Source organism: Herpailurus yagouaroundi, unplaced genomic scaffold (genome assembly GCF_014898765.1).
Source record: "Herpailurus yagouaroundi ecotype Mexico unplaced genomic scaffold, PumYag 355, whole genome shotgun sequence".
Lineage (NCBI taxonomy): Eukaryota > Metazoa > Chordata > Mammalia > Carnivora > Felidae > Herpailurus > Herpailurus yagouaroundi.
The window spans coordinates 4,891,515-5,179,872 of NW_024412572.1; the positions used below are offsets into that span (position 1 = coordinate 4,891,515).

General features: G+C 46.1%; 2 protein-coding genes and 3 long non-coding RNA genes across 12 annotated transcripts in view; 3 read left to right on the forward strand and 2 right to left on the reverse strand.

The window, feature by feature from the left end:
- Nucleotides 1-17,882: 17,882 nt before the first annotated feature.
- Nucleotides 17,883-115,834, reverse strand: PRMT8 (protein arginine methyltransferase 8). 4 transcript variants are annotated; one of them, XM_040462868.1, is made up of 12 exons: nt 114,652-115,833; nt 106,934-107,036; nt 74,108-74,293; nt 60,178-60,333; nt 56,941-57,004; nt 42,301-42,443; nt 41,588-41,675; nt 34,227-34,342; nt 28,481-28,631; nt 20,897-20,971; nt 19,567-19,688; nt 17,883-18,790 (listed from the first exon to the last, which is right to left on the reverse strand). In XM_040462868.1, the coding sequence occupies exons 3-12, from the start codon at nt 74,186-74,188 to the stop codon at nt 18,707-18,709; spliced, it is 1,080 nt and encodes a 359-aa protein (XP_040318802.1). In that variant the 5' UTR covers nt 74,189-74,293; nt 106,934-107,036; nt 114,652-115,833; the 3' UTR covers nt 17,883-18,706. The 4 variants fall into 4 exon arrangements, with proteins under 4 accessions (XP_040318802.1, XP_040318800.1, XP_040318803.1 ...); XM_040462866.1 differs by lacking the exon at nt 106,934-107,036 and having other exon boundaries at nt 114,652-115,834; XM_040462869.1 differs by lacking the exons at nt 106,934-107,036; nt 114,652-115,833 and adding an exon at nt 74,616-74,771.
- Nucleotides 112,673-194,709, forward strand: LOC121022056 (uncharacterized). The gene is made up of 3 exons (XR_005786802.1): nt 112,673-113,594; nt 187,901-188,110; nt 194,660-194,709. It is a non-coding gene; the product is annotated as an uncharacterized LOC121022056 (long non-coding RNA).
- LOC121022055 (uncharacterized) lies at nt 121,465-140,963 on the reverse strand. Its single transcript, XR_005786801.1, has 3 exons — nt 139,413-140,963; nt 122,323-122,451; nt 121,465-121,859 (listed from the first exon to the last, which is right to left on the reverse strand). It is a non-coding gene; the product is annotated as an uncharacterized LOC121022055 (long non-coding RNA).
- Nucleotides 194,710-214,937: 20,228 nt separating the features above from the next.
- On the forward strand, nt 214,938-220,464 carry LOC121022007 (uncharacterized). Its single transcript, XR_005786774.1, has 2 exons — nt 214,938-215,117; nt 219,798-220,464. It is a non-coding gene; the product is annotated as an uncharacterized LOC121022007 (long non-coding RNA).
- A 5,668-nt stretch (nt 220,465-226,132) lies between these two features.
- TSPAN11 (tetraspanin 11) overlaps nt 226,133-288,358 on the forward strand; it is a 73,964-nt gene continuing 11,738 nt past the window's right edge. For 2 of the 5 annotated variants that reach the window (XM_040462831.1, XM_040462833.1), the window contains exons 1-6: nt 226,133-226,321; nt 255,364-255,458; nt 268,287-268,478; nt 284,183-284,257; nt 285,149-285,253; nt 288,088-288,246. In XM_040462831.1, coding sequence (XP_040318765.1) covers nt 255,375-255,458; nt 268,287-268,478; nt 284,183-284,257; nt 285,149-285,253; nt 288,088-288,246 — 615 coding nt within the window. In that variant the 5' untranslated portion in view covers nt 226,133-226,321; nt 255,364-255,374. The remainder of the gene's footprint in view (nt 226,322-255,363; nt 255,459-268,286; nt 268,479-284,182; nt 284,258-285,148; nt 285,254-288,087; nt 288,247-288,358) is intronic. The other 3 variants (XM_040462835.1, XM_040462836.1, XM_040462834.1) reach the window with 3 other exon arrangements.

Genomic DNA, 288,358 nt, shown 5'->3' on the forward strand with positions numbered 1-288,358 from the left:
TGTAATGATACTGTGTTGTGCTTATTTATACACACTACCCACAGGGCTCTGATAAGTGAAATGTGCTGGACTGAGCTCCCGAGGGCAGAAGCACTAATCTCTGCCTCATGCTTGGCACAGTGTCTGGCAAACAGTGTTTGCCTTATAGGAGCAGTTGAGAACAGAGCATCATTTCTCAAGAACAAGGCCCACCACTTGGTGAGCCACTCCACTGGAGCCCCAGTTCCCAGAAGCTGGGTGACTGGGTCCCTGTGGTCTGTTGCAACCCATGGGGTTGCCTTGCTGGTTCAAATGAGCTGCTGCTTCTGGCACTCAAAACAGTGCTGAGAAGTATTCCAGCTGCTGTGATTCAGTTGCATTTCAGACAGTGTGATGCCCATCAAAGCATTCCATCTCATCACCCTGCAGCCTCCCCAGCCGTTGCTAGTAGCAATCCATTACCCTCAGGCAGCTCAACAACTCAATTTGACTTGGGCTCCATGCCTCTGTGCATAAAAGATGCTTCCCTGCCTGGCTCTCTTCCTTCCTGGTATGGAATGGGCCATCTTTACCCAGGCTGTGCCTCTCCCAGATGTTTTCTCTAACCCCTGAAGACCTGCCCAGAATAAGAACCTGTACACAAGTTGTGTGGCCTTAGGCAAAACCTGGAACTGCGTGGTGCTCTGAGCCCCAGCTTCCACATCTGTAAAGTAGAGTAGTGTTCTCTGTCTTACTGTCTGCTAGTGTGAAGGTCAAATGAGAACTCTGGGAAAAGGGTTTAGTCAACTGAAAGGCTCTAGACAAATGTCAGTTATTACATCATCATCTATCTCCCTGTGCAAGAGTCCAAAACAAAACAAAACAAAATAAGAAAGAAAGCCACACTTCTTGGTAACTGGGAGAAGCTGAGACCTCAGGTTAGAGCATCTCCTATTTCCCTGGGCTAGTAGAATAAGGAAAGCTTGCATTCCTTCAAGGTACAGACCTCTAAGAATGTTTTGTATCTTTCCATTCTGCTTTGTGGTGGGACGGGGGCCCAGCATCCAGGCTACAAGGTCCTCACTGGCAGGGTTCTGGTCTCATCCAATGTTTTTATTACCTAATAGACACTAGGTGTGGATGTGTAGATTTGTTGCTGAGTCAAGACTTCAGATCGTGTACTCTTAATTGAACCACCTTTAAATATATGGTTTGTAGACACTTTCCCTTTGGGACAGTAAAAAGCTCTGGAGTTGGAGGGGAGTGCGGTTGCACACAAAATTGTGACTGTGTTCAGTGTCACTGAATTGTACGTTTGTAAATGGTTAAATGGTAAATTTTATGTTTTGTGTATTTTGCCACAATACAATTTTTTTTCAGAAAACACTTTCACACACATTTATGTTGCATGAATGAATGAAGGATTGACTGTCTTCAGTGTCCAACAACTGACCGTCTAAGGTACTGAGTGTTTGTCTCAGGTAATATCAGAGATGAGGGAGCAAGAAAGGAAGACACACTTAGCTTACTTAATGCCCTTGATGCTTCAGTGTACTCAAGGGAGGAAACACCTAGAAACCCACAGGTGTACACTAACATTCCATTAAAATGCCTTGACCGTAATCCCCAGGGTCCTCTTCCTTTCAGGGCGTCACCCAGCCCCACCCAACCCTGGATTCTGCTGGGGAAGGACCCTCAGGGCTCCTGGCACTTCTGCCCCCTGCACACTCTTCTTTTTAGGAGTTTGGCCACAGTCCTTCTAGATAAGCTCCTGGGGATGGGGCCTCCATATCTAACATGCCAACAGGAGGTCTACGCCAGGTCTCAGAGTGTGGCCTCAATAAAGGCATGTTGAATGAGTCTTTTGTTATTCCTGAAATTCTATTGCATTGACTACAGTGGGAAATACACTCATTAGAAATACTTCAGCTCGGCAAGATTTATGCTGTAATCATTTATGGTAAGAAGACTAGAAACTAGCAAAGAAGGACAGGAGCAGGAGAGGACCCGAATACTGTGTTCCATGATGAAGGACTGACTTGGGCGTTACACTTGCTCTGCACAACTCAGCAGGGCCAGATTAGAATCAGCCAGCACAGAGCATGGGGATTGTGACCTATCATAAGGAAGTGTGTCCCAGTGAGCACTGTCCGACAGTAGAATAGGCTGCCTCACCAGATAGTGAGCTCCCTGATACTAGAAGTATTCAAGCAGATGTTGAACCTTCTGCTCTTGAGAATGCCTCTACCTCGATCTGCCCAACCCTGAGAGTCTGGAATTGTTTTGAACTGAAACTGAAGCAGAAGTTTATAGTACAAGGCGTGCCCAGGAGTCTGGATCAGCTAACCAGGAAGCACCCCTGGACCAGGAGAATGCTGAGCCAGTCTATTTCTCTTGTTCATCCTCCCATTCACCCTTCTCCAGTTTATCCCCTGCTCCGCATCTGCCCCACTTCTCCTTCCCTTTCCCCTTTTATCTTTCTGATTCTCTATCCCCACCCCCTCCTGCAGCCCGCTCCCCCTGCCAGGGAGTAGAAAGCACCTGGCCTGAGAGTCTCACGATGCTTCTGCAGCTTGCCTGGCATGGAGAGAGGTGCTGCGTCTTTGCCAGCGGCCTGCCAGCTCTTCTATTGTAGCAAGTGAAATTACCAGCTTCACACTGCGGGTCTATTTAAATCAGCCTTTCATGTCTGATGGATTTAAAAATATGCTAGAAGTCAGCATCTTAAATACAAGAAACACAAACAAGCAGATGAGGCTGCATTTTCCTCCCTCTGTGCCCACCCCACCCTCTTCCCTTCCTCCCACTCTCTCCTACCCCCTCCCAAAGCAGTTTTCATTCACGAGGCCTATCTCCCCACCCACCCGACTGCCCCCCCGAAACCCCATCCCTCCCCTTCTCTAGATGGTGTGGCAGTCTTCAGCCTGATCCGTGGCGGGGAGCCCTGGGTCTAGGTTCCCTGCTCAACTCTGCAGGACACAAGTAAGGCCACCCAGTGTGGTCAGTGGGGTCTTCGGCCCTATTGTGTGCAAATGGAGCTCCAGCCTGAACCCAGGGTGGGCTCTGTCACAGATGAAGAGGCTGTGGCCCAGGCAGGAGGGGTAACTTGCGGGGTTCAGAGGTCAGTGAGCAGCGATCCTGGCTCCCCACCCACTGCCCTGGCAGTCCACAGCCAGCCTTCCAAAGCAGATGTGTTCAGTTTTCAGGGCAGGCTATTTGCTAGCCCCAGAGCCCCACCGCTCCCAGTAATCCACCTGTGAGGGCCTCTCGGGCTCTGGTCACGGCAGGGGTTCTCTGTCTGTCCCTAGGAATGGACCCTTTTTGGGGCCTTGGCCCACATCGGTTGACCCAACCCCACTTTCTCCAGCTACAATTTAATCATGTTCCCTGTAAGCCCTGGGTGTCATCTCTTTGGGGCTTGATATGTGGGCCCCAGGCATGTCTTCGGGCTGTGGGTCGGTGGCAGGAGTTCCATTGGCACCATCAGGATGGCTGTGTCACCTGAAAGTGCTCTGCTGCTCTGCAGGGCACAGGTGGAGGTGATGGCTGCGGCTCGCGGTTCTCAGCTTTGGATGCCACAGGAATCACCTGGGCAGTTTTCCTTTGTCTTTACTAGTTTATTGGTATTTATTCTATTCTGCTTGTTTTGATTTATTCTTTTTAAGAATAATACCGATTCTCATTCCCCCCAACACACCAGAATTTCTGATTTAAGTAAAAGTGAACAGAGCTTTTAAAAAATTTGTTTAATATTACCACTATCAGCAATAAAAATAGCAGAATGGAAAAATGTTCTGCTTGTGTGTGAACATTTTCTTGACTTGGGATCTGCTCTTGTGTGCCTGTGTCTTTGCCCATGCTGTTCCCTCTGGCTGGATTCTTTAAGAGAATTTCAAGGGCTTGCTTGTGGCCATGCAGCAAGCCATCAGATGGCCTGGCGGGGTTCTGAGGCCTGCCTGGGATTCCACACCCTGTCAACCAGCAGGCCTTAGAGAACAGCCACGTTCTGGTGATCCCCACGTGGGAGGGACAGTTGGGGCTCAGATGCCACGCCGGATCATCGTGTGTCTGTGGATATAGAGTACATACACATATACACCATATGCACACACACCACACTCACATACTTACACATACCACACACACACACCACACATTCAGACACATCACACACCACACACACTCACATACTCACACAAATTCACATACCACACACATACCACACACATGCACATAAAAACACACCACACGCTCAGACACACACATTCATTTTTTTTTCAAAAAGGTATCTACAACCCCATTTATTGCAGCATTATTTACAATAGCCAAGACATTGAAACAATTTAGGTGCTCACTGATGGATAAGTAGATAAAATATAGATTAAAAAATAAAGAAAAATGCAAACACACACACTCATGCACACATATATGTCCATCTCCCTCATCAACTTTTCCAGCATTGGTTCCAGCTCCCAAGTGACAGGCCACGGTTACAACTTCTGAAGGTGATCCCAATCTTCCCTTTTTTAAATTTTTTTAATTTTTATTTTTTTAATATGAAATTTATTGCCAAATTGGTTTCCATACAACACCCAGTGCTCATCCCAAAAGGTGCCCTCCTTGATACTCATCACCCACCCTCCTCTCCCTCCCACCCCCCATCAACCCTCAGTTTATTCTCAGTTTTTAAGAGTCTCTTATGGTTTGGCTCCCTCTCTCTCTAACTTTTTTTTTTCCTTCCCCTCCCCCACAGTCTTCTGTTAAGTTTCTCAGGATCCACATAAGAGTGAAAACATATGGTATCTGTCTTTCTCTGTATGATTTATTTCACTTAACATAACACTTTTCCAGTTCCATCCACGTTGCTACAAAGGGCCATATTTCATTCTTTCTCATTGCCATGTAGTATTCCACTGTGTATATAAACCACAATTTCTTTATCCATTTGTCAGTTGATGGACATTTAGGCTCTTTCCATCATTTGGCTATTGTTGAGATTGCTGCTATAAACATTGGGGTACAAGTGCCCCTATGCATCAGCACTCCTGTATCCCTTGGGTAAATTCCTAGCAGTGCTATTGCTGGGCCATAGGGTAGATTCATTTTTAATTTTTTGTGGAACCTCCACACTGTTTTCCAGAGCAGCTGCACCAGTTTGCATTCCCACCAACAGTGCGATACGGTTCCCGTTTCTCCACATCATCTCCAGCGTCTATAGTCTCCTGATTTGTTCATTTTAGCCACTCTGACTGGAGTGAGGTGATATCTGTGTGTGGTTTTGACTTGTATTTCCCTGATGAGGAGCGATGTTGAGCATCTTTTCATGTGCCTGTTGGCCATCTAGATGTCTTCTTTAGAGAAGTCAGACACACACATTCAGACACAACACACATACACCACACTCTCATACTCACATACACACATTCACCAAACACACACCATACCACACATACCACACACACCATACAGTCAGACATCACACACTCATGCATGTGTCACACATACACACACACACATACAGAAACACACTGATGGAAGTGCACACCCTACCCATTCCAATTTCATCCCCACTCCTTCCCCAGTAGTCCCACCACTGATGGCTTGAACTACTTTCCATGTAAGTTTGACTATGTGCCATGGTGCCACGCAAGATACTATGCCCTTGGAACACAAAGATGGAGAAAAAAATCAAGGAGTTCAAAGTGAGTGGAAGAGTTTTACTAGCAAAGAGACCGGAAATGAGAGGGACTGTGCCGAATGCCCTGGGAAGTGGATGTTAGTGAGACTAAGCTCTCCCTGTTGGGGAGGGTGGTTTTAACAAAGGATTGAATGGCTCTCTGAGAGCAGGAATGTAAGGGGGTGCCCTCAGGCAAAGACAGAGGGGAGCAGTCCTGGTGGGGAACACCAATGGAGAGAAGGGTGATAGGGGAGGGAGCGGGTTTGGGGGTCCAGTGGTGTCATCAGCAAGGCTGGTGGGCCAGTGCAGGGAAATTATGGAGGATGAATTGGGGAATGTAACCAGATGAGGCCAAACCTGGAGAGCCTGCCTGGACCAGAGGAGTTTAAATACCATCCCGTAGGTGACAAGGAACCACTGGAGGGTTTTGAACAGGAAGGTGACAGGGTCAGGTCTGTGCCTGTGCTAGAAGAAAGAGGAGAGGAAGGATGGGGGTGAGCCTGAGGACAGGGAGACAGATGAGGACTGATCACCCCAGTCCCAGGACCCCACACTGAGAGGCCCAGGGTGTGGTGGGGAGGGAGAAGGAGCCTCATAACCCACCAACCTCAACTTTCAATGTGACCCATGTTTGTCTGTGAACCAGGCCACATGTTAAACGTTGGCCTTCCCTCTCTGCCTTCCCCCAGCCCAGTGGGTTTCCCAGCTGGCCAATACTTCCTCACTCAGAGACAGGGAAACTGAAGGACTCCGTATAAATGTGTTTTTTTGCTCCTTTTCCTGCTTCTATTCTCGCTAAGACCTGCACCCCCACTTTCCACATGCCTCATAGTGCAGATAGTGTGTGTCCTCTTTGTGAGGGACAAGGGGTCAATGATTTCTCTAGAAATCATCAGCACAACAGATAACATCCAAGGAAGGACCTGGTGAGAACGAGCCCATGAAGCCATCATGAGCGCTTTCCATACTACGGGTGCTACACATCTTTGCACCAAGACCCCCTGACTCCAAGGAATGGGTGACTTAAGGACCCTTATTCTCGTTCTAACTGGTTCCTCAATGTCTGAGGGGACACATGCACCAGACCACACTCCTCACTGAGGAGTGACCCCCAGACCCCAAGCAAAGATGAGACTCTCTCTCCTTTTCTTTTCTGCTTCCCAGATGCTCTGTCTGCTTCTGCACTCTCTCTCTGTATCTTCAGTAAACTCTGCTCTTACTTTCTGCTGGCTTGCGTTTGATTTCTGTCCTGCGAGTAACCAAGGACCCTCTTGGCTGGTCCTGCGGGACCCCCTCTGTGTCCTTGGACCCAACCAGCCAGCATCAATTCCATACTGTAAGTCATTACATCTCAACCACTGCTCTTTTCCAATTAAATCCATTGAGCTTTAGAAAAGGTGCTTTCTCCGAATGAGGTGGGGGCTTAGGAGATATACACTACAAACCTCAAGGCAAATAAAATTAGATATTGTATCCTCCTCTACTTGGAATTTTCCAGGCCCAAATTTCTTCCAGGCATGTAAATAGTCAAAGCTATGGCTGTGGTTTGTGGACTGGGCAGAAGTAACAGAGAATCCATGAGTAGACAACACTTTAGAGTTTACCAGTTTCTTCCACTACACCCTCTGTGGGTCATCTTCCCTCTGTAGAACGGGAGACTCAGTGAAAATGAGCACCTCCTCCAGAGCAAGGCTGGTGAGAACTAGAGCTGGGACTTATCCAGCCCCTGAACCCTCAAGACTGGGACCAGACTCACTGTGCTTAGACATAATCACATTGTTTGCCCTCAGTTTCCATCTACAGCTTGTCAACCCCAAGCCTCCCCGGATCCTGTACACTTAGGCAGCCCTACTCACACCCCCCCGGCCCCTCCCCTCCCTTTGCTCAGAAGCCATCCTCTCCACAGGCCCCCTTGTTTGGGGACACTCTGAAGAGTGATGTGTGAAAGAGAATCTAATCAGAGATAATCAATAGGCAATATTAGCAGAACCAAATGAAGTCCCTGCCTGGATGAGAGTCACCTAGCCCCAGCCAACAAGCAGCCAGTATCCCTAACTCCATTTCCTCTCAGTTATTAAAATGATTTTACAAGAGATAGTCCCATCTCAGGAAAGTCACAGACTAATAAAGTGCAGTCGAGCGTCCGGAGAAATCCCACATCCAGGCCTACCCTCCCATTTCCTTTGGCTGCTCACTGGCAAAGCCTCTGTGGTATCTTTCTGCAGTACTGGTGGACCTTCATTTCCTCCTTGAGTCTTTATTTCTCACTTTGACCCCGGACCCTTCACAAAGCCTGGCAGCCATTCTCTTGTCTCCCACTAAAAACTCAGGCGTAGGATCTTTTAGGAAAACTCTGTGCCCAGGGTCACGAAATAAGCGCCACAGAGTTACAGAACAAATCTCAGATCCTTCAGACTGGCCATCGGGGGAGGGAAGGGGGACAGTGCCTGGATTTCATTCCAAGTGAGCACCTTTATTTCACAGATGAGAACCCTGAGGCCTAGAAGGAGCCAACCAGGACGGCTACAGGCATCCTGGCAACTGACAGGAGCAGCATGGCAGCAGGTCAGCATCTGCTCCTTCAGCAAGTATTTATCCGATCGGATGTCTCTGGTGGGCCATGGGGCTGTACTCAACACTGAAACACAAACATAAATGAGCTATAGAACCTTCCCTCCAGGAGACTGTAGTCTCAGGGCAAGGGGAGCAGACACAAAAACAGATAGGGGTAGTACAGCGTGGGAGGTGTGGGCACGGAGAGCCGCCCAGAGATGCAGGAAGCCCAGCAAAGAGGGTCACAGAGGCCCATGTGTCTGAGTCCTGGAGGCACTCAAAGCCTGGCATGAGCCATAGCCTGTACTCATAGCAATCATAGTGAATGGACACAATGTTTACCACGTCCCAGGCACGGTTCTCATCTAATCCTTACCGCCTTCCTCTGAGGAAGATAGTACTGCCAGTTCACAGGTCAAGAAAACTGAGGCAGAGAGAGGCTAGCTTCCTTGCTTGAGGTTACCCAGCCAGGAGAGGGAGAACTGAGGTCTTAGCTTCAGAGTCTACATGCCAGCATGGCCCGTGCTCCTCTGCTCCAAGGTGACTATAGGTCCTCAGTTAAGACACCACATGCGGCCGCCTGCCACTATGGCCGGGTATGAGCCCTCCATCCAGCCGTACACCAGGCAGCCAGTAGCCTTGGCCGTGAGTCACATTTAATGACCTCAGGTTCCCTAAGCCCTGGCCCTGCTCTGACCTCCCATCACTTCTCTAATCCAGGCATTTGCAAAACCACCTTCAGAATAGTTCCCAAGCAACAGAACCAAGTGCCTTTTCTCTTTGGCCCCACAAAGCAAGCATTCCCACCTACTGTGGGCAGAGACTCTACTCGGAGTTGTTTCTCCCTTTCTCCCTAAGACAGCCCGGAGTCACCTGCACGTTCTTGTCTGGGGCCCTCGGTTCCAAGAACAGGGAGCTATCATTTATAAGCAGCTGTAGCATGCTGCATGCTGCATAGGGGGAGTCAGCAGACCATCTCAGACTATCTCATCCAACATTTGCAATAATCCTGGAAGAAAGGTTAGTATCATCCCCATTTAACGGAGGAAGAATTCACACAGGAAGAAAGACTGCCAGTAACTCCCTGCAGGTCTCATAGCCATTGGCTGCAGGAGTCAGGCTTCAACCCCAGGTCTATTCATCTCCAAGACTGGCTGGTGTTCACCGCATCATCCATGACCATGAGCCTGACTGGTGAATCTGTGAAGCCTGCATCTTTGGCTTCAAGCACAATGCTATATCCACCTGAGCTAACCAACCGTGGCCAGAAAGCAATTGTCATAATATCAGAAACCCATTATGACCCACGAAGCCTCTGAAAGATGCTTCAAGAATACATCTGTGAGTTGAAAGCAACGCCGAGCATTATGCTCCCCTGGAAACAGCTGCCTGGGGCTTGAAGACAGCAGAGAAATCCCAAGATGCAGATCCAGCCTCATACAGACCCTACCGACCACCTCTTGCCTCCCAGACAATTACATCCTCTGAGCTAAGGGGAAGTCGTCCTTGTGGGGAGAACAGCATGACATGACACCAGACAGGATAATGCAAATGATCTCAGAGTTGCACAAATAGCCCCTTTGTGGATCCCCGATTGGTGAACAAGCAATCCTACAATGAAGCAATTTGTATTCAAGCCATTTTCCACAACAGCAACCCACAGAAGCCTCAATCTCCACCCTCCCCTCATGGCTCCTGCGGGCTCTGCCCATTTTACATTGACCTTTTCTGTGGTCATCTGTGGTTTTCTGAAATAGGCAATGGAGTACGTCTATTACCAGATTCCAAGGGAAAGGACTGCCAACTTAAGTAATTAGATTGCGAGCATGGGTGGCATGCAAATCTTGTCCTGTCACTTTCCTGATGAAACTCTTCGGTGCCTTCTCAGTGTCCAAGGCAAACATCTCCCTGACATGGTGGCTCCCAAGGCTCTTGACTGTGGGCCCTGGCTATATCTTCTCACTGCTTTCCCCTGCCCCTAGCCTTTGCTCTTCTCTGATCTTCTTTTTCAAATGTGCCACACTCTCTCGATGCCTTTGGGCTGGCCCTTGCCACGTGGCCTTCCTGCCAGATGCCTCCCTATGCCCATCTCCCTTGTCTTGCCCCTCCACTTCTGAAAGTTTCTTAGTTTTTTTTTATGTTTATTTATTTATTTTGAGAGAGAGAGAGAGGGGATGCACGAGTGGGGGAGGGACAGAGGGAGACGGAGAGAGAATCCCAAGCAGTCTCTGTGCTGTCAGCGCAGAGCCCAACACAGGGCTCGATCTCAGAAACTGTGAGATCATGACCTGGGCTGAAGTCAAGAGTTGAACGCTCAACTGACTGAGCCACCCAGGTGCCCCTGCAAATTCCTGTTTAAGGTCGTATCTTCAGAGAGGCTCTCTTGATCTCCTAGCAGTGTCTTACTCCTTCAGCCTCTGCCTTTCCTCTTTTATCATATTTGTCATTCTTCCTTAGGCTTTGCTCCCTCAGCAGCCTGTAAATTCCAGGAGGGCAGATGCATCCATTTTGTTCACTCCTATGTTCCTGGGAGGGACTCGAGAAATATCTCTGGAATGCAAGAAGTTAAGAAAGACTGCTTGCTTAGTCCTTCCGGTTCCAGCCAGGACTGGAACCGGAGCCTTCATGGAGCAAATGAAATTACACCTGTGCTTGATCTGAAAATCATGCCCCACCTCCAGATAACATGTAGTGAGCATATCTCCCTCCTGCCCCCATATAGATCTTCCATGTTTCATGGTGACATGATAATCTTGGACTGTGTGGCTATGTGTGCAACAGAAAATTTCTGCATCTCTTAAGTTTTGCTTCTTCCTCCCTGCACAGATGTTCTCTCAGGAAGCTCAATCCTTGCCTTGGGCTCAGAGGAGGATCCCTATCATTCTGTTCTTCTAATGCCCTCTGACTCACAATGCCACAGTGGCACATGCCTCGGTCACATTAATGACAATTTATGACAGTGGGGAAGTGGCTGGTTATTTCCTATTAAGTGTAGCCAAATAACTCTTATGTAAGCATTTATGTGGTTGTTACTGCAGTCAATATGAGGTTCCCAGCCTGATCCCCACCTCATCCCTCTTGCCAGGCCCAGAAGGTGCTGCCGAGTCGCTAACTCCAGCCATCAAGAAAATAGGTGCTCTAAGTACACAAACTCAGTAAATTACTAATCAAAACCAAATATGACTAGAAGAAAATTCTCCTAGGGAAAGCAGCATGTGTTGGATTCCAGGGTAAAGTGGACATTTTGGATTATTACAGATCCTCTCCAAGGGGTGCAAACCAGATACTAGATGTAGACACTAGGCTCAGTCTCAGGGTCACTGGGAAGTCCTTGTGTTTGGGGATGCAGGTGGAGAGAGACAGAAGGTGAGGACCTTCCCAGAGAGTCCCAGGTGGGACTGTGGCATCTCAAGAACTGAGGATCTTTTAGCTCTAATGGAAGGACACATATCAGGTGGTGTCAGCCACTGTCTGCTGGAGGGCTGGGAGATGGACTTTGAGATCTCTGCAAGTGGGGCACCTGGGTGGCTCAGTCGGGTAAGGATCTGACTCTTGACTTCAGCTCAAGTCATGATCTCATTGTTCATGAGATTGAGCCCCCACATCAGGCTCTACGCTGGCAGCGAGGAGCCTGCTTAGGATTCTCTCGCTCCCTCTCTCTCTGCCCCTCCCCAACTTTCTTTCTCTCTCTCTCTCTCGGAATAAATAAACATAAAAAAAAGATCTGTGCAAGCCACCTGTGAGGCCTTTAGAGAGCTAATGAACAGGAGCCAACAAGCAGGCCACCTCTGCCCAGGGCTTTTGGCAAAAACTCTACATGTGTGTTACTTACAAGGCTGCCCCCCAAACTCACCAAAGCTTGCAGCCCTGGGGCCTTGCCAGCTGCTGACTGTGGCTCTGATGACAAAGCCTGCTGCCATCCAGCACCTTCAGAGGTGCATAGGCTCAGGCACTGGCACCCAGGTAGGTTTCTCAGTAACAGAGCTGGAATGCAGGGCAGAAATATTATTAAAATAACAATCATACCTGGAATTGCTATTGTGCTTCACAGGTTCCTAACATGCTTTACATTTATCTCCTTTCATCCAGATCATCTCTAAAGGGTCTTGTGGACATGCAGTAACTGGCCCAAAGTCACATAGTGAGTAATCAGCCCCACTGGGGTTTGTCTCAGTCTTTGGCTCCAATCCCCAAGGCATGTGGCAGAGTTGTCCAGTGACTGATGCTTGCCTTTGGGGGTGGGGACAGCAGGGCCTGGGCCAAGTGACCCAGAATCCTAGGGGTTTCCTCTGCCAGTTTGCTCTATCTGCTCTTGAGGGTGAGGTGCTAGCTACAGACCCTTTGGTAAAGACCCTTTTCACTTCTACTGTGAGAAATGACCTATGGTTAGGATCAGGAAGGGTTCTGGGCCTCCTTGAGTGCTGTCATTCTCTGAAAATGATAGACCGGGTCTTCCTGTGGCATTAACAGATAGCTGGGCAATTCAGGCATATTTTCCTTCTATTTCAAAAGCTTAATGACTGAGGGACACTAAGGAGGCAAAATCCTCACCACTCACACTGATACAGCTTGTATCACCGAGCTGGGCTCACACTGCAGATGTGGGAGGGGGGGGGGGGGTGGGTAGAGCAGCCAGGTTAAGGAGGATGGCTGAGGGACCTCATTTCTCAGTGTTGGGGCAGGAGCAAGCACAGCCTGCCCAGAGATTGGCAACCAGACAGTGCAGGCCATAAGGACAGGGATAGTGCCTGTGACTCTGCTACGTGCCATTGCCTACCTCAGGGCCTAGAGCCCATTAAGTATCTAATAAATGTTTGTTGGTCAAATTTCTGATCATCAAACATGTTGTGTCTGAGCCTTAGCTGAATATGAGCCAATTGCTTCCAATGGGATGAGCTCAAGGCATCCTGGGAGGCTTTAGATGTGGAGCCAGGCACACTCATCATGCCTAGACAGGTGTGAGATCACCCATCCTCAAGCAGGTTTATCCCAACAGTCTCAAGACCACAGGGCAAGGGTCTAAGACAAGCTAGACTGCCACACAGGTGGGGTTACAGTCAGAAACCAGGTATGTAACAAGGTGCTTTGCAAGACTCAAGACAGCAACCAAATAAAATCTGTCTTCAGGAAGAGGGTTCCAGAACCCAGGACCTCTGTGTAGTGGCAAGGGTGGGGTGGGGTGCAAGAACAGCAGAACTCCCCTAGTGTGTGATACCCAAAGATTAAGGGTAGGAGATCACTCATGTTGGCCAAGATGCAGAGAAAGAGGATCTCTTTTGCACTAGTGGTGGGAATGCAAACTGGCGCAGCCACTCTGGGAAACAGAATGGAGGTTCCGCAAAAAGTTAAAAATAGAACTATCATACAAGCCAGCAATTGCACTATTAGGTATTTATCCAAGGGATACAGGTGCGCTGTTTCTAAGGGGCACAGGCACCCCAATGTTTATAGCAGCGCTATTGACAATAGCCAAAGTATCAAAAGAGCCCAAATGTCCATTGATACACGAATTGATAAAGATGTGGTATATTATGCAGTGGAGTATTACTCAGCGATCAAAAAGAATGAAACATTGCCATTTTCAACTACGTGGATGGAAGTAGAAGGTATTATGCTAAGCGAAATAAGTCAGTCAGAGAAAGACAAATATCATATGGCTTCATTCATATGTGGAATTTAAGATACAAAACAGATGAGCATAAAGGAAGGGAAGCAAAAATGATATAAAAACAAGGAGGGGACAAAACATAAGATACTCTTAAATACAGAGAACAAACCATGGGTGGGGGGATTGGCTAAATGGGCAAGGGGCATTAAGGAAGATACTTGTTGAGATGAGCACTGGGTGTTATACATAGGGGATGAATCACTGGAATCTACTCCTGAAATCATTATTGTCCTATACGATAACTAACTTGGATGTTAATTAAAAAAATAAATAATAAATTAAAAATTAAAATTAAATTTAAATTTAAAAAAAAAAGGATAGGAGATTACTCCATGATTGCTACTGGCCACTAGGCTAAGGACAGACTCCTATCTGGGTGACTGACCCAAAGTGCAGGAATGGGCTGAGATGTCTCGCTTAATTTCATTTTGTTACAGAGGTCTGGATTCAGGCTGGACCTCAAGGTGGGGTGCCAGCTGTAGTGCCAAGAGGGGAGGAAGGCTGTAGAGACAGGGGAGCAGAGAGGGTCTAGCAAAGGGGAGACAGCCTCCATAGGTGGCTTTTGTGAGAGTAACAAAAATTCCAATATCTCCCCAGGGGCACAGATAGAAGGGACAAGAACCCGATAGTCCTAGAATGGCTCCTGAGCACATTCCATGAAGTCAAGTTGGTCAGGTGTCACCCTGTCACCTCCCACCTTCACCCCCATGTTGTTCAAGAGGATGAACAGAGAAAGGCAGGTTTCTGCCCTTGGAGCCTGTGCTCTAATGGGGAAGAGAGACCATGCATGCAATGGCCTTCAGAGAGACTCAGGTAGACAGGCCCAAATAAGACCACCAATGAGGCCCCAGGGCTGTGGGTCTGGGTAGAAGTAGGCTGGGAATGGAAGGGGGAAGTTTTCCCCAAAGACAAAGAAAGAAAGAAGAGAGACAGTAGTGAGAGCCACTAGTAAGTTTTGTACGGTCTCAAAAAAAAAAAAAAAAAAAAAAAAAAAAAGCAGAGTCAGGGACAGAACAGGTTTTACAAGTGAAGTCATCTTTATAGGGTCTCTACTGTCATGCCAAGACCTCATCTCACACACCCACTTCTATTCAGAACGTGCTCCAAGCAGATATTGCTTATTTTCCACTGAATTAGAGAGAAATTACATTCCCTCTAGAGCATTCTTGTGGGCAGGAGAAAGGGGCTGCTGTGGAAGTGTTCCCCATGCCTTGCCCAGCTTCACCCCTGCAACCCAGGGGCAGAGATGGGAAATGGCAGGGCAAGGGCTGAAGACCCAGGGCCGGGCGCAGGCTGCAGGGGTGACCTTCTTCTCCTCTGGTGGCTGGAGAGGCCTGAGAGACCTCTGGGCCTCTGTTCAGCTCAGTCCTCCCCTGTCTTCCAGGGATGAAGGGATGCCTGCAGGCCCCAAATGCCTAGAGCTCCTAGGGGGTCATCCTCCTAGTTGGTTCCTGGCCACATAGGATTCTACTCCGTTGACATGGATGGAATCCTCCACAAAGTTGGCTGGGCTCCCTACCCAGGGAAAGGCAGAATGTAAGGGTTCCCCAATTGCCACCACCATGAAAACCCACTAATGAGTTTCTGTCTAATGCCCTCTGGGGGACCCCCCCACCTCCATTTCCTTCTTCACCTCCCTTCCCTCTCCTGACACATTCACTGCTGTCTTCTTGAGCTTGTCCTTTTCTTTCCTTATCTAACACATGGGGATGGAAAGTACTACATGATGTTCACTGTACTTGTGTCCAGGTACAAGGAGAGGCCTCCAGGCCTGGGCTCAGAGGGATCAGCATGGGCAGCAAAGGGACCACTGGGCAGGACTGCGGTCACAGTCTAGCTCTGCTACAATTCCATTCCTCCTTCCGGGGCCTCAGGGGGCCTCCACCACAGAACAGGTGGGGGTGCTTCTGCACCTAACTGCCAGGATTCTGGAGAAGCCAACAAGCATACAGATGCCACAGGGTTACAAAAGGGTAGGGGCCACTGCAGCTGGAGTCACTGATCATTTTCAAGGACACCACCAGCCTCAGGACACCCCACCCACAGCTGAGCCCAGGCCTCCCCTGCCTCCTCCCCACCTCTACCCACTACCTCTAAATGGCCCTCTTCCTTCCCAGCATCTGGGAAATCTCCCCCAGGGGAGATAACACAGATGACATTACCTGTCTCAGAAGCTAAAGAATCACCAGAAACCAAACCACATCCAAACACTTCACCACTCTGGCAAAGTACATTGTGTTTCCATCCTATGGAGATTTGGTTACCACACTTGGACCAAAGCTAGAAGTTTTGCCAACAGGTCTCTAATGGAAAGCATGATTGACTGACAATTGAAATGCAGGACAGCCTTTTACAAGCTAGAGGGAAACCAACATGGGCTCCAAGAGGCTCAGCACAGCTTTTCTCAGGGCCTCTGTGTCCTATTGTGCAGTTTCTGCACTGTACCTATCACCAGACCAGGGGACAAGTGGGGACTGAAGTTCACATTTCCTGCCAAGCAGAGTCTCCACAGAACTGTGTGTGTGCCTTCAGGAGGCCCCTTTTAAAATTCAGGCAAAGGCCCCATATCTGCCCATAGAGCTTGCTCCCCTTTCTGAGTGATGATGGCTCCAGAGAGAATATTTCAGAGCTGATGGGGGCAAGAAATAGCATAAAGATGCAGGTGAGTGAAAATGGGGTTCTGGGCCAAGGGGTGGGCACCCAGCCAAGACCCAAATGCTGCTCTGGGCAACTTTAGGTGAAAATGCACAGGACTAGCAGCAGGAGAGAGAGAACGTGAGAGGGTCCAAGATACCAATGATCTCAGAATATTAAGGTCAGGAGGATTCTGGGGTCACCTAGATACATCATTTTCAGAGGTATTTGCTTTTGGTCTTGGTTCCTTTTCATGTCTTTATTTTGTTTTTATTTTTTAGTAGTAGAATCTTTTTCCCAAGGAAAATAAAGACCGGCCAGGGAAGAATTGGGTTTTTTAAATTTATTTTTTAATGTTTACCTTTGAGAGACAGAGACAGAGCATGAGCAGGGGAGGGTCAGAGAGGGGGAGACACAGAATCCAAAGCAGGCTCCAGGCTCTGAGCTATCAGCACAGAGCCCAACACGGGGCTAGAACTCACAAACTGTGAAATCATGACCTGAGCCGAAGTCAGATGCCTAACTGAATTAGCCACTCAGGCATCCCAGAATTTTTTTTTAAACCTGGGGAGAAGGGAACCCAGAACTCTGCCCACCTTGATCCTGGCACCTCCCACAAGCCCCAGGGCTCCCAAGGACACAGCGTGGAACATCAGCTAGTCCAGATGAGTGGTGAAAAGGCTGAGGCTCAGGAAAGTGACATGACTTGCCCAAGGTCCATGGTACACTGAAGGCAGAGGCCAGCTTAGGCAGGGCCAAAGAAGTTGGGGGCGTTAGAGATTTACCAGCCATGCTGGGGAAGGGGGCTGCCTTGGGAACCTGGGGCACCATCCTAGGACCCACGTATTTTTCACCTGTGCTGGGTGGGAAAGCTCTACTCAAGGTGGGTGAGCTCCTGTCGGTGCAAAGGGTGGCAGACCAGGCCAAACACTAGCCAGGGCTGAGGGACCAGGGACAAGACACTGTGCAGTACAGCAAACTCTCAGCACCCTAGTCTTTCACTCAGACCCTGCCCCAGTCTCTCCCCAGGGATCCAGGACCACCATCTCCTGCTTTCTCCAGGCCCTCCCAGTGGGATGCACACCCTATATTCTCCTATTCCTGAGGTTGGCCTTCCTCCAGGCTACACGTAGCCTTCCATTCTAGAGCACTGTTGGTTAGCTCCTGTCCTCCCCCCCCACCCAACTTCACCCCTAAGTCCCTCTCCCTACCCTGTGAGAGTTTGCAGGGGACATGCTGTTGGACCAGTCCTGACTGCTTCTACCAAGGCACTACCTTCTGGGAGCTGGGAACAGCATCTGTTGCTCCTGTGATCTTCCATTCCAGTGTGGCCTCTGACCTCCTCCCAAACCCTCCCACCCCAGAGCACCAGGAACACAACCAGGCCATCGCTTCGCTCTCATGTGCATTTATTGAGTGCCAACAGAGTGCGTGGTACTATGCTCAGGGTTCAGAGCCACAGTCTAGTCAGAAGAAGACCAGAGCTAGTACAGAGAACGTTTCATAGCTGCTTAACATCTGTAAGGGATGGGAAGTGGGGAGAACTAATCACAAAACAAATTCCTATTCGAAAGCAACAGAATCTCCTCTGAGAGTAATATATATTCTACGCGCGCGCGCGCACACACACACACACACACACACACACATACACACACACACACACACCCTGAATGAACACAGAAATATACCCACGTGGTTGTATATGCATGCATATACAGGTGTGGGTAAATAAACTAATGTATATGCTGTACACGCACACGCACACACACGCGCACACGCACACCACCGCACAGACAGGTAATCTGGCTTATGCTATCAAAGACACTATGTCTCCAGGTTCTAGTGAAGCAATCTGTCCTAGATGCCTGCAGCATGCAAAACTTGGAAGTTCCAGAGATTCACAGTTAAGGAGGACAAATGGGTATACGTGTATACTTTTCCATCCTCGGGGGCCCCAGCCACAGCACTGGAGGTTGCTCTTTGTCGGCGACAACAAAGCCTCTGTGAAGGGCTCCCAGAGCAGAGCTGAGGAACTGGAAGCTCTCTGTCCAGTGGCCCACGGGAGCCCTGGTGAGTTCACCAATCTTCAAGGCAGAATTTAAAAACTCTGGTTTTCGAGAGTGTAGTCCTGCAAACGGTGTTCCTTGTTACAGAGCCGCAGATCGAGGCAAGAGTTTCTCTTCTTGCTCGCTGTCTGCAGCCTCCCACGTATGCTAACGCATTTTGTAGTCATTAGATACAGATGTTTCACACAGCTGTCCCTTAAAATCCAAATCTACCGTGAAATCGAGGTCTCGCTACAAAGGAAGAGCAAAGGGTCCCAGCATTAGTGTGGTAGCAAAGGCAAGCACCACCCCCTCCCGCAGGCAGAGGGATGGGTAACTACAGTGTTTCTAAGGTTTTCTAGCTAAGGGGTTCCCACAAACAGCCCTCGGGAATCTATTCTAGTGCCTCATTATCCACACAGGAAGTTCTTTGATTCCTAACCTAAAGCCTTCCTGTTATAATATAGAAATGTTCCCTCTGATTTCATCCTGAGAGAAAACAGAGTGGGGTGGTTGAGTCTTCTGTGGCACAACCTTCAAAGCATTCTCTAGATGCTTTTAATACACACGCTTGCACCCGCGGTTGCTCAGAAAGAATCGCACGATCCCTGACCCACCAGGCTCGCTGAAGAAACGTGAACCAAACATCTTCCCGGCCACCAGAAGCTGTTATTTCCTGGGTTGGCTTGTTCTAAATGAGCTGAAACCCATGGCAACAGCCTCCGTGCCCAAAGCTCCTCGGATGCAGAACTGGAGGCTAAATGCAAGGAAGGCTGAGAGTCCAGAGTGGGTCTTCGAGAAAATCTATCACCCTTGAGTTTTAAGGGTCCATGGTTGGAGGCCTTCAGTTATACGTAGTGAGATCCAAACCTGGCTTTCTACTGCCCCTCCCCCAGTACCTTGTCTGGTTGTGCACAAGGCACTTGGGGCACCAGGGTGAGGAGGCCCTGGGAGCTCCAGGGAACCAGCTCCACGGGTCCCTTCTTCCCTCTGACCCTGTCCCAGACAGAGACTGCCTCAACACTCACCACATTTTTGGCATTTGGCTTCATGGATATGGTCCCATAGATTTCTTCCCCCCTCCGGACAGTGAGGTAATCTTCCAAGTAGAAGACAGTCTGCTTCCAGTGGGTGTAGGGGGCATCGGGGGCTGAGGGGAGAAGAAAAGGGAGGTGGGAAGGAAGAGTCAGAGAAGATGTCTCCAGAAACACTGAGGCTGAGACCTTGCCTAGAAGTTGCTGGGCTTCTTTTGGGATTCACCGAACCAACTCCCAGCACTTGTGTGGGTCAAGGCACCCAGCCCCTGGAGCCTGCCTCCAACCCCAGAAATCCTCACTCAGCCCCAGGGCTCCTCCTTCCATCAAGATCCCAGATCCTCCAGGCTGCTGATCTTAGCTAGGAATCAGAAGAGAAAGAAGCAGGTATTACAAGTTCCTTCCAAGGGGTGGGATGAATACCCTCTCACCAACTAAACTCATTAACATAAAAGAATCTCAAAAGGCTACTGTTTTTAATTAGTTCAACAGAGTGAAGATGTTCAGACAGCGTAAGAGGGAGATTTGTAGAGTAGACCATCCTGTCTCCCCTTAAATGTGCAAATTTCTTAACTAAACCCGTGTCCCACCAACACCCCAATCCTACACATAGGCTTCCCTGCCACTTCTCTGCCCTAGAACTGAACCTGGTACCCTTGGCCCACATCTGTTGTGGTGTTTCAGCTGTGTCCTCCTAACTGGATCTAAAAGAAGTAAGGGATATTTCTCATCCCACAGCCTCACCACTGGTCCATAGCTCACTCTTCCTGCATGATCCAAAGGCACACCAATCCTGGCGACTCCCTGTATTTGCCATTAAATCCCATCCATCCTCTCTCAGCACACTACATACTCTACAACCAGAAGAGGGGGCCTGCTTATGGGACATCTTCCTCAGCAACAACTATCTTTGGAATACTTTTCCCTCCTAGTCCACCAGTCTCTCCCTTCCTCATCCTTCAAAGTCACTTCCTTTGGGAAGCCTAGTTTGGCCACCCACCCTGAGCTTTGGTTAACACAATGCCTATCATACTGCAGCATAAATACCTTTGTCTTTTTTCAGCTGTGTGCTTCCTCCACAAGACTGCAATTTCCATGAAGGCAGGCACCATGCCAGACTTGTTCACTGTTATATCCTCAGTGCCTACCACCACACTTGGTAGATCTGTAACTACTACACTTATAGATGGCAAAACCCAAATAGTAGACACTTTGTTATGCCTCAAGGTACCCATAGATGTTCAATTACATTAGAGACTTTGAAAACTATAGATAGTAAAAGAACCCACTATAGTAAGATCTTCTTGGCCCCTCAGTCTCTTACCTTCCTCCACCTGGATGTAGGACTCATTAATACTGATTTCCTCTTTGCTTGGGACCAGAGCTAAAAATGAGAAGACTTGGGGAGAATAATAATAAGTGCCTTTCAATACTTCAAAAACTGTCACATAGAAAGACATATGTGGCCTTATATATGGCATTGGAGACAGAACAAAGGCTAGTCACTGGGAGTTACTAGAAGGCAGATTTTTAATTCACCAGGAAAAATTAGGGCTGTTCTGCAATCATCTGAGCTACCTGAGGTTCAGCTTTGAGGTGTTCCTATAACAAACACTGGGGATTTATCATGCACTGAGTCTGATCAGATCACTTCTAAGATCTTACAAACCCCAGGATCTATTTAAAAGGTAGTGAAGAGTCTTTCTTTGCCCTTTGCAATGAACTGGCTTGATCAAATGTCAGTGATCTGGGTAAAGACTTGGGTAGCCTTCAATGTATGCATTTGGGAAATCAGTGCAAACTCAAGGTCATGGCAGGGAAAAGCAGCCTGAGCATTTGGAAAGGCTTGAAGGAGGATCATGAACGTGCAGTCTGTGGCTTTTAGATCCTAGATACCCAAACATATCCAGCCTTCATGGCCTCTAAAGCATATTGCTGTCTACAGACAAAGTCCACCTGTCCCAGCCCCTTCCCTGCCAACTACATCTAAATAAATTGTCAAAAGATAGTCTCTGGTGTATACGGAGAATGGCAGCATATGACTGACAGCACTCTCGCCCCCACTTCCTCCCACACCAGCTCAGACAGGTGTCTCTCCTGTTCTTAAAGACCTTCAGGCAAGGGGATTCAAGCAACTTCCTTCTGTCACCTAATCAGATGCCTTATGAGAGTCCCAGAGATTCACTGGCTCAGGTTTGGCAGCCATCAAGCCTAGGTGTGTCTGGTGGTGGTCCAAAAAATACACCAGCCTTGGGTTGGAGAAAAGTGGGTTTTTTCCCCTTGACAACATGAAAAGTTTGAGAACCTCCCCAAACATTTCTGTCATGGGGTCCATCAGCCGTGGACTAATCATCTAGACCACTTTTCACAATACTAATTCTCCATCAAGGTGTCCAGGAGAAACTGATTAAAATTCAGATTTCTCAACTCTACTCCTAGAGACTTGAATTCAGTCATTCTGGGGGATGTGAAGGGAGCAGACTTGCCAAGACTTAAAAATCCCCCCCATGTATTGTAGGCACAGAGCATGGCTGAAATCCCTTTGCAAACCCACTCTTTCGCATCTAATAACATCTCTTTGGTGGGCAAGAGTGGAAAGAACATTTAATTAGGCAACAACAGTCCCAGTTTCATGCCTCCATGTTGCCTTGTGTTTGCACTATGACCCTGGGGCTCATTTTATACACCTGCAGAATGTGGGGCATGATATCTATCTCCCCAAGTACTTTGAGAATCAGATGGGATGAGAAGGGGGAAAGTATATGACCAAATCTCCTGCTGTGCCCAAGACAGCTCCAGTTTACTTGTCTTCCTAGCATGACTATTAATAGCTTTCCTTTTCACTATCAGAAGTGTCTTTAATTGAAAGATAAATATGGTCTCCCTACCATAACACATTAACCCCATGTTAGGGTATTGCTAAGCCATTGAATTATGTGGTTATAATCATTATGGGAGGTGGCATATCATTTTATTTATCCATAATCTATGGCTCTGACCTTCAAAGATGTTCTACATCACTCTAGTGGTCTAGAATGTCCTGGGGAAGCATCCAGAAAGGTGCTAGGTGCAAGGGTGAGCACCCAGAACAAGGCTGTGGATGACATCTAGAATTCTCATCAGTAAATAAGTCTTTCCCACCCTACCCTGCCCCAGCTATAACCTTCTAGATCATGTAACTTTCAGCATTCCCTATTATGAAGATATATTTATCCTCTTAATATCCTGACCCCACATGCTAACCTCCCCTTTTCTCCCTCCCCTTCACAGTCTCTCTGGGTTGTGGGTTATGGACAGCTTTTGTTCTATATTTTACAGTGAGTATAACCAGTACTGCCCCCAACATTCCAAGTACATATGCATTTATTCATGCATGCATTCCTTCATTCAACAGACATCAATTCAGGATGCCTGTCAGTTCCCAGATATGGTCCTAAATTTGGAAAACAGCGACCTATACAGCCCTGCCTCCCCCTCACATCCTATAGCCTAAATGAGAAGACTCTCAGGCAGCAAGGTCATCCTTGTGACTAAGGATGGGGATGCAGAGCTCAGGGGGCTGTGGGAAAAAATGGCAGGGGCTTTCATAAGAAGACTTTTCCTGGTGCTTTTGGAAAGGGAGTGGAATCCTGCTTCTTGTTTCACTTCACAGTGGCTAAGTGGCTGATAGCTTTGCTTAAAATTTAAAACTTTTTCTAGCTATAAATTTGCAATTTATATTGCCCAGGGAGATCAGAAGCTTTTTAGAGAATGAAAGACTATGCACCAAGAAGCTTCTCTGACCTGAGACAATGACTCACTGTCACCAGATGGCAAAGCAGGAAGGGGCTGCTAGGCATCTAGGTCCAACTACATCATCCATAATGAGCTTGAGGCCCAGAAAGTAACTTACTCAAGACCTATCTCCTTTGTCTGGCCGCCTTACCTGGCTGACTCCTGGAAAGACTAAGACTCTACCCCAGGTCTGATTCTACTCAAGCCACTGTCCCTCCGTGCACCCCCAAGGGTCCCTGCCCCCATCCACTGAGGATGTGTCCAAGGGGAGGGGCAGCTATGCCCACTGGTTGGCACAGCCTGGAACCCTAGGTTCCTGTGCCCATTTGCGACAGCTTCTGCCTGGAGCTGCAGAGAGGAGATGCCAGAACCATTAACGGGGATTGTTTTCAAGCAGCACAATACGTGATGTGCTTGTGAGTTGGCCCTTCCAGAGCCAGCTGTGGCTGGGCTGAGATAGAAAGCTCAGCGGGCAGTCAGTCAATGGAATGGGGGCACATATGGCAGGTTACATGCTGCATGCAGTTCAAAAATAGCTGAGCCCAAACAATACACTGTACAGACATACACATAGATGTGATAAAACTTTTTTTAAAATAGCAAGGGGATAAAGAACACAGAATTCAGAATAATGTTCATCTAGAGGCAACATGGGGGGTGATGGGTTGGTGTGGAGCCTCCATTTAGTTAGGTGGTGAGCACACAAGGATTAATTATGAGACTGTGAATTAATTTACTTATTAATTATAAATAGTATCATTATATTTATTAATAATGTATTCTGATTAATATTTATATTCTAATTAGTAGCAGTTTATTTCTTGATATCAGCTAATGTATTTACATTCTAAGAACAATAATACATTTTTTTCTAGTTACTAATGTGTGCTAGTTAATAATTATTTATGTCCTAATTACTGAGGCAGTGGTGAGTTCACAGGTGTTCGTTATAAACAAACAAAAGTGAACTGTGCCTGATTCAATGATGTCATGTACCAAGAATTAGGATTAATTCAATTCTGAGCATCTGAGGTCCTTGAAAACAAAAAGCAAATACTCTTTTCTAGATGGTCAAAGTATAGAGGATCAGAAAAGCCCACTGACAAACCCACACTACCTGGTAAAGATGTTTGCTACCTGCTGGAAGCAAAACCCCATGTGGACATTCCCCAGGTGGCTGAGGAAGCAGTGAAACAAAGTATCCCCCCAATCCTGATCTCTATATGGGAATGCTGCTGTGAGAAGGACCTATGTCAACCAGAAGGCATAGGCCTTGATGAGAAAAGGTAGTAAGCAGATGGAATTAGCTTTCCAGTTGATGTGAAAAGCATCAACATTGGCCAAATTTACAATCTTCTTGTTCAGGCAGCCTAGCACAGAGGCAGTGGTTCTCAAACTGATTTGTGCATTACAGTCACCTGGAGGGCTTGGTAAGACACAGATTTCTGGACCCCACCCCAGAGTTTCTGATTCAGAAGATCTGGGGCAAGTCTTGACAATTTGCATTTCTAACAGGTTCCCAGGTCATGCTGATGCTGCTGGCCGCGGACTACACGGTGAGAACCTCTGCACCAAGGCATGGAAACAGGCAGTTGCAGGACCTCTGGATGACCTTTCAGACCTACGTTTCTGGGGTTCTGTGCAAAGAGGAGGTGATATAATACTATAGCTGTAAAAAGACAGACAAGGGGTTCTTGGCTGGCTCAGTCAGTAGAGCGTGAAAATCTTGATCTTGGGGTTGAGAGTTCAAGCCTCACATTGGAAGTAGAGGTTACTTAAAAAAAAATAAAATCTTAAAAAAAAACAAAAAGACAAATGAGCTCAGACCTTGATCTAGACCCATGGTCTTTGAGCCTCTGAAATATAGTCCTCATTGTTTCTCACAGGGACTTGTGACAAACTACAGTGGGAGTATGACCATAGAACAGGAAGAAACTGACCCAGTGGGCTGGAGACTTTAATACGAAGGGCAAATACTCATTATCCCTCAGGCAGCCAGGGGCTGAGTCCTTCAATTCTGAACTTAAGGTTAACCAGGACTCCTTCCTGTGGGGCATCAGGAATGTTGTTCCCGCCATCACAGTGCCAGAGAACCACCTCTGGGCAGGGGTGGGACAGCCTGTCTGCTTGACCTCAAGGAATGGAAATAAACTCAGGGAAGGGAAACCCCCAGCTGAAAGCTATGGGCTAGATCCTAGGCTTTACAAACACACAATATTTCCCAGAGTATCCCTGCCACCCTTTCTCATCACCTGTAGCAGGGCAGACCCCGGTGGAAACATCATCCTGGAGATGGTAGAGGCAGGGCCAGCTTCTGTGGCTCCATCCCTGGCTTCCAATCACAGCAATGGTCCTCAAGCAGGCTCCTGTTCCACCCTCCCACCACTGCCACACCCCACCACTGTGAGACTGAGTCTTACTTACCCTTCAAGGTCCAGGTAAAACCTCCCTTCTCCCTCCTAGCCATCCCTGCCTACCAGGAAGACAATCTCTCCTGCTGCCACTCTAAGAAGGGGAACAGCTAAAAATGACCAAGGTTGGGGGCCTCTGGTTTTCCCCAGGACAGGGTGCACCAGCACTGGGCCAGATGTTGGAGACCAGAAGATCATGATCTTGGTGGTCAGGAGACACCAGTTCTGGAAAAAACCCTTTTTTTCTTGGAGGGGCTGGATAAACCTCTTGCCCTCTCTGTTAATAGGTCAAAGAGGATCAATCATTGTCACCAAGGCTTCAGGAAGTGAAGAATCATGTCCTTGGACTCTGGTAGAGCTCACCTACCCTTGGCACATGCATGCTGGCTTGCCCCTAACGACATGCTCCTGCTTCCCAAGAAGACTTCACATGCGTGGCCAATAGGAACATGTTCCCAAGAGCAGGACTCAGATCTTCATATACTCATTTAACAGTGATCTGTTTAGAACCCACTACAAGCCAAACACTGCTCTAGAAGCCCAGAGTGCAGAGATTCATGAGATGTGATCCCAGCCCATGGGGAGACTGAGAATTGCAAACAGAGTGAAAAATGTTGAATAAGCTACATCTGACATTGAAATTCTGTGTAGTTGTTTCAAAAACAAAAAATAAAAATAAAATAAAGTAGTTATGTCAATGAGGCTGTGAAAGTGTCTCCAAGGTATATTGTTTTTTTGTTTGTTTGTTTTGTTTTTTAAGTAGGCTTCAAGCCCAGCATGGTGCCCAACATGGGACTTAAACTCACGACCCTGAGAGCAAGACCAGATCTGAGATCATGAGTTTCTTGCTTAAGTATGCCCTCTAAGGTTTATTGTTAAATAAAGACAAGGTAGCAGAGGGCAGTGTGCTTGGTATAAGTCAACCCATGTTTTAAGAAAAGTGTAGTTTGGATGTGGTACCATAGTTGGGGGGAGCTGGGTAAAGGGTTCACAGGACTCTATGTACTATCTTGGCAACTTCATATGAGAAATATTTCAAATAAAAAGCAAAAAATAAAAAGTGGTTAACATATGCTTCTGGGGCACAGAACTGGGCTGGAGTGGGAAGAGGACTTTTTCCTTGACTTTTTTTTTTTAATTTTTTTAACATTTATTTATTTTTGAGACAGAGAGAGACAGAGCATGAACAGGGGAGGGTCAGAAAGAGAGGGAGACACAGAATCCAAAGCAGGATCCAGGCTCTGAGCTGTTAGCACAGAGCCCGACGCGGGGCTTGAACTCACGGACCGTGAGATCATGACCTGAGCTGAAGTTGGACGCTTAACCGACTGAGCCACCCAGCTGCCCTTCTTGACTTTTTTATACCCTTTTTTTTACATTTCCATGACAAACATAAGCACAAGATGTCAGGAAGCCCCAAGAAGAACTCCTAAACTTAACCAGGAGTGAAGGAAGGGATCAAGTAATATCTGAGCTGAGAGATGAGGCCTGTGCTGGGATTGTCCAGGTGAGGAGTGGGCATAGGGGAGGTGTTTGGGGCTGAATTGTGTTCCCTGAAATTCATGTGCTGAGGCCCTAATCCCCCTGCACCCCAGAATATGACTATATTTGGAGATAGAGCCTTTAAAGAAGCCTTTACAATAAGGTCTTTGGGTGGACCCTAATCCAATCTGGTTTGTATCCTTTTAGAGTCTCCTCATACAAATACATAAATGTCCTAATCTCTTAGGACACCAGAGAGACACCAGGAGTACATGCCCTGTGAGGACAGAGAGAGAAGGAGGCCACCTGCAAGCCAAGGAGAGAGCCTCAGGAGAAAGCAAACTTGCTGGCACCTTGATCTTCCAGAACTGTGAGAAGTAAATTTCTGTAGTTTAAACCACTAGCCTGTCATACTTTGTTATGGCAGCCCTAGCAGACTACTGCAGGGAGAAAGGAGATGACAAGAGCCTCTGACAAAAGACCCTCTTGTCCCCGTGAAACACCTGGGTGGACAAAGGGTTGGCATGTGCAGAGGCAATAGCCTAGAGATTTAGGAACCCTTTCTAAGTTCAGGGGACTGTGAGGTGCTCAGTGTGACTGGACCCTGTGTGTGGTGCAACAATGAGACAGGGGAGGAAGGCAAAGCAAAGGAAGGGCAGTGAGAAATGAGTTGGGAGAAGTTGGTAGGGGGCCAGGTATGGTGGAACCCCCACTTACAGGGCAAAGACATGTGGGTTTACCTGCTTCAGGCAATGAGGCACCTCTGAAGGGGGGCTGGGAGGGGAGCTCAGGTGGTATTTGGGGAACAGTGTCAGGAAGGATGGATTGGGGCAGAAGGAGACAGAGAGACATAGTCTGCAGCCTACCGAGAGATTCATTGAATCCTGAAGTAGAGCACAGTGGTGAAGATGGGGAAATCTTATCACACTCTGTATCCTTACCCCTCACACAGACTATGCCTAGAAAATGTTCAATGAACAAATGTGCCCCTGAAATTGGGCTTCCCCCCTGCTTCTCTCCACCGAACACATACTCTCAGCTCTGATCATACAATATACACTTTCATTTACCTTCTCCTTTTGGCAGCCAAAAGTGTGGGGAAGTGCTGGAGAAGGCTTACAAGATGCTAAGCAAGGGCTTATGCCCCAGGTCCTTTCCCCAGGTCAGGCCAGCCCTGGTCACTTCCACAAAGCCTCAGCATGGAAGGTGGGGAGGGTCTGGAGTGCCAACAAAAGGCTCACCTGTGGAAAACCCCATTTTCTTGTGGCACTTGGTAAATTCAATATTAAAATAGGTGACCAGGGCGTGGATGTAGTCATTTCGCTGTATCTGCAGGCAGAAGGCAGATGTGAATGACAGCTCTTCCGTCTTCACCGTGTAAATGTCCACTTCCTGTGGCCCAGAGAAAAGAGAATGCCAGACACTTAGCATCTTCACTAGGTCTGGGTCCTGGTCAGCAGCTACATTCCCGTGGAAGACCACTGCTCTGGGGCTACCATTTACTCTTGGGATGGATCCCCAGGCCCACCCACCACCTCCCAATGACCTCATCCATCCTTTCTTAGGGTGGGGTATGCTCAGGCAATGGTGCAAACACGTTTGAATCAGAATGTGAGGGCAACAGAATTAGGAAGGTAAATCTGCTGGGGATGGGGGCTTATGGAGCAGAGGGTGGAAAAGGGAGAGGATTAATGAGACAGAACATTCCTGAACCCAATCTGAACAGCCTCAGAGCAGTCCACCTCAGCACTGCTCTGCTCATCTAGTTGTTCTCAAAGTGCGGTCCCAGATGATGGGCATTAGCATCACCTGGGTGCAAATTCTGTATGGGTGGGGTCGGGAGGGCATCTCAAACCTATGGGATCAAAACAGCAATTTGTACTTTATCAAACCCTCCCAGTGATATCAGTGAACCAGATTAGTCATTTCCCAATTTTTTGATATTCAAGTTCCCAGCAACAGGAGACACCAAGTATTATCTTAGGAGTGACGAACTGAGCCCACCCACAGTCACAGACTAAACTAAGGGGAGCCCTGCTGACCATCTACACCAAACCTGGAAGGAAGGAAGGAAGGAAGGAAGGAAGGAAGGAAGGAAGGAGAGAGGGAGGGAGGAAGGAAGGAAGGCAAGAAGGAAGGGAGGGAGGGAGGTAGAGAGAGAGAAAGGGAAAGAGAGAAGGAGAGAGGGAGGGGGAAGGAGGGAGGAAGGAAGGGAGGGAGGCAGGAAGGAAGGAAAGAAGGAAGGAAGGAATGTAGGAAGGATGGTAGGAAGGAAGGAAAGGAAGGAAGAAAGAAAGAGAGAAGGAGAGAGAGGGAGGGAGAAGAAGGAAGAAAGAAAAGGGAACAATAAGAGGTAAGAATTTTTCAGTTCTGGCCAGGAAATGGAGAGCACAAAGAACTAATAATTCTAACAATTTCAGCTGGGAAGTGGCTGAAAATCAATGTTGCGTGGGGAGCAAGTATAATGAAAGACAGTTTGCAATATGCTGTTCTTTTCTGTGTGAAGGATGCTGACCTGCTATTTGCTGGCTCCGATGAGACAGGGCCAACCTTCCAAGGGCCCTAGAGGCATCCAGACAGCTTTCAGAGGTCTAAGGAAGCTTCCCATTGTCGGGGGTGTGTAGCAAGGACCTCTGTCCTGAAGACTTTGTAAGAACCAGACAGATATCTGTGTGCCTGGACTGGTTCCAAGGGGCTCTCCTGAGACCCAGATGATAGAATACATTGGGGATAATTAGAAGAGGGGTCTGAAGGTGGGAAAACAAGAGCAGGGAAGACACAGAGTGATGTAGTAGAAACGGTTTTTATCTCTACATATTTCTAGGATAAATAAAGGAAAGGCAGATGCAAAGCATCCCAAGGCCCTCAAAGAGAAGTCCTGCCTCCAAGGGGGTGGACAAAGGAAGAGGTGTAGTCAAGGGAGAAGGTCAGATAAGAGTCCTATTGTGGTCTGGGGTGTGCAGCCATCACATCCTCTGAGGGAAGCTGAAGCTCTGACCTATTAGTTGGGAAGACAGTGGAATGCAAATTTAGGGGGATGGGGAGCTCCTCAGTGATGTCACCTCATCAATTTTGCTGTGCTTCTGGAACCAAGGATGGGGAACAAGAATTAATGGGATGGGAAGCCCTGGGTTGAGCATGTAGAATTTGATGGGATTAGAAAGCCAGTCTCCCTTCATTCAATGCAAGAGCCCCTTTGTGGTAGCATTCCTGGGAAGTGGCCCTCTGATGCTTGCTTGGACACCTTCATGGATGATGTATTCACTACCTGCCAGGCAGCTGATTCCATTTCCTGACACCTCCAATGCACAGGTCCCTCTTCTAAATGAGTAAGGAGAGTACACACCAGTCTCTGTAACTTCCACCCATGGAATAAGTCAAATGTCTATTCTAGCTCACATGGGCCCCCTGAACATTTTCTTCTCCAGCATAAACTGTGTCTTCTTTTTTATTCACTTTGCATGAGTCATGATTTCTGACTCTGTCACCCTTCTTGTTTGGGACATACTTCTAGCAGCGTCTGATCTCAAAGACCACACTGCTGGCTCAGACTTCACTCTGGCCAAGCCACCTCCCCCCACCGCATCCTGCTCATGTTCCTTTTTTCCTTTTGTCCTGGGAACTGAGTGTAGGGTCATCCATCATATGTCATCCTGTTAAGTTTGGGTCATTGCTCCTTTTTAAACCCAGCACCTGTTAGTCATGACATTCATTATCCCTCTGGTCACGTATTATCCACAGTTCTTTCCAGCTCAACAACTCAGAGCAAAACGTGATTAACTGTATCTTTGTTACTGGCATCAGCACAGTCCACCAGGCTCATGGTACCTGCACTCATGGACTACCATCTCTTTCTTAGCCAGGGCCAGACAGCCAGGCTCCAGGCTCTTTCCAAGTTTCTTGTTATCTTTCTCTCTTGGTCCCCTGCCTCCAGCCTAGCCTGGCCTTTCCGCCATACTTCTGGCTCATCTCAGCAGCCTGGCCCCCACCGTGAGACTGGAGCCAGAGCAGGGGATGCCCATTATTGGTCTGTGTACCCATGCTGTGTAACCTAGCACCTGACACCTCTCAGTCTTCTCCTTACAGGTCTCCCTGCTTGACAATGTTCCTGCCTACCTCCCCCAAACCCCATCCCAGACCTTTCCTCTAAAGCAACCCACTAATCTCTCAGATCCATTCAGACTGTGCTGCTCCCTGAATCCAAACCCTTCCATGACTTTTTATGGGAAGACCTGGGAAGTAGGCTCTGTGACACATTTGGACCAGGCTCCTTTCTCTTGTCAACTCTCTCACTTCTTCACCACTTTCGGGGCACACACACACACACACACACACACACACACACACCACCCGTGGATCAGGAATTCCACCTCCACAGGGTCCTGCTCTCAGACATGCATCAACCACTGTCAGCTATCCTGTGTTAGCTGAGAGTGTTCACTAGGTCCTACAGACATTTGCATCTTAATAGAGGCTTCTGAAGGAACAAAAGCCTTCAAGACAGAAGTAATGAAGCTATACATTAAAATGAAGACAATGGAGGCAGTTGGTCTTTTGGAATGGGGGCAGGGCCATCTGCAAAGGTGGCCAGCTGCTCTGGGCTTTGGAGGCACAGAGGCCCCTCTGGGCTCAGGCCCACCCTCCTATCATAACCAAAGCCTACAGAGCCAAACCTGGTTACTCTGGCTTCCTAGATCCCAGAGCCCCATGCTGGAAGGTTTCTGTCTTCCTGCTGCAGCAGTATCTCTGACACCCCAGGAGGACTTGGCCTCCAGCAACCCCCATGAAAGCTCCATAGGTACCAACTACTGAGAAGAGCCCCTGGCCGCCATTATCCCCACCACTAAATAATGTTACAAATGGATGTCTCAGAGCGGAGGTCTGGTCAAAACAGAGTCTTAATTATAATAAAGTGTTACACTCTAAAACGTTAATAGCGATGAAAACAGCAATTAAGTGTGTGAAGAAGGGCAAGTGTTTTCCCAACAGGCTTGACAAAATGTTGCTTAGCACATTAGCAAGAAAGCTGACGGAGGGGCTCTCTTGGTTGCAGAAGAAAACACAGACAACTCTTATCCTTCTCAGAAAAGAGAGGAAGGAAGGTTACTGCATGGGGATGGGGCAGGACCTCAGCACAGAGCTCCAGGCTCGACACACACTCATAGCCACAAGGAGTTTACAGGAGTGTGTATAATGCCCTCACCGAGTTTGTTTACTTTGTCTCTGGCTGCACTCAGGTATAACCAGGTGAAAGAGTCTTACTAGGAGAGGGGAGAAGGTGGTGGGAAGGCAGAGTGGCCTTGGAGGTGGGGTGGGGGTGAAGCATCATGTGCCTGTGACCTACAGAAGCACAGTGTCCACACCCATCCCACCCCACCAAAGGCAGAAAGCAACCTGGGGCCCAAGCACAGTAAAGGAATTATATCTTCAGGCTGATTCCATTACATGCAGGTGCCTAATGGTTACATATAACTGCTACATGTCATTTGGGCAAATTCAGTTGCACCAGTAGATTTCTATCTATTCTACAGTACTTACAAAAATGTTTTGTGCTATGGGTGGGCTTATTTGGGGGTTCACTTTCCTGCTTCTTCATTGGGGCAGGGAGAGGGAGAGGCTTCAGGGACAGAGGCGCTGGTAGGAAATAACTACAAGAACACGTTTGCTTGCAATCAACCCTGCCTGGACTTGGAACGGACCAAGTTAAGAAGTAGTGAGAACACCATCAACAGAGGGCCCAAGACTGAGTTCCCAGCCACACCTCCTAGGCAGGATGTTACAAGAGGGAGGCAGCATCTGATGAGTCTCATCTGTGTGAGGCTCATCTAGTTTTATTTGTCCTCAGAGGTCCCTTCTAAATGCCACAGTGACACTATGGACCAGGAGTTATGGTTCTTCTTAGGAAGACTGCCCCCAGGCACAAAGGACAGTTCTCCCTTGGCAAAGCAGTGGTTTACATCAGAACTTCAGAAACCTCTCCTCATCCCCAGTGGCCCTATACTCTTCCCCTTTATCCATTGAAAATGCTGCAGGTCTCCAGCTGAGTACTCCCAGACAGGAAGTGACATGTACAGGACCAGGGCAGGCAAGTATGTTTTAGCAAGATGAGGGCTGCATGAGCCAATGAATACTTACAGAACGAACCCAGATTTTTAAACGAAAACGTTAACTTCAACCACATGAAAGTGATGTCTTTCTAGATTTTAAAAAACAAATAGTCATTTATATGGTTCAACATAATATATTAGCATATATAAATGCAAATACTTAGAAAAGGGGCTGGAAATGTCAATACAATGTGTAAACAATATTACCTCCAAGAAGTGCATGGGGTTGAGAAGGAGGAGAGGTCAAGGGGAGCTTTTGGTTTTACTCTATCAAGTTTGATACATTTGAATATTTAATCATAAGAATGCACTAAGGATCGGTGTGCTGAGGATGCTGACCAGCTGCTCATCATATGCACTGAAGAAAGCCTTGTAAGAAAAGCTGTTAGAGCCTGTACAAACAAGACTACTCAGGAAGGAGGTTGAGTAGCTCTGTCTGTCTGGGTCACATGTAGACTTGGAGTTGGGAGTATAATGAAGATTACAGCAGATTTAGGTATTGGATTTCTTTCCTAAGAGGGCCATCCACCTGTGAATGGAGTAGCTTCCCCAAACCTGAGCATACCCTCCTGCCTCTCCTTTGATGCTCCCTCCCCCACACCCTTCCACTTGCATCACAAAGGATATAAACTGATTCCTTCCCCTCAGCTGTGCCACCGTGGAGTCCAGTGGCTCTCTCTCTGGCTCTGCTCAGTGTGAGCACCTTCTTGTGACAGACAGTAATGTTGGGATGCCAGAGGCTCCAGCCAAGGTGGCCTTGCCTCACCAGGCAGGGGGTGTGCAGGAGCTGGTATTGCCTTTACTTAAGGCCCACAGCTTTCCAGGGTGGCACAGCTGGATTCCCAGCATGCTTGGGCCCAAGCAGAATGAGTCTGCAGACCTTTATTAAACAGGCATTGGTCACCACTTGCTTTGGATCCACGATGTCCACCAGGGGCTCCTTCATGGCGACATCCCGGATACAGGTCATATCAAAGCCATAGACATTCTCCCACCCTGTGAAAACAGAGTGAGACATGAGGGCCAGCAGCAGGACCTCCAGAAGTATTCCCAGCTCTCCTGAATACTAGAGCACAGCATGCCCAAGAGAGCAAGGGACAGCTCATGTTCCCTGCATCAGAATAGAAAAATTGCTTGTTTGGGTTGAGAGCTTGGCAGTATGTACAGATCTCACTTGATGGTTAGGAAAACTAAAGATCAGAGGGGCTGAGAAACTTCTCTATGGCCACACAGCTAGAATATCACAGGAAGCTAGTCTTCCACAGGCCAAGACCAGAATCCAAATTGCCTGACTCTTCCTGTGTCTACTTTCCTGTCCCTCCCTCTGAGCCAAAAGAGTCTCCTACAAAGTTTTATTTGCCATTGACGTTTCTATCTTGGTGCCTTTGTTCAAGCCGTTCTGCATACTTAGAAGACCCATCTTCGTCCCTTCTCCTGACCTCACCCACCGAACCTTTAACAAAGCATGAAGAAACATGGGCTCTTAAAATGGTATAGGCTAGTTTGAATCCCAGCACCACCACTTACTGGCCAGGGCCTTGGGCTAATTCCCTAACCTCTCTGAACCTCAGTTTTCTCAACTGAAAAATGAAACGGGAGAGTGGGTCCATGAACGTCTTTGCCTTTTTCATATGCCATGATGCACTCACTAGGAATCCATCCCATAAGAAATAAGCCCCAAGTAGTGCACAACCATCCCAGTGGTGCTCATTGGCCCCTTGTAGCTGCTCATAAGGTGCTTTGAGAGGGAGAAAGATGTAGGGTGCAGGGTTGGTGAGTAAATGAATGCACATCTAATGGCCTAAGATCATCCTTAAATGGTGATAATCATTGCTACCATTGATTGGCCACCTAGCTCAGGCTAGACTCTTCATTTTTTTATGTTTATTTACTTATTTTGAGAGAGAAAATGCAAGCGGGCAGAGGGGGAGAGAGAGGGGGAGAGAGAAAGAAATCCCAAGCAGGTTCCACATTGTCAGTGCAGAGCCCGAAGTGGGGCTCCATCACATGAACCCTGAGATCATGGCCCGAGGCAAAATCAAGAGTCAGACACTTAACTGACTGAATCACCCAGGCACCCCTAGACTCTTCATTTAATATACCCAGCAACCTCAAGGGGATACTTCTATCTGACAGTCAAGGAAACAGGCTGGGAGAAGTTGGCATCTGGCTCACACACAGTATCTGGGCCAAGATCACACTCAGAGAGATGGTGGAGCTAAGGCTCACCCCAGCTTCTCCCCTGACTCTTCAGCTGCAATGACCCAGTTGTGACAGCAACCAGGAATGCAATTTCCTTTCCTTGTACTGCAGAGGGTGGCCTAAGCAGAGATTTTAGTTACTGAGCAGCTGAATTTCATTTGTCTGTTTATTCAGATGAGTCTAGAAATGCATCAAAGTAAAGATGCTTTTCTCAAAATCTTACGGGATTAAGTTTCCTTTTAAAATGTGCATCAAATAAATGTTACCTTAGGGAACTATGTTTCTGTATGTTTAGGAGAGGAGGTGTGTGAAGAGGGAGGTGGGGACGGTCAGCTGTGCCTCTTTGACTCTTTTCTAAGGCACACAAAGACCTTCCTCAGGGAGAAGAGGCAGAGAAAATAATCATCTCCCAGAGGACAAGCCCTTGTGAATTCTGGCTTGAGCATAAGATGTCAGTCATATACCATTAAATCACCTAAGGTTGGTGCCAAATTCCCAGTTGGAATTTACTTTTGGAGAAGGAAACTGTTTGGTTGGCAATGGGACATGTTTCAGAGAAGACCCCCTTCTAGATTCTGGAAATAGCTATCTGTCCTCTCTCCAGACAAAACATTTACACTAAACACGCTGCCTTCATGTAAAATCCTTCCTTAAGGAACCTGCTGCCATGTTCCTGCTCCTTCCTCTCTCAGCCCTGCCTTAAGCTGAGGTGTAGGGCAACTGTTGGGCAAATATCCAAGAAGTCTCTGTGCATAATGGTTAAAGGCCTAAGCTTCAGAGTTCAAATCGAGGCTCTGCCATATATTTGCTATGTAATCTCAGCGAAAATTTACCTCTCAAAGAGTTGGTTTCTTCTTTAAAATAGAGATTATTATATAATTACAATGACTCTATTTGGTTGTTATGAGGTTTAAATGTGATAATATATGCAAAGTGCATAAGACAATGTCTGGCACATAGAAAGCTGCTGATACATAATAGTTGTTATCATTATGTGGCTTGAGCGCTGGGCTTTGCCACCATCTCAGCTGTGTGACCATGGACAGATCAATCCTTTTATCTAGGCTTGCTTGTAAAAGTGAGGAGTTTGGTTCAGTGCTTCTGTGCTCCAAAATCATCTGGTACACTTTTTAAAAATACAAATTCCTGGGCCCAAACCAGACCTACTGAATCAGAATCTCCAGATTTGGCATCGAAGAAGCTGGGATTTTAGAAATCTATATAGGTAATTCCAACCAGAGTGTGAAAAACTTTGTGTTAGATGATCTTTAAAGGCCCATGCAGTTGTGAAATGATGAGCTTAATGTCTTATGCTTTTGTGAAACCTTTCCTAACCACTCCCAACAATGGGACTACTTCTATATTCTCAACACCTATAGGCCAGCATCTAGCACAATACAAGTGCACAGATAATGCTTTTTAAATTAAATTCTCAAATATTTAATGTCTACATTGCTTTGCAATGCCCAGTGTTTTAGTTACTTTTTCAGAGGTTAATTCCTATTTTTCTCCCCAGCTAAACTACCCTGTCTTCAATTATTCAGGAGAAAGTTCACCCAGGACATTAGATAAGTTTTCTCTTCTTTCTGCTAACCGTTCATTTCCCACTAGCTCCTTTAATATATGTGGCTCAGGGATGGGACAACAACAAATCAAATAGGTTTGTTTTTTGCTGCAATTTCTTGTCTATTGCCTGAGTGTATGTGGAGTGAGGGCTATTGTCTACCCAAAAATATTGTTAATAATTTTCTTATTTAAATTGAAAAAAATAACATCAGAAAGACCTGTGAACTTTTGTTAATGGATTAAAAACCAAACTCTTGAAAAGGACTGCCCTGTGGTATAATGAATGCAACTAAGGCAACAACAAAGCCCAGACCTATCATCATTACAGACTAGATTGACTCAAATTTCCACTTTAACAGCGTGACAGAGGAAAAAGCATACTCTTTTCTGGGCATAAATGCTGTGCATCTGTCTCTATTGTGCCTTTAATGACAATGCCCAGCATTAAGAAAAAAATTACAAGGTGAATGATAAAGGAAAAAAATATGACCCATAATCAGAAGAAAATAACAGTCAACAGAACCAGACTTAGAGACAGCCCAGATATTGGAATTATCCAATGGAGACTTTAAAGTACCTATAATAAGTATGTTAAAGAATCTAATGGAAAAACATGCATGAACAGATGGAGAATTTCACTGGTGAGACAGAAACTAAAAATGAGCTGATGGAAATGTTAGAAATGAAAATCACATATCAGAGAAGAAGAATTCTTTCAATGTGCTTACTAACAGAATGCAGACATCAGAGGAAATAATGAATAAACCTCAAAATAGGTCAATAAAAATTACCCAAACTTAAATACAAAGAGAAAAATAAAAGAAAAAAAACATATATAACACCCAAGATCCATGGGGCAATATCAAACAGTATCTAATATATGTGTAATTGGACTCCCCGAAGAAGAGAAAGAGAAATCAGGCAGAAAAAAATATTTGAAGAGATAATGACCGAAAATTTTCCTAAATGAATGAAATCATCAGCCCACCAATCCAAGAACGCTATAGAATCCCAAGTGGGATAAATACAAAGAAAAACTCACATAGACACATCAGAGTCAACCTGATGAGTATCAAAATAAAGAGAAAATCTCAAAAGCAATTTGCAGAAAAAGAAATATGAAGCACTAGAGAACACATTTTACATTTCATTGGAGAGAGCTGTAGCTACATCCTCCTTTCCCACCCTGGCCCCACGACTTGAGTTTCTCTGCTAGAGCTAATGGGGCTGCCTCAGAATGTGCTCAGAGATAAAAAAAAAAAAAATAGAGCAAGTGCCATGAGGTGCTAATTACAGTTTCTCTTCTAGACAGAAGGGAAAACTTTCATACATTTCAGTCTCTCAAGAATGGAATCAACTCCTTCTATAAAATCAGAGACAGCCAGAGGATAGAACTCTGGATGTTGGGGGTGAAGTTGGAAAAGAACCCCATGGAAAGCAACTGAGTCCTCCAAGTGGTCCTGCCTTTCAACCCTCCAGTAGCAGGCACCACTGACTCCATAGGAGGCCTTCCTTTTCGTCTTCTCATGAGCCAGAAAGCTGGTCCCCATGTCTCCGACTCTCAGTAGGTTGTAGATTCACGTATTGGGTGAGGTTCATGTATTGGCTAAGAAATCAAATACAACACTGACCACATTTCCTTCCAGTTTTAAGATTCTATAAATCTCGATAGCAGAAATGTAAAAATAAATAAATAAAGGTTGCTCCTCTCTTGGGGTTAAACACTACACCTTGAACATTCCTTTACTATTTATTTTCATTCCTTTATTTGTTCATTCATTCACTCAACAAAATATGTACTGTGAGTCTAGTACATGCCAATCATTCACTTCTCTTTTTGTGTGTTCTCTAGCAGTTGATGAGCATATTGAAGGCAACTTCTGTGTTTCACTCATTCTTGTGTTTCCATGTTGCATGTGGTTGAGAAAGGAAGGGAGAGAAGAAAGGAGAGGGGAGGGAATAGGGGATAGGGGAGGGAAGGAGGGGAAGAGAGGAGAAGGGAAAGGGAGGGGCAAGGAGGAAGCTGTTTTGTAACAATTTACTTTATGAAAGGGTCTAGGCTGGTCTCATTCTCCTGCCCCACTTTAAGATTTTTCTTTTTTAGCTGGTTCTTGAAATTTGCTTACAATTGTTCCCTTAGCAACCAGCAACCTTTATGCTTTACTTTTGATTTAGAACTCAGAGTAACCAAAATCTCTGTTTATTTGAAACAGATTTCTAAACGGGCTCACTTCCTTTACTAAAAACAAAAACATATCATTAAAAATTTTTTAAATGGAAAACTTCACAGTGTTTTAAATTTTAAATGTATGTATGATTTTTATTTGGGGGGGGTTGAGGTTTTTTGGAGGGGCAGAGGTTGGATAGAAGACTCCAGAGCAAACATTTTATGGGAAAAAAGGAGGCTGATGTAATTTTTTTTCCATTCCCAGAAGCTATGAAAATTGAAGTGAGCAGTGTGAGATTAAATCACATGATCTCCAGTCCTGGACTAGCATCTGAGTGGCAGCAATTGCCCTCTTGCACCTCCCAGGGTCTGCCCAGGGTCCTCTCCAGCTCCAGCTGGCTCATTACAACATGCATATGCCACAGGTTCCCAAACACAATCCAGGGGAAGGAAGAGGGCAAGGTATGTTTGCTTTTAAACCATGAAAAAGTTCCTTAAAGAGCTGTGCCCTGGGTCAGGACTCAATAAATATTTACACATAAGAATGAAGAATGCACCTGAAGTTTCTCCTCAAAACACTATTCAGTATAGTTACACAGCAAGAACTCCAAAAGCTGCATTATAATGCAGCTCCAGGGCAAAATATGCCCTATTTTACATGCATTTGATCAACGTTCACTGTTGAGTTGTTTCTGCAATCTACTGTGAGAGCACACCTGTCCTACATTCTGAGGCACCAGAGGCCAACAAGCTTGGCAGTCAGTCTCGCTTGCCAGAGCTACAAACAAGAAGGGGCTTAGTGACATGTTCAGAACCTAGGTCCAGTCTGGTGCCATATACCACCAGGAACTGTCACATCCTTTGATATACATCATCTCACTTAATCCTCATGGTGCTAGTGTATGGGATTGGCAATATAATCTCTGAGGTCAAAGGGGTTAGAGAATTTGTTTCCAGTCATCCAGGTAGGATTTGAACCCAGGGTTGACAGTCTTTGAATCATGATCATCTAACCTAGGCCACCCTCCCTCTCATTGTTCATCAAATGTTAGAAATGACACCAGACTGGCTGAAGACAGAGGCCATAGAGCTTCAAATAACTGTCCCATTACTCTCTTCTCCTGGATATGGCTCTGATGTTATATTATCATCAAATGTGATCTGTGTTTTGATGTTATATTTCCAGAAGGGTTTGAACATACACACACAAATATTCACATTCCACAGCACAGTCCAGCTGAGGTATTGTTGGGCACTAGCAATACTTAGATGGCAATTGTGTGAATCAATGGAGCAGTACTCTGTCAAACTCTGGAGTCTCTGCCTCCCAGGGCAGAAGGCGTTGAGCATATGTTCAGTCTGTGAACCCTTCCATGGTAATCTTGCCAAGGAGGGTTTGTCCACTGCAGGGGTAGGAACCGCAGGTCTACTGACTCCATCACTGTGTGGAGTTTCTGCCTCATGCTTGGGGTTGGATCATGCACGTGCTTGCCTGTGTGAGGGGTTCTTTACTCCTTTGTCATGTTTAGCTCTGGTTGAGGAGACATGGCCATTTCTAACTTACAAAAACACATTTGGAATAAGCTTGAAGACCTAACTTGTGTCACCAAGAAATGCTACCCTCTAAATTGAAAAGAACAAAGCATCCCTTTTGGACCAGATAAAACATTGGAGAGGTTGTTTGTTTTTTTGTTTGCTTGCTTTTTTTCCCTAAGAGAACAAGGTTTCGGGTGATAAAGCAGTATAAATATAGGTTTGGATATGAGACGCCCAACATGCACACACACATATGCATGTACCCATGTGCACACACACAGTCTCCATCTCTCCCCACCCCCACTGCTGTCCATTCCCCCAAAAGAACCTCAAAGAATAATTTGAGTAGCATGGAGACAGGATTGAGAATGGTCGACCTGGCTAGGAATCTGCCATTTCTGACCCTCTGTGGTGGACTTTTGAGATAACTGAACCTCCACAGGATCCCAGCCAGCTGGCCTGATGTGCTCTGCAAAAATCAGCTTCAGCTGCTTCGATTCATTTTTCATTCACATTGCATTCATTCTCTCAGTCCAGGATATGTATCTTATACCAGCTGTATTGCTTATTTTCTCTCTGTAGACCTCCCACCCTTGGGACTAGAAGAAAACATTTAGAGAGAAGAATCCAGAATAAGTCACAGGTAAACTCTCCATAGGCATAGCAGCTATATTCATGAGATCAGATGCTCATCTCAGGGCCAATGAAGTGTCTCCAACCCCAAATGTCCAAAAAAAATATATCCAATGAAAACTTAAAAGGTGACTTACAGTGGATTTTGAAGTCCTTGTACTGTCTGTCTTCAATTGCTACCACGTACAATGCTGCCCGGTCTGGAAACATAAGCCCTCCAGGTTTCTGTTGATGAATTGTGGGGAAATGGGTCTCGTAATCTATTCACCTGACAAAGACATCACATTTTGAACTGCACATAGAGTCACCAGACAGGCACCCCCTTGCCAGCATTTCTCATTCAGCAGACTGTCACCTTGGCCAGGGTTAGGGTTAGGATGGCAATGCTCAGTTTTTCTTTGGGAACTAGGAGAATTTGAGGGACTTAGGTAGAGTTAATAGAACAAATGAACTGGGGAAAATGTTAGTCTATGAGGAACAGCAAAAGATGTTATAACCTTTAGCCCAGAGAAGCCAAGGTCATAAGCATGCTCAGCTCCCTGGCAGCCAAATAAGTCCTAAGCACCTGTTGATCAGAATATATTTTTGTCTTGACAACAGAGAATGGGTGTTGTTTATGACCAAAGAGGCCAAGGATAGACCTACAGAATAATGTGATAGATATGTTGGACCCAGGTACCATCATTCTGTCCTCTAAAGCAGATCTGGTTTAAAGAGAGGGTTCTGGAGGAGGTGACCTTTTAGCTCAACCTCTCTCTGGAGTACTCATGTTCTTCCTAGACTGTCGGCCAAGGGTAGAGCAGCAGGACAGCCAGCAGACCAACAAGGGGACAGCATGCAGGACACTTACCAGCCACTTGTCCCTGGCAAAGATCACCGTGTTGAGCATTGACTCATAGAACAGACAGTAGCCCATCCACTCGCTGATGATGATGTCTACCTTCTCCACAGGCAGCTCCACCTCTTCCACTTTACCCTTAAATATGGTGATGACTGGAAAATATGAACCCCACGGCCACACTTTGCAGGGACCCTAGCCTGGAACCATGAGCATCCCACATCAGGGCCAGACCTACAGGTTTTATCCCTGTTCTGATTCTGCTTTTAAGATGTGACATACCTCATCCCTCACCAAGCTAGTTATACAAAAAGAACTGCAAACTACTTGTGTGTTTTCTTCCTAAAATCTACTGAGCAGTCACTATGCGTCTGGCCCTGTGCCAAGCTTGTGATATACACCCTATAATGTGGTCTTCTCAGCAACTCTATGAAGTAAACGCGTTATTATTATTCTCATTCATAACTGAAGCTTAGAGATGTTAAATGGTGGCTGTGGAAGTAGAGACCAGGTCTGATATGCTATAACTCTAACACTCTGATCATGGTGCCCATCCCATTTTAGGCTGCCATGATGGTTCAAATCCAAAGGGCAAGGATACCTATTGCTCTTGCATCTGTTCACATCCAGGGCTCATCTCCCAGTGGGTTCATGAGGAAGGCAACTTTGTGTCTTGACAAGAGCATGGGCTCTGTAGTCGGGAGTTTAAATCCTGATCTTCTCATTATTAACTATAGGACTTTCCAAAGGTTACTTGACCTAACTGAACTCTGATTCCCCAGAGAATAAGCAGGGAGAATAGTATCTACTGAGTGGGTAGTTGAACTGATCTGATGAAACAGCAAATGTGAAGTGCCAGGTCCTTAGCCGGGGCTCAACAGAAGGTAGACATCATCTGACATTACCCCGCCTTGCTGACCAGCTGATAGAGAAGTGAATGGGATAAGGTTGGGAACACTCTCCTGCTCTTAGTGGCCTCTGCTCATAAGTCACTTCCAAGACCTTTCTATCCTTCTGTGGCAGGGGAAACTTCTTATTTGGGGTTTTGATCATTTGACACAGTCATACACATAATTTTGGAGTCTCTTTTTACATTTGTTGCCGTAAAGATCATAGCAAATACTATCTTAGATGTTGCTGTGAAATTGACAGGGTGATGTATTGGTTGGCTGATTCCATCTGAACATTTCCTCTGAAAGGATACACATATTCATGCTCTGAAATTCTCTTTCTGCACCATCTTCTGAAAAATCACACCATGCCTGAGCTTTGCTGGGAAAATTGAACAATAGCTTGTACTCAAGAGTGGAAAAAAACACATACATACACACAAAGAGAACAGATCTTTCCTGAATCTAAGCTTCATTAAAATTAATTTGGATTAGAGGTTGCTGCATGACAAAGGGCACACAGGTCACTGGTTTTGCTTCATGTCTTCACATTGAAAACACAGGTGATGGAATGCCCATTAGTAGCCTCTAATGATGATTTGCTCTTTGATATCTGGCATTTAATCAGGGCTTAATCAGATAAGGCCTCCTCTGTAAGGAGTCAGACACTTTGCAGAAGCATATTGGCCCTGATCACTCTAGTATATGTGCTGCCGAAGCAAGCACGTGGCCCTGATCACTCTAAAGTGAGGCCCCCAGCTTGTGTGGCTTTCTTGGCTGCTGCTCATGAGCCCTACCCCTAAGGAAGGCCTAGTCACTTCCAAAATGTTCAGAAGGGGTAGGAAGAGGAGATATCAAAGCTCTGCTTCTCTGGGGGCTCCACAACTTAAGAGCAGGAGCTCAAGCAAAAGCAGGATGCAGGATGAACCAAGAGGATTCACACAGGGACAAAGTAAGGGATTTTTGAAAATGTAAATCGAGTGCCTAACTTATTTCTCATTCTGAAAAAGAACTGACAAATACATGCCTGACCTACCTGCCTCATTATTTGAGTGCAAAGCCTGGTTTGTCTTACTTTTGCAAATTTGTTGTTGTTGAAGAATAGCTGACATATCATATATTAATTTCATGCACACAGCACCGTGATTTGACATTGCGAACTGATCACCACCATAAGTGTAGTTACTATCTGTCACCATACAAAGTTGATACAGATTATTGTCTATATTCCTCATACAGTACATTACATCTCCATGACTTATTTATTTTATAACTGGAAGTTTGTACCTCTTAATCCCCCTCACCCATTCCCCCACCACCCCCTACCGTACCTCTGGCAACCACCAATCTGTTCTTTGTATCTATGAGTCTGGGTTTTGTTTTGTTTTTTAAATTCCACTTACTAGTGAAATCATACAGTATTTATCTTTCTCTATCTGACTTATTTCACTTACTGTGATGCCCTCAAGGTGGCTTCCCTTTCTTCTCTCTTTGCACATTTCTTGCAGGCTCTTCCCTAATGCCTGCATGTGTCTGTGAGGCTATAGGTCTGCTCCATCTCTTACATTAGATCGCGACCTCCTTGTATCTCAGGAAGATGTGTTCTCCTGCCTGTGGTTGCACCACAGCCTCCACTCTCAGTGCCTAGTATATGGTTCACTGAGAATGATTCCATGAACAGGACTCTAGTAGGATGGCAAGAAGCAGAGATGGACAAGAATTTATAGTCCAGTCTGACAGATTGGTATGTACCCAATATTCCTTGGGTGTCCCCCAGCATGAGTGAATGCTGTCCCTGTTCTCTGCAGTAGCGCTCTATCCATTAGTTGCTATATCTTGATCACTATGGGTACAGCAGATGATAGGTAGGAAGACAGATAGACAGATGAGAGAGAGAGACAGAGAGAGAGGGAGAGGGAGAGAGAGAGAGAGAGAGAGGGAGAGGGAGAGAGAATGAGAGTGGGTCACAGAAAGGCAGAAGGAATCAATTAACCCTATTAAAAAATCAACAGTCTGCGTCTCTGTTCATTTAACATCACCCTTCTGCATCCAAACATTTCTCAGAGCAGATGTAGCCCCTACTTTGGCTTGGTGAGTAGATGGGCCTTATGTGAAAGGAAAAAGGTGGGCTTCCCCTCAGCCAGTTGTGGACTGGATTCCAGACATTCATGCCCTTGCCCAGGTGCTTCTGTAGGGTGCTCAATTTTCACAACCTCATGTTGGCACCCTGGAGACAGACAACTTCATTTTTGTTCCAGCCGACAGCAAACAAACCTTGATCAAACAGTTCCTCTCCTTTGGGGCCTCGATTTCCTTATTGGAGGAAGAAAAAAGAGGGGGATTGAACCTAAAATTCCCCAAGATGCTCTGCAGTGCCAAAATGCTTTGATTCTTCAAGTATGTGTGAGCATGTAAAAGGCATTGTGCAAAGTTTACTGGTAGCTGACACCAATAAAGAAGATGTACCTCCAACCTCCAGCTTGACTCGAATTTGCACAAATTCCTTAGGACCAATTTTTAAAGAAAGAGGCCACATTGTTTCCATGGACCCAAATATAATTGCCCAGCTGAATCATCAGGGATATTCTTCCTGTTTTCTATAGTCACCACTGGCAACCACTTAAACTCCCAGATTCAATTTCCTAGTCTGCAAAATGCTACCTCTTATGGTAGGCTTTATGGCACCTAACCAGGGGCTACTGGCCAGTGCATGGCAGCAGGTTGGCTCCAAGAAGTGTGCAGGCATCCAACCCTTCTACATGTCAAGGTTTTTCAAGGGGATCTTAGCCACTGATTCTCATGTTCTGAGTAGCTATGGGCTGTAGAACTCTGCTCCCAATCTGATCTCCACATCACTAACACTGTGTTAACTCAAGGTTGCATTAAGGTCACTCTTTGGAGCTATGTTTTTATTCCATAAAGATGATCAAAAGTTTGTTCAAATAAGAGGACCATGGCTTGTGAATTTTGGAATGATTAATCATAACTAAGTGCACAACAGGGAGCAATAAACTCTAAACTCTAAATTGGGAGATTCTTCCCCTGTAATTTCAAGTATGCAAATGAGACATCCAGATTTTTTTCTTTTTTTGGATTTGTTTTCTTTTCATCTTCAGTGTTCATTACAGAAATCTAGCCATTCTGACTCATGGTCATTGGTTTGACTTAAAAAAAAATGGGGTGACTGGGTGGCTCAGTCAGTTGAGTGTCCAACTCTTAATTTCAGCTCAGGTCATGGTCCCAGGGTCATGAGATCGAGCCCCATGTTGGGCTCCATGCTAAGAGTGGAGCCTGCTTAAGATTCTCTCTCTCTCTCTCTCTCTCTCTCTCTCTCTCTCTCTGTTTCTCTCTCTCTCTCAAATAAAAACTAAAAATAAATTTAAAAAATTAAGCCTAAAACCAAAAACCAAAAAACAAATTGGGCCAGCCTGATCTCATTTGGGCCTCCCACATGTCCATCAGAGTCAGGTGACCCTACAGGTCTGGAGTTAGTAGTCTCCCCAGTTTACAGTCCTCTGTTCCCCAGAGCAGATCTTGTGTAATGGAGGAGTGGGCATGAGGGTCATGAGTGTGAGGCAGGGAGCATGCTCTGAGGTGGTAGAGCCTCTCTGATGCCACCCCCACCACAGCATGGACACCAGCTGCCCCTCAGCTCCTTTTCCATGTTGTTCACAGGCCTATTTTGGCGACACCCATGCCAGCTGCCAAACAGCTTCTGGGGGCCTGATTCACCTCCAGGCTACGATCTCCTCTTCTTAATTGTCTATTTCAGTTTCCTATTTCTGAGACCTAGCAGAGCACTTGACCCCTCACAAACATTCAAAGATCATTACTGAATGAATGAATGGATGAATAAGCAATTTTGAAAAAAGGATATTTGGGTTCAAAGACAAAAGATCCTCAAACTAGTCCTAATTATGATAGTAAAAAATTGCTGGCATTTGAATAGCAGCTTGCAGAGTGATTTCACTTACATTATCTCTATAACCCTCACAGGAACCTGTGTGGTTGGTTTTATTATTCCATCTGCCTAAATGAGAGAACTGGAGTTTAGAGAAATCAAAAGGTAGAGCCAAAGGCTAGGCCAATTGTGTAACCCTGGTACAAGTCACCAGCCTCCCTGAGATTCCCCTCCTTTGTCTGCCAGTGGATATAATACTTGACTTACCCACAACAATCGTGGGATTGTTGTGGACACCAAGCAGCTGCTTGGGAATGATGGGAGAAAAGAAACCTGAGAAGGCCAAGGATTAACCTATCCTTCTCCTGAAGGCCAGTCAGGTTGGTTAGTAGGGTGAGGAGAGGTAGAACCATCTTGAGCCATCAGGGTGGTGGAGGTGGAACTGAGACACCTCCCTGGTATCAGCCTTGCCTCAGCTTTCTGCCCTCATCTTCTACAAGGTCCAGATGCATGGATAAACCTCTTTTACAAGGTCAGTCAGTGTAAGCCCCATTCTTGGGCCAGTGGTGGTGGGAGAAAGAAGACACCAATAACTTTACCCCCAATATCTGGTGGAACTTGGAAAATACCCTGCAGCAAACAGATCCCATAACTGGAGCTGGCATAGATGAGCCATGTGTGCTATGTAGCCTCCATATAGTAGAACCTTCAGTATGGTACCCCTCTTTCTTCCATAACCCCCCATTCACCCAAGAACATAGGGCTTGAGCTTCTGCCTTGCCCCTAGTGCATAATCTGCCTGGCTTCATGTCCTGATCTACTCTGGCTCCCTTGAGGACTGAGGGCCTACTCTGCTTAGCTAGAGCTCTGAAGTCCTGCTAGCTTTGGCCCGAGCCCTTCCCTTCCCAGACACCCTGCACTGGCTGGACTAATACTTGGGCAATCAAAACCATCCTGGGACTCACCCCACCCCAACCTATCACCCACCACTTAGAATCCCTAGCATGGCACAGCCTGAGTACATACCCCACACATTGGCCACAGGCAGAGGATTGTGGGGGCTTAGCCAAGTAGGGTAGGGATTAAGAAGGCAGGGGTACTGGACAGGGTTTTTGAATCAGTGTGAATGTAGAAGGCAGCAAAGCCTTCCCTAGGTTCTGGGACTCTGAAATCATTCCAGGTATCACTGTCACCCAATACTTAGAGTTTACAGGCACAAAATGTCTTCCATCTCAGGGAGCTGGCACCAGTGGTCCCTCTGTGTGATACATGTCTGTCTACTCAGCAGGTGGCTTCTTCACTAGTCAAGTCTGTGCCTCAGTGCCCTCGATCCAGAAGCTTCCGCACTTCCAGTGCTGTGCTGGTCAGTGTCTAAAACTGGCTCCAGGAGGGGGAAAAAGGCACCTGCTGGTGTCGGTGGTGTAAATATTTCCACCATGGCTGATTTCTGTTGTTCACGCTGGGATGTCACCCGTGCACAGTTGGGAAGAAAAGTGAAGGATCAGCTCTCACAAGGGGTGTGAACTGTGAGCCAATTCCATCATGCCATTGCGATCCCCCAGTCAGAAGTGGGCACCCCACTTTTCTCAATGACTCCATCATGTTTCTTTCTAAGACCTTTCACCATTTGTAATTTTATCATGATGTCTGTTCACTTGCGCTTATGTCTGTCTTCTCCGTGAGATAAGTGAGCTTCACCTGAGCAAAAAGCTTGTCTGTCAGGTTCACCATTGGCTCCCAGCACCTGGTACAGGGCATGGAGTGTGGCACAACAATGCCTGAAGAAACAAGGGTGTGAAACCCAGCCCTAAGATTATTAATAGGCTTCTTCACGAGCAGTTAGGAAAGGAAGCAGCAATTGCCAGGAGTCACTAGTACAGGTTCATTAAAAAAAATTATATCTGATTAATCTCATTTTTTCTTTTGACAGAGTTATTAGTCAAGTTAACAAATGAAATAATAATAACCATGCTAAAATTTCTTGGCTGCTTACTGCCTATGGGACACCATTGTGTTTTAACAGTGGTGTGTTGGTAGATACTTAACAACTGGGTCTCCAGGGGAAAGTAGCCCTGATTTGTAGCATTTGCTTGTTTCTGTGGTGTAAATATTCCCACTGTGGCCAATTTCAAGCCACCAAAGTGACTTCATCTGTTCTACAAATACACTGAAAATTTAATAGTTGGCCCTCAGGAGCCTGTAGGAGCCTGTCTCAGCATGCCACAGTTTTACGTGCAGTAACATGGAATCGTCACAATGACCCTATGACATGTTGTTGCTCCCATTTCACAGATGGGGGAACTAAGGCACAAAAAATAGGGTATCCAAGATCACAAGCTAATCGGGCAGCACTGAGCGTGAACCAGGAAGTCCGGTTCCAGAGTAAGTGCTCTTCACCCCCCTGCCTGCAGTGTACCATGTGGGGACCTCCAACAGGAGCTCTGACAAGGCTTTGCCCCCACATCATCCTTATCGTATGGATTTGCCACTGGCTATTTGGCTGTATTCAAAGGCACCTATCAAGAGCTGAACACAGACCAGCCTACGAGAGCTTCCACACTCACCCCAGGGCACCCATCAAAAATGTGGGAACAGCAAGCAGAGAACAATGACCCTGGAAGAGCCATGCTCTCTCAAAAGCCTGAGTAGTTGTAAGGAAGGACCAAATCTACCAACAGGAAGTCTAATATGAATAAGAAGTGTGATTCTCCGTTTGGATTCAAGACATAGGTTAGGAGCTCCAGCTGGGCAGTAATTCTGATAGTCAACAGATATGGATACGGACAGACGACAGGCTGTAGCTGATTCCATCTCAGCACCAGATGACATTGCATTTTCCACAATTGCTAATGGAAGGAAGTTGGAACCATGGTGTCAGAAGCACAGCATCTGGGTCCCTCCCGTCTCTGGGTTGGGCTTATTTCTTAGCACAACTCCAAGTGTGAGGGGGAGACAGTGGCTCAAACCAAGCAAAGAGTGTAGGATCTGGGAGGGTGTCATCATCGTCGGGGGATGTGGACAAAGGGCTGCCACATGACAGGAGGCTCCTACTCTGCATGGCCCGGAGGAAAGGAAGGGAGCCTCAGCAAGGCTGCAGGGAGGAGGATTCCCCCACCCCCGGAAACAAGTGCTCCTCACAACCACGGATCCCAAGTGGCTGGTGGCAGGGTTCCTATCAGGCGAACCATCCCAAGGCTGCATGCCCCGGGGTGCGGAGGAAACCTGCCGCAGCAGAGGATTGAAGCGTCATCTCCAAAAGTCTCAGGGTGCGTGTGCGGCCAAGAAAGAGCAAAGTGTAGAACATGAAGCCTGAAAGGACCTACACTTAACGTTTGAGCACCTACCACACACGAAGCCTGGCATTAGTCACTCTGTGAACACTGTCTCTCATCCCCGAATAGCCCTGCACGCTGTGCGGGGACATAGCTCCTCTCTGGGCAGCAGGTGGTGGATCAGAAAGTCCAAGCGATGGGACAGAGCCATCTCTACTGTTACGTTGTGGAGCATGCTCTGTCCATTGCCACTCTGTTGTGTGCTCAGGTTTCTTCGTCTGTGACACTTAATACTTTAGGACGTGCACAGGCAGGAAAAGAGAAAGGAAAGGAGGGATACACTTTCTCCCTTGAGTTTCCTGAGAAGTAAATGGGTTATAACTTTTTTGTTTCTAGAGCTATAAAAATTTTATCCATCCCTGAGCTCCTATGTCAATCTTCACAAACAAATCTACCTTTCTAAGCATCTTGGTAGCGTACTCAGCTCCGCAGCAGGGAAAAGGAGGAAGTCAAAGTCAAACAGGAGTCTCTGAGCACGTGAGTGGGCCATGCATGTGGAAGAAGCCATGTGAAGGCTGCATGACCACTGCAGGTGGCTTCGTGGAGGTGTGTGTCTACACGTGAATAAATCCAGCCCCAGGAGCTGTATGGAGGTGGAGGGGGAGAGAGATTGATTGATTCTGGGTAGCAGGTATTTTATGTCCTGTGTTGTTATTTATGTCTGTACACCTACGCTCCCAAGCCCCACACAATTGGCTGTTGCAACATTTCAAAAGCATTTCCATGGAAGCATTTGTACAGTCAAGCTGTCCTCTTTCCAGTACACATGCCAAGGCTGAGCGAGCGGGTGCAGCAGACAGGGCCCTGGGCGGTCTCACCGGCTCCACCCACCTGTTGCTAAGCCCAGGAAGGAAGAAGTGGAAACAACTTTGCCTTGTAAAGGCCCCTGGGCCTGGTGTTCCCTCCTCCTCGGTACACTGTATGTATGAGGAATGAGGCATGGGGTTGGCTATTTACTTGGAGATAAGGGTTTGTCCCTCTTGGGCCTTTGCTCACTAGTAGAGAATCAAGTGTGAGCCATCAAAGTACAGAGCCTGGGATGATTGCATGCTAAGAATGCGGCTGAGCAAACTAGATGTCTAGGCAGCCCAGAAAGGGGGTGTGTGTACCTGCACAACAGTCCAGCATGGGGTGTTGAAGCTTGAGCAGTGTGGGGGCAGTGTGGTAAGCAGGGCATGAAGAGGTGGCCTGGGATGGGAGAGTAAAGTCCAAGGGGCCGAGAGGGCTGCTGCATGGGAAGCAGCCTGGCTCTGCAAGCTGGAGTCTAAGCAGGGAGAGGAGAGTACCCATACCAGTGTCAGAGCCCAACACGGGGTGACAGACACGTCTGCATAGGGCAGGAGGTGGTGACAATGGGAGATGGTGTACATCCAGGGGGATGGTTTCAATAAGTAAACATATTAAGAATACTGGGAGCCAGGGCAGCCTGGGTGGCTCAGTAGGTTGGGCAGCCGACTTTGGCTCAGGTCATGATCTCGTGGTTCATGAGTTTGAGCCCCGCATCAGGCTGGCTTCTGTCAGCCTGTCAACTCCAAGACTGCTTTGGATCCTCTGTTCCCTTTTCTCTGCACCTCCCCCGCTTGCATGGTTGCTCTCTATCTCTATCTCTATCTCAAAAATACATAAACCTTAAAAAAAAAAGAAGAATAGTAGGAGCCAGGTTTTTCACTGTCAGAGAAAGGAATTGCAAACATGGGAAGAGAGAAAGTTAGAGGACCCTGCAGTGCTGGTTAGAGCAGGAGGTGGGGTAGCACATGGACTTACACTTGACAGTATGTATAGATAGATTCAGAAGTACACGTTATGTAAATGTGTATGTAAACACACACACACACACACACACACACACACATTCTCTAGTTCTTTCTACTGAAGCAGCCTGGGGGCCTCAACACCCTAAAATCAATGAGCACATTTAGCCCCAGATTCTAGTTTCTAAATGCCATTGTCCAGTAAATGGACTCATGACTCCTTGGAGAAACAGCTGATTCTAAAACAAAGCCGTGGAAAGCACAAGATGAGACTGGAATGTTAGTGCCAGAAAATAAGAAAGCTCACAAAAAATAAAAAAGGAATGTCAAAAGGACACAGAAGCCAGCTTAAAGGTGCTCCCATGACCAAATTAGGAACAATTTGTGTATCAAAATAAGTACCTTTAATAATAGATGTAACCTATTGAATAAAATAGGAAATTAATGATGAGGAATGAAATATTTACATGGTTTCAAACCACTTCACCCAGAAAATCTTACTAATTACAAAGGGAGAAAGAGCAACTTGACCATGGAGAAGCCTGGCAGACATCACCAGAAGCAGTGATCAAAGCAAATGCTGTCGGTAACAGGACAAATCAAAACTGCATGTCCCCAAGAGCGTGCAGGAAAAAGGACACAGCATGTCCGCGAACTCCTGCCAGGAGGCACAATCTGAACCCAATCTTGCAGAAGCATCACATGCCCCCAACTGAGGGACATTCTACAGAACTCTAGCCTGCAATCGTCAAGCATCAAGGCAACAAGAGTTGAAGAGCATCTGGCCACTCCAGCCTGAAGGAAACCAGAGATGTGGCAACTAAATGCAACATGTGGTTTGAAACTGAGTCCTTTTAGGAGCGCCTGGGTGGCTCAGTTAGTTCAGTGTCTGACTTCAGCTCAGGACATGATCTCACGGTTCATGAGTTCGAGCCCTGCGTCAGACTCTGTGCTGACAGCTTGGAGCCTGGAGCCTGCTTCAGATTCTGTGTCTCCCTCTCTCTGTCCCTCCCCTGCTCACTTTCTTTCTCTCTCTCTCAAAAATAAACGTTAAAAAAATTTTTTTAAGAAGGTGATTCCTTTTACTCTAAGGGATGTTATTTCAACAAGTGGCAGACATAAGTGGGATCTGAGCACTAGCTAATGATCATGGAAGAACGTTAGTCTCCTGATTTTGATGGTCACGGTGTGGCTATGCAGGGAAATGTCCCTGTTTGTATGACACACATATGCATGTATTTGGGGCTGATGGGGCATCATGTCAACAACTTGCTCTCAAAGTGTTCAGGAAAAAAAAAAAAGTTGTACCTTGTCTATATATTGGAATGTTTTGAAGGTTAAAGGAAAGAAGTGATAAAGATAGGAAGGGAAATAAACCAAATTACAGGGGGTGCCTGGGTGGCTTAGTCAGTTAAGTGTCCCACTTTGGCTCAGGTCATGATCTCACCGTTCGTGGGTTCAAGCCCCGCATCGGGCTCTGTGCTGACAGCTCAGAGCCTGGACCCTGCTTCAGATTCTGTGTCTCCCTCTCTCTCTGCTCCTCCCCCACTCACACTCTGTCTCTGTCTCTCTCAAAAATAAACAAACATTAAAAAAAATTACAGGAAACTGAAGCAGAGGAGAGGCAGAGAGGGAAAGCTCTCGAGGTGTGAATTAGAGGGCATGATGAGGGGTTATTGGCTTCTTTTTCCTGGCATACTTTCAGACCCAAACCTCCCTTCTCCCAAAGTCAGGCACTCCTCACAGGGACTATTCTCCCCCACTCTCACTCAGGCCCACTCTACACACTGCTACCAATGGCTGCAAGCAGCTGCCCTTTGCAAGCTTGGGGGGCTATAGTTCCAGATCCCAAGAGAATTGGTAGCAAGAGAGATGAAGAGTCAGGGGGACGGGGAAGGCAGACCGTCCCTCCAAGGTCAGGCGTCACTGTGCAACTGAACCTGTACAGAGGCAGGGAATGGTCTAAAAGTCCTTTGAAGGCCCCTTGGAGCCCAGGGGTGGTACTGGGAGGGTGTCTGATCAGACATCAATTTGTCCTCACCCTCTTCTCCTAACAGGTTTTAATTTTCATTTTCAGGATTGGCAGCCACTCCTGGGGTTTCCACATCAATGTAAACACACTTCAGGAGAGAGTACAGGAGCAAGAACCAAGACCAAATTTCTGCCCTACCTCTCCTACCTCAGTTTCCCCATCTGTTAAATGGGGGAAACCTCTTGCCCTATGTCACAGAGTTGGAGAAAGGGATGTCAGATGAAAACACATGGACGTCAGGCTATTGCACCCTTGCAGAGAAGGAATTGGCCAGTTTTCTTTTCCTATCTTTAGTAGGCAAGTAGAGAGCTCACCTCTCTTTCCCTTCTGCCCATGTCAGGGACTGTTCTGAGGAGTGTGCAGGATAGCTGGCTGCCAGAAGTGAACCAGGAGAGACTGGACACCAAAGTCAGAGGTCAGGGAAACATGTCCTCTACTCAAGCTGGAAAAAGGCCTCTGGACCTCTGCTCATGGCCTCCCCAATACCGCTAACCTTTTTCATTGTCACTCACCTACCACCCCCCATCCCTTCCTCACTTCCTGCCTTACCCAGCTAAAATTCCATGATCCATTATTGAAACGAACTTGTGTGCCCCCACCCACTATCAAAGCCCCCACCCAGGCGGCCCTCCTCACACCCAAGCTGGTGAGCGTGGTAAGGAGAAACTCACACAAGGACTGAGCTTATTGCATATCTATGCTGATTCATCTCCCGCAATCCCCACCAGTCCAGCATATTTGCCTCCCTCCCTCCTTCTGAAAGACCATTCCATCATTTCCCACATCTTTTCTCATCCCCCTCTTCTCTGCCAATCACTGTCTCATTCTTTGAAAAGAAAATGGAAGCAACAAACTGGGGGCTTTCCACCAGCAGCCCACCTCTATCTGGAGCCACACTCCTCAGTCTCCATCTGTTTCTGTGGTTAAACTGTCCCTACTCCAAGGGAAAGACCAACCCCTATACCTGTGTTCTGGACCCAAGGGCCTCATGACTGACTTTTCTTTTTCCTGTATGTGCCTGTCTACTGGACAACTGAATCAGACACACATGCTTTCATATCTCCTGCCCTTAAAAACAACTACCTGCCTTGGCCCCACATTCACCTGTAGCTACAGTTCCGTTCTCCTGCTCCCCGGCACAGCAAGAAGACTTATTTATAGCCCTCTCTCCACAATTTATCCTACTCTAACTGAACTTCAGTCCCCACCCCAGCATTGAGTCTGCTCTTGTTTAGAACACGTATGGCCTCCATATGGCCAAATGCAATGGTCACTTCTCTGTTCTTCCCTTACTTGATCTCTGAGCATTCCCTATAGTCACTCCTTCCTCCTTCCCTTGGCTTCATGGTGCATCTTTCTCTCTTGAATGTCCATCAGCCTCACTGGGTGTATCTTCTCTGCCTCTTACTGGCCCTTTCTCCTCTGACTGGCTTCCAAACGTTGAAATGCCCCAGAGCCCTATCTTTGGTCCATTTCTTCCTCCAGCTATACTTTAAGCCTACGTGACATCATCTTGTGGCTTCAAATAACATCCATATGCTGAAGACTCCCAAATCCCATGTGCTGGATCTCCCTGAAATATAAACTCATAAATTTACTCTTGCTTAACAAGTCCACTGGATGTCCATCTCAAACCTGACATGTGCGAAAGAGAACTCTTGATTTCTTTCTCCCTCCCGTCATCCCCAGAAGTTCTTTACTTTCTGTCTTCCACCATCCACCCAGTTACTCAAGGCAACAAAATAGCTCTTGCTCATATCTTTTTTATCATTTCCATATGCATCTCATCAGTAGACCCCCTTACCTCTAGCCCAAAGTGATCACTTTTCTCCACCTCCACTGCCACCACCCTGGTCCATGCCATAGCATGTCCCCTGAGCACTGAAACAGCCTCCTAATGTGTCTCTGCTTACACTCTTGATGCCTACAACACATTCTAATCCATACCCCATAAGAAATACTTTTCTTTGCATAATAGTCTCCAAAATGCCTCTATCATCCTTAGGGAAAAAAAGTGAACCTTGTTTTCCTAGTTTACAAACCCTATGTATGGCCCAGCTCAGCACAGGGCCTAGAGGCTAAATCTCATCCAGTTGACTAATAAAAGATGCAAGGAGTTCTTTGTATTGGGGACACTTGTGGGTGTGAGTGTGTTCAAAATAGTTTTCCAGGAAGAGGGGCCTGGGAAAGGTTGCAATGCATGGGTAAGGAGTGAAGGGAGGAAGGGAAGGGAAGGCACCTCTATTTATAATCAGACACCAGCTTGGAGAAGGTCCCACTCCCAAAGGCAGCCTAATTGCCAAGACAGCATTATCAGCAAGACAGCCCATGGGCAGTAGAGGACCACATTTCTCCAAAGGCAGAGCCTGGGGTCTGCTAGGATGCCACTGGTTTGCTGAAAGGGAGAGGTAGGGATGGGGTTGTGGAGAGGGAAGAAGAGGAGGAATAGCTGCCATTTTGCAAAACTCAATAGAATGCCTACAGCTGGGGCCAAGCAGAAGGCATGGCAGCTAAGCCATGAAAGCTGCGCTGGGAATAACGTGCCCTTGGCTGACATGGCTGGGATTGGGAACCTCAGAATCCTGTGGGTTCAGTCCTGCTAATAGAACCTCCACCAGGCTCCACCTTCCCAAGGCCAAGTGCTCTGTACTTTTCCCTCCTACATCAGTCTATACCACCCAAACAAGAAAGTGTAAGCCCCCTCACTCCCTCTGTCCATGGGAAAACACACAGAGGTATATCTTACTGTTGTCCAAGTGGTTGGCCTTAATGATCTTCTCTGAGTAGTCAGAAATACTGGAACATTCAATCTAGAAAGGGCACAGAACAAAGGAGAAAGGTGTAAAAAAGATCACAGCCTGCCTAGCTCCTATTTAACAGACAAATAAGCTGAGCCTAGATGGGTACAGTGACCCGCCCACAGTCATACAGCTATTTTTTCATACAGCAGACTGAAAACTACAGTGCATCCCTCCCAATTTTCAGGCCAGTGGCTCTTGCATTGAATCTGGCTGCCTTTGCTGTAAGGAGGCTGACTTCAATCCGCTGCTCCACAATGGAAGACCTGGCGTCCAACTTGGGAGATTCAGTAAGACCTGGCAGGTCTCCTCCTAGCCAGAGGAGAATGGGATGAGGTTGCTTAGCTGCTGTACTCTCCCCACTCCCTCCCAACCTCCCTGCTGAACTGGGCACATTCCAGGATAGGGACCAACAGGAAAATGCCACGTCAGGGCCTCAGGACTAGTCTTGAGATCCGTCCTGCCACACACGTCATGCACAAGTCAATTCTTACCCTTTCTGCAGTGTTCACCTTTGAGATGGTTAATTCCTTTTAATCTACAAGTATTTCCAGTCTCCCCAAATCTCCTAAGTAAAGGGCCAAGATATGTGAAAAATTAGCCAAGTATCAGCTGAGAGCAGGACCTTATGGGAAGAGCGGGAGATCAGGTCCACACCTGGGGCATGTGTCAGGAGACAGCCAGGGGATGCTGGAACCAGAGGAGACAGTATTTGCATAGGAGGACTGAGGGGCTGGCCCACAGCCTCCACAAAAGCCTTGGGGATGGATGAGGGCACCTGCAGGATCAAGTAGGGGTTGCTTTGTCAGAGAAGATAGACCTAGGCCAGGCTCAGAGCCCAAGAGGATGGGCCCTTTCCTGGACTAAGAGGTCCTGTGGCCTTTGATCCCACTTTCTGTGGGACTGTGTTTCTCTCCAATTCTTTCCCCCTCCTTGCCACGTTGGCATCCATCTGCAAGAGGCTGTGCGGTTTCGTGGTGAAGAACACATATTCTGGAGGCAGGAGGCCTGGATTCACATCAGGCCTTGGCCACTCTCTAACTATGCCTCAGTTCCCTCATAAGTGAGGAAACAGTCCCTGTTTAATGTGGTCATCATGAGGATTAAATAAGCCAAAGCATGCGAACAATTGAGAGCACTGATGGCCCCAGGCCCCAGGACCTTGGCAGCTTCACAGTCCTCCTTCCTCTTTTCCTGTCTTCTGCCCCCTGCTTTCCTTTCCCCTGTTCTTCTCTCTCTCTCTCTCCCTCTCTCTCTCTCTCTCTCTCTCTCTCTCTCCCTCCCCCCCCCTCCCTCTTTCTCTCCTCTCTTTCCCTCTCCCTCCTTCTATTTCTCTCTCCCTCTCTTCCCCCCTCCCCCTCCCCCTTCTCCTGCCCCCTCTCCATCTTTCTCTCCTTCTCTCTCTCCCTCTCCCTCTTATTTCTCTCTCCTTCTCCCTCTCTCCTTCTCTCCCTCTCTCTGGAGAAGAGCAGTGGGCAGAGGGGGAGCCTGGATCAGGAGAGAATGTGAAATGAGCCATCAGGAAACAGGTCCAGCTACATGTGGGAGTTGTTTATAAAGGCTGTGACAGCAACAGATCAGGAGGCAGACGGATTGGGACAGTTGGGATAGTCACCACAGCTGGAAGGCGCTGAGTGGATGTCTCCTGACAGCTCCTTAGCTAGAGCCGCTGGCCACTTGGAAGCCAGTGAGGGGCAGCCCTACCCTTTCCCTGCTCAGCCCTCAGCTACCCGCGTCCCAGACCAGGACGAGGCCTCAGAGACAAGGCTGGCAGGGAAAGCAGGAGCATGGCTAGATGAATCAAGCCCCACCCCCAGGCTGTGTGATCACAGGAAGTGGAGTCTGTCCATTTCTGGAAAGCCTCCCTCCTGGTGAGGAGAGCCCAGTGAAGGAAAGCTGGAAGGTAGGGAAGGGCAGCACTTGACCTGAGGCACCCAGATTGGCCCACCTCATCACAAGTGTCTCAGCTGAATACATCATGGCTTTTCCAGTTCGGTCTGTGGCAGAGATGCCTTGAGGATGTCCCGGGTTTCTAGAAGACCCTCTGCAGCCCAGGCACTGTCCAAGTCAGGTGCTGAGGGGGAATGCTGTCCCTGCTGGGGGACTCAGGGGCCAGCCTCTGAGGCTAAGTAGGGGTGGGTGGCAAGGGGTTTTGGAGGGCTCTGGTCAACCTGGGGGCCTGGAGTTGTCAGCACAGGCTGCAGGACAACCAGCTAAAAGCACAGAGAAAAAAGCCCTACTAAAAGCTGCTCAGCTCCCACGGGCCTCTGCAAACAGCTATCTTGTGCATGTGCTGGGAGTTTGACTGTAGCGTGTCTTTAATTTGGACCAAGATTAATTTTCATATTCCAGCCTTGGACCCACTGCATTTTTCACACATCAGCCAGCTGTGCAGAGCTCTTCTTTTTCACAGTTTCTTCCCAGGTCCAGACCCTCAGCCTCCCTGTCATCAGTCCGTGTGCAACTGTGTGGTGGCAGCCAGAGGAAGGCTGGGAAGCTTCCCAGAGAGTCAGCCTCCATTTCTATCTGGAAGACCTCAGTGACCAGAGCAGAATTTAAACCTACCAACTTGCCCTTCAAAGAACAAAGAAAGGAGATTGTCTTGTTATCCACTAGGGCCTTATCCTAACTATATTAATATCAAACACTGAGTGTTGGTCATATGCTAAGCCCTGTTCTAAAGCACTTTACATATGTATTAAACTCAACTTCTTCTTCACAATCACCCCATGAGCAAGGTGTTGTTATTATGACCATTTAATAGATGGGTAAATTGAGGTACAGAAGTGAATTGTCCATGGTCACACATCTCATGACTGTAAAGGCGGAGATTCAAGGCAAAGCTCACATGTATAATCACACGGCGCTGCTTTTCAAGCTGATGCTAGGACTAAGTTCTCTAAGGTAATGATAACACCAGAATGATTTTCAGAAAGTCAAAAATCCTCTGTAAATGTCAGCATTTGTCAGGGCAAGGGGCCAGGAGCAATGCCTGGATGATAGGGAGTCGTGGGATCTTGCCACACCTCCTGAGAGTCACACTCGATTTTTCTCTACTCCTCTTCAAGAATGTGGCCCCAGCAAGGGGTGGACCTGGGCTTGTACTTGTAGGGAGGGCAGGAGAAGGTGGGAGGCAAGGGCTATCTCTACAGAAGCCAACAGGAGAGAGGGTGTGGCATGCTCACCCCAAACACCTTCTTGGCCCCTGCTTTGGCAGCAAACATGGAAAGGATCCCGGTACCACTCCCAACGTCCAGCACCACTTTGTCCTTGAACACATGCTTGTTGTGATACATGGAGTTCCGGTAGGTGAGTGTCCGCACCTCATCCTTCAGCATTTCCTGTTATGGAAGGAAAGGAAAGGCAATGTCAATTTATTCAAGGCACCTGGGAGTACACCAAGATCATCGATCCCAAGACTGTCCTGCCAATTTTTCAAGAATCTCAATGCTGGGGGCGCCTGCCTGGCTCAGTCAGTGGAGCATGCAACTCTTGGTCTCAGGATTGTGAGTTTGAGCCCCATTTTGGGTGTAGAGATTACTTAAAAATAAGATCTTTAAAAATGAAAATCTCAAAGACATAATTAAGCTGAGTTGCAGGAGAGTATTGTAAGGCAGCTGGACCAGGGGCTACATGCACAATTACAAACGTCTCCAGCCTTAAAACACTACCCAAGAAAGATAATTTTGTACTGTAAGAGAAGAAATTCCTGGCCAGCCCTGGGAAAGCTTCCGTTTACCAAAGAACAAAAGTAGAAATTAGTGCAATGCAACTTGCCGGATTTAAGTTAAACCTGAAGCAGAATGTTCTGCTACAGTGAGAAAATTGTCATTGAACAGGTTATTGGAGGAGGTTAGTGTTTTGCGTGTTTTTGTGGTTTGTGTGTGGGAGGTGCATACTTTTTTGTTTGATTTTTTTTTTAAGAATAGAAAGTGTTTCTTAATCTACCATTATTCTAGTACTTTGTGGTAAAAGAGAAAGTAGGTTACCCTTTACAACTATCTCCAACCTAAGGAGAACATAATTCATCTGTGTATGGTGGTGAGGCCGGGATCTTTGTCCGTTCAAGCTATCAGCAAACACTTCTGACTAACTCATCACCAGTAATATTGGGATTATAGTATAATTTTAGTATAACTTGCATATACTACATATTTTACTTTATTTTATTTTATTTTTATTTATTTATTGGGAGGAGGGGGAGGAGAGTGCATGGGAAGGGCAGAAAGAGAGGGAGAGAGAGAGAATCCCAAGCAGGCTCTGCACTGGCAGCATGGAGCTTGACACAGGGTTTGAACTCACTAACCATGACTTCATGACCTGAGCTGAAACCAAGAGTCAGACACTTAACCGACTGAGTCACCCAGGCACCCCAAAAAGCACATATTTTAAATGCGTGGTTAGGTGTAAGAGTTTTGACTCACATACACCTGTGGGACAACTACCATAATCAAGATATAGAACATTTTCCTCCCCTTAGGAAGTCCTTGATCCCCCTTGACAGTCAATCCCCACCCCCATCCAGATAACTAATCATCCAACTTCTATCGCTAAAGCTTCCTTCTGCCTTCATATAAATTGAATCATATGGTATGTATGGCTTCCTTTGCTCAACATAAGGTTTTTGATATTCATTGACTTTAGTGCACATATCCAAGGTTTGTTTCTTTTTTCTTGTCCTTGTTGTTGACTAGCATTCCATTATACGGACGTCCATTCACTTGTTGATGACTATTTGGACAGTTGCAAATAAGGCTGGTACAAACATTCTTGTATAAGTATTTTTGAGGATATATATTCATTTTCCTTCAGTAAATACCTAGAAGTGGGTTTGCTAGTAGGTGTTTAATTTCATAAGAAAGTGCCAAACAGCTTTCCAAAATAGTTGCTTTGGTTCATGATCCCACCAGCAATGTATGAGCACTCGAGCTGTTCTATATGCCAATAACTTAGTATTATCCTTTTTTGAAATTTTATTCATTCTTGTAGATATGAACTGGTATCTCATTGTAGTTTTAATTGCATTTCCCTGATACCTATTGATGTAGGTAAATTTTCATATGCTTATTGGCTACTCATATAGATCTTCTATGATGTGTCTATTTGAGTCTTTTGTCCACTTTTTTTCTAGAGCTATTTGTCTTTTCCTTACTGAATTGTAGGAATTTATATAATTCTGGAAACAAATCTTTTTTCAGATATACATGTTGTTAATATCTTCTTCCAATCTGTGATGGGTTTTTTGTTTTCTTAATGTTGTCTTTGAAAAGCAGTTTTTAGGGGCGCCTGGGTGGCGCAGTCAGTTAAGCGTCCGACTTCAGCCAGGTCACCATCTCGCGGTCCGTGAGTTCGAGCCCCACGTCGGGCTCTGGGCTGATGGCTCAGAGCCTGGAGCCTGTTTCGGATTCTGTGTCTCCCTCTCTCCCTGCCCCTCCCCCGTTCATGCTCTGTCTCTCTCTGTCCCAAAAATAAATAAACGTTGAAAAAAAAATTAAAAAAAAAAGAAAAGCAGTTTTTAGTTTTGACAACGGCCAACTTTTTAGGTTGCTTTGTTTTTATTTTTTTAATGTTTATTTATTTTTGAGAGAGACAGAGACAGAGCGTGAACAGGGGAGGGGCAGAGAGAGAGGGAGACACAAAATCCAAAACAGGCTCCAGGCTTTGAGCTATCAGCACAGAGCCTGACGCAGGGCTCAAACCCACAAACCCACCCAGGTGCTCCTCTTTATTTTTTAAAACATTTTTAAGGTTTTAGGTGTTTTTTTAAATTTTTAATGATTAGAATTATTTGTGTCTTGTCTAATCTTTGTCTACCCCAAGGTCACAAAAATATTCTCCTATGTTTTCCTCCAGAAGTTTTATAGTTATGGCTTTTACCTTTAGGTCTATGATTCATGTCAAATTAATTTTTTATGTGGTGTAAATTAGGGATGTAAGTTCATTTTTTACACAAAATAGATGGTGTAAGCACCATTTATAGACTATTATTTCCACCATTGAATTACCTTGCCAACTTTGTCAAAGTTTAATTAACTATATATTGGTGCATTCTCTAATCTGTTCCATTAATAAGCCAATTCAAAACTAACTCAATTTCTGTAACTTAGTATTAACTTTGAAATAAAGTAGTGGGGCACCTAGTGGCTCAGTCGGTTAAGTGTCCGACTTCAGCTCAGGTCATGACCCCATGGTTCATGAGTTTGAGTCCCATGTTGGGCTCTGTGCTGACAGCTCAGAGCCTGGACCCTGCTTCAGATTCTGTGTCTCCCTCTCTCTCTGCCCCTCCCTCGCTCACACTCTGCCCCTCTCTCTCTCAAAAATAAACCTTAAAAAAATGTTTAATTAAAAAACAAAGAAATAAAGTAGTGTGAGTCCTAGTTATTTTACAAGGTTATTCTGGTTTTTTTTTTTTTTTTTTTTAGATCTTATGCATTTCCATATACATTTTAGAATCTGCTTATTAATTCACAAAGAACAGCCTCCTGGAGTTGATTGGAATTGCACTGAATCTATAGATAAATTTGGAGAGAATTGATATCTTAGCAATATTGAGTTTTACAATCCAAGAACACTGATACAGCCTTCCATTTATTTAGGTCTTCTTTAATTTCTCTCTGCAATGTTTTACAGATTTTAGAAGTCTTGCATTTCTTTCATTAAATTTATTCTCAACTATTTTTATTTTATGGTACTGTATATGATTTTCTAAAATTTTATTTTCTGATTGTTTTATGTCACTCTACATATGACCTTGCATTTTGCAGACTTGCTCCCTTCATATACTAATTCTAGTGTGATTTTCCATAGATTCCTTTGTTTTTCCATGTAAAAAAATCTTCTCACTTGTGAATGAAGACAATTTTACTTTTTTTCCTATCTATATGTCTTATATTTTTTGTTCTTTTTTTTTTTTTTTTTGTGCTTATTTTACTGCACTGGCAAGGACTGCCATGAAGTAAAACATTCAATAAAATAGAAGGCCAGCATCTTTGTTCCAATAATATATAAAGGTCACCACTGAGTATAATGTCAGCTGTAGGCTTTCTATGAGTCTTTTTTCAGATGAAGAAGTTCTATTTATAATTTGCTAAGAGCTTTTATCATGATTGGCACTGAATTTTGTCATGTGCTTTTTCTACATTTATTAAAATGATATGTGACCTTTCTCCTTCATTCAGATAATGCATTGACCTCCATAGATTGTCTTCAAATGTTGAAACAACATCTTGTCATAATGTATTATCGTTTTTAAATATTGCTAGGTTTTATTCACTAATAGTCTGTTGCAGATTTTTCTATTATATTTATGAGACATGTTAATCTGTAATTTTCTCTTACCTTCTCTGGTAATCAGTAATGCTGACTGAGCTTATGACACAAGTTAGAAAGTGTCCTCTCCTCACATATTTTCTGAAAAAGCTTGTGTGAGATTGGTATTTTTCTTCCTTAAATATTTGACATATAATTCACTTGTAAAACCATCTGAGCCTAGAGCCATTTTTGTAGGAAGATCCCATTTTTTTAATGTTTATTTATTTTTGAGAGAGAGAGAGAGAGAGAGCACAAGCATATGTGTGGGGGAGGGAGGGACAGAGGGAGGGAGAGAGAGAGGGAGAAAGGGGGAGAGACAGAGAGAGAGAGAGAGAGAGAGAGAGAGAATCCCAAGTAGGCTCCAAGCTCAGTGCAGAGTCCAATGTGGGGCTCAATCACATGAACTGCAAGATCATGACCTGAGCGAAAATCAAGAGTCAGACACTTAACTAACTGAGCCACCCAGGCTCCCCAGAAGATTCAATTTTTTAATAGATGCAGGACTGTTTTAGTTTTCCATGCATTCTTAGATTGGTTTTGACAAAGTGTTTTTCTAATGAATGTATCCATTTCAACTAAGATATCAAATTTATGGGCATAACATTGTCATAATATTCTCAAATTACCAGTCGAATATCTATATGATCTATAATGATGTCCTTTTCTTCATTTATATTATAATTTGTATTTCATCTTTTTCTTGATTAGTCTAAATAGAGCTTGTTGCCTTAATTAGTCTTTTCAAAAACTAACTTTTAGCTTTGTTGATTTTCTCTATTGCTTTATTTCTACCTCACTGATTTCTGCTTTCATCTTTATTATTTGCTTTTTTTCAACTTACTTGGGTTTTATTTGTTTTCTCTGCTTCATAAAGTGGAAGCTTTGACCATTGATTTTGCACTTTATTTTTGTCTAATGAAAGCATTTAAAGTTATAAATTTCCCTCTAGGTTTTGCTTTAATTACATTCCACAAATTTTCATGTGTCTGTTTCTAGCTATAACAAAATACCATAGACTGGGTGGCTTAGAAAACAAACATTTATTTCTCACAGTTCTGGAGACTAGTAAGTCCAAGGTCAAGGAGGCAGCAGATCCATTGTCTGGTGAGGACCTGCTTCATGGTTTGCAGATGACCATCTTTACCTTGTGTCCTCACATGGTGGAGAGCAGAATGAAAAGGCAAGCCCTCCTATATCTTTGTATTTTTCAAAGAATACTTTGTAAATTTATTTTGGTGAGAGAAGGATAGATCATCTAACAAATGATGCTGCAGTGCCTAACTATCTGTAAGACAATAAGGCTGGACCAAAACCTCACAGGATTTAAAACATTACTTAAAGATTAAATAAGTATTTAAATATGGAGGAAAAAACAAACAAACAAAAAAATAACCTTAGCAGAGCTTTTAGGAGACTGTATTAGTTTTCTATTGCTGCTGTAACAAATTACCAAAAACTTAGTGATTTAAAACAACACAGATTTGCTATCACACAGTCTGGAGGTCAGAAGTTTCATACAGGTCTCATGGACTTGTCAGGTATTGGCAGGGCTGTGTTCCTTCTGGAAGATCTAGGAAAGAATCCATCCCCTTGCCTCTCATAGCTTCTAGAAGCTACCTGCATTCCTTGGTTCATGGTTCCTTGCACCTTCAGAACCAGCAACTGCATCAGTGTAACCTCTGCCTCCATTGTCATCATATCTCATTCTCTAACTCTGACCTTACTCTTCTGCCTTCTTCTTTAACTTATTGGGACTCTTGTGTCATGTCTCCTCTTATAAGGACACTAATCCCATTCATGAGGACTCCACTTTCGCTTTCATGACCTACTTACCTCCCAAAGGCCCTACATTCTAATACCAATATCCTGGGGATTAAGATTTCAACATATGAATACTGAGGGACACATTCAGTCCATGGCATTGTATTTTCATTATCATTCAGTTTCATTATTTTCTTTTTTTAATTTTTTATAAGGTTTATTTTTGAGAGAGAGACAGAGCATGAGAGGGGGAGAGGCAGAGGGAAAGGGAGACACAGAATCTGAAACAGGCTCCAGGTTCTGAGCTGTCATCACAGAGCCCGATGCAGGGCTTGAACTCACGAACCATGAGATCATAACCTGAGCTGAAGTTGGACACTTAACCCACTAAGCCCCCAGTTTAATTATTTCTTAATTTCTCTTGTTATTTCTTCTCTGGTCCTATTTTCAGTGCTGCTTAATTTTCAAATATTTAGAGATTATCTAGATAATTTATTGTTTTTGGTTTCCAATTTCATTATGATCAAAATAACATACTCTGCATGATTTCAATCTTTTGTAATGTGTTAAGATTTGTTTATTGCCTGGCATAGGATCTATCTTAGTGAATGTTTCAATGTGTATTTAAAAGAAGTGTGTATTCTTTACCTTGAGAATGCGATGATCTACAAAAGCCAATTAGGTCAAGTTATTTGATTGAATTGTTCAGATTTCTACATCTTACTAATTTTGTGTGTTATTTGTTCTATCAATTATCAAGAGAGAAGTGTTTAGAAAAATCTTTAACCATGGTTGGGGATTTGTATTTTTCTCCCTCTAGTCCTATAGATTTTGCCTGATGTTTTTAATGCTCTGTGCACACGTGTATGACAATTTTGTAATGTGGCACCTTGGCCAGGCTACTCTGAATTTCCATAATTCTACTTTCTACTCTTTCTCAGCTAAAGTGAGTCCCAAAGAAGATTCTTATGAGATTTGGAAGGTAGAAGGGGGGCAGAAATCATTTTGTAGTGCACACTTGTCAATGATGATGTGTTGGCTCGCTTTGTTGGCATGAAGCAGAAGCTGGGCCTTCTTCAGTTTCTTTGTCTCCTGGGCCAGGTGTGTGTGTTTAGCTTCATGATAAAATGCCCAGCCTCTATAGGATATGCCCACCACAGAAGTCAAAGGCAATAGAATGGACATGTCTTTTGGTCTGTCCTCATAGGGTTCAAGCTTGTGCATATTGGTTCTAGCTAGTCCTGATTTCCCCCTATTTTACATTCATATTCCTTTCTGACTAGCTGCCCTATGGACTTCAAGCTCAAGCATCATATCAGACATGGAGACAATAGCCTTACACAATTACATGAGCCATACGTATATATACATATATGTATACAGATATATATATATATATATATATATATATATATATATATCCTACTGGATCTACTTCCATAGTTGAACTCTGACTGATACAGAATATGGTACCAAGAATATCTCCTGAATATAAGGATGTGTTCTCTGAATAGGTTTTGAGTTTTCTGGAAACTGTTAGAGAGGCACTAATGACCCTGTTGCCATTGATAAGGAGGGCACTTGTCATCAATAACATGAAATGGCAAAGGAGTTACTTAAATTTTACTTACATATCTCTAATAAAGTACCAATGGAAACCAGATTCTGGTTGAGCAAGTATTTGCTTCCTTAGAACATTTTAGTCAACATGAGAAGTATAATGGGTGGGTTAGTTGGTTGGTTGTTACTAACTGTTCTAAAAAACTGGGAGAAAGAAAATGACCTCAGAGGTTTAAATTCACAGCTCAGGGTCTGAGTATAGCACCTGAAAGGTTCTATGACCTCTCTGGGAAAAACAAACACACAAACAAAAACATTTCATGTAGGTTCAGGATCAAGATTTCTTCTTTTTTTTTTTTAAGTAGGCTCCATGCCCAGCATGGAGCCCAACGTGGGGCTCAAACTCAAGACCCTGAGATAAAGATTTGAACTGAGAATCAGAGTCAGATGCTCAACTAACTGAGCCATCCAGGCCCCCTGCCAGAGCCAAGATTTCTAAAACCTAAATCCAAAGTCTAATCCTGCAAGTACCTGATTACAACACAAATTGCATTCCCATCTTTGCAAGGCCTCTTTTGTTAAAGTGAGGCATCTGTTGGGAAGGAACAGGATCTTGAAAATTGGAATTGGAACACATAGACAACATATGATGAAAGCAGGGCCTGAAGTTCCTAAATTACAGAATCTTCTTTGCCAATAGAAGTATCTTCCACCCCTGTCTGAGGGATTTAGTTTTCCTTTCCCTGAAGAACCATATTGGCCTACCTTGAGGTAGTTGCTTGCAAGGTACTACTGATTCTCCTCAGGACCTACCCCTGCCCTCTTTGCTGCTAACCATATAACAAGATTCAACTCTAAGCAAACCCCAAAGCGTGAGGTATAAAATGTGACTCATGAGGAGGTATGATATACACCAAAAGAGCTACATTATATTTCCCATTTATATAGATTGAATTCTGGGGAATATGTATGGGGATGTGTATGAAGGCTGTGGGATCAACATGGAGGGATAAAGTTGGATGGGGCCAAGTTTATCAATACAGGATCATTAAGCAGAAATTTTGTATTCACTGTTTTAGCTTCAGGGGCTTAGAATGTCTCTAACAGTTGATTTAGTTGGGTAGTTGAAACATGGACCTAGGGTTACCCTTCTCTAAATGAAATTTGAAATGCTGAACTTCGTTGATATGTTGAAGAGGACGGTATCCAAAGGCTTAGAAGATTGGAATGTTAGACTGTATTTGTCATGTGAGGCCTACTCACCAAAGCCAAAGAACAGACCTTTCATCACAGCTATGAAAAATAAGTTTGCAAAGGGAGTCCAGCAACCTTAAAGACCTCTGTGATTGCTCTTTCCTATAGGTCATAAATTACAACGGGAACTGCTACCATCAAACTTAAATCCCTATATGCAACAAGAATAATATCAACCTGGGATTCTGGGGAGGCTCAGGTCAAACCACAGCACTCAACTTCATATATTAGGTGGGTGTGGTTACAGCAAAGGGCTTGGAGACAAAGCGTAACAGTCTGATTTCAGAGATATGTGGTGTTGGCCATAGGTCTCTAGAAAAGAGATCATAGTGTCTCTAGAAAATAAATAAATGGGAAGCATACTGAATTCTTACTTGATCTGTGTAAGCAGAAAAATTATAGGTCCAGTGAACAGAGGTCTGTTTTGAATTGCCAAAATCTAGAGTCATGCCCCTCAATTGATTCCCAGACTTGATCCAGTTAACAGAACCAGAACCCCTTGAATGAAGGAAAGGCCACGTTCCATGAAGAAAACCCTTGTTACATTGCCAAAAATGGATATTGTTAATCTTTCTTCAAGTCTTCACCAAGAGGATCTGCAGCCATTACCACAGTACAGTGTGACTGCATTGGAGAAAGGAAAATAAACAAACTTTGGAGGATCATTGGACCCTGGATCTGAACTGACATTAATTCCATGAGACCCATTAGTTCAGGACACCAATTCCAGGAGACCCACATCCCCAATTAAGTGACCTGTTTGCCTGTGCAGAAGACAGAGGCAGATCTTGGAGAGTGACTGTAGATTATCATAAACATCATCAGCTGGAGATTCCAATTGCAGTAGCTGTTCCATATGTGGTTTTATTGCTTGGGAAAATCAATACAGAGGGTTGCTGGTTCGTTGTTGTTTTTATCAGTCTTAGAAATTGATTCACATCTATTTCTTCAACTCATAGATCCCATGCTTTTGACCTCCCTAACCCAGAACATCATTTAGCCTGTCTCAATCTCCCCTGCTGAAGGTGGAATGATAACAGTACCTACTTCATTGGGTTGTTGTGATGATTAAATAAATGTAGTAAGTGTTACAAAAGTGTTAGTTCTGGCTGTTTGTGACAGCTGTCACCATTTTTATCCATGCAAGGAAACAGTTGAGGGTGAGCAGTAGTTGAGGAATGGAAGCAAAATAATGGCAAAGTTTTTGGAGGTTTGTCATCATGGCCATAGCTGGAAGTCCTTAGTGCTTGCCCTGCTGGAATTAGATTGGTCCAGTACTTCAGCAGATTCTGTTGTTGCTAAAGAAGAGGTTCCCAGCATCCCACCTTTGATTCAATGCCTTCCATCACTTCTTGGACCCCTTCTTCCCTCTAAGGCTCCAGACCACAGGAGTTAGGTCCAAAGGTACAAGTCCTGGGAGAAGAGTTGTGACTTAGCAAGGCTTCCCCTGATTGACCCATCAAAAGGGAAACTCTCTCCCCTTTCTCCACCCCTGCTTTAATCATCCCTAGGAGAGAATAGCCCAAAGAAGTCTCCAGACATTTCAGACAAGAGCATGTCACTCTTTGTTGAAAACAATTCCCAGCCCCCAGCTGTGGATGCCTTTGTCTCCCCGTTTCCCTGCCTATTAAACACATGACAGCACATTGACTAATTGCTGGGAAATGAGGCCCTGAAGAATCTATTTCAAAAGAACCTGCAGCAAGATTGTCAAAAGAAGAGAGCTGGCCAGGAATGGGATGGGCATCCAGAGCTGGGGGCTGGGAACACAGCCCCACTGGCAGGGAGTCTTCTGGATGCTGAGAAACCAAGCCCAGGACCAACTGTCAAAGATGCTGGGAATTCAGAGCTGAGATTTGGGAGGTCATGGTCCTGGCCCCCTCCCCTCTGAACAGAAGCCTCAGTAGGCACACATTTGTCACTTCCTCTCCTGTTCAAGATTCCATTCCTCTCATAGACGCCCTGTGACAGAATGTCACAGTCTTCCTTCTGGAGGCTGAGTACAGAGTCATCGCTGGATGGGGCCATGGAATGGAAGTATAGAAGTATCCAGAATCACCTCTTGCTGTGTTCTCCAGCCCCAAGCAGTGCCCTCTCCCAAACTTGACACCTCTTGTTCGTATTCACAGACTAATCAAACCCAATCCATCCCACACCATGTTTCCTAAACACTCACTGATCACTATTAATCAGCAAGCTGGCGGTGCTGCTGCCCGCCCCTGTGAGCATCTTGTTAATGATGGGAGAAGACTGCCAAACGGCCAGCTCGGCTCCGGATGGTGAGGTATGGGTCTTGTCCAGACTGAGGAGGCAAAGGCATCACCGCGAGCTGTCTGGCACAGAACGGAGATCCCTGGTGCTTGATAATGAGAAACAAGCAGGCCCTGTCTCTGCAAAGAACAATGTTAAGAGTCCGTCCACATGCCCCCCTACTTTTTTTTTTATACCAGATGATCTTGGAGACCAAATAGGGTGGAGGGAAGCCTCAAGGTTGAAGGAAGCCTAGGTAGCCACCCTGACACTGAAGACCTCTGCATTTCCCCAGAACCCAGATCTAGAGATGGCCTACGGCAGCAGTAGGAGGGATTTAATCTAGTAGTGTCAGTTGAGCTAAGCATCAGAAGTACTTCCAGATGCAAAGTATTGCTAAAACTATTCCAGGTCAGGTTACTAAGGAAAGAAATGTTATATATGACCTGAAGGTCATTTACTCCATGTTTATTAGCTCATTCTGGACAATGCTTATATATGTTCATGTACTAATTTTCTACCAATGTTTCATGTACTAGGTTTTTCTATCAATACATGAAATTGAGGAAAGCTGGTATAGTATTTATTTGATGACCCTTGGTGTCTTCTCCTGCTGGAGATCATACTTTCTGGTATGCCCATTGATGTGCTAACCAGACATCACCTGAGTGATCAGATTAGCAAAATCAGACAGTGCATCAAGCCCTGGGTTAGAGGCAGGGGAAGCAATTCTTGAAGGAATTACAGAGATTAATCATAGCACAGGAGAGCACATCCTAGGAGCCAAAGTTGTGGCCCAGCAAGAATGCACCCATTCAGATGGAGGTGTCCCAGACGTCAGTCACAGGAGGCTCCATTGGAGGAATGGCTCCTGAAGATGGGGAAGGACAGGCACCAGGTACATGTCATAATTAGCTGGTTTCTCATGGCGGGGGGGAGGGGGGGGGGTGGTTCCAGGCAAGCCCAAGGGGAGGCATTTTGGGGAACTAGCATCTCTTCCTAGGGATCTGCCTTGAAATAGGTACCCAGAGCCACACGCCTGTTAGAATTTGTCACATGAATTAGGGACAGGGTGAACTCTTGAAGATGCCTCCTTTCTGCTCCCAAAACTTCTCACAGGCCTAGGACAGGGCTCAGTGCACCACCTCACTCCAATCCCCACCAGCATGGGGAACAGGATCAGGGAAGGTACAGCAGCTCACTTATCTGCCCAAAGATGACATCTTAGCCACCAAGAATGGCAGGCTTAGCTGGCCCAGGCCTTTCTGGGCCAGGACTCCCAGAACACACACAGGACCCAGTCTTCCTCCCCTGCAGGCCCCAGGCCTAACACTTTTATGTGGACAGCAGTTCCTGGGAGACCAAACCCTGAGTCTCTCTCGGGTGAATGGGCCAGGTCCCTGAGTCTAGAATTCATGGAGGAACACTTCCCTCACTCTCTATCTCCACATGGAATTGCAAAGGAACCAGCAGGAAAAAAATCAAAATTTCCAGGAAGAACGAAAGACCTGTTTTAAAGTCTATATGGCATGGAAGTTCTGAATGAAGTCCCTGGGCCCCAAATGTGAAGGTTTCATTTCTAGCTCTCCCATTTATTAGCTTGTGACCTTGTAAGCAAAGGAAGTGAGGAATGTAAGTTGATCTGGATTCTTAAGGTCTTACATCCTCATGTATAAACTGGGGACTAATAATCTTCTTGTATTCCTCAAGTTCATTATAATGAACTTGTATTACTTCTATAAGTAGATGGCTGGGTGGCATATAGAACAATGTGCTTTTTTTTTTAAAGGAATATATGATGTTAAAACATAAACAAAAGGGGTAAATACTAAATAATAAAGATTTTGCTTATTAAAAAAACAAATAATTACAAATAATTTGGGGGCAAATAATAATACCAACTTCATAGGGCTGACCTGAGGAATAAATGAGCCAATAATGTAAAATCTGAGAACAACACCCAGCATGTTGTAAGCACTCAAAAAAAAAAAAAAAAAAAAGGAAAAAGTGCTGGCTATTATTTTTAAACACTCGTCTGGCAGTGACATTTTGATATAGGGAGGGCTTACAGAAGCATCTGATTGAAACAGAAACGTTGAGACTTATTTGAAAATGCATTTACAAAGCAAGCAAGGCTTCGTTCCTTTTTCACTATTTCTTCATACAGTAAGGGGATAATAGAAATATTTTCTTCATAGGGTTCTTAGGAGCACTAAATGAAATGATATGTATGATGTGCTTAGAACAATGCCTGGCACTGAATAAACACCCAGTTAATGAGTAAGCACTCTGCAACCTGACTGGCTTAGGAAAATGCTGGAGGTGATGGGGGCAGGGGCCCAACCCCAGCCAGGAATTTTCTGGTTAGGAAGCTCTGCTCTGTTCTACAGCTAATATAAATCTTCCTTGCTGTGGTATAAGGCAAGCATTTAGACACAAGAATTTCCTGAGAATCAATCAGGGTGACAGACCTGGGCCAGGTCTTCAAGGAAGCTTCCTGCATTTCTTCCCCTGGGGGTGCTCATTGGTCTAGGGCCTAAGGGTTCATGTTCATGCCTGCCTAAAGACTGATGTCATGGCCTCCGGGAGGTCCTCTCAGCATCTAGGACTCGAGCTGCAGAGCATCTCCTGCAGAGCCAGGACTTAGAACAAGGACATCGGTCCGCCTGGATCACCTGAACTTAGGGTCAAGAAGAGACACAGGCGCTGGACCATAAAACAAAGAAACCCTAAGCACCCCTTGCTCTCTGGCTGAGAAACACACAGACACATGCTTTCAGCTACTCACCTGCTCTGGGCCTGGCTCTGACCCTCTCCCAGAGAGGCTCACAGGAGGGAAGGAGGGCCAGAGGCCTTGAGCCACTAGGAAAACCCACTTTAAGACAGTAGACAGATGAACACATTAGGCTGCCTCAGAGGACAGTGAAGAAACAGCAGGGCTGAGCTGCCCTGTTCTGCCACCAGCTCCTCACGGTTTACCTCGTGGATCCCAAAGTGAGCGTAGGAGTCGAAGTAATAATCTCTCGAGGTCATCTCCTCTGGGTTCAGCAGCTTGGACATCTTGCCCCGTCCTGGGCAGCTGGGTTGCGTGGAGACATGATGGACACATTGCACAGGCTTGGGTGGGGCGACGGGCTGAGGGGGCTGCGGGGGGGCACTGCTCACCTGAGGGGGAAAATAAAGGGTCTGGCGTCAGCAGTGGAGACCAGCTCTTGCCCTCTGAGATGTCACCCCTGCTTGCCTCCCCTCCCTGAGCCCAGGGGTTCCAGTCTGCCACAGCAGCCACTCCTAAGGGACGAATGGACCCTTCTGGAAGTCCCACTGAGGGCCATGATTTATGGAGAGGCGCCATGCTACTGAGGAGCCAAAAAAGACATCCATTTAACTTAATCCCATCTCTTAATAGTCAGGCGACCTGAGCCGACCCAGATCTTAGTTTTCATATGTGCTAAATGAGGACAACAATAGGCAAATAGCGAACACTCACTAAAGGGCAAGATGTATAGCATCACATAGCACGGTGGCTGCAGTGTAGATTCCAGAGCCAGTCTGCTGAAACTTGAATCCAGCTCTGCCACTTCTGAGCTATGCAATCTTAGGCAAAATTATTAACCTCTCAGTGGCTTGGTTTCCCCATCTCTCAAAGGGGAATAAAGTGATCCCCATCTCCTAGAGTCATCCTGAGGATTAAATAGTTGTATTTGTGAAGGGCTTATAAAAAGGCTTAGCACATAATAGGTGTTTGTTAAACTGAGTCCCACCTGCATGCTTAGATGAGTCTCTGGGCTTCTCCCCCAGCAGGCAGCACTTGCCCTCCCTCCCCACCAACAGAAGCAGGTATCTTAGGTTCTGGGGTCTCACACCTCTCGTCTTCCCTCCTGGCTTCTGTAAACTTTATTCTGAACTTTGGCAGAAGTTTACTCTGAGCTTGAATACCCACACTGATGGTGGCCTCCTGCCTGCACACAACCAATCACTGTTCTTTCTGGGTTCCCAGCCCCACCATGTAGCCTGGCTCTATACCCCACTGCAGCTGCCAATCACCAGCCAGGCCCTCTTCCTCTATAGGCTAAGGGGAGAAAGAGAAGAAGTTCAGGGAGCTTTGGGGCCCAAAATTTCAGCTTGACTGCAGAAGGGTAGTCATCCCAGGAGAAGAAACTTCTCTCCCTGGAGTGTAGGAATCCAGGTGTGTGAGCAGCACAGCAAAGGTTTCAAAGCAGGACAGAAGTTTAAAAAATAGTGGGGTACCTGGGTGGCTCAGTCGGTTGAACGTCCGACTCTTGATTTCGGCTCAGGTCATGATCTCACAGTGTCTTGGGTTCGAGCCCCATATCAGACTCCATGCTGTTAGCAGCTGTTAGCTTCTTGGGATTCTGTGTCTCCCTCTCTCTGCCCCTCCCCCCCCCCACTGCCATCTCTCTCAAAAATAAAATAACTTTATTTAATTTAAAAATAAATAAATATTAAAAATAGAGAAGGAGTACTATCCAGTAGTTGGTCTTCTGGGACTCCTGGATCCCAATCCTGCCTCTAGTAAAATTAAAAATAGATATTGAGAGGCAGGTGTCACGGTAAATCCTGGGGCCTCACTGCCTGGCTTTGAAACACAGCCCTGCTGTTTGGTGGCTGACAAATGACCTTTAGAAGTCATTTGTCATCACTGGGCCTCAGTCTCCTCCTCCATAAAATAGAGATCATGACAAAACCCATCTGAGAGAGTGGTCAAGAAGTTTGGGTGAGTTCATGTACATGAAGCATTAGAACACTGCCTTGCAATAGTAAGCTCTATTGTTGTTGTTATTATTATTATTGTTACCATTATAATTATTATTCAGATTACATAAACACTTCCCTGCTTTGTGCCTCAATTTTCTCATTTGTGAGCTGAATCAGCTCAGACTTACTAATCTTCTTCCCATCAAGGGAAATAGGGAGACCCTAGGACAGAGCAAGATCAAGAAACCCAAGGGATTCCATCTCTTCATTATGCTGTTCATACAGCCCCAAGACTGCCCTGTGCCCTGGGCTGGAAGACAGTGAGCTCAGGGGAGTGTAATGGTCCCATTTTCCTGGTGTATCTAGGCTACAGCCTTTGGGAAATAAGCAGACTTCCCAGTTTAGCAACATCAGATTTGAGGTCGGCGAGATCCCGGCTGGCTGGCAGAGGCAATCGGGGCTGCTTCATTAGAATGCAGCAGGTGTGCCCACCCTCAGCTTGGGATGTTGGTCACGGTCTCTGGGAGGCTAAAAATAGACTGTGTCAATTGCATACTCCCGTGCTGGCTGCAGAGTCACCTCTAAAGCTAAAGAAGGCGCTGTGCTTGAAGCTGACCCCAATCTTGACTCTATTTAAATATATTAAAGAGAGAAAAAGTCCTAGCTGGTCCAGGCAGCATGCATGGTCAGGGTCCCAGGAGCCTCCGGCACCCCTTAGCTGCCATTCAACTCTGATTTGAAGTTTCCCTTTTCCATGAGGTCTGTGAGATTTCTTTTCCCAGCTGCCAATTTACATTCTACCACGCACCATGCGTTGCATTCATGAAGCAAAGGAATGAGTGGATCTGATGGCCTTTCACCTCAATAACTACAGATCATGAGGATAAAGAGGTGACTGTGGCCCAGTCCTTGGTCCCAAAGACTGTCAGCCTAGCTCAGCCTCTGGCAGAGGGGACTTGGCACTCTGCCCATAGCTGATAGGTGTACCCTGTCCCAGGAGGCTGGGAGTGGGGTGGGAAACAGCAGTGGCCCATAATCCCTAGGCATTCAGCTACCTGGGGATGTTGCTTTTCATTCCATAAATACCTACTGAGCATTGACTGCAGCAAGGCACTGTGCAGGTCCTGTGGAAGAACAGACATATAAGAAGAGTGCCCTCAAAGGTCTCTGATTTCTGGTAGGAATATAAGACCTTTGAGGGCTCCACTAGATGATAGAATAGGATTTGCTTTATAAGGGAAGCTTGAGCAAATTGTCGTAGGGGTTTCAAAGGAGAGAATTCACTTCCATTTTAAAAATCAGAAGCGCTTGGGATAGGCAGTGGGGTAGGTGGAGTGCTTTCTGAATGGATTTTGGTAGGTGGAGCTGGTGGGAGGGAATTCTGAGAGAAGGGGATAGCTTGAACAAAAATGTAAAGGGGTGGGAAAGCAGCATGCTTGTTTGAGGAGCAACTTGGCCAAAATAGTGGGAGATTCCATTGAAAGGAAATTAAGGCCAGACTAAGAGATTGTAATTAAATACAAGACAATGGGGAGCTGTTGGTGGTGTGTAACCAGAGAGTTCTATGTTTGAGCTCTACTTTAGGAAGATTAATGTGGTGGCAGTGTACAGGTGGGGCAAGGAGGAGAAATGTCACATCAAGGGTCTGGGGATTGGGGAGGCATATGATATTGTGAGGCCATTTTCAAAGTCCAGTCAAGAAATAATGATAACCTGAACACTGTTGTATTAGAGGGCCTGCCTGCCAGAGAAATTGCAGAAATAGAATCCACAGGAGTTGGTAGCTGATGAGATATGGGGGAAAGAGAAACGTTGGAACCCAAGATGGCTTCAACATTTCAAGTCTGGGTGACTAGCAAAATGGTGGCGACATTAACAGGAATAAGCAAGTCAGCAGGAAGAGCAGGTGGGATGGGGGGGATAATGAGTTTCCATTTGGATTTGTGAAATTTGAAATATCATTGAGTCATCTAAAAAAAGATGTCAGGCAAGCAGAGAGTAGTGCAGTTCCAGTTAATAAATATCATAAGTAAAATAGAAAGGCAAATGATAAGCTGAGAAGTACATGTCTAACATATATGGACAAAAGTGAATATCCTTAATATGCAGAGAGCTCTTATAAACCTGTAAGAGAAAGGCAAACATCTTCCATTTAGCATTGGACAAAGGATCTTCTAGTCAATTCACATGAAAAAAAACACAAGGGGTGCGTGGGTGGCTCAGTCAATTGGGTGTCCAATGGCTGATTTCAGCTCAGGTCATGATCCCAGGGTTGTGGAATCGAGCCCCACATCAGACTCTTCACTGAGTTTGAAGTCTGCTTGGGATTCTCTCTCTCTCTCTCTCTCTCTCTCTCAAATAAAATTTTTAAAAAGAAAATAAAGGGCACCTGGGTGTATCCGTCGGCTAAGCATCTAACTTTTGACTTCAGCTCAGGTCATGATCCCACATTCGTGAGTTCAAGCCCTGCATCGGACTCTGTGCTGATGGCACAGAGCCTGCTTGGGATTCTGTCTCCCTCTCTGCCACAATCTCTCTAGAAATCAGGGAGCTTCAAATTAAAACAAAAAGTTAAAACTTTTAATTACCAAATAAGCTTGACTCCTCCAGAAACTATTAAAACACTGCATTTTTAAGGGCTGCAGAAAAAATAGGTACTTTCATACAGTTCTAGAGAGGATTTTTTTTGGAAGGCAGTTTGATAAAAATGCGTTAAAAGTCTTTAAAAGCACAAATCCTTAAACCCAGTAATTACTTTTTTTGGAATTCATCCTAAGGAAAGAATCATGGCAGACAACACAAAAATAGGAGTCAATCTAGAGGTTTCACAAAACAAAACTGCTTACGTAAACTGTGGTACATCCACACAACAGAATGCTATACAGCTGCTTATAATATTGTGGAAGAGTGGTTAATAAGAGAAATGTGATCACGATAAACCGTGGGCTGAGGAGAACAAGTGGGAGAAGAATAGTGTGATCACATTTTTAAAATTAAAACTTATTCATGCCTGTGTGTTAAGAGGGGAGATTCAAGGAAGGCACCAGAATTGGCGGCAATTATGACAGGGTGCTGGATTACAAACAGTTAATTCTTTCCTTTCTTGTGCTTGTTTATACTTTCAAAAATGTATGCCATTGACACGTACTATTTTGAAAACAGCAAAATGTAATAATATTGGTAAAAAAAAATATCCCAGACCTCTGGAAAGAAGCTGAGGCTGACACTCTGGGTGGAAACCTTCTGCTCAGAGAAAGGCTAAAGGGTTCACTTGAGAAAGCCCCCCAGGGAAGGTGGTAGAGGGGAATGAGGTTAGGCCAGGGAGAGAAGCTGGAAGCCTCCTTCTCTGAGGACCTTGGAGGCACCAGGGGACCTGGGGAGAGAGGCTTAGGGAGGAGTTACTTCTGTGACTGGCCCTCATCTGAGGATGTGCGATCCAAGCATTACACTCCAGTGACCAGTCAATGGTACCAAAGCAAAGACGACCTCTATCTAGCCTCACCCAAAAGGACACCGTGCCTAGGAAGCTGTGCAGTCACTTCTAAAGCTGAAGAAAGCTCCATGCATGAAGCTGACCCCAATCTTTACTCTATGTAAAGGTATTAAGAAGAGAAAAAATCCTAGCTGGTACAGGCAGCATACATGCTCAGGATAAGATCCTTCTGCACTCCTTAGCTCTGATTCCAAGGTTTCCTTTTCTACAAGATTCCTAAAACCTTTTTCTCATCTGCCAACCTACAAAAAGTGTCTACCATGCACCATGCATTGCATTCATGAAGCAAGGTGGTGAATGGATTTGGGGGGCCATTCACCTCGATAACCACAGGTCAAACAATGAAGACAAAGAGGTCACCACGGACCAGTCCCTAGTCCCAAAGGCTGTCAGCCTAGCTCAGCCTCTCGCATATGGGACTTGCACTATCCCATTATCTGATAGGTGTGCCCTGTCCCAAGAGTGGGAAACAGCAGTGGCCCATGGTCTCTAGGCACTCAGCTACATGGGGGTGTTGTTTTACATCCCATAAATACTGACCAAACATCTGCTGTAACAAGGCACTGTGCAGGTCTTGTGAAAGAACAGAGATGCATACAAACCCTCTAGGTCCCCATATGGGCATATAGGAGCCAGCATAGGAAGCCAGGTGTGTCTGTGGAAGCTACTAAAGTTTATTTTGGTTACACCACAAAGAAAGGTCCTTTGGAAGGGCTCAAAAAACCCAGCCTTTGGCACATCTGCCTACCTTCCAGTGTCCTGGAAAGAATTGAGCAATGTAGGGGGTGGGCCTTGGGGGACCATGGTGAGCTCATTTGGGAAGTCAGAAGCCCCGACTCCTCCATAGGCCAACCAGAGGCTCTGGGTGAAGGCAGCCTTCAAACTTCAAATCATCTTGTATATACTGGCTGAGAGGGCAAACTAGGGTTGGGAATCACAGCAGGAGACAGTGGCCAGACTGACTCCCAGCCTCAGCATATCAGTCTCTCTGCAGCTGTGACTGTCACAGCTCCAATTTTCTCCCTGTGCCCAAGTTCCTTCCCACTAGACATCTTAACCCCTCTAGCCCTGCAGTGTGAGGCTTATGCTTCAGCCCTGCCTTCTCCGACTTGATGTCTGGTGCTGGTAACCATTCCTGCACCACTGCCTCTATCCTTGATGCAGTGGGATGCTTGGTGCTGCAATGCATACAGCAAGCCCTGCCTTGCTCTCCCACCTCCTCCCAAGGGCCTTAGGCTCAGGGCACTGCTTTTGCAGAAGGCTTCCTAATGCCAACTGCTCTCCCAATCTGCTGAGAGTCACCTGTCACCATCAGGATTTGTGACTTTGCCTTGTACTCTTAGTGCTAACTGCTGATTGGGACTCTTCAGACACTGTGATCTGCCTCCAGGCCTGGTCTTTCCCGGGGCGTTTTCAGCAGTTTTTCTCCCCAGCATGATCTTCCTAGTCCACCCCATTCCACTGGGATGAATGGGTCCAGGCCCCACTAAATGCTGAGATAAGATGTAGGGTTGGGGTGCCTGGGTGGCTCAGATAAATGTCCCACTTTGGCTCATGTCATGATCTCATGGTTCGTGAGTTTGAGCCCCACATCGGGCTCTGTACTGACAGTGCAGAACCTGCTTGGGATTCTCTCTCTCCCTCTCTCTCTGCCCCTCCCTGACTTGTGCTTTCTCTCTCTCTCTCTCTCTCTCTCTCTCAAAATAAATAAATAAACTTAAAAACAAAAAAAAGATAAAGTGTTGTGGAAGCACCAAAGCTGGAGGAAACACCAAAGCTATATATCAAAAGGAGGCTAGTTGGTGCACCTGGGTGGCTCAGTCACTTAAGCGTCTGACTTCAGCTCAGGTCATGATATCCCTGTTTGTGGGTTCAAGCCCCGCATCAGGCTGTCTGCTGTCAGCACACAGAGCTTGCATTGGAACTTCTGTCCCCCTCTTGCTCTGTCCCTGCCCCGCTTGTGCGCTCTGTCTCTCTCAAAAATAAACAAACATTTAAAAAAAAATTTTTTTTTTAAAAAAAGAAGGATAGTTTCCTGAAGAAGTGGCATTTGAACTGGTCCTCAAAGGGTGGCTAAGATTTCCACAGGCAGGGGTAGGGATTCAGTGAGAGATTTTATTTTTCCTTTATTTTTCTTAACCTAACTCGACTTCCATCTGAAAGTAAGGGTGAGTGATAGGTGATGATAATGATGATGATCCTTAACATAGATTGAGGGCTCAGTGTGAACCAGGCAATGTGCTAAGCACTTTACAAATACCACATCTTAAAATCCTCATAATAACTGAATGAATAACTGAAATTTACAAAGAAACTGATACTCAAAAAATTCAGTCAATTGCCTGAGCCCAGGGCTAGGGTGTAACAGAGCCGAGATATGAACCATTATCTGTTGGACACCAGAGTTGATGCTTTTGACACCGATGCTGTGGTTAGCTCAGTTCAGTCACACCAAGCTTAACTGAGCTACTGCTAGGAGCCCTGTCCTCAGAAATGGGTGGCAAAGCTGGCCCAAACAGCACGCTCAGTTCTGGGGAGAGAAAGAAGGTCAACAAGGCAATGACTAAAAAGAAGAAAATGTTCCGTGAAGGTAGGCACAGGTAAGTACCTCTCCAAGGTAACTGAATTCAAAAGGCAGCCGATAGTAAGTTCTATTTTAGAGAAGGAGAAGCTGAAGTCCACATAAGCAAAGGAATATGTCTAGGGTCACACAGGTAAACCCAGAACTGGAATCTCCAAGAAAATAGAAAAAGGGTAAGGAGGGGGTAAGAGAAAGAGGTCTTAAGGAAGGAGAATAGAGGTGAAGGAATATGGAGGGGGAAGCTAGGCAGCAGGGGGCAGAGAGAAACCAGCACTTTCTGCACCAGGCAGCTGAAGCTAACCCAAGCCCATTGGGCTATAAATGGCTCTTACTGGCACCAGCCCAAGCTGTAAAAACGATTTTCCTGAGAACAAGAGGCTCCACTGGAGGAGCCAAATCCTGCTCTGTTTCCAAATGTCAAGAGAGCTTTTTCTAACCTGAGTCGTCTGTCCTTAGCAGCAGCCTGCCTGGCCTGAAGTCCCATGGGGGCGGGATGGGGGGGAGTGGTGGACAGACTGCAAAGGGTGGGTCACTGCAGGGTGGGTAGAAGATGGTGTGGGAGGTGGGGTGACTCCCTGGCCAGGTCTCACTACATCCTTCTTCCCAGATGCCTTTGTCTTCCTCCCAGCTTCTTTTAGCCCATGCTCACATCTGGCCCTTGTCCCAGGGTCACCCTCAGACCCTCACACTCTTTCTCCATCCCAATGTTTACTCACAAGACTGTGAGGTAATTGCCTAGAGTGAGCTCTTCTAGCACTGTGTCTGCCTTTAGATAGGGACCAGAGCTTTAACTGAAAGGAGAACATTCTAATGGTAGAAAGTCCGGCAGCAGCAAAGCCAGAAAGGGCTCTGATGGGCATGTGTACCTCTCCTATTCATATCAAAGATCACACCAAAAATGTATAGCTCTCGTGTCTGCTTTTGGCCAAAAACAATCCTGGTTCCACCCTCATATCTACCCATGTTCCCTATCATCTGGGCTGAAGATGGTTCCCAGGGAAGCAATGTCAAAGTAAGCCTCCCCAGAAGGAAGTGCTCTGCTAGAGTACATAGCCCCAGATCATGGTTTCTCGTCCTAGGAATCATAAACTTGTGAGTCTGGGAGATGGGAAGAAACATCTAGATGCTGCTGGTCCCACAAGACAGTGTTGTCTTCTTGTACCTGGCCCTCCAGGGTGCCTCAGTCTGTATATTTGTCAACAGTCACCTTCATGTCCCTCACTAGAGTTTTCTCTTTAAAGGCATATACTTTCTCTAGACCCCCCTGGGGGCAAGGTCAGGCACTGATGCACGTCACAGAGTATCAGCTGCTGTCACCCACTGGGACCTTCCTGTTTTACAGTGTCCCTGACTATAACTTGGTAGAGCCCATCTTCACATGCTTTATTCCTTTAGACTCAAGTTCCCTCTGAGACTGTTCTCTCTGGATTCGCCTTCCCTCGGGTCCTGTCACCCACTATTCTCAGTCCCCATTCTCTTACTGGGGGGATGCCTTGTACTGAGGAACGTTGCCAGGAGACCTGGCAGGACGCTTGGATGAGCCAGGACTTACAGAGGGGTCTAGGGCAGTGGTTCTCAATGTCTAGTCCCCAGACCACTAGCAACGGCATCTCCTGGGAACTTGTAAGAAATGCAAATTCTCAGCCCTTACCAGAAACCACTGAATCATAAGCTCTGTGGTAGGGTTTAGCAATCTGTTCCAACAAGCCTCCATGTGATTCTGATGTATCACAGAGTATGAGCTCCACTGGTCTAGAGTTGCATTTTCCCACATTGTATTCCACAGAATAGATACTCCTAGAAAAGGGATTCCATGGTCAAATAAGTTTGGACAAACAAGCTAAAGAGATTTTTTTTTTCTTTTTGTTCTCCAGCTTTACTGAGATATAATTGACATATAATGTGTAAGTTTAAGGTACACCATAATGATTCAATATATGTATATATGAAAAATTGAAAGAGATTTCTTAATTGCAGTACTTTTAAATCGTTAATTTGCTAAAATGAATTGTGAATCTCCAAGAGGGAGTTAGGGTGTCTTTTGCTCCTAAATTTATTTGTGACATATTTTTTTTCTGAGACATCTATAAACATCTCTGGAAATTAATGTTCTGAGGAAACCATCTGGGTGACTCTGATTTAGGACAGTGTTTCTCTGTTAAAATATGTATCAACCACCTTGGGATGGGTCTCAGGCCCGACCCCAGACTCATGCCATCAAAATGCCTTTGCTCCCTCTGTCTCCTGGATCAGTAACTGCTGGGAAGGAATCTATTGGATTTGTTGGGTCTGACCTCAGAGCCTGTGGGGACAAAACACAACAAGCTGCACATTTAACAAGTTCCCCCAGTGATGCCTATGAAATCCTGGTCCAGACAGAGCTGAGGACAGTTACTTGCCTTCTCCATTACTCTCTGACCCCTAATGCAGCCCCCAGAGGCCAGCCTGGCATACTCTTTGTGCCACTGTGATCCCCAATGTCAGAGCCAGGCCAAGGACACCTGGAAGAAAGGCTGCCTTAGCTCCCACAGCAAAAGAGCTGGGATTGGGTGTGAGCTCTCTCACCTTCAGTCTAGGTGACCTTGGACCAGTCCCTACCTTGCTGGCATTGCCAGGGTCATGATGTGGCTCAACTCAAAGGGCAGTCCTCGGCAGCTGTGCACACTGTCTGCGTGCCTCCCATCAGCCCCCGGCTGTCTGTGGTACAATAGCAGTGCTTGCTTCAAATCAAAATGGCATTGCACCCACACGGCACTCCCTCTGTCGCCTGGATCAGTAACTGCTGGGAAGGAATCTATTGGATTTGTTGGGCCTGACCTATTTTTTAAATAAACTGGGGCTGTTTTCCAGCTATTAGTCACTTTTCTCCCAAGCCTCCACATATTAAATTCTCTTCTTATATCCTCAGATATTTTGGCTGCAAGAGATGTCAGGTTAATTGGATGCTTGCCTCCTGGCTCTTCCTCCTTAATGGGCTTAAAAAGCAGACTTCCCCTCCACTTCCTCCCTTTTCCCTCCCCAAGGCAACAGGAGCCTTTTCTCTCCTTTGACTTGAAAGAGGTCGCCAAGCACTTGGCTTCTCTCTCCACTTTCCTGTACAGGCAAATGTGCAGAAAGACACAGCCAATGTCCTCACACCCTAACCTCTCCCAGAGTTGGACTAAGCTTCAGTCTCATATTTGGGTCAAATTGTCCCTGTTGGACATGAGATGGTTTGTGGGTCCGCACTCTAGGCTGAGTCATCTATAGAGGCAAAGAGTATCAGGCAGAAGTTGTACAGATAGTGCATCTGTGGATTCTGGTCTTGGTTCTTTCTTGCCCTGTTTGGGTCACTATGCAAAAACAACTTAATCTTTCCTACTCTCAGTTTCCTTTTCTGTCAAATGACAACAGTTATGTGTCCTGCTTCCTTTACAAACCTACTATGATGATTGAAAGATGCTGGGTGTATAAATATTCGGAGGAAATTCTAATGTGCAGTGAAAGAGTATGTGACACTTCCATCTGTGGCAATCTGAATCATGCCCTTGTGCTATTTTTGGATGTTCTCTGGGCTCTGCTCTGGCACTAGACACAGTGGCTTTGGCTACCCTTAGCATTCTGTTCTTCTGCCTGCCTGACTCTTGTCCTCCCCCTCCATACTGTCCACTCACTAGGCTCTGTTCTACCCCCCTTCCTTGGAGCTTTCTGAGTATTATGCAATGGCTATCTTTAGGAACAAGGCCGTCGTGGAAAATCAGTCATTTTTTCCAGTCCCTGACACCTGGTCTCTTCTACTCCTATTCTGAACTCATATGGCATCTGTTGATGAAGCTACTGGTTACATTTTGTTTTATTTTGTTGACAAATGGTCTCATAATTGTAGGTGTTGCTTCTACAACCAAGAAGTAAATTCCCCCAGGCCAGTGACCATATCTGATGTGTTATTGTTTCTCCTTTAATACCTGGCACAGAGCTGGGGCTCAATAAAGATGTGTTGGTTACAGTATCCTTATACACTTCAATTGGGTCAATGTTGCCCTTCATAAATATATTATGAAAGTGGAGTGAAGGAGGCTTCTTCCCACCATGTAATCAGAGAACTTTTATTCCCCTTGAAAGGGTGGAGAGATGGCAGGAAGAAAGACAAAACTGAGAAAAATAATTATCAGGATCTTGATAATACTCAACACTCCTTGGAAGGTTCAATGGTACTCCAAATGTCTTTGTCAAGAAGTGTCTCCTGGGATTTTTAGAAGAATATATCTTGCAAATACAGAATGAATTTACTAAGCACCCGTAATTCCATCTGTACAGACTATAAGTGCATTCAAGTACAGATTCAAGCGTATTTGTTAGACATTTTCCCAACAATCTCTTCACACCAAGTAGTTCAAGGCCAGAATTGCAGCTAATGATACTGTGGCTCAGGGAAGCTGACTGACAGATTCAGCCCATACAGCATAGCTGGTCTAAACCCCAGAGCTGACCCTCAGAGAGCCTCAGGCCCCATCATCTGGCCATTAAGCTGATGGCTGAAGAAAAGTGCGCTACAGACACACGTCAGAAAGAAAATCACAAGTTGTTTGTCAAGACCACAGACACACCATCTAGATCCTCATCTGGTTTCCATGGACCCCCCCCCCCCAGACAATTTCCATCTAGTTCTAGAAAACCCATTTACTTCAAATAAATGTATTTCCACCCAGATCCTTAGCATAAATAACTGACTCCTTTAATCAGAGATTCTGATGCAAGTTTGCACTGAAAATACTGGCATTCCAGCTAGAAACAGAACAATATCAACCATCCAGTATATATTTGACCACTCCTCCAATGGTGGCTGAAATTAACCAATGACAGATTCCAGGAATATGGATTTTTAAAAGCATTCCCAGGCAATGCCCATGATCAGTTAAAAAGCCAGATAAAACATAAGAAATAACAGTTTTTAAGACATTGAACATCAGGCAATGAAAAACTGTATCCCTGAGGTGGCAAACAAAAAAAGTGAATCCTATGATGACCTAGCGTGAGTATCCAAGCTACAGAGTAGGCAGTAGGAAACCTGCTAGAAATCTGTGTTAGTGAAAGAGACAGAGTCAGGACTCTGAAGACAGCAGGGTAGTGAAGGTTTGCAAGGCAAAATACTGGAGGGTAGAAGACTAAGGGAGGAGGGGTCTTGGTGATCTGGACAGAATCCCCCTCAAGCCTTCAGCTGAGATGGGTTAAACCATGCATGTGAGGAAACTACCTGATGCTAGGGGAAAAAAGTACTGAGAAGACAGAGGTACTGATTTATGTTTCTCACACAGGGGCAGGAATACTTCTTGTCTACCCAAGCCAGAGTGGAAAACTTCATAATTCATGAATATGCAGAAGAGGTTATTTTTCCCTTAGTGGTGGATATTAGCCCTAGACTAAAGACTGCTTTAATTCCCCCAAACAAAACTTAAAAGCAAGACCTTAAAGGGTTAAACTGTTTAAGTAATTTAACCATATTCCAGAACAAAGCCTAGAAGTACAATATATCAAAAAATACTCAGCACCCAACAATGTCTCAAGGTCTGGATTACATACTGTCTGGTATTCAGTCAAAAATGAAAAGACTTGCCAAAGAAGTGAGAAAACACTACCTATAATGAGGAGAAAAACTGATCACATGAAACCAGCCCAGAAAGGACATAGGTGACAGAACTGGTAGACAATGTCATTAAAATTGTTACTGTAACTATTTCATATGTCCAAGAAACAAGATGAAAAATTAAACCTGATAAGTAGAGACATGAAAGATAGAAAAATGACCCAAATTAAACTTCTAGACATAAAAATTATATGTGATGAAAAATACACTGGATTAGATTAATAGCAGATTAGATATTAGAGAAGAAAATATTAGTGAACCTGACACAGGACAATAAAAACTATCCAAAATAAAACACAAAGAGAAAAAATACTGAAAATAAGTTAAATAGAATGAAATCTTGTCATTTGCAACAACATGGATGGAGCTAGAGGGTATAATCCTGAGTGGAATAAGAGAGTCAGAGAAAGACAAGTACCGTATGATCTCACTCATATGTGGAAGTTAAGAAACAAAACAAATGAACAAACAAAGGGGGAAAAAAGAACAACAACAACAAAAGCCAGAGTCTTGCATACGGAGAACAAACTGGTGGCTATCAGAGGGGAGGTGGGTGGAGATGGAGGAGGTAAGTGAGGGGGACAAAGAGTACACTTGTCTTGGTGAACACTGAGAAATGTATGAAACCGTTGTACCATTATACGGTACATGTGAAACTAATATAACACTGTGTGTTAATTATACTTGAATAATAGTTTTTAAAAAGTTAAACAGAGCATCAGTGAGCTGTGGGACAACTTCAGATGTCCTAGTACACATGTGATTGTAGTACCCAAAGAAAGGGGAAACAGAAAAATAGTTAAGGAAATATTGGAATGATGGCTGAAATTTTCCATATAATAAAAGCCATAAATTTTCAGATCCAAAAACCTCAACCAACCCTGAAGAAAGTGAATTTGAGGCAGAAAAACTACACCAAGGTAATAATAATCAAATTGCTTAAAACTACTGATAAATAGAAAATAGCTGTCAGAGAGAGGGAAAGAGATGTTATACACAGATATAACAAATATAAATATAACAAATATAACAAATAAAAAAAAAATAATGACAGCCAACTTATACTTATAAGTACAACACAACCTAGAAGACAGAACAGCAACATCTTTAAAGTACCGAAAAAAGGGGCGCCTGGGTGGCGCAGTCGGTTAAGCGTCCGACTTCAGCCAGGTCACGATCTCGCGGTCCGTGAGTTTGAGCCCTTCATCAGGCTCTGGGCTGATGGCTCAGAGCCTGGAGCCTGTTTCCGATTCTGTGTCTCCCTCTCTCTCTGCCCCTCCCCCGTTCATGCTCTGTCTCTCTCTGTCCCAAAAATAAATAAACGTTGAAAAAAAAAATAAAAAAAAAAATAAAGTACCGAAAAGAAAAAAGAAAAATTATCAACTTAGAATTCTATACCCAGGGAAAATATCTTTAAAAAATAAAGGCAACATAAAGACTTTTTGAGACTTCCAAAAGCTGAAAGATTCCATCATCCTCAGGCCCACACTATAAGAAATGTTAAAGGGATATTCTTTGGGCAGAAAAATGATATCAGATAGAAATTTGGATCCATGCCAAGAATGAAGTGCTCTGAAAATGGGTAAATACAAAAGAACTTTGTTCTTTTTCTTTAAATGTCCTTAAAAGATCACTGACTGAAGGGGCTCCCAGGTGGCTCAGTTGGCTAAGTGTCCAACATTTGGCTGAGGTCATGATCTCATAGTCCATGGGTTCAAGCCCCGCATCAGGCTCTGTGCTGATAGCTCAGAGCCTGGGGTCTGCTTCAGAGTCTGTGTCTCCCTCTCTCTCCTCCCCCCACCCTCACTCACTCTCTCTCAAAAATAAATAAACATTTAAATTTTTAAAATAAAGTAAATAAATTTTTTAAAAAGATCATTGACTGTTTACAAAAAACAATGTCTTGTGATATTTATAACATACATAGAAATAAAATGTATGATAGCAATAGCACAAAGGCCAGAAGGGGAAGAATGGAAGTGCTCTCTTATAAGATTCTTATAATATATGTGAGGTGCTATAATATTACCTGAAGATAGACTGTGATAAATTAAATATGTATAATACAAACTCTAAAGCAGCCACTGTATAAAAGCACAAAAGGTTATAGGCAAAAAAAACAGCAAAGGGTATAAAATGAAATCATACTCAAGTATTACCTCCCCCAAAAGGTTAAAACAAGGATGAAGGTAACAAAGAAAAGATAAACTATATAGAAACAAATAGCAAGATGGTAGGTTTGAACCCAACAGCATCAATAATTACATTAAATATAAATGGTCTAAACACCTCAATTAGAAATCAAAGATTGTCGGGGCGCCTGGGTGGCGCAGTCGGTTAAGCGTCCGACTTCAGCCAGGTCACGATCTTGCGGTCCGTGAGTTCGAGCCCCGCGTCAGGCTTTGGGCTGATGGAGACTGGAGCCTGTTTCTGATTCTGTGTCTCCCTCTCTCTCTGCCCCTCCCCGTTTATGCTCTGTCTCTCTCTGTCCCAAAAATAAATAAACGTTGAAAAAAAAATTAAAAAAAAAAAGAAATCAAAGATTGTCGTATTAGATTTAAACACACCCATATGCCACCCTATTGAAAACTTATTTTTAACATAAAAAAAGTAAAAGGATAAAAAAAGGTATACCATGTTAATTCTAATGAAAGGAAAGCTAAAGTAGATATATTAATATAAGACAAAATAGAAATAAGAGCAAATAATATCAGGAAAAAGAAGATACTTTCATAATGATTAACGTCAATTCATAAAGAGGACATAATTTCAAATGCATATTCATCTAATAAAAGATATGCAAAGTGTATGAAGCAAAACCCAATAGAACCAATTATTAATGAAATGGAAATTGAAACTACAATGAGATACTACTTTGCATTCATTAGAAGGGCTAATATTTTTTTTATTTATTTAAAAGTTTATTTATTTATTTTGAGAGAGAGAGAGAACAAATGGGGGGAGGGGCAGAAGGGAGAGAAAGAATCCCAAGCAGGCTCCACACTGCTAGCACAGAGCCCAATGCAGGGTTCAAGCTCATAAACCGTGAGATCATGACTTGAGCCAAAATCAAGAGTTGTATGCTTAACCAACTGAGCCACCCAGGCACCCCAGGAGAGCTAATATGTTTTTAAAAAGAAAGAAAGAAGATGAAAATAAAAAGTGTTGGCAAAGATGTGAAGAAATTGGAACTCTTGTGCACTGTTAGTGGGAATGTAAAATGATGTAGTCACTATGGAAAAGAGAAAAGAGTATGGCACTTCCTCAAAAAATTAAAAATAGGATTATCATATGATCCAGCAATTCCACTTCTAAGTACACACTCAAAAGAATTGAGAGCAGGGTCTTGAAGACATATTTGTACATCCATATTCATAGAAACATTATTCATAAAGTGAAAATGTGAAAGCAACCCAAGTGTCCATCAATGAACAAATGAATGAATATGCAAAATGTGATCTACACATAAAATGGAATATTGTTCAGCCTTAAAAAGAAAGGGAACTCTGACAATTACTGTAACATGGATGAATTTTAGGACTTTATGCTAAGAAAAATAAGCCAGTCACAAAAAGACAAATACTGTATGACTCCACCTATATAGGGTGCTTAAGAGTAATCAAAATCATAGACACAGAAAGTATGATGGTGATTGCCAGGGGATAGGAGAGGAGGAGGAAATGGGGAGTTACTGTTTCATGGGTATAGTTTCAGTTTTGCAAGATGAAAAGAGTTCTAAAGATGAATAGGACTGATGTTTGCACAACAGTGTGAATATACTTAATACTACTGAGCTATGCACTTAAAAATGGTTATTATAGTAAGTTTTATATTATGTGCTATTGAGTTTAATACAACACATAAGCATTTAATTGTCAAATTAACACCTTGGTGTAAACTCATTCATCAGGTCTCTTAGTTCCTGAAAGGAGGAAGAAAGTACATTTTAATAATGATAAGAAAGACAAAGTTATAGTAATCAAAACAGTGTGGTACTGGCACAAAAAAATAGACACGTAGATCAATGGAGCAGAATAAAGAGCCCAGAAATAAACCCGTGCTTATATGATCAATTAATCTACAACAAAGGAGGCAAGAATATACAATAAGGAAAAGACAATCAGTTCAAGAAATGGTACTGGGAACACTAGTCAGCTGCATGCAAAAGAATTAAACTGGACCACTTTCGTACACCACAGGTGAAAACAAACTCAAAATGAATTAAAGACCTAAATGTGAGACCTGAAATTATAAAACTCCTAGAAGAAAACATAAACAATATCTTTGAGATCAGCCTTAGCAATGTTTTACTAGATACATCTTCTCAGGCAAAGGAAACAAAAGCAAAAATAAACTATTGGTATTACATCAAAATAAAAAGCTTTTGCATGGTCAAGGAAAGCATCAACAAAACAAAAAGGCAATCTACTGAATGGAAGAATATACTTACAAATGATATAGCCAATAAGGTCCAAAATATATAAAGAATTTATAAAACTCAACATCAAAACAAACAACAAATAATTCAATTTAAAAATGGGCAGAGAACCTGAATAGACATTTTTCCAAAGAAGGTATATAGATGGTCAATAGACATATGAAGAGATGTTCAGCATCATTAATCATCAGGGAAATGCAAATTAAAACCAAATGAGGTACCACCTTACACTTGTTAGAATGGCTAATATCAAAGACAAGAAATAAATGTTGAAGAGAAGTGTGGAGAAAAGATAACCCTCATGTGCTATAAGTGGGGATGTAAATTGGAGCAAATACTGTGGAAAACATCATGGAAGCTCCTCAAAAAATTGAAAATAGAAATACCAAAAGATCTAGCAATTCCACTACTGAGTATTTACCCAAAGAAACCAAAAACGCTATGTGAAAAATTGTGTGCACCCCTATGTTTATTGCAGCATTATTTACAATAGCCAAATTATGGAAGGAACCCAAGTGTCCATGCCTAGATGCAAGGATGGATAAAGAAGATGTGGTATACAATGGAATATTGTTCAAGCATAAAGAAGAATGGTATCTTGCCATTTGAGACAACATGAATGGACCTAGAGGGCATTATCTCACGTAAATTAACTCAGACAGAGAAAGATAAATACTATATGATTTCACTTATATGTGGAATAAAAAATAAATGAACAAATGGAAAAAATAGAAACAGATCCATAAACACAGAGAACAAACCGATAGTTACCAGAGGGAAGAAGGGTGGGGGGAATAGACAAAATGGGTGAAGGGTCATGGGAAGTAGAGGCTTCCAATTATGGAATGAATAAGTCACAAGGATGAATGGTACAGAGAAAGGAATATAGTCAATAGTATTGTAATAGTGCATGATGACATGATAACTACGTTTGTGAACATAGTATGATGTATAGACTAGTTGAATTACTATGTTGTACACCTGAAAGTAATGTGACATTGTGTGTCAACTATACTTCAACTTGAAAAAAAGAACAAGAAAAAATTGAGAGAGCAAAACAAAATATCACCTTCATTACTAATAAAGTTGAAGCAGGAAAAAGAAATAATGAGATGAAAGAAGAAGAAGGTAAGACCCAAAGACCATTTGCCCAAGGAATACCTATGGGTCCTGGAGCCTGAGAAATGTAATATCTAGAAGCAAAAGGAGGCCATGTGCTAAAGGAGAAGAAGGAAGGCACAGAGTCGAACTGCCATCCCCTCAGTGTTCTAGGTTCTAAACTTTGTCCCCAAACTTCATACCCTCCTTCATACCTATAAGGCCCTGCAGCCTCTCAAAGCCCTTCCTGCTATTCAGTCTCTGACAGTCTGGACTTCATTCTACTGCTTGTGCATCCAAAACTTGCCCCACCTAGGAACTTTGTGCCAACTGCTTCCCCCATATATTTGAATTGTTCCCTCTTTCACCTAATTCAGGTTTTTATTCAAATCTCACCTTTGCAGAGAGTGGTCTCTCCAGGCTACTCTTTCTGCAAACACCCCCTCCCATCACATTCTATTCCCTTACCCATGTTATTTTTCTTCAGAACTTGTTACCTAATAATAGGTCATATATTTGCTTATGTCTGTCTTACCCACACAATGAAAGCTACAGTAGCTACCATCAGGCACTACTGTAATCCCAGTTTATAGAACCGTGCCTGACACTGAGTGTTCAACAAATATCTGGGGGAGCTATGAAAAGAAAAGGGCTGAACAGCCATGATGGAGCAGATGGAAGTCAGTCCTGGAAGCCCACTCTCACCCCACACCAGGCAGCTCTAACTCACAGAGCCCCCAGTGCACATTTTGCCACCTGTCTGTGCTTGACTCTGGCCCCACACTGTGCTGGCTCTCAGATTCTCCCCGTTATGAATGTCCTGCTCTGCCCTGCTTTATTTCAAAGGACGCTGAACACTCCAGAGCCCAGGAAAACTGGGTTAGCTATTAGCAAACCCTTTGTCCATGAGGCCTAAGCAGAAGCTGAGCTACCAAAGTCCTCACAGGTAAAGTCTAAATTTATTACCAAACTTTACACTACTCTACTCTCTGCCATGATCTGAGCCCCATCTACTCCTCAGTTTCCTCTTCAAATGCTGCCCCAGTCCCACTGCCCTTCTCTGTGTCCCCTGATGCATTGTGCCCAGGCCCCTTGGCCTTGGTACCTGCTATTCCTCTGTCTAGAATCACCAGCTCCTCACTATCAACTGCCACATACTTGTCCAACCCACATCTGGACAACTCCAATTAGTCTTCAAGGAGACTCAGATGTCATTCCTACAGCAAGTCTCCCTACCTTTTTCCCTGTCATATTAAACCCCCTCCAGAAGAAATCAGTCACAGAACATTCAATCTGACTGTTAGAGAAAGATAATTCTCAACAGAATGATACATCCTTAATGCTTTGCAAGAATCCTTTCTAAGGACAGTTTTTCAAAGTTACTAATCGGAGGGTCCCAAGATCTCTTATTAAGAACAATGGGATTGCTGGGGCACGTGGGTGGCTCAGTTGATTGAGCGACCAACTCTTGATATTGGCTCAGGTCATGATCTCAGTGTTGGTGAGATCAAACCCCCTAGTGGAGCTCTGTGCTGACAGCATGAAGCCTGCTTGGGATTCTCTCTCTCCCTCTCTCTCTTGCCCCTCCCCCACTCACAGACACTCTCTCTCTCTCTCTCTCTCTCTCTCAAAATAAATAAATAAATAAATAAACTTTAAAAAATAAAAAAGAATCATGGGATTTATTCCCAAGGTGAGTGTCACGAAATTTGTCTCCTGTGCAACCACAAGACAGTTGACAGAGGAAAGCTTAGGCTTCATGTCTGTATAAAAGAAAGCTTATGGTTTTGATGTACTAAGAAATATTAAGGAATGAGGATGCCTGGGTGGCTCAGTCAGTTCAGTGTCCAACTCTTGGTTTCAGCTCAGGTCATGATCTCACAGTTCATGGGATCATGCCTAGCATTGAGCTCTGTGCTAACAGTTTGGAGTCTGCTTGGGATTTTCTCTCCACCACCCTCTATGCCCCTCCCATGTTGGTGTTCTCTCTCTGTCTCTATCTCTGTCTCTCTCTCTCTCTTTCTCTCTCCCTTAAAATAAATAAATAAACATTTAAAAAAAGAAATGTTAAGGAATGGAGGGCACTGAAGCATGCAGCCTTTTGGGGGCATGCCTTTGCCTTTCTTCTTGCATTGCAGTTCTTAGCAAATGGTGAAGTCTTATTTTAAATTACAAGTCTTGTCCTTTTCACCCAATGTCTCTCTTCTATAGAGGTTCCCTTGGCACCCCTCCTTCAGTCTTTACAAATCCCCTGTAATGGCTGGTATCCCGTCTGACTCCCCTACTAAAGCATAAGCTCCTCAAAAGCAAGGATGGTTTCTTACTGGGTTGCATCCCCAGGACTTATCATAATGCATGACATGGAGTTGGCACATAGTACATTCTCAGCAAATGCTTATTGAAGAAGTGACTAATTAAATGGATGGATGGATGGATGGATGGATGGGCAAATGGTCCAGCAGAGAAGACTGAGGCTCAAAGAGTTTAAGCGGCTTCTGCCAGATCCCTGATGCCAACAAATGACAGAACTCAAGGCCTCCATGCTTTCAGAATTGGCTGTAGGCAGTTATTTCTGGGTCCAGTTTCCCCTTCCACTCCCCAGGAATCTTTCCTGATGAATGGGGCCCATATGTGGCCTCATCTCCCTTGGGGCCTGTGACATGCAAACCAGGACTACCTTTCTGAATCCACCCAAAACAGGTGAGCATGTAGCAATCCTGACCAACACTGACCACCACAAACAACAGCTACCGCTTGTTAGCCAGGCACTATGGTAAGAGCACTTTCACTATCATTTCACCTGACCTTACAACAATCTTTTGAAGAAAGAATATATGATTCTTATTTTACAGAAAGGAAAATGAGGCCCAGAGAAAACAAGTAAGTTCAAGGTCATTGTGTTAGAAATTGGCAGAACATGGAATCAAGCCTAGAGGAAGCTGCCTCCCAAATTTTAACAAAGTTATGAGAAGCAGTGTTGCTCCAGGTCAAGATCCTGAGCTGTAAGACGAGTAATGACAGCCCCTGCCCAAAGTATTTTCCATTCAAAGTCATACTTGTATCCAACATACCTTATTTCTAGTCTCATCTTGCCACTAATTCACTGTGCATCCTTGAGTTAGCCTCTACCCTCTCTGGCCTTGGATTCCCAACTATAGAAAGAAAAGGGACTAGATTCAATACCATGGGGCCCAAGAATCAAAAAAGCATGTCCACAGGGACCAAACTGGTGATGTAAACCAGTGGAGTGCATGAATATAGGTGATGACACCCACCATGGGTAAGCAGAGAGCTATAGCAGGTAGAGGATGGGCACCTTCTATAAGAGGTGACTGGTGTCCCATAATGTCATCTTTTGATCAGAAATATCTTGATTTTTAAAAATATGTTTATTTATTTATTTTGAGGGCATAAGGGCAGAGAGAAAGGAAGAGAGATAATATCCCAAGCAGGCTCTGTGCTGCCAGCAGAGAGCCCGACATAGGGCTCAATCTCATGAACTAGGAGATCACGGTCTGAGCTGAAATTAAGAGACACTTCATTGACTGAGCCACCCAGGTGTCCCAGAAATATTTTGATTTTTATATGCTGGCCTCTATGAGACCAAATGAAAAAAACTGTGAGCAGTTTGTCTCATGTCTTCCCATTATTTATCACCATTGTGTTCCCAGTTGGGGAGCAAAAAGAAGAAGGTCAGTGAAAGAAAAAGGCTGGGGCAAATAGATACACAACCCTGAGAAACAAACCATGAGGGGAACCTGAGCTTCTGGCTGATCAGAATAACCAAAATACAGAAGATAGAAACTGCCAAAGCCAAGGGCAATGCATGGTATTTAAGACAGCCTAGAATAGGTTAGAGAATGGAGTCAGCCATGCTAATTCAGCCACACAAGTCCAGAAGGTACAGGGAGAGTGAATTTCACTCAAAGAAAGTGGTGAGTGTTTAGATTCATGTTCCATGTTCAGTGTAGAGCAATGGTTCTCAAACTTGAGTGGGCATCAGAATCACCTGAAGAGTAGATTGCAACATCCATCTCTAGAGTCTCTGATTCAGTATGTCTCAGGCAAGGCTGAGAATTGCATTTTTAATAAGTTCCCTGATGGTGCTGATTTGGTTGGTCCAGCGATCACATTAGTAACCAGTGGGAATTTGGGTTCTGGTGTATGACTGTTTATGTTTGGAATCAGGGTCCATCGGTTACTAGACACTGGTAAATTCACTAAATTTGTCTGTATCTCAGTTCCTTCCTTTGTAAATTGAGGGCATTATTAGTATCTACTCCAAAGATTGTTTAAAAATTAAATTTGACAGTCTACATAAAGAGCTTTGAAAGGTGCTTGGAGTAAATACTCAGTGAATGCCATCAAACATTTCTGTTAGTAAAAGTATTTCAATGGAAGCTAAAGTGGGAGTACCTCAGGACTGGTAACACAGGAGCTGTATGATGAGGAAAGAGGAGAGAAGTTACTGGAACCCAGAGATGGTGAGGGTTATATGGAAAGGACTACATGAAAACTTCAGTTCTGGGGAAGAGTCAACTGTGACCCCATAGGGAAGGAACTGGAGGAATAATTACTCTGACTTCACTTCTCTCCCTTCTTTAGTCTGCTGATGCTCCCCACTGGTGGAACTCAACCAGCCAGAAGCTTGGAGGGGCTGGGAAAGGGAGCCTATTGATGTAGTCCATTATAGCTCAGTCTTCCAGGGCACAGAGAAGGATGGAGAAGGATGGAGAGAAAATTGGAGGAACAAATGTAAGACACCAGCACACTTTGAAAAGGGCCTACAGATATTTTTGTCTACACCCCCACCTTGAGGTAAGGTGGTCCCTAACCCAACTCATATTGGTGAGCCCCAGTGAAGGAGCTAATAGATTTGGTCAACATCCTGAAATGCTAGTCACACCTCAACATCAATCTGGTCACTGGCATTCCTGGCAAGGTGAGCCAGAAGATCCTTGTTTGAGACCTAGCCAAGGCTCAGACAGTGAGCTCATTAGGCACCAAGCTTGGAGAAAACTGAACACTTTGGCTTTCTGTAAAGGATAAGAGACCACCTTGGAGGAAGCAGAAAAAACAGGATGAATTTAGCAAAAACTTGAAAACAAGCACAGTAGCCTGATATATAGGACCAGCAGTGCATAGGCCCTGGCTCTGGCCCTGAAACCAACTCTCTGACCTTGATGAAGCATCTCTCCTGAGAGCCTCCCTCTCTGAAAGACAGTCACTCTCACTCCTGCCCTCTTCATCCACCTTGTTCCTCCTTATCCTTCAAGAGGTAGGACCTGGAAAAGAATTCCAAGATGTGCTAAGTTGCCTTAGGCTCCTTGGAGGAAACCAGTAGAGCAATACCTGATATAATTGTAATTGCTCATTATCTAAAATCGGACAGAATGAACTACTGCAAAATAATATACTGTAGGGAAGGAATCTGCTGAAGCAACGACTGAATTAAAATAGCTGCTACTAAATGTTTTCCTGAGACCAGTAACTTTTGGTGCTCTATTTAGTCATATACTGGTTTTCATCTCCAGAATCCTTGAACAGCACTGATGTTGTGCACTTCCCTGACACTGATGAGAAAGTAGCCTGGAAGAGGCAAGTAGCCAGCTCTCCAAAAAGATCCAGGTACAACAAAGCATAGAAGATATCACAGGGAGTTTACCATGGTAAGAGAAGATAGTATGTACAAGTATAGAGCATAATTATATTCACTGAAATCTGCAATTGGAAAAGTAGAATTAACAGGTGGAAGCCAGAAAGGGACCTCAATGAGAGATGAATCCCTGTCCCCTGGATTCAGGTAAGGTGTTATTAACCAGACCCAAATAGCCTAAGGGACTTACTGGGGTCATCAGCCAACTACTCAACCTAAATGTAAAATCCCTGCTCAAGCTGAAATACAAGGGAAACTTAAATAGGAATTATCTGTTAAATAGGCACAAACTAGATTTGGTTTAGGAGTAAGAGCTCTGCAAAAAAGACTTCCAGAATCCCCAAGATCAAGCCCATCCTGTCATAAAAGAAAGAAAAAGAAAGAGGACATAGAAGCCCGCATTAGAGCTTTCTGAAAGAATTGAGTGATTCTGGGGATGTTGAACAATGCTTCACGTAAGGAACTCCCAGGATACCTCCATATGGCTTCAACCACCTATCCAGGTTCACTCTCTATCATAATATTTGTTCTTCTTCCTCTCAAAGGATGATGCTTGCATGGTAAATGCAAAGCAACCGAGAACCTCAAACTCCCTGATTCTTTGTTTTGCAGTACTCTCAGGGTCAAAGATAGCATCAGAAAAGACCTGTCCCATAGCAAGCAAATTGCAGAGCCTGGACTATCGCCGGGTTTCCTGAATCCCTTGGACCTCATTCTAATATTATTTAACATCCAAGTATCACCACCAAGGCCAAATGAGATAAAGAATGGTGATCCCTGATGTTAACTCACAATGCCTACCAGCTGCAGAACAATCACCTTGCATTGTTCCTCTGAGCAGGCAATTTCTACCCATAACTAATTCACTCATTCATTCATTCAACTAACATTTATTGAGTTCTTCTGTGTCCAGGCATTGTGTTTCAGTGTAGCCAATGGACTGGAAAGGAGCAAGAGCAGAAGCTGGGAAGAGGGAAGCCAGTTACAGTGGCCCAGACAAGAGATAATTAGTGTCTGATCTAAGGCAGTGGGCTAAGGGAAAGGAGATGTTAACAAAATAGGATTAAGGAAGTAAAATTAAAAGGATTTTGTTATATATTACCTGGGATCAGAATAGGGGAGGTGAGAATAAGAGAAGCCTCTAGCATGATTCCTAATTTCTGGATAGAACGATGGAGAGAATGGCAATGCCCGTCACGGAGACAGGCATACAAACGGAGACAGAGATGAGCACATTCAGAGGAAAGATAAGGAGCTCAGTTTGGGTCATGTTGAATTTGAAGTGCCTACAGAATATTAAGAAAGGGAAATCCAGCCAGGTCTGGATGTCACAAGATGTAGAAGAGGATGACATCATCCAGGGACAGTAATCTGGGGACAGCCTCACTAAGAGGTGAACAGGAAGAAGAATCCACATGAAAGATTGAGATAGAACAGTCAGAGATGTGGGAGAGGCAGGAGAAAGTAGGGCTTAGGACACCAAAAAGGAGAAGCTATCAAGAAAAATACAATAACCAACAGTGTCCAATGTTATTGATTGGTCATGTGTAATGAGAGTCCACAAAAATACTGGATAACAAAGGGGTCTCCAATGTTGGTAGTAAGATCATGTCAGAGAAGGATAAAATAGGATTATCGCTCCCCCAGGCCTCCAGTATGAAGCTCAGCTTTTGGCACCAGCCATGGTACCCAAAGGAGTATAGCATCCTAGTTTGGGCCTGATCTGGGACATAAGCCAGATCCCAACACTTTAGAAATGATGGTCCAGCACCACACACTGGGGAAGACAAATAAGTATGGCTTTAAGAAATTTGAAGCTCAAATAATCCCCCTTTTTAAGTTTATTTATTTATTTTGAGAGAGAGAGAGAGCAAGTGAGAGTGAGGGAGGGGCAGAAAAAGAGGGAGAGAGAGAACCCCAAGTAGGCTCCACACCAGCAGCCGCATAAAATCTGACATGGGGCTTGACACGGGGCTTGAACTCATGAACTGTAAGATCATGACCTGAGTCAAAAACAAGAGTCAGACGCTTAACTGACTGAGGCACCAGGTGCCCCTTCTCTTTCTTTTCCTTTAGCCCTGTGCACATTCAGAACAGGCTAGACCCATGGCACAAGTAAGGTTATCCATCAGTTGCCTAGTCAAGTGGATATTAAAGGATCTGCTGCCCAAGACTGGATTCTCTCCAACATCCAGGCCCCCAGAGTCCAGAACCAAGAATCTGTGGTTGTCTCCCCCTACCACCTGAATGGTAATCCCTTCACAGTCTCTCCTGCCTGAAAAAGAAAGAGCCATTGCTCTTCGAAGCCTAGAAGCCCATGCCTGGGAAGTGAGAGAGAATGGAAGAGACTGAGCCAGCGGGTGGAGAGCAAAAATGAAGGCAGTGGTTTCTGGGGGAAGATTCACTTTTCCCCAGATAAACAGCTGCCTGCAAACAGCCTACCCTTATATGCTTTGTTCAAGTCAGGACCCTAAAAGAGGTCTGCTTCTCACCAAGCCAAAGCCCAGATTGACAGCATCTTTTTGCTTTTCCCCAAACCTCCACTTTCTATGCCATTTGCCACCGAGGGGGAAAACATCTCCCATTTTGAACAGCACGAATTTAGCACACGTGGGCATGTCTGGAAGGGGAAGCCATGTGGAGGATGGCGATGAGCTTGTCTCCAACTCCACTGACAACTCAATAAGGGGAAATTGGCATAATGCTGCACTGGAAGGCACTTGAGATAGCAAGTGAATCACAACAAAGTTTAAGACTTGCACAATACCTCCTCCCTTTCCCAAATGGCCTTATGCCCATTGTCTCATTTAGTTCAGGGGCATCCCTATCAAGTAGGGCAGATTAGGATCAACTCATCCATTTTTCATTTGGTCGCTGAGAGTTATGGAAGGCAGATGGCAACAGAGTCAGAACCATGGGTTCTGTCTGTTGGCTTTTAACTCCTTCTACACTACCTAGTATCAGCCAAGGGCTTGAGGAACTGGAATTAATAAGCAAAAGTTGAGGCATTTCCTCCTTAGTGCTTAGGACAGAGCCTGACTGTCTTGACTAGATCATACGGGGTACACTCCAGAGGTGAGGGCATGGATCTCAAGAGCTCTAAGACTGTGGATATTTGATGCTGAAGCAGAGCTGGAAGAAGAAAAAGAGGTGGGCACGGGCTTGGCAGAGTTTCCGTGAAGCCTCCAAGAAAAGCCGCCAGATCTGGCCTGGTAGACAAAATCCTAGGACCCTGCAGTACTGGAAGCCCAAGCCAGTGGTTTAGTTTTCTTCACATCTTGGAAAATGGAGCATCTTATTTTTAACCTTTAAACAGAGGAGTGAGTAGCTGTGATGGACCAAGATAATGGTGAATAAAGGAGCCTCTGCAAAGCTCTAGGCAGGAATTGTGTCCACTCTGCAGAGCAGCTGGGCCCCAAGTCAGTTAGGAGTGCCTGCAGTTAGGAGCCAGAGCCTCAGGGCAGTTCAGATCCCTTGTCTTGGGACATCCCTTACTCAGTCTCCTGCTCACATCAGTCAGTGATGTTGGGAACAAATATATTGTTTGATCCAAATCCCCAAACTCCTCTGCCTCAAGCAAGGTTTTTCAGGGGAGCCTCCATAGTCTCTATACTGCATCTTGTCACTGCTAAAGTGCAGTAGTTCCCAATTTCTCAGGCAAAACCCTGACCCCTACGCTTTCTGGGGCTTACGCCTTACCTGTTCAGGAGGGCATTAAACTTAGACCCTTGTTTACCCAAAAATCTCCCCTTACCGAGTTTTCCTTGAGTATAAACTTTCTCCTTGCAATTCTTGCTTTGTCCATCAGCAGTGAACATCTAACTGTGTCAGCTTAACTACAGCCTGGCTTCAGGTCAGGAGGATTTCTTTCTATAGTGGAATCCTAAGTAACTGACCATAGTTGCATTAGGAAGGGACAGAATGGATAGATATCCGTTTAAACACTAGCATCCGTAGAACATTTTCTGTACAGGAAAGGTACATGTAGCAATGATCATTGAGCAAATGATTTTAAACCTCTAATAGGTACTAAGCACTGTGGTAGGTGCTGTTCAATTGTGAACAGCCCCTACTCTCACAAAATTTATGGTGGACTTATAGACAAGGAAATCAGCAAGTACAGTGTGATGTGTGCCGTGACAGAGGACGCACAGGTACTATGGGATCACATGGGTGGGAGAACAAAGTCAGACTTGGATAAGGGGGTAGTGTCAGGGAAGGCTTCCAGAAGAGGTGACGTCTAAGCAGAGATCTAAAGGGAGAGTAGTAGGTTGCCAGGAAGTAAAGGGAGGAAAGCAGTTGAGTATAGCTGGCGTAGGAGCAAAAGACTTCTAAGAAATTAAGGAAAGGAAGGTGGAAAAGTGCTTAGGGCATGACCGTGCAGAGCCTTATGAGCTATGGTAAGCAGGAGACCTTTCTCCTAATGAAAATGGAAAAGTCACTGAAGGGGATTAAGGAGGTGAGAAGTATCATCAGATTTCCACTTCAGAACATGCATTCATGCTGCTATGAGAACAAATTTAAGCAAGGAAGGGAGGATGTATGGACAGTGTCCAGGAGGTTACTGTGGAGATCAGGCAAGAGATGGGGAACGAGAGTGGGCCATGAACCAGGATTACAAAAGTGGGGCCAGAAAGGGGAGGACAGGTTCAGGACAAAGAAACAAACTTGCAGGATGTAGAATCATCACTCACCATGAAGAAAGGAGATAGGAGAGTCAGGGCTTGTGACTGGTAGATTCTTACTAAGCAGGGTGAGGGTCAGCAGAGCAGAGGCAGGTTGGTGGGAAGAAATGCTATCTCGCAAGGGAGCTAGCAAGACATCTGAGTGGGGGTGTCCCATAGGCAGTTAGCTATGTGTGTCCAAGCTCAGAGGACAAATCTGGGCTACAGCTTGGAGTCTGGGAATCAACACATAAACTAGTAATAAAGCTAAGAGAGGGGATAAGATGACCTGGACAGAATGGGTAGGTAGAGAAGAAGGTGACTCAGAGCCCAGCCCAGAGGAAAACCACAGTGTCCAAGTTGCGTAATAAATGTCGTGCATCAGCTGCAAAGTCGGCACTGCCTAATCTTCATGACCCTGAAATTCAGGTCTGTCTCTACAAGACTCTCCCTCAGATTCCCACACTCAACCTCACCCCAACATGGGTCCCCCATAGGACATGCTTCTCCATGTTGACTCATCAGACACTGGCTTGAGCTCGGAAGCTCCAGGCTAGTGATTAAATGTGTCCCTTATATATCTCCTACTACAAATTGCAAATCACGTAAGATAAGTACATAAGCGTACAAGGATGTACTTCTGCATCAGGGACCCACAGACTTAGGTGTACATAAACATCCCTGCACATAAACGCACCCACACACCCTACAGTCTGGATTAGGTCATTTATGTCTACTCAAATGGAACATTAGAAGTGACTTTGAACTACAGGTTTTCCCCTAAAAAAACAAAAACAAACAAACAAACAAACAAAAAACACTGGCCTAATAAGCAGTTACAACAGGAGGAAAAAGAATAAAACGTTTGTAGAGATTCTTCTTTATGTCTTATTCCATGATCAAATTTAATACTCATGGCTAACCTGTAAAATGGGTTTTAGAATCCCAAAGGGATGAAGACCAAAATGTTCTCCTGTGCCTCCATGGGACAATAGCTTTTATTCTGGAGAAGGGAGAGTAGGAAAAGATTCTAACAGAATCTTTGGCATATGAATGATATACAGGTTGACTTCCTTTATTCATTTAAGAAATATTCATCACTGTCCTACTATGTACCTGGAGGCAAGAGTCGACCAAATGCACGTAAATATAGAGCATTCCTTAATTAGGATCCTGTTTACACTCATGATGGGCTGTAATCATTTTTGTGGGACTGTCTGATTGAGCCTCCTTAGAGAAGGGCTGTCATAGCTGCTTGTCAGAGAGAGATGAAGTCCTTGAATTGAAGGCTTCTGTGGGAATTACAGTCTTCCATTTTCCAGAAAGGCCACCGCTGTTCTTTACTTCAGCTAACAAGAGATTACCTTTCACAACTGAGCTACAAATGGGGGCCTAATTGATGAATTTGCTAATAGCCTTCCCTTTATAGTGGCATTAGCCTAGTTGGGTCTTAGCTGTACCTCCCTCGGGTGAGGCCTCACACACGGTGATATATTCTGCTAGATTTATGGCTAAGAGGACAGGGAGTTTAACTCAGTAATTAAACATCCAATTTGCCACATGAGCCTAGGAAATATCTCCATCCTCCCTCTTCCTTTTGCCTGTGCCTCAGTTTCTCTCAGTGGGAACAGGGCGGGGGGGGAGTTATCAATCCACCCAGTAACCAACAGGTAGGAGTTTCTCTCTTCTTAGCCGCAAGGCTTGTGAAGGGCACAGAGAAGTCTGTGATAATGGGCCTTCCCTCAAAAGGTCTGCAATCAAGCATGATTGAGACTCTCACATCCCCCATTTCTCTCACATTGTTAGGGACCCAGTGAGGTTTCCATTTCATTCTTAAGATGTTGCCAAACACCTGCTTCCTAGAGCTTGGAGTGGGGTAGGCCAGGCTGTGGGTCCCTCTTGTAACTGAAGCACTTCACTTGAGGACTAGTGGCCCCTGGGAGGGGGCTGCTAAAGAGCCTTGTCTTCAGTTGTCTTCATGGCTCTGGCAGGCTGACCTGAAAATGAATTGGTGATTCAATGATTGTATGACCTGAATCAAAGACGCCCTCCCCTGGCCACTGTGCTCCTTCCAGCTCTACTGAAACTGGTTCCCTGACATCGGTGGTAAAGACCCTTTATTCATCCACTCCCCCTTTGGGATGGCACTAGATAAGCCCAGATTACAAATAACAGCTAATCTTTCTTGAGCATTTACCATGGGCCAGACGCATGCTTTTCGTGAAATAACCCATTTAATCCTCATAATAACTCAATGGGATAAAGTGCTATTACCATATCATAGATGATGGGCCAAGGCACAGACGATGATGGTAACTTGCGCAGCAGGCTGATAAGCTGAGATCCGACCCCGGGCGTGCCAGTCCCAAGGGCTGCACACTTCCTGTCACACAGAACTGCCTCAGGGGAGAAGTCAGTGGCCCACATGATTTAATTGTTTGGAAGGCACCAAGAAAATCCTTATCCCTCCTGCCCTCCAGAATTACCCCTCAAATAAGCTGGTAATGGGCTCACAACTCTACCCCCAAAATAATTCCTCTGGCAACGACAAAGCAAATCTCCTGGGAGGATGAGGGGATCTAATACATGGAGCCTGCTACTGACAGGCTCCAATTAGCTATAGTCCCTTTCTCCTGCATGGAAGTATATCACTTCCTTCCCAGATTCCCAAAACCTTCAGTGGGTGGGAGCTGGTGTAGGGCAAAGACGAGAATAAGCTTGAGGTTGGTGATGTGGATAAAAAAAGGAGAGAGGCCTGAGTCAACAGCAGAGCACATTCCAAGCCTGAGAATACCCCAACTCAGCTACTTTCTGGCTCTACAACTGACCACCGCGGATTCCCATTTCTTCAACTGCAAAATAGAAGTAGAAGGAGTTGCATTGTAATCTTGTTGTGTAAATCAAATACGGTGATGCTTACAAAGTACTTAACACTGTCCAATGCACAGTACAGACATTAAGATGGCAGCTCTTGTTTTAATTATTGCTACTGCACAAGGAAGGAAGGCTTGATAAAGACACTGAGAAGTCCATGGGCAAGGTGGACCGCTGAGTGAGCGGGAGGAAAGAGACTTGAAGGAGGGAGACTACCTTCATCGACTTTGCAACTACTCTGAGGCCTTTATGTATTAATTCAGTCACTTGTCAGCCATTTCAGCTCAGACCTACTGTATGTGGACACTGTGTCAGATGACGTTGTGGGTTGAACCAAGCTGAATCAAGTCCCCCTCCCCCAAAAAGTCCTAACCCCTGTTGCCTAGGAATATGACTTATTTGGAAATAAGCTCTTTGCAGATGTAATCAAGTTCAAATGAGGTCTTACTAGATTAGGGTGGGCTCTGGTCCAGTACGACTGGTGTCCTTTTAAGAAGAAGAAATACAGACACACACACGGGAGAAACCTATGTGAAGATGAAGGCAGAGACTGCAGCAATGTGTCTACAAGCCAAGGAATATTGAACATAGCTGGCAGCAGCTAGGAGCTGGGGAAGGATCAAGAAACAAGCTCCCCCTAAGAGCCTTCAGAAGGAACTGACCCTGTTAGCATCTGGATCTCAGACTTGTGGCCTGCAGAACTGCCAGAGAGTACACCTCTGTTGTTTTAAGACAGCCTGTTTGTGGTTCTTTGTCACAGCAGCCCTAGAAAATAAACATAAGCAATAAAATTACCAAGATACATTTAAAAAACAAAGTTCTTGTTCTGGAATCTTTGCTATTCATTTCACCCCCCAGAAGAGGCTGGATGAGAGTCCAGGTTTAATCCAATGGCCTTGGGTCTGGCTTCCAAAGAGGCATACTTTGTTAAACAAGAGCTTCTCCTCTGGCCCACCAATTAGGACTCCAGGCTGGAGGATAAGGATATCTTACAGGAGAAGGCTGTGTGGAATAAGGATTGTCCCAGCCACAAGTCATATCAGGTCCCTGCCACCCACAGGGCATCGCATTGAGGACTGTGAAAAATGAGGATTGCAGGGTGGTGGTGGCGGCAGAAAAAGAAACCCTGGAAAACGAAAGGTGGGGGTGAAGTCTTGTTTTCAATTTCTTCCAAACCCACCATTCCTCACATCTCCTTTTGATATCTCCATCCTTCCTCTTCATAGTTTAAGTTTCTACTCTGGTCCCTCAGATGCCTTCATAGCCTGGTAGGCTGGAGAAGAGAAAGCACAGGTCTTGGTGGCTAGAAAACTAGAGTTTGAATCCCAGTTCTACCACTCACTATTTGTGGGATGTTAGGTAAGTAACACTAACTGTCTGTGTGTCTGTGCTTTGGCTTTTTCATCTGTCCAATAGGGATAGTATGTAACTCATATATGTTATGTATGTACATCTGACATACATTGTATAATGCATGTGTGTATGTATGTAATGCACAATAGTATACATTGACCAAGATGATATATGCCAAAGCATTTTAAGCATCATGTGAAAAGGAAAGAGATCTCATTATTCACAGTTCCTAGATCTTATGTACAGAAACTCTGGTTTTAGATATCACATATCAGGACATACTACAAAATTAGCACAAAAATATAAAAACAATAAATCAGATGCTATGTTTAAAGGACCAATGCCAGTGTACAAATGCCAACATATAAATAGCTTTGACCTAGGAGTAAACCAGTCTCAACACCAGCACTCAAGATCTCTGTGATACTGGACAAGATTTTCCATCTCGTAGTTTAAATGATTTATGTTTCCATCCAGCTCTAAGTTTCTATGGCTTTATGAAAAAGTGCACATCAAGCTGTTTGCTCTTATAAAATTCCACTTTAAAAAAACTCTTTACTTATGGGTCACCCATTACAAATCTGGGGAAAGCTGTGATGCTTGAGGGAATTCTAACAACAAGTGAGGCAGAAAAGCCATTTGATGTGTGAAATATCCAATGGGCTGGGTAACACTGGAAAGGCAAGTTTCCTTGAACAATCCTCTCCTGGTTATTCATATGAGAAGGCTAATGTCAGAATATCAGAGACTGGGTTGGAATACCTTGGAACAAAAGCCAGTAAAGAGGGTGAGACAGCCCTAATACAGCCCAAAATGCAAAAACAACCGGCCAGCTTTTATCTCCTTTTAGAATAATATGAACAAAGGTGACTCAGATTACACTAGAAGAGATTGAGCCCCACTTAAGGAAGAACTTCCTTCTGAGATACATAAGTTTGGAGAAATCACCTTCTCTAAAACTTTTCTAAAAAAAATTTTTTTTAATGTTCATTTCTTTTTTGAGAGAGAGACAGAGTGACAGAGCATGAGCAGGGGAGAGACAGAGAGAGACACACACAGAATCGGAAGCAGGCTCCAGGCTCTGAGCTGTCAGCACAGAGCCCAACAACGGGGCTTGAACCCATGAACCATGAGATCATGACCTGAGCCAAAGTCGGGTGTTTAACTGACTGAACCACCCAGGCACCCCTAAAACTTTTCAATGAGAGACCCAGCAGCCAACTTTGTGTCCTGGGTGAAGTGTGTGCAGCAGCAGAAGCAAGGACAGAGTGACCCTTTGAGAACTTTTTGCTTGTGTTCTCTCCATGCTTTTTCCCAGTCAGTTCACAATGGCACATAACGCCTGCATTTCACACAACACAATCCGGCTTCCAGTTACCTTGGCAGTTCACATGTTGTCATGCTGCCGACTTTTCCCCTGCTGGCACACTAGACTCCAAGGTGTAAGTACTGTTTTTACAGATGTTTGCATGTTCCACACTGGTATGTGATAATCACTTTGCATTTCAGTTAGCAAAGAGGAAATGAAACCCACTCCTGAATTGGAGACAAGAGTGTTGTGTTTCACCCTCGTTGACAGCCAAAAGCCAATTTAGGACTCTCTGAAAAGCCGGATTTCCCTGGCGGGAGGGGAGCACGGGGCAGGGGTGGGGGGTGGGATATGGGTATCTTCTTAATGCTCCTGAGCTTGCTTAAGGATTGAAATTGGTGTTTGCTGAGGGAGGAAAAATCAATGTGGATTATGGTTTATGGATCACTTCAGCTGGAGAAGCAAGCAAGTGGGAGAGCTCATCCAGTTTGCACTTTTTCAGCAAGACTCCTACAAGCTAGCAGGCTAATAGCATAAACACCTATCCAGAGCTCACCACATTCTAAACCCTTTGCGCAAATTAATTCACTTAATTATCACGACAATTTGATGAGGCCGGAGAGGTTATGCTCAACATAACACATCTACTAAGTTCAGAGCTGGATTTTAAGCCAAGCAGTCTGGTTCCAGAGCTGGCATGGTAAGTTAGCTTTCACACTCTTTGGAAGGAGATGTGAATACAGACCATCCTCAAAGAAGTGGGGCTGGATACTGCTTCCTCTTCTCTTCCTCCTCAATTCCCTGACTTTTGTGCTATGGGACCACACACTTCAGCTGAAAGGAACTTCCCAAGGAGAGGGATCCCTTAGCCACATACAGCATGTCAGAAGTCAGCTCTGTGCTTATATAACACTAACCCCCTTGTCCCATTGCAGGATTTTTCCCAACCCATAATTATTATCACTCCCTGGGTCAGTAAGTCAATAGAACATTTAAAAAAAAAAAAAAACAAAACAGTCTCCAAAATGACTCCTTTGCTAAAACTCTTTTCTCACCCCTAGGGCTCTCCTCTGAGGTGCTAAAACCCCAGTCAGGGAGTCATCACCATAAATAATGCATCAGGCTTTCACTAAGAATCAGTAAAGCAAGGAGCAGCTCAGAAAAGTCCATTATCCCCCCATGGTTCGTAATTGGGCATTGTGATTAATCCATTTATCTGCTATTCAGATGAACACCCCATAGTAAGAGTCAGTAATTACAGAATATTGAATAGGTACATGAATAGCCAAAATGTACCCATGCTTTGAGTTACTGCGGCAACTTGATTCCCAGAATCTTCAGTCATTTTGAGTTTTAAAGGTCCGCAACATTAGCAGAGAGGTGAGAGATAGGAAGCCCAATTTTCAGAATATCCTGAGTGGCTAAAACCCAGAAAGCTCATGAGCTTGCTTGTACATAATCACATGAATCAGCTCACATTCAACAATTTATCAACATTTATTATCTGCTATGTGTCGGGCACAGTGTTAAGAACAGGGTATACCAAAGAAAAGTCCTGAAGAGACAGACATATAAAAAGCCAACCATCTTGTAATAAGAAAAGTGAGATGTGTGTTAAGAACACAGAAGAAGAATGAGTACTCACTCCCCAAGAGGGTGGAGGATCAATGCAGATCTGGGAAGGCTGCCCAGAGGAAATGACCTTTGAGTTGAATCTTGCAGGTTAAGGAAGATTTTTTTTCCAGAGAAGAAGGGAAAAGAGCATCCCAGGCAGAGGGACAAGTATGCACAAAAGTATTCGGGCAGAAAGTGATCTGTACAGAGAATTGCATAGGACAGGCATTAAAGGGCTTTGTGTACTATGCTAGGGGAACTGGACTTTATCTTGTATCCTGTATTCAGTAGGGCAACATGGTAAGATTTTAAAGAGATGTGTGAGCATGAGCAGTTTGGTGCTTTTGAAAACCCACTGAGCGATGATAATGAGGCTGGATTGGAGAAGGAGACCAACAGTTGAGAGGCTACTGCCTTAGTGAGGGCAAAAGTGAAGATGACCTGCCTCAGGCACTGGGAGAGAACCGAAAAGGATAGTGGGATGGAACAGTCTGACTAAAGGCTTTGCAGACATTTCAGAAGGCCATATCAGAAGTTTCTGATGATAGGTGGGGAGCCGAGGTGATGATGCATTTAGTTGAGGAGGAGAAGCCTATCAAGTAGCTGGACAAAGTGTAAATGATACGGATATCGCTTCATGTATGTTATGTTCCAGGGACTGTCACGGTATTTCCTTATATCCTCTGCCTACCCTCCACCATAAGGGAAATCGGCTCAAGTTAAAGGGGACTGAGGCACTCAGTGCCACCCAGAAAGTACTCTGCCCACTAAGCCTGTGCCCCTAGTGTTCCCACTGCCCTAGCTCTGAACTTCATTTATTGAGGGAGGCTTTGCTTACAACGTAAATAGCTTTATTCTTCACTTTTTCCTTCCTGTCTAACAATTCAAATGTCTTTCCCTGTCTTTACCTTGTGAAAAACACCTTCTCCCATCATCCTTGCCTACCCCCAACATTGTATCTCTCCCTTCCAAAGTATCTCTATCCTCCCCATTCCTTACCCACTCCTATTCACACATGACATCTTTTTAGAAGTAGCAAGTGTGGGGCAAAGGGCAGTGAATCAGAAGTGAGGGCAATCTGGAGTGCCTGGATGGCTCAGTTGGTTAAGCATTCGATTTTGGCTCAGGTCATGATGTCCAGATAGTGAGTTCAAGCCCTGTGTTGGGCTCTGTGCTGATAACTCAGAGCCTGGAGCCTGCTTCACTTCCTATGTCTCCCTTTCTCTCTTCCCATTCGCTACTCACACTCTGTCTCTGTCTCTCTGTCTCTCTCTCAAAAATAATAAACATTAAAAAAAAAAAAAGAAGTGAGGACAGTCTGTGTTCCAAGACTGTCCTAGCTGACCAGGTGACTTTCAGAAACTGCTTGATCTCTCAGCCACAGTGTCCTCAGTTATAAAATGGGGATATGAAATGAATACTAACCTTTGCTTACCTCACAGGATTATTATAAGAGGAAAAGAGATAAAGTGCTTGCAAACAACACCAACAGAAAGTAGGAAAAGTGCTACAGAATTATCTGGATTGTTGGGCACTACTGACCACCAGACGGTGAGTTGCTTACGGGCAGGGGCCTGGTTGCCTTCATCTTTCAATCTGGAGTACCTAATTATTTCTAGTACAGAGTCAGTGTTTGATAAACACATTGAATTAACGACAAGGACCACTGCCACCACCACCAACACACACACACACACACACACACACACACACACACACACACACAGGTGTCCTTGCCTCTCTCTCCCACCATAATGCAGGCAAACCCATAATACCTCCGCTTTTGGAACTACTGCTCTAGTCCTGGTGTGTTCCAAAAACAGCAAGTTCCTGGAGGAAAACCAAGTGATTGTCACGCGCCTGGATGCCTCCACTGGGCACGTTTGACCAAGTCTGAATTCCTCCCCTTCTCAAGGGAAGTTGCTAAGAACTGAACCCCAGAATCCCTCTCCTCCAAGGAGCCCCAGCTGGGTCTTTCCTTACCCCCTCCCACCTTTGTGCCAGGCATGCGACGTGTTTTTTTTTTTTTCTTTGCAGGAGCTCAGCCGCCTCTACTGCTGTTTTCATTGATGCCTTGAGCAGACCTGGCATGTGCAACTGCTGAGAAGGGGGGGGGGGGGGGGGAGCGTGGAGCCGCGGGGGAAGCAAGTAAAAATAGCCTGGCGCGCACCGCTCTGCCTGCTCTGGACGCCTTTAACCCTGGCCAAGGTGGGGAGCTCAGCAGCCACTACAGCACACTGCTGAACCTGGCAGGGGTCTGCATCCAGACCCCGTACAACAGCTGGGGTGCGGGGGCTTAGAGACCCGTGAAAACTTTTTTTTTTTTTAGAAACCCAGAGGTGGGGGGAGGGAAGAGCAGGAGAAAGCTGTTTCTTGCTTCTAGCACTCCAGCCACCTGGCTGCAGGGACTGCTATGTGCCCACTGGTCCAACACTTTACAGAAGTGCAGCCTTGACTCGGAGCTATTTTTAGCAACCTCTTCCGCGGGTGGGCGATCAGAGGGAGGAGTGTGAGGGGATTGGGAAGGCTAGCTCTCTGCTGTGAGGCTAGGCGCCTTTGCGGGTGGAGAAGAGGAAGTGTCGAGGGGATAAGCATGCTGGCTTTGCCCTAACTCAAGGAGACAGCGTTAGCTGCTGAATGCCCTACTGCTTTCAAGCCCCTGAGCGCGTTTGTTTTTCGAAATCGACAATTGCCAGATGCATGCTGCTTCTAATCTCTCAGAGAATTGGGATTTTAAAAGCGTTGCTGCCTATTGCTATGGGGTAAAGGTTAGCTGCAGTTAAGACCTTACCGAAGATCGGAAGGGTCTCTGCATCGTTTTGCATTCCAGCAAGACAGAGGGACAATCCCCGTGCCACACCTCCATCCCCGCCTCACGCTGCATATGGGTAACCATATGTGAAATGTACGGCAGCCCCACCAGACACCCGGCTATTAATAGAGCCCGGGAGTTTGCTCTCTGTCTTTTTCCTGCCACCGAGTAAGGGATGATCTTCACACACATACCCCACTCCGCCCCCACCTCGGCGCACCGTTTCTCCAGGAAGGTAAGGGGGCTGCCCACGCTGATCCCCTTCGTGACTACAGGTGCCTAGAGCCTACGGACTAGTCCAGTTGTAACGACAGCAGGGTCACTGCGAGGCCAGGGAACACAGCCTCCAGTCTTGGGACGCAAAACCCAGCAGGGCTCTTTGCGTCTCTGGGCCAACTCGAGAGTAGAGAAAGGGCAGCTATTGGGCTGCCGAAGGCGAGGGGGGCAAGAGCGCAATCTGAAGAGCTAGAGTGGCCTCCTCCAAAGCCGCTGCGGGACGAATGGCTGTAGACCCATTTCTCCCCTGCAGCCCGCGGCGCGCAGCCCCCACCCGGCGCGGGCTTGGCTGCGGCAGGAGCGGGCGCTGTCCCTGGTTCTGAAGGTGGCCGCGACCAGAGCTCCCTCCCCGGGTTTAGCGCCCCAAGGCGGCTCAAACATTCCAGGGTTGCAGACCTCTCTCCGGCCCGGATCTGAGCGGGAGGGTCTGTTGGTGGTGCCCAAGTCCCACCACCCGCTCGGTGTGGCCCCACCGCGGCCCGGAGCTCTCCGCGGTGCTGCGGGGACCGAGAGCTGGGGGGACTGACTTGAGCCTGAAGGGTAAAGCTCAGGCAGCGTCTGGAGATGGTCAAGGCACCGCAGGGAGCCGACCTGGTCCCAGGATCACCCACCCCAGCTTTGCACAAAGCTGGGACTCTGGACCCCTAATGAAGCCCAGAGGAGAGAGCAGGGGAGCGCTGCTGCCCAGGGTTTGGGACTTGGGGAAAGAGAAGCGAGCAGCGGGTGGCAGGAGAGGGAGATGGGGTGAGAGCGATTCTTTTGCATTTTCAAAAGGGAGGGGACCTGAGACATGCACTGGCTTTTCCCCCAACACACATACACACACACACACACACACACACACACACACACACACACGGCCGGCAGAAGCAAGCGGGATGGAGCCGGGGAAAGTTTGGCACTAGGTGCTGAGCAGCGGCGGCGGTGGCGGCGGCGGCAGCGACAGCGGCGGCGGCGCGGTGGTCCGGGGTGAGCTGCCGGGGTCGCCGAGAGCCCCGGCCCTCTCGCCTCCTTACCTCGGTGTTCTCAGCAGCGTTCTCCGCCATTTTCCTCCTTAGGAGCAGGCAGCGGGAGGAGTGTTTCATGCCCATAAGAGCCAGCAAGGGTTTGATGATACAGAGATAGTAGAGAAAGAGAGAGCTGGTGTAGCTTTAAAAGAGAGAGAGAGAGAGAGAGAGAGAGAGAGAGAGAGAATGGGAGGAAAAAAAAAAAAACCAACCCAGCCCCTCTGCTGGAGCGTCAGCCGATACAATCAACTACGGTTGAGTCTTTTCTGCAGTCTCCACTTTGTTTTATTTTCCTCCCGTCTCATCTGCTTCGGATTCCTTCACACAGTTTCAAGTTCTTCTCGCGCACCCGACCCCCTCCCCGCCCCTCTCCACCCGCGCTGCGGGCTAGGCTGGAGGGAGGCAGCCCCGAAGGCTTCGCGGCAGCGGCGGCGTCTCTTCTCCTGGCTGCTCGCAAAGTCCGGCCGGCCGGAGGCAGCCACCAACTCCTCTCAACTTCTGCCGATCGGCTGGGCGAAGCAACACGCTTCCTGCGCGTCTCTCCTAGGGGCTGAGCCGGGTGAGTGGGGGCGGGGTAGGAGGTTCGGTAGAGCGAGCGGCGGCTGGGCGCAAACGGAGGGCCCCCAGCGCCCCCGGGCCCGCCGCCTCCTCCAGGCTCCAGGGGTCTTTTGGCCGCCTCCACCCCCAGGCGCCGCGGACAACTTGCGCGGGGGCAAAGGGCGGCGCGGACGCTGCAAGGCCACGCGGGAGACTCGATGAAAGCAGGCGCCGGAGCTGGGCTCTTGCAGGTTCTTAGACCCGGGTGTATGTCCTCCCACCGAGGACAAGCTCTGGGCAAGATTGGGCCATAGTTACCTCGCCCCCATCCCACCCCACCCCCAACTTCCCAGATCCTCTGTCAATTCTTGGTTCCTTCCTTGGCGAATTATGGTTTCAGGAGCGAAGGGGTGGGTGTCTGGATGAGGGAGGGTCCTTAACTCCTTCAACTCTAAGGCTAAGTGTGCTGTCATCTCTCCTTTTCTCCCACTGTCCCTGTCCAGGCACTTGGGGCTCCAAGCTTCTCTCAGGTTGAGAGGTCGGGCCAAAGGTTCAGCCAGAGGTGGCTCGGAAGAGACCATAGGAGAAAGTCAAATGGCTGAGCCCACAGTCCTGTTCCCCTTACCCTAGTCTTCCCCGGCAGCCCCCTGCCCACACATTTCTCTTCTCCCTCCTCACCCCTCCCCCATGGTCACCAGATTTTGAAGTCCCTTTTATGGGAGAGAGGGAGGATGTCACGTACCCATTAGGATTCTCTTGATCCTTTTTTAAGGGAGTTTGGGCGGCAGCAGGGGGTGTGAATTTTTATACAATGCATTCCTGTCTTCACTTTGAGAGCTTCTTTTTCTCTGTCTTACTGGCCATCTGTCAGGCGGGTGGGAAATAGAACAGGGGGGGCACTCTGTCTCTCCCTTTGCAACAGGCCACTCAGGCTGGACTCCTTCAAAGACAGCTGCACTTTCAAGCTTTCAACCCACAAGTCAAGGACAGGGACCTAAAAGATGCATGCTCCTTGAACACCCTGGCTCTCTTCACTTCATCCCTGTACTTGCATCGGGAGATCAGTTCCGCATGCGTGCCTTATTTGTTTTATCACCTTTGACAGCCAGGAAATGTGAGCCTGGTTGTCCTCAGCTAACCTCAGGGTCCATTGAAGAAATGGACCAGAATCTAAAAATGCCTCCATCACCTGGTCCTAGGGGAAAGAGAAGATGCATTGCAATAATTGGAGGAGGGAGAGGAGGAGGAGGAGTGGAGAGTAAAAAGAGTGAAAAGATAATGGGCAACAGGCTTGAGTTATTGGGCGTGTGTGCATGTGTGTGCATGTTATATGTGTTTGGGAAAGAGCGAATGTAAATGAAAGAATGAGCCTAACTCCTTAACCTTTTTCTTACTCAGACCACAGACCTTGACTAGTATTGGGGGTGAGGAAGCAGAATCTTTGGCAACACCTACTTGGTCATCCTCCTTCCCTTTCACACATGCAGAAAGCTGTAGGGGGGTGAATGAGATGAATCTAAGGAATGACTTTTACCCTCTTGACCCCCATTTTCTCTAAGCAGCTTTCTCAGAAACAACAGATTTGAGACATCTCATCCTCTACGAAGAGGGTCTCAGTACTATTACAATCAATGAAAATCAGAAAAGAAAGGATCCTCACAGCTCTTTGGTCCAGTTCTCTCATTTTACAAATAAGTACCCTGAGATCAGAAAAAGGAGGCCATTTGTCCATGATCCTTCAGCCAGCTGAGGGAGCATCTGAGAGAAGCTCCCCAGCCTCCTGACTTTCAGCTTTACACTTTTCTCCCACCCTGTTTCTGCCTGTGCAGTGCATCCATTCTGTGACTAACCAGGGAGGAGGGGAGCGGAGACAAGCTCCCACCGAAATAGGCTGCTGCCTGTGCGTGATTATGTTGCTATGAGAACCTCAGTGGGTGTGTTTCCTCCGTTCTCTGTTGAAATCTTTTGCTTGGCTTGGCTTCTCCCCAAGCACAGACACAGCTCCCCTTAGAATGAGGAGTGGAGAGGCTGATATGGAGAGCTGCATTCTCCTGGCAAGAGTTTTCTATTCCAACCCATCCAATGCAGGCCCAGCCTGAGGCTGTGAGTGAGAACCATAGGCCACCATGGTAGTTCCACAATGGCTAGAGTGAGTAGTCTTGAAAGCGAATAGTCCAGTCCTCTGTTGAGCCACCTTGGAGCAGAGAGTTGTTCCTGCTGTGTTCCCACCTAATTACAAATTCACAAGCAAAAGAATTGTTACTTTAAGAGACTAAGTTTTGGGATGCCTTGTTACACAGCAAAAGATTACCTGAACACTCATGTCCTAGGGTTGTGAGAATTGATGATGTGTGAAAAGTGCCTAGCACATAGTAGGCATCCCCACTACCCCACCATTCACAGGAATTCAGTCTTTCTCCATCTCTTTTGCATAAGTATGTTAGCACAGCTCTTACAATATTAAAAGAATTCCACAAAGAATTTACTGGATATCTGTTATATGCCTAGCTCATTAATAGGCACTGGGCTTGACAATAGGCAACAAAAGGTATTGGACTGATCATTGAGGAGCTCTCAATTTAGCTACCTTGAATGCTTTGAAAGTGTATAGAACTTTCATAGAAGAGATTTTGAAGGGATTTAATGGGAGGCAAGAAGATACATAGGACGACCAGACATACACTAAGAAGTAGGTTAAATATTCTGGAACAAAATGCCCTTCCAGGTAGAGATGTCTTGAGGACACATTTTACTTTACTTATGTCTTTGGTGCAACAAGATGTATTGAAGAGGACATGTGAAGTGCTTAGGATAGTGTCTGGCTCATGGGAAGACCACAAACGTTGTGTTAATGCTTGCTGGGCCCTGTGCTAGGCTCTGAGTCAAACATTACAGAGCACTTATTACATGCCAGAGACTCATCTAGACTTAATGTGTCCTCCTGCAGTTCTTTCAACAACTCTTTTGGGAAAGTACTGTTATTATCCCTCAAAAACAGATGAGAAAACAAAAACACAGAGAATTGTCCAAGTGTTACGTAAAGTCAGGATTCAAATCTAGTATGATTTATTCCATAGCATGACCTTCAAGAGGTTAACCAGATTCTGTGAACAAGACAGTGGTTCTCAAACTTGGCAGCAAGGTGGAGTCATCTGAGCTTTAAAAATACCAGTGCATTTCTTCGACCCCCAGAGAGTATGATTTAGTGAGGCCTGGGCGTCAGAATTTTTTTAATTCTCTAGCTGATTCTATTGAGCAGTCATGGTCAAGGACAACTGGATAAGGATATGTGGAAAAGATGAAAGTATCCACAGAGAAAGAAGGTCTCTAAGTTATAGAAAGGGCCCCCCAAAACTATAGGAGCCCCCCCACCACAGTATAGAAAGCTCCATCTCTAACACAGAAGTTCTTGAGAGCCACAAAGTTCTTGAGAGTGAAAATGTGCTGATGGTTTAGCCAGCATACAAAGGTTGGAATAAGACTCTTGGGAAGGGTATAATTGGAAAAGTTATCTGCCTTTGTGAGATGCCACAGAGAAGTGAGTTTCCTGCCACTGGAAAGGGTTCAGTCAGACTATTATTTGGCATAGCTATTGCAGTGGAACTGCAAACCCTAGAAGGTTGAGCAAGGCCTCTGAGGTTCCATCCACTCCATTCTGTGACTCCTGAATGGTCTCCTCTCATTTCTGAGTCCTCTGGGAGGTATAGACTGTGTAGTAGCTCAAGTTCGGGAGGTAGTCAACACTGCCTTGGCTGTTTCCCCAAATCCAGTGCCCCTGCAATCAGGATGCAATTTCTCTGTCTGAGAAAGCCTGGACTCTGGCTCATCCAAATGTGGTTGCTGCAATAAAAGATGTATAAGACATGTCCTGTGTCTTCCCCCCTCTTCCTTCTAGGAGAACCTCACATGTGGCCTGGGCTCACATATGGCCAAGGCACGCTGCAGTGAATCCTTGGCTCCTCAAGAATCGGGCCACAGCCATGATCCATCACTACCTCATGGCAGCTAACCCAGCAGTGTTCCTAATGTCTTCTGGGCCAGATGGGAACCCAGCCAAGGCTGCAGCAGCCAGCTAGCTACCTGGCTGAGCCTCCAGGCAGCCCCATACCTGGGCATCTTTCCTGTACAAAAAGGCCCAATTATTTCTTAAACTACATCTCAAAGAAGGACTTGCAAGCGTGTCCCCAGTACCTGCAAAGTCTGGGTTTCTTTTGTTTTTTCTTTTTCTGTTAAAACCAGAATGTTATTTCTTTCTCACTCTGATAATGTCTGAGTAAGTCAGTTCATTGTTGTTTTGTGCTGGATATGAAAACATTTGGTTTGATTATTCTAAAAATATATGAGGGGCACTTTCTTAGTAGTTCTTCATTAATAGCTTAATCCTTGGTGTTTTGTGCCTCTAAAAACTGAATACCATCATTATCTGCCTTTGTCTCAGGGTAAGAAGGACTTAAAAGACATCTAGATTTTCTCAATGGCCTATGATGGACCCCAAACTTCTTCAGAGAAAGGGAAAGACGGAGATAGCAGTAGAACCATAAAGGTACTGAAATATTCCTTCTAAAATGCTATCACAACAGAAATTAGTTTTTTCTTCTTGGCAGAACTTGTACACCCCACTCCTTTCTTCCTTTTCAAATCTTTCATAAAGGCTTACCTTTTTCTGGAAAATCTCTCCTAAATCCTCCAAAGCTAACTAGAAATCAATTCAGTTTATCCAGTGCAATAACTCAATACACCTTCACTTTTTAAATTTTTTTAACTTTTATTTATTTTTGAGACAGAACATGAGCAGGGGAGGGGCAGAGAGAGAGGGAGACACAGAATCCAAAGCAGGCTCCAGGCTCTGAGCTGTCAGCGCAGAGCCCAATGCGGGGCTTGAACCCACAGACCAGAGATCATGACCTGAGCTGAAGTTGGACACCTAACCAACTGAGCCACCCAGGCACTCCTGAATACACTTTCACTTCCATTAGCCCTTATATTAAGTATTATGACCCAAACACTGTGCTAGGCATGCTAGACTAGAAGATTAGATGACATATCCCTACCCCGATGACACATCTTCCAGGAAGAGTTGGTTATGGATTCAGGTCCTATCAGGGGTCATATGGATTGGTTCTAATAGGTTAGATATGACTATAATCAATGGTTTATAGTTACATAGGTCTTGCAATAAAAGAATCTATTGATATGGACAGGGAGACCCTCAAGGCTATAGGGTCTGGACAAGAAGCATAGTAGCCTCCATTCAAGGAAGGCTGGGAACACATTTTCTACCAAGATTCCAAAGTTTCTGTGTGTTTCTGAAACTTTTATGGATAAGAAATGTTCAGCCTTGCCTCCCTGCCAGGCACATTATATATATATACATTGATGTCACTTAGATCATAACATATTATGACCTGCCCTAGAGCAGGTCTGATCTCTGGTGTCTCAGGTATAGATAGCCCTACCTGAAAATGCACAGTGAGTGGAGATGGTTAAACAAAACTGTGCTTGATTCCGTCGGTTTCATTTCTGGACCATTTAACCACCCTGATCTCTTTCTTCTCTTCCCAGAAGAAAAATCATGGGCTTTGTGGTCTTACAGACCAGTAGGTTAACCTCTCCATCTGTGTAAAAATGGCTTAATGGTGATCTCTCTCTGGCAGAAAAGTTGTGACAATAAAATGAGACAATGCAGATGAAACACCTAGCATAGTTCTCAGGAAATAGTGTTCTAATGAAAGTCAGTTTCTTTCCCAGCATCTCATCATATAAGACCATGTCTACCTACATGAGATAGACACATGGTGTGATGTGGAGAGTGTCACGCAAGGGTCAGCAGAACTGTGCCCTAGTCCCAGCTCCATCATTAAGTAGGATGGTGGCCTTGAGAAAGCCACTTTGCCTCTCTAAGCCCATTTCTTCTTCTTTAAAAGAAGGGATTTCCTTCCCCTTTATGTTTTATCATTTTATCCATGGTACAAATTATGATTCTAACCACACCAAAATCACCACAAAGACTGGTCACACACATCTCAAACCAAAATGCAACTCTCATGGCCAAAACAAAGGCTGAAGAGTAGAACAGCCTCTACCTCCCACTTGTAAGAGAGCTTGAGTAGAAAGTTAATTTCTGTTAATTCCAAGAATTTACAAAGGATACTTGTAGGTAATGCTCATTACTCCAGTACTGGGCTATCATTAGAGCTTTCCAGAGGTCAAAAGGGGTTTCATTTTTTAAAAACAGTCCTGCTTGATTCTAGCAGCCTCAATGACTACAACCAAACAGTCATTATAAATGGTCATCACCACTTCATATCTCCAACACTTGTCAGGGGACAGAGTTCAGTGGGGAAACCAATGAATTTCTTGACAACACAGACTACCTGGATGTAGTCAGCATAACTTCATTGAAGTCTCAATGATCCGTATCAATTTCCAAACAATGCAAATCAGCAGATGATCCAAAAATTGCTTTTCTTCGACTCATTTTATATACTCAGATACACACAAATAGAATTTCTACCTGTCTAATGATTCTTGGTTTCAAAACATATTCAAATTAATGTGCTGTCCCACAGTACACAATAATGGTCAAAGATGATGGTCCAGAAAGCAGCCAGTTGTGTTGCTGGAGAAGCCAGTCACAGTCCTCTTCTTGCCAGAAACAATCCACTCTGTGGCTACTTCACCTGTGAAAGAACAAAAATCAATTATCACACCTAACACACCAGTCTGGGTCATGGATTGTTCAAGTTATTCCACAGAAAAAACTACATAAAGGTTAGGTGACATTTTAAAATCACACTGCAAGAGAAGAGTGACTTCAATTTCTTGGACTATCCGGCTATCCATTTAATTCAAATGCAACTGTGGCTTTCCAGAGGAAAGGGCTTCCCCTCTCCTGGGATGGAAATACTGTTTGCAAAGCTAAGAGCTATTTCCTGTGGATATTGTTCTTCTCCTAGGCCCTCATGGAAGGGAAAAGAAGCCCAGTGACCTCAGAATAGTGACTTCAAGCCAAGTGTCCACTCCAGGCCAGGCACTGTGCTAAGTACCCTACTGAGTTCTCACACCATCCCCAAATGTTAGTTGCATTGTTACCCCTATTTTATAGATCAGGAAAGGACATCTCAGAAAGGTTAAAGAGCTTACTCAAGTCACAGCCCTGGTAAGGGATTGAACAATGCTCAGAGTCCATGTCTTCCTGACTCCACCAGTGGAAGGAGCACAGACCTCAGAGGCAAACATGCCTGGTTTTCAATCCAGCCATAAACTTCTTATCTGCAAATAAATAAATAAATAAAGTGGACCTGGTAAAACCTACTTCAGGGTTGTTGTAGTGACTGACCCAAAATCGGGCTCATTGTAGACCTCAAAATATGGGCATGATGGTATACAGCACGTGGCCGGATGTTACTGACTTAACTCAGCAAAACTGCATCTGCTGCTATGTTACTCTCAGCCGTAAGTACAAGAATAAAAAGTACACCCCACCTCCAGAGGCCAGAGTATCTGTCAACCTGGCAATGGCTCTAGACAGGGTAACTCCATCTAAATGGCAGCTATCAACCTGTATTCTTGCTGCAGTTCTTACTGTCACATCCGCTTAGTAACTGCCCTAAGTGGTGTCATTCTGGGTGGCATACCATATTTGCAGGTATAGGGGATGTTGATTTTTTTTTTAACTTCTGGAAAACTCAGCCACGGCAGTGGGCAAATCTGCCACATAACTATGTTAGGACTTAGTTAATGCATCCTGAGTGAACGTGGGATTAATCGCAGGAAGGAAGGAAAGATCCGGCACTTTAGCAGGTGGATGGTGGATTAAGAAGGAAGAGAATGATATCAAAACAACTTTGTATATGTGCTCTGACTCTCTTCCAGCCAGCAAAGATGGCCTTTTCTTTTTTTGAAAGAAAAATTATATATATATATGTGCGTGTGTGTGTGTGTGTGTGTGTGTGTAATTTTTTTTTTTCCTTTTGGTCCATAAACCCTGGGTCCATAAGGCCCTGGAAGGTTCAGGTTATGCCTTCTGGGAGGCTCTGAATAAATCATGCCTGCTTCCTTGTGCCTCATTTTTTCTCTAGTTAATACAAGATTGGGCTTCCTCCTTCTTCCTGCTGGTTGGGTAATGGAGTCCCTGACATTGTTTTTCTTGCTGCTCTTTCCCAGACTGAGTTTGGAACAAATTTTCTGGTCCTATAGAATCATGACCTAAATTTGGGTGGATAAGAAAGAGGGAAATTTGACCAGTGAGCTATTGGACTTTTCTCTAACCAGGGCCAAGGGCTCCTTTCCCTGGTCGTGGGATCAGAGTTTATTTTTGTCTATTGGCATCTCAGGCAGGATTCAAATGATGTAAGAGGAACTCCAGTATAACCAAGCCACTCTAGCCCATCACACTAAATAACAATTACTCAAGCTTCCCATTCTTGACCTCTCTTTTTAATTTTTTAAATGTTTGTTTTTGAGAGAGAGAGAGAGACAGAGAGAGAGGGCGTGAGCGCAAGCCATGGGAGGGGCAGAGAGAGAGGAAGACACAGAATCCGAAGCAGGTTCCAGGCTCAGCTGTCAGCACAGAGCCCAACGCAGGGCTCGAACACACAGACGATGAGATAATGGCCTGAGCTGAAGTTGGACACTTAACCGACTGAGCCACCCAGGTGCTCCTCTTGGCCCCTCTTTTGACAGAGACTCTCCTTACCACCCTCTCCCTTTATGAAGATCCTCCCAAGGGTTTCTAGGAGACCCGTAGGACCACATCACATGTACTCACACTGAGTCTCTCCCCCCCCCTCCTCCTCCTCCTCCTCTTCCTTCTTCATCTCTGGCTTCCCATAGCCAATGTCCAATGACTTTGAGGTTGCTTTTAGGAGCCTTGCCATTGCCCAAGTTGACAACGTCCCTCATGAGGATGCTGATAGCTGTACCAAGGCTGGTCTTCCAGCACTTTCAGCAAATTCCGGATGTCATGAGAAGCAAGAGCAGACCCGGTGATCCCCCAAGCTCATTCCTTGCACTCCAAATCCCTTCAAGGCTCTTAGAGAAGCAGCCCCTTCTACTTCTGGTACAAATTCTTCCATTGTTCTGCAAGGGCACAAAGCCCAGTGTCAGGGTGGAATGCCGATGACACACCATCCTTTCTGTTGCTCAGTTTCTTCCTCCCCTGTATTCCACACACAAGATAGTAGTACAAACTCCCCCATTCTTCAGCCATAAACAGAAGTGCCTATGATGGTCAACTCATGCAAATGAAGCCTTTGGGGAGGAGCAGGGACCTGGTTCCAACCAAGCCTGGATACCCACTACACAGAATGCAGTAGACTGAGCATCTTCTGATGGGAGATGGGTGTGGGCAGCACTGTCTTTTCCATTGGGCTGCCAAGCATTTGTTCATGCCTTGTCAAGGAAATTTCTCACCAGCGTGTCATTCTTATATATTTAGTTGGATGGGTAGATAGTAACATTTATGAAATGTCTACAACAGGGTGGACCCATTCTCACATCAGCCCCAACTTTGTCCTCCTATTTCAATGAATTCCAAACTCTCTCTGCCCCAGCTTCCCCTCCATCATACCACCACACCGTTGGTTATTAACACTCTTGGGGAAACAGCCCTTGCAGTTTATTAGCTATCAGCTGTTGGTGGCCTTCCAGAGGTATTTACATTGCAAGAGGAGACTCTGGAAGTCTACCTCCAAGTTACAAAAGAATGAATCTCTAATGGTGGAAGGTCAAGCATCAGTGACAGACTGGTCAGAACGGGATTTGTGGAAGGTCATCCTGCCCTCTTTAAAATCATTACACTCATTTCATTCTTCCACCCGCCACTAAGTTGTGGCCTGGCCTACAGGCTGCAGAGAAAGCATGGAGTTCCTTGGTGGGGGAAGGGGGAGAGATAAAGCACTGAACTTGAATCAGGAGACAAATTCTAGCTCCAATTCTGTCACAAGTTGCTGAAGACCCTGGGTTGGGGAGGTGTCAAGATAGGGACCCCTGAGCAAAAGGAGAGGGTGACTATCCCTGCCCTCACAACTGTTTGTAGTTCTGGTTTCCATCTCTTCCTCTGTAATGTGAGGAGTCTGGACAAGCTGAATTTGTGGGTCACTTTCAACTCTTTCAGCCTATTATTATGAACCTTGTGGCTGGCATTCAGTGTAGAGATGCTGTTCCCAAGAAAAAGTATTTAGGGAAGCTTGTGTTTCAAGGGCTCAGGCACTTGGGCCCTAAGAATGAATACCCAACCCTACCTGTCTTCATAGTTGTTTTTCTTTAGAAAAAAAAAAAGATAAGTTTTAAATATCACCTTGGGGAGTTCAAATGCTCATGGTCTCCTGGTAGGAATCATTTGTTTAAAAAAATTATGTCCAAGCTAGACTTGCAGAGAAGTTCTGTCTATAGCTAGAAGTTTATGGGAAAACATGTGAGCCAGGGTTATCCAGGCACATGGAAGGGGCAGGCTGGTGAAATGCATCTGTAGACTGGGACTCCAGGCTCTGTGCAAGGCAGCCATAGGCAGCTGCCTGTTCCTCCACCACCTTCCCCATCACACTTCTTACCCTCTGCCCCTGCTATCAGTTTTCTCCGGTTCCATTCAGATGCTTTTAAGTGGCATATAGTGCCTGAAGCATGAATAAAAACATCTGAGGGTCTAACCTGACACAAATATAACATATAAAAACTCTCCACAGCATGTTCAAGAATCAAGAAATCTTTTCTTTTTTTCCCCTAGGCAAGGATGCCATGAGGTCATGTGCACTCAAAGCTCTTTGAGGGATGGGAAGAACTCTCAGGCTGGTCCTTTCCCCAAGTCCAGTGGGTCTTCAGGGGAGTGACTTAACCTTTCTTGGCAAACAGCAAGTGAAATGCAGGAAAGCCTTCCCAAGAGATGCTAAAGTAGCTGCTTCTTTAGGGGTTATTTTTTTCTCAGCAGAGAAGAGAGTTATCTGAAGAAAACAGTTTAAATTCAGTACTTGGGGCGCCTAGGTGGCTCAGTCAGTTAAGCATCTGACTCTTGATTTTGGCTCAGGTTATGATCTCATAGTTCGTGAGTTTGAGCCCCGCATTGGGCTCTGTGCTGACAATGCAGGGCCTGCTTGAGATTCTCTCTCTCTCTCTCCCTCTCTCTGCCCCTCCCCTACTTGCTCTTGCTCTCTCTCATTCTCTCTCTCTCTCTCAAAATCAATAAATAAACTAAAACAATTTTAAAAATTCAGTACTACCTGGAGCCAGGGGACAGGACATGTGGCTTCAAGGGTCCCCTACTAAGTTGTACAATCTAGGACTTTAATAAAAGGATTAAAAAATATTAGCCAGGTTCCTAGGGCTCTTCTGAAGACAGGTGATTGAGCGTGGCTGCTTCTCAGCCTCCCTCCAATCTTGAGAGTCAGGGAGAAACTGGACAAAGGCCCATGTGAGTGGATTAGGCTCCACAGAGGGCCAGGCCCGATCTCGAATGGGAGAAGCTGCCAGAGAAACACAAACTCACATCAGGAACATGAGCCCCGTTTGGTTTTCTCAAACGTAATTATACAAAGGATAGAAATTTGAGGGGGAAAAATTACTTTAATAACATGAATTTTTAAACACCTTCCAAATCCTCCTCTGTGGAGAAGGTCCAGACCACTTCCCAGTCAGAATCTGTTGTGCCTTGGCTTGAATTCGGCTGACCCGTGAGACAGCCCCATATGCCCCTCTCATGCCCACAAGGAGGCTTCCTGAAGCAGCACTTTGTGGATTCACCTGGGCTTCTGGTACCTACAGCCTCCTACAGTTATTTTTCCTTTTCCTTCCCAAGGTTGTAAGGCCCCTCTCCTATCTGGTCTTCCCCCTCCATCCAGGAGAGCTGGCAGTTTCACAAACTGCCAGGTCACTGGGCAGAGTTCCCAGAGGCCCAGGCCATGCTTCCCTCTACTCAGTTGGGCATACACCTGATGTTCTGAGTGATTTAAGCCTGACATTGTACTGCTTCCAATCAAACAAAGTCACAGAGACGTGTTTACTGGAATCTAGAGCATCAATCGGGGAGAGAATTAGTTTCCCCACCCTCATCCTTCTGAACACTTAATGGGATGGCTTTGAGAAGTAAGAGACAGAAAACATTTAATGGGATGAAGGCAAGACCCTAGCCATAGGTCTTCAGGCTTCAGAGACAAAAGCAAGGACTTGGATCAGGATTGAGAGGAGATTGCCAACATGTCCTGCCCATTCCACACTTTAATACAGTGAACCTACACAGGCAGCGCAGCTCATACCTTCTGGATGGGGAGTTGTTTCTATTTAGCCAATTGTCTGTGGAGAGAACAGATACATTCCCTCTTCCTCAACCAGATGCAAACTAATTGAAACTGCCCTGCTCTAAGACAGAAGTATGTGACATTAGCAAAAAGTAGGTCCTTGGCTCCCATTCCCATCCCACTTCTTTTGTTCTATTTTTCATGACCTCTAGTGATTTTTTTATATTAAATATAATTCATTGTCAAATTGGTTTCCATACAACACCCAGTGCTCATCCCAACAGGTGCCCTCCTCAATGCCCATCACCTACTTTCACCTCTCCCCCACCCCCCATCAACCCTCAGTTTGTTCTCAGTATTTAAGAGTCTCTTATGGTTTGCCTCCCTCCCTCTCTGTAACTACCCCCCCCCCCCGGCCCCTCCATGGTTCTCTGTTAAGTTTCTCAGGATCCACATATGAGTGAAAACATATGGTATCTGTCTTTCTCTGCCTGAGTTATTTCACTTAGAATAATACCTTCCAGTTCCATCCACATTGCTACAAATGGCCAGATTTCATTCTTTCTCATTGCCAAGTAGTATTCCATTGTATATATAAACCACATCTTCTTTATCCATTCGTCAGTTGGTGGACATTTAGGCTCTTTCCATAATTTAGCTATTGTTGAGAGTGCTGTTATAAACATTGGGGTACAAGTGCCCCTATGCATCAGTACTCCTGTATCCCTTGGGTAAGTTCCTAGCTGTGCTATTGCTGAGTCATAGAGTAGATCTATTCTTAATTTTTTGAGGAACCTCCACACTGTTTTCCAGAGTGGCTGCACCAGTTTGCATTCCCACCAACAGTGGGTTCCCATTTCTCCACATCCTCTCCAGCATCTATAGTCTCCTGATTTGTTCATTTTAGCCACTCTGACCGGGATGACATGGTATCTCAGTGCGGTTTTGATTTTTATTTCCCTGATGAGGAGTGACGTTGAGCATCTTTTCATATGTCTGTTGGCCATCTGGATGTCTTCTTTAGAAAAAATGTCTATTCATGTCTTCTGGCCATTTCTTCACTGGATTATTTGTTTTTGGGGGTGTGGAGTTTGGTGAGTTCTTTATAGTTCTTTATAGGGCTAGTTCTTTGAATACTAGCCCTTTATCCGATATGTCATTTGCAAATATCTTTTCCCATTCTGTCTGTTGCCTTTTAGTTTTGTTGATTGTTTCCTTTGCAGTGCAGAAGCTTTTTATCTTGATGGGGTCCCAATAGTTCATTTTTGCTTTTAATTCCCTTGCCTTTGGAGATGTGTCGAGTATGAAATTGCTGTGGCTGAGGTCAAAGAGGTTTTTTTCCTGCTTTCTCCTCTAAGGTTTTGATGGTTTCCTGTCTCACATTCGGGTCCTTCATCCATTTTGAGTTTACTTTTGTGAATGGTGTACGAAAGTTGACCTCTATTTTTTTTTTATAGAGGGAGCCAGCAAATGATAAACTATTTGAATCTGTTATGTCAGAGATGATTCTTTTTCATATACACAATCAAATCATAATTTTCCTGAGTATACAATTCCAGTTCAATATCTTCCCCACCCTCCCCAGTTGTGTGCGTACAATTCCACTGCATTTTTGCTTCTAGCATTTCTAGTGAGAAGTCTGCCATTGCTATCATTCCATTTTAGATTTCATTTCAGATTTTTTTTTTCCTCTCTGGAAGAAGAGGTGCTTGAACTCATGATCTCAAGATCAAAAGTCACACACTTTCCTGACTGAGCCAGCCAGGCACCCCACCCACTATTTTCTAAATAGTTTTCCTTTAGCCTTATTATTGTGATGTATCTAGTTAAGGTATTTTCTCATTCATCGTCTTTGAATCTTCAGACTTTTATGTTATACTGATTATTTTATACCTCCTGGTAAATTTTACTGTATTGTTTCTTTTCTGTTTTCTTCATTCCACTCATCCTATCCTTCTGAAACTTCTTATAGACAGATATTAAAATATCTGAATATGTTCTCCAAATCTCAACTTTTCTTTCCATATTTTTATCTCATGATCTTTTAGGCCACATAAGAGAATTCCTCAGTTTTATCTTCCAGTTCACTAATTTACTCTTCAGTTATGTCCACTCTGATGATCCTGCCCATTTGTTGGTTTTTAAATTTTGTTATGAACATTTTTAGTTTCCAAAGTCTTTGATTTTTTTTTTACCAATCCAATATCAGTACTTATTCCAATATCTCTAGAAAAGTCTCATTTTTCTTGGACTACTAACATTTCCTTGGGTGTGAACTTTTTTTAATTGCAGTCAGCACCTCTTTTTCATATTATTGTTTTTCTACACATTTTTGGTGAATCCTACATACATGCCCATTTTTGTGTAAAATCCATGTTAAATCCAGAAAATCCATGTTAGCTTGGTCAGAGGCAAAGAATAGGATGTACTATGGTGCAGGTTTTACTTCAACTTTTCCAACATAAGTGAGGGAAGATGCTTGCTGTTGGTATAGTGAGCCAGTAGGGAGTACAAAAGTAGAAATCCTTCTCCTGGGTTATGCTGGCCATCTGGAGCACTAGTTTGCCTCTCTGACCAAAACATCCAAGTGATCTCTATTACTCACCGCTTACCCTGAGGGAGTCAAATGTAGAAGTGTGGAGGGAATCATCTTCCTGGTAACCCCAACTACTTGCCTTGTTATTTACTACAGGCTTCTTTCTGCCCCATATTTGCTATTTTGAGACCAAGACCCCATTTTTTAGGAATCCTACAGCAGCATTTGGAGATGTGGCTTCCTTCATCAGATCTTGACTACTTTCCATTCTTCAGGGATTCCTCAGTTTCTGATCTACCAAAGATACCCTTTCTTGTTTTCTAGCACTGGGTGTATTTTTAAAATATGTATCATTTCGGGGCACCTGGGTGGCTCAGTTGGTTAAGTGTCCAACTTCAGCTCAGGTCATGATCTCACAGCTCTGTGAGTTCAAGTCCCACATTGGGCTCTGTGCTGACAGCTCAGAGCCTAGAGCCTGCTTCAGATTCTGTGTCTCCCTGTCTGTCTCTCTGCCCCTCCCCCACTCACTGTCTTGTCTCTGTCTCTCTCTCAAAAATAAACATTAAAAAAATTAAAAATAAAATATATGTCAGTTCTATGGAAATATTTGTCATTGCATATGGGAATTTGGGATGGAAGGGTGAGATTGTCAATTTTTATTAATCCCTCATCTTAAACAAAAAACACATCATATGTTCTCAATAAAGGGTTATTGGTTGAGTGGATTCTCATGCTTCACTATAAGTTTTATTTGAAAATTTTCTACCTTTGAAAAATTATTGATTGACTAAGCAACTGCTTTCAGCATGCCCCTCCCCTCATTTTAAGTGGGTGCAGAATTTGGCATCAGATGGTAGGATCTTATTCAGGGCCTAAAGGCATGGCTTTTCTTGCCTTTTCTTATTATTCCACATTTTCCAAGGATTGGTAAATTGAAAAGAGACCCTAATGTTTTTCATTAATAACAGATGCCCACATGAACTAATTAACACCCATTGGTGGCTCCTGACGTTGAGTGCAACTTTGTAATCTTTAGGGAATATTAGTAAAATGTGGATTCTAGAGAAGAGGATGGTCCTTGGATAGCTCAAGAAGGAGATAAAACTAGTCTTCTCCTCTGCCATTGAAGTACATGTAGAAGCTCAGGGATACTGTACCATTTTATGTCATCTGAGTGAAAGCCATGGTACAAGTTTCTGTCCTGCAATTCATGCTCACAATCCAGGAGACACAGCCAGCAAATGAGACATGGCTTCCTACAGAATGTGGAAGGGCCCAAGCCAAGGATCTATAGAATAAATCTCTGCATGGGATGGCAAGGTAAGTGACATGCCATCACATATAAGCTCATTAACAGTTATAATATATCATAAAGATTCTGATTCGATTGGAGAGTTCAGTCTACACCTTCTGAATAATGTAGCCACTTCCCTACAACTCACCAAAGCCCTGTCATGTCCTCAAGGTCTCACTAAGTTTTATTTCCATGAAAACTTTGCTGTGGCCTCCCAGCCCAGAGGGAATCTTTTTTTTTTCTTTAAACATTCACAGCATTATGGACAGTGTCACTGACTTTGACATCTCATCTTAATAGAGTTTTGTCCTACTTTTAGCCAAAAGTTACATCCAACAACTGTGATTATGCAGAACACAGGTTAAGGGAAGGAAAAAACTCTCAGAAAAGTAAGGAGAATAGTTATCACATTGTCCATGCAACACTCCAACCACCAAACCAAAGTTTATTAGCCTTAAGTTGAATATAAAGATAAGCTTGCTCATTAAACAAAAATAATTCTCTCATTTCTCCAGTCAATCCTCAATTCTAATGGTTACAGCCAGTTAGAAGCTAAACAGCTAGAAGTTGACAAGAAATAACTGCCATTGGTTTGCAAGAAAGAAGCACCAACAACTAGAAAACTTTAGGGGACATTTAAGGAAAGGTCGAGTTAGAAAGAGATGAAATTGTGTTCTGTGAATTCTATTTTATAAAGCAGAAGATATGACCCTTTTAAACACCTCCATCAAAAGTATTTGAATAAAATGTTTCAGAACTTAAAAGCTATAAGAATATCTGCTGCAAGAAAATCCAGGTACAAGGGGCACCCCATGTCCCAAGTGGAATGAAGAAAACTCAAACTACTTCCCCCTTCTGTGCTGCAGATGCTTAGCCATTTCTTGGCCGTGTCTCTTGACTTCTCAATTGTAAGATCCAATAGGGCAGGGTAACACCTTCTGTTCATTTCCCTCTCAATGACTGAATACACAGAAGATGCTTATGCATGCTAGTTGAATGAATGAATGAATGAATGAATTCCTGCATGCATGCCTGTATCTAAAAAACTGATCCCTTCCTCTAACTTTTATTTTTAGGCCCAATGCCTTTCATTATTCTGGAGAAAGATTAGGAAGTGGGTTTTTAAAAATAATTTTTGAACAACTAGGAAGGCTTGTAAATAAACCACTGCAGCCGCATAGTGCTCACCACCCCCTTTCCTTTAGCTTTCTCTTCACTTCCAGCGCTACTATAAGGAAAATTGGTTCTCCTATGATCAGTCACACTCTAGGCTGATGCTACTAATATAAATTCTTAAGGAAAAAAAGACACTACAGAATGTTGATTCCCTTGAAAATCTTGCCTGATTTCTCCAAGGCTGGAGTCTTGTGGGCCCAGCCCCTGAGGATCCCTCTTCCCTCCACCATCTGCCAAATGGACAGACTTGAAGCCTAGTCCCTATGGAGCTGCATGCTAGGATACTTGCATCCAGAACCCACAAACAGCTCCAGATGCTTTGTCAGGCAGAAAATGGAAAAAATAGGAGTCTGCTATTAGTGCTCCAGGGAAGTCATCCCTCAATTGGCTATTCTGATTGACCCAGCTGTGTAAGTCTCTGCCGAGAAGGCTTTTGGCAGGGGCCCATTCAATTTCCCTCACTTCATGACTTCTCTGCACAGCACTGAGCAAAACTCCTGTCCTGAGAGAGAGATGGGGGAGGCATAGAGAGAATATATGTGTACTAATGAGGGGCCTCAAGCACCTGTGGACCTTCTATATAAATTCAGACCAACTCATAGATACTTCCTGGTTCATTGTTTATAAACCTGCCAATAGCAAAACCTAATCCAAGTGGAGAATCAGACTTCAAAGAAATGGTCTACCCTCAGGTAGTCCAGCTGCTTTAGTCCTCCATTGCCCCACAGTCCCTCATATCTCTCACTCCACACAGCTGAAAGTCTTCCTCTTTAGAAGCCTCTGGAAAAGCAGCTTCAACCTCTCTCATTCACAAACACCCTGACTCCTAGCAAGAAGTGTTGATGTCTGCCTAACCTACACAGTTCTCACTTGCAGCTGAAGCTCCTTTTAAGGTGCTTGGCTCCCGGTAGGGCCAGAAAATATTTGAGTCTCAGCTCTAGTGTTGTGTTGGTAGAGAAGATAAAGGAATTTTTATTAAAGTCAGTCTTAAGACCAAGTACCCAAATGAGGACTTCCTTCTATAAAATTTCTTAGATTCTTAGTAAACAAAACACATTCGTCCTAACCCAAGCCCAACTGCATTTCTTAGCAAATTAACAGAAAGCCAACTTTAAAAGCTCTGACGTGGAAAAAGGCATCTAAAAAAAGAATCTAAGGTACATCAGTCTTTGACCCCTCGTCCTCTACGTACATCATACACTTATGGGATGTGGAAGAGAGTGAGCATAACAAACAAGAGTGTTCTGGGGACACCGGGCCCTCCTGGGAGAGGGGGAGCTCAGTAGCTGCCTGCACCTTCCCCTCCCCAGGAATCAGTAACCCAGCACCCCACTGGGTAGGGTGGTGAGAGAGGAAAGCTTGTCCCACCAGTATGGCTAGAAGGAATAATAATGCCCCCCAGCTCTTGCAAGACAACAGATAGGGTAGGGGGACGGGGGTGTCTGAAGATTGCTTGCAATCTATCTCCACTTCTATTAGAGATCAAAAGTAATGAATACCCCAGTAATTTCTAACAACTCAAGAGATGGTAGGACTCTATCACGCTAAGGGCTGCCAAGCAAGATCAACCCAGATCGTCAGGCAGAAGAAACCCCCAAGGATCCTTTTAGCTAAAAACAGGCAGGTTCACTCATGAACTGATGGGAAGTGACATTCTGAAATGCCTGGAAACTGATTTTGAAACAAAAGCTAAAACCAGTTTCATGGCAAAGGTCCTTGCTTGACAGTCCCTGGGAGCAAATGTCCACAATTCTCCCAGCTAACCAGAAGAGGAAACCGTGTGTTTCCTCCAGGACTTTGCACCTCCGCTCTCAAATTTCCCTTATCCCCCACCACCAATGCCATCTTTCATGACCACTGCTGCTGCAGTACCTCAGAGACAGCCCAGGACCCTCCATGGCCACTAAATTTGATTTGCGCAAAGTAAGATGAAGACCCAGTTTACTCATCACTACATTTCCCTTCTCTCAGAAGCCAGGCAGTCAGCAATATGTGATGAAAGTCACCAATAGGTTAATTCTATAGGCACCCTCTGTGGGGACCCTGCCCTCAGGGAGCTTACAATCTGATGGGCTGACAGCACCTGCTCCCAAGAGGAACAGAAAAATAAACAAGAATGAACATGTTATAAGCAAATCAATAATGAGAGTAAGAGCTTGAATACCACCTGGATAGAGTTCATGTTTAAGTTTGTTCATTCAGCAAATGTTTACTAACAGCCTGGTGTGCCTGAGGTACTACGTAGGTACCAGGGATATAAAGATAAGTAAGACATGATCCCTACCCTGGAGGAGATGCCTTGCAAAGGGAGGAGTGCTTGAGAAGGTAATTGTAAGACAATGAAGGGCAGTCCTTGACAGGAGCTTGAAATGACTGCTTTGGAAACATCTAGGCCCAGCAGCTAGCCTTGGTGTGCTCAGGAGAAACTTCCGGCAAGGAACCCTAACGATTATGATGAGTTATTCAAGCAAAGAGAGGAAAGTGCTGAGGCAGGCACAGGGCTACAGACAGTGTAAGCTGGGTGGAGAGGTGAGAAGGAAGTGCAGCATCTTCCAGGGAGGACAGCAGCTCAGGGGCACAGGATCAGAGGGCATTGTGTGTAAAGCTGACAGGCAAGAGGCAGAGAGGGGGAATAAATGTGCTGCATGCCTATAATGAGCAAGGAATTTTCTAGAGTTGAAAAGACAAGTATGCATTACTTCATTTTATCCTCACAGCATCCTCTGAGGTAGGCACATTACCATCACTATACACATAAGAACGTGGAGGCTCATAGAGGTTAAGTAACTTACTCAAAGTCACATAGCCAAAATACTGCCAGTATTTGAACACAAGTCTACCCGAGTTATCCTGAGTCTATCCAAGTCTGAATACTAGTCATGCTCATATTACCACAAGATGTGAAGGGCCTTGGACACCCCGCTAAGGAGTTTGGACTTTATCCTGAAGGCATCAGGGAAGCCCTGAAGAATTTCAGGCAGGGGGATGCCATGAACAGATTCGCATTTTTAGAAGTTCATTCTGGCAGCTGTGTGGAGAATGAATGGGAGAGTGTCTGCACACCAAGACAGAAGGAGCAGACAGAGAGGCTGCTCATAAATCCCAGCAAGAGACTATGGGGGTCTGGAGGACGGTTGTGGCAGTAGAGATGAAGAAGATGAACTCCACGTGGAGTAAGAAGGTAGAATCAGCTAAACTTGGTGATGGAGTGGGAAAGGGTAGAAAGGAGAATGAACCATCAAAAATAAGCAGGTGGAGCAGAGGAAACACCCACTGGGATTGGTCAGAGCTGGGTCTCACATAATGGTTAATTTGGCCAGTTGGGTGATTGGAGATAATATTTATCATGATAGGGAGCAAAGGAGAAGAGCAGGTTGGAGGGGTGAGGGAAGGAATCCTGTTTGGGGAGAGCAAGAGGAGATGCCCCTCCAGGCGGTGACTGCCCCATCTGGTCCTCAGGAAGGACTCCTGGCTGGGCTTCCATCCAGTGGGTGGTCATCAGCATCACAATCACATTTGAACTCTTGAAGAGAATCTGCCCACCCAAGGAGAAGGTGATGATTGAGAGCTGCAGAGAGTAGGCATAGAACTCTGCAAAACCCTAATCTCTAGGTGGGATGAACAGAAGGAGAGGATCTCAGGAAGAAGAGTGAAAAAGACCAGCTAGAGGAAAGAAGGAAACCCAGGAAGAGCTAAGGCAGGAGAGCATCTCTGGGGTGGAGCTATCAATGGCATTCCACTGCAGAAGCTTGAGTCTGGGAGGCCCGAGAAGCAGTGTCCATTAGGCTTACAATCCGGAGGTCAGCAGTGATTCCAGCTGAAGGAGTTGCATGCAGCAATCATGGAAGCGTGGTCTGTGAAAGCAGATCATGAGGGTCGAAAAGTGAATGGGAAGGGGAAGCCTTAGAGACAATAAATGCAGACAACACTTTGAAGAACACTGACTGTAAAAAGAAACAGCAACGGGGGGCGGGGGGCCGTGGTTTCATAGGGACCCAGGGTTGGGTGAGGGCTTCGTCTTTTTTATTAAAAGAGCCAGGAGCACATTTAAATGCTAATGGGAGAGAGATTAGGAAAAGCCTAGGGCTGTGAGAGGAGCATCCAAGGAAGAAGCTCACTGAGGGTCCAGAGAAAGGATGCAACTCAATGCTGTGGGCAAGTATTAGCTTTACTCCAAAGAGCTGGTTATCATTGTTATGGGAGGAGAAGCTACCAGGAAGAGTGGGCCAGAGGGGCCAGAGAGTGGGATCTTCCCTCATAATGAAACTTCATTTTGACCTTGAAGGTACAAGGTGAGGTTGCTGGGAGTTGGGGTGGGTACAGATGAGTTAGTAGGAAAGAAACCTAGAGTGACAGGTAGAGGCTTGTGACAGCTTTTGTGGGCCTGCACATAAAGCTGGCCGGGGTCCAGGGAAGGGCTCTGGGCAGGCAGTGGCACCAGGGAGGGGCTAAGTGCAGATCAGAAATCTTGTGCCGGCCTAAATGCAGGAGGCTGTGTGACCTGTGGCAGCTGTGCTCCGCCTCAGCTAGGAGCAAAGTAGGCATCCAGCTGGACAGAGTCAAGGTCAGCTCCTCCTTAGCGGCTGACAGGAGCAGACAATGAGGCCAAGGAATGGAAGCAGCACAGGCGTGGTTGGCACAATGTGTCACAGAGAAGCAAGTGATGGCATGAGGGGACTTCTTGGGGGTCTTGAGAGGAAATGGAAAGGCTAAGTCCTGGATGCAGTGAGTCCTCGAGGTCACAAGGCCGACAACCACAAGGACCAGAGCTGGGATGGAAGAGATTGCAGCATATCAGCATTAAGAGGTAGAGCAGTTCTGGGTAATGAAGATGAAGAGGGTGACTTTAACTGGAGTGACGGACATTGGCAATTGCAATAGCCTTGTCTCCACCAGAACATAAACACGCAACAGTCACATTCAGCAAGGCGTCACTGCTGGAGCTGTTCTGGAAACAGTGCCTTTCCTGCCTAGAACCTCCATTTCCCACCACCTCTGTGTGCATTACATCTAGAAGAGCCTGAAAGGCAATGAGCTGGCACATGTTGGGACTCCAAGAGCTGCTGCATCTTTGACATGGGTGAAGGGTAGACACGAAGGAGAGGCCTCCTGGCCTCCTGTGGTCAGAGGCCACCCTCCCAGCACAGCATTCTCTGCCTCCCACCTCAGGGCCTCCTGTTCTTGGCTCCAGATGCCTCATGGCTCTTGGGCTTTTGCCCCCAACCTGCCCCACAGACTTGTTCTTTGACTAAGCCTTCATTTACCCCATGAAGATTTTGGCACCACTGGTGGCGTTCCCCTCATATTAGATCCTGATGTTCTCCAGCTGTTTTCCAAAGGCTGGCTTCTGGACACAATCCCCACCTGCTGTATTTGTAGCCTAACGCTGTTGGAACTGGTACCTGAGTCCCAGCACGGCAGCCTTGCTAACCCCCCGGGAGGTGAAGGCGAGACAAGCAGCTGGCATGTGGATTTGCCCATTGATTTCCCAATGGGCCTGTGCACCTGTGTCCACATGTGGCAAATGGTCTGCTCGTACCCTCCAGGCCCTTTGAGCTGGCCCTAATACTCCCAGCTCTTGGACACTAGAGCATCCAGTGTCAGACCCTGTGCTAGGAAGTATATAGTCACTTGGACTTTCCAAAGAACTTTGACGTGAGCATTATCCTAACCTTACAGTTGAGGAAAGGGAGGCTCAGAGAAGTTAAGTAACCTGTCCCATTGTGTCACAGCTTGCCAAGTGGCAAAGCCAGGATTCAGAGCCAGGCCTTTGTTCTACCAAAGCCCCAACCTCAACCTTCTCTGAGTCAACCTCCCCTTGAAGGGCTGATGTCAAATTCATGTTTTCATTTACACCCATTCATTTATCAAACATTTGAGCACTTACTAAGCTCCAAATACTACCTTAGGATTTAGAAACGATAGGTTTAGCATATAAAAGGCAAAGGTTCAGGGCGCCTGGGTGGCTCAGTCAGTTAAGCATCTGACTTTGGCTTAGGTCATGATCTCATGGTTTGTGGGTTCGAGCCCTTCATCAGGCTCTGTGTTAACAGCTCAGAGCCTGGAGCCTGCTTCAGATGCTTTGTCTCCCTCTCTCTCCCCTTCTCCTCTCGCATTCTGTCTTTCAAAATTGAATAAACATTAAAAAAATAAGTAAAAGGCAAATGTTCGGATGAGCTAAGGTGTCAATAACCAGGGGCACAGTGAAGTCCATTTCTTAGGGCAACCTGCAGACCACCTCCTGTAGCCAGAAAGAGCTCTGCAAACCTTTCCAGTCACTCTTTCCTATTCCCGTTTACAGAACCAAAAACAAAGGAAGAGAGTAGGAATGAGGCAGTACCTTCCAAGCCTACCACTCTCTGCAACCTGATGGGGAGATCTGACTTGGAAAAACAGTGCTGTGGATATTGGTGTCTCTCCCACACACACCTAGAGGCCTTTGGAATCTTTTCAAAGCACCCGCCCTCCCAAGTGCTTCATAGTCTTTATTGCCGGGACAAAAGTTCAGACAGGCCAAGTCTTCAGAGACCTGCTACTCCCCCATTCAAACCCTCACCCCCTCCACCCACCACCACCCCCCACTCCATGCGCGTGCACGCACACACACACACACACACACACACACACACACACCCTACCACCAACAGTCTCCTTCGACACAGGAGAAAACGCATAATGTTACCCCAGCTATTGCTTATGGGACCAGGGACAGGCATCAGACTTAAGGGCAGCCTGTTTATTGGCCAGTGGCCCAGGAGGTGGCCTAGCATGAAAGTGGCTACTAACATGGGCCTAATTGAATTCTCTAGAGAAGTTTGAAGGTGAGAGAAAAGGCAGCAGGGTGTGTGACTAGACGCTAAAAGACACAGAGAGAAGCCACAAATAAGCAGAAGCCATGAAGAAGCAGAAACCACATGCTGTAGGCACAGAGCATCAGAGTCAGTAGAAGCAGAGACAGAGGAGTGGAGAGCCAAGTACCAGGATGGAGGGATTTTACCTCGTTGTAGAGAGTATGAGATAATCAGACCCCTGGAGCTGCCTGAGGTCCAGAATCCTGTTCCGAGCTCCTAGAAGCCAATCTGTCCTCAGTGTTTATGGAATCCTAAGGCTTTGAGGCCTCCCAATTTCCAGAAATATCCTTACAATAAATCCCCATTACTGAAAGTAACCTGAGAGGGTCTCTGTGCCCCCTGAGAGAGTCTGACTAATAGGCAGGCTCTTTAAACCTATACGGATTCACGGGAATGGATGGGGGAGGGCTGGGAGCATGGGTGAGTCACCACACAGAGACTCTTGGTGGTTTTTTTTGTCACTCCAACCTGCCCTTCTCATTCCTGCCAAAAGCACAGCCGACTGCACAGCCCAGATTTGGCTCTCTATCCAGTCTTGAACAGCGCAATCGCCAAAACACTCCCCAGGTACTACCATCACTGCCACTTGCTTTTCCATGAAGAAACCTTTGTTCCATCTGACTCCCTCACACACAAGCAACTTGGTTCTAGTCTCCCATTACTCAAGACATGGGTCACCAACCCCTGGACTCCACTAAGTGTGGTCCCAATGGAAAGCCACTAATTTACAGCAGGGCATCTTCCCTTTAAATGTATCTTTTCTAGTAGCAGGTTTGAACTTAGGCCTTTAAAAACTCCTAAATGCTTGCTTTCAAGAGCAGGCGCCATGTCCCAAAGCCTGTGGCAAATTGGAGGCTTGGGGTCCTTGAAGGAGCCCGAGAATGGAAATAACAATTTAGAGCTAAGGAGCTCATCCAAATTCACCAGGTTCACGTTTAGCTGAAGGAGGGCTTCCGTTCTCCTCTCCCTCTGCCCCTGAGGCTCCCTCTTAAACCACCTGTGGACACAGCTGTCCACCAAAAGCAGTGGCTTGTAATGGTGCATAGTTCCTACAATCTGAAACCATTCTGAGATGGGTGCCCATTTCACACCTACCCCATTTCCTCCACCTAGAAAACTATAGTGGGTACTTCTACACTGGCAATGGTTTCCCGGCCATACAATGGAGGCAGGGCTCACATGTATCTCCCACACACTGAGAAGAGAGAACAAACCACAGAGAGCCGCTGAAAGGGGACAGATTTCTCTCCTCAGTGGCGCCCCGCCCTGACCACAGCCCTCTGCCATGAGCCCTCTTTCCCTCCACCGTAGCTTGCTTAGTGTTGCCCTTGGCCCCCTGAGTAAGAGGCACATCAAATATTTTGGGAAAATCACAAAAGTTAGTATAATTGGTGCAGTCGCCATGACATCCCAGATGCCCAGGAGACTGGATGATTTGAAACACTCTAACTGACCCGCTCTCTGGGGTTATTGAGATATGTGGGCATATTTGCCTTTCCGTAGATACAGTGGCATCTCATTCTCTGGTTTCTATGGGAGATGAGCCATTCCACATGCATTATCTTTCTAACTAACTGAAATTTGACACCAGAGGTTTTAAGATTTCTTTAAAAGGTTGGCAAACTGAATTTTTTTTCCAAATTACTTGTGATCCACTCCTCTGCCTTTTTAAACTAAGAGTTTTGAAGATAATGTGACCTTTTCGTGGTGACTTGCTTGGGAGTCATTAGTATGAATGCCCACTGTTGCCCTGAGAGGTGCTCTGTCCAGAGTTCAGGGACCTTGGTCCTCTTTATATCCTTCAGCACCTTGGCCAGCAGGGGTGTCCGGACGCATGTGTGGGATCACATGGAAGAGAACCCAGAGGTTATGAATCAAGACGTGGGCAGAGTTTGCAGCTCTTGATGGCCCTGCTTTGGGAGTGAACTTCTCCTTAGTGCCTTGCCATATCTTCACCCTCTTTCTTTTTTAACATTTTTTAGATATAGCTGACATATCATAAAATTTACCCTTTTAAAGTGGTTTTAGTAAATTCACAAAGCTGTGCAACCATCATCTCTAATTCCAAACATTTCTTCACCCCCAAAAGGGAATCCCATACCCATCAATTGTCACAGTCCCCCCCTTCCCCGCCCCCTGGCAACCACTAATCTACCTTCTGTCTCTCTGGATTTGCCCATTCTGGAAACTTCCCTAGAAATGGAATCATACACTCTGTGGTCCTTGGCATCTGGATTCTTTCATTTAGCATAATGTCTTCAAGGCCCATCCATGTGCCAGGACTTGCTACTCTCCTTGCTCCTGCTTCTGAGCATTCCCTTCGCCTTCTCCCTTCTGTGAGCATGATAACACAGCTCGTTAGGATATGTGCAAAACAGAATAAATAGAAAAACTGTAAGTATTTGCGCACTTTCATTTCAGGTGCTTAGAAGTTGTTGCTTGCTTGCTTTCAATTTCCCAGTGATGTTCTCAATGGCCAAGGTTTCTGGATTAGTACCTCCCAGATAAGAAAAGGGTCAAGAATCATTCACTTCATTCTCATTGTGTTTCACGTTTTTACAAATTCTTTTATACCTCTTTTCCATTTTGAGTCTCTCAGCAGTACTGAAGAATTAGTTCATACAAGAAAGAGAAAAGTGGCCCGCAACATTTAAGAATGGGCCTGATATTCACAACTAGGCTTCAATTTGTTAGGAGTTAGCCATGGTGTTCTGTTGGACATAATAATCGCACAGAGCACGAACATCAGACACAATCTCACTCTGACTCCAAGAGAGACAAAAAACAAGACTACTTCATAATCATGTCTAAGGCCAGACGAAAAATCAGGCTGCTGTGCAAATCACAGAATATCAAGCACCTGGACAATACAAGTGACTACTGCTTCTTTACCAACCACAAATTGAGCCTGGCTCCATTCTTCTCATCTTCCAGATAAGAACTAAGATATACAATCATAGCATTACACCTGGTTACTGACAATAGCCAACTCAGAGAAAGGCCTCACTTTCCTAAACACTCCTGAAAATCACCAGACACAAGCCAAAACCCCATAAGTGTTTACTAACATTCTCTTAATTGGTGTGCATTCTTCCTTCTTGCGACATCAATGAACTCAACTTTGTTCAATCAGAGGTACATTCTTGGCGGTTTTTAACTGAGAATATTGGCAGAAATGAAGTTTCTACTGAGACACAGCAGAAACACTCATTTCCTCAAACCAAGTGACCCCTGCCTCTTTTATGGTATTCACATCTGAAACCTCTTGACTCTCTGCCTGTTTGGGAAATTATGCAGACCCTAGCAAGGCGGTAAGCTCAGAATTCCAGTGTTTCCTTGAGGCTTTTCTACTTTGAGCTTATTTTGTTTTCCTAGAAATTTGATGCTGAGGGACTTCTTTATTATCTAGTCATCTTTGGACTGTTCCCTGGTGAAATTGTTGAGTAGCCTTCTAACAGCTGCTCCAGTGTCTGTCTGTCTAATGTCTTAAGTGTTGTTTGTCTTTAGGTGGAGAAGTTGATAGGAAGAGCAGAGATGAGGGCCAAGAAGTCCATCCTTCAGCTGGTCTCCATGCCAGAGGAATTCAGGAGATCTCTTTGGATTAGAACCCTTTGGGACAGGCTTTACCTGAGGTCACCATTTCAAAAAGGCTTCTTCCCCAATTGGGTCATTGTGTTCTTCCAAGAAACTGCTCTCATTAATGTCTCTTCTGCCTAGAAGCTAGAGGACTTTTGGCTGGCCCCTGATTGGTGATAATCAACTTTTGGCCTTTGACAAAGCTCCAAGACACAAAGTATCCTTACAGTCTATTCCCTTTTCTTGGGGTCTTCTTTGTCTAAAATGGCACTTTTCTGGGCCAAACACCCACTGCTTTATTATTCTTGAACATGTTAAGGCATCTCCTTATTTCTCTAACACAATATAAGAGAAAATTTGGAATTGCAGTGGCTACTTGAGGGAATTTTGACATGAACCAGATGGTACAGATATAGTACAAAAAGTGAAGAAACCCTCACGAAGATCTTGTCATGTCTAAAAGAGAGATCATTTTGTTTAATATAAGAGACACAGGCTTTCTCCTTTGTTTCCATACTTCAGGGATTATTAAGTGCTGGCTTTTTATCATACAGTTTGATAAAATGTCAAGGGCCCAAGCTATTGTCTAAAACAGTATAATGTCACTCTCTTTCAAGTGTATATGTCAAAACCCATTTTTCTACAGCTAACCTTTTTACCTTTCCTTGCAGAAAGAATCTCATTAGCCTTGTAGTGATAATTTCATACTTATTGGAAGCTAGCTCCCTCTGATTTTGTTTCTGTCCTTCTATATTCTCACCCTTTGGAAATTATAAAGATAGCTGATCAAAAGCATCATTCAGTTGTGTGTGTGTGTGTGTGTTTATGTGTGTGTTCTAGCACTGTCTAGAATCCAGATAAACAGTCAAAAATGTCTACACAGGAAGTTGTTCAATTGTGTCCCTTTTTGTCAACACTAGAAAGCATATTTAGATAATAGTCTGTCTCTTACTCTCTCTCTCTCTCTCTCTTTTTACCACATTTGTGAGATAATAAGAGAAGGTTTTAGCTCCAAGATAGAGAGTCCTGGGCTTGATTCACAGTTCTTAAAAAAATTTACCATATACAAATATGTCAGTATGATGTTTTGCTTTGAACAAGGCCTTGGTTCAAGTTCATACTTCCCAAGTTTCTACATTGGTTTTATGATGTAGGTAAGTTATGCTGTTTCCATAACTTATTTAAAAATAAAAATATAGGGGGCGCCTGGGTGGCGCAGTCGGTTAAGCGTCCGACTTCAGCCAGGTCACGATCTCGCGGTCCGTGAGTTCGAGCCCCGCGTCGGGCTCTGGGCGGATGGCTCGGAGCCTGGAGCCTGTTTCCGATTCTGTGTCTCCCTCTCTCTCTGCCCCTCCCCCGTTCATGCTCTGTCTCTCTCTGTCCCAAAAATAAATAAATGTTGAAAAAAAAATTTAAAAATAAAAATATATACACATACATATAAAATTATATACAACTAAAAAGAATCAGGATAATGGTTCATTTGGGAGGTGTTTATGTAAAAGACATTGAGGTTCTGGCTCATCTGCTTCCTACTGTATTTTGACTCCTCTCCTTTCTTTGATCCCTTACAATCCACCTGTTTTTGACTCTCTGAGGTCTTCTGCCACTTCAGAAGAAATGAAACTCTTGTGGTTTTCTCCGACCTTAGCTACTGCTCTGAATTTAACTGATTTTTTACAAATTTAACTCATTTTTAAACATTTAAGGTGTTTAAATGTTTAACATGTAAGGTGTTCCCTTTTGGGGGAAAAGGGATTCCCTTTTGGGGGTGAAGAAATGTTTGGAATTAGAGATGATGGTTGCACAGCTTTGTGAATTTACTTCTACCTAAGGTAGAAGAATATTTATTTTTCTACGTGTATCTTCTGGTTCTTAAGTTTCTCTTACATAATCCAGACTTGATTCTATAAAAAACTGAACCTTACTCCACTTCAAGAAGATGCTTGTGCTAAGGTTATTACAATCATATCGGCAAAACTTAGCCCATTGAAAATGGAAACTACTATCAGGGCTCTTTTAGCTACAAGAGTCAATCTGTTCTTCCTTTGCAGGAACTATTTGAATCCACTCAAGGAATCTGCCCAAATTGAGGGACAAATACCTGGCTCACTACTGTTATGCTAAATGATGTTTATTCTCCCACTCCCAGTCTTTGACCCTCTAGGGGATTACTTCTCACATGGACATTGGGTTTACACCCACCTGAAAAACACTAACTTAACCTATGTATCCAGGATAGCTGTTAGAGACTTTCAGATGCTTCAAATCACTACCCTCCCATTGAATCACGTTCTCCTGAGAAGTATACTCAGAAACCTCCAAAACAGGCAAGCACAGAGTACAACATGCATACTCTGAGAGCTACAGTTCCCCCAGCAGGATATTCATACAGCAGAGAAAGATAGTCCAAACTTGTCTCTGGCCATAAACAGACACCATAAATGAAGCAGATTCTCCTCTAGAAATCCAGCAGATCAGTGTAAACTTCATTAGCCAGAGTTGATCATTGTGTGGATAATCATATGGCCCTAAAGTTTGTCTCAGGTAGTCAAAGAGAAATTTATATTGCAGTAAAAATGTCTTGCTATCCCATTGTCAATACTATAGGAAAAGCAGGGCAGTATGTGACTAAGTAAAAGAGAAAGCACCTGGCTCTCTAAAACAGACCCAGATGGATTTTAAGTACATGTTTTCATTGTCTGAGTTTTATAATCTGGGCTCTTTGACTTTAAGACCTGTCACAAGGAACAACTCAGCCTTTTGTTTGTAATGATTGCCTGTGTGGCAGTTAACTGATATATTATGCCCAGGGTCTTTGGTGCTACTGTGCAGGAATTATCAAGTCACAGGAGCCAGCAATTCACCTTGCAACAAAAGAAAGAGGAGAAGACCAACCCTTAGTCCAACTACACACTACACTCTCTGGACACCCTCTTGACCCTAATCAGTATAAATTCAGCAAAGAGCAAAATCTGGATGTCAAAGATAAATGTCCTATAGCTTGAGTCTGTCTCCATTGCCAAAAGGAAGAATCTTTGGCTGGAGGTCATTGATGCATTAATCTATCTTTTTTTTTTTTTTTTTTTTTTTTTTTACAAAAGGAAACAGAGGCTCATGGAGGTTAAGTGACTTGCCCAAGTTCTCACCGCTAACCTATAGCAAGGGCATAACTTGAACTCTGGTTGTTAAGACCTGGCCAGGAATCTGAGTACATCCTATTGAGTTGCCTCCCTCAGTATCAATGAGAGAGATGGAAAACTGGGGGATCATCAGACTTGCCATGCCGGAGCTACCAGCAGCTTTCCTTAGTCCCACAGAATGTCAGAGCTCAAGGAACTTTAGATACCATCCAGTCTAACTTCTCCAGAGAAGAAAAGTGACTTGTTCAAGGTCACACAGCAAATTAGTGGCAATATCCAGACGTTATCCAAGATCACCAGAGCTTGGTGCACTGAAACACCTTTCCATTCATCAGTGGCAGGTGCATTCATCCTTCCTGGTTGCTGGAGGATGTTATCATGTTCTGCTTCAGTGCCCTTCCTCCTAGAAAGAAATATCTCCAGACTGAGGTGGCCACTTCCTCTCTTTCAGCCATGTGGAATTTCTCTTATAATTTTAATTGAAACAAGGTCATCTACATTTCTTAAGTGACTGAGTCTATCTTGAAAGAATTCAACTCTCCTGTGTACGTGTGCACTGTTCTTCATGCCAAATGGAGAATGAGAAGCAGTGCATATACCCTTAACAGGAGGGCAAGCTACAAGCGCTGCCCCTTTGGAAACTTCTCAAGGCATCTTTCAACCCACCCATGCAATTATCTTCTAAGTTCATTCTCAGAATGGAGATTCCAAATTTCAGGATCTATTTATATCCAGATGACAGTGCTACTTCCCAGCTGAAAAAAACAAACTTTGGTAACTCCCTATGTCTTCAAAATAAAGTCACAAATCCTTAACCCATTATCCTAGGCCACCCGCTGTCTAGTTTAGCTCTACCTCTAGAGCTCACGCCCACTATTTCCTCTGCAGACACTTAGTCTCCCCTTCAGCAGATCAGATATACTACAAAGAACTGCTCCTCTTTCTGAATCCCAAATCTGTTCTCTCTCTCAGCAAATCAAATACACGTACCAGCGTAAACGTCTTTTCTTCCCTAAAGGTAGGGTCCCTAGTTTATTTTTGTCCTCCTTACTCAGCAGAGAGAGCCTCGCATATATCTTAATATTGAGTAAATGAATGAGTTATGCTTGAAAAAATTATACTTATCCTCCCCCTCTGTGCCTGGGAAGAATCAACTACTACTGAAAACAGATAATGTCTTTAGGTTTTCTCAACAGAATATAAACATAAAGCTCAAATGAGAAAGCAAGCTGAAGGGAGCGTGACATTGCTTTATTGGTAGGATCTTTTCTCTCTGAAAGTACACTGAAGAATAAGAAACACATTACACCAGGGGTTGAGATGGTATCTACTATCTTTGTGGTTTGTGTGCACTTTTAAACCAGGATTCATGGCTGGGGAAACAAAAGAACCTCTCTGCCTGTATAATTTTGTTCCTTTCCTTTATTGCTTTAAATAGGCAAGATGTGGTTTGCATTCCTTCCACCACTAATGTTGTTTGCTTTCTGTTCCTGAACAAAAATAACTTGCCGTTCATATTGCTCTCAGAGGTTGTTAAAGATCCCCTCCCCCTTATGCATTCCACTCATTTGTAACCAAGGTCTTGAGTGTTGCTAACAGAGGCTCCCTCGGCCCCATATCTTCTGTGATAAAGCAGCAAGTGGTGGGTCTAATTCTATTAAATACTGGATAATATCAGTATCCTTTAACCTTACTAGGAGAGTCCTGAAGCTGGAAGGATTATGTTGTATATACAGTTGCTCTAGGCAAGGATGTGTCCCAACATCCCAGGAGTATAAATATCGTCACCATCACCACTGTAAGGTGATGACAGCTTTTTACAGTTTACATATCTTTTTCCTGGTTATTCTTCCTCCTAATCATTAAAAGCATCTTGCAAGATAGGTGTTACTCTCTAGAGCACAGCCAAAAATGCTAAGTGGCCTGCTCTGGAGCACACAGCTTGGCACGGCCAACATTAAAAAAGGCAATGCCTTTTCCTCTAAGCTGCAGCAAACCTCCACTAGAGTTTTATGAAAGTCTAGCTTCTTGGCAATATGTAGAAAAAGCAACTATAACCTTCCTTGATATTCTAACCTAGCTAACAACCTTTTCAGTCTAGAGGAAATCCTCTAAAAGTCCAAGACAAGAACACGTGCTGCATACCTGCACTTGTAAACATTCACCCCTCAACTATCACCTTCACTCTGAAGCCAGAAACTAGAAATTCTCAGAGTAGCATTTCAGTCACTAAGGCTCACTTTCAGGGCAAGTCAGGATTTGGGTTCATGTCTCCCTCCTCCCAGATTTCTCTGATTTTACAAAAATCACACCCTGAATCTTAGGGCCATCTGCTAATTCCACTCTTTCTATATGCACTCCAGAGATTTCTACCACTCACCACCTCCAGTAAGGAGGGTGATCCCTCAACGTGTGTGGCAGTTAATGCTTGCCATGCCTCTTCCATCTGCCTGCAGTTATGTCACAAGATCTCAGAAAAGGACTAGCCAGGTCTAACAAAGACATTTCTGTGACTTCACAAACTGGCTTCTATCCATTCAACCCAAAATTAAAGTGCTTTTTGATATTGGTTACAGTCAGGGGGCTGCTGGCCCTCCTCAAGCACTTTCATTCCTTTGCATACCCTCAACCTGGCTTCCCTCTACCCCTGCCAGCAGCTTTTCATAGGAGCAATCATGACACTTGTCCTGAACCACATAAGGAGATTCCTAATGAGAATAAATGAATGACCCAACTTGTCTCTCTGTCTGAAACTTGGCCTGCACGTGAGGGACTTCCTGCTTTAAGAGAGGAGAGAGACTATCTCAGAATAAAGAAGAAATCGTGTCCACTAAGGAAGCAGTTCTCTCCAGTGAGGTCAGGGCAGGGCTGTTGGCAGCTTCCGTTAATTCCGTTGGGGCAGGCAAGTGGTGATTGGCAGTTAGTTCTGAGGTTGAGCTGAGGATGCTGGGATGGATTTTTAAGTGCACAGTTGACCCTTATGTCATGAGCCTAGCTTAAGTGCACAAGGAAATGGAATAGCAGGGAGAAGGGATATTCGCAAATAATGCCAAAACCTCTTGTTAGTCTTTGGCTTCCATATCCTTCCCCAAAACTTTAGCTCAGGTGCTAAGCAGCCCAACATCTCCCCCGTTCCTTCATGGAAGAGGTTCCTGCTGGCAAACCAGTAGCTGAAATGTTGGCAAGATAGAGGGTTGTAAAATTTACCCTAGATAATCTACAAAAAGCTTTGTTGGAGTTAGGTTATGCATCTCTGAATCTGAGTTAGGTTTGTTGGGTCAGTGACCTTGCTCACTTATTGGCTCAAGAATTGACAGAGGAAGTATCTAATAAATGCCTGTTGGATGGATGGATAAACAGCTAAATTATCTTTATCCTAGCCTGAAAATTGCCTTTACCATCACAGAGATAAAGCCCCAGCTGCTTCAGGCCAACACCTGTTGGAAGAATTCCAGTCGGTCAGCCCTAGGAAAGTGGGCAAGAAGAAGTCCTCAACAAGGCTAACACAGAGGATTTCCATCCTCCTTTTCTTGCCCTCACTTTCACTGTGGTGCTAAAAAATCCCATCAAGGCTAGTCATCAAAATAGCAACAGCAGGATACAAAAGAATAACTCTTTGTTATGGCCACTAAGAGTTTTCTGAAAACCTGGCTCTCTCCCTATAGCATTGCCTCGTGAGCATGGTGGTGACGAGCTTGGCCTCTGAAATCAGGAAGCCCCAACTTTTAATCCTGGGTCTTCTTATTAACTAGATGTGAGACTTTGGGCAAATTACTTAACCTCTCTAAACCTCAATTTCCTCAATCTGTAAAATGGGGATAATATTGGGTAAAGCACTAATAATATCATGAGTATAGTTAGTGCTCAATAAATGTATTTTATTACTCCTGCACTCTATCCTGCCATTCCCTTCTTTCTCCTCCTCTCCATTACTTCTAATGACATAACATTGTCTATGAACAGCCATAGGGTAGAATGACCAGAAAAACTAGGTGGTTTTGGACATCCCAGAAGTTATTTACAAGCCTAGAAGCAATCATTGTAGTCTGACCAACTGCCTGATCTTTTGAAAAGCATGATTAGCAGCTGATAGTGTCCATAAGCCCACATGTATTCCTAAGAATGACAGAGATGTGCATCCATTCATAAAGTAGCTCTTAACTGTTTAGAAGAAAAGCATTTTGTGCTCCCAGCATATCTCACATGGCACCTACAGTGCCAAGAGTCTGCTACTTAATCAGTGATGTCACCCAGAGAGATAAAGGTGGATTAAGCCTAGGTCTGTGAACTGGAGTAACCCACTTGTTAGTGGCTAAGTCCCCTCATATATAAAGCATAAGGTATTGGACTAGGTGCTCACTGAAGTACCGTTAAGTTTTAAGACTTAAGGTTTAAACAGTTCTATTTTAGTCCAGAGAGGGACCATAGAAAAGTAAAATACAGCTTAATGTCCTAGAAGGACAATAAAAATGTTTCTATTTGAAGTTAACCTAAAAAGTGGTATAGTTGCATGTAAATGCAATGGCATGGGAAGTCAAGTCTTCTCAAACATTTCTCAGCACCAGATGTGGCACCTGGAACAGACCAAAGGGGAGGCCAATAGATTCTATCCCCTACCCCTCTCTCAAGAGGACTCCATAGTGAGAAAGAGAAAGGGAGCCCCCAACTCTCCCTGCCCCTTCACTGGCCACTCTCAAGCTGAAAGTCAGGGGAAAGGGAGACTCTGAGGTCTTCCATTACTGCTGTAGACACTAACCAAGCCCCTCCCCCTCTATTCCTAGGTTTTGAGACTCTCACCTGCACTCCCACCCCCAAAACAGTCTCCCACTAGGTATTAGGCGTCAGCTGTGCTTCACCTGCAAAAGGTCTTCCTTTGCCAGTTTTTGGCACAAACTTTTGCATATTGTTTGCATAAATTTTCAGGTAGGGTTCAAGAGGCCTTGACTCCAATTATGCAGGAGAAAACATGACTGCATTTGCAGTAAAAGGCGACTATGGGGAAAGCATACTTGATCTGTTGTGGAGTGTTGGGAAAGGCGTGCTAACTATGTTGGCTGGGATGTCCATACTGTAGCCCCAACACCTGCCCCGCCCCCCGCCAGCTAACACTGAGGTCCAAGAAATTGGAGCTTTCTCAGTGTTGGCTTGAGGTCATGCCTAGTAGGTAGAAAAAAGCTTTTCCCAGTCATGAGGGAAGAATAGAGAGGGTGGGAAGGAGGACGAGGCCCATGTATTCCATCCAAGAGGAGCATTGAAAGCTGAGTGCCCAGGTTCAGAGCTATTCACTCCAAACTGTGAATGTATGATAACAACACAGAAGTTCTTGTGTTCTAGAGAGTCAAATCAGGCTATGACTTCCAAAATAACTGTTCCCAGAACAGCTCAACGAATGAAGGTATCTGGCTGAAAGATGGAAATTGGAATGCTTGCCCCTGCCATCAGCCCTCAGGCCACCTTCGCAGAAATTAATGACCATGCCTATTTATACTGCATGTCCACCTAACTTAAGAAAATTTCTTAACTAGAAAAGCAAGTGGGTGAGTACCAACCAAATAAGGCCAATCATTTCAAGTGGAGACCCTCTGAGCAAGCTGGCAAATAAACCAGGCTTTGACCTTCTTCCACGAGGTGTGGGAAAACCTCTTGTGATGACCACACATGAGGAGGGGCTCTGATTACAACCTCCGAAGGGACAAACTTTCCACTGATCACAGGGATCAGTGAAGTGAGACCCACAGCATGGCCACAAAGGCCACCAGAGCAGTCTAAAGTAGACACCAAATTTATTATTTGCCACACAAGGAGAGAGGCCCATTTCTTTAAGAAAGATCAGGAAGCCTGTCCAAACTGAAGGTAAATAAGAAAGAAACAGTGTGGAAAAGAAGTTCTGTCTGAACTTCTGATTGGCTCAGAAAGTACTTTGCAAACTTTGTTTTGGGATTGGTTGCTGTTCTGATTTTGTGTCACAGAGGTGTGGTCACAGGTGTCGACAGATCCTGGGCAGACCTATCATGCATGGCCCTGGGAGGCTGGAGTATGTGCCTGATCTCCCCTCCATGAAATTTTTCTTTGACACCCACTTTGGTTAAGAGTTAGGGTCCCTGGGGTTCCCCTGGCTGCTGAGTGGCTTTGTGCCTATTACTCCCACTCCCTTATCGTCATTGCCTATAACGGATGGACACACCTCTCTCCTGGCTCAGTGGATGATATAACTACATAAAAGCGTTTGGGTAATTTTGTTTAGCAGGTAGCTATATTTTCTAAACAGGAAAACTGAGGCACAGAGGCCCAAGCTCCAGTAAGTTGGGGAATATATGTTTAAAACATGACTGAATCCGAGGTGCGGGGGTGGGGAGCAGGGAAAGCTAATGGGAAAGATCCAACCAAATGTTAACTCTGCTTAATTCTGGGTGGTGGGATTGCAGGTGATTTTTATTTTCTTCTTTTCTGTATTGGTTTTCTACATTATTGTTTCCTGTATTGCTGTTCTATATTCTTCAAATTCTCTACTATGTGTGGTTTTGAGATCATATTTAAAAAAAAAATTTTTTGATGCAGCAAGGATGAGCTCAAGGTCAAGGTGACTGTAGTAAAGGTGTATGCACTCAGCAAAATCAGGACATTCTCCCCAACAGGAGTGGAGAATTCAGAGCTTGCAGCTGAGTCTGGAGCCCCCATGCTGGCCCAGCTCTGGGCTCCATCAAAGCCAGACAGGCCTGCCTTTCCTCTCCAATGACTCTGAGAGTGTGACAGTGCTGGCCTGGGCTCAGAAGCCCCCACCAGCTCTTGCAGAGTATACTCAGATGCTGGTGGAACAAAGACAACAAATAGCATGTCGTCTTTATGAGACACCTCCTCTGCAAGAAAAAAAGAGAAAGAGAGGGAGAGAAAATATTCCTCTGTTCTCTAAAAGTGGTGGGGAGCACAGTCCCACCCGGACTCTATTTTTTCTGGCCTTAGTGTTTCCATGGCAGGTATGGTCAGTCCCCAACCTTACAATGTTAGGACCTGAGCTGCACCAAGAAAATGCACGTCTGACCTTTGTTTCTAAAGCCTTTGAGTTAAGAAAGCCCACAGCTTCTGTTCTGTTGTTCACCTACTTTCCCTGCTAGAGAGTTTCAATTCTTCCTGATAACATTCTTTTTTTCCTCTCCCTCTCCATTCAATATTTAGTCAAGGGGGAAGAGATAGTGGCCGACATCAATATTTCAGCCCCTTGTCATCTGGTCCTCACTGCACTCTCTCCTCCATGCCAAAGCCGCTCAACCCTATAACTCTCCCTCCAGAGTCACCTTCCTGACCATCCACTCACATTCCTTGACTATTTATTCCTGCCCCATTGGATAGATTCAGAAGGATCATCCTGGCCATTTCACAAGGGAAAGACTTTGTGAATTGAGGAACAATTGGGCTAAACAACAAATTACTCACATTGCTAAATTTATGCCTATATGCCCTGACTTTCCATCTGGAGTTTTGCATGTGGATTCAGAGATTCTGGGGGTCCTCTGATATTCTACAGAAAATGGCACAGGTGGATGTGTGTGGGTGTTAATTTTTCTCTTGGGAGGGGGATCCATAACTTCCATTAGATTTTCAAAGAGGTCTTTGATACAGAAAAATGCCCAGAACATTTCATCTAATGGCTCCACCCCCTAGGTTAGACAGAAATTCATCATCCCAGTAGAAATTGTAGCTTGGCCACAGAGGATGGTGAAGCCAGAGGAAGGACAGTCAAGGGAAGGCCACCAAGTATGTTCTCAGAGGAGGTGGTGTGTGGTGTAGTGGCCTAACTAGCATATACTTTGATGTGGTCACTGGGAAATGTGGTTCAAAGGAGGAAGGAAAGAAGCATTCATTGAGCACCTACTTGACGGTGGGGAGTTGGGCTAAACAGTTACTATACATTTTCTTGCTACAACTTCACACATCCTCTGTGAGGTAGGACTTATTATCCTCATTTTACAGATGAGGAAACAGGCTCAGAGAAGTTAAGGAACTTCCCCTATGTCACATAGCTAGGAAGAGACAGAACTGGATTTAAAACTAGGGCTGTGTGGCCAAAGGTCTGTGCTCTCTTTCACTACATTTTATAGCTCAGTCTCATCTCTTGTGTCCCTGACATCGTCATAAGAGGGAAACAGCCATGTCACTTGATACCTTGGAGATTCAGGTTCTCTTTACTGCAAAAATGGAAATTCAGTCTGTCCCTTCCTCCCCTCGCCTGTCTGGCTGTTTGTCAAGGTGCAACTAAGGGAGGCGGAAGGACCTATCCCTATTCAGTTTAGCAGACTCAACTCCACCATCTCTCCCCTCAATCCTCCATACCAGGGGAGGGATGGGAGGTTAAGGCAATGGGCCAGGATGGCCTCAGTAAGCCCAGAGCCCAGAGAGTGGGTTATGTCACTAGCAGCTCTCTGTAAATTGGAGTGCTGGCTCAGCCATGACTAAGGAGAAAGGAAGGGCATGGCAGAGTGCTGGACCTAAAGCTTTCACTGAACAGCCCTCACCTTGCATGTGTGATAGCCTCCTCATGGCTAAGTGAGTAGCAGTTTCTTTGTTCAACGTGGCAAGGACAGAGGAGAAGAGTTGATCCAGTTTGGGGAGGAGGGGGAGGGCAGAAGCAGAAGGAAGTCAGTGCCCCACCTCTCCACCAGCTCACCCTCCTTCCATCCTGTCTGAGGGTCCTTGTCCTCTCTTGTTTAGGCCCCCTCCCCGCAGGCTTGGTGGCACCTTCACCCACCTCCATCTTCCACTTCCAACCCACCAGCCACAAAGTGTGAGTTAGTTAATCATAATGTTTTTGTGAGGGACTGGGAGCCATCCATTCGCTGGAACTTAATCTCCCACTTGAGAAATGTCCAAAAGGGTGGCTTTCCCCAACCCCTCCCTCCCTGGCCCCTTCTCCTTCCCTCCCTCAAAGCTCAGCCTGAATGACTTCCTTTGTGGTGGGCTTCCCTTCTTTTCAGGCCCCCTCACCCCTCCTCTACAGCACTTTCACAGAATGTGGTCTTTCATTAAGATCAGTGATTCATTTCCCATCAAACTTTAAATATTCCTCTCTGAAATGAGTAATCCCGACTTTGAAGGGAGCCATGCAGTGACAGCCCCGCCTCTATCTGATTCCCGCCACCTCCTGCCTTTCCCCATTTAAGGCCTTGAAAATCAAGAGGGAGAAGCCTTGGTAAGTGAGCCCTTAGTTGAATCAGGAACCAGAGTTGGGGGAGGAGACTTGATGCAAACATGTGAATCCAGGACGCCCAAGCATCCTAAACCAGAGACAGTGAGGGAGGGGGTAGGTTGCCGGACCTGGAGACCCTGACAATCCTTTCCAGCCCCAATTTTTAGGAATCTGTTATAAGCCTTTGGTGGCACCTATAAGGACCTCTGATAACATGGTAGAGATATCCACAAAGCTTTCCAACACACAAGCAGAGAGGTGTGGGTATGCCTATGTCCCAGGACTTGGTTAGCATTGTCAGAAAGAGCTTCTGACAGCAAGTGACCACTCACTTGGCCCTTGACCACCCACCATGTGGCTTTGGCCCTCGTTCTTAGCTCAGCTCGCTCATGTGCCCCTGGGCAGGCTTTTCTTAAAACCTCTGTTCCCTCTCAAGTACACACCCAGATGTGAAAAAAAGCAGCCTATTATTCCACATGGGTCACCATGCTTTGTACCCTGTGACACCACCACCCTGACCACAAATGTTTGGACATAGGATTAGTGCCTGAGCTGACAGCAGCCACCTTGAGATTAACAGCCGCCCATGACACGGCCTTGCTGGGGACCTGGAGTTCAAAGAAGCTTAGAGAGACCAACGGGAGATCAAAACAGAAGCCGAAAGGCGCCCTGGGGGCAGCAGGCATTTGGCCATGGAGATGAAAGAGCTGACAAGGGCTAGAAGCATAGAGAAAGCAAACTCATGGTTAGAGTTGGTGTTTGCGCTGGGTCCCCAGGATGGTCAAGTTCTCTATGAGGCTAAGAGCTAGACTGTTGCCCAAGTTGGCTTATTTCCTTAGGTATCCTTACAATAAGCCCCCATTACCTGAGGTGGCCTGAGTATATCACTGCTACTTGATACCTGAAAGAGCCTGTTCTAAATTTCCTGTGACAAACACATGAGACAACATATGTTGAGCACTCAGACAATGCTCCACTAGAGGCTAGACTTAGACTCCATTGCGGGCATGGGGCAGGTGCTGAAAGCCCAGACTTAGGCATTGGTCCTGAAAAATGGAATACATGGCCAGGAGAGTACAAGGGTACCAACCGTTGGGCCACATCAGGACTCAAATCACAGGGAGCCTGAGATAAGATATGTGGTTGGGACATACAGGGAAACAAGCCAGTGTGGCCAAGCCCCAACACCCAGCTTGACTCCTAGACCAGTGAGAATAAGGCACAGCCTCTGAGTGAGCCGGTTTCAGCCCATTCCTCCCTGACTGTGGAAGGGTGGAGTTCATCTTCTAAAAGATGTCTGTTTACTCAGTGGTCCCCAGGTTTTCACCCAAACACATCATCCCCAACCCTACTTTGAGGTCACTTTGGCATGTGGAGTGTAGCCTCTGGAATCTCCCCATGGAAAGCAAGGTCTTTCCATGTCCTACCCCTCTTGACAACACCAGCAGCAGTAGCCTCCTAATGTCTCGGGCTTTGCAAGGACTTACTAGAAGTCTATATATTTCCAGCACACTCCCTTAACTCCTCCATCTGATACCCCACCAGCTTGTATAAACCACCACCTTTAGGACCTGGCACCAGGCCCTCCACTCAGTGGGAGCTTCATAAACAACCACTGAGGGATGAGGCCTTCGGAGTCCTGGAGATGATCTTTGTACTAATATATGATACCATCCAGGAGTATATTTTTACTTCTCTCCCCTATCAGGTCATATGCTCTGAACAGGCAGGTATGGATTTTTTATTGGTTCCTTGTTGTTTTGTTTTGTTTTTCCTTTGAAATGACTGCTAAACTGATATTCCACCTATGAATATATGGGGCTTATTGAACAATCCTGTGATTGACGTTTCTGGCCTCCCTCTCCCACCAAAGATGCTTGCTCTTCAGGTCTTTAGGTATTTTTACAGCATCCTTCAGGGGAGCCAGCGTCTGCCTGAAGTGACCTAGGCTATGGTGCTGACTCCTCTGCCCTTTGTGGTCCCCAAGACCAGCCAGTTTTGCAATCCAGGGCTTCACCATCCTAAGAGGCCTGGCTCAGAAAGCCCAGTCTAGGGAAGCTGAGGTCCTGGGAAGAGACCTGGAAGATAGCCAGCCCCGTTCCTAAGCCTGAGGGATCTGGGAAACCATGGGAGGGAATTGTTTGTGAAACAAGAAGCTTCCAGGCCACACCGTCACCCTTCACATTACAGTCCTCAGATATGGGCCCTTAATTACCAGTAGAAGGACCAGAATGCTGAATGTGACCCAAGGCCACCTTGCCCAGGGGAACCCCAGCCCAGGAAAGCTTCTGAGAGATCACTTGGGACATTAACTCTTGCATCTATCTGTTGGGGAAAATGCAGGACAGAATGGCTAGAAATAATTTTCAAGTTCTATTTCAGACTCTTAAAATTTGCCAATAGGTTCTCTTCCCTTCATGGTGTTTGAATGAAACCAAGAGGAAAGGGTCACCATTTCCTCAGCTCAGCTGTCTGGAAGCCAAGCAGACCTGGCACTTTCTTAAAGAAAATTGCAGGTCACTGGGAAGAGGTTTTCATGCTCACTGTCATTAATAATTTTGACGTGGTGTTCTGCAGGTTATTTATGTGGAGAAGACACATCTTACCTTCTCTGCTCCTCAGCTGCCACAGAAAAACGGCCACAGTTTTCTCGTGAAATGCCATGAGGCACAATAGATCAAAGTGATGACTGGGATCAAGGAAATTAGCAACATCACGGCAACCCAGTTAAGGCAGTTCCCATGGAAAATGTTCCAGAGCCTTCCCTTAAGTGAGCCATGGTGCAGGTGGAAACGTGGAGTCCTTAGGTGATCATATTGTGAGGTGACCTAATTGGGTGGAAAAATCCACATGGCCTCTTGGTTAACCAACTCCATAGGGTTCTGACTGCTAGAGTACAAAGGCCTAACTAAGCACCTGCATACACCTGGTGGCCAATTACAATAATTGTAGGCCAAGCAACTGGAGAAAACAGGCAGCCTCCTAGATTTTGGCTGGGCAAAAACAAACTCATAAACCAATGGTAAATAGGACAACAGTAATAGAACATTGCTCACCCCAACTAGAAGACGGATCTTTTTGCAGGTGGGTTTGTGTTAGACACCACTCCGAGTGCTTATCGACAGTGGGGTGTGGTTGAAGGAGCACCAGACAGAAATCAGAAGACCTGGATTCTAGGTTTGACTCTGTCACAACTAGCTGTGGGACTTTGGGTGAGTTACTTCCCCTCTCTGGGCCTAAGCATGCTGGTCTGGAAAATAAAGGGGCTACATTAGACCACCTCCTAGAGCCCTTCCAGCCTGAAACTTTGAACCCATGGCTATTTCCTTGGCAACTCATGAGTTAATCATATAAATAGAGCTCTTCTCTCAAGACTGGCTCTTGGAGTAGTTTCATTTCCTGATCAAAGTAAAACAACACTGGCGTAGCCCAACAATGGGGTCTGTTCACCCCATTGTTCACCCTGGGTCCCAAAACCCTTTCAGAGTCAATGAGCTCAAAATTATTTTCATAATAAAACTAAGATGTTATTTGCCTTTGTCACTGTGTTGACACTTGTGCTGGTGGGTAAACTGTGCCTTCACACAATCAAGGCAGACCTGGCCGCTGTGTCCTTCCCAGCTGGGGGCCTGCAGAAGGAAACAAAAAAACAAAACAGTTTCACTTAGGAATGTCCTGGATGAAGCAGTAAACAAGTTAATGAAAACTCAACTCCTGAATATACTTTTTAAAATACTCCTTGTGACGATGAGGGAAGTATACCTAAAGCAATATGGCTGTGTATCAGAGTAAGATGCTTGTCTTGAGGAAAAGCACATGCGTGATTGAGCTGCAGGCTGAACTAGTCATTTCTTACATGAAACATTAGTTTTGGAAAGGACAATTTATAGTCTGAATGTGTAGGCTTTGGTATTTGGTGGCCATTTTTTTTTTCCAAAAATAAGTAAGCAGTCACTTCAAGGAAGACAGTTAATAGTATTTCTTGCCAGTGACAAAATTTGAGCTTTCAAAAGGAAATCAGACTTTTGGAAAACTTGTATCTGTTATGGTGACCTTGATAGTATCCCAGTACTTAAAACTTTGCTAATAAAATTGCTAATAAAATTAACATTAACAAATGTAATTTCTTTTATATTGTGCAATGAGACATGTCAACATTTAAAAGACCTGCATAAACATTTTCCGAATAATGTATGATGTTACAAAATCTCACATGGATAAGAGATCCATTTAAAGTTTAAGGTAAACTGGGGCGCCTGGGTGGCTCAGTCGGTTAAGCATCTGACTTCAGCTCAGGTCATGATCTCACGGTTCATGGATTCAAGACCCGCATTGGGCTCAGTGCTGACAGCTCAGAGCCTGGAGCCTGGTTTGGGTTCTGTGTCCCCCTCTTTCTCGGCCCTTCCCGTGTTCATCCTCTGTCTTCTCTCTCTCTCTCAAAAATAAACAAACACTAAAAAAATAGAAAGTTATTAAAGTTTAAAGTAAACTAGTATATTTTAACGTAACAGAGTAGGAAAATTTCATTAATATGGATTGAGATTTCCACATTACAAGTAACCTTTAGGAAATCACCACTTGCTGAGTTTTGGTGTAGAATCAAAGAAGACTATGCACACTTAATTTAAAAGCTATTAAAATGTTTACCCCTTTTCCAGCTACATATCTAGGCAAGGCTGAAATTTCACCATATACTTCAACCAAAACAGCATATTGCAATGGACTGGATGCAGAAACAGATATAAGGATCCAGCTGTCTTCTATAAATTAAGACATTACAAAGATTTGCAGAAATATAAAACAGTGGTTCTCAACCAGGGGGATGTTGTCCTCCCCCAACCCCAAAGGGAAATTAGGACATTTTTTTGGTTGTCGTAAGTAGGAGGAGGGGGTAAAAGCTAACATTCAAGTGGATAGAGGCTAGTGATACTGCTAAACATTGACAATGCACAGGACAGCCTCCTACCATGTAGAAAGATCTCGTCCAAGAGTTCAATAGTGCCAAGGTTGAGAAACTGATACGAAATAATGCCACTGTTTTAAGTTTTTTACTTCAAAAACATTTGTTAGCATACAATGGGCTTATTCTTGTCATTTTTATCTTTTAAAATTTTTTAAATGTTTTTTTTTTTAATTTTTTCAACGTTTTTATTTATTTTTGAGACAGAGAGAGACAGAGCATGAACGGGGGAGGGGCAGAGAGAGAGGGAGACACAGAATCGGAAACAGGCTCCAGGCTCCGAGCCATCAGCCCAGAGCCTGACGCGGGGCTCGAACTCACGGACCGTGAGATCGTGACCTGGCTGAAGTCGGACGCTTAACGGACTGTGCCACCCAGGTGCCCCTGTTTTTATTTATTTTTGAGACAGAGACAGAGCATGAGCAGGGGAGGGGCAGAGAGAGAGGGGAGACACAGAATCCGAAGCAGGTTCAAGACTGTGAGCTGTCAGCACAGAGCCCGACACGGGGCTCGAACTCACAGACCGCGAGATCATGACCCGAGCCAAAGTCGGACGCTCAACCGACTTGAGCCACCAAGGCGCCCCATCTTGTTATTTTTAAATGAGTTATTAGGGTCTCTTAATTTTACAATTTTAATGTATAATATGGTAACTATCAATAGATATAACCCACATAAACAAAAGCTCTGGTGTCTTCAACAATTTTTAAGTTAATAAAGGGTTTCTGAGACCAAAAATTTTTAAGAACTTTTGATACAGACTGAATGTGTTGAGCACCCCTATGCATTAACCATTCTAAAAAATAAGAACATTTTATGGCAGGTGTGCCCACAGATGCGTAGTTTCTTCTCAAAAAAAAGGGAGGTATCTAGACTGAGGCAAAGTAAAGAGGTCAGTGCAGGGGTAAACAATAGCAATTTAAGTATCCAGTATGTGTCAGGCCTTGTGATCACTGGTAGTCATGCAACCATAACTGAAATGCATCCATTGTTCCCAAAAAGCTTACTGTCTAGAAGGGAAGAGAGACACATTAGCATAAATTTTAGCTAAAATATGGGTAAGAAGAGGGAAATATACGCAGGGAGTATGTGGGGAGGAGCCTTAGGGTTAGGAGTAGGGCAAGGTTGGGGAGACAGGGAAGTCTCCCCAGGGAAAGTCATGTCTGAGTTGAATCTTGAAGAATTAGTAGGAATTTGGTTACTGAGAGCAGGAGGGGCACTGAGGAGAAGGTGGTGTTCCAGGCAGTAGGAACAGCATTAGCAAAGGTACAGAGATATAAAAGAGCATGGCAGATTTGGAGAAGATATGAAAAGGTTGTAGAGAAAATGAAAAAAACACATACTAGATATGCCCCCTAACAAAATAAATCTATGCCCCCAATAAAATTAAGGTATTTTAAAGTAAAAAAATAACAACTCTGATAACACCAAGTATCTCTAGTTCTGGAAGAGGATAGGCTGGTTCATAACTTAGGTATACTGCTACAAAGTACCTGTTTTGGAAAACAAAAATGAGACCTTGCTCTTTTATCTTGCTGCAACATCAAATGCTCTGCACTCACTTCCCTCCCAGTGCACTCTTTTTTTCTGTCTTTACACCATTTCTATCTCTGGCTCACAAGGGCTTCCCAGGAGGCTTATTGTGGGTCAACACATTATGCTGGGAATGGACAAGGAGCCTTTCTAGCTCATTAGCATGAACCCCCTGGAACTGGCTCTACATTTTCCAGAAAGGTTTCCTGTGGTTAGTTTACATAAACACACGTGATACTGTTTTTCCTACCAAGGAAGCTGGTCAAAGTGGTTGAATGTTTATTTCAGAAGCAGTATGTCAACACCATTCTGGAAAACTGGAGCCAATTTGCTGTACTAAAAGCCCACTGGGGTGGGAGGAGTTCCTCCCTCCTTACACAAAATAAAAGAGGAGAGGGAAAAGAAAAGGAACATTTGTAACAGTAATCACTGTCCATCTATTCCTACCAAGAGACTTGGTCAAAGGTTGAACTAATCCGGAGGACACCCTGGCATTTGCCCAGGACCCCAGGGGAGAGCCTGCCCTTTCCATTGGTAGGCTACAGAAGAAGACTGCATGACACGCATCTGGGACTCTTGCTTTCAATAGGAGTCTGATTGATTGACATTCCTTGCATTAAGGAGGGCTACTTAAGTCCCCAGCCCGGGGCCTCGGCTCCCAGGAACCCCTTCAGGAGGCCTGTGCAGGCTGGTGTTGGGGCAGCCAGTGAGGGTTAAATCAGGATGGGCGTTTTCCCAGAACAGCATGCAGCTGAGGCAGTGCCTCAGGAGTGAGACTATGCACAGTGGTCAGGATGGGGGATTAAGGCAGTAGGAAGGAGGGCTGGCTTGCATCCATCTGCAGGTGAAGGTGGTTGTATAAACAGGAGAAGGAAGCTATCGAGAAAAGTAGGAGGCCCAGGGGCATGTTGAGATGGGACTCTTAGAGCAGACTGGGGCAAACAGCAAAGGGGTGAGGATACCAGCAGTGAGTGAGTGAGTGGATCCTTACAGGCTACCTGGTTCAGGGGCAGGCAACCTAACTAAAAGAAGCTCATCCATAGGGACTTTGGCTTGCACCCCTCTTGCCAGTAAGCCAGTGATTGAGAATCACTCTTGGACTCTATGAACGTCTACAGACCAACGCTCAGGAGGGCAGTGAGTGTGCCCGAGGACGTGAGCATTGTGAGAAGGGTGTCATATGTGTCCCCAGGAGGGCCTTGGCCTCCCCCCCATCCAGGTCCAAGATGCAGGCCTGGAGTGAAGCCTTATCAATCGAGTTAAAATCCAAGTGGAATTATATGGGACCCCATTGGTGGGGCCAAGAGATAGATGGCTCTCCCAGCTGGGCACCAACCCCAGTAATCACCACCCTGGTATGCACTCCACCACTGCAAAACAGTAGGTTCCTGCTTCAATGACAAGAAGTGCAGCTTGCATGCATCCTATAGTACATGCATGGGTATTGAAATCATTGCTAAAAACAGATACTAAGCTGGAGAGCACTTCATTTGCAGAAGGCACCAGTGTCGGATGTTAGGTCAGAACAAAGATCTGTATGCACCAGCTGTTACCTCCACCTTCCACCCCCCTCCTCTGTGTCTGTTAAACCCATCTGGCAAGCAAACAGAACCAATCAGCACAGCCCTGATCCCCCCAGCCCCAGCCCCAGGAATCCCGAGAAGAGTTTGTTGATACAGACCACCAGCATTCAGTCATTGAAACACGGTAGCTGCAATAGTAACAATTATTTTTTAAATAATAGCTGAGTGCCAGGTACTGGACTAAGCTCTTCACAAACATGAAGTCATTTAATGAACAGTAGTTGGTATAGCTTTTTATTAGCAACTGAAACCAATAAAGTGACTTTACCTGAGTTTGGTGACTAAAACTAAAGCACAGGGTAATGGCACCAACTCAGTAGCACTCTATACTCTGTCCCGGCCCCACCCTGACTGGGAAGGAGGCTGCTGGGCTGCCCCCACAGCACCAGGTGGGGTGAGCATTTCCCTCTTTCAATGCTTGTTTTGTGTCAGCAGTAATGACAATGAGAAGACAGAGGACAATGTGGACGCATGTCTGGCTTCATGATTTATACTCCCAATCTGATTCAAAGCAGGAGTGGGAGATCAGCACCCACATGGGGGCTTTCTCCACCCTGAAGCACCAAATAACCCTGTTAGGGTTCCACTTCACTAAAAATGCCTCTTCAAAACAACCACTCCTTTCAATGGTACAAAGCCTTCCCTCCACTGTCTCCCTGGTCTTTCCCCCAAAGAGAACTAGCGGGAACCACCGGTGGCCATGCTTTTAAAGACCATGTGTTTCCTTCACCCATGGTCTTCCCTTCCAAAGCCACACTATGGGGCAGAGTCCGTTGCTGGGACCAGCAGCAGGGAAACTGCACAAGGCAGCTTCAACATTCCTTCTGCCCACCACCATTGGTCCTCTTCACTGTTGCCATTGGAAGAAGGCAAACCCGCCACTCAACTGCCTGAGTTTTCTCCTTGTCTTGCTCTCTCGTTCCATGAGTTCCCGCAGCCTGCACAGTTTCCATGCTTCAATCAGAATTGTGCTAGCTGTAGTAACTGTCATGCCTTTCCCTTCCCACTCATAGAAAGTTGACCTCTAAATTTCCCCTCTGACCAAGTCTTTCACTCAGCATTTACTGATCACAAGACATGTCTAGAGAGAACTGAGAGCATGACTGGAAAATCAGATTTTGCAAAAAGACTTAAAAGTGGCTGATGTTGGAGAAAAGCTGCTTGCCTCCCTAGGATTTTGCCCTAGTAAGGCTAGCTCTGGGGCTGCCAGAGACCATGATCCCAAGATATTTATCTGAACTAGGTATTCTTCCCCTTGTCCCCATCCCCTTAGAGGTCCACAGGCCAAAACAGTACAAATAGCAACATGACAGAGCCAGAATGGAGAAGAAGTCTGGGAGGACGATGGCCGGGTATAGAGACATGAAGTCCAGGAAGGTACTGCAGGAGGAGTAGGGGTATTTGCCAACATCTGGGAACAGTACTTTCCTTGATCCAGAATGGCTGCAAAAAGAGCGCCATAGCACCTCTGATAAGAAAGGAAATTAACCCAAATCCTTGTCTGGGTTCTAGGCTAAGAAGGAATAGGACAATGAACCACTCATTACTGGCTATGTCCATAGATGTATGGGAGTGCATGAAGACTTTTAGACCACCCTTTACACTATATATTGAAACTATAACAGGGAGATGTGATAGAGTGAGGGGGGGGGTGTACCTTGAATTGAGTTAAAAAATATGTTTAAGCTGAAATTACACCTTTAGAAAAGATTCAGTTATAGGAAGATTTGGGGAGCGTGCATCACAGGAAAAGATGCTAATTCAGGTCTGTGAGGTAGGAATAAACTTGGAGATCAGAGAGAAAGGCTATTGTGGCTGAAGTGTACTGTGAGGAAGGAGAATGGCAAAGGCCAGCATTGAAGAGGAGGGCAGGGGCCTGGTTCTTTGGAGCCTGTAGGCCAGGGAAAGGTATCTGAGTTTTATCACAGATCTGATGGACAGCTCTTGGAAAGCTTTAACCAGGAGGGTGATGGGGTCAGTCTCCACTTAGAAAGATAACACCAGATGGTCCATGGAGAACACCCAAAGGGAGAACAAGCAGAAACATGATTCCCATGTAAGAGACTACTGCAGCATTTTCTCGTGGGCAAGAAATTATGGTGGCTTTGACCTGGGTGCAAGTGGTGGAGGGAGAGAGAGCACCACATCAATCTAGGAAGCGCTTTGGAAATAGTCTTGACCAGACTTCATGTAGACTGAATATGTGTCAGGAGGGGAGAAAGGGAATCAAGGATAATCCCTAGGATTCCAGCTTGAACAACTCTAGGCACATGGTGAGGCTGTTTAGTGGGACGGAAGAGGTGGTGTGGTGAAGCAGGTCTGGGAGTCGTTAAGAAGTCTGGTTTTAGACAAGCTGAATTTGAGACTTAATAGGTTATAAAATAGAATGCTATCCTGGACCCAGAATGCCTCCTGAAGCTGTGGCTTTTTCCCCAGGCTTTTAAGCTCTACCAAGAGGATCGCCTACAGAGTCCACAGGGTTATTTGTCCTCTTCAAGGTCATCAAACAATAGCTTTGTCCTTGGTCCATTCATTCATCCATTCATTCGTCTCACACACACACACACACACACACACACACACACACACACACACCTGTGGAGTCCCAGAAGGAAGGTCTGCACTTCCCTTCAATCTACATAATAATTCAACCTATAGAGGCCTTTAAATCCAAAAGCTGTCATTATACTGTTTAGATACAGGCACAGAAAATTACAAATGAGGCCGAAGCACAGCCTCCAGTCCTCTAGTAGAGAATGCCTCTCAGGAATGACCCCAGCCTGGTTTGCTTAGACTCTGCCCCAGGCCCGGCTCCAGAATGCCAGCCACTTTGTGGTCTGGATGGGAGTTTCCTATTTCCCCTCCTGAGGAAACCAGCTAGGCACAGCTGAAGGGACTGGGCTGCTCATTTGGAGGGGTCAACAGGTCTGGAGCTAAAGATTGCTCAGGAGCCTAGGCTGGAGCTACCATCAGCTCCCTGTCTCTCCACCTCCCTGTACAGTGTTCTAGAAGATAGGCTCTAAGAAGTCACTTTCCTCTATGTCTTTGGGGACTTTTTTTTCATTTTCACTTTTGTATTTCTGCTTTCTCTGTTTAAAAAATAATAATAATAGCTGTCCTCTAATTAGCTTTTTGATGATTTTATCAAGTTTTCAGATTTTTCCAAGTTCCAAAACATTTATTCTGCTCTCCTTGTGTTTCTTTCTTCCATTTCTAACTTTTTTAGCTAGATGCTTAATTGTCCAATTCACGTCCACACTTTTGGTTTAAGCATTAAATGCTACGAATTTTCCTCGTTACATAATACTGGCTCTATTCCACAGATTTTGATATAAAGTGTCTTCATTGTTAGTATTTTCTAAATAATTGTGCAGTTTGGGTTTTACGGTGATTTTCTCACTCAAAATTTGTTCAGGGGAGTTTTAAAATATCCACAGTTGTTTCCACTTTGATTTTTGTGACTTGTTTCCAAATTTCCTGAAATGTAGATACAGAAAATAATCTCTATCAGATAAGTTTTTCAAACAATCATGAGGTCTTTTTTGTAGTTCAAAGGGTGAATTTTGAGGAATGGTTCATGTTCACCCAATGTTGAACATGTGTTAAATATTTTTAATGACATTATGCAGATATTTTACACCCTAGGAATTTTAAACCCCTCAAGTGGAACCATATGCTGAACCAGCAGACCTTTGTGTGTGTGTCTTGAGGGATGGTCAAAGATGACTTTTTCCCTCCTTCATGTATTCATCTCACAAACATGTGGGGCACCAAACACCTACTCTGTGCCAGGCCCTTCCTCCGGGAACACATGAGTGATGCAGCCCAGTGGTATGGATGGGCATGCACTTGCCACATGGGCAGTGAGAGCAAAGTCTTTCCAGGTGGAGGGGGCAGCAAATACAGCAGATGGAGTGATTGGTTCCTCGAGGGCCACTAAAGAAGTTCAAGTAGAAGAAAGAGAAGCCCCTGGCAAGGTTGAGGACATGTGAGTCTTTCATTGTTTCTGTCCTCTCCATTCCCTTCCCCACTCTGTCCTGGCGTGTTCAACCCTACTTGCCTGGTGCAGGTGTCGCCTGGACAGATGTGGCAGTGCAGCTGGCCGTGGTGGCCACAAGGCACTCCCTCCGTGGTACCTGGAGCCCCGTGGCAGAACTTCGCGCTGTGGATGAACTCAGGAGACACCACACGCGAAGCTTCGTGGAAGAAGTACCTGACAAGGATGTCTTGTTCTCTGGGTATCAGTGACAGTGGTGGAGTGTGCCATGGTAGTTCCTGTGTTCTTGGTTATAGGCAGAAAGATCTTCCGTACAGAGAGATGTGTTCCGTAAGGAACACATCATTAGCAGTTGGGCAGTTATTCTAGTAAAACGCAAAGGTCTCGAGTTTCACCCTGTGATGAGAAAACACCAGAGCCCTGGACACGCCCAATCCTGTGATTTGGCCTGTCACACACTTCATAGCACACCAGCTAGCAAAAGAGGAGCCTCGATGTTCAGATCAAGAAGGGCAAATGTCTGACTCTTCAAAAAAGTTCTAAGTTCTGAAAGAAGTTAAATCCACCAGAATAAGAAGCTAAAACATGCTTAAAATTGTTACAGGCAACTGAAGAATACTCAGGCTCTCCTTATTGATCTATAGGACCTGTGTGGAAAGGCAGACAGAGTGAGTCCCTGCAGGAACATTCTCTAATGATAAAAGCACCGGCAGCTTCCCTTGGAGAGGAGACGCAGGTGAGGACTTGGGATCAGGAAGTGAAGAGCAGAGATGACTGGTACTCCCCTCCTCTTGGAGCCAGGAGGAGACTGACTGAGGTGGCAGAGTCAAGTACACACCAAACACCAAGGGCAGGGAGAAAAATCCATTCTGTACCAACTTTGCTGAAGAAGAGGACAGGGAACTTCAAGCCTTGATTACAAGTGCAGAATGTTTGGGAGACAGTAAATGGAGTGACTTAACTTTGTCAAGAAGAAATGGAGCTTCTTAGAATGTCATCTGTGAAGGCAGACCATGACTTTGGAGAGAGGGGAAGAGTATTCAGAGCAAGTGACAAGATAAGCCATGCAGATGAAGAGCAGGAGACCTGCAGAAAGTGATTCAAAGACCTGGGAGAAAAGCTGCAAAGAAGCATTTCTCTTCTCAAAGCCAGATTCTGCCCCTTGAGCTGACAAGCTCTTGCTCATGGGTTGAAAGTTTGGGGGGCTGACAGAAACCTCATCGCCTCCAAACAGGAGGCTGCAGACCTGAGAAAAAGAGTCACTGAAACAGTGGCTAAAGTGAAGCTTCTAGAAGTGGATTTCATAGTCCAGGCGGAGCATCCGACAGAGAACATTCTCCCTGTTCCCTGAGCGTGGGGTGGGGCTTCCTCTGAGACTCTCCTCTCCTCTGCAGAACCCCTCTTGGCCACCACAGTTTCTTCCTCCAGCTTCTCCCCTCCATTCATGCTCAAATCCCATATTTCCAGTGGAGACAAACAGGGAGTTCACTAGTCAAAATTGCAAAACACGGAGGGGGCCATAGGACACTTTGTTTCTCAAAATATTGTTGAATCATTTACATTTATTTTTAGTTGAGAAAACTTTTTTTAATGTTTTTATTTTTGAGAGAGGGAGTGCAAGCAGAGAGGGGCAGACAGAGAGGGGGACAGAGGATCCGAAGTAGGCTCTGTGCTGACTGAGCTACCCAGGCACCCCTAGTTGAGAAAACTTTTAAAACAGCAATTGTACTTTTGTTCAATTTACAACTTGATTGCATTATAAATTCAGGACAGTTTTAGAAAATAGGTATCATTTAAGTTGCTTTCATTATATTAAATTTTTAGAAAACATAAGCAGCAAATTCTTGTTTAATGATTCATTCTCCTACTGCCTAAAAAGTATGTAGCATTTGTATATTGCAGTTCATCAATGAGGGGCATTTGAAATAGCAAAGACGGTATCCCTCTGTTAATGTTTCTGTGGTCTATCGTGATAAAAATGTGGAAGTTATTTGTTGGTCTCCATGAATTATGAGTGATCTTTTAAAAATTAATACTGGATGTTAGATCTTGACATGTCTCCCAAACATTTCTTCCTGTAATTATGACCTGGCCTCTGGAGGAAATCCTATGGAAAACAACATGGCCAGAAGATTTCTCCACAATTACCCAATCCACATCTTGACTCTTCTTTTATTGGATATCAGTAAAACACTACAGCACACCCCAAAATATGCATGTCATTATATATAAATTACATGGATATACTTCTGTACTAATATATTCATTACAAAACAACCAAAAAACAGACTTTTGGGGAAAAAATGCCATAAAACTTTACAAATGTTCCCAATATACTTACATCTAGTTAATTAGAGATTTTTATTCTCATTAAAGTACTGTCCATTATATTTTTAGTGAGAGCAATGTGGTAGAATTTGCATCATTTTTTTAAAAACTTTAATATTATACTTTAAGATACATCAAGTTAAATATTTAAAATATCAAACTTGATACATCAATTCATGCTTCTAATGATCTTCAGAGCTTAGAAAGGTAACTCACAAGGGCACAATGGATACACCACACAGAGTGTATCATTGACGAGAAAAAGTCCATGTATTGAAAGTCTAGAAAATTTGGGGGTTTTAAATCAACGTCTTACCTGATCTGGTTAGATCTTTCATTGTTTTTAGCTCCTAATGATACTGATGTACTGTTCCAGGTGCAGAAGGGTGGCCTCTCTTGCTTTTCTTGCTATTGTGCTTGCAAAATTACCGTTATCTTTAATCCATGCATTTCTTTGCAGGAATCTTTTAAGTCACTCATCCATTTTATGAGGGTTAATTTGGTTCACACTATCTAATACATGGTAATGAGGCCTGGGCAGATTGCAAAACATTACAGTATGCTGAGAACCCACCCACCAGTGAGGAGCCCACTGTCAACAACCCTGTATAATGAACCTACCCCTTCTCTCGGTACAGTGATGGGGACATGGGCGCCTGTCCCCATGACAATCTCTGTCCACCATACTGGAGGTGTGAGCACCTGACGTAGAGCACCCGTCACTATCCAGGTAATTTGAAAGACCAAGTATCAGTACAAGGTCTAATATCTGCATTTTGTACCTCAGTGGTTTGTGTGGGCACTCCACATAGAGGCCAACCTATTTGTTTTCCAGATGAAGAAAGGTGGGGCAAGGACTTATGACTTGCTCCAGGTCACACAAACATCACAGGATAAGGGCCTGCTAGACCAGACACCCAGTACTCTCCCCACACTACCATGATGCCTCAGTTATACTTCTGGCACAGCCAGCCTCTCGGTCCCTGGCCCTGTTTGAGACCACTAATTCCCACTGAAAACAATGAATGCTTCAAAATTAAAGCAACAACTTCACGCATGACAGTAAATGGGTAGATGAGAACAAGTTTATCTAGCAAAAAGGGTGATATGGAAGGCACCATTTTTATCACTATCAGATTAACATCAGGTCCCAGAGAGTCACCCCCGTCTTTGTTTCTCATGTGAATCACTCTCGAACCCGATGGTAACAGGAGTCGTAGTAAAGGGGAGTTACAAAATACTGAGTTAGAGCCTACTGAAAAATGTAAGTTGTAACTGATAATGGAGAATGAACATGGTAACCATGAGCTAACAATGGACTTTTATGCTAACAAATTAACCAGGAAAGACACTGAGCTGTAAGCAGAAGAGTAAATCTAAGGTGTTGGAGAAATAAGGAAGTTATGAGAAAGTACATTTTTTTAAATTGAGCACAGAATGATAGACCGTGATGCCAGCTGTGTTGGTGACATCTCTCAAACTTACATGGATGAGCATATTCCATTGAGGCTGGTGCTACCCACGAGAGGTGGGAAGGGGGAAAAACCACCTACAACAGTGTTCGCACTGTCAGATTTTACAGATAATGAAAACTCTAAAAGTTTGGGACTCCGTGTGGGACTATTTTTTTAAATCCTTGAAATAAGGACATAAAAACAATTAGGGGAGAAACCAATAAATTTAAGACTTTAATGATGTTGAACTGAAGAGAAGATTGTACAAATTTGAAATAAAGCATGGATTTGTTTTTCCACTGCTCTTATTATCCAAATTGCAAAAAGAATTGCATAGGAGTGCCTAAAAATGTAAACTGCACATGGAGAGCATGATACATAAAATTGACATGTGACAAATTATGATGTTTTTGTGTATATTTTCCTCAGGGGTTAATGTTTTTAAAATGTAGAATACATTACAAAGCAATATAAAAACCATTAACACCCGGTGGAAATACGGGCAAAGTCCATGAACAGAAAATATCATTGCAAATTAAATGTTTCCATTTGTCCAAAAAAGGACCACTGTTTTGAAAAGGACATTTTAATGCCAAGTAAGTAATCCCCCAATCTCAAAGGGTAAAAAGCAGTCCTTTAAATATGCATAGCTTTATGAAAACTCACCACTCTGTTATTTCTCTCATTTCACTGTGAACCAACTCCTGAAACCAGTATACACAGCACTATTTGAGTCACTGATCTAGAAAATTCTGAGGACATAGATAAGCTTGTACAAATTGTTGGAGGTGCCTAATCTGCATAAACACCCAGGGATTGCTGGGATATTAAAGGAAGCCATCAGGGATGCATTTGTCTGATGGCCCTGGAGCCTCCAGAGAGAAATAGTGAAAAGACTTTGGGACTATCTGACTGGTCCCTGGCCCCTAGAATGAAGAGACTCAAGATAAAACCATGTCAACATCTTGGAGTCTGGGGGGGGGCCAATCTATGAATGTGGGTGTACTAGGAGAATATTCCACCTTGAGGCCTGATTTGTAGGATGCAGGGGGCTGACACCCAGGTCCCATGTTTTCTAAGTTCTTCAACAAGGCGAGCTGATGGTACAAGACTAGCTTAACGGTACTAGCGAGTTATAATCAGTAAGAGTTGAGGCCATCTAGATGAAGAATGATAGCCCTTAAGGAGAATTGCCAGTGGCTCCAGTCATTTACACAAGTGGTGGCCGTGGGATGGCAAAACACCAGGTGTCTGGCATCATGACTAAATCGTAGAAGGTCCTTGCATGAGGACCTTGCATAAAACCCCTTCACTTCTCTGAGCACAATGTGCCCACCTGCGGTAACATAACCCTCAAAGGTGTGCAGCTCACAGAGCAGAGGCAGGAGACCCGCCTCCTTTCCAGGGCCTCCCAGGGACTTCCCCAGGCTCCACCTCTCACAGGAGATGGCATCTTTATCTGCAGATCCTGTACAGTTGGCATAACCTAGATCTGCATTTCTCCAATCTTCCTCCTTAGAATCCCAGACCACGTAGAGCTCTATCCTCTAATTACAGCAGTGAGAAATATGCCAAAACAAAGGAAGACTTCTGAACGCAAAGTTACCACTTACATTTATTGGATGCTCACGTGTGTCGAGCCCTTCTGACAACACATGGATCATCTCATTGAAGCTGTTTGCTGTCTCCACTTGTCAGTGCAAGACTTTGAGCATAGAGGAGCTTGTAAAATGTCCATAAGGTTACATAGTAAATGGCAATGCTGAGATTCAAACCTGAGTCTGTCTACTCCCAAAACCCCTGTTTTTGGCACACTATATTCCCAGAAAGAGTACCTGGGCAAAAAGCTAGAAATAACCTGAATACACATAAGAGCAACAATTAAAGAAATTATGCAATCCCCATTGTCCGTAATTGTATGCAACTGTTGATAAGAAATGAGCTAGATTTGTATGTGTATTGATCTAGAAACTTTCTATGATATATGGTTAAGCAAGAAAAAGGTTGTAGAAAAAGTGTTGTGCCATTTTTGATGACATTTCTGTACCTGTGAACATGTCTATATAAGCATAGAAAACCTATAGAAGCCTATAGCACAAACTCAACATTGGATACTCCTGGAAGGTGGGGTTAAACGCGATGAGAGTGACCTTCTAGCTTATCATTTGAATTGTTAGAACAAGAATATTTAATGATAATTTAAAAGAAGGAAGACCCTTGCTCTTGTGTACTTTGAGCAAACAGTAAGAGTTGAATAAATGTTTGCTGAATTGAATCAAACTGAGACAGTTGAACCTTCCCCATCCACTAGACCCCCAACAGCAAGGCAGGCTGCCCAGAGCAGAAACATGAAGTCTCAGCTCGGGCACTGGTGGAGAGAAGGAGCAGCCTTCCCTGCTAAATCCATCTCTCCCATCACCCAGACCTCAACGCTGTTGGGGAGATACTGCAATTGATCAGCTGGAAAGAACTCCACCTTGATGCTTGACTCGTGGATTTTGCATTTCCTAGCAGCACAATCATATCAACAACCCCATAACCCAATTATGGCCACACACCCAGCGGAAACTTACCGGTGCAAAGTGGGGCAGCTAAGCCTCGTTGGCCGCGCTACTGCCTTCTTTTAGAAACATCACCAGCAGCATGTAATCTTTAGTCTATTAACAGAGATCTCCTGCACTCTGATAACAGCAGCTCAAAAAGAGAAAGCGGCTACCTGGGTTCTTATGGCTGAAACCAGAATCTTGCCACAGTAGCTCAGCCCCTGTCTTACCTGGGGCTGCTGACATTGAAAAGGTGGAGAGCTTTTGCCTTTCAGAGGCATGAACTTGAAAGTTACCCAGTGTTCCTATGGTAAGCATATTAAGATGTTTTAAAAGCAAGTGAGTGTCAAAGACAAATGTGCTAGAGATATGTGATAGGAAAAGCCAAGTATATTTCTCCAGGACTTTGAGATGAACTCAGTGCATAACTGGATCCTTCCCATCCTCATCAAATCATGACTTTTTTTAGAGGTAGGTAGATGCTTTACCAAGGCACCTGGGTGGTTCAGTCAGTTAAGCGTCTGGCTTTAGCTCAGGCCATGATCTCATGGTTCGTGAGTTCAAGCCCCACGTCGGGCTCTGTGCTGTCAGCTGGGAGCCTGCTTGGGAGTCTCCCTCTCTTCCTCTCTTTCTGCCCCTACCCTGCTCATTCTCTCTCTCTCTCTCTCTCAAAAAAAAAAAAAAAGAATAAACACTTGTGAAAAAAGACACTCTACCTAGGACACCTTTGCCCTGCTCAAGAGTGAGTAATTCCTCCAGCCACAACAATCCAGCACTGAATTTGGGTGTTTTCCCTAAGGGTCAATCCTGAATTTTCATCCTGGCTTCACATAAACCTTCAGTCCCTGTGGAAATCTCAGCTGGAATGTGAGTTATAAAAAAAAAAGGATGGAAATTCACCCATGTTCACCATTCCCCCAACATATACCCCCAGCCTACCCCCACACACACCACCCCATCATACCTGAACACCTGATGCTACACATCAGTGTCTGGACACAACTCATGCCATTTGCAAAATTTTCTGGGAACCTGATACATCAGCCATGCCCCACTGTGAGAGGGAAAAAATGCCCATGAAACTGTAGGAATCTGGAAGTAGTGCCAGGTGTGTGTGTGTGTGTGTGTGTGTGTGTGTGTGTGTGTGTGTTAAGAGAGATTTTAAATAGCTTTTACTCCCTAATTTCATGTTGCTCAGGGTTATGTTAAAATTAGTATATCCAGGAAATAGCAGTGAGGAAAGGTGGCCCAGAAACCTTTTAAGATAGCAGGGAGAACGTTGGCCTGCTTTTAATTTTGCACATGTGGATAAACTACAAACTGAATGGTAATTGACAAAATCTTCATTTCCCTACTATCTTCTCTTGTTTGTGCCTGGTAGCCCTTAGTGAGTAGGACTGGTGTAGGGAGGGGCCTCTCTGGGATACCTCCCTGTCAGCCTTCTTTCTAAGCTACATTGTCCTTGGTTCTTCAACCATCCCAAATGGGTTTTTAATGTCTGGATCTAAAGTACGGAGTTCATCATGCCCTCCATGTCAAGATAGATGGCCATCATTGTTGTGTGCAAGGCCCCTCATTTTTCCTTTCATCCTTCCCTGTCCTCGCTCCCACCTATAGGAACCCACTGAAATAACCCTTCACTGAAGGGTAGCTGATATTTTGGGTGAATGTATGTGTCTATTTTATAAAAGTGGTATCATGATATGCATCCCACTTTTTCACTCAGCTGTGTTTTTTACAATCTTGTCCTAAATCTAGTTCCTGGTTTCTGACTACCACAGGGTGTTCCACTATATTCACCTACCATATCCTGGCTCTTCCACTTGCTAGCTGTGTGATCTTGGGCAAATCACCTAACTGCTCTGTGCCTCAGGTTCCTAACACATAAAATGAGATACTAAGAGTAACTACATCTTCAGGTTATGAGGATTAAATGAATTTTTGGTTTATCTGAAGAGCTTTGAAACACGCTTGGCATATCATAACTGCTAAAAAAAAAAGCTAATTAATAATATTACTATTATTAACTAGTTCCCCATGCCTCTGATGTAGGGTGTGTTGATTAGACAGCTCTCTGATACATAAACAATGCCTCATGTTTTCTCCTAGAATTATTCATGAATTTCTCTGGGGCATATACTCAAAAGGAGGATTCCCAAATTATGGAATAATTTCACAAAGCAATGCCAGGACATGGACAATGGACAGCTCTCCTGGATGTCCAGCTTTACACTCCTACCGGCAGTCTTGAGAGTCCTCATTTCCCACATTCTCTCCAATACTTGGTAGCACCTCATTTCCCAATGGATGCTAATCCAATTAATGCAAAGTGGTATCTTGTTTTGTTTTGCTTGTCTTAATCACTAGTGAGATTGGGCATCTCTTCATATATTTGTTAGCCTCCTGTGAATTCACTTAATTTTCTTTAAAAAAAAGTTTTCTATCTTTTCCTTCTTGATTTGTGCTAGTTCCTGGCACATTCTAGAAATTAATTCCTTTTCATTTTAAAACTTGCAAACATCTTCAGATCTATCACCAATCTGTCAACTTCATCTATGATATCATTTACTGAACAGAAACTCTTAATGTGGTCACATCCATCAAGTTTTTCCCTTATGATCTGTGCTAGTTAAGTATCACTTAAAACTCTTTTTCTACCCTAAGTCACACACATACAAAGACACACAAAATTTTTTCATCATCTTAATACTGTAATTTTACCTCCACATTCAGGTCTCCAATCCTTGGCCTCCCATGGATCCATTGAGTCTACAATTCATTTAGAGTTTATTTTTGTATGTGTGGAAGTAAGAAATCTGAACTATTCTTAATAACATATATAATAATTTCATGCACATTTTAAAATTGTTAAGCTAGTCCCAAAATTCTCTCTTCATTCTTGCTGTAATTTCATTGGATTTATGGATTCGTTTGCAAAGAGTTTACATTTTCATATTAAGTCACAAACACGGTATACCTCTCGAGTTACCTAAGTCTTATAATGATCTTTAACAAAATTTAAAATTTTTGTCCTCAAAGGTCTTATACATTCTTTGTTAGACACTTTCTTAGGTACTTCACAATTTTTGTTGCCTCTGAAAATATCTTTTCCTATCCAGTATTCCAGTTGGTTATAAAAAGACACTATTGATTTTTAGAAGTTGGCCTCATATCCAACAACTCTGCTGACATCTATTATTAGTTCTAATGGTTTGTCTCTTGATTCTTTTGAGTTTCCCAGGTAATTTATCAGAACATCTGCAAATGACTTTTTGTCCCTCTCTATCTTTATTCTTTTTATTCATTTTTCATGTGTTGTCACATTGGCCAGGATCTCCAGTAGTAAACTGAATGGTAACAATGTTTTTGTAAGCATCTTGTCTTGTTCCATATTTCCAAATAATTAAGTTTCTCTGTTAATATATATGTCTGCCATAAATTCTTGGTAGATAGCCTTTATCAAACAATTTCTACTTCTAGTTTTATGGCCATTTACTTTGAGGGCCTTTATGAGTTTTAGTCATCTTTGCATTTTTGGAATAAATGTACTTGTCCATTATCATTTTTAATACACTGTTGGATTGAGTGAGTTAATGTTTAATTAGGGAATCCAAATGACATAGGACCATAACTTTCTTTAATTTTATTGTACTTACCTGACCTCAAAGCCAAGGGTATATACTAGCATCATAAAAGTAAATCGGATGGAGTTCTCCCTTGTTCAATTTTCTGAAACAACTTGTATAAGAGAGATTCTTGGTTCTTTGTCTATAAAACTGTGTATTCTTTTCTTATGGGTGATAGGGATGGTTTCAATTAACTTTGCAATTCTTCAGTGGCTGTATTTCAAATTTGGCATTTCTTATGTAAATGTAAGCATATATGTATGTATGTGTGTATGCATATATATATATGTGTATATATATATGTATATATATATGTGTGTATATATATATGTGTGTGTATATATATATATATATGTTGTGTGTGTGTGTATAATTCACAAAACATCCAAGTCATTTAGGTTTTTTTATTTGTTTATTTTTTAATGTTTATTTACTTATTTATTTATTTATTTATTTTTAAAAATTTTTTTTTCAACGTTTATTTATTTTTGGGACAGAGAGAGACAGAGCATGAACGGGGGAGGGGCAGAAAGAGAGGGAGACAGAATCGGAAACAGGCTCCAGGCTCTGAGCCATCAGCCCAGAGCCTGACACGGGGCTCGAACTCACGGACCGCGAGATCGTGACCTGGCTGAAGTCGGACGCTTAACCGACTGCGCCACCCAGGCGCCCCTGTTTATTTATTTTTAAGAGAGAGAGAGAGAGTATGAACAGGGGAAGCACAGAGAGAGAGGGAGACACAGAATCTGAAGCAGGCTCTAGTCTCTGAGCTGGCAGCACAGAGCCAGATGCAGGGCTCGAACTCAAGAGAGTGAGATCATGACATGAGCCAGTCAGATGCTTAACCAACTGAGCCACCCAGGTGCCCCAATTCATTTAGGTTTTCTAAATTTTGGCCTTCTAATTCACAATATTCTTTTTGATATTTTAATCCATTGCTTAGGCAGTTATTTTCCCTTTCTAAGCCTTCATTTTGTTTACATGTCATTCATTTTTAGTTATTTTTGCCAGAGATTTGCTTTACAGAGAATGAGCTTTAGATTTGTTAATCATTTTTATTGTTACTGTTCTCTATTTCAACATTATTATTTTTTATATTATTTGTATCTTGTACAAATCTGTTGCTTCTTTTCTAAATACTTAAATTGAATGCTTGACTCATATGTTTTCAGTCTTTATGGTTGGGTAATAAATGTATTTTTTTTAAAGCTACACATTTTCCTCTAAGTATTGCTTTAGTTATGTCTCTCAAATTTCAAGTCACAGTGTTTTCATTATTGTTCATCACTATTTTGTATTTTTTATATGGATTCATCTTTAAATAGGAATTATTTCCAGATAGATGGGAGTTTTTGTAAGCTACATCTTTACTAGTAATTTTTCAATTTCATGGCACTATAGTCAGAGAACAGTCTCTCTGCATCTACCCAACCATGTTGGCATCTTCTATTGTTACAGTATTAATTGCTATGGCTTGACCTCTATATTCTAAGTTCCTTCAATACTTTGAAAATATTATTCTGTCTTCTTCTTGAAACTAGTGCTCCTATTGAGAGGATGGATGTCAATTTGATTCTCATTTTTTATAGGTTTTTTTTTTCCTCTCTGAAAGTTTTGATATTCTTAATTTTCACCATTGATATGTCTTATGGTGATTTATTAATTTTTATATTTGTGCCTATATTGTCCAGCATTCGAAATAAATTGTCCAGTTCTTCCTAACTGCTTGTTTCTACTTCAGGCTTACAACATCCTCTTATATTTCCTTGGATATATAATGTTTATTTTAAATTTGTGTTCACTTGCTGTACTAATTTCGCTCACTCCAGCATAGTGTATTCAGTGTGTTAAACATTTTGCTCTAGTGATTACTCTCTTTGGACATCTGAAAATTTTCCCTGGAAGTTAATATTTCCTTAAGACTATCAACTTACTATTTAGGCAAGTGATATAAACTCAGGGAAGTGGGATCATGGGTTCTAGTTTGTGTTTCTCCTAGTACACTGGAGGGAGGAAAGCCTTGCCTCAAGGCTCAGAGCTTCCAGCAGGACAGTCTGGACTCAGATTGCTCCTTCCCAACCCAGCCAGGAGACCCTTCTCCTAAAGGAATCTCCCAGCTGAGCACTTTCCAAGAGTTGATTCTTCCCTTGGCTGATTGCCTAGCCCACTCCCCTCTATGGCTGAGGAGAGGAGAAGGCTACTCTCAGGAGGGATTTAACAACCACCTTTATCTTTTACCTTCACACCAGCCTAAATCTGGTGTATCTCTGTCCTAATGGTAGCCTCCCTCTTCTGGCTGGCACAGGGTGGGGTGTGCCATTTTCACACCTCATGGCAAAGCAGAAGGCAATGATCCAACCAGGACAACAATCGGGAGATAATGTGACTCATCTGAAAAGTCTCCTTCCCTCCTATCAGTGGCGTCTGACCTACCTCCTTTCTAACCATCCTTTCCAACTTCTCCCCCAACTGACATCTAAGTTTCTAATGTCTCCCCAGAATTTCTTGGAGCCACTCACCTCCCCCTGGCTTCTCCAGCATCTCCAGGTTGGCTTTGGACAGGAAGCCAGCATCTGTCCTGCTTAACCATTTCTTCTGGTAGTGGAATGGTTTCTTTCCATCTGCTGATTCAGTGTCCCTGCTCTATTTCTGATCCATTTCCATGCTTTCACCACCTTACTTCATGGCTGCATCACTTTAAACAAAACAAAATGAAAAACAAGAATTCTTTCCTGGAATTAGAAATGAATTAGAATCATATGAGCAATCTAGAGCCTAGAATGGAAGGCCCAGTAGTCCCTGAGCCCTGCAGACCCTTTGTCAGAAGAGCCTTTCTCACCCCACTCCCAGCCCCTCAACCCCCTGAGCAGTTTCCCTCTCTCCAACCCTTTCTTCCTCCCTCCACCATGTCTTTCAGGAATCTCAAGTATTCCCCATTTTCTTAGGATTAGGTACAGATGTATGTCACTTCCTCTGCATTCTAACCTTATTTCCATCTTTCCCCTGGGCTGCACCATACATTGGTTTGAATGGTTACTTCAAAGTCTTTCCATTCTGTGCCAATAAGATTCTGCACCAAGATGGTAAGGTCCATGAGAGCAGGTCTTACTGTGAGGTCAGCCAATATGTTGGATGACAGAATCACAGTCCAAAAGCATCTCAACAAACTGGAGTGATGATGGGTTGTCTTTTGCTTACTTCAAGATGGAAAGTGAAACCAAAGGAAAAACAGGAACCTAATCTGGTAGTGGGGCCTACCACAAACATCCCTGCCACCTCTGCTACCACCATCATCTCAGCTATATTAGGCCTTTGTCCAAAGGCCCCTTCAACTTTGGCCTTCTGCTTCAATTGGGAGACTTCTCTGTAACCTAGAGGATGGCACATCCTTTGGGACCCATGCTAGGGACAGCTACCCCACAGCCTGTGAAGGAAGCTTCTGCATTCTTTAAACTCTACAGCCCATTCCAGACTCCTCTGACCTTATGTAAAAATTCCTTCTCCTTTAATGCTCACACAACCTGCCACGAGCATTCTCTACCCCTCCTCATTGCTGCCAGCCAGCAACCTACTGCTCACTCTAAATTCTTCTGGTTCCTCCCCAAGAACATCAATATACTCGAGCCTCCTGCCTCTGCCCCCACCGCAGTGAGCTCCCCTGTGTGCGGCCTCATGCCTCACTTTCTCCCAAGAAACAAGCTTCTTGATAAAGTAGACTGCAAATTTCCCCACTCGCTCACCCCTATTTACTACACGACTGTTGGCTCAGACTGCCCAGGGAAATGGTTCTTGCCAATATCATTGGTGACCTTGACTATGATCATTTAACATGTTTCAGCCCTAATCTTGCTGCAGCCTTTGATACTATGTACCTCTACTTCTTAAAGTTCGACCTTTCCTTGATCTCTGGGACACCACTCATTGGTGGTTTTTAATCCTCTCCAGTCTGCTCTCCCCTGCCAACCATTAAATAGAAGTGTTCCCCAAATCCCAAACTCAGCCTTACCCCTCTCTGATTCTTTGATCCTGACCTCTAAAGTGGCTCACCATGACATCATTTGCCACCCAGATTCAGAAGCCTCTGCCTTCTGGAGACTTTCTGAGTCTTTGCTCTTCCATAAGCCCCACATTTAAATGGTCACCAAGAGCTAGCAATTCCACCTTCATGCCTTCTCTGACATCGGCCCCTCTCTCCCTGCCCTCTGTCACTGCTTTGATCAGAACCCCATCCTTGTCAAGCTGAACAATTGCTGTGACTTCCCAACTTGTCTCTCTGTGTCCAGTCTTACATTCTCCCAACCCATTCTCTGACATGCAGGCAAAGAGATATTTCTAGAACAAAAATCTATGTCAGTCCTCTGTTTAAGGCCACCCACTGGTTTTAAAATCAAATCTAAATTCCTTGGCACACAAGGCCTTGCAGGACTGGGTATTCTTAAAGGCCTCAAGTCTCTCTGACTCATTTCATCCCTCAAAAGCCAGACAGCTCCACTTCCAGGACACTTTCCCTGCACCACCCTTGTTCCTGGCTAGGAGCTCTTCCCTCATGCTCCGGGACACCATCTGGACTTACCACTTTCCAGTACTTCTGATGTTATGTTAGATTGTCTGCCCCATGAGGCTATAAACTCCTTGTCTTTTGTTTCTGTGTTTTTCCATGTGTATTACAGTGCCTGAGTCCTAGTAATTGCTCTGGAAATATTAGGTGGATGGGTGGAAGGATGAATGAATATTCTATTCTGCCTCGTGTATATTATACCATGGTTAGTTCTTTGTGCAAAACTGGAAAAGTTTAGATAATGTCAACCAGTGCAATGAAATGACTTAAAACCATGTCACTTGACAAATTTCAAAAGGGTGGGGAGGGGGGTAAGGGAAAGGGACCTAATGTTTATTGGGTAATTACTTATGACTTCCTAGTGGGCATTTTAAAAAATGTTATCCCATTCAAACTCCGTAAGAATAATCTGAAATCAATATTATTTTCATTTTAGAGATCCATAAATAAGGCACAGAAAAACTAACTTGGCTGAGGCTACCCAGCTAAGTGGCAACACCCAGATTTAAACACAGGTCTCTGTCTGATTCCAAAACCCATGCTCTCTCCACCACAATTTTGCCCAAGGACCACTGGTACCAGTGAAGGCCAGAACCCAGGGAGAGGAAGGCTACTGTCATGGTCCTGGTGAGAGATGGGAAAAATCTGCACCAACGTGGGGATGGTGAGGTAGACATGGATTTTAGAGGCTCCTACAAGGAGCATTACACAACCTGATGTCCAGATGAGACAAGAAGAATCAGCGTGACTTCTGGAGCAAGTGGATGGATGAAGGTGTCATTGCAGAGAAATATTTGTTTTCCATGACTTTAGAGAAATGTGACCAGGTAGCAGATTCCTGTTCTCGGCAAAGAAGGATTGTCTGGCCAAGGTGAAAGGTGCTGCTTGCAGAAGTGGAGGGCAACAGACCTCAGCTCATTGCCCTTTGGCAAGGATGGTGGACAGTGAAGTACAAGCATCCACAAGAGGTGACTGAACTGGAAAATCTCAACAGGCACACATTTCCCTGCAAGTCCATGGTCTGATTCACTCCAACAGGTGTTGAATGGTCAACAAAAGCAATGCTTTTTCTTTAGCTTTTTCTCAACCTACATGAAGGTAACAAGGATGGTGGGGGTGGGGGGTGGAGGTGATTAATGCAGTTTGAGAGGATGGATGAATTTGAAAGGTGAGCTACCAGATCTCAGGCAAATATGGCCATGACTTCCCTTCCCCTTCACATCTACTGTCTGTCTGGCACCAACAACATGCTTTATATCGTCTTGCTTTTTGCTTGGAAGGAAACATATGAACTTTCACATTAACTTCCTTTAAATTCAATCAAACAAACTTATTTGGTTAAAATGACATATTTTTGGAACAGCTTCTAGAGTTTTTATTTCTGCTGTATTTCTTTTTTTAAGCCATCAAATTGCCTTCCTTTGCTGCTTTGCATTTTGATGGTCTGGTGTCTGGGATCCATGGTCAGTGTGACTTTGCCCCGATCCTCCCATCACTCTGGTTTGAGATAATAGTAGGTGGCCAGTTAATTTCCAGGTAGGACAACCAGGGACCTGTTCCTCCAGCTTTCCTTGTTTCCTACCAAGACAAACCCATGCAATTCCAGGGAGGCATTCCCCTTGAGGCAGTGGGACATTTGTCCACTGATCCATAGAGGACAGTAGCTTTTGCCCATTGTAATGGATGATCAGCAAGAGAATGATTGTGGCCCTAACCCCTGAACCTCTCAGCCCAGCTTCTGACACCTCAGAGGCTTGGGGGAAATACAGAGCCACCAAAGAAAAGCTAGTTAGAAATGAGCTTGCAATCATTGAGCCTCCCTCCCTTATTTTACAGGTGAGGAAACCATGACCCCAGGAGCTAAAGGGAGTGCTGGCTGTGTGCTGCTCCATAACTCCAGAGCCACAGCTCAGACCGCGGCTCCTCACAGCCTCACCTAGCTCTTGGCCCCTAAAGCCCCTGAAGACTCTTGGAACTGGCAGAGAAAGCACAAAGGAGAGACAGCACATTGCCCTGAGCAAGCAACCACCCCAACAGCAGGCTAGCAATTGGTGGTATTTGCCTGCAGAGGCAGAGAGAGTGTGTGCAAACTCCTCTCTGCAGCAGCTTTGGTCTGGGTCCGCTTGGTTATTGCACTTAGTTCTTTGTGACGGTAATGGCTCTGCTTTCACATAAGCCTGCCTGACAACTTGCTCTTTCAACCTCGGAGTGGGGGGGGGCGCGAATTAAACGCTATAATTAAGTACGGTGCCTTCCAAGTGCCTCCTTTGCAGAGATGGCAGTTAAAGGGGGGATGGGTCCCATGGGTGAGGACCCAATAGCACATCCTTTCTGTCCCCAGGTGCCTGTTTCAGGCTCTTGTGCTTTAGAATGTTTTCCAAAGTGGAGGAAACAGCAGCTTTTGGGCAATGGGGGTATGAAACTGCCACACCTTTCACATCCAGCTCAGACCAGTTAACATGAAAGATTGCCTAGAGCCTGGCCTCCTGCTGCCCTGGCTCCTGCTTTCTGAGAACCGAGGAGCAGACCGAACAGATGTGAGCTCAGGGATCCTCTCTGGGCAGGGTGGGGAGGGTTGGAGATCAAGTAATTGAGGAGGAGGGGTGTCCCCTCAAGTGAAGCCCAGACGTTAGCAGGCAGCTTCTAAGGTTTCCATGGCCAAAAGAAGCCTAGAGCCACAGTTTGCAAGGGTGTCTTTCCAACCAGAGAAAATGACACCACAGGCTGCCAAAACTGGACTCTACATCCTGCGAGACTGGTTGCAGAAAATAAATGTCTGCTCCTCCGTGCTAACAGTCTATCGAAATGGACCTATGCCTTTCTCCATCTTTCTCTAACAATTATGTTTTTAAGTTAAATTTAAGACATCGTGGAGGAGGAGTGGGAGGGCTCTCTACTGGTAAGATGAGGAGAATGTCTTAGATGTTCCTTGTCCTTTACAAAGCTTATTCACAATATCTCATCCCCACAATGATATGCCTGGTATTTAATATGGTTTTGACCATTGTAACTTCAACCTTTTTTTTAAATATGAAATTTATTGTCAAATTGTCAACCTTTTTTTTTAAAGCATGGGTGCAGTAAGCCCTATTATCCCAGACCTAGACCCTCCACCACCTCCCCCCACAACAAAGACAAACTCTACCTGCTCTGAAGTCCCAACCACAGTCCTGCTTTATCCTGGCCATGCTGTGAAGTAGGTGAGGTTTTGAGTGAAGCCACGGTTCCATCACCAGAAATTAATTGGCCTAGTGAACATGAATGGAATTCACTGAGAGGAGATCAGACAGCTGCCAGCATTGACTAAAAGACAGAGGATAAAGGTGAGTTGCAAGGAGAGTCCCGTCTGGACCCTCCAAGGCCACCTCCATGGTTAGTGTCATTGTTACTCCACTGCCTCTACTGGAATGATTCTCAGCTGTGCCAGAGTATTCACATTATTCTCAAGGTACAAATACCTGGACAGGAGCATCTCTCCCTCGTAGTCAGGGGCTGGTCACAATATATGGCTTTTTTAGTTTCCCAGTAAGGGCATACCTTCTCTTGCACAGAGGCTCACACGGTAGAGGATTTCCCAAAACAAGAAGGTAGTGCGCATGCTGTACAGCCAAAGAAAAAAGACATCTACACTGTAGGACAGCTGTCATCCCCACTTCACAAATGAGGAAACCAAGACTCACAGCCTCATGACTTTAAGTGGCTAGCTCATTGTCACTTAGTAAGAAACGTCAAGCCTCTTAGGGTGATTGTGCCTTGCTCACCAATGAAGATATACTGTCTGGAGAGAGAAGGCTTTGAGTTTGCAGTCTTGCTTTGATAGATCCTACCCACCTTTGAGTCTGACAGCAATGCTCTGTAGGTTGAGAATATCCCATACAAAGGCAGTGCTTCAATGAGGGCAAATGGTTCAGTACAGCCCAGACCCAGGTTCTAAGGCTTCCTCTCTCTCCCCCTACTCATCTCTATGATCTTTGTCTCCTTCTGGCCCTCTTGCCAAAATATCCACAGCAGGATGAGCTCAGGGAATACAAGTTCATTCTGGAACTTGGGGTAGAATGTAAGGCAGAGCAGTGGATGAGTCTAGAGAGATTGAGAGATAGCAGGGGTTTTGTATTAAGGTTTCTGGGCTTTATCCTGAGGCTGTTGGGAGCCTTGGCAGGGTTTTCAGCAGGAGAGAGACCTGAAAAAGTTTTGGGAAGTAGGGGAATGGATATGAAAGAATAAAAACAGTGGGTGTGCAGGGAGCTAATTATTAGGCCAATATGGTAGACAGGTGGCCAGAATGGGGATGGAAAGAAATGGGGAGATTCAAAAAATATTAAGCACATGGAATCAAAAGGTCTTGGTGATTGATTAAACACAGTGTGGGTGACAGTGAGCAAAAGAGAAAACCCAAATTGCTCAGGCAACTGGGTGGTCAGTGGGGCCATTCTCCAAGAGAGAGGACACTGGTGGATGAGCAGGCAAATTCATGACATGAGGCTCCAGGCATTGAGGACCCAGGCAGGAGGTTTTGAAGCTGAAAGGCCAAGTATAGCCTCTTGGTTGGTCAGTGTGGATCACGCCCCTTCCCACCTCTCTAGTTCTGTACCTGAAGGCTGTGACCAATCAGCTTTGATACCCCTCACCAGGTGTTCAAAGGCAAATAAACCAAGCAAAGTGAAAGTCCCTTGCAAGTAGCAGCGTGATGCATGGAGACCTGGGATCTTCTGTCAGCTCTGCAGCAAACTAGTTTTGTGACCTTGAGCAAATCACTTGTCCTCCCTGGGTCTTGGTTTCCTGGCCATCACTAACACTCCAGGGTTTATGGATGAATATTTGAGGAGGTGAAGTGCTATGTAAATGTTTACTGCTAATAACAAATCAGCCACAAAACGTCTGCGTATTGCCTGGGCAACCCAACGGCTTTACAAGTCTTAAGTGGCTCTTGTTCTGATTCATCACATTCTATGCATTTAACTTCCAGAACAAATTTAGCCCTCAAAATATCTTGGTACATTTTCTACCCACCCCTTAACATTTAACTCCTCCATCTTCCATACCACTTCACCATTTCTGTATCACCTGTTTCCCCAGCACACCCTCATCTTTTTCCTCTTCAAGCAAAGAGCCCAGCCCCACCCACCCTTCCCCTGGAGAAGACAAAAGCCACCTGAGACACTGCTTCACTGGGTCTGCACCAGCCACCTCCAAAAAGAGAAACCAGCAGGGCATCTAAACAAAAAGGAGCATGGGCAGGAGAGGGAAGGGGAAGTTAGGACCCAGTGAAGGGAGAGGCAAGGGAGTTATATTCAAACTTGACCATTACAGTACCTTCCCCCACAGCTACTACACACATACATGCATGCTGTGAGCTTGAAGCCACAGGATCTGGGGAAGGTCTGCACATGATGCCAATTTCAGCAGACATTCCAAGCTGTGCTGGTCACTGGCTAGAGTGCTGGTATCATCATCAGTGACACTGGACCAGCCTGGAGTTGCAGCCCATCCTATTTGTTCACTTGGACCAGCTGCTCATCAAGGAACAACAGAACCAAGGTTTGCACTGTCGGAAGCATTTGCCTTAGCCATACTCAGTTTGTGCCACCTTTTTAAAGCAACACTGCCTCTATAACATCCAGCACTGCCAAGATCTTAACCACAGGGTTATAGGACAAGCCATGAAGAGAGGTAGAAGTTCAACAACCCCCTGATTAACTGATGACCAAATTTGATGTGCAAGCTTTTGTTCCAAGGAAACTTCTTTTAAAATTACCTAGTCCAGTTTCCCTTATCCTATAACCTATTGGCTTGCTTGATTTTCCTTCCCTGTTCTGCCTCCTTACCCCATGTTCCCATAGTAATTTTCCATTATAAAGGCCAAGGGATGTTTCAAAGACATTTTGCAGTTGAGAATTGGAGAACTGAGGACCGTTGGCCTCCTCTCACAGCCTCAGCCATGGGCACCTTCACACCTGGCTGGGAGCAAGATGGGCAAGTCCCTTAGACCAGCAGGTGCCACCATTCTGAGAGCTGATGAGAATAATGATAGAAACATTTGCCAAGCACTCACTGGGCTCCAGGAACTGCTGTAAGTGTCTTACATGCTTCAGCTCCTCTAAGCCTCACAACAACCCTGTGAAGTAGATACTATTCTTATTTTCATTTTACAGGTGGGGAAATCGGAGCACAGAGAAGACAACTAACTGGCCCCAAGTCCCCCAGCTAGTAAGCTGTAAGCTGCAGAGTTGGGATTTGAGACCAGGCAGGCAGCTACAAATGAGGCCTCTCTGAAAACAAACCACACCCAAGATTGCTCTTGAGGCAAAAGAAGTCATGTGGGTGGAATTTTTATCTTCTGTTCCTACCTTTCCTCTTTCCAGGTAAAGTGATGGGAAAGGGATTCTGTAAGCCTCACTCAAGTAAAGTGGGGGCGACAGAATGGAGTGCATGCCTTATGGTGAAATTCAAGCCCTGTGGCTGGGATTATCTGAATTGGGATCAAATTATCAGCCCCCTTTAGATTATGCTACTTCTATCATAAGTAAAGTTCATCCTGCCCTAGTGCCTCTTCCCTCACCCTCCCCAAACATATCACCAAAATGGAACCTTTTGGGTACCCTTGAAAAGCCACTTCCAAAACCCACAGGGACCTCATTTGTTTGCAAACACCATGAAAACTGAATGCTCTTCTACATCCCCAACAATTTATCGAATTAGTTTATGTTGCATGACTAGTTTTCTGAAAGTTAACTCCTTTGAGCGTAGCCTCTGAGCATCTGTCCAAATCCCCCAGGCAAGGTGAAAACAAGATTCCCCCTCTCACTTCTTTCCTGTGCTACAGTCTGACATTTGATTGTTACATCAGCTAGTTCTAACATGATAGATAGACTACAAACCCTCTCCCCCAAAAAAACTCTGTGCTCCAAAGAAGAGACCCCAAAATTTATGAACTTCAAGTCTCTCATTCAGATGTCTTTGGTTTGTAAGTCTCCTAGACTCCCCATTCAATTACACGCCTCTGCTCAACTACCTAATGTAAGCCATCAAAAACCTGAGATACTCTGGCTTCAGATCAATATAATAGTTCCCTCGGTAAGGTTCCTTCTGCAAAAGAACTGGAAGTATCCCTCTCCCAAACTCCCAAACACATTGGCTTATCATTATTGACACCAAAACTCACATTCTGTTTGTTCTCTGCCCAAACTCATATTCCAGTTCTTTGTTCATGAGGCCAGCCCACCCCACCCCAGAGAAAATGTGTTCAAACTGCAGGAGCACCTGCCTTTACAGGTGGTCTCCCCACCTCTCCAGACCTGCATCCCTATTACATTGCTTCCTCTTTAAATCATCTTTACCTCAAACAGTACAACTCGTTTTTCTCCTTTCAATATTTGTTCCCTCCCGACTCTGGGTCCGCTCATGTCTTTCTGAAGCCGACACCAGAATCAAGGGAAGAAAGAAAAGCCAGCAGAAAGCCTTTGCCAGGCTCCAATAATGAGCTCTGTACTGCCTGCCCCTTTCCTGGCTGCTCATCAAAATTCTTTGTCAGTTCCTTCTAGATTTTCCCCAGCCTCTCACAAACACATTTCTTTCAAACTCTTCACCCTTTGTTCCACGAGTATTTACGGAGTGCCCACCTCATACAAGACCCTGCCTTTTGAGCCAGGGAGGATGCCAGGATTTGGAGAATAGGTCCCCACCTTCCAGAAACTTCCAGAAACAGTCTCAATAAGGAGACCTGACAATTATCAAAAGAAATGCTACAGAATCCTTCCCAAATGAGAGGAACAGGCTCCACTAGCTGCAAAAGTTCATGATGGGAGCTAAACCTGGAAGGGCAAGTGGAATGAGGGTAAGAGAGGGGAAATGGGAAAAAGGCTCTTAGTAGGGGGCCATGTGAGCAAGGACACAAACATATTTGAGGACAGTAAGTCCACTACGCAGCATGGGATGGCCAGAATAGGACCAAGGGAGTCTAGAGAAGGTGTACAAGAGGTCAGAAAAGTATGTGGGGCAGGGAGATCTGGATAGACCCAGGAAGCTTCTGAATACAAAGCTCAGAAATGTGTCTTGTAGACAGGGCCATCCACTGTGAAGCTAACCACTCCCCAACAAAACCAAAGCCAGGGGAAAGGTAACAGAGCCTCCCACCAACAGCCCTGGTGATTCCTCTGCCTGAGGAGGTCCAGCTGAGCCAGGCTGACTTCCTTTCAGTCTGTGGTCCCGGCCAGCAGGGAGAGCCATCTATCACTTCAGCAGCCCACGTTTATTTGACAAGGTCCTCTGGAAAGAGCTTGTGCCTCTCAGGCAGACCCAGCTGCCCGACCATTGCTGTCTCCAACTAGATGGCAGGCCATGCTGTCTCATAGGCCTGAGTTTCCTCACCTGTACAAGAGGGGTTTAAATAAGATGAGCTAAGTTCTTCTCAGCTTTGAAATGCTATCTTGCAATCTCTCTGGGGCCCCACATTCCTTCCTCCGTGATTCTGGGGTGTCATTTTTTCCTCTAATGTTCTCCTTCCTCTGCCTACTGCTTTCTGGCCATTGCTTTTCTCTAAAATAGCAATTTTTTTAAATATGAAAGAGTTCATTTATCATAGAAAATTTGGAACATACAGAAAAGCATAGAGACAATGTGAAATCATCTATAAACCAGTCATCTGGAGAGAACTATCATTAATGACTTGACCTATATCCCTCTGTCTTTCTACATATATACCTAATCACATACTTTTATTTTTAACGAAGGTAGCACCATACAGCACATACTGTTTTGAAAATTGCTTTTCTTTTCCACTTAAAATATATATATCTCGTTGAGAGTTCCATTTCCATTACTGATTGATAGGGTTGGGCTTGGACCAACTCTCCCACTGGGAACTAGAAAAGCTGGAAGCATATAACAAACTCTGAAGGCTTGTGAATGATGATCAAGGCAAAGGAATTTTGTCTGCAGTCATCTGAAAGAGAAAAGAAATCAAGAGAAAGGAGCCCAGAATTTGGGGCCTCTTTACCCCCTCAATACAATAGCTAGTCTGTAAGCAAAAGCAGTGACAGAGAGGCAGTTAAACGAATGAGCTTTCGGCAGTCTTGTGGGATCAGTATAACCAGAATGGAGTCCAAGTCCACTAGGAAGGAAAGAGCTTGGTAAACACCCCAGGAATTCAGAGAGGACCCCAAAGGGCTATGCTCTGATGATGAAGACGGAAGCCCAGCTTTGAATCATATCAGTTCTTGAGGGAATCAAAGTGACCTACTCCCAGATGAACTAACAGCCAGCAGCAAGCCCATATCCCCTCTGGAGGAAGATAACAACACCCAGAACCTCAAATTATCTCTATAGTTTTTCAAAACAAAATGTGTAGCATTCAGAAACATGTATATGGTAATGGGGCCTGGAGGACTTTCACTACCAGGTAGGATGGAAAGCTGTGGCAGACCGATGCCCCACAGAGTGCAATTAGAAAAGCAGATAAAATGCAAACATCTTGTTTAAAGGCATCATAGAGCCTGTGGGCCAGTAAGAACTACACAGGATACGACTCCAGGGAGGGAAGTGGCTGACCTGCAGGTGCTGCTTCTCCAGGGGTCTTTGTCAATTCTGTGGACAGGAAAATGCTGAGAATATTTTTCCCAGGTTGCAGGTCACTGATTCAGAAGTCTCATGGAGTTTAAGTGACAAAAACTGGAGACCTGAGGATCCTAAAAATATGTCTGATTTTTTGCCACAATACATTTGCCAAATTCTATAACTGCACAAGGCAAAAGGTTAAAATTCCCGGCAGAGAATTTCAGGCAGTTTTATGGAGCTAGAGACAAAATTAGAGTTTGGGAAAAAGGGCCCCAGTGAACATTCTGGAGACTCAATTGGAAACCTTGGAGGTCTAAGCCCCAGGGCCAAGAGCAAACCAGGGGCAGACAGAGCCTTACCAAACCACAGCAACAGCCTTGACTGGTGACTCAGTCTAGTCCCTGGGTGGACCACCTCCCACTCTGCCCTTTCCTAAGAGAGGAAAGGGCAAACTCTTCCTAATGTTGGTAACAGCTTCTGGGGTCTCTAAATAGTGTTACATGTAACAGTCCAGACTTCAATAAAAAATTATAAAGCATGCCAAGAAGTAGGACCATAGCACCAAAAATCATGAATAAAACAAATGAGAGAAACAGACCTACAGTTACCCAGATACTGGAGTTAACCAACAAAAACCATAAAATAAATATGATGAGTGCCTTTAAGGAAACTGAAGGGAGGATGGGGAAAATAAATGAAAGGATAAAGAATTTCACCTAAGAACTAGAATCTATTGTTTTAATAGAATCAAATAGAAATTCTAGAACTAAAAAATACAATATTTGAAATTATGAACTCAGTATCTGACATGAAGAACTCAATGGACTTTTTAACAGCAATTTAGAGGAGGTTGAGATTATGAACGTAAAGACACATCAATAGAAAAAATCCAAAAAAGATAAATTTTTAAATGGAAAATGTACAAAAGAGGATAAACCACTCGGAGCTATGGTCAGAAGAGTTAACATACATTAAAACATAGTCCCGTGAAGAAAAAAAAGAAGAAGAAATTGTTTTTGAAAAGATAATGGCCAAGAACTGATAAAGGATATCAACTCACAGGTTCAAGAACATTTTTGAATCCCATAAGTAAAATCATTCCTAAGTCCACTGCAGGAAAACTGCTGAAAACAAAAGAGGGAAAAATCTTAAAAGCATCAGACACATTACCTTCAAAGGAGCAACAATAAGATCTATATCTGACTTCCCACAGAGATGATGGAAGCCACAAGACAATGGAACGCTATCTTCCAAGTGCTAAATGAAATTAACTGCCAACCCAGAGATCTACACACACCAAAACTAGTTCTCAAAAATGACAGCAACATAAAGACATTTTTCAACAAATAAAAATGGAGAATTCATTACCATTGGGCCTGCCTTAAAAGAAATCTAAAAGGAATTTATTCAAGCAAAAGAAAGATGATCCCAGATGAAAATACAGAAATGTATGAAGGAAAGAAGAATAACAGAAAAGGTAAAAATGTAGGAAAACATAAATGAGTGTTGACTTTATGAAACAAAATAATATTAACATATTATGGAGTTTAACATAGATGTAGAATTGAAATGCATGAAGACAATGACATAAAAGGAGGAAAGTGAATAAAGATAAAATACTCTAAGGTCTAGCATTATTAGGGATGCGGTGAAAATAATAGTTTCTGTTAGACTGTAAGTCAAGGATATACATTTCTAGCCTAATTACTACAAGAACAGTAAAAGAATGTATAACCACCAAGTTAATAGAGGGGGGGAAATGAAATACTCAATATTTACTTACTCAAGGGGCGCCTGGGTGGCTCAGTTGGTTGAGCTTCCGACTTTGGCTCAGGTCATGATCTTGCAGTCTGTGAGTTCAAGCCCTGAGTCGCGCTCTGTGCTGGCAGCTCAGAGCCTGGAGCCTGCTTCGGATTCTGTGTCCCTCTCTCTCTGCCCCTCCCCCACTCATGCTCTGTCTCTCTCTGTCTCAGAAATAAATAAACATTAAAAAAAATTTTTTTAATATTTACTTACTCAAAAAGATAGTATACAAGGAGAGAAAAAGGAATATAAAACAGGTCAAATAGACAGCAAATATAGCAAATGGTAGATAAGAACCCAAGTATCTCAGTAATTGCCTTACATGTAAATGGGCAGATTACTAAATATAAATAGGTTAATGCAAATACAAAGGTACTAAAGATGTAAAAATGGATTTTTAAAAGCCACCTATCTACTGCTTACGAGAAGTACTCTTTAAATATGAGTACACAGAAAGGAAGTAAATAAAAGAGTGGAAAAGATATGCAAGCATTAAGCAGATGAAAGGTAGGATAGCTATTCTAATAGCAGAGAAAGTAGACTTTACAGCAAAAACATTACCAGGTAAAGATTTATTTAATTAGAAAGGAGTCAATTCACCAGACATTTACCACAATTCTAAAGCCATATGCATGCAATAACATAGCTTTAAAATATTTAAAGCAAAATTTGACAGAATTAAAAGGAGATACAAAAAATCCACACTCAGAGTGAGTTTGATACATCTCTCTCAATAGCTAATAACAGACCCAAAACATCAGTAAGAAAAGAGAAGATCCAAACCACATGATTAATAAATGAACTGATTGGCAAATGTAGAACACCATGCTTCCTTTTATATAATGTTCAAAAACAGGCCAGGTGATGTTATTAGAAATATGAGAGTGGCTACTTTGGAAGAGGGGAAAAAAGCTCATAGTTGTTGGAAGTGGGCATGGAGAGTTTCTGGGGTACAGGCAATGCTATTTCTTGACCTGGGGGTTAATTAGATGGGTATGTTCGCTTAGAGATAACTCTTAGAACTGGTATAACTCAGTGGAAACAGTTGAGTAAATATATTTGTGTAGTTGGAACACTACCTAGAGCAATAAAAAACCATCTCATCTATTTCATCAAAATGGGTAAATCTTAACAATTGTGGTGCGTGAAATTGCACATTACAGGATATTGCAATTTTTATAAATTATAAAACATAGGCTTTATATTTTTATGGAGATATATATAGTAAAATAATAATTTCTGGATGAGAAGGTATGTACCAATTTCAGAAAAAGAGTCACCTCTGGGGAAGTAATGAAGGGAAGAGTCTAAGAGGCTTCAGCTATACCTATAACCTTTTATTTCTTAAAACATTCTTAAGTAAATATGGCAAAATGTCAACATTTGTTAAATGTGGCTGGAGTGTATATAGATATTTGCTTTATTTGCTCTAATTTTCTGTACCAAATATTTCATAATTTCTGAAAGTTTTAAAAATTGGAAATATGTTATGCCAGCAAATATTCTGAAATAGCAATTTTTATTAGTTTTATTTTTTAATGTTCATTCATTTTCAGAGAGAGAGAAAGCACGAGAAGGGGAGGGGCACAGAGAGAAGGAGAGAGAGAATCCCAAGCAAGGCCCCACGCTGTCAGCACAGAGCCCAACGTGGGGCTTGATGCCACGAACCAAACTGTGAGATCATGACTTGAGCAGATATCAAGAATTAGACACTTAACTGACTGAGCCACCCAGATGCCCCTGAAATATCAATTTTTAATGTTTTTTTACTACTATAAATAGTACTGTGATAATAAATATTCTTATTTTAAATATTTGCGGTATCTCTAATTTCTTTGGAGACATTCCTAGACGTCAGATTCTTAGGTCAAAGGTTACAAGCATTTTAAAAACCTATCATGGATCTTGACAGTCATCCATTAACCCTTACAGAAGAATAGAAATCAAAACAATGCTTTCTTTCTGAGAGTGGAGAATAGTCAGAGACCCATTCTCAATCCAACTCACATGCCCACATTTGGCTGTATCCATTACCAAACACTTTTAGCTAATTTTCTTTTTTTTTTATTATTTAATTTCTTTTTTAAACTTACATCCAAGTTAGTTAGCATATAGTGCAACAATGATTTCAGGAGTAGATTCCTTAATGCTCTTTACCCATTTAGCCCATCCCCCCTCCCACAACCCCTCCAGTAATGCTCTGTTTGTTCTCCACATTTAAATATGTTTTTGTCCTCCTCCCTGTTTTTTGTATTATTTTTGCTTCCCTACCCTTATGTTCATCTGTTTTGTATCTTAAAGTCCTCATATGAGTGAAGTCATACAATTTTTGTCTTTCTCTGACTAATTTCACTTAGCATAATACCCTCCAGTTCCATCCACGTAGTTGCAAATGGCAAGATTTCATTTGTTATGATTGCCAAGGAACACTCTATTATATATACTTACCACATCTTCTTTATCCATTCATCCATTGATGGATATTTGGGCTCTTTCCATACTTTGGCTATTGTTGATAATGCTGCTATAAACACTGGGGTGCATGTGCCTCTTCGAAACTAATTTTCATAGTCTGAATCCATGATGAGAGTTCTACTGGTTGCCTGGAAGGAGCTAATAAGGAAAGGCCAGCTGTACATAATGAGGCTGGACTACCAGGGGACCCTGAGAGAGTGAGAGAGTGGTTATTCCTAACGGCACTGTGAAGGAGGCTACAGTTGACGACCTGGACTCTGATTGGACTCATCCCAGTGTGTCATTCCACATAGAATTCTGCTTGTCATATGGTTTTCTGCACATGGCAAGTTCATGAAGTCCCTGGGGCCCAGCTCCCTTCCACTGTGGCAAACCAGCTATTTCTCAGCAGAAGACGACTGCTTTTCTTTCACTCAATGCAGTGGAAAGGAAACTGAGAATTACTGGTAGAAGTTTCTCCCTCCACCCCCACCCCCAAATTCCCTGAAAGTTTGATACTGGATTTCTCTGAGCCACACCATTCCTGCCCCTGCCCCAGCTCCGCCATTCCCAACCTTGAAAACTATGTGCTCTTCTGCTCCTGTGTTTTGTGGGTTCCAGAAACCTAAGTATGCTGTGCACGGATGGTTACTGATGGGAACCCTATGTGGGGAGCAAGGAACCTTTGCAGTTAACCTGGAGAAACTTAGTTGGGGCAAAAAGGTTAGTTGGAGTGAACAAACCCATTCCCTCAAAGGAATGGCTGACAACTCTCAACTCCACTGGACTTCTGTCTCCATTTTAAAAGAGCTTCCCAGGGGTGCCTGGGTGGCTCAGTTGGTTAAGCATACGACTTCTGCTCGGGTCATGATCTCACAGTTTGTGAGTTTGAGCCCCATATTCGGCTCTGTGTTGACAGCTGAGAGCCTGGAGCTTGCTTCAGATTCTGTGTCTCCCTCTCTCTGCCCCTCCAACACTCATGCTCTTTCCCAAAAATAAACATTAAAAAGTTTTTCTTAATTAAAAAATAAAAATAAAAGGGCTTCCCAGAAGGCCATTTCCCCATCAGCAGCAGCACCTCTGCCACAATAGTTAGAGGCTGGAATAATTCAATGCCTGACCTATCAGATGGTGCCTTTGCATGACCCTCCTGGGTGAGAAGTAGAAGCCTCAGCTCCTCCTTCTAGAAGAAATGCCTAAATCGTCATGACTGACCCCCTGCTTTGGAACTAGATAGCTTTGGAGCAACGCACCATGCACTGGGCAGAGCAGGTCAGGTAGACTCCAACAGCGTCCTCCCGCACAGGGGAAGAAATTAAATAACCCCAGGAGCCTCGTAGCTGATCGATCTTACATAAGGGCAGGCAGCGTGGATGAGCAGCATAATGAAATCATAGCTGGTACTGAACTGGACACAGGCACCTATGGAACATTCCTGAGTAAACTGCTACATTTTTCATTGCTCAGTGACAGGGGGACACGCAGATGGACTCCTTCCTTCTGCACATGACAGTATTTCTACACATATAGCCTGCACAGTCTATAGCACAACATCATGGCACTGTCTGCCCCAACACCATTCTTGGCATGGCCTGCTGCCTGCTTTGGCTATAAACCATGGCTGAGCTAACAGCCAAAACCTAATGGGCTGAATCCCACCCTCCAAGATGGACACACACACTTGTAAAATCCTGCCATGGCTCCCTATTGCCTGCAGCCCAAAATCCAAGCTTGTTAGCTGGACATGCAATCATTTCAGGATCTGGCCCAAGTCTATAATTCTGGCCTCCCATCCTGCTGTGAGCCTCCTCTCACCCTGTGCTCCAGAAACATTTATCTACTTTCTCAATTTGCCCAGCATGCTTATGCCTCCAAACCTTTGCTCCTGTCCCTTGCTCAGTCTAATATACTTTTTCCTTTCTCTCAACCTAGGAAAAGCCTCCCATTCTTCCAGGCCTAGATAAAAAGCTACCTTCCACATAAAGCATCCCTCTTTCTTCAAGTTCAAATGTATCGGTCCTTCTCCTGGGCCTCTATTTGCACCCTGATTTAGGTTGTTTCATTCTGTTTTATGTTTTTGTGTGCTTATTTATTTGATAGCAAGGCATTGAAACATCTGCCATATACCAGGGACTGTGCTCCGCGTTGGGAATATATACACGGTCCCAACCTTGGGATAGAGAGGGGGAGATAGATATTCATATGGGTAACATTAAGGAACAACAGGCAAGTCAGATATGTCCTTTGTCTGCCAAAATCCTCCAGTGGTCTCCCACATCACTCAGAATAAAGGCCAGGGTCATCACTTAGACCTAGACAACCTTACATAGCCTGCCTGTGGTTGTTTCTTGAACCATCTCCCATCACTTTCCTCTCACTCATATCCCTTTAACCTCTGACCTTTCCATCATTCCTCTAACATCGAGCAAGATTTTTCCCCAGGACATTTGCTCTTGCTGCCTGGAAACCTCCTTCCTTCAGTATTTGTAGGCCTTGCCTCCTTCCTTCCTTCCTCCCTCCCTTCCTACCTTCCTTCCCTCCTTCCTTCCTTCTGGTATTTTGTCAAATATCACCTTCTCAGTGAGGCTTTTACTGGCCACCTATCTAAAATTCTCCCTCTCTTCCTGACACATTGTATTCTCCTTCCTGAGCATCTATTCCATTGTGCATATGCTGTTATGTGACTTCTTTATTGCTTGCTTATCGTTTGTCTGCTCCATTGGATTGCAAGCTCCACATGGGGTGGAAGTTTTATCTGTCTTATTCACTGCTCTGCCTGGGACAGTATCTGGCATGTCATAAAGATGTGTATTAAATACCTATTGAATTTATAAATCAAAGCATGAGTGGTTGCTACAGGAAATGAGAGCAAGAGCAAAGAAAGGAACAGCTCTGCTAAATCTCGCCAGAGGCCTCTCCACGGAGCCCAGAGAGCTCATACCCTGAGAAACCCAGATCCAAAGAAAAGCCTGTCTTCACTGACTTTTCTTGCTAGTATAATCGGCAAAATATAAAATAGGCTCCGTAACCTGATCCATAGCTAGTCAGTCAGCCCCAAATACATATTAGACCTCTCCAGTGGGCCAAGGACAGTATAGACTCTGAGGGCCCAGAGGTGAACAAAACAGCCATTCCCTGCCTTCATGGACCTTATCGGCTAACGAACAACAAATAAAGTGAATGAACAACATAATCGCACAGTATAACAAGCACCGGAACTCCTGCCTGAAGCACATCTTCCTGGAATTAAGAAATAATGTGGCTAAGTGGGCATGGGTGTGGGCTTTGGAATCACGCTGCCTGATTCAGTCCTAGTTGCACTATTAGCTGTGTGGCCTTGGGCCAGTTACCTACCCTCTCTGAGCTTTGGTTTCTCCCTGTGCAAAATGGGAACCTTAGCAACGCAATTGTTTGGGTTACTGCGTGGATTAAATAGGTAGCCCACGTAAAGAATTTAAAGCATCCTGACAAAGTAAAATGCCATGTGATTGTCACTGTTTCTGCTGACTATTGTTAGGGGAAGAAGGGCTCCGAGAGGTCCAGCACCGCCCAAGGCCATGCTGTATAAAGTCATTACATCAACTCACTGATAGGTATGCAGCTGTTTCCTAATTGGCCCGAATTATGCATGTGGTCAGTGGCTGGAGCAGGAAAAAAGCAGGCAGAACTTTTCCCTGCCTATGTAGGCCTTGGTCTAATCAGCACAGCAAATTCCTTCCTTCCAGCTTGTGATGTGATTGTTCCCTTGTGCAGAATGAGACTTGGGCTTGGTTGAGATTCCATAACTACGCGTCCATTATGCAGTGTACTGAGCAGCAAGCAGAAGATCACAAGGCCTGTCGCAGCTGGGGCTGCAATTAGCGCCCTCAGGGGCCATTGTGTCCCTGCTGCTCTGCGGCCTCACCCCTCCCTCCTCCAGCTCCCTCCCCCATGCCTACAACACAAATGGCCTGAGGACACTATGCAGCCACGGAGGACTCTGACCTGAGCTCTTGTCTAAACCCTTAAGCGGAGCCAAGTCAATGACCAGCAGCAGGTTTCTGACTGCTGGCCAGCGGCAGTTGCCACCACCCCAGCCACCCAGTTACAATGGAGTCTGTGATAGGGTGTGTTTCTGGGTGCCTTCCAGAATCACACAACTACCAAGCTCTGCCCTGCCCTTCCATTCCTTCCGACACTTTCTTCCCTTTCCCCTGGAGGTCCTTACCTTCCCCAGCAACCCGCCCCCCCGCCCCCCCACCCCCCCAGCCACCCCCCAGCCACCACCCCCACGCCCACACCACTTCAAGGCATCCTTCCTTTTTCTGGGTCCCAAGAGCAGCAGATGAGCAGTGTTACTCTAGTACCCGGTGCATAATAGCATGTTGGGTTGTATTTCCCCCCTACCTAAACTGTGACCTCCTTTGAGGCTGACACTGTTTCTTTTTGCTTTGTACTCCTGTGCCCAGGGATCTGGCACACAGCAAGTGGATAATAAACCTTAGTTAGGAATAGACAAGCCAAGGAAGGAAGGAAAGAATGAGCAAATGTCTTCCAAAGAACAAATCCAAGAAGGGAACTGATGGCAAAGGGCAGCAGAAAAAGACCAAGGGCTGGGCAAGCTGGTTGGTTCGGTGGCCCCAGGCCAAGGGTGAGGCAAGAGCATAACTTTAGCACGTTGTAACTTACTATGCATGGAGTCCCTCACTCCAGCCCTGGTCTGTGGGTTGCTAGCTATGACCCTGGGCAGCCTACTCTTCATTCCAGAGCTCCGTTTCTTCACCTATAAAGGAAGAAAGGAATTGGGCTAGGTGATCTCTTCTAGTTTGAATATGTTACAATTTTTGACTCCAATTCTTAACTGGCAAACTTGGAGCTGATAGAAAAATTTATTCCTCACTTCTATTTCCAGGACTCCACAAAACCCCCTTTATGAAACATCCCAGAGAGAAGTTCACTGTAATCATCTCTATAGATTTCTGCGGGGGTCTTTCTCACAACTGAATGGACCACTGCCATATGTAATTGAATCCATCACAGTGAGGTGCTGGTCAGCATTCAAGGTCCTAGACACGTTGCAATCAACCAAAGCAGAACTCCATAGTCCAGGGACCGTTGGACAAAAACATAATTTATTCACCACATTTCAGGTAATAGCAAAAGGTGATTTCAGAGGCATCAGACTTTGGCAAGAAAAAAAAAAGTGCTTAGGGAATAAGAAGGAAGAGACTCAAGTTGAAACAAATTGTGTTTTATGTGATCTTAAATGTCACTTTTTCTTGTCTTGCCTGGAGCAAAAAAGATGATATCTCTCCCTCCAGGCAGTATGGTGTAGCAAGTAGTAAAAGTAGAGGCCAAGACAGACCCAAGTTGAAAGCCCAGCTGTGTGCCTAACTAGCAGAGGGGCAGAAAGAGGGACACACAGAATCCGAAACAGGCTCCAGGCTCTGAGCTGTCAGCACAGAGCCCGATGCGGGGCTCGAACCCACAAACCATGAGATCGTGACCTGAGCTGAAGTTGGTCGCTTAACCGACTGAGCCACCCAGGCACCCCATGTTTCTTTATCTTTGAGACTCAGTTTCCTCAATGTAAAAATATGGGTAATAGTAACTCCCTCACAGAGTTATCACAGGGTTATTATGTGAGTTTGAAAAGATATGTACAATTATCATTGATGAATACTAAACCACTGGATGAAAGATGGATATTCACACAACCTTGAAGTATTACCCTACAGATCACTTATGAATTACAAAGGAAAATGGTATTTCCACTGTATAGCAATCGTGTAAACACTATCTTAACCAAGTGATCACAACATCTCCAATGACAAGACAAAGTGACATTTTGTGCCTCCTGATGTTGCTTGCTGAGAAGCACACAGCATCACTTATGTAACCATTTTTGCCAACAGTATTTACCCCAAATCTTTCCATGAGGAAACATCAAACAAACCCAAAACTGAGGGAAATTTTGCAAAATAACTAGCTTGGATTTTTCAAAACTGTCAATGGCATGAAAGGGGGGGGGGGGGGGAGGGGGGAAGGCTGAGAAAGTATTCTAGATTAAAGGAGAAAAACAAAGTATGAAATATAAGTGCAATATGTAATCCTTTTTTAAGTTTTGGAAGGAAGGAAGGACAGAGGGAGGGAAGGAGAAAAGGGAAGGAGGAAGGGAGCATTACTATTAGGAAAATCGGAAAAATTTGAATAATGACTATATAATAGATAATGGAATTGTTTTAACATTAAATTTCCTCAGCGCGATAATTTTATTTTAGTAATGTAGAAAAAGGCTCTTGTTCTGAGGAGATGTATGCTGGAGTATTTAGGAGTGAAGTGTCACAATGTCTGCATGTAACTCAAATGATTCAAAAATAGAGAGGGAGGGAAGGAGGGAGGGAAGAGATAAGGCAAAAATGTGAAACTAGGTATAAGAAAGTAGGTGTAAGAATTAAAGCAATTACTGAAACTTGATGTTTCATTGTACATTGTTACTACTTTTTGTGGGTTTGAAATTTTATCAAAAGAAAGATTTGGGGGAAAGGATAATGCATATGAAGTTATTGGCACTTAATAAGAGCTCATAAATAGTAAATAAGAAATGATAGTGAGGATGCCTGGATTTGACTGAAACTATTAAAATCTAAAAATGACAGTTTTATCCCTACATCCCAGTTCCTGACATCCCACAGGAGATGTCTCAAGCCCCTAGGCCATTCTGGGGTTCAGTTTCCCCATCTATAAGGCAGGAGGGACATCAGATCCATATGTGGAATACCAAAGAGAAAAGAGACAGCCAGAGGGTGATGAAGATTACACATATAATGAAGCAATCAGACTTGGCTCAGGGGCTGGGATGAATCAGTCCACATTACCACAGTCATGATGGTGACACTCTCTGATTATTCCTATGGATACTTTCCTGGCTTATTTTTCCCTCTTAGCATTCTTTCAGACTCTGGTGAAATTATTGTTTCTCTGTGTTTTTTTAAATGACCTATGAAACATAAAAGCAGAAAAGAAGTATCTGTTTAGGAGGGCTAGAAGAGAAGGCAGACAATATTGGATAGATAATATGATTCTACAAGCATTGACTGAATACCTTCTTCTGTGTTAGGCCCTTGGCACAGCAAGAGCAATAAGACCCTTTCTTGTCCCTGCTCTAGGGGCTTATACTCTATTGGAGGGAAAAACACATAATCAAGAAACTAGACAAGCCACATGAACTTTTTGTTGAACACCGTGTGGCACGTAGGCATAGTAGGGTCATTGTAAGTAGGCATCTAATAAATAATTCTGAAATGGATGAATAGTGGCATGGATGGATAAATGGATGGATGGATGAACAAGCAGACAAGAGAATAGAGAGGTTACTCATGACTAACTCTCAACACAGGCAGAATAGAAGTGCCCAGCGATTGCCTCCTTTGGGATGTATCTACACCCAAGCTGCCAATGGCTGGTCTGGGTTCCTGGAAGCCTTGCATGGGCAAAATCACTTTACAGAGGAAATCCTGGAATCACTGTGAAACTATAAAAAGAGTAAAGAAAGCCAACGCTTGAATAAGGAGTAATTGAAAACAGTACTTGAGTGGGATAACTTATACTCACTGCCATATTTTAATTTTGTCCTAATCATATCTTTTCAAAAGAATTATAACCCCTAGGTAATAATTAAGACATAGCCTAATAGTTACACTGTTGTTTTAATAAGGAGTTTTCTTTTTAGAAAAAGCAAAATAATATGGCTAAATCATGCTCTTCATCTCTTACCCCTTCTCAGTCACAGAAAATTAGAATAAATTTATTCATCTTCCCTCTACATTTCCTCCAACTGGTAGGAAGACACCAACATTGTGGGCACCACCTAAGAGGAATTGCCTGGCCTTTGAAGAATGTCTTCCCGATCCATCCAGGATAAATGACAGCAAAAGACAACAAAGGCTTGTCTCACTGGGGAAGTGGCATGGTGTAGTAGCAATCATGCTGAATCTAGAATCAGGCCCTGGTCACCTTCCTCAATCTTTCTAACCCTCAATTTCCTGATCTTTCAAAATGGGGGCAATAAAAGGATCTATTTCATAAAGCTGTCATAGCAATTAAAATAAAAAATGATATGTCAGTTAGTACTCTGTGTCTCATAGTAAGCTATATCACTTACTATGAGTGATATTAGATATCACTGAGAGATGAAAAATAAAAGAAAAGCTGGTAATTGGGAGCTCCATATGCAGTGCTCAGCTGACCTGGTCCTGGCTTGGTCACTTATTGGCTCACCTTGAGCAAATTACTTCCCCATTCTGGGCTTCAGTGTCTTCGTCTATAAAATAATTTTCATGATCTCTAAAGTCCCTTCCGGTCTAAGATGCTTTACTATTAGAACAAGAGCCTAAAGAGAAAAAGAAGTAAGCACATTTAAGAACAAGAGCTCTCCATTGCAGGCTCTCAGCATATGGCCAGAGTTGGTAATAAGTCTGGCTCCCCGTTGCTACCTTGGAGGCAACCTGATGGTAGAAAAACTAAGTTGGGAGAGATGTTGGGGCCCCTTTGGATACAATTATAATGCTTCTGGTTCCACTTGAAGATGCTTCTTCCCCTCCAATGTCTGACACTATTGGCTATCTACTCAACAGCCATGCCCCCCTCCTTCCTTGAGATATGACAAAGTAAGAATGGACCTAGCTGCTGAAAGTGAATCATGATTGATCTAAACTGATGTTTCTCAATGGAAGGTGGTACTGCCCCCCAAGGGAGGTTTGAAAGAAGTTATCACAGTGCCTGGAGGGCTCCAATTGTGCTTAGTAATTGAGGGGGGAACTTCATAAAGCTGTTAAAATTATCTACAAAAATATACTTAGTTATGAAACACTGCATGCTTCTCCCTGAAATCAGGAATAAGTAAGGATGCATCTCTCACCCCTCCATTCACCATAATACTGGAAGTTCTATTCAAGAACAGGAAATGAAAGAATGAAGTTGCACCCTTACCTCATACCACATAAATAAATAAATAAATAACTCAAAATAAGTCAAGGATCTAAATGTAAAACCTAAAACAATGAAACTCTTAGAAGAAAACATCAGACCAAAGCTTCACAACAATGGACTTGGCAATGATTTCTCAGATATGACATCAAAGGCACAGGTAACAAAAGAACAAAAATAGACAAATTGGACCTCATGAAAATTTTTTTAAATTTGTGCATCAAAAGATACTATCCACATGGTAAAACTATAAACCACAGAATGGAAGAAAATATTTGTAAATCATACATCTGATAAGGGGTGAATATCCAAGATATATTACAGAACTCCTAAAACTTAACAGCAAAAAGAAACTGAAGACAAAAATAGGCGAAGACTTGGGTAGACATTTCTCCAAAGAAGACACACAGATGGCCAAGCACATGAAAAAATGCTAACATCACCAGTCATTAGGGAAATGTAAGTCAAAACTACAATGAGATACCAGCTTGTACCCATTAAGATGGATGCCACCAAGAAAACAGAAAAAGCAAGTGTTGATGAGCATGTGGACAAATTGGAACCCTTGTGCACTCTTGTTGGGAACATAAAATGGCGCAGCCCCTGTGGAAAGGGGGTTCCCGTATGGAGGTTCCTCCTGTATGGAGGTTCCTCAAAAAATTAAAAACAAAACTATATGACACAGCAATTCCACCTCTAGTTATAATCCAAAAGAATTAAAGCAGGGTCTCAAAGAGATATGTGTACACCCATGTTCATAGCTTCATTATTCACAATGGCTAAAATGCAGAAACAACCCAAGTAGCCATCAACAGATGAATAGATAAGCAAAATGTGGATAAACATACAATGGAATATTATTAACATTAAAATACATGAGTATTAAAAAGGAAGGAAAATCTGCAGATACCACAACATGAATGAAGATATTATACTAAGTGAAATAAAACAATCACCAAAAAAACAAATACTGTATGATTCCACTTAAATGCAGTACTTCGAGTAATCAAAATCTTAAAGACAGAAAAGTAGAATGGTGGTTGCCAGGACAACGGGGAGTTATGATTTAATAGGCACAGAGTTTCAGTTTTACAGAAAGGAGAGAGTTCTGGGAATGGACGGTCATGGTGGCTGTGCAATACTATGAATGTATGTAATATCACTGAACTGTACACTTAAAAATAATTAACACAGGGGCGCCTGGGTGGCTTAGTCGGTTAAGCGGCCGACTTCGGCTCAGGTCATGATCTCACGGTCCATGAGTTTGAGCCCCGTGTCGGGCTCTGTGCTGACAGCTCAAAGCCTGGAGCCTGTTTCAGATTCTGTGTCTCCCTCTCTCTCTGCCCCTCCCCTGTTCATGCTCTGTCTCTCTCTGTCTCAAAAATAAATAAATGTTAAAAAAAATTTTAAAAAATTATTAAGACAGTAAGTTGTATATTTTGTGTATTTTAACACAAAGTTTTAAAAGGGAGGAAAGGGGCGCCTGGGTGGCGCAGTCGGTTGAGCGTCCGACTTCAGCCAGGTCACGATCTCGCGGTCCGTGAGTTCGAGCCCCGCGTCGGGCTCTGGGCTGATGGCTCAGAGCCTGGAGCCTGTTTCCGATTCTGTGTCTCCCTCTCTCTCTGCCCCTCCCCCGTTCATGCTCTGTCTCTCTCTGTCCCAAAAATAAATAAATGTTGAAAAAAATAAAAAAATAAAAAAAATAAAAGGGAGGAAAAAGGCATACAGATTGGAAAGGAGAAAATAAAACTCTCCCTATTACATACTACAGGATTTTCTATATAGAAAATTCTGAAAAATCTACAAAAAACTACTAGAACTAATAAATGTGTTCAGCAATTTTAGAAGATACACAATAAACACAAAAATCTATTAAATTTCTATACACTAGCAATGGACGCCTAGACACCAAAATTAAAAATATATTACCATCTATAATTACTCAAAAAACGGTAAATATTTGGGTTTAAATATAAAAAAAATGTGTGTACAGGACTTGCATGCTGGAAGCAATAAAACACTGTTGCAATAAAGCAAAGATCTCAATAAATGAAAAGACTCACTGTTTGCGTGGTTTGGAAGACTCAACACAGTAAAGATGTTAATTATCACTCAAATTTATATACAGGTTTAAAACAATTACAATCAAAACTCCAGGAAGATATCTATAGATGGAGAAAATATCATTTTAAAATTTATATGGAAAGGTGAAGAATCTAGAATAGCTAACACAATGTTTAAAATGGAAGAATAAAGGGGGAGGGATCAGTCTACTCAGTTTTAAGACGTTATAGCACAATATGTAGCCAGAGTAATCAAGACTGTATGGTACTGGGGAAGGGAGAGACACGTAGATCACTTGAACAGAAAGGAGAACACAGAAATAGTCCGGCACAAGTACACCCCAGTGATTTTTGACAAATGCACAAAAACAATTCAATGGAGGAAAGATCGCCTTCTTAACAAATGATGCTAGAGCAACTGAACATTTATAGGAAAAAAAAATACCTTGCTCTAGGCCCTACATACCATGTAAAAATTAACTCAAAATGTATTAGAGACTTAAATGTAAAACTATAAACCTTTTAGGAAAAAAAAAAGCACAGGAGAAATCTTTGGGATCTTGAGTTAGGGAAAAAAGTGCTTAGGCTTGACCTCAAAAGGAAAATTGATAAATTGGACTTCGTCAAGATTTAAAATTTTTGTTCTGCAAAAGACCCCATCGAGAGGATGAAAAGCACAACTCCCCAGTGGGAGAAAATATTTGCAAACCACATATCTGACAAGGAGCTAGTATTTACCATATATAAGAACTTCCAAAACTCAACAGTAAAAAACAAACAGCCTTGTTGGAAAAGAGGCAAAAGATGCAAACAAACATTTCAGCAAAGAGGATGTATGGACGGCAAGTAAGCACATGGAAAAACATGCAACATCACTAGCGATTAGGGAGACACATTAAGATATCATACACACTTACCAGACTACAATGGAAAGTAGTGGCCACATCTAGTGCAGGTAAGGATTCGAGAAATGGCCATTCATGCATTGCTGGTGTGCAGGTAAAATGGTGCAACCACAGGAGAAAGAGGAACATTTTCGCACTGCTTGTGGGAATGCAAACTGGGGCAGCCACTCCAGAAAACAGTTTGGAGGTTCCTCAAAAAATTAAAATTAGAATTACCCTATGACCCAGCAATTGCACTACTAGGTATTTATCCAAAGAATACAAAAATACTGATTTGAAGGGGCACATGCACTCCAATGTTTACAGCAGCACTATTGACCATAGCCACAGTATGGAAAGAGCCCAAACGCCCATCGACGGATGAGTGGATAAAGAAGATGTGGTGTATGTATGTACAATGGAGTATTACTTGGCAATGAAAAAGAATGAAATCTTGCCATTTGCAACAATGTGGTTGGAACTAGAGTGTATTATGCTAAGTGAAATAAATAAGTCAGAAAAAGATATATTATTTCACTCATATATGGAATTTAATATACAAAATAGATGAACATAAGGAAGAGAAGCAAAAATAATATAAAAACAAGGAGGGGGACAAAACATAAGAGACTCTTAAATACAGAGAACAAACTGAGGGTTCCTGAAGGGATGTTGGGTGGGGGGATGGGCTAAATGAGCGATGGGCATTAAGGAGGACACTTGTTGGGATGAGCACTGGGTGTTATAAATAAAGGATGAATCACTAAATTCTATTCCTGAAATCATTATTATACCATATGTTAACTAACTTGGCTTTAAATTTTTAAAACTTTTAAGAAATGGTGCAACCACTCTGGAAAATAGTTTGGCAGGTTGTTTTTTATTTTTAAGAAATTAAATATGCAACTACCATATGACCCAGCATTTGCAGTCCTGGGCATTTATCCTAGAGAAATGAAAATTTATGTTCACACAAAAACCTGTGCACAACTGTTCATAGCAGCTTTATTCGCAATAGCCAAAATGCAGAAGCAGCCCAGGTGTCATCCAATGAGTGATAGTGGTATATCCACACCATGGTATACTACTCATCAACACAAGAAAGAACCCTTGATAGGTAGAACTTGGATGCATGCAACAACATAACTCCAGAGAACTATGCAAGGTGAGACCAAAGGAAAAAATAAAATCCAACCCCAGAGACTTACACACTGTATGATTCCATTTGTATAGCTTTCTTGAAATGACCAAATTATAGAAATAAAGAACAGGTTAGTGGCTGCCAAGGGGAAGAGAGGTGGGCGACTCCAGAGACAGATGTGGGTGTGGCTATAAAATGGCAACATCGGGGATCTTGTAATAGAAATGTTCAATATCTTAATGTACCAATGTCGACATTCTGGTGGCATTATTGTATGGAATCGCTGTGTATGAATTCCTACAACTGCTTGGGAAGCTGCATTTAGTTCAAAATAAAAAGTCTAATTTTCTAAGACTGCGTCAGCGGGGACTCAACACATCCGGTGCGAGGGGAGCCCCTGGCAGGGCGGTGGATATGGAAACTGAGCAAGAAGAGGCCCCACAGATGAGTAAGAGAGAAGGAGCCAATAGTTCCACATGGGGTCCCGAAGAATGTGCACGGGTATCTCACTTGCAGAAAGAAGAAAGGGGAAGAATTACCATAAAGCCAATTTACAGAAGAAACCTCTTTCAGCCCTAACCCATCGGAGGCCAGAGACTCCCCGCAGCCTGGCACACATTCCCCACGCCCCATACAAAACCCCACCCTCCAGCACAGACTTGGGGATGTGATCCGTTTCAGGGAAGTCAGCAGTTTGGACAGATGTTTGCAATCTAAGACTTCCTGTGAGGCATACAGGCCCTTAATAATATTTCTTATGGGAACTTGGTGGTTTGTGGTGCCAGGTCAGGGTGGAGCTGGCCTGAGGTTTGGGTTGTACAGAAACAAGGGTTTTCAAGGCCACCTCTCCAGCCAGCAGGCCTTCCGGGTGGGGGAGGGGGGCGCGGGGCACTGCTCTCAATGGCTTTTCTCAGAAGATCGCTGCATGTGTTTCACTCAAGTTGGAGAAGAAAAGCTGTGTAGGACTTTTCCACTTCTCTCCTGCCTCCGCTGGGAGGCAGAGGAGCTGGTGTCAAGCCGCACCCCACCCTCCACTCCCCCCTCTCCTCCAGCCCCTAGAGAGAAATGAGAAAAGAAGAGAAAGGCTAGCAGAAATGGCCACCCACTAGGCAGAGCTGATGGCTCTCCTCCCCACCCCTGGATAGCTGCTGTGCCCACTACCTGGCTTCTGCATGGGGCCCCTTTTACATGAGGCACTCCCAAGGGAGCAATTCGCTTCCTACCGTGCTTCTCGGGCACTTCAAGTGATTCCTTAAACCACACACTAAAAATTACCGTTCTAATGCAGTCGTTTGACCAATACCCCAGTTCATCTGCCCCTACTGTTCTCAACGGCTTTTCCCGACCAGACGACAGAGATCTGGAGAAGCCAGTTCTTTCTTACTTAACACTAACATCCTTTCAGCCATTGCTTCCCTCCTTTTGGCTTCAGGAAGCAAAAACCAGAGTTAGGAGGGAACGCTTCCTTAAGTTACAGGCACAAACACTGCCTGTCTGTGACATCTGGATGTCTGGAGGAGAGCCCTGAACCCTCCCCATTCCCCCATCCCTTGGTCTCCAGGAGGCCGTCCAAGAAGGCCAGGTTGCAAGGCAAAGGAAAGCAGACTGGCTAATTGGCAAGAGGCTCTTGACCAGAGAGTCCCCTTCTGCAAACTTCTTGCTCCACAACGTGCAGCTTCTCTGCCAGCACCCTGGAAGCGGTGGGCATCCAGGAAACCAGCAGCCAGCCCCGGAGAGCATGAATATGCAGTTCTTCCACAGGGACATGGGGCTTTCTCCAGTCCTGTGCTCTTGTTCCGTAGGGGATGGGGAAGGGCACAGAGAGAAGAAAAGTGAGAAACAGGACAAGAAGACAAATTGCCCCAGTGATGGAGACACCTGCAGTAGAGGCGGCTGAGCTCCCAGGGACACATTCTGTGTGCCTGTGAGTGACAGGGCGGTGTCCTCCAGAGCAGGGCAAGCAGGCAAGGGCATAGCTGCAGAGATGCCCATCATCCCTCTTAGCTGCACCATAAAGGCCTCTTAGATGGCAGGAAAAGCAATGGAGCAGGTCAGGTGCACGGCCAAGTGCAGTACACGCGGAGGCCTCTGAGTGGGCTCAGCTCTTGCTTCCAATGTGTGCGATTATGGGCTCTACGGTCCGCGCCCTTCTATGTCTCAGGTTCCTCAGTAAAGTAGAGGTATTAATACTCATCTCAGGAGGTGATTGCGAGGCGTCAACAAGAGTACATTTTGTCAGAAGGGACAGAAAGTCTGACAACCATGCCTAAAATAATGAAGAGTCTGTTGTTCTCACCTAACTCTAGAGGCAGACCAGCCAGGGCTCAGACACCTGTTCATATCTCATCAGTTTTAATGATTGCCCTTCACATATTAACATCTTGGGAATCTGGACGTGCTGTACAAGCGAGCTGTAGTTTCATTAACAGCATTTTCTCTTTCTTAATGGGACTTAAAAAACGGTGTGTCCTACCATATTGACAGTGTTTCCAATGAGAGACAAAATGTAATCATGAAGGGCTAGCCTCAGCCTGGTAGCTTTCATCCTCACGCTTTGCCTCATGGTTGCTTCAGGCCCCTCATCCACAGTACAAGCAAGAGGAAGAGAGGGGTGGGAAGGAGACGGAGGGTTTTCTCTTCGAGAGATGTCCTCGCCAACAAATTTGCACTTACACGTTACTGGCTGGAACTGTGTGACATGGCCTTCTGTGGGGTACTGGGAGGTTGAGGTTCAGGGTCCCAGCCGAAGAGGGAAGCAGGGGAGAGAGAAGGTGGTTGGGCCTGTAAGATAAGCAGCCCAGTCTCTGGCACGGAGTAGAAGCTCACCAAACAGCAGCTCTCTACCTCCACACGCAAACAAAACTGCAAGTGGTTTGTGTCTGGGCTGAGGTAGGCCAGCCCACCAAGCAAATTCATTTTCTTGGAACACTATAATCAACACTCTCTAGGAATGCAAATGTGGCTTGCCCAGAAAGGAGCGATAAACACTTCTCTCCTTTCCAACTCTGCAGAGCCCTGTCTGTAGGCTCGTGCACCACCAGAAGCTCTGGTGCAACGTAAACAAACAAGCTGTTTTGATTTTCTCACAAATGAGGTGGGGATTTGCTTTTTTTTTTTTTTTTTTTTTTTTTTTTTGGTTTTCCTTTACCAAGCTAAGCCATCTCACACGTTTGCTGCAGCCTGCAGCTCCTACTGGCCTCCACGAGAAGGACATCCATACCCCAGGCACCAGGACGTTCCTGTGGCTCGAGCTTTCAAAGATAATGGGAAGAGAGCTGGCCTCTCTTCAGTTTCACATATGTTACCTCATGTAATCCTCGCTGCAAATCTGCAAGCAGGGAATAAGCATTTCTATTTGCTCTACAGCTCAGGGAAAGGGGGAAAGTGTTCAAGGTCATTAAGGAGCCGAGACACAAATGCAGCCCCATCCGGTGCCTGTACCCTTTTCCCAGAGCCACCCATGACTGCAGAAGTATTACTTTCTATTTTATTCTCAGTTTTAGGCACAGAAAAAGTCAGGCATCTCCTCCAACATCAGGAGCCAGTGGGAAGGTTGTCACAGTTCCAGTGAAGCGTGGAAGTGGTGTGTGTTGTGGCCGCAGCTGCCCCAAGACCTCTGGTCCTCAGGGAAGCTGGCCTCTGACTGTGTGCTTGCAGGGCAGTGCGCTGGAGTCACAAAGACTTACCAGAAGGTGACTTCAGAGGCCACCCAGTACAATGCCCTCAGGGGACAGTTGAGGAAACCGAGATGGGGGGGGGGGGGGGGAGAGAAAGAGAGAGAGAGAGGCAAATGGCAACAATAATAAGAGAGACTAAAACTCAGGCCTCTAAACTTCTAGGCCATTTGCTTTTTCCAGCACAGCAGGCTCGGGTTGATTTTCAGGCTCTCAGGCAGCCTCTCCCAGTCAATCAGCAGGCCAGGCCAGGAAGCCACCCCAAGGAGCCTACTTGTAGATATTCATGAATTCACTTAACATTTCTAAAGCACTTACCCCAGGCTAAAGACTAGTTATACTGCAAGAACAACAAAGATAATGACCCAGTGCTCATGGTGCATTGGTGTTCTAGAGGGGCAGACAGAGCAGAAGGAAATAAATGGAGAGAAACAAGAAAATATCAGCTATCAGATAGTGCTGAGTTCTGCAGAAAATGACAGAGAGATGATACGGAGAGTGACCGGGGTGTGCTTCAGAACTTGGGTCAAGGACAAGCTCTCCAGGGGCTGACATTTAAGCTGAGACCACAATGACAGGAAGAAAGTAGTAAGTGAAGATCTGGGGAGAGAGCCGTCTTCACAGAGGACACAACAGATGTAAAGCCTCTGAGTTGGGGGGGGCCGGGGGGCCGGGGGGTGCAAGCTTGGCTAAATGAGGAAGAGAAAGAGATGCCTGGGTGGCTCAGGCAGTTAAGCGACCGACTTCAGCCCAGGTCATGATCTCACAGTTTGTGGGTTTGAAACCTGCATCAGGCTCTGTGCTGACAGCTCAGAACCTGGAGCCTGCTTGGATTCTGTGTTTCCCTCTCTCTCTGTTGTGTCTCTCTCTGTCTCTCTCTCTCAAAACTAAATAAACATTATTTTTTAAAAAATTTTTAATGAGGAAGAGAAAGGAGGCCCCTGGGGCCTGAGCTCAGGGAGCAAGGGAGAGAAGAAGGTGACAAGGTAGGAGATGCAGGCCAAGGACAGATCCCATAGGGCCCCGTAGCTAAGCCAAGGAGAGAGACTTTGGTTTTGTTCTTAATATAAGATGTCACTGGACGGTTTTAACTATACAATGCCATGGTCTCACTTAAGCTTTGAATAGATCATTCTGGATACTGTGGAAAGAACAGAAAGGGCGTAAGAATAAGAAGAGGGGGGTGAACAGTCAAGTGATGCCGACACTCTGGGGCACATGCCCATCAAACCCTAAAGCTGGGGGCTCTCCCTGCAGCTGTGTGGGCTGCACCCAACGTCAAGGGTGCCTTTCGCCTAAACTACAACACAAACAGCATCCTCTGAAGTTGTGCCTAGTGGGCCCGGCTTTTTAGTCCCTCGTGATTCTCAAAGACACAACCTTTACGTACTCCTATCAAAGGATCAAAGTAAAAACCCCTTCAGCACCATTTTCTACACAAAAGTAAGACAGACAAACTACAAATCACTACGTCTAAGACCGGATCATTAACTAAGCAGTAAAGTAAATATGTGGAATAATAAAACCTAAAATAACCTGTACCTTTAATTAACTCAGGTCTGTTGAAAAATACATGAATCCCTTGCTTATCTGCCCCAGTGCTTAGGGAAAAAAATCATGGATGATTCAAAACCTCATTTATAAGATTTATATTTATGTAAACAGGTACTTAATGAGGAGTACTCGGAGACATGTTGGAGCTATACAATGGTCAGTGCTATTTTGGTTGATATCATTGTCCAAGCTGAATCATAAATGCTTAAAAAAACAATATTCATTCTCTCATCAAATATTTATTGTATCCCCGCTATACACCAGCCATTGCTGGGCCCTGGAGCAAACAAACAGCCAATATGTTCCCTGCCTTTATGGACTTTATAGTCTAATGGCTGGACAGATGTTGAACAACAAAAACACACAACGAAATAGACAGCTACAATTTGTAATAAGAACTATAACAGAAAAGAGCAGAGAAAATAAGGGAGGGATTTTCATTTAGATCATGAGGGTCAGAGAAAGCCTCTCTACTGAAGCTTTAAGATGGCCAAGGGCCTCCATGGAGGGTGACACACTTCCACTGTCCCCTGACCTCATTCGTCTCTCTTACCTCTCTTCAAACAAATATGTGCTCAGGGACTCACCCTCTTACCCTTTATCCTTCCCTCCCAACTCTATGCCTCCAAGCTCTGTGACCCCAAGTGCAAGCAGATAACCCTCAGAGCATCACCTCAAATCAAGTAGGACTCAGGAGCCAGGGCACCAGACAGGAAGGAGCATGGAATTTCCTGGTCTGGTTGTCCCACAAGATCTCACTCCTTTTATAACCTTTGGGAATTGTTTCCTCTCTCCGGAAGTCTCCGTGTCCCCCATCTGTCACGTGGGTGGAAGCACACTGGCCATGGAATCCCCAGATGAGCCCCAGAGATGGGCTCTGCTGCCCAGACATCCTTGGAGGGTCCCAGAGCAGACTGGCAGACCTCCAGGCCAGACTGGGAACAGAGTGGCTGAGATAATGAAGGAAAAGCCCTACCCCCTGCCTGATCCCCTATGGACGCGGACCCTGGGGCAGGGCCAGACCGCATGCAGGGCTCCCAAAAGACTTCTTTACAAATCCTGCCTGCTAGCCCCTGATATTTCTCCCCTCCAGGTCTCATAAACAAACCCTTGAGATAAGATGAGGAATGTGGTAGGAATAACGTCATTGAAGAAATCATGTGGATTTTGTTTCTGGATGCTGCACTTGACATAAAGTCAGATCCAAGTTGCTCACAGGACTATACCTCTAGTCTCCTCACTCAGCCAACCTTCCACCTGCCCCCAGCCTCTAACCTGTGAGTACTGCCAAAAGCACTCTTCATTAGCACAAAACCCAGCAGTGACAATGTGACATCTGCAGAGAGAGGCCCAGGCCAGCTCTAGGTAAGAAGAGAAGATAAACCTTTTTTTGCCATTGCCTATTCTCACCTCTCCTGGGTGGGCTCTCTCATATCTGATAGTAGGATTGGGGAACGGCTAAGGAGAGCAGCTCCTGGAAGGGGAGGGGAGGTGGCAGAGGGAGCTGCTATGGACCTGGATGAAAGGAAGGAAGAGGGGCATACACATGACTTGCAGGAGGGAGGTAGTCCTAACCGGGCTCTAGCTGCTGTTCTACCAACACCAACTGGGTGGTATCACATCCCTCTCCTGATGGAAAATGATACCACACTAGACAACCTTTAAGCCATCTTCCAGCTCTAAATTTTTAAAATTCTCAGCAACTGCTAGGTTTTTTTTTTTAACGTTTATTGTTATTTTTGAGAGAGGGACAGAGGATGTGTGGGGAGGGGCAGAGAGAGAGAGGGAGACACAGAATCCAAAGCAGGCTCCAGGCTCTAAGCTGTCAGCACAGAGCCTGACGTAAGGCTCAAACTCACGAACCGGGAGATCAAGACCTGAGCCAAAGTTGGACACTCAACTGACTGAGCCACCCAGGCACCCCAGCAAGTGCTAATTTCTAAAGTGGTGCTCATCACACGTGTGCCTGTGTGCCCGGTAGGAAATGGGGCAGGAGACAGACTGCCGGCATCCCTGTTTGGTAAGAAGTGTATGCACGGGTGCAGTGGTTCCCAGCCTCTTTCAGAGGCAGAGCACCTCATGAATGATCACTAAATGCTTGACATACCCCCAAGGATTTTGGTGGATTTCAGCAAGGAGGGGAGGATCCAGGGCTGTGCATGATGCCTGGGGGCTGGGGCAGGGTAGCTGTAACTTCACATCACCCCAGCATATCCCGTGCATTTTAGAGCCACTGCCCCAGCTGACCAGATTTGGGAAATTCATGTTAACAGTGTTTTAGACTAAACCCAAATCATACTGCATGCTATCAGCAGAGTCTCTTGATTGCTTTATAATTTTTTTTTAATTTTTTTTTCAACGTTTATTTATTTTTGGGACAGAGAGAGACAGAGCATGAATGGGGGAGGGGCAGAGAGAGAAGGAGACACAGAATCGGAAACAGGCTCCAGGCTCTGAGCCATCAGCCCAGAGCCTGACGCGGGGCTCGAACTCACAGACCGCGAGATCGTGACCTGGCTGAAGTCGGACGCTTAACCGACTGCGCCACCCAGGCGCCCCTGATTGCTTTATAATTTATTCCACATTTATAACAGTCTGTTATTGTCCATCACTGTGCTACGTGCTGGAGAAGTAAAGATGAATAGAATGAAGTCCTTGCTTTCCAGCAGTCCCCACTGACCTGCTGGACCACCATGGGGTGTCCTTAACCAGAGCACCCATTAAGTCCAAATGGCACCTTTTGCAGGACCCCTTCTGGGCAGGTGCAGTCTGGCGGGCACACAGTCTGGTGAGTGATGAGGGAGCCTAAGGCAAGCTGACAGCCACAAACACCCCACCCCCACCCCAAGGTAATATTCCTGGGGTACTCCTGGCTGACCAAGAACAAAGGAAAGGGGAAAAACAAATGGTTAACTGGTAGAGATCATAGTCCTGCTGGACCTGAGTCTCCATCTACCTACAAATGTATTAGTAAGTCACAAGAAAAAAGGCAATCTTTTTTTTTTTTTTAATTTTTTTTCTCAACGTTTATTTATTTTTGGGACAGAGAGAGAGAGCATGAACGGGCGAGGGGCAGAGAGAGAGGGAGACACAGAATCGGAAACAGGCTCCAGGCTCTGAGCCATCAGCCCAGAGCCCGACGTGGGGCTCGAACTCACGGACCGCGAGATCGTGACCTGGCTGAAGTCGGATGCTTAACCGACTGCGCCACCCAGGCGCCCTGAAAAAAGGCAGTCTTATCAATAGGCTAATCTCCAGTGGTGCCTAGGTGGCTCAGTTGGTTAAGCATCTGACTTCAGCTCAGGTCATGATCTCACAGCTCGTGAGTTTGAGTTTGAGCCCCACGTTGGGTTCTGTGCTGACAGCTCAGAGACTGGAGACTGCTTCAGATTCTGTGTCTCCTTCTCTCTCTGCCCCTCTCCGCTCACTCTCTGTCTCTCTGTCTCTCTCTCCTTCAAAAATAAGCATTAAAATTTTTCTTAATCATTATAAAAAATTTTTTTAAATAGCTTAATCTCTAGAAACCTATAGACTCCTTTTCCAGGAGCCCCACCATCACCCCTCCATAGTGATGTGGGAAAAGAAGGCAGAAGGAAATGGCAGATAGAACTAAATGTTCTTATAACCTGCAGTCCATTGACAAATACTTGAGGCTGGCAGAATAAAAAGTTTCTCCAGGAACTCCCTCTGGTCTGAATACTAATGCTTTGCTAGAGGGAAAAACAACCTTAGCTTGACAATAGTTAGGCCTCTACTATCCTGGGAGTCTTCTTTAGCATAAGAAAATCCCCCTGGAAACTTCCCCTGGACTTTACCTCTCCCAACTCCATAGTATATAACCAGTCTCTCTTCATGATCCTGGGCAGCTCTTCCTGCCCACAAGTCCTATCCCTGTGCTTTAATAAAACCACCGTTTTGCACCAAAGATGTCTTCAAGAATTCTTTCCTGTTTGTCAGCTCCGTACCCCGCAAACCACACTGTCACCCCAACAACCTCATCAGTGAGCAGATTATAGCTGGCTGTTGGTCTCCCTTTGCCTTTTCATTCAAGCACTCTGGTACAGTGAACAATCCGTACAATGGATCCTGACGGTCACGACAAGACATCAAATTTCAATCACTGTCTAACGCATACTTTTGCTCTAATGCAAAATGCATGTTAGCAATGTCCGTCAAATGGAACACAGCCCTAAAATGTCACATGACAGTGGAGAGTGGAGTAAGCTGGCTATGACAGAAGATGCAAAATGTAAAATCTAGCCAACTTGGTGGTTATTGGAACATAAGAAAATGTTCCATATGAGATATACAAGAACCACAGGTATTCATAACAGCCCACTAGTATTAGAGGGAGACCAAATGATAGTGTGATAACCCTGGATGCTTTCATAGTCACTGCAAGACCCAGTTATACTACAGCAGTAACTGCTCAATTTGTTTAATGTGTTTTTAGTATTTTAATGCCTTCAAGTGTGCCACACACGGTAAAATTAATAAAACTATATAAAAAAAAAAGGTTGGAAATCACCAATCCCCAGTGGAAAAGAAATGTATAAGAAAATAATTCCAGCTCCATGATTAAGTTCTTACTGGAGATATGAGAGCAATAAAGGCAAGGCACTTAGTTCTACCTAGAGAGGCCAAGGAGGGCTTCCTAGAGGGGGTGATACTAAAACAAGCTTTGAAGGTTGAGTAGAAGTTTACCAAGTATACAGGGTAAGAAAGGCTTCCAAGTAATGGGAGCCACTTGGGCAAATGTGTGGAAGGAAGAACAAGTTTTGTGTGCTGAACTGCATGAAGTGATACGGCTGGAGAGGGTAGAATGAGTCTGAGAGTGTCAAGAGGTTAAGGTGAGGCCAGCTCACAAAAGAATATTAAGAATGTGGCCCACATTCTTCCCCCAAATTCAAACACCAACCCCATCCCTGCAGAAAAAGTAAGATTATTCTGAAGATACACATGATGGAAATTTCTGTGGGGTCAACAAAATGTCACAATCCTTAATCTACTTAGCCTTAACTGCTAAGTAATTGGCAGAAATATCAAGGACCCGGTTCTGCTAGATAGAAGCCTATCTTCAGGATCAGCTACCTAGTTTATGTGACCCATGAAAATGTGGGGCCTCTTGTTTGAAAAGTATTAAGAATTTCAAGACAGCAACCACCAAGTATTAAATGAAGTGCAGGTCCCTTTGAAGCATGGGACCTCATACAGGTCACCCACCCAGAGGACCAGCCTTATGGCTGAGGGAAACCAGAAGGCCTCATTAGAGCATTCTATCTTTATTGAAATTGGATTTATTTCTTTGGTTAAGAGCAAAGGATGGGGATGGGGGAGAATAAGAGGCCAATTCAAGGCATCAAAAATCTTTTTTTAGTTGAATTTTCAACATTTTGTCCTCAAAGTATCCCTAATAACAAGAAAAAGGTGGGGTACAGAAGTCTCCTTCTTACAACTTGTTTGAGAGTCCCCATGTCATTAAAAAATGCCTGCATATATCACATTTTTAATTGAGGTACAATTGACATTATAACATTCTATTTGTTTCAGATATATAACATAATGATTCATTATTTGTATATATTGCTAAACAATCACACAAGAAGTCTAGTTAATACCTGTCACCTAACATAGTTAGAAAAAAACTTTTTCTTGTGATGAGAAATTTTAAGATCTACTTTCTTAGCAACTTTCAAATATGCAACCAAGTATTAATTATGCTATACATTACATCCCCATGGCTTTTTTATTTATAACTGGAAATTTGTACATTTGGACCCTCTAAACAACATTTAACTGAATTTTATTTTGTTACCCAGTGTGAGAGTTGCTACCTTTTAATGGAGACTTCAGACTTCAACCAAATCACATGAAATTGTGAGGATTGGAGTGTTTGAACTTATTATGTCCATATACTTGAAACTTTTATTTACTATACTTTTTTTTTTTAATTTTAGAAAGAGAGAACATAAGCAGAGGAGAAGGGCAGGAGGAGAGAGAGAGAGAATCTCAAGGAGGCTCAGCACTGAGTGTGGACTTCACCCCACCAAGCTTGACCCCTGGGATTGTGACCTGAGCCCAAATCAAGAGTTGGGCACTCAACCGACTGAGCCACAAGCACCCCACTATAATTTCTTGTTGTTTCTATTCCTCCTCTGATTCCTTACTTTTGTTGGATTAATCCAAATGTTAGGTGTTGTGTTTCCTTTTTTTTTCTTTCAGCAGTTTGCAATTTATATATCTTATTTCTATTCTTCTGTTATTTCCCTTGAATTTTTCTTCAGCAGAAGAAAGAAGACAGTTTTATTTCCAATGATATGTGATTGTCAACTGATAACTACTTTATCTTGCCCTTGTGTTGTCGTTGTTATTGTCACTTTAGTTTTAACTAAGTTTAAGCTACCTGATATTTTCTCCTTGTGAAAAACCAACACGATAGGTTTGATCAAATTCCTATTTAACTACACCTCCAACCCTAGGCCTCTGCCAAAAGGTAATGACTGTACAGCTGAAACATATTCTACCAACTTTTCCCATGCATTTCATTATATATATATTTGTGTATATACTTCTGTATGTGTGTACGTCTATTTGCAAAATAAAAAAAAATGGCATTTTCTGTTATTCCATTCCTAGATATTTACCACACAGAAATAGTTGAATAGGTAGGCAAAGATATATGTGATAAAAGTTTTCATAACCATGTTAGAAATACTTTTGTTTATTGAAAACATCCCTGGGGCGCCTGGGTGGCTCAGTTGGTTAAGTGACCGACTTCGGCTCAGGTCACGATCTTGCAGTTTGTGAGTTCAGGCCCCGCGTCAGGCTCTGTGCTGACAGCTCAGAGCCTGGAGCCTGTTTCGGATTCTGTGTCTCCCCCTGTCTCTGCCGCTCTCCTGCTCATGCTCTGTGTCTCTCTGTCTCTCAATAGTAAATAAATGTTTAAAAAAAAAAAAAAAGAAAGAAAACATCCCAAACATCCATCAATAGGGGGTAGGGGGTTGATTGAACAGATTGTAGTACATCCATACTTTATATATAAAAAATGATACAATATACTATTAAATCCATTGACATAAAAAGATGACTAGAATATATTCTAAAACAAAGTAAACCTGGTTACAAACACACACACACACACACACACACACACACACACACACACACACACAACTGAAATGGTGTTTACCAAAATAATATGATGATTATCTCAGATGGCTACAATTTCAGATGATTTTATGGTCTTAATAGTTTATATCAATCAAATTTTTCTATAATAAGCATATACAGATGTTACACTTTTGAAAATATTAAAAACCTCATCCGTTATTCCCCCAAAATAAATTTTAACATAAATTCTCCAGGAAAATTCACGTTTATCCAAAGGTTTCTCTTCCTCCCTAGTATGTGACCTTGGATACCTGGAAAGCCTATGCCCCAGCTACAGAAGCAGAGTCTCTAGAAAACTTCAGGAAGATGAAGGAGGACTAGTCCCATGTGCTACACAGACTAAAAAATTCAAGCTGTGAATATTTAAGTGTCATTTTGCATGTTATTTATATATTTGTTCAGCTGTCTGTACTTATGTTTTCTGTATCCTAGATGTGTTTTTCTATGTTTTGCCTGAAATAATGTTTTCCTGAGAGAGAACCAGGCTGTAAAGTCCTTCATGTAGGTTGTCAGGAGAGCATTTCAAGCAGTTTGACATCTAAGCAATTATTTCAACACTGTTAATGAAGATCGATAATTATTTCAAGCACTAATTAGCACAGCTAATGTTCTTGATGCCATTAGTATACCTCACAACAGTTTAAAAACTCCTACATCTAGTATAACATCACTCTCATGGGACTCATACCTGAGCTTATACAGTTCAATTCCACAATCATTTCTCTACCACTTCCTATTAAACGTCAGATATCATTGCAAAAATGAGTAGGTTAAGTTATCAAGTTCATAGTCAAACGCAGGCTGAATTCAAGCTAATCTAAACTGATCAATATGTGATATCTGATCAGTTGCTATTCCTTCTGGAAAAGGAAAGGTGCTGACCAGATGCTATGAACCTCTACTTCTCACAGGGATGATGAAACTAAGGCCAGTCTCCATTCTCTAAGAGGGTAGAAAGACTCTCAGGAAGAGTTTCTCCCCCATTTTAAAGACTTAAAGGGGAAACAGGCTGAGTCAGACACACTATGGGATGTGTATGCGGATCGGCTTGACTTCTACATGAGGCTTTTCTACCAAGAACATAGATGTTTTTCCTGGGAGTGACTCAGAGTCTGTATGAAGAGTTCTCATCAGGGCCACATCAGCACGGCAGCACTGCTCAAACAAGCAGGAGTGTCAGGCAGGCCAGAGTAGAGGTTGTCAAGGGTTCGTTCGTTTTTGTGCAATCTTCCTAGGTGGTGACTGGAAGTTGTTTGGAAAGACAGGCTTGTGCTCAGGGGATGAAGAAATCCAAGTTTTAGGTTTCCCGACCTGTGATGGTACAACCTGGAAGCTACGCTAAGCGAATGTGCCATTCATCCTGAGGATGCCACCAATACCCTTTGGTGCGGTGGGTGCCTGTGTGTGTGTTGTATATATGTATATCCACACACACACACAAAGGTATTTTCTGTGACTCTCTTCTATTTCGAGGAATAAATATAGAAATTCTATTTCTAGGAATGGATATAGATACTGTGATGGGGGAGCCAGGATATCAGGCCCTGTGCTGGCCTGGAGGGGATCGCACAAGACCTACCCTGTAACTCCAAGTAATAGGTATAGGCCATTTTATTTTTTAATTTTTTTAAGTTTATTTATTTATTTTGAGAGTGAGCGAGTAAGAGAGTGGGGGAGGGGCAGAGAGACAGGGAAAGAGAAACCCAAGAAGCCTCCACACTATCAGCGCAGAGCCGACACAGGCTCGAACTCATGAACCGTGAGATCATGACCTGAACTGAAGTCAACTCACTGAGCCCCCCACCACGCACCCAGGTATAGGCCATTTTAGAGCAAAGGAAGTCAAAGTGTTACTACCATTATTTTTACACATCCCAGAAAGTCTACAAGCTCTCTACTCCAGCTTCCCATGTTGGATTGCTCTATCAGCTGTAAGGCAGGGTCAAGGCAGAAGCTCCTGGCACCCAGCCGGGGGCAGAGCTACAGACCTGGAGGAGAAGCACGGGTCTCCAAATCTGGGACGAAAACTCCTCCCTCACAGTAGCTTCATACTTAGGTTTCCACAGTCCTTCCCATTTTTTTTCCAAAATAAGAGACCACTCTCCCCATTTTGCAGATGCAAAACTCAAGGGCCAGACCTAACAGCCACACCAAGCGCTTGTGACTCGGCCAGTGCTCAGACTCAAGGAAACCACTGAAAGGGGAGACCATGACAACAAGAGCTGTCTCCTCCATTCTCTGCAATCTCTGGGCAAAGAAATCACAACATTCTTCTTATGAACACAGAAGAACAGAACGCAAGACTTCCAACTCATGTCCCTCTCTCTTCCCTCCTCATCTAGCCCAAGCCAAACCTCCAGTTCCCTTCCCACAGACGTTCGATTCTCAACCTTCTTCCTCAGCGTCTTCAAGTGTGTTCTGTGAAATAAAATGGCACAGAAGGAGATCTTGTGAGTGGAGCAGTGGTGGGTCAGCGGCCATCCCTTCATAGAAAGGGAGGACCAAACAAAACAAAAGCTACAAGTGCAGGAGTTCAGATTCTAGACCTGTGGGGTCTGGTGCAGAAGCCACTGCACATGTGTAGCTGTTGAGCACTTGAGATGTGCTAAGTGCAGCAGAAAGACGAAATGTTTTGTTTCAATTAATTTTAATTAAACTTAAGTTTTAAAATTGACCATTCAATTCGGTTATTGGACAGCAAAAGTATGTACGAAGCAAGTGAGATTTGTAACTACTTCTTCAACCATACACATTATGAACTCTAAATGCAGATCAAGGATTTCCAATGAAAATGTAGCATCTAAACTCAGATGCACTGAGTGTAAAACACACACCAGAGCTGGAAGACTTCGTAGGAAGAAAATGCAAAATATCTCATTAATAATTTTTATACTGATGCATGTTGAAATGAACATACTTTAGATATATTGTGTTCAATAAAGTTGTATCATTAAAATTAATTTCACCTGATTCTTCTTTTTATATTTTTAAATGTGGCTACTGGGAAATTTTAAATTGTGTATCATATCTCTATGGGTTCTTTGCTGTAGATGTTTAATGTTCCCGGGGATAGTGCTGGAGACGGGATATCCTGGTCCAGAGCCTCATTTATCACTCGCCCTCTCATATTGCTACAAGGTCCCTCCGGAAGACTTTCCAGCCCTCTCTTTCTGAATTTCTGGTTTAATGTTACTGACACTGGGAACACGCACTTCCCTTCACCCTTACCCCACTGACAGTATTCTCTCTCCCTAATCCTGCTCCCCACTTGCCTCCTCTACCCTGCTTTGGAAAACCCATTTCTACTACAAAGAGCTCTCCTGTCCCTCCCCATTTCAGTCTTTTCCTTTAACCCCACCTTCCCTGACTTTTTCTGACAATTTCTGTCTCTTGAAATAGCTTCAGTAGAGGTGAAGGTCTTCATGAGAGGTCTGCTTCATTAGACCTCTTAGAGGTCTTAGAGGAAGGTCAGGAGGAGAGGCCATCATTGTCTGTTCTTGCCAGGTCTCTCTGCTGCCACATGTCTCCCACCTTCCCTCTCGAATGCTGGTGACAGATGTTCATGCCCTCTGTCTTTACCCCCTTTGTTTCACTCTCTCTTTCTCTCTGACTCTACACCTCAGGTTGGATTTCTGGAAAACAGGCTCTGCACAGAAATGGAGATTGGTGGGTAGGAGGTCTATCGGGAGATAGTCTTGGGAACAACTCCTATAAGAAAGTGAGGAAGTGAGACCAGACAGAGAGTGAACTTGAACTGAGATGCAGTTTCCACAGAGGCCTCAGCTGATCCCCTGGGGAACCTAGGAGCTGGGATAGCCCTTTAGGGTCCTCTGGTATGAAAGGAAGCAGATGTGTCTTTGTAGTCCTGCATCAACCAATTGGACCAGATGCCCCAAGGAGGGGCTATCTGGCTTACAGTCCCCACTACTGAAATGACCCTCTCAAAAGTCTCCCAAAGATCTCATTTCTAAGTCTAACCCAGTTTTCTTGGGCACCCTCCCCTTTGGTGTTCCTGTAGCACGGGCTCCTATGGAACATACACTCTTCTCCTGGATCTGGGTGTCCTGCACAGTGCTGACCCTCCTGGATGGCATCAGTTTCTTTCTCTGGCTCCTTTTCAAACATCTACCTGGGCTCTGTCCTCAGCCCGGCCCTCTCCACATTGTCCAAACTCAGCTTCACATCACCCAGAGTCTGCTCTCAGACTTCCACACTCACAGCACCACCATGGTCCTTCTTCAGACCCCCTCTCTACCTCTCCATGTACACCACACACAGCAAGCTCTGTAGAACCCACACCCACCGCATCTTCTGCATTCACTCCCATTTCAGGTCTTCCTCTCACACGGACCATTGTCGGCTCTGCTGATTTTTCTCTACTGCCATGCCTCCGTCAGCAATCCCAGCCTCCAATGTCTTCCCTGACCTAGCACCCTGGTAAATGGGTAACCTTGCTCGCAGCAGTTAAGTTCCAGAAGCACATGGCTGGATAAGCAGGGGCCTTTGTAGCTTTGAGAAATAATCTGCTCCACAGCTAGAACACAGCCAGTTAGTGGCAGCTTTGCACCTGTTCTCCGCCAGGGCCCAGCCAGGGATCTGTCCATCCATCCTCTTGCCTCCAGTCTAGGAAGAGGTCTTGATTCTCCCTGGGCCCAGGAAACATAAAGCCCATGGTCCACAACACTCTCACTGGGACAGGGCGGTGATGGGAGTCTTCCCTACGCACAGGGGATCTGCCGAGGGAGAGGGGCGGCTCTTTGGGATCAGAGGGGCTTGTGCCTAGAGTCCCTGGGAGCCCCCACAGGCCAATGTCTCCCAGGACCTGAGCCTTGGAGGAAATTGGGGAAAAGCAAGACCTGAGAGAGGCCCCAGGGCGGGAGGCCCGGGAGCGGCGGGCAGACGCGAGATTGTGAGCCGCCCCTCCCCTCCCGGCAAGGATCCCCGGGCAACCACCCAGCTGCCCCTAACTCCGATTTAATTGGCTCTGTGAGCTCCGAACTGAAGAGAGGCCAACTCCCAAACAAAGAGGCGGCCCAGCTCAGGGCTTCTGGGCGAGGCCAGCCCGGCTGGGAGGAACGGAGCCCGGGAATCGGAGCGGGGCGAGCCGGGAGGGTGGGCGCTCGGGAAGCGGGGCGGGGCGGGCCGGCAGGAAGTGCCCGGGGTGCTGGGGCTGGAGCCAGGCCGCCCGCACCTTGACCCTCTGAAGGTGGGAGGGCCCGGAGCGCGGCGAGGGTGCCCAGGCGAGCGCCGCGGCGCCTCGGGAAGCTGCGGGTCCCGTCGCTGCGTGAGGAGCCCCGCTGCGGGAGGCCCGGTAAGCGCCGGGGTGGGGTGGGGGGCGGTGGAGAAGCGCGCGGGGGGAGGGGGAGAGGGAGGACGCGCGGGGACCAGGGGGCCCTGCCCGCCAGTCGCGCCCCAGCCCCGCGCGGAGGAGCGCCCCCACCTCCCTACCCGCGCCCCCGCCGCCTTTCTGAGCCGGACGGTGGCGGGGCCTGGGCTGGCGGGGTCGAGCGGACTCTGGGTGCGGGTGGGGGCAGGGGACCTCCGGTCCCTCAGGATGGGCGCGTGCACGCACTGGGGTTGGCCGGGGCCGCAGCGTTTGTGCCCCTAATCATACTGTCCAGTGTGCCGTTCTGCACTTAGGGCCCTGGGAGGCAGCTCTGGGCTTCTGAGTGGCTCGTGCCGCCCAGCGTGCTCAGTGTCAGTCTGCCTCTCCTCAAAATGTCACCTGAATTCTGGTAGCTGGCTTTTATGCATAAACCCGGGGTGACCGGTCCAGAATAATCCTAGCTAGAATTGTGTGGAGCTTGGCCCCGTACCTCGTGCAAAACAGAGTTTGCTAAATGCTGGCAGCTGGTGTGTCTTCTGCATGCGCAGGTCCGTGCAGCAGATTGTCCACGAGTCCTATGGGGGCACATCTGCGTATTTGCGGGGACATGGCTGTGCGGGCCCTGTCACCTGTGTTTGCCTGTCCATTCCTGCAGGTGCAGTTGGCTGGTCTGATATGGGAAGAAGGAAGATGTGGATGGTTCTAGGGTGCATTGTTTTCACCAGTGATGTGTGCAGTGTCGACAAGTATGAACTGGCTGGAAAATATGAAAGGAGGGGTCAGTCTGCAGGGGCAGGAGAGCATCTCAGCTTGGGTCTGAATTGCTTTAGATCTCACCAGCAGGTGGGCACACATGATGAGACAGCAGTGGCTCAGAGAGAAGAGACAGCTTCTAGAAATACCCCTAAGTACCCTCCAAGGCATAAGATGTAGATGGAAGGGTGGGAGAGAGAGAACGAGGGTGGATACTCTGTTTAATTTGTGAGCGTTTTGATGATAGCTACCTTTGGGGTCTGGAGCCCTGGGTTTGCATCAGAATTCAGTGGTTGTTACTACGTCACTAGCAATGTTCCCTGCACAGGTTGCTTTGGGGCTCAGTTGCTTTGTGTGCAAAATGGAACTAATAATTGTCGTCTTGCCTACCTTGTGAGGTGACTGGAAGCTCAAATTTGCTAATGCCTGTGCAGTGCTGGGACAGTGTTCGGTTCCGAGGGTGAAAGGCAAACACTCCGAGACTTGGGGAACACTCTGAGAGCCTGGGGCTGTTTGCCTGGGGGTAGGAGAAGAAGCCGTTTGCATAGTGCTTCCCTTGATGTTCAGCATCATAGGAGCACATGCCTGGAGCCTGGCTTTGGACTCTTGGTGTGTGACATACCTACAGACCCATGTGTGGTGCCGGAGGTTTTGTGAATGCTTCTATAAGAAGAAAACTGACTTGGCTGGTCTTTAAGTCATTTAACCCCACAGCAGCTTGACTTTCCAGGTAGCCTTCCTCCAGGTGAGCCACCATCTTGCCAACAATAGAAGCAGTAAGGAGCACTTTCCACAGTTTGCCGCCAGGGAGATAGGAGAGGAGGAATCTTTCCCAACTAAGGTCATGGGTCTGGGATGTCAACTGCATGGTGCTGTCTGCTGGGGTACAGCGCTCCCAGACTCTAACTGGCCGAGCAGGGCTGAGAGGGTGCCAGGAGTCATGACAGACAGCCCCGAACCCCAGGGCATGGTTGGTGGCTTGTGGGCAGTTGGATGTCCCCTGCCTTGTTTGCATGCAGTGGCTATTTAGTAAACACTGTGAAAGGAGAGAGCCCTGAAAACCCAGGGTAAAGGACTGGCGCGAGCTTCTGACTTGATGGGTGACCTGGAGAAAGTCACTTCACCTCTTTTGGGTCTGCTTCCTCATTGGTCAAAATCAGGGCATCTTTCCAGATTCTTGTTGTGCCATCAGTTCACATTTTGCTTCCTCAGACAGACCTTTCCCGATACCCCCAACTAAAGTAGCTTTCTCCTGGGGCGCCTGGGTGTTTCAGTCGATTAAGTGGCCAACTTTGGCTCAGGTCATGATCTCACGGTCCATGAGTTCGAGCCCTGCATCCGGCTCTGTGCTGACAGCTCAGAGCCTGGAGCCTGCTTCGGATTCTGTGTCTCCCTCTCTTTCTGCCCCTCCCCCATTCATGCTCTGTCTCTCTCACTCTCAAAAATAAATAAACATTAAAAAAATTAAAAAATTAAGTAGCTTTCTCCTGGCCCGGAGTCACATTGCCCTAGTCCTTTATAGCACTTTCCATCATCTGAACTTAGCTCTGCTACATCCAGCCACATTGGGAGATTCAGGAAAGCAGGGGCTTCCCCTGTCCTCTTCCCTGCTGGCTCACCAGCACCTGGAACACAGTAGGTACTTGAGAAACGTTGTGTCAGTGAGCAAATAACTTAGTAAGCGAGGAGTGGCAGCCTGCTTTTCATATTGTGCTCCCTAGAGCTTTTGAGGGAGGAGCAAGCCCCATGAGCAGGGCCCTGGGTCCCTCACTGCAACAGCTGGGGGTTAATTTGGGTTACTGGCTGCCTTCCAGGTAGGATTTCCTTTGAAGAAAGGGCCCTCCCACTAAAATAAAACTGGAAAACCATTGTGGCAGAAGACTCCTGGGCGCCTGTGCAACTCCAGCTTGAAATAATAGTACCGAACTGGTAGTAGTGCCCACTGGGTTCGGACACTCAGGTCCCACACGTCGTTCCTGCCCGGCCGTGGAAGGCGTCACAGGGCTGTTTGTTCTGCAGCCGGCTTAATTTCCTGACATTTTGGACAAGGTTAATATGAAAATGGCTTTGCACACAGTACGGCAACAAGGGGCACATGGGAACTGTGAACCGTGTGTGAGATAAGCGGGAGGCGACACCGAGTACTGCACAGTGGATAAGCCACACTCTGATATTTGAGAGCTGCCTGTTCAGGGTGACCGTGTCTGGCATTGTCCTCTCAGGCAGACCGCCCAGATGTGCCTCCTCCCCAGCAGATGTCCACTCAGCATGGTTTTTCTTGAGTAGTTGGCAGTGGACAGGAGCCCTCTCTCTGAGTGATTCCTGAACCTAGACAGCAACGTGATGGTGCGCCCTGACATGTATTTACAGCAGCCCTGTCAGCCCCACGTAAAACAGCCGCTCCCGCTGTCTCTTCCCGTAGATATGTTTGCAGCTGGCATTGTGACTCCCATGTCCAGCACTGTGCCTGGGTTTTGGGCGTAGAACACCTGTTTACCACAACCTTTATTAATCCCCATGGGAGTTAGTATACCACAAACTAGTATACTGTATAGTATACTATAATATTATATAACACAATGTTTTATATATATATATACATATATATATAATTATGTAAGATATATTAATGTTGCTTAGGATATAATATGTAATATACAATATATGCTATACATATTAATACATATGGTACATTATTAATATGTATATATGTTATGTAATTATATTACATATTATATACTATTAGTATCATATATTATTATACACTATAGTACTATTACTATTATATACTATATATGTAGTATATAGTATCTATAGTAATATATAGTGTATAATATATATAGTACTATAAATAGTATGTAATAGTAATAGTATATATAGTATACAATAGTACGTACTAACAGTACATATATAACACATAGTTATAGTATATATAACAGTTTATAACAGTTATATAACAGTATATAACATATAGTAATAATAATATATATTAACAGCACTCCCATTGATGGAGAAGGAGGTTCAGTTGTTTTGTTGGGTTGTTTTGGGAGCGTAGTTGAGGAGGGAGACTACAGAGAGAAGTGGAGGAAGGAGATAGAACCCAGAAGAGAACCCTTTGTTAATTCCTTCAGACCATTGACCTTGCTTCTTGTAGACGTCCCTGCTCTGGCGGACTCTTGTGGGCTCCTAGGTTCATGAGGTTTGTACTTACAAGGGGTTGTGCTGTCTGTTGCCTGGTTGAGGGGAGGGCTTATCAATATGCACATATTTACCTGGTGCCTACATACTCACCTGGCACCTATTATGAGCCTCCAGGCCTGCCAATACTTAACCTCCAAGCATCGAGTTGTTGAGAAACCCCCAGGGAAGAAAGGAGAAAACAGCTGAGTGGAAGCTGTGTGGTGTGGTGCTCACCCAAGCCACAGCTGGAGCTCAGGGAGGGGAAGGAAAAGCGGTGTGAGGCAGGGGGCGGTGGAGGGCAGAGAGCCCAGCTCTGGGTCAGACACTCCAGCCTGGGATCCCGGCCCTGCCCCTTCCTTCTGAGTGACCTTTCATGTGTTACGTGACCTCACTGAGGTTCAGTTTTCTCATCTGCCCACCAAAGAAAGGATCTCTAACTCCTGGCTGGCCTGGGTATGGATGGCCGAGTTAGGCCTGGAGAGCTCAAATTTGTAGAGGGGCACAGAGTGTGTGGGCTGCCCAAGGTGAGCACTCTGGTGAAGGGTCTCGCTGACAAGGGGGTCCACCAGGTGGTGACTGCTGCCCTGTGCTTTCAAACCCTGATCTTACGTGCCAGTCATCTGGGGATGGGGTGAGGGAGGGGGTCACCCGGGCCAGCCAAGCCCCCAGTTTCTCCTCTGGGCCCCTTCCCTCCCCACTGGGCCATTCCACTCCCCACACATGACTGCGGGCAGGATGCATCTGGATTTCAGCGGCTCCCTCCCACCTCACTGCCCTGTGTACGCATCAGGCCCTTCTTAAAGGCTTAAGGAGTTTTACTGCAAAATGCCAAGAATTCAAGAATTGAGGATATTACAGAGGCTCAGGAAATGTTAAAGGAAATTGCTCTGACATTCCCTGATCTGGTTTGAAGTAGTAAGTTTTGAAATAGAGTTCCGTGACCCTCTTTGATGGCAGTGGATGAGAACCTGAAGTTTTCCTCACCTGTGTCCTGACTTACAGGTTCTTCTTTTTTGAACAGGGAGCTCAAGTTTTGAAAGATTCATGTGAGCCAAACTTCAATATAAATGAAAATGTGTTTCTCCATTGGAAACAATTAATCAAAGACCTTTTCTGCTTATGTCATTTACATTTTTAAAAGATCAGCCTAGACCATTTAACCAACAGATTCCAGTATGTTTAAAGGCTCAGAAAAGAACAAAGAACAAGATTGGGCTGGTGTTGTCCAGTTTGTCTGAGGTTTGGAACAGATTGTAAAATTATGAGAAGTTTTCCATTATCCCGTTTGATCACACAGATGTGGTAAGCTAACCTCTGAAGCTTTTTCAACAGGTAAAGGTCCATGTTTCCATAAGTGCTCTTAGAATATTGTAAAGACATTTCTCTCTCAGAACCCCCTTCTACAGACAAGTACTAGGATTCTGACACTTGGACAACAATGTCTTATATTTCAGAATTACATTCCTTACCACTGCTCGAGGATAGAAATTATGTTTATTGACTTTTTATCCCTGGCAACTAGCACCATGCTGAACAAACAGTATGAGTTCAGGAAATGTCCACAAAATAGATATTTCCAGAGGGAGATTATCAGTCATCACTAAGACTGTGTGCTTAGGGAGAAATCCCACAACCAGGGCTGGCTACATAATTTGTGGGACCCAGTGCAAAATGAAAATATGGCCCCCTGATTCAAAAAGCATGAAAAAGTGCCACTGAAAGTAGTAAATGTAAAGCTTTTTCCTGTCTTCCATGGTCTCTTTCTTGACTTGTCATGGTGGTTTTGGTTGCTACTTAATGGCATTCCAAGTAAAGAAAAATTAAAATTTTAAATGATTAGCATGCATTTTGGTATTCATCTTTATATTGTGCAATGCCAGTTTTATCCAACGTTTATTTATTTTTGGGACACAGAGGGACAGAGCATGAATGGGGGAGGGGCAGAGAGAGAGGGAGACACAGAATCGGAAACAGGCTCCAGGCTCTGAGCCATCAGCCCAGAGCCTGATGCGGGGCTCGAACTCACGGACCGCGAGATCATGACCTGGCTGAAGTCGGACGCTTAACCGACTGCGCCACCCAGGCGCCCCGTGCAATGCCAGTTTTAAACACACGTATGTGAGCATTTAACTCCTATGTAGAATCACCAAAATCACACAATTCAAATATCATAGCTCATGTTTTGTTCTTCTCAGAACACTGGAAATGATGCACAAAACGACCTCAGCTGTTTTTATTTCACTTCTTGATACACGCACATTCTTTTTATTTTTTTTATTTTTTTTAATGTTTATTTTACAGAGAGAGAGAGAGACAGAGCACGAGTGGGGGCAGGGCAGAGAGAAAGGGAGACATAGAGTCTGAAGCAGGCTCCAGGCTCTGAGCTGTCAGCACAGAACCCGATGCAGGGCTCAAACCCATGATCAGTGAGATCATGACCTGAGCCGGAGTCGGATGCTTAACCGACTGAGCCCCTCCAAGCTCCCCAATACATGCATACTCTGTCAACACACTGTCACACTCCACTTCCAGCCTAAGGAGAAAGGAAGGATTGAAAGGAAAGGCAATAGTGCATGGACCTTTCTTCCCTTTAGTTCATCCTTTTCAGTGCAAGTAGGTGACTGATGCAGGAAGGACCCCAAGTAGGAAAGGACAGGGTATCATAGGGTTCCTTAGCTGTTGGTGTTTCTTACAAGGCATCGCTCACCTTCTGCATTTGAACCCAGCTCTGGTTCCAGCAGAGAACTTGACCACCCTGGGTCATCTGCTCCTGCTTACTCTGTCAAAAACCAAACACCTTATCTTGTACTCACTCACTTTGCAGCTCCTTGAACTCCACACCTGAAGGGTCCCCTGGATTTCTGTGCTCATGGATGTGAGAAATAAGCCCACTGACCCAGTTAAAGGAGGGATGCCAAGACTCAGAGCACAGTGAAGTGAGGCTTTAACCAACGTTCTTGCAATAGCAGGTTTCTGATGGACAGGCACACAGGGGACAGTTACAGCAGATAATTTATCTCCTAGCATTCAGGTCCCTCCCCTGGTTCCTCATTGGCTGAGTCCTGCAGAGGATACAGCCTTACCTGGACGTCGCCTCTGCCCATGTAAGGCAAAAAGGAGTCGATTGGAACAAATGTACATTCCCTGAGGTGATGCAGCAGCGACTTCGGGTCTTTAGCCCATGCTCATTGTAAAGCCCACAAAAAGCCCAGGAAATGGAGAGGGGAAAAATAACCAGGAAGTGAAGGGTCTTAGGGTTTGGGACTCCATTGGGGAGTGGAAGGAGGGGGGAGAGCAGGTTTGAACATATTTCCAAAGGTTGTAAACCTATTGTTAACTAGACGGTATAGCTTTTTGGTATTTCTGAAAATGAATCATCTCCCTTCTCACATGGGCATCATGGATCGAATGAGATCAGCAAGGAACAGTGGACACATGCACTGAGCATTTCTCTCTGTTCACATTGATGCCCACTGTCCCATAGGGCTTCACTTACAAAACACAAGCTCAAAGATTAAATCATTAAAAATTCCAAGATGCCAACAGCAGAGCATTAAACAGAGCACCAGTCCCTTGTCAGCACAGGGCACTGTGAGTCTGCACAGTTGCCTGCTTGTGGAGTCAGCCCAGGCTTCAACCCTTGACCTTCCATTTTGGTTACATTTTTAGATGGTGGTCCACTTGGGGCAGAACAGATCCTTTAAATGAGCGGGCCATTCAGGTGCCCTGAGATTCTAGTTAGTCATTTCTGTCTTTGGAAAACAGCAGAGGCTTCCATTTCCTTGTCCAGGTCTCCATCCTTCTCCTTTAAAGCATTTACGTTTTTATTTTTTTAAATTTTTTTTCAACGTTTTTATTTATTTATGGGACAGACAGAGACAGAGCATGAACGGGGGAGGGGCAGAGAGAGAGGGAGACACAGAATCGGAAACAGGCTCCAGGCTCCGAGCCATCAGCCCAGAGCCCGACGCGGGGCTCGAACTCACGGACCGTGAGATCGTGACCTGGCTGAAGTCGGACGCTCAACCGACTGCGCCACCCAGGCGCCCCAAGCATTTACGTTTTTAAAACAGTCAGTTTGGATCTTTCACTCACAGGTTCTAGTGTGGTTGAGAGGCTCAAAAGAAAAGAACAAAGGACAGGAGGAGAGGTGAGAATAGTCCATTTTGCCTGAGGGTTGGAATATGCTGGAAAGCGAAAAGCTTGTAGGAGTTCTAAGTCTGTTCAGAGATACTGATTAGCTGTTCCAGGCATGACCATTTTCATACTGAAGCCAAGCGGATGGTTTGCCATGGGGAAAGGTATGGCTTTGTTACCAAAGGACGAGTTGATCTTTGGGTGACTGCACATTTTGGGGTGCTTTTTGCACACAGAGAGGCTTTAGGGAAGCCATGCCTTCTGGGAGAAATAAATCCCACTCTCTGTGGGGAGAGAGGTGAGGCAGGGAGACAGGAATTTAAGACTAGTGCTAGAACAAAATGAAATACTCAGAAAGCAATTCACACTTCTTGATGGCAGAGCAGATAGCTTCGGGCTTTTCACTGCTCTGGAAACCTCAAGTTCCAAGCAAGTACTAGGAAGCAAGTACTAGTACCAGGAACTGAAAAGGGAGTTATTTCCACCTTTTTTTTTTTTTTTTTTTTTTTAATATATAAAGACCTGTTGGAAGAAGTAGTTAGAGATAGCACAGAAGCCACATTTACATTGTACCTTGAATGCCTTTAAGTTGGTCTACCTTCTGCCTTGGTGTTCCTGTATTGTCCAAATAATGCTAATTGTAAGTAGCAATTTCCATCATCAAATTTGGTAGTTGCATGACTCACTGTTCTCCAGGGGTCCACAAAATGGTTCTGTATGGCCTACAGGCTACAATTATATATTTAAAAGGCTGAAGCAAATGAACAAAACAAAGAGGAATATGCAACAGAGACCATGTGGGCCGCAGAGCCTGGGACATTTACTAACTAGTCTTCTAACAAACGGTTTACAGAGCCCCAGTCCACCCACCTGAGGTTATTGACAGTTTGGGGACCCCAGAGCACTGAACGTGGGCACAGGGGCTAGAGGAAGGCCTAGCCTCTGAACCCTGGTCTCTGAGACACCGCTTTCATTCACCTGGGCTGCAGCCTGGGAGGCCAGATTTTTACAAATTCCTCAGGTGGTCTTAGTGCAGCAAGTGTGAAAAGCATGGTCCTGAGACAGTTGTTCTCAAAGTGAAGTTCTGCAGAATCAACATCTTATTAAATTATTAGTGGCTTATTAGAACCTCAAAATCCAGGGTGGACTCCGACCTGCTAACTCAGAAACTCCCCGGGGGTAGACCCAGAGATCTATGTTTTAACGAAGCTTCCGGGCCATTCTGTTGCAAGTTTGAGAACTCTAAGGCTTGGCCTTTCAAACCTGAACCTGCTCAGTCAGGCAAACGTCATGTCACAAGGGCATTGGGTAGAGGTCACAGGAGGAAGGAGGGGAGGCTGGCAAGGGGGCAGCAAGGCCTCCAAGTCTTTGCTTTGAAATCTAAGGCTTTAAATGACTGGAATTGTTCTTTTATTCACAACTGAGGCTCTGGAAGGTGAAGTGAGCCACAGGAACCAGAACTTGGGACCAGAATAACACTACTAACAACAACAGTCATGAATTCCTCCCTTATGAAAGTTATCATTAACAATAGGTTTGTGCTCTACTTTTCATTACTACATATGTTTGTCTTTTAGTATCTTAACTTACATAAGGTTTCCACTTGGTAAACTCAGGGGTTTAAGCACACTTCTGAACTGTCTTGAAATAATTTAAATAAACATATACGTGCGTAGGAAGTAGGAAAGCTATGTTGCTGACCTTCACCCCATAACTGATGGATGAATTCTTTTATCCCAACTGCCCCCTCTAGGGATTCTCATAGGGTACTCTGCCCAGGTGCTAGCCCTCCAACAATGTAGCATGGGGGATATTTATGAGTGTAATAGGATCTATGACTTATTGATGGCCTACTATGTGCCAGGCAGGCATGGTGTGATGTTTTAACATACATTATTTCCTGGAATCATCACAGACTTATAAAGTCAGTGGTATTATCCCCATTTTACAGTCATGAATGTTGAGGCACACATAAATTAAAGACTTTCCCCAAATCCCACAGCTGACAGATGGCAGAGCTGAGATTCAACCCCAGGGAGGTCTGGTCTCAAAATTGGTGAGGGTGGAGAGGCAGGGGAGCTGGCACGTGATCCGGCCTGATGAAGCATTTTGGTAAATCTAAGCTGGATGAGCTGGTGGGCACAGAAAGCAATTATTCCTTGCTCTTCTCATTCTTGCCCAGTGTCCCGTGCATCCTTGGCAGGAGGTGAGCCCACACCTTCCAAAGGTTGGATTGCTGCTGTGCCATCTTAGAAAGAATTCAAGGACCAGTGGTGCACAGGGGACCAGAGGTAGAGACTCTGTTTGAGGTGTCAAGAATGCAGTTGCTACCCACAGAGCTGGCTGGGCTTTAAATTCTTCCCTCCTCACTCTGGAAGTTAGCAGCCAAAGTGGTGTATAAATATTACATACCACACATTATCATCACCATCAATAATAATGAGGCATCCTTTTAGAGCTCTTCACAGTTCCAAAGCACCGTAGGCTCATTAGTTCCCAGTGTCTAGTATTAATAGGCTCAGTAACAACTAGAGGCAGTGGGAGCTCAGAGACGATGGCCATTGGCAGCCTGCAGTCCTCCCAAAGCCCAGGCACTGAGCTGAAAACCAGAGATAGGTGCCTGGGGGCTTCTTCTCAGACCTATTCAGGGAGAGCAGAGATAGACATCTACCCTCTGCGTCTCTCTGGCCTACAGATGGGAGCAGACTGACTCCATCTTCTAGTCCTGGGACCTGCAGGCGGCTTTCCAAACCTCGGGTAGTGATGCTCATGGTGATGATGTAATTAGTCCATGGTTAGGGAGCCGATGTGGGCAATATCTAGGGTGTTCTGATGCCAAGTCCGTTTCTATAACATCCTCCCTCTAGAACTCATGGAACTAAAGTTCTTCCTTCTTTTTTGGAAAGAATTAGGGTAACCGTGTGGGGGTTGTTGGTTAGTTGCCATGCGAGTGCATTATTTCCTTGCCCAGAAAGGTCAAATATCTTTAAAAAGACACAAATCTGTGTGTTTGGCTCTCCTCCAGGGAGAAGATTCGAATGCTTTCCAAGGGGGTTTCTAAGTCCCTAGAAAATATGTTTCTACAGACCTGAGATAAAGAAAATATGGTTTATTTATCAGGGAGCTTAGCGGCTTCCACATTCTCTTCAATAAATTACATCACTTTCTGGACTTAAGACCTAACAGATTTACATCCAAGTCCCAAAGTGAAAATTGGAATTTAAATTCGGATGCGTAAATGTTCCCTCCCTCACCCTTATGTACATAAGCACACAGTTCTATCGGTCTGTGTGGTGTGGTAGAAAGCAAGCTCAACCAGGGTCTGGAAACCTGGATTCCAGCCCCAGCTCTGCCTCTTCAGCTTCTCTGGGGCCCCTGGGCTCCGATCCTGTGCCTAACTCAAGGCCTTTCTCTTGGGAGTTGATAATCCAGGCCTTGTCTATAACTACCCAAAATAGGAACCTTAACCTTTCTGTTAAGGAAAGTCCTAAACCTCTTTGGGGATCTGCTAAAACCTATGGAACTCCAGCATATAAATGGTAAAAAAGAAAAAAAAATTTTTTTCATATAATTTCAGGGGCCTCCAACTTAGAACCCCTTGGAAGGAATGGTCTTTTAGACTCACACAGCTAAGCCATGGTGTCCTGCTCCAAAAACAAGACAGGCCCTATTTTGAAAGCAAATGAGAAATTGTACAAATCCTACTCTCTGGGAAATGGGACAAGTTTTTATGTCATTCAGGCTTCCCCCCCCCCCCATTTCCTGCTGCCTGGAAGGGAGTATCTGTGCCTTTCTGGTTCCCAACGAGCAGGTTGTGAATGTACTTAAGCCAAAGTAATGTGCACCATAATGAAGGTTTCTTCAGGGGTCCTCCTCCTTCCAGCCCAGAGCATCTCTCCTCTAGCCTGGCTGATCCCTGCCAGAGAACAGAGCATTCAGACTACCCTCTTCCCCTTGGTGGAGGCCTCTACTGCTGGGGAGGTCAGGAGGAAGCAGGCTGCACACTCAAGGTCACTTTTTCTGGGTCCTTGCCGTCTCATCTCCACGGGACAGGGGAAGAAACTGGCTCAGGTACATAGGGGGCCCTGCCCAAGTTCACATAGCTGGTAAGAGTGACAGTACTTTTCCCTCCATACATGTGACAGGCAAAGAAAGCATCAGGGAGCCAGGCTCACATCCACCTTCACTCCCCAGCCCCCTCCTCCTACCACCAGGGATGGTGGAGGGGATAAAAGCCCCCTTCCTGCTTGCACTCAGGATCATGCATAAGCTGCCCCACAAGGACCACTACCACCCCCACCCTGAAGCCCACAGGTGTGCTCAGTGGGCTAAGACCAGTGTCATTTCCCAACCATCTCTCAGAGACTCCGGTTAAGTGAGTAGCTGCTGCAGCTGGGGAGTAGGGAGGAGGTTGTTCTGGGCAATTTGCACTCAGCTGGGGACCCCACCCTGGGGGAGGGGGCAGCAGAGGGGGCCAGCACATGAGGACCCTGGTCCCATGAGTCAAGCCTGGTGGGAGTCCTTGTTGAGTCTGAGAGCCAGGGTCATCATTGATTTGGGGCCCGGAGTGCCTCCCACATCCTCTAGACTGCTTCGAGTCTTATACCCCTCTCAGCCTCATACACACACAACAGAGAAAGCACATCCTGGTGCCTAAGAACAGATAACCCCTGGGGCTCCAGCTCCAGTCTGAGCCCTAAATCCAAGCTTGGGAGGCCTGCAGGGCCTCTAGAGCGTCTCCCACTTCTGTCTGGCTCACTGGGGACTGTAGGTGTTTGGAAGTTTCTCCCTCTGCCCTCAGAGTCATGACCACCCAACCCTCTGGCCTTCTCCAATTTCTGTCAGGCCCCTGCACCTGGCCACCTGTGGGCAGATGGTGGGGTGACAGGGGAGACCTGCTGCTTCCATCCCAACTCTGTGCCTGAGACGGCAGGCAGCACTGGCTGGCCTCCTGCCCAGGGTCTGTCTATAGTTGGCAGCCTTTTGGCCTTCCTGTAGTCACATGGCCTCAGACCCCAAGGCCCAGGTGCAGCCTCCAAAGACCAGCCCAGGTTCAGCTTCCTGGGCTATATACAGGGTCTGGAAAGCTGTCATGGGCAGTATGACCCCACACATACAGGGAGCTGCCTTGCAGAGAGGGGAGAGGAAGCCAGGATCCGTCATTATGCCCCAGTGTCCCTGGGGCCCTAGCTGAGAGGCTTCTCAGCTGTGCCAGAAGCCTCTTGGCCACAGGTGTTCTCATCAGCAGCTAGGGGCTGGGCACTAATCAGAGAAGCCTGATGCAGTGGCAGAAACTGGAAAGCAGCCCAGCTCATGAAATGGCCTGGCGGGAGCCAGACTAGGGCATGCTCCTGGGAGGCAGGCACCAGGAGCCTGGCAGGAGGTATCTCCAGACTGTCTGGAGGCTGGTAGGGGAGGGGGAAGGAAAGGCTCCTCTAGGGCAGCACAGGTTGTGGATGAGAGGTAGACCTGTATTTCAGACAAGGCTGTGTGTTTTTGAATTTCCATCTGTGACATGGGGATCTTAAGATTGCCCGCTTCTTAGTTACTGTGAGAAGTAGTATAACAATTATGTCATCATTATTATCATTATCATTGCCATCATCTGTGCAAGCAAACAGTGAGCTAAAGCCTGGAGAGGACAGAAATAACCAACCACATGCCCACATACAGGGCTGCTGCCGTTCTCCAGGAGGCTTGGGCCCATTTGCCCAGGACAGATGCCATATTGGAAAAATGAGGCGGGGCTATGGAAGAAAATTCAGCAATGCCTCAGTAAGTTACACACATGACCCAGCAATCACGTGCCTAGGCATTACCCAGAGGAATTGAAAACAGGTGTCCAGACAAAAACGTGTGCATGAATGTTCACACCAGCTCTATTCACTATAGCCAAAATGTGGAAACAACCCAAATGCCTATGGACAGATGAATGGATAAGCAAAAGGTGCTCTATACATACAAGTGAACGTTACTCAGCTGTAACAAAGAATAAAGTACTAATACGTGCTACAGCATGGAGGAACCTTGAAGACGTTATGCAAAGTGAGAGAAGCCAGACACAGAAAATCACATATTGCATAATTATGTTGATATGGAGTAATCAGAGTAGGCAAATCCTTAGAGAAGCTCATTAGAGGTTTCCAGAAGTTGGGGGGAAGGGAAGTAGGGAGTGGCTGCTTAATGGGTACAAGTTTTCCATTTGGAGTGATGAAAAGTCCTGAACTAGATAGTGGCAGATTCCCTCAATGACACAGAATTGTACACTTTAAAATGGCTATAATGGTAAATTTTATGTTACGTCTGTTTTACCACAACAAAAAAAAGGGAAAAAATGGGATAGAATTGGGGCCAGGTGCGGGTCAGGAGAAGATGAACCACTGATGAAATGAAGAGTTTCTCAGATAATCTCAGAGGTCACTTTCAGTTCTTAAAATAGCTTGTAAGTCTATGATATAGGAAGTAGATTTCTATGAGGTAGGCCCCAACAGCTCTCCCCTTGCTTATTTTGACTGGGGACAAGTGTGGAGAACAATATGAAATTAAAGAATAAAAAACCTAATGCCTGCATCTTGGTCTCCTAGAGTGCTAGAGCTGGGTTTCTTGCATGGTTCCAGCTTCAGGGGGAGTAAGGGAGGGGGAGACACTGTTCAAATGGGCTTGAAGGGGGGGCGGGCGGAGAAGGGGACTTAGCACACCCCTTCAGCCAGAGAAGCTACACACCTTATCTGTTTTATATGTTAGGTTCTACATACAAACTTGTTTGAAAGCCTGTACTGCTAGAACACCAAGTTCATCATAAAGAAACTGAGGCACAGAGACAGGCAGGTGCTGTCCAAGGTGCTGGCAAGTAGTGAGGGAAATCCTGAATTAAACTCCCCCTCCCCACACACCTGGGCTTCTGCCTGTCTGCCATCCCCCCACCTCCGTAAATACCATCAGCAGACATTCCTAGCATCCCTTTGGCAGTTCCCCCTTTGTTTGGGAGTCATGGGAAAAGAGGACTGCCCTTCGTGCCTGTCCCCCCCCACTGGGCTCCAGGAACACACACTCTCCCCAGCCAAATCCCCCTCATGCCAAGTGTCAGCCTTCCCGTAGGGGGTGATGACCAAGCAGCCCCTGCCAGGACAGAGCCTCAAGAACATGTCTGCACGTGGGTGATGAAAAGAGCAGCTCTTTCCGGGTGGAAGTCCTACATCCATTCGTTCACAAAGACTGGGGAAATCATAATACAGATCCATCTCAGAGGATGGGAAAAATTATAGACTGTATTCTTCACTATAATGAAGCTGGTTTTTAGAGGGAGCAGTGCAATGCATGTTAGGCAATGCATTTTTAATTTTTGAAGGTGTTTCTGAGACCTAATGTGTCAAAATTAAAACCCTGTGGTCTTTGTGGAGAGAGGCAGTGATTTTCCTTATTGGGTTTAGGGTTTTGCTTCACCATCGGCTCCTCTGCTCCCCTAGCCTGATCCACTGGTGGGTGCAGTGAGGCAGCCTGGCCCAGCTGCCTTGGACTGACAAGGAGCCGACCTGGCCTACCCTTGACTGTCTTAGACGACATCCTTTCCACTGCAGCCTTACAGAGTCACCGCAAATCAACCAGACACAGGCTTGGTTCTCCCTTCAGATGCCTGGGCTCCGTGGGGGATTTTAAAATTCATTTAAAGGAATGCTTGTTCCCCAACCCCAGGATCTGGTTTATAACCTGTGAAACCATTTGGGTTTATTTACTCTAACCTCATAAGTAGTGACTCTAATTCTGTCATTCCCCGGACCAGAGGGTCTGGTGGTGCCCATTGCTTTCATAATGAAGTCCAGAATCTTGAGCCTGGCAAATGGCTGCTTTGTCACCATCTTTGCTGAATTTCCACTTGTCCTTGAACTCTCGCCAGTAGTTCCTCCTCTGCACACCTGGACAGACTTTTTTCTCTCTGAACTCCATGCATAGTGTTGGATGACGTGGATGCGGCTGTCTCCCCAGCTGTGAGCTCTTTGATCTCTGGCCCATTGCATCACACAGCAAGGCCTCAAATGTTCAGTGAATGAATAGACTGATTAATTAGTTAATCTCAGAAGGGAACACAGATATGTGAACCACCACCCTGACCACTGCAACAGTAGACAAAGGGTAGGCCTGCAGTGGGGTGGTAACAGTGAGAAGATCAGAATGAATCGATTCCTAAGAGTTGATGGAGGAGCCTGCAGAAGGGGGACAGCTTGGTGAAGTAGTATGTGTTGGGGTGGGAGGTGGTGACACTGAAAAAGCGGGAGAAGTGGGACATAATCCTGAAGATAGTGCACTGGGTGGCGGGAGGGTGGGAACGTCACTACGCTTAGGGATGCAGGATGGCTGGGTTTGTGGGGGACACCCTGGCTTAGTTTTAGACAGGCTAGCAGTGAGGGACTCGTGGCCACATGAGTGAGCCTAAGCCTCAGTAGGCTCCTGAGAGTCATCAGCTTGTGAGACGTAGGTGGAGCTGGGCGTGAGTGGGGTTGAAAAGAAGAGACACTGGGCACCTGGGTGGCTCAGTCAGTTGAGCGTCTGATTCTTGATTTCAGCTCAGATCATGACCTCACAGTTTGTGGGTCCGAGCCCCATGTTAGTCTCTGTGCTGACAGTGTGGAGCCTGCCTTGGGATTCTCTTTCTCTCCCTCCCTCCCTCTCTCAAAATAAATAAATAAAACTTAAAAAAAAAAAAAAAAAAAGTGACTTTGGGTTGAGTAGAGTGGTAGGGGCAGCCAGACTGTGGTAGGCTGCAGAACGACCGGACGGGGAAATGAAGCTTCAGGCCTTGGTGGCCAGGAGAAGAAGGGTCTGGCAATAACTTGAGGAGACAGGATGCACGTTATCATAGGACTTGGGAGGTAGCGTGTGTGGCAACCAGATTGGGCTTCGGAGCCTCCCACCCGCGATTGTATCCTGGCTCTGTGCACCGGTCTAGGTGAGGACCAACTTGTTGCCCTTACAGATGGAGCTACAGAGGACCTATTTTTGCCTTCTGTTTGAGTGGGACATTGTGCAGAGAAGACTCTGACTCTTGGAGATATGATTCAGTTAGAGACCCAACAGGACAAAAAAGTTTCTTCTTCTTTCTTGTAACAGTCCAGGGCAGACAAGCTGTTGTGCTCCACATAGTCATACGTGGGTCCAGGTTCCTGCTCTCTTATTTCTCTACCATCCCTAAGGGCAGTGTGTGGTCTCCAGGGCAGTCCCCAGACCAGCAGCATCAGTATCCCCCAGAAATTTGTTGGAAATGCAAATTCTCCGGCACTACCCCAGATCTACTGGGTCAGAATCTCTGGGGCTGGAGCCGAACTACCTGTGACTGTGAACGCCCTCCAGGTGATTCTAATGTGCCCGAAAGTTAGAGAAGCAGTGCTCTGGGGTGCTGTCCTTGTGTGGTGGAAGCTAGATTTCGGGTACATCTGTGGTCCCGCTCTCAGGGGACAGATTGTAGAGATGTGTAGGGGCAAGCCTGGAAGTGGCACTTCCACTCACATTCCGTTGTCAAGGACTAGTACTCAGCCAGATCTAGCTGCTGAGAGGTGTGGGAAATGTGGTTGCTAGTTAGATGTCCCTGTACCCACCTGCAACTCCATTATGATGGGAGGAGGAGAGAACAACTTTTGATAAACCACTAGCAGCCTGGGCTTATCTGCAATCAGTTTTAATCCACTATCCTCCAGAAGAGAGGGGGATATCTACCTGCAGATCAAAGTTAAGGCTTATATGTTTAAAAAGGTATATGGGGGTGGGAGGTTGTCAGTTGTACCAGCCCCCAAATGTCTGCCCACCCCTTAGACACACACCTATCTTATTTGCTCACCCACTATATATTGTGCTACCCAGTCCCTATTTGTAAACTTCCAGTAAAAGTCAAGATTTCACCCGAGGCACCAAGTCTTGGCAAGGAATGAGACAGAGAAGGAAGAAATGAGCTTGACAAGGCAGCTGCGTGCACCTGCCTAGACCGTGCCGTGCAGTGCACAACTCCAGGGGCAGCCGCTCACGGGGCCTCTGATGTGTACACCTCCCCCTGGAGTTGAGTGATGTGGCTGCCCTGTTGTTGTCACCCCCCTGAACCCCAACACCCTGGGCTCTGGGGCCTTCCTCCTGCCCTTGCTCTTTACCCTGTAGATCCTGAGGTTACCCTGAGTAGGCCACCTCTGAACATCCATCTTTGCTATGAGAGGCTTCTCAGGAGGTGTCTCAGTGCTCCACGTACCAAAGCTTGGACAGAGAAATTGACTCTGGGTGGAGGCGATTTTTTTTTTTCTTTCCTCAAAGCCTGATGAAAGCCCAGACCAGCAACACCAGTGATGAGTCCCTGGGTCTGCCAGGAGAGGCTCAGCGTCTTCAGTTATAAAGTAGGTACACCTGAGACAGTTAAATGAGCGACCTGGCCCAGATGAGGGGCTGACACTGCCGGAGGGGTGGGGCTTCTGACTGCTGGCCAGGACTCTAGGAGATGTTGGGGCCAGAGGTGGCTTCTCAAGGCCCTGAAACACAGGCAGAATGACTTGCCTCCCTGGGATCAGGTACTTGTTTATGTAATGAGCTCCTTTCAGGTGCTTGCATGCTCTAACAGTTCAGCCGCCCTGCCACGGAGCGTTGTACTGGGGGAAGGAAGGAAGGAAGCCATGCTTGCACGAGGTCCCGCTGGGGTGGGCCTCGGGGCCCCAGGCTCTCCCAGCCTCTGCTGGATGGCCATCTTGAAGGGCTGGAGCAAAGGCAAGGAAAAGACTGTGTGCTGTTTGGAGAAGGGGCTAACTGCACGCTTGCCTTCAAAACCTATCGAAGCTGCCCGTCCTGCTGCCGTTTCTGGTGAGGTCTGACTCCACAAGGAAGCGCCTGACTACGTGCCAGGTGTTTCCCATCAGCAGGGGCTGGCCCGTCTCTGAGCCTTGTTTGGGTGATTTTCTACCGTGGCATACTCTGGGCATAGGTCTGTATTCCTCACCTGAGGCTGGAGCTGAAAGACTAGGGAAAAGAGGGGATGATGTAGAGGGGGCACCTGGGTGGCTTGGTCATTTGAGCTGCCAACGATTGATTTTGGCTCAGGTCATGATCCTAGGGTTGTGGGATCAAGCCCCGGGTCAGGCTCCACACTGAGCATGGAGTCTGCTTGGGATATTTCGCTCTCGCTCTCGCTCCCCCTCTCCCTCCCCCTCCCCCTCCCCCTCTCCTGTTCATGTGTGCACTCTCCCTCTCTCCTCCCTAAAAATAAAATAAGTAAATAATTTAAAAAGAAAGAAAGAAAGAAAGAAAGAAAGAAAGAAAGAAAGCAAGCCCTGGAGAGAGTAATGAAAATACCAGGGCACCTGAGTGGTTCAGTCCACTAAGCATCCGACTCTTGATTTCAGCTCAGGTCATGATCTCAGTTGGTGAGTTTGAGGCCCACATCGGGCTCTGCACTGATGGCACAGAGACTGCTTGGAATTCTCTCTCTCCCTCTCTTTCTGCCTCTCCCTGTCTCGTGCTCTCTCTCTCTCTCTCTCTCAAAATAAATAAATATTTTTTTTAAAAATAGTGAAATTACCACACGTGTAAATGTGCAGAAAGCAGCCAAAGCAGTACTCAGTGGGAAATACATAGCCTTCAATGTATGTATGCACCTTGAAAAAGATCAAAAGGCTGTACAACTAAGATCTCTGAACTTTATATTTGTTAAACTTCCATTTTAAGTTTAGAAAAATAGGAAATCATCGATACAACAAATTCACTAAAATACAAATAAGGAATAACATTTCACTATATCTGCCTTCTAAGAAAGACTTCTCTAACTAAAGTGATTTTTGTCATACTTTCAAACTGAAAATTTCAGGTGGTCAATGTAGGAGCATTGACCTTCAGCAAACCCATCCATCAGGAGCTTATATAAAAATTGCATTTTCGGGACATGTTGGGTAAAACAGAGCTTAGAAAGTAAGATGTTGGTGAATGATAAAAGAAGACGAGGAAAAATAATATCTCAATATATTTTCATAAGTTCAGACTTAACCTTGGCAAGTGGAAACCCAGGGAACTGGTCTGGTGTCAATGGGCTGTTTCCAGGATCACCTTTGGAAAAGGTCACCTACAACTATCCGTAGCCTTCCAATGTATAATCCCAAATTGATTCCTCTATACTTCTACAGAGAACGTAATTCTCTATCATTCTTACCCTGTCTCCTTCCATCACTGGTTATTTGGTAGGTTCTCATGATTTTGAGGCTTATCTTAACATTAACCTTAGTTAAATCGTATTAATATTTGTATCCCCCTTCTTTTAAAGTGACTTTCCTGGGGCGCCTGGGTGGCGCAGTCGGTTGAGCGTCCGACTTCAGCCAAGTCACGATCTCGCGGTCCGTGAGTTCGAGCCCCGCGTTGGGCTCTGGGCTGATGGCTCAGAGCCTGGAGCCTGTTTCCGATTCTGTGTCTCCCTCTCTCTCTGCCCCTCCCCCGTTCATGCTCTGTCTCTCTCTGTCCCAAAAGTGAATGAACGTTGAAAAAAAAAAAAATTAAAAAAAAATAAATAAATAAAGTGACTTTCCTGTCGGAACCAATCTACTCTGTTAAAGTTAGGTCCTGACTTTTCTGTAGCGGATTCCTCATGTCACCTGGGAACAGGGTCTCCTGTCACAGCCGTCTACGTAGAGTCTACTAGCAGGTGGATGGGTTTAGGTACAGAAACTGTGAAACTCTGTCTCCAGCTATCAGACACCTGGTCTCTGGCTGATATATTCTATAGGGTTACCCATACATTGTCCTTCATTGAGAAGCTCTCAGGGAGTTGGTTGTAATAATTCCTTTGCTCTTGGGTGGCACTGAGGCTGTAAAATTACAGTGCACACAGTTCTTGTGAATTCACCATCCTGTTGGATCCTCACAGCCACCCTGCAAGGGAGACAAAGCTGGACTAGCATCAGGTCCATTTTACAGAGGAGGAAGCTGAGGCCCAGAGTCACACTGCTGTAGGTGACAGCTGGTATTCACACCCAGTCGTCTAAACTGCTGACTAGTACTATTTTTATTTGCTCATTGACTCTTCTCAGAAGCACTAAGGAGGTCCTCATTTCATGGGTCAGGCTGCAGTTTACAAAAAGATGCAGGAAACACATAGCAAAGGATGACACCCATCTACACACAGAGTCCAAAAACTCTGTTTATGTATAAATGTGGAGAACAAGGAAAAAGCCAAACCGTTTGCCTCAGGTTATGAGTGGAGCCCTGTCTGATCCATGTAATGCATGTTGGCACTTTCAAATGAAGTAAAAAATAACCCATGTACTTAGGAAAACGTATCTCTCAGAGCATAAAGACTAAGACTTCTTGGTGCTAGGATTTTAATTCAGGTTCCACCTACAGCACCATCCACATGGCGCTATAGTTAGCAATCAAACCTTAAGTTTGGTCCAGAAAAGTTGCCCACATTTATTTACCTGCACACAACAAATACGGTGATATAAATGAAACACCGGCAGTAGCCCAGAGGCCCCAGGCCAGCCCATGCCTCACGGTAGCACTAGCAGCTGCTAGATCCCCAGCCTCAAAGTTGAGGAGACGGAGGACCAGGGAGAAGAAGGTGTGCCCCCCCGGAGGGTTCCCCTAAGCAGTTTGGTATCTTGATAGTGACAGCTGCTTCTCCCCACCCAGGAACACTGGCCCCACCACCTCCTCCTGCGGCCCCTGCCTGGGGTCTTGGCCCCTGGAAGCTTCCCTCATTTTTAGCTCCTACCAGAGGCCACCAAGCTGAGAGAAGTTACCAGAAGCCAGAACTGGAACCGCCCAGATAAAAGTAAAACATCTGCACCCACTCTGCCCATGTCTCTCCACTTCCCAGTTCTGTGCCTTCCTCTTCTGGAAGAGGGATAGTCACACCATTATGGGATAGTTTTAAGTAGTAAATTACTGCACATATAGCACTTAGCTCAGTTGTCTAGCATGTGGTTAGCATTTAGGAAATTTATTATTATTATTATTATTATTATTATTATTATTATATCAGCCAATCAAAATTTGTTGGTGGCCATGGAGATAGGAGACCAGGTCCCTGCCCTGCCACTCATCTGCACTGTGACTTTGGCCACAGTGTGATCACCCCCACCACTAGTTCCTTCCCCATCCCTGCCCCAGGGATCCTTTTGGCACTTTTCAGCTGACCCATTTGGAAGGTCGGAGAAAATCCCACTTTCCTGACTGCTTCAGAGGGACTTTCCACCCACCAGGAATGGGTCAGGCAAGTGGAAATTACAAGAGAGAAGGAAAAGACAAAGAAGGACAAAGCTGTCTATGCAGGGTAAGGAATCACGCTATGCAGGGCTGCAACCAGCTTTATTAGGAGCCCACATTAAGTTATAAATGCAACCACTTAGATTGTTTTTTTTCCTTTCCAATTGTTTTTGCCCATCATGCAGGCATGGTCACTCGTTGGCCAAGAACCCAGAAGTGGAAACTGGCACTTACTTAGAGGAAGGGGTAGGGGTGGGGTGGGGTCTGGTTTTTCCATAGCAAACACACACTGGTTTTGTTTTTATTTTAGAATCACTAAGCTCCCCGGGAGCCCCCTCCCTGACCTCAGATATGAGGTGCTCACCCCTTAGGAATGAAGAGTCAAGGCACCCCCAAACATGAGCTTTTGTGAATGGGAGCAGAGAAGAGGCCCCTGACATCCCAGGAGTAGAGAGTATAGGGAAATGGGAAAAGTCACAACTAAGTGTGGCCAGCAAGATTGTCCCCAGGCCCCTAACCTGATTTGCTGGCCTTTCTGCAGCCACAGTGCCCAGCCATACCTTCAGGCCTCTGCTCACAGCATCCTCTCTGCCTGAGCAGCCTTCCTTCCTGTTCTGCCTGCAGGGACTCTACTGGTTCTCAAAGACCAGATTAAATGCCCCTCTCACCTGCCCATCCCATTGTGGCAGAATTACTGCCATTTCCTCTGTGCCGCCCTCAGGGTGTAGAGGTGATCTACATGCCTGTGCCCCACCCCCGGACTAACTCCAGTGATTCCGAGTACAGCTCTTGGCACATAGTGGGGACTCAGTGCACGTTTGTTGAATGATTGAAGGATGCAGCTGGCCCAGGGACCAACAGTGCCTTCGTACTTACCTGGGATTTGTACAGTCTGCCCCCAAGCACTCCACACCTCCTGCTGCCCCTCACCATTAAAGGACTCAGCTCTTCCCTCACCCACCACCCAGGGGATCCATTCTGCCCCCCACTCTGGTGCTCGCCCTGGCTGAGCCTTGCCCTGCACAGCGTGAGTTCCCACACATTTGGCCAGCCCACTGGGCTCTTTGTACATATCTCTCATCCTCTCTGCACTTTGAGACTCATTCACTTGGGGGGCTGGCAGTAGAAGAGATAATAATCCCCAGTTCTCATGGCCTGGGATGTTACACATCGGCCTGATGAAAGTCCCCCAAATCTGTCACTTCACCATCAAGGCATTTGCGGTTGCTTTTCTGAGAATCCTGTGGTGTGGGTCCTGACTGTGCTATTAGCAGCCCCCAGGCCTCTGGCTGCCCTTGAATGCCAGCTTTGTTCTGTACTCAGAGCCTGGGCCTGGAGGGACAGGCACCCTGAAGCTGCATTAGCAGGCTGTCTGGGAAGTCTCTGACATCTCAACGGGAACACGTCCTAAATGTGGATTTTGTGTGAGAGGGTGTGCCTACCCCGCGCTCCACCCGTACCCACTCAGCTATGTCTATTCAGATGCAAAGGATGGTCTTAGTGCAGGGGTATGGACTTCCAGAACTCATAGGGGCTTTAAAGAACACTGATCCAAAGTGGCCCTCAGACCAGCATCTGGGAATAGGGTGACCTGACATCCTGACTTGCTGGGTGTGGTCCAGGTTTAGCACTGAAAGTCCAATATTCTGAAAAATCCCTCCCTCAGTCATGGGCACATTAGATCATTAGCTACCTACTTGCCTGCCTTGTGGCTTCCTGACACTTGCCTGCCTTATGGGTAGGAAAACATACAGCCAAGAGGGGATGCAACCCGCCAAAGTGCAGGCAGCAAGGAAGGGGCAGAGGCAGGAGAAGTGTCCTGCCTCCGTGGGTGGCTCAGCTGCCCGGTCTCAGCAGGTTCAGCCGATACACCAGGGCCCAACCAGTCAGCTTGTTAGAAGATTAAGAAGGCACTGAAAAGGGGCATGTGGGTGGCTCAGTCTGTCGAGCATCTGACTTTAGCTCAGGTCATGATCTCAAGGTTCGTGAGTTCGAGCCCTGTGTTGGGCTCTGTGCTGACAGCTCGGAGCCTGCAGCCTGCTTCAGTTTCTGGGTCTCCCTCTCTCTCTGCCCCTCCCCTGCTTGTGCTCTGTCTCTTAAAAATAAGTAGGAAAACATTTTTTAAAAAGGCACTGAAAAAGACTCAAACTAGTTGCTGCCATCACTGGGCACTGGTCTCAGGAGGGAAGGTAGAGATGGCAATCTTGAGGGAGGGGGACCCCGCTGAGCCTGGAGCATGTGGGAGGGCAGCAAGGAGCCAGGACTCCAGATGTAGGGCACAGTGGGGCCAAGGCTGGAGGGAGGGGCAGCAGGTCTTGTAAGAGGCCAAAGAAGAGATCAGCTTGGCTGGAGCAGGGCTCCAGGAGGTACGGTCACCTCTTCTTTGTACTCAGGCTAGTCCAGGACCCCATGACCAACAGTGACTACCACCTCTGGGCGGCAAGGTATCTCTGCCTTGCCTGCCCCCACTGTCTGCCTCTGGCCCCTGAGGGAAACCTCCTGCCATTGGCTCACAAAGTCCAATTCTCCATCCTCTAGACAGAAATAAAACCCACTTAGGAAGGTAAGCTATTTCCCACAAATTCTCAGACGCCCCTCGGAGTTCTGTGAACATGGTCTTGGAGGCTCTGAAACCCTGCTTCCTCCATCCTGGCAGGTCAAATGGCACGTGTTTGCTTTTCTCCTCTCTGGAGGAGAGGCCTTTCCTACCCCCACCCCCCAGCCACTGTCCCCACGTGTTACTCGCTAACCACAGGGGAGACTGAGGAAAACAAGGTCCTGGAGAGGGGTGTCCATCAGGGCAGCTGTCTGTCTGCCAGCAATCCCCTCCAGAACCACCTGGCAGGTGGGCTGGGAGTGTCCACTCTCCTAGGAGGGTAGTTGCCTCACCCTCCCTATCCACCTGTCCCGGGCCACTAGGCAGTCGAGTTAAGGGCAATCAATGTCCTGAAGCTGATGCAGAACCACAGGAGAGTGTTCAGTGAGGCCATCCTTCACGAGGCTTGCATTTCAGAAAGAGTCCCTTGGCAGGGGCCGAGGGGCTGGGGCTGACGAGACGCCCAGAGACAGTTAAGAAGTTAGTGCTGAAGTCTAAGAAGGAGATGGTGAGGTCTCAACCAGACCAGTGGCAGCAGGGATGGTGGGCAGGGGACAGATACCTACGGGCAGGTAGTGAGTACAATTAAGAGGCAGCAGGGGAATGAGCCCAGGGAGGAGGAGGAGGAAGAAGCCATGCTTCTTCTGACACCCAAGGGGAAGGATTGGCGAACAGAGGAGTGAGGGTCCCAGAAGCCAGGGGGAGGGGCTGGGCCACAGTGCCATGTGCTGGGAGAGGATTCACCTCTGCCAGAGCAGCATCAGTGCAGGATGAGGGTGGCTTAGGGATCCAGGGGAGGGGAGGAAATGGAGACTCAGGTAGATATTTTCCAATGAGAAGGGATGCAGCTTCTAGGGAAGGGGTTAGAAGAATGCCTAGGATAAAGGAGCATTTTTGCATCGATAAGGAGGGAAACGTGTGTGTGTGCTTGTTTCCCTGAGAAAGGTAATACAGCTCTAAAAGTGTCTGAGACCCAGGCTTTTTAAAACTGATCGCTCTTTTCAACTCATAGCTCGAAATGGCTACGAGAGCTGTAGTCAGCCCATCAGGATTCCAACCAACAGGAAGAAGGAAAGACTGAAGGGAGACATGCCCCCTCCTCACTTTAAGGATATTTCTGATCATTAGAGATAAAGACTGACATTCATTAATGACAAAGGGATCGATCTACCAGGATGATATCACAACTCCAAGTCTGTATGCACTCCATAAAACAATTGCAAAATAGATGCAGCAAAAATGGACAGAACCGAAGGATAGACAAATTCATGGTCATGGCGGGGGTCTGTAGTATACCTTTTCAACAGATCAGAGAACCAACAGACACAAATACAGTAAAGACACAGATGTGAAAAGAGCTGTTAGCAGATTTGGCCTAACTAACACACACAGAGTTCTGCACCCTACTTTTTTTTTCAAATGCACGTGAAGCATACACCCGGAAAATGATACCTCTAAGAAATCTAGTACACTACTTCTGCTTCCATGCCTTTTGCCAGCAGTCAATCTTGGCTGCACCTAGCAGGAAGGAATGCTGGGAAATGTCTCCTCCAGGTGGCCAGTGCTCACTGAAACTGAGGGATTCTGGTCCGAAGGCAGAAGGGGAGAACAAGTATTAAGGAAACCAGCCATCTCTGTCCCTTTGTCCCGTCCTCTGACTGCCTGAGTCCCAAGAGCACTGCACAGTGGATAAGAGCTTGGGCTGAGTCAGATGCCCCTCACCCTCTCCTGGCTTTGCCACTTACTTGCTGTATGACTTTGGATAGGTTATTTAACCTATGTGAGCCTCCATTTCCTTACCTTTTAAAAACAGGAATTACCCTTCTTCCTAGGGCTGCTGGAAAGATGGGACAAGATAACACGTATAAAGCACTTAGTTCTGTGCCTGGCACATAATAAATGCTCAATAAATGTTAGCGGCTCAGAGACGGTAAGTAACTTACCCAAGGTCAAACAGCCAATAAATGACAAGTTTAGCTTTCAAATCCAAGCATCTGGCTCTAAGCTGGGAAGCTGGTTCTTTGGGGCCTCTGCCACCCCCAGCACAGGGCCCTACGTACAGTGGGGATGTGGTAGAGGAAGAAAGCTGAACAGGAGGGGAAAGGAACCTGTGGTGGAGGAAGAAGCCTGAACAGGAGGGGATAGGAAACTGCTACCACCAATTAGCCTTGTCACTTTAGCAAATGTTAATTTCCTCATTCCCTCTGCAGAAGGTTGAATTAATGAGCCCAGAGGTTTTTTTTTTCCCCCTGACCCTGATATATTCAGTTCTGTCTTCTCTACCACTAATGGCTGAAATTTTCCCGTTAGAAATGTGTTTCTTTTTGTTAAATCCTGTCTTCTGCCTCAACTCCTTTTTTAAAAACACAGTTTTCCTTTAGAGGGTGCTAGCCCCTTCGTTTGCGGGTCCTGACACTTGGTATACAGGTCTGGAGAAGGGTCTATAGCCTGGCTCTGCAGGCCCTGGTTGGGAGGAGAAATGCAGACAGGAGAGCCCAGGGCCCAAACAAGCTGTCCATTTACTAATGGCCCACAGTGGCCCAGAGGCTCTTTTGTCAGGGCCACCTGCACAACGGCCGTGTAATAGCTCCTGTTCCAGTCGCCCAGCTGACCCCATCTATCACCATTTTTCACCCTTTTTTTTTTTGTAGGCTTCCTTTTTTTCTCCTTCTGTATTTTTGTCCACCACACTGCCTCTGAGACAAAATCGGAGAAAAATGGGTTTTGTCCTTTTTTAACCAGAAGACTAAAAGTCTTAAATTACCTTCCTCAAGTTCTGCAAATAGAAATCCCAAATAAGACAGCCACCTTTTCTTTTCTTTCTTCCTCTCTCTGTCTAGGAGCCCATGGGCTTGAAATAAAAGGCAGAGTGGTAGCTTAGGAAGAACAGTGTGGGCTCAGCCCAGCACCGGCCAGGAAGAGGAGCAGGGTGGTAGCAGGGAGGGCCTGACTGGAGATGGAGAATGAGGGAGAAAGAGAATGGAAATGAGCAAAACCAGTGCCCCATTGCTTATGGCTCTAGAATAAGAAAGGTCCCCTCAAGGGCCCGGTTTCTTAAAGAACAACTGCTCTGTGCGTGGTAGAGCATGGACGGGTGCGGTGCCGGGGGGAAATGGAGCTGAGGGGAAGAGGAAGCTACAGAGGCTGTTGTTCAGACTTACTGGGAAACAAATGGGGTTACCAGGCACAGTGAAGCTCCTGTACGTGTGTCACCCCACTGACGTCATGGTTCCCAGAGAGCCCCTCAGTGGCTCAGTGGGCAATAGGACAAGCAGAGGGAGCGTGGTTCCAGGGCAACAGCTAGGAATTTGGGGGCTGGAGTCCTGGGTTCTAATCCGTGCTGCATATAATAATAATAGCTAGCATTTATGGAGCACTTACTGTGTGCCGAGGACTATGCTAAACACCTCACATAGATGATCACATTTTATCTTCCAAGCAAGCCTGCAGCGCAGGTATCGTTATTATCTCTGGTACAGATGAGGACGCTGAGGAATGAGCAGTTGAATGACTCACCCAAAGTCTCACGTATCTTGTGACAGACCTGGGTTTGAACCCGGGGAGTCAGACTCCAGAGCTCTTGTCTGCCTGCCAAACAACAAGGCTTGCTGACCTGCTTCCTCATGGGGAAAGTCAAGGTGCAGGGGACAGGTAGGGTGGACTGGGTGAGGCTGATGTTCTCTCCAGCCTGGACTGTCTGATTTGGGGCTCATGCCTCACCTACACACAAAAAGATCCCGCTCAAGTAATGCAGAGTGCCAGACTCCAGGGCCAAGCACACACGCCAAGTGTGCGTGAGTATGTGTGTGTGTAGGACAGGTAAATTTGTGTCCTGCAACCCTGATGAGACAGGAGAAGAGAATCAGAACACACTGCAAGGTCAGTGCAAAGTCTGTAGGAAGACCTGTAGGTTAGACTTAGGTCAAAAGGGCAAAACCAAGATCCAAAGGGTCTAGAAAATTCTTCTCAGTGCAGCTGTATTGTGCATCCAATAGCCTTTGGATTTCCCTGATCTTTGCTCCAGGTTACATAGCCATAGCCTCAGACCCACCTGGCCAGATGGGCTAGTAAGGAGTCCTGGCTCTGGAAGGAGGACAGTGGCTCCCCATGGTCTGCCACCCCCCCAACACATGTGTCTTCTTTGCAGGCCCAGCAACCATGGCCCATTACAAGGCCGAGCAGGACGACTGGCTGCTCGTCTACCTGAAGTATTTACTCTTTGTCTTTAACTTCTTCTTCTGGGTAAGTGAATTTTGCACACACATCCCCTTCCCCAGTGGAGTGAGTCAAGCCACCTTTGTTTTTTTTTGTGAGTCACCACTCTGGTTGAATTCCTCCAAATCAAAGACCACCCATGGGCAAATTCTGCCTACTTGAAAGCAAACATGTACATTCGCTGCTGAGGGGGAAGAAAAGAATCTGGTCTGCAGGTTTGGCGTGGAGTCCTACCACGTGGCATCTGAATGGAGGATGCATGAGAACAACATGGAGTGTTGTGCTCCAGCCCGCTGCACAAAGGGTCTGGCTCTTCCTCCACAGCTAACTTGTTGCACCAGGGCCTTGTGGGAAATGTGCATGCCTGAAACAATTGCTTGTTTTCCACCGAAGCACATTTGCCTCTCCTGGTTAACTTTCTTTAGGCCCGAGGCTGGTGTGACGGCAATGGCCTCTGTAGTGACTCATGTCAGGAAGCCTGCCCGTGGAGGTCTTTCAGGAGGAGCGGGTTCTGTCCACTTGAGGCAATTACTGGAGTAATTGGGAGCAGAAGACCATCAGTCCCCCCAAGTAGCCAGACACCGGAATGTGTGTACTTTGTATCACAATCTCACGAAATCTGGAGAGGCAGAAGGGTGCTTAAGAGGCTAAGCAGGCTTTGCTCAGCTCTGCTGCTTACTGATGGTGCGGCCTCCGGCAAGCCACTTAACATCAGCGAGTCTCTTTCCCCAGCTACAAAACGGGGAATCGTTTCCAGCCGCTTGGGATTTGTTAAAAACAAGACAACAGGCCCCAAATGGAGGTACTTACACCAAGCCACCATGTCACCAAACCGAGACTTAATTATGGTCAATTACGGTCTCGGCTCTCCCAGAAATGGCATCCTAAACTAGTCAATCGGGAATCGCCTGATGAGCACTAGTTACGTAGTCTGCCTGATAGATCCCCGCCTTCCCCTGAAGGAAAGAAACCTTGCAATAGCCAGCCTGCTTTTTTGCCTAATATAACATCCTTGTTCCTGCTCCCTTCTGGGTATAAAAGTCTTTTCTTTGGTGCAGGTCTTCGGAGCTCCTTCCTGTCTGTTAGATTGGATGCTGCCCGGTTGGAAGCAACTTCTGCTCAAAGAAACTTTTAAAATGTTTAATATGCCTCAGTTTATCTTTTAACTGTTCGCTTAGCAGATGCTCTAAAACTATATGTTCAGTGCTTAGCTCAGTCTCTGCACATAGAGGGCATTCGATATGCAATATTTTGGGTATGTTAGATGCAGAAAGCCTGAAAATACCACCAGATCAACCTGCTGATAAAACAGAGCTGAGTTTCCTTATTACCCTGGGAAGCGATGCTCTCCCTTGACAGAGTCTTAGAAACATCTCAGAAAGGCAAAGGCAAAGATAGGTTATATCTACGTTTTCAGGGTCTTCCATTAAGACTAATGAAACTGCCTAAAGTGGGGCAGCGCGTGAAAACACTGAAGGATCTTGACACACAGTAATTTAGGATTGTTGGGCACAGCAAGACCAGGGTTTGGAGAGCCTTGGAGAGTAGACAGTCATTTGATGCTATCTGTTAAAAAGTTGAACAATTTGATGTTTGTTTAAATGTTTTCTGCAAAGTTCCTTAAATGAACAATAAACTTTTTTTACTTGCAACTTTTATCTTCCTGAGCAAGAGTTTCCTGGAATAGTGAAGCTGTATTGAGGAAGACAGTGGAATAATAAAGCCACGCTGATGTGATCAGTGAGCTGTGTGGGTGTAGATAGTTTTGATTCTCAGAGATAAATCTGATAGAGTGCTTGGGATTCTTGCTGAGTGAGGGTTTTTTTTTTTTTTTTCTTTTAAGAATGTTTTTCCTGAGCATAAAGGTCTATGTCTCCACAACCGATAATCCCTAAAATACTGAAAAGTATAAATAAGAAAATAAAGATTGCCCATAGCTCACACCATTAGGTCCCTAGAGATGCTGTAACAGGGCATCACGAACTGAGTAGTTTCAAACAACAGAACTTTATTCTCTCACAGCTCTGGAGGCTGGAAGTCCAAAATCAAGGTGTCTTCAGGGCCACGCTTGTTCTTAGAGGCTGGGTAGAATCTTGCCTTGACTCTTCCAAAATTCGGGTGGCGACCTGCAATTTTTGGCATTCTTAGGCTTGCAACGTCCTGATTCCGGTCTCTGCCTCTGCCATCCCATACTGTTCTTCCCATTCATAGATGCTGGGGTTAGGACTTCACCACACCTCTTGGGTCGGGGGGGGGGGGGGGGACACAATTCAACCCATAATACTTCTCATCCAGGGATGACCACTGTTGACACTCCCGCTAGACTTGGCCCCGATCAGGACAGGAGATGGTGGTGACCTACAGTATGGGGGTGACAGTGGGGATCAAATATTTGGAGAGAGTCAAGGGACTTGGGAGGCAAAGTTAGGTCATTAGCTGGCTGAGGGGGATTAAAATGTGTAACCCTTGGGTAGATGGTAAAGCTCTTCACTGCAGCAGTAGACTAGAAAGACAAGCTACTGGGCATCAGATGGCGAGGTCAGTTGTAGGCACGGTGAGTCTGAGTTGCCAGGAAACATCTGAGGAAAGATGCTCCATGGGAAGTTGGCTTATGGGTCTGGATCATTCCCACCCAGCTGGTGGCTACAGCCACAGAAACAGGTGAGAACCCCCAAAGATAGCATGGAGACTGAGAAGAGAGGCAAGAATGAGATGTAAAATGTCCCAATGGTCAGGAGTGGGTCTGGGTTCAACAATGGTCCCTGTTTGCCCTGACGGAAGGAGCTTCTGAGATGTGGGACTCATGGAGAGCCCCAGGCAAGGAGATACCCGTGGTTCCCCAGGGAAGGTGGAGGAGAGGCTGTCAGAGCCGTGGGAGGAAAACTGGGAGAGACAGAAGCTGGAGGTTGGGAGGGCTGGGCCGTGTTAAAGGGAGAAGGCACGTCAAGTATTTTAAGGCCCAGAAAGTGGCCATCAGGTTTGACCACACAGAGTTTACTGGTGGCTGTGGTGAGAGTACTCTCAGGAGAGTAGTGGTGGGAGGTGAGGGGCGGTGAGGAAGTGGGCACTCTGTGTAGACACCACCTGCTGGGCACCAGCAGAAGAGAGAGGGCAGTAGCTGGCAGGGCCCGAAGGCTGTTGTGAGGTGCTCAGCTCAGAGTATCTTTGGAAGGGCCCTGACATTGCACATCCTGCCTGTGACCACCCTCAGGGTCCCCTCCATCCTGAGTGGACTCAGAGTCTGTCTATTTGGTGCGGGCATTCCTTTGGGAGTGGTAGGGAGAGGGACGTGGGGGTGGCAGCACAGGCAGATGGGCAGCGAGCGTGTTACCAGAGCAGCTACCAGTGAGGGGGAGCTTCCCCCATATAGATCTCCCTGCTTTGGGTTAAAAATACCCCTGCCTGGGGGCCTGGCTGGACGTGGACCAGCTTCCCGGGGACCCATTCAGCCAGGCCTCGTCCGCCTTATGACAGATGGTCAGTTAAGGGATATCCAGGCCTCAGTCTCCAGCCCAGGAGCATCCTGGCATCGTCCCCTGGACCCACTGCCATGTCCTCAGAAGTAGATATGGGACAGACTGCTGGCCCGTCTCCTCCCACATCAGAGCACAACATCATCCATTTTGCAGTGCAGAAAGTCCCTGGGAATTTACCAGAATTCCCTAGGGAGGGGGCCGTGTCAGGGAGGGCCCCTTCCCTCAAGAGAAGGATCCCCCACTACACACAGCCCAGAGTCCAGCAGCCAGCCCCACACCTGAGCCCCTCTCTTAAGACACATAACAATGCCGTTGTCTACACCGGCCACCACTCCCACCTCTTCTGCCTTCCTCTTAAGACTCTAATGCCGAGAGCCAGGGAGGGTCTTCAGAGAGCAGCCAATCTGCTGTCCTTTAAGCCCCTTGCTACCACCAGCACCACCATGCAGACACAGAGAGCAAGCCCAGACAGCAGCAACAGGTTGTCCTTGCGAGTATGATTGGGGTGAACACTCAAACTTCCTTTCTCCCCCAGAACAGTTTTCCCTCCCCATACATCACCTTGCCACACTCTGTCCAAATTCAGCACAGAGAGGATCAGGAAGCCTTCCTCGTGGTGGTTTATGATGCCTAGCCCTTGTGAGGCACTGCTGGATAAAGACCTTCCTCGGGTTATCTCTTGCGATCCCCCAACCAACCATGATGTTCTGTATCACCATTATCCTTGGGCAGGGAGCAGGCTCACCCAGTTCAGAATCTTGCACAAAGTCCTGTAATGGTGACACCCAGGCATTCTGGCCAACAATAACAACAGTCACAAACTCCATCCGCGGTGTTTAACAAGTACTGTACAAGGCACTTGGAACAAATCAGTGACAGAGTCCCTAGGATGCATTGTACTTACTATGGAGGCTTGCTCTGTGGAAGCATCATTCTGTGTAATCTTCCCAGTACCCCTGCACCCCTGAACAGCTCTAGTAGAAGCCCCACTTTGCAGAGGGGGGAGCACTTTGCCCAAAGACCCAGAGCTGGAGCCCAGCTCTCTTTCACCTCTAAACCTATGCGCACGGCCCCCAGCTCCGAGTCCTGTACTCTCCTACAATGTCTTTGGGGCATCTGTGGATTAGTGCGACAATAGAGCATGCTGGGAAGACTCAGGCTCAAGTTTGGGTCCAGATTCAGATCTTATTTATTTGCCATGGGACATTAGTTGCTGTGGACTGAATTGTGACCCCTGAGAATTCATATGTTGAAGTCCCAAACCACAATGTCTCTGTATTTGGAAATAGGGCCTTTAGGAGGTAATTAAGGTTAAATGGGATCAGAAGGGTGGGATCCTAATCCGATAGGATGGGCGGCCTTACCAGTAGAGGAAGAGAGAGATCTCTCTTTATAAGCATGCACAGAGGAAAGGCCATATGAGGAGGGCAGGGCAGGGCATCCTTACCAACACTGAATCAGCCAGCACCTTAGCTTGGGACTTCAGTCTCCAGAACCGTGAGAGATAGAAATGCATTTCTGTGGTTTAAGCCACTCAGCTATGTATTTTATCCTCGTAGCCTAAGCAGACTAAAAGGTTAGGCAAATCACTGAATCTCACCAAGTCTCACCTTTTTTCAGACACTCAGTGGGCGTGTCAAGCCCTGTAAGAATTAAAGATGAATATTTGGAAAAAATAGCATAGTTTCTGACATACTTGGTGCTCAGCTAGAATATGTAGCTATTTGAGGAGACTAAGGGACATGCCTCATCAGTTAGAGCTTTCTCTGTTCATAGCACTGGCTTTAAGACTTTGGGGATCATGATCCATGTAAGAAACAGACATAAGCATAAGCAATGACTATGTGAAGAATTGTTCGTAAAGCCAAGCTTACCTTTACTGTGTGCAGTGCACTCTGATATTTTCTCTTCTGCCTTGTGTCATTTTGTTTTGTTTTGCTTTGTAGTGCAGGTTACAATCCACCAAATTTATTTCACAGCCATAATGGGTTACAGTCCAAAGTTTCAGAACCCAGAGCAGCAGGATGGTGAGAGCGGCCCCCGCCTCCACCCTGGCGTGGGCAGGATGCAGGTGCCGGTGGCCATGAGCCAGGCCTGGGGGTCTCAATGAGACTTTAAACCCAGTCTCCCCGCCTCCCAATCAACTGTGCCATGGTTGCAAAATTTGAAGGCCGTGAATCAGTTTACACTCTGCATTGATTCTCACAACCACTCTTTAATGTCTCCATCCCTGTTTTGTAGAGGTGAAATGAGGCTCACGTGGTTGGCAGAATCTTATGTGAATTTTGGGTTTTCTGACTCAAAGTCCAGTGTTCTTCCCATCTGCAGAGACCACTGACCAATAATCACAGCCTTAGACCCGCTGCCTCTGATGCTTCCTTGGAACCCAAGATGTCCCCAAGGTTTAAGGTTGCACCTGAATTGGGATGTTACGATGTTGTGGGCAGGCATGCAGATTGTGAAGGATATAAGCAAGACTTCAGAAGTGCCCCACTAGACACCCACATCCTGTGCCTAAGCTTCACCGTGTCTCTGGCCCCAGGCCTGCAACACTCAACCCACACCTGATCACCCCATCCTTCAGCGTCTCCCCATCCCTGATTCCACCCCCTCCCCCTCTTGCATTTGATCGGGGCCATCTCATGGGGCAGAGGAGACCCCTTGGATGTAGCTTTGGGTCAGGAGCCAAAAATGCCAACACTTTTATGCCTCCTCCCTGATCCTAAAAAGATAATGTGATCCTGGCTTCCCTACATGGTGCCTAGGAAATGCTTTTCTTCCCTCCCATTTCCTGCACGGCTCCCTATAGCTCCCATCATCCCTGCAATGTTGTTCCCTAATTTATTATTTTAATTAGCTGCTTGGCTGTGTTAATAATCAAAACCTTCCCAGCCTCCCCGGAGCTATGCCAGGCTACAGGAGAACGGGAGAAGAGCCGGCTGCTCCCGGAGCTCTGTGCTGCCCCGGGGTGTTGTGTGAGGCATTGGTACTTCCCTTGGGGACTAGTGAGGCTTGGCCTCCAGGGGACCCTTGGGATCCCTTAGGGGGGACATGGGCCAACACGGGAGGCAGAGATGGTGGAAGACTCGTGCCCCGGCCAGGGGAGGGAAGTGAGGTGACTTCAGGACATCTCTCTAGGACTCCCATGGAAGGCCTAGAAAAGAAGGCCTCCTGCTCTCCTGCTGAGGGTAGAGAGCCCTTTACCTCCACATCATCGTCCCACTGTACGGGCCTTTGCCTGCCTCTCAGGACATGTCATCTGTGACAGAACAGGTGAGGGGTCCCATGGCTGGTTTTTCTCCTGCTCCCCTTCTTAAGGTGCTAAAGTCACAGGACCCCCCATGGGGTTGAGGGCATCCCTGCCTCTCTGTGCGGTCAGGGTCTGCTCATACATTTGACAGGGATGCACATTTGGTCTGCACGGGGCCATTGTGGGTGAGACCAGTCACAGAGGAAGCCTGTGGTGACAGCCCTGAGTAACGTGGCTTGCTTCGTGGGCAAAGCAGCTTTGTGTGGATCGACAGCCCAGCTGGTAAAATGGGCACTAAACTGGCCAATAAGGTTCTTGAGTTCTAGTCCCCACTTGGCCCCTGGCTACTTACAGGACCTTGGAAAGTCACCTCTCCAGGACTTTATATATAGAATATAAAAGGGGCTAGACTTGACTCTTCTGCCTGTCCCACCCTCCCTCCCCCTCCTTCCCTAAGGAGTTACCAGGCACTACCACATGTAGTGCTCTGCTGGGGATACTAAGATGAGGAAGATTTAACCAAGAGGCTACAAGGGAGACCAAGTGATGAACACCACAAATACACTGTGACACGTGTCACTCTAGAAGCCCGTACAAGGCGTGGAAGCAGCAGGGAGCACAGAATGACTTGTGAGACAGGGGGCAGAGTCTGAGCTGGGTTTGAAGAAGGAACAGGTAGTCTTATGTTCTCTCCCAGCTCCAGCCCCCAATACATCCCACGATCTCTGCTCTTGTCATAAAGGTAGACTGGCTTGGGGAAAGAGGGAGAGTAGTGCTCTGATTTACTTTACCAAGGGATCTTTAAAACCACAGAGCCAAGAAAAGAGTGGATCAAAGTAGAAAGTGGCCTTTATCAGGACAAGCCTACCCTTGAAGATTCAACTCAAACAGAACTGGCACTGAGGCCATGGGAATGTGGGGTGACCTGGGAGAAATGCCTGCCTGGCACTGGGGGGTGTTGGTCAGGTCATTTATCGAGCTGAGGCCAGATATTGGAGGGCCTTGAGCCCATGGTGGAGTCTGGGCTTGGTGCGCTGGGTGCTAGGGAGCTGGGGGCAGTTTTTCGGCGGGATCAGCCCTGGAATCATGACACACTTGCTTCTGGGTTGAGCAGGGGCCAGGAGGCTGATGATACACGGGTGGGGAGGTAGGGAGCCAAAGCCAGGGCGGTGCATGGAGCTGGGTGGGAGAACAGATGGGGACTGGCATACGGCTTCCCTGGGAGGAGAGAGAGGAGTCCATAATGACCTTGGGGGAGGGGGGGTGGATTCTGGTCTGGGTGGGTGGTGGTGCAGTGATGAGACTGCCCAGGGCAGAAAGAGTGGAGAAGGCAGGTGTGGGCTCTACACGGGCGAATGCACATTCAGCTCAAAATCCTGTCCGGTCCAGTGTGGAGCTGGGCACCCAGGAGTCACCCAGCAAACACAGAAATGAACTGCAGGGCCACCCCGTGTGTTTCCTGCCTCCCCATGCCATGGGCTTCCCTCCCACTGAAGGCAGAAAACTCTACTGCCTGGAGGACCCTTCTCTACTGGGAGCCCCGCAGTCCTGGCCCCTGCTCCGCCCCACCAGCCCTTCCCCCAAATCCCAGGACAGAAACGCTTCAGTAGCCTGGCAAAGATAATCCTGCAATTACTTTTACACTCTCTGCCTGATGTCTGTCAGGGCCCAGCCATGTGCGGTTGCTCAGGCTAATCCTTCTGAGCATGTGATGACCTGAGCAACTTTTTGGCAATGTTTCTTTTCTATAAATGGGAAGTTCCAAAAATTGCAAGGCATCAGTGACCTGCCATGCCCCTCCTGGACTGCCGGTGTCCTCATTGGCAAGAAGACTTCACCCTCTGCAGGGTTTTCTAGCTAATCGGCTACAGGCTTTGGTTTTGAAAAATGTAGTTAGTATTCCGCAGTTTCTGTAAAGAGCCAAATACTGTTGAATCAACTCTATGCAAATAGCTGTTGAAATAGCTCATTGGGATCAGACCTCTCCCTGCCCCCTGAACAGTCCTCTCCGTTCCCTTTCCACTGCTCTTCCTGCTGATCTAGGCAGTCTCCCCAGGGCTTGAGTGAAAGCCATGAGCCACTGGTCCAGAAGCATCTTGCTGGAGGAGTATTGGCAGAAGGTTGTCCTCTGGTACTAACGGGGACATTTTACCCACGTGGAAGAGACCTCAGAGATATTCTCATCCAGCAGTGCCATTTTACAGATGAAGAAACTGAGGCTTAGCCAAGTGAAGTGTCTGGTACACAGTCACATGGTTAGTCAGGGGCAAAGCCAGGGCTGGAACCTCAGTCTGCTGACCTCCCAATACCCCTCTGGTGACCTCCTCCAACATTTAGCAGCTTTTACTCTTCTGTCCAGATGCAAGATTGTTTTCTCAAGAGCTGACCAAGCCCCATGCAGGAGACGCCCTGGAGGACTTGAAACCCTCTTGTTCCTGATGGCAAATCCCTCTCCCTGTCCCTTGCAGACACTAACTGCTCTACCAGATGTGACACCCCAGGGTGTGGGATGGGGGTTAGTGTCCCCATTGACTCAGAATCACATTCTTATTTCTTCTGGACGTCAGAACGAGTATGAATTTGTTTTCCAGACCTTAATCAGGGGCAGTGGGTCCCTTCAGATGGCTTCCAGGCCCTCCCTTGTGGCTGGAGACCCTGCTGCCACCCTGGCTCACTTGTGGGCTCTCCCTGCTTTGCAAGATTCCAGCCCTTTCTGTGACTGGCAAGAAGAGTTCTAGTAGAGAGCAACCCTCCATTAGTGGGATCAATACTGCTTGTCTCCCATGGCTGCATTTCTTAGAGCCCCCACTCCTTCTCCCGGGAGCCCCATGGTTTTTTGTTTCGTTTCGTTTTCGTTTTTTCATAATAGGACTTTAAATCCTTTCGGATTGAAAACTGCTCCTCACCACCCCACCTTCAACCTCAAAGCTTCTACGGAAGCAAACACCCTCACATAGACAGGGGAGAGGCTAGGGTTCAAGTCGGGAACAAATGTCAAGAGCTCTCCAGGCAGCTACGCCCAGGGGTGGGGCCCAAAGCTTCCAGGAAGTAGCATATTCAGTGGGATTCAGCACAGCGCCACCTACTGGAGGAGAGGGACAGGACACTCTGACCCTCCATTAAATAGAAAACCTACAAGGTGGTTTTTTCTCCCAACCACCTGGGAACTTAATTAAATATTCATGCCTAGATCCCACTCCCAGAGATTCCATTTGGCCTGGGGTGTGACTTGGGTTTTGTGGAACTCCCAGGTGATTGTGCAGCCAGGCTGAGAAATGCCACCTTATCTGGGTGTGGAGGTGGAGGAGGCCTCAGAGACCGTTCTCACTGGGTCTCATTGCCTGCTACAGGATTAGACATCAGCCCCCAAACCTGACTACATTATTTTACATGGATTACCATTTCTCTGGCCAAAGTGTCCAAAGCTTTTTATCAGATTTTCAGTGGGTTCCATGTCCCCCAACAGATAAAGTGTCCCTAGTCAAGCCCAAATGTGCCCAGATGTGTGGTCCTAAGTCTGATTCTCAGCCTGTGGGGTTGACAAACCTAATGGATAATGGATAGTGTGTATATTTCTATAAAGAGACTACACCCATTAAAAGATCAATGCAAAGTGGTCACATTGACTATCTCAGGCTGTTCAGAATCTCTTCCTGGCACTGTCATGTGCCTTTGATTAATAAAAAATGAGAAATGAATTATTACTTAATTAATGCACTGTATATGGTGGGCAAAAGCCTTCAAAATGTGAGATCCACAGGAAAAAGTAATCAAAGGAGTCTTTGGTGATTATAGACTGGGAACCACTAGTCTTTTATAACCCCCTTATTTGAGATATGAAGAAACTCAGGCTCAGAGAGGTTAAGGGACTATCTTTAGGTCACACAGCTAGTTATGCAAAGCTGGGACCCTCACCCAAGCCTTTCAGTCATGCTGTAGGGGGCAGAAAGAATATGTGCAGGATATTTTGCTGGAAACCCTCACTTGACACAACTCCATTGACCCAGACTCAGGAAATTCCTCATTGGTCATGGAGGTTGTATGGGCCAAAGATAGCCTACATGCACAGGGAATTGAAAAACCTATTGTAGTCCAGGATTTCATTGAATCTAAGATACCATCAATTGTGAGGTACACCATTGTTTTCTGTACCAGTAAGACAAAGTGCTGCCAAGTATAATCATAAGACGGCATTAATCATAAGATGCATCTCAATTGTCGGGTTGTTAAAATGGGGGCGGGTAGGACTGTGCATTGTGGAATTAAAGAAATGGGGCACGTTAGCCTCTCCCATGCCTTTCGGAGTGGCCCAGCTGTGTAATGTTCTTCTACCTGTTTCTCTTACCTCCTGGAGGTGCCAAGTAGGAGAAAATGGCACTTGGAAGGAAACAGATATATTTTAAAAGCGGAGTGAGTAATACAGCAGGACCCGGCCCAGTCTGTGGAATCTGAGGACAGAATCCCAGACTAGCCTTCAGAAAACCTGGGTTTGAATCTCAGTTCTGAAACCTTCCAGTGGTGTTATCTTGAGTACATTTTTATTCTCTCCAAGCCTCAATTCCTTCATCTGCAAAACAGAGATCATATGTGCCCCACCCCCACCCTATCCTCACCAAACTATTGCAAAACTCAGAGGGGAAGATGGTCAGCTGAACGGTGTACCTGCCTCCAGCATGGTGATTGCCGAGAACCACCTTTCGTTTGCCCCGCTGATGTCTGTGGCTCCCGAGAATGGACACTGTGAAGTGTCAGGGTGGGTCCTGCAGAGTCGCTCTGGGGCAGATGCCAGCACCTTAAGGACGAGCTTCCATGGACCGAGCCAATGGGCCTTGTCTAGCTTTTGACACCCCACCCATCTGAGGAAGAGAATGCATTGTTAAATGAGGAAGGGAGACTGAGGGCCAGACAGAAGTCCACCTTCCCAGGAACAGAAAGCAGAGATGGTCAGAGGTCCCAGGGGCCCTGCCCCCACCAACACCCTAATACCGCCCCGTCCGGCACCCTGGGGACACACATGCACACACAGGCTTCTGCTGAGCATACAGGTCACAGAAAGGGTTGTTCAGCCTCTGCGCAGAAAGAACCCAGTGGGAGAGCCACCTCAGTTGTATTTCCCAGGTACCCCTTCCTAGGGAGACATCTGCCTGACCTGCCAGTCAACAGTGTCCTGTCCCTGTACCCTTCTCCGGGCCAGAAGGGAATGGGACAGTTAGCAAAGAAGAAATGTCTCCCAGTCCTCCTGCTGGTCCAGACCAACCCCATTTGTGGAGAATGCATCCATTCAGTGGTGGAGACACCATGCTCAGCCTCCAGTCCAAGGCTCTGAGCTCTTGTCCTGGCCCTGCCCCTAACTGCCCCTAACCAGCAGCAGAGCCTCCGGCAATTGACCTTTCCTCTGTGGGCCCCAGTTTTGTCACCTGTAGATGAGAAGAAATGAGATGAGAAGCCCCAGGGTGCTCCCCCCATGGGCACGTGTAAGCCTGAAATGGGGCACATAGGAAAGTGCCCCCCTGGGAAATGTGCACCAACCCAAGGAGCACTGGGGGAGAAAGGACACAGGGCAGCTGGGAATCAGGGAAGTGAAGGGACCCAGACACATTGCTTGTCCCATAATTGCAGCCATCTCCCCCACATCCACTGGGGACACAATAGGCCCTAGGAAGGGCCTAGGAAGGGTACCTGGGAAATACAACTGAGGTGGCTCTCCCACTGGGTTCTTTCTGCGCAGAGGCTGAACAACCCTTTCTGTGACCTGTATGCTCAGCAGAAGCCTGTGTGTGCATGTGTGTCCCCAGGGTGCCGGACGGGGCGGTATTGGGGTGTTGGTGGGGGCAGGGCCCCTGGGACCTCTGACCACAATGTGGTAAGAAGTACAAAATTGGGAGTCAGACTCAGATTCAAAATCTGTTCCTGCACCTGCCTTAGATGTGTGACCATGGACAAGTCTCTGAACCTCTCCATGCCACAATTTCCTCATCTGTGAAATGGGTAACCAAACTATTGTCTCAGGCTCTTCGAAGGACTCAATGAGATGGTGACTAAAAAGCGCCTCAAACGTGGTAGGCTCTCTATCGATGGCAGCTGTGGAGCCCTCGGGGGCCGCCTGCCCTGACCTGGGCTTTCCTGCAGGTGGGTGGGGCCGCCGTCATGGCCGTGGGCGTCTGGACCCTGGTGGAGAAGAGCGGCTATCTCAGCGTCCTGGCATCCAGCACCTTCGCTGCTTCCGCCTATATCCTCATCTTCGCAGGGGCCCTTGTCATGGTGACGGGCTTCCTGGGCTTCTGCGCCATCATCCGGGAGGACAGGAGCTGCCTCTCCACAGTGAGTGCCCCCCCACCCCACCCCCCCATCGGGCTCCTGTGCTGAGAACCCCCTGCCCACGCGGTAGAGATCCCTGGAATCAGAGAAAGACGGCTGCCCTTGGGTCTGGTGTTGGCCGAAGTCTCCAGGCTCTTAGCACCTACGCCAGTCTTGGTGGCTGCTGCTGCTTGCTTCTCCCCTCCCTGCCTTTCCTCCCTCCTCCTCCTCCTTCCAGATTTCATCATACAGTGCTTCTCAAAGATATGCAGAAATGAAAAGGGTGTGATAAGGCAGCCCCTGTCCCATCACCCAGACTCCACAACTACGTTCTCCTCTTTCATTGGTTTCCTCCCTACTTCCTGCCTCCCCGCCCCCCTCGGCACCCAGACACCGTGTCATCTGTAATATTTCACTGCATCCCCCTAGAACTGAAGGATCCTTCTTCAGAAAACATGACAATACCTTTCTCTCACCTAAAAACAATTATTAGTCATTCCTTAATATCGTGAAATAACCAGGCAGTTTCAAATTTCCCCAGTTGACTCAGAAACTGTTTTTGTTTTTTCAGTTTGTTTGAACCAAAACCTAAATTAGGTCCATGTATTAAGATTAAGATTGGGCTGGGGCTCCTGGTTGGCTCCATCGGTTAAGCATCTGACTTCGGCTCAGATCATGATCTCACGATTCTCAGGTTTGAGCCCCTCGTCAGGCTCTCTGTTGTCAGCACAGAGCCTGCTTCGGATCCTGTGTCCCCCTCTTTCTCTGCCCCTGCTGTGCTCGCACTTTCTTTCTCAAAAAACAATTTTTTAAAAAATTAAGTTCGGGCAGTTTGTCTCTTGGGTCTCTTTCAGTCTCTCAGCAATACCACCTCTCTCTCTCTCTCTCTCTCTCTCTCTCTCTCTCTCTCTTTCTGTCTTTGCTTAGAAATTATTTGTTGAAGGAACAAGATCATCTTTCCTATGCTTTCTCCCAGTCTGGAATTTCTGATGATATCCTTGTGACGTGTCCTCCAGGCAGTTGAATCTAGAAGCATGATCAGATGTAGGTTTGATTGTTTGGTCAAGAGGATTTCACGGGTGGTGTTGTGGGCAGCACAAGCTCCTTGAAGCCGGGAAGACTGTCCATCCATAGCCGGTTCATCGTGTCAGGAAAGAAAACCAGGCAGGACTGGCAGGGGCAGAAGCCAGACCCACCCCCTTGCTCCCAAGGACACTTTGCCAGGGTAGGCTCCCTGGCACCTGGGTGACATCTCCCCTCTTTTAATCTCCTGAGGACCAAGCTCAGTGGGAGCAGGGGAGGCTACAGAACACGTGGACTTAGCAGGAAAGGGCCAGAGCCAGAACCAATCCAAGGCTTAGTGAGAAATCAGGTTGAGCCTGAATGGAATCAGGTCGCAGGACGAAGCCTCGAAGGGCTGTGCTCTCCCCACCCTGCTTCCCCGTACCCTTGTGCATCCAACCAAGGGAGCGGGAGGCCGTGGAGGGGCCGTCCCCTGAAGTCACTCTCACCAGCGGTGACCTACTTTTTCAGCTTTGGATACAAAAGCGCCTGTGCACAGGCTCCACAGGATGGCTCTCCCCTGCCTAGAAAAAGTCTTTAACTCTGCTCTGAGGGACAGCCTGGAGCGAAGGTGCAGGTCACATGGATGGTGGCACACCAGTGGGGTAAAGTCCCACAGTGGGCTGTGACGTGAGCCGTCCTTCCAGCAGTGGGACAGGTGCACCATGAGCCAGCCCCACACCTGCCAGCCATCCCTCACGTGGCCTCGCATGAGTCCTCATAAGCCTGCTGGACATCCCTGATCTGATCAGCATTAGCCGAATGAAGACACGGGACATGACCGAGTGACTGGGCATGTGATGCGGCCCGGGAGGAGGTGCCAGCCCTTATGGGGACCAGTGCAGCTGGGCCCAGAGGAATCCTGATCCCTCCATTCTCAGGGAGTCCACCTTTGCTCTGCTCAGCCCTTTAGGAAGTGGGGCCTTCAGCTGGGCCCCGGGCTTCAGGCTGGGCCCTCTGGCCCGCAGAGGCAGGCTGCTGAGCTGGGTCATCACCGGCTGCCCCTTCCTAACACCAGCTAATCTTGTGGAAGAAACAGGACTCACCTCTCCAGCCCAGGAAGGAAGGCAGAAGCCCTCACTTGGGAACCTTGCTTCTCAGTTGGAGCCATCTGTCTTGGTACCATAGGAGCTCCTAAGACCAGTGGTCCCCTACAGCCCAGGGAGACAGCCCCCTGCATTCCACCCCAGCGTGCAGTTATAACACAGATGGGCATGGCTCTTTGAGAGCCACCTCCCTCTGTCCTTACAACAGCCGCCCTGCAAAGTCAAAATGCTCATGAACTTTCTGTGCACCGAGTGCTATTCTAAACACTGCTGAATTTAGCTCGCTTAATCCTCACCCAGCCCTATGAGGTGTTTACTCTTATGGTGTGCATTTTACAGGTGAGGAAGCTGGGCCACAGAGGGGTTAAACAATTTGCTGGAGACCATCGTGTTAGTGAGCAGCTAGGTCTGGCCCCCCAGGCCAGTGCTCCCATTCAGAAGGCGTTGTTCACCCCACCATGCAGATGAGCAAGCTGGCCCTGGAGATGTGGAATGAGTAAGGGCTGGAGCTGAACTGGGAAGGCCAGTCTGTTAGAATTGCCGCCAAGAATCCCCATCACAGGGAGGCCAAGCAGGGTGGGAGGCAGAGGCACAGGAGGCAATGTGGGCAGAGGGACATGCCATTCTCCCTACCCGTGGACGTCAGCACAGAGCATCTGTCCTGTGATCTCAGAGATCTGAGTGGGCACAGGAGGGAGCACTCCGTGGGGCCCAGACAGAATACTAGGGCAGGAGACCAGGGGGCGGCAGAAGTGGCCCCTGCTCTCATTATAGTATGGAAAGAGCAGTGTGTGTCAGAGGATGCCTCATGTGGAAGGGAACTTGAGGGACATCGGGTCCCTTCCAGAGGTTCTGGTCTAAAGACACTACACTGGGGAGTATGGGCATTGATGGGGGATACTCAGCTTTATTGACTTCTCTGGAGAGCGGCCCAATCATAAGAGCTTTTGGCATTCTCAAAGACCAAAAGGAAAGCCTAAGGGTCAGTAACTGACAGCATTCTGATCTGTGAGCCACACACCACAGGCCCCTCTTCTTCACTCCTGTCTTAATACCATCCATTAGCCAGGCCTGTCCCCCCCTCCAGCTGAGCCCTTAAGAAAATTGATGTCTTCTAGCCTCCAGTCACAGCCCGCCTGGAGGGGACCAAGCTCTGCAGCCAGGGCTGGGCGGGGAAGACGTGGGGACTTCTGGAAGGCCAGGCTTGCCTGTAGGATGGTGCACATCTACCTCTTGGCTCGCCCTTCTGAGCTCCACAGGGTCAACAAGTTAGAGGTTTTCTCGTCCCCCTGGGCCTCAAGGCAGGGCTGGGAACACAGGGACTGCTGGACGGGCTGGTGCTAGATGCCTTCCTTGTTCTCAGCCCCACCTTCCGCCCCCCCCCCCCCCCGCCCCTTGCCTGCTCTCACTTTCATCCCAACAGAACTGACACAACACATCTGACCTCTGTGGTCCACCATCCTAACCGGACACATCACCAGCCCAGAAGTCTAGGGGTGTGAGCACAGCACTGTAGCAAACAGCAAACCTCGAAGCCTGGAGTCTTCTCTCTTTGCTTTTCCCTGATCCCCCACCCCCACTGAAAGAACCAAAGACGGAACCATCCTAAGGACAGAACACAGGTGAAGCAGTGCTTCTGAGTAACCCACATTCTGGCCTGTCAGCCCCGGAGTTATTGAGCACCTGACTGTTTAACCAAGAAGGTGGCTGAGACATGCAGGAATTTCTCAACCCAGGCCCCCCTTTGGAGGCAAGTGACGTGGTTAAGGCAGTTTCAAAGTGTCCTGTGGTTCCCGGAGGCTCCTTGCTGCTCTCATTTCATTTTTTCGCTTCCTTATCTAACTTCCTTTTGAAATCTTTCATCAGCTAATGGCTGAAGGAGACTCCAAAGGAGAAATGCAGCAAGCCTAGCTCTACACAAAGTGGTCCCCAAAGAGAAAAGGGAAAGACGAAAGACCAGGCATCCGAATGATGTGCGTCCAGCCTGGACCAGGAGGAGGGCGAGGCCAGACATCAAACGCTCCCTGAGAACTTTGCAGAGTGGGTGGTCCAGCTCACACAGTGCCACGTCCTTCCTGGTCCAGGCCCTTCCTCCTGGCACCTCTGCAGCCCCCAAAGTCACTTTCCCAAGAAGGCAGCACTTATCAGGGACAGGAATAGCACATCTTTGCGGGCGCTGAAATGCCGACCGGCGTGGTGTGGGAAATCGGTAGAGGGGAAAGAGAATGAGGTTTAAATTATTCACACCAGATCTTCTGTTTCAGTGAAGGCTGCATGAGGGAGCCAGATAATTCAGGCCAGCTCAGCCTAAGGCCGATGGCCAGGACAGATGCTACCCTGATCAAAAGAAAGGGGTATTTTTAGAATTTTGAATATGGACTCTGAAAACTTTTGTATCTTAAGCCACATGAAGATTATGATGGATAGCTCAGGCTAAACGGGTCTTTGTGAGGGGCTCTTTTACATTTAGGGGATGGATTAAAGAGTAAGAAGTGCTAGAACCAATTCTTGAAAACGAGGAGACCCCAGATTGCAGTTTGGAGCTGGTTGTCCAGGGCAGTAAGGTCTAGAATTAAGGACTGGTTCAAAAGCAAGTTGTAGCGCTGCCTGCCCAACTTACTTTGGGACTTGGGGAAGTCACTCGGCCACCCCTGGCCACTCCTATCCCTGTCTTTATCTGGGGGTAAGGTATGTGGAGAATGAGAGAGCATTCTGAGGCTTAGGAAATAAGTCACCACATTATGTAAAGATCATAAAATGTGGCTATAATTATCGTTTACATCACCATCACCATGACCAAGCTCCTTTGAGAAGGAATCTAAATAAATGGAGTTATTCTTAGGGCCATGACTCCCAGGGCCCCTACAACTTCTTTCTCGATAGAAGCTGGGAATGGAGGAAGGACCCCAGTTCCCTGGCGGGGGTGGTAGGCAGAGCCGGGGTGGGGGTTGGGATGTTGACTGTGTGTTCCCATTGCCCATTTCTCAGCCTCCCATTACCTTCGTGTTCATCAGCCGCCCAGCCAGAATGGTCATAGCCTCATCTGTTTGGTAACACTTTGACCTTTGAGTCAGCTGCCCAAATGCTTCAAAAGAATGGATCTTGCAGCCAGGGCTTTGAGAACCCCAGCTCCTCTCGATCAGAACAAGAGAGCCTTTCCTGGTCCTGTATGGTCTGGTGCAGTGGAAGCAGGAAATGGACAAGAGGACTCTTGCCAAGGCTCTTCAGGAAGTCAGGAGTCTGCTTTGAGGCAAGAGGGCTGCTCAGGAGACCCATACAGTCAGCCTGGACCCTGCCTCTCCCAGCTGGGTCCTGCTGGGTTCATTCTGGAAAGGCCTGTTGTATGCTGGACAGCCACAGCTGCCTGGTGGAGTGTGGCGCCTCTTCCCCTCAAGACCTCAGCAAGTCTTTCCCATCAGCTTCCTTCTCAATGGCCTTACTTAGTTCAGGGGCTATGCAGGAGGGACTGCCAGGTGCCTTAGACATGAACCCTCCACCCATCTCCTTAGCCAAAGAGAGAGATAGACTTGCCTAAGGTCACGTAGCCAGGAACTGGCAAAGCCCAGTCAACACCCAAGTCTTGATCCAGGCCCTGTTTACTGTCCCAGGCCAGCCTTGCACAGCAGCCCCCCCCCCCCCTTTTGGATGCTTCCAACACAGGAAATGGGCACTTGCCTTTCTTGTGCTCCAGGACCTATGGTTTGCATTCCAGGTGAAAAGGGAAGCATTTTGAGATCTGGGGTCAGTTACCCGGCTGCTGTCACCTGATCCACTCAGAAGTGAAGGTCAAGCTTCAAGGTGCAGGCAGTGTGGTAGAAAGCAGCTCTGTTAGTGCACGAAAGAAAATTTTTTGGCCTATTTGGAGAAAGTTCAACTCAGTTATGTGCGGGTAGATGATCACCCCGTAGTGGGGGCTCTCTGTGTCCCCACCCCCAGCTGTGGCCCAAGCAAGGCTCAGAGCTCAGAAAGAGAGAGAGTGTGTGTATACCGTGCACGTGTGCGTGCATGCTTACATGTCTGTGTGTTTCTGTTGCAGGAGGACAGGGGATGGTTGCTAAACAGCATCTGTTTGCATCCCAAATCCAAGAGCTTAGCTCGGGATCACTGCCTCTTTGTCATTCGGTTCCTGCTTCCTTTCCTTAGCAGATTCTGAATTTAGCCACATAACAGAAAGAGACATGCTAGATAGTCCCTCTCACCTAAGGAGGCATGGTCCATGTGTGCCCTGATGACTGTGGGCACAGGTGATCTGAACCCCAGATAGCCCTTCCCAACTTATTTGGAAGGCTGTGCCTCCATGCAGCTGTTTCTACCTTCCCAGTGACCTTTCCCTCCCACTGGTGTTAAACTGAATCTTATTCCACAAGCACACACCCAGTAAGGGGCCTAGAAGTGGGCTGGCAGCTGAGGAAAACTGATCCCAAGTGAATGGTCTCCTCCTCCCGAGGCCCCACCCAGGGAGCTGCTGAGGCTGCTGTGGGCCGTCGGTACTGTCCTGTTCTGATGAGGTTCGTTCCCTGACCCCCCCCCCACCAGGAACCACCCACTTCCCACCGATGAGGTGAGCTTTCTGAGCCACACCCCGTTCCCATCTTGGAGTAGTGGCACGCCTCGGAGTCGCAGCCACCCTGTGTCCCTGGGATGGGGACGGGAGTGGTGGCTGGATGGCTGTCTGGACATGCTCCTCCTGGAAAGTCCCCCCCTCCACGGTGACATTCAGTGCCCTTCTCCGTCTCCCCACACATCACACTGAGGTTTTGGGGGAGTTTACAATCCATTGAAAAATAAGGCCCAGGAGGCAGAGAGATGGCAGTGAAAGGTCATCTCCACGGCTAACAAAGGTGATTGGAGCATGTGGCTTTATAGCTGCAGCTGGAAGCCGTAGCAGCCCTTCAGCTGTGGTTGAGATCGGGGTACACACCTTTCTAAGAACTGCCTCACTGTACTTGCCACATGGTGGAGAACAGAGAATGTGGCATCCTGAGGACAGGCTGGCCCCGAGGTGAAGGAGGAAGGCCCCCTCAGCAGATAGGACAGGCAGTGAGTAAGGAGAGGAGCCAGGGTGTCCCTCTAGCTGTCCCTGCAAGGAAGCAGGAGGCCAGGACAGAGGAGGCAAGGTCCCAACACTGCACAGACTGATGAAACTGTGGCACCAAGACATTTTTCCCATCCAAGCCCTACATTTTATGCAGAAGGACCAGAAAGGGTGAGTAATTCGCCCAGGGTTACACAGCATCTTGTCTCAGAGGCACACTGGACCCAGACTCCCAGGCCAGGGCACCTTGTGTAACACCCCTTTTCTCTGACCAGCACCATTCTGGGCTCAAGATGCACCTTTCTCAGGCTGCAGTGGATTTAAATGATCACCGCTTACCTGTAACAGCAACTTTCTAGATGGAACAGGTTTTACAGCCACTTAATTCCCTCCACCTCCTCCCTGCAGTTTCCTGCAACTCATTCTCCATGTGCCATCGATGGGGCTGCCATCAACCTCAACAAGCATTTCTAGCACATTCCCAGAATTTTTGCTGGGCGCAAGGCAGCATAAGAAGGGAAGACATGATTGGGCCTGCAGCCCAGTCCTTGGCTGGAGTCTAGTGAGGAACACAAGACACCTGTATCAAAAGACCGAGAACCCTGTGGGTGGTTTCAATTCCTGTTTCCATCTGGTCAGAGCCTCTGACCTCTCTGAGCCCCAGGACTTTTCCTAACATCCAGGCTTGGTAGGGATTTCTCCTGCTCAGCCTTCCCTTCTTCCCCATTGCCAGCCCTGTCCTCGAATTACACCACTGGGAACCCCGTCCCCAGTTGCCTCCTTGGTTCTACCCTGTCCCCATGCTCTATCTTATTTGCCTGCGGGCTGCACCACATTTCTCCCACAGCCTGGGAGAAGACACCAACAGGGACATCTAGGTCCTTCCGAGGGACAGCAGCAGTCGGCCATTTCCCCCATGCCCAAATCCCTCCGGCATCCCTAGGCTGTGGCCCCTGAGAGGAGTCTGGCCCTCCTTCTGGCAGCCAGCAGGCCAGGCCCCTGCCCCTCTAGATCCTGCTGTCTTAGCCCATCGGCCTGCACTCCTAGCAGCCCTAGCTTGAAATCCAGTGGACTCCTGTCTTTGGCTCGTAGCTATAGGTTCTGTTCCCCTCCTGACCCCACCCCCACCCACAATGTGATCTTTGGACCCCAGCACTTTGGCTTGGACTTTGGACAGCCTCAGCTGCATTCTCTTGATGTGTCCCTTGAATGCCTCCTGCCTCCCCAGGCCCCACTGTCCTCAACTCTCCCATCACTGATTCGACCAGCTTTCACTACCCCAGCCCTGGTCCACTCCTCTGCTCCCAGTCCCCTAGGCCAGAACTGAACATTAACTTCAGTCAGAACACATACTAGCATCCTCTGCACAGCCTGTAGAGCACGACTAGGTGGAGTGCCAGCTGGCCGGGGCTGTGAGCCCTGGGCTGGGGCTCCCCGGGGTAGAGGTCACCTTCATCCTTCCAACAGTGACATCTTGTTACAGGAATAACTTGAGGCTCTCAAGCCCACATCCTCTCTTCTCTGCAATAACAGTCCGGCAGCTGCACCTCTGAGTCCTGACCGCCTCCAGCCACTGGTTAATTGCCAGAAAATAATGCACCCTGAGGTCATTGCCGCTTAAACAGCCTCAGCTGTTGGCAGCTCCCTGACCCTCCCACAGCATGCTGCTGTAACCCTCTCATACACGGCCAAGCTAGGACCTCAGGCTGCACTCTTCTCCCTGAAATTTTTTTTTTTTTAATTTTAGGGAGAGAGAGAATCCCAAGCAGGCTCCACACTCAGCACAGAGCCCGACACGGCTCAATCCCATGACCCTGGGATCATGGCCTGAGCTGAAATCAAGATTCAGACACTCAAGCGACTGAGCCACCCAGGCGCCCCTCTCCCTGCAACTTAATGTTGGTAGCATCTTGAGTCTCCTCTCCTCTTCTGCCACACTGCTCTGAGAAGGGGCTGGTGCCTCGACTCCCACCCCTCACCCCAGCCCATTCTCACCTTCCTAGGCACCAAGCCTTCTCAGTTTTCCATCTCTGGCTTAGTCTCCATCTCTGATTATGCAGAATAGCAGAGGGGGTAGTGGAGGAGAGCTTCAGCGAGGTTCCCTCCTTTGTGGCAGAATCAGCCCAGTGAGGAATTCCGGAAGTCCAATCGTAGAAAGTTCTTAAAACGTACTGCAAGGAAGGCACCAGCCGGAGCTGAGTTACCTGGGCTCATCATGTACCAGTGAATCTGCCTCAGAAACTTTATTTGGAGCTCAGCTTGCCCCCATGCAGTATTAGCCCATCTGAAGATGCAATTTCTAATTAATCCCCTTCATGTCACAATGAGATATATTTCCGCAAAGCTCCTGCAGAACCTCTCATTAAAGAAAGTATTGGTTTGGTTCAGAGAGTACTGTGCTGTTCCAGCTTTGCTTTGGATCTATAGTTCTAGAAAATGTCCAACTTCAGTTCTAGTTCAAACTGCACCATTAAAGAATTAAAGAAAAAAAAAACTTTGGTAGATGGTACAGAGGGAAGATGAATGTTTGGGTCCCATTCTTTGTTACCAAACTGGTTTCTTGTACATTTAGGATTCACTTTGGCATATTTCGAAGTGGCATAGTTCTTCTGGGGAGCTCTGGGGATAGAGGCTATAAGAACTTTTTTTAGAAGTCTCATTCCTGGTTTCTATCAGACCAAGACTAAGTAGTTGCTTCTGGAAGGACTGGGGGCAGCCCTGAGTGCAGGGGCCAGCCAGTCACAAAAACCAAAGTGGGGCTGAAGGTCAGGGAGGAGTTAGGGCAGGGTGGGTCCAATTCACACCAAGGTGCCCAGGGACTGTGAAGACAGAACAAGATACAGGTCAGAGCAGGAGGGCAAACAAGGATCAAAGGACACACAGTCCTGGGGAGCAGGACGATCATGTGACCCTGGAGTCTGACAGAGGTTCAGAAAGAAGGATGTTGGCAATGAGGTCACGGTCAGGAACTTCTGGCACAGAGAGGGCTTTGGGGAGACCTCCCCTAAGCTGCGATTTGATGGCTAACAGCTGTGCAGCACAGACACAGTCCGGACAGCGAGTCCCAGGCAGGGGCACAGAGGGCAAAAGCAGGGAGGCCTGAGGCTTCGCTTGTGTGTAGGGCCCTGCACGCGCGTGTGCGCGCGCGCACACACACACACACACACACACACACACACACGGGGAGTGCTGCACAGCTGTGCAGACTCTAGGATCTGATGAGGCTAGGATCCCCCTAACCACAGCCACCCCAAGTGCTCTCAGGGAGCCCACCCACCCAGCCATCTGCTCTGTAGTGGGCACGACAGCACCCAGCAAGTAAGTGCACAGAGTTATGCCGCTGGAATCCCTGAGTTTGGTTTCTGGACTCAGCTGGACTCAGCCATGCTCTTGCCATGTGACCGCAAACGGCTTCGCCTCTCCATGCATGTGCCTCATGGTTACAACGAGGCTAACGTCGGTGCTCACACGGCAACATGATGAGTAATGCTACGCTCATCTCCGAGGGTGGTTGGGAGCTGTCATGAGATGTGCTCACCAGAGGGGCCGGCACCTGGGGAGAGCTGGCAAACCTTGGCCATTACTGTCATGGAGCGCCCACCGTTTGCACTGTGGGCCGTGAGTGAGGCACTGATTCTGCCAAGGAGGGATTAATTTCTCCCCCCCCACCCCCTTTTTTGTGGAAGGGCTATTTTGCCACCATTCTCACTATAGGAAAACTACATTTTTACCGCTGTTGAGACGCAAGCCAGGCGCACCTCTTCGGCTGTAGTCCGGGAATTCTAGCAGCCCGTCATGAGCGTAGTGGGCTCTGTTGGTAGAGAGTGGGCCCTACACAGCACAGGGCCCAGGAAATCTTGGCTTTCATTCAAATAGGACAGTTTTCATGTTTCCTACAGGCAAGGGCAACACATCCCTCCTTAGCCCAGGGAAGCCTGGGCAAGCCAGTAGGTACCTAGCAGCTTCAGGAAACAGTGCTGTCAAGAACCAAGAAATTCACTGACTACCCCAGGGTGCACCTGGGCCCATCACATCCCTATAATAGCTGCTGATCCCAAGCACTGTTGGCTTCACTGATCCTCCCTAGAGTCAGGGTGAGCAGCTTCCTGCCACAAAGTGCCCTCAGAGGCAGGTACACGGTAACCGCCCCACATGTTTCTGTCTGTGTTCAGTTTCAGGCTTCTCAGGAACTAGACCACCTTCCTCAGATCTTCTTTTTCACATCTCCCATAGTGAATAGGGGAAATCCTATGCAAGTCAAGTCCCAGCAGCGGCCTCAGAATCTGAAGTTAAATGTGCAAATCAGTTCCTCAACCTTGGCACTAGTGACATTTTAGCCCGGATCATCCTTTGCCAGGTGGCCTGACTTGGGCACTGTAGGACTTTCAGCAGCATCTTTGGCCTCTACCCACTAGCTGCCAGTGGCATTCCTTACCCCAGTGGTGACAATAAAAAACAGTCTCCAGACACTGCCAAATGTCCCCTGGGGGAAAAACCATGCTAGATTGGGGACCAGGGGTATAAATTAAACCACAGTAATAATTCCATACCACCCACACATCAGAACAAGATTAAACTCCTGCCCCCAAGCCTGGGGCTGCCAGCTTCAGCCAGTTCCCTTCAACTCACGGCATGCTTATTACGATGTGCACTCACAGGTCTTCATCTGGGCTGTTTACTGAGCATGCCTCTAGACCCAACCCCGTACCAGGCACTGAGGCCAGAAGAACCTGAGATGTGGTCCCTGTTCCCCAGAAACTCACAGTCGTTCTGGGGAGACGGGGTCACAACATCTGAGGCAATGATAACCTCTACAGAGCAGTAGGTACGGATACGTCACTCAGCCCGCCCGTGAGGAAGAGTGTGGCAGACAGAGGGGAGGGCACAGGGGCAGCTCTGAGTCTAGTCGAGGAGAAGGAGCCGCGCTGAAAGTTGTGTCAGAAGGTGGAGGCAGGTGCAGCACTGTAGGCGCGTGGACGGGGGCGCTTGGCACCCACTGCGGACCCAGGGAGGGCTTCGTGGAGGCCATGACCGAGCCCGGTGATAGAGGGACAGGCAGGGGAACACTGAGGGCAGATACATGGAGGCTGGAAGGCTTGGGCGGTGTTTAGGGAACCGTGTGCAGGAACAGAAGGAGTGCTTTGCAGATTGGCGGCCAGCTAGCCTGTGCCGTAGGAGTACTGGGATGATTTGGCTGGACATCAGGAAGGCTTGGTAAAGAAAAAGGTGGAGCAGCAGAGGCGAGGCACTTGTGTCACGTGGCAGCCCCCCACCAGCCTGGCCCCACTGCCCAGAGGCAGGGCTGCCAGGCCCCTCAGTGCAGGGGGATCCCAGCAAGCACAACCTTTTGCCTGCTTCCCCGAGGACTGTCGCACTGGAGCTGTGATTCAGGGCCACCCCCGCCCGGGTGAGTCACATACCTACAGCCCCTCCTGCCACCGAAGCTGCACCCATGCCCACCGAGCACCCAGCCGGCCCACTCCCTGGCACCCCGCGTCGGTCCCCCAAAGCCCCCGCCTGGCCCTCACTTCCCTCCCAAGGGCCTCTGAACAGCTGGAGGCAGCACTCTCCCCGCTCCTGACAACTCCGTCAGGTTGGGGAGCCTGTCTGATGCCTCCAAACCGTTTTGAGGGGCTGGCATGTACTAATTTAGGCTGCCATTACATCAGGGATGTGGTTCAGTTTCTCTCCCTTCCCATCAACCCTCCTCCCAGCCCAGTGTCAATAGCAACGACGGCAGTGACGTCCCGGGAGAGCAGCACGACACTGCCAAGTCTTCATGACTACCAGCCCGCGTGACTCTCGGCTGACAGCCCCTGGTGATCGGTGATGGGTGATCAGCGATCGGGAGAAGAGCCTCTCCCGCCCCCCCATAGGGAAGGTGCCAAGACACCGAGATGCTGCCCTCCCAGCCGCCAGGGGCCCGCATCCTCCCATTCAGTCACGGGCTCCTTCACGTCTTCCGGCCACACCACAGAAGGCACATGGGGCGCACCTAGGGAGCCTGGGAGCATCCAGCCGGCAGTCACTGCATGCAGGGTCCTGTGTGGCAGGAGGAGAGTCGGCCTCAGAGTAGCAGGGTCAGGGGGAGCGGAGGGCAGTTTGGAGCGAGCAGGATGGGCGGCCAAGTCAGGACGTCCGCAAAGCTGCTGGGGGCCGTCAGAGGGACTGGCCCAGGCCACTGCGCCTGCAGCTGGCTGACAAGCCTGGCTCACCTCATGCTGTCACACACAGGCTCCGGGAGCAGGAAGCAGCTCAGACCACCGTGAAGTGGAATCCCCTCCCTTTGGGTCCTTTCAGCCCCTCGGGATAGGCAGGACTGCTGTGATGCCATTATGCCCACCCACAGGCTCAGTCCCACAGGCACAGCCACTGCATATGGCCCCAGATGCTGCGTCCTGTACGGGGCCTGAGGAAGGTCAGAATTCAGCCACACATGTTCTCATGGGAGCACATTTTTGTAACTCACACCAGGCTGCCCATCCAGAGCCTGGAAGTGGCAGAGCCCAACCCAAACCTGAGTCAGCTGACTTCCGCCACCATTCTTCAGGTTTCCAGGCCCTATATCTCAGAGGCTCAGCAAGCAGAGGGCCCATCCACAGACCCCTTGCCAGCCTCCTGCCTCACCTGGGTACCATCCCACACCCTCCCTAGTCCCAGGCACATGGAACACTTCCAGACCCCTCCCCGTGGCATAAAAAGTCAATGAGGCCCAGGGAGTGTGCCATCGTGGGATCTGCAACTCCCTTCCCCACTTCTAGACCTGATCCGGGTGCCCAGGAGCTCGCAGACAGCCTGAGTCTCCATTCAGAGCCTGCACAGGGTGACGAGGCTGCTGTGTCCCCCACATGCCACCACACCCAGCTTTCTGTGCATCCTCATCCAGGGATGGCCAGGGGGTGCCTGATCCTGGCCGTGCATGGACTGAGCTTGGACATGCAGGCCAGAGGCCTTTCCTTGTATGGCATTGAGCCCGGGGTAGGTGGGGAAGGGCAAACCAGGAACCTCCATTTGTACTCTTGCCTTGGGCCCCACAGATGATAAGGGCAGCCACCATGATTCAGAGACAGGAAAGCTTCCCTCATTCCTGATGGTGGGCAGCTCTGAGCCTGGCAGACCGTGGGCTCAATAAGATGGCCGTGGGGTAGGTGCACAGTTCATGTAACTCAAAAGGAAGCCCTGTCCCCGGATGGAATGTTCTTCATGATCTTCATGAAAAGGAATACCTTCTCCTCCCCCTGTGTTTAAGTCCTGCCCATGCCAGGCCCCATGCTGGGCTCTGGGAGGTAGTCAGGCAAGGCCTCAGGGACTCACGTCGCCTCTGAACTGGCCCTGTGGCTCCTGCCCTGCGCCTTTTTCCCATTCCCATGCCCTCCTGCTGCATCCCTACCCCTGCTGAAGAGCCCTGGAATTTCAGAGCTCAGACACAGGCTGAACATTCCCTGGAATCCAGTGATTTGAATGACTATAGCCAGGCAGATGGGCGGTACCTGGGGTGGGGGGGAGACAACCCCAACCACTGCTCATGGGGAGGGGGGCTAGGCTTCCCCAGACGGGGCTAATTTCAGGCAGCAGCACCCCACTGCTTTGCCTCCTCTCCCCACTCCCTCTTTCCCTCTTCCCTGCCTAGAGCCTGCTTCCTCTCCACCACCACCCCCACCCCTGCCATGCCCTCCTAGCCACGTGGGTCTGACATGCATTTTTGACCTGTGGGCCCCCACAAGAACACACCAGGATGGAGCAGTGTCCCGGAGCCTCCTGACTAAAACTAGGAGGGAGGTCACGGCAGAGAGAGCACAGCCAGGAACACAGCCGGCAGGCTGTGAAGCGTGCAGAGCGGCCCCGAGTCTGGAGGAGGCCAGGCAGTAGTTGTGTCAGGAATTTAGAAACCCCTGCAGGGCCGTGAAGGCCTGGAAAACACACCCATGCCTTTCACAGGGCACTGCCTTTGCTATTTCCTGAGCCTTGGTCGCTGCCCAGCCACCCCTACACTCCCAGGCTCTTCAGCTCTCTCCACTCCCAGAACTCAGACGCCCCACGCCCTCTGCACTCTCCAGGCTTCACACAGGGCTCTCCCCTCTGCCTGGCACATGCTTCCTGCCTTCTCCACCTGGTAGCTCATCCTTCAAGGACTCAGGTGTCCCCTCCTCCAGGAAGCCTTCTCTGACTGCCCTCCCCCCCACCTAGGTCTTGCCCCATAGTAACATTTGTAACACAGCATTGTAATCACTTACCTATACCCCCACCACCAATAACTCTTGAGGGCGGTAACCGTCTTACTTACAATACCTGGCATGTAGCAGGTATTTAATAAGTATCGGATGGATGGATGGATGGATGGATGGATTGACACACTGACAGAAGCCCAGTGGGTGAGGGGGTGAGTGGGGAACTCTGTGCCAGCAGCTGGGAGAGGTGAGCATGCCCAGAGCTGCCGGGAAGAGGGGGAAGATGGTATGGGTGGGTGATGGGGTCCTGGCAGGTCGCCCTGCCTCCCCTTACTGCTTTGGGAAGACTTGTCCCGGAGCACTGTGTGCCTACCCAGGCCTGATCCCCGTGGTGACCACCTTCCTCCTTGCTCCTAGTACTTCTGCCTGTTGCTGGCGATCTTCCTCGTGGAGCTGGTGGCAGGGGTCCTGGCCCACATGTACTACCAGAGGGTGAGTAGACCCTCTTCCTGCGTTCCCCATCGGTGCCCCCTGTTGCCCTGGAGGCAACAGTGTGGGGCGGGGTGCAGAGGCATGGGGGAGCTAAAGCTCGGCAGTGACACAGAGGGCGGTCTCATGTCCCTGGCCCCAACAATCCTCAGTATACCTGGGTCCTACTTCTTGTCTGGCTTCCAGCAATTCTCTGCCCTATCTGTTGATGCTGACTTATTTGGCATGGGGGCTGGGGAGTGGGAATGCCCCGTGGGAGGTGGGGTGGTCTCTCTCCCCTCCTAAGCAGAGATAGAGGATGAACCTAGCAAGTGGGCATCCAAGGAGAAAGGCTGGGGCCGGGGCTACCTGCCAGACTATGAAGACAGCACCGGGCCTTGCCTGCCTGCAGCAGACAGGGATGAAGTAGCCGGTCGGGTCTCCTCCCACTGGCTGCTGTGAACCAGGGGTTTGAGGTCATGACCAGGGTGAGACAGATGCCTGCACTGGTTGTTTTAAGGCAGCACGTACAACTGATGGGTGCCCATAGGATAACAACTGTAAATATTGTGAATGTCACCTCATAATCAAAATGAGAAAAAGATATTTATTTAAAAGCACCCCCTGTGCCCAGCCTCATTGCCCTCCCACCAGCTTTGAGCCATCCCCTCCCCGGCCTGCCTCTCAGTTCTGTCCATCACCTGCCTGGCCCCAGCTTTTACAACATCTCTCCATGAACTCTGTGTTCTGAGCGGTCTCCTACGACGCTCCCATTACGCTGGGGAACCTCTGCCCTCACACCATTCCAAGTCCGTGGTGCTCAAGGCTAGCTGGCCTGGCTTTGGAGCGGGCCTGGAGAATGAGGCCAGGGTGAGTGGTTCTGCTGATGCCACCTTCCCTCTCCACTCTCTCCAGCTCAGTGATGAACTGAAACAGCACTTGACCCGGACGCTGGCTGAGAACTACAGGCAGCCGGGAGCCGCGGACATCACAACCTCAGTAGACCGTCTCCAGCAGGATGTAAGCACCCGCCCCCTGGGCTTGAAGGCCAAGCAGATTCAAATTCCGACTCTGTCCCTTCCTGTCTGTGTAACCCAGGACAGGTTACTTACCTTCTCTGAGCTTCATTTGCCTCCAAAATGAAGCCTCACTGCGCGTGTTGATCATTCAGTACCATCGCGTATGCGGAAGTCCCCGCCACCATGAAAAGGGCAAGTTGAATCCTGGCCCTTTCCTTCTTCCTCCTGTGCCCTGGCCCCACCACGGCCCCCTTGACTGCCTCCTCCAGGTCCCACCCCTAGGGCCCTTGCGGGCAGGAAGCTGGCTGCGTCAGGAGAAGAACTTCTCTCCTGGCCGGGATCTGGGCTCCTTCCATCAGCAGGGCTGTCTTCTTCCTTCTCTGGGGGCTGACAGCTGAGGTCCCATATGAGTGAACTGTAACAGGCAGAGCTATTTCAGCCAGACTGCTGCAAGAACTTCCCAGTTGTGAGCCATGGGGCGGAACGCTGGAGGACAGAAAGGTGGTCCCTCCAAGAAGAGGCTCAGCAGACCCCTTCAGTGAGGCCCGTGGTCCTGCCAGAAGTAGGGAAGGGACAAATGGCCCCCAGACCTGCCTTGTGCAGTATGGTAGCCTCTAGCCATGTGCAGCTAGTTAAATTTACATTACAAAATTCAGTTCCTCAGTCACTAGCCACATTCCAGTGCCCAATAGCCATAGATGCCACCGAATTGCACAGGACAGATATAAAGCATTTGCATCATTGCAGAAAGTTCTGTCGAACAGTGTGACTCCAGGATCCTGATGGTTTCACGTCTGAAAATTTGAGGAAACTCTACCGGCCCACTCTGGTCCCCTTTCTCCCTGCCACCTTAGCCTGTGGTCTCTGCTCTATCCTGTATCTACAGACCCCACCCTCGGCCTGAGGCCTTGGTCTTTCTGCCAGGAATACCAGGCCAGTGAGTGGAGTAGAGGTTAGCATCTTAGCTCAGCTGGGGAGGCACCTTCTCCGTCTCCCCAAGACTGGCTTGGATCCCAGTAGGCTCTGTGCAGAGGGGTCTCTTGTGCTCTGCGATAGTGGCTGAGGGCACTCATGTACACATAGGTACACACATCCACACCCACACACTTAGCCCACACATACCCTGCTGGTCAGCCCAAAGCTCAGTCTGCATTTTTAGGGCCTCCCACATGAAGCACTGAGCCTGAATCCCTGCCCTCGGGGCCTTAGTTGGGGAGCCCAACACACGCAGTCAGTGCTAGGCTGGGAGGACCCTCTGAGTGGAGAACAGAGCTGGGAAGGCCAAGAGGGGAAGCAGGAAGGAGGGCCTGGGTTTGCCTAGTTAGAAAGGATGGGAGGGGCAGTCAGAGAGTAGGGAACAGCATGAGAAAGGGCACAGCTGGGAGCCACTATCTATCACTGCCCCAGGCCTCCTCCATGGGCACCTGAGCATGTGGGCACGACCTCACACATGCCAGCAACAGTTAGAACCAGAGGGGCACGAGGGAGCCTGGGCCCAGGCCCACATCCTAGGCGTGAGGAAGCAGCCCTGAGAAGGCAGTGGCTTCAGGCCAAGGCCAGCATCTGGGCTGCGGGCTGCACCCCAGTATGTAAATGACACCCACATGCCTGCATTCACAAAACGATCTTAGCATAGAGGGTGTCACTAACTGCTCCCCCCTGCAGGGCTCGCTTCTCAGGGCTTCACAGAATTGCCTCTTGCCGTCTTCACACAGAGCGGTGTGGAGGGGCTTCCTGAGCCCCATTTACACGTGACGAAACTGAAGCCCAGAGAGGCTAGATAACCTGCCCGGGGACACACCGCAGTATAATCCCACATGATACCTAGCACACACTGTGCTGTTCCTGGCTCCATGTGCTGTTCTGTTCTGCCTGCCTCCTGCCTCCTCCTCTTCCTTGTGGGACCTTTCCACTAGCCCCTTTCTCCACAGCTCCCGATGTCTCCCCTACTAAGCTGTAGTCACCGAGAAGCTTGAGAAAACCAGGAACCATATTACTCATGTGTGAGCCCAGTGCTAGCTTCACTCCTGGCACATAGTAGGTGCCTATCAAACACCTGTTAACTGTACTGAACGTACCTCCCACCCGGCCTGCACCTCCACACATCAGAGACAGTCTCAAAACAGCTGCCTGTGTGGCTCACACGGGGACTTGGATTCTCAGTCCCTCAACTCAAGGGCAAGAGAGAACCAGTGTCCTGTTGTGTCTGCATCACTGGAGACCTGGGTTGGTGCTTTCCTGCTCTGGAGTGGCACAGATGACCCAGGTCTTACCCAGCGCCAACTCCACCCCCTGGTCAACACTGATCTGCCCACACTGTGGCTCTGGGACACTCTGTGTCCCTCCCTACAGGTCTGTGGGCTCTGAGGCTTCAGGGTCTGAATGAGGGTCCAGGAACCTCTGGCAAGGCTGGGTCCCTGTTCCTGAGGTCCTGCCTCTCTGGGTGACCAGGAAAACACCCCCGTGTGGTGTGAGCTCTCCTGGGGTATACAGCCCCACTCTCTCGGGGACCCACCTCCATCTATCTCCCCACCCGTCTTCTCAGAGACTCTCCCTGCTGTCAGGATGCCCAGCGTAATCTCCTTAAAGGACTTGCATGGATAGAAGGTAGCCATAAGGTGTCTTGCAGCCAGCTTCTGCACCTTCCTGGAGAGAAGGGCCCCCCAAAGCCCAGCTCCCTGCTCAAAACAGGCAAAGGGGAAAATTCGCAGGGAGAACAAATCCCTATTTGTGCTTGAGTTAGTATTTGAATAACGAGTCCTGCAGCCCTGACACGGAGGGACCAGAGGAGCCTCCTGCCAGGTCTTCACCTCCAGCCTCCTTCTGTCCCTCTAGTTCAAGTGCTGTGGAAGTAACAGCTCCGCCGACTGGCAGCACAGCGCATACATCCTGTCTCAGGAGGCCGAGGGCCGCCGGGTGCCGGACAGCTGCTGCAAGACGGTTGTGGCCCGCTGTGGGCAGCGGGCCCATCCCTCCAACATCTACAAGGTGGAGGTGAGCACCCAAGCTCCAGCTGAGGCATGCAGAGCGCACCCCACCCCACCCCCCCCACCCCACCCCAAATGGGGGCTCTGGCAGAGGGGCGGGGAGAAGCAGAACACGCTTT

What these genes read in the sequence shown, in the direction of transcription:
- PRMT8 (XM_040462866.1), bottom strand. Translation starts at nt 114,726, where the DNA reads ATGGGCATGAAACACTCCTCCCGCTGCCTGCTCCTAAGGAGGAAAATG. An exon ending in CTACATCCAGGTGGAGGAAG is followed by an intron (nt 19,689 to 20,896) that starts GTAAGAGACTGA and finishes TTCTCCCCTCAG; the next exon opens with CCCCCGATGCCCCCTACACC. An exon ending in AGCCAAATGCCAAAAATGTG is followed by an intron (nt 18,791 to 19,566) that starts GTGAGTGTTGAG and finishes CTTCCTTTGTAG; the next exon opens with CGAGACCTCGATTTCACGGT.